Genomic DNA, 233,578 nt, shown 5'->3' with positions numbered 1-233,578 from the left:
CCAGATTTACCACTTCTCCTCCTCGTCTCGTCAAGCTGCTTGGAATGAGGGGATGGAGCAGAATGCCCCTGCTGCATTGGGGTCTGAAAAGCAGTGGAGCTGCGTCCCGAGGCCGTTCTCCCACAAATTAAGCCCTGGAGAATGCCTTTCAATGGAACAGTTTGTGAGGATGAGGAGGAACTGTAGACACTGCTTATTCATCCTTAGACATGGCTTCATGGCAAATTTTCCAGTGCCAGGTGATCCACTCATGGCTTATCCGTATGGTTTCCTTATGATGACTTCTACTGGTATGGCTGAGAAGAGTTATAATAAGTTTATAAAATCATGGGCTGGTTGGAATGGTTACCGGAAACGGTGCTTTAGCATGTCATACATCACTAAAACAATACGGGATTGGCATTCGTTTGCAATGATATGGGAAATGCCAAAGGACTGGCAAAAGGTTGACGTGGTCCCACTTCACAAAATAGTAATAGCGAAGGGGGGAATTACAGACCAATGAGCCTTACCTCAGTGGTGGGAAAAGCGAGTCAACTTTGAGTTCCAAGATCTGAGACAACTTGGCCTTACCAAAGGAAAATTCTGTCAAATGAATCTGATTGATTTCTTTGGCGGAGTGACAAAAGATCTGGATTGAGGACATGAGCTGGGTGTAGTCTGTTTAGATTTCAGCAAAGCCTTCAATACTCTTCCTCAAGAGTAAACTGAGTGGTTTGAGGTGGTAAACTGGATCAAGAACTGGCTAAGTGGTAAATGGGAATTCACTCCAAGGGAAGAAAGATGATTAGAGAGAAGCTCATGGGTCATTCTGACAAGGCCGTAGGAGGTGGGAACGTCACTTGTGAGGGCCCACGTGGAGTTCTGTGTTTCATTTTGGAGACTGTATCTTGCCTAGAACATACAAAGACTTGAAGTGAGGGACTCTGCCAGAAGACCTAGGAGAAGAGACTTGAATAATTTACTCTGGAATTGAGGAGGGACAGGGATGAGATACGAGGAGCTGTTGAAAAGTTCTCAGCCCGACCAACAAAACTGGGGCCAGTGATTTTCCACTTTTTTGGTTCCGCTGGAAAACACAGAACAAAAAAAGTGGATAATCACAGTATGGCCCTCGATGGGCTGAGAACTTTGCAGTGGCCCCTTGTATAATACAGATGTTTAAATTCTTGAAAGATAATAAGAAACATTTTATGACTAGCCCAGTATCCCATCTTCATGGAGGCCAATCCAAGTCACAAGTACCTGGCAAAAACCCAAATAGTAGCAGCATTCCATGCTACTGTCCCAACAGCAGACTAAGAACTTTTCCTCCAGGAACTTGTCCAAACCTTTTTTCAAACCAGCTATATTAACTGCTCTTACCACATCCTTGCAAGGAGGCACACTCAAAAGCAACATCAAAACATACTTTTCCACAGGGAGTGGGGGGTTCCTGGAATGCTCTTCCAGTACTGTGGAAAGCCAGAATCACACCCTGTGAAACATGTCCACTAAGGCCCCAATTCACTAAAGTCAGCAGGCGTCGCTAAACCTGATCACTGCTACCCGACCCAACTCATCAAACGACCCACCGCGCATTTTTCCCCTCAGTCGCCCATTTAAATTTGTAAAACCCAAAGCAAAATAGCCAAGCGATTGATTCACTAACATTTTTTATGATCCTAAAACCCGACTGCTGTAGACCTGTCGGTAACTGTGGTTTGTTGTTTTTTTTTAATGTTTAATACACACAAAATATCTGTGCTATAAAAAAACAACAAAAAAAAAAAACGCCCCCCAGCAGAAGCCCTGACAGCAGTGACAGCAGGCTGCTTCTCCTGTCGCTACTCGCTGAAAATCAGGGGAGGGAAGTTTCAAGGTGATGCTAGGAAGTATTTCTTCACCGAAAGGGTGGTCGATCATTGGAACGAGCTGCCTCAGCAGGTGATTGAGGCCAGCAGCGTGTTGGATTTCAAGAGGAAATGGGATATTCACGTGGGATCTATAGAGGAGTAGAAGTCAGGGAGTGGGTCATTGGTATGGGCAGACTCGATGGGCTGTGGCCCTTTTCTGCCGTCAATTTCTATGTTTCTATGTTTACTGTCAAGGCTCTGCGCATGTTGGCGAGTTTGCATGCAAATGATTTGCAACTCCGTGAATCAACCGCTGTTTGAAAATCAACCAACAGCGCTTGCATCGCTGTCTGGGCCTGAGACCGCTGTCCCTCCCACTGTGATCACAGCAGGGGAGAAAATGGACAGCGAGTGATCTCCGTGCCCCCATGTCCCTTGTGCCCTGTGCAGCCAACACCACCTCAGGACGGCCCGACACTTTGTCACGGGAAATGTGGTGTTGAAAATAGTGGCAAAATTGAAAAAGGTGTGGCAGGGAGACACGCACAGGTTCACAGGTACAACCCTGCAGCCTTTCCGAGCCATGCTGGACTTTATCTGCTGTCAGTGGTGCAATTGTCATCAAGACACCGAGTCATGTTATATTTTGCCAGACTTTATAATATATTTAAACTTGTAACCCATTCTGAGCTCTCCCGGGGGGGGGGGGGGCAGGATATAAACCCACATAAATCAATCAATCAAATATTATGTTACTGTGTTACAGTGTTGAAGACTTTTCTGCAGTGCACTGGGATCGAAGCGTTTGGGTTTCTTTCCACTGAATCTTTTTCCAGTTCTGTCTGTGTTGCCAGACTTATGCAATGTCTGTATTTTATACTTCTGTACAGATTACAGTTCGGTTATGCAACCTCCTTTCCACTGCAGGGTTGGGCCACGCACTTAATTACACGGAATCATTAGTTGCACTTAGAAAAAAGTTCAAATACATCTTAAGTGAATAGAGTGACACAAGCAATGGAAAAACGAACACGCAACCATAGTAACATAGTAAACGACAGCAGATAAAGTCCTGAATGGTCCATCCAGTCTGCCCTGTAATCATGATTCAATCCAAATGTCTTTTTGCTGTGTTATTTCTGGGCCAAACACCTTCCAAGCACCTCCTTTGCTGGATTCGGACTGTGGACGTTTGCCCATTCATATTCCAGTTAGCCATCCTTTGTGTTCATCCCACACTTTTTTCAATTCCATCACCATTTTCCTCTCCCCCACCTCCCTCGGGAGAGCATTCTAGACGTCCACCACCCCTCAACCTCAGATTAGGCCCTATGGTTTACCATTTTCCTTTCTCGGGAAACGATTTGGTCCTATATTAATACCTTTCAAATACTTAAATATCTATATCAGAGGTGTCCAACCTTTTGGCTTCTCTGCGGCTGCACAAACGCTGCAGCAAGACAGAGGAGGGAGCCGGCAAGACGGTGAACAGCTGGGGCAGCAGGGGAAAACACTGCACAGCCCTCAACCGGGACCCCAGGTTGGACACCCCTGATCTACATCATATAATAATAATAACAGTTTATATACCGCAATACCGTTAAGTTCTATGGGGTTTACAAGTGAGGTACAAATTGATTGAATTTAAGAGGGAGGAAGAGGAGAGTTAATAGGACCAGAAATGCGTTGTTGAGGAGAAAGAGATTAATAGGAGGAGAAAGAAGATGAGAGGGTCAGTTGTCTAGAGACTTTAGGAGCAGTTGAGTTTTTAGACGTTTTCTGAATTCCTCATAAGTCGTGGGCGAAAGCAGTTGATCCAGGTCTTTACCCCACAATGCTGCTTTTTGTGAAAGAAGGTGTTCATGGTGTCACTATTGTAAATCACTATTGTATCACTATTGTAAATCACTATTGTATCACTATTGTAAATCACTATTGTATCACTATTGTAAATCACTATTGTTAATAGGACCAGAAATGCGTTGTTGAGGAGAAAGAGATTAATAGGACAGAGGAATCACTATGGAGGAGAAAGAAGATGAGAGGGTCAGTTGTCTAGATTTTAGGAACAGTTGAGTTTTTAGACGTTTTCTGAATTCCTCATAAGTAGTGGGCGAAAGCAGTTGATCCAGGTCTTTACCCCACAATGCTGCTTGATGTGAAAGAAGGTGTTTATGGTGTTTTTTCAGTTTACAACCTCCACTAGTTTGGGAAACCATATTGGTTTCCCTTTTCTCTAGTTTTTATTTTCCTCATATGAAGGCTGGCAGCCATTTTTATTGCTCCTTTCAGCTTGGACCAATGTTTTTCTTTTTTAAATTTTCTTTTTATTTTATACAATTATTACAAGTTATAACACTCACTTTAGTAAGACAGAGTAAATTCCATTGAAGAAAGGAAAGAAAATTGTTAACATAAATAGATCATCATAGGAATAAATCTCTTCCTTAGACCACAACTTTATGATAGAGAAACACTGATTATTTGGGAGAAAATTTTCAGAAATAAGTTTGAAGAAAAAGCTTCAACGGACTAAACCTCAGCTATTCTATATTCCTATCCAGTAGTGCTGGTCAGTTTCTTGAGATCCAAAAAGGATCTTAAATGTTCCGGAAAGAAGAACACATATTTTACACCCAGATACTTTAATAATAACAATAATTTTATTGTTTTATCGCCATTACCAAAAGTTCGGCCACCAAAAGAAAACTGGACAGTCAGTGAAATACATTCATACCATAAAAATAAAATCATACAATAAAAATTAAAAATGAGAATTTAGAGAGGAATACAATGCTCCACTCTGGACTATGTTACCCTATACATTTACAGGGATAGGGTAACAAGAAGGTAGTATCCAATGTTTTGGTTTCATCTCACATAAGTAAAAATGATCTTTGTCTGTCTTGCGTGGACTTTCTTACATCTGGATACATCCATATTCTCTGACCGGAAAATGGGGTTACTCCCTTCTTAAAGAAAATTTTCATCACAGATGTAAGATCTTGCGCAAATACAAAGTTCATAAGAACATAAACATTGCCTCCGCTGGGTCAGACCAGTGGTCCATCATGTCCAGCAGTCCATTCACGCGGCAGCCTTCTGGTCAAAGAGGTCAACCGAGACCAGCCCTACCAGCTCACGTTCTTGTTCAGCAGGAACTTGTCATTTGCAGGGATAGGCTGTACTTCTGAAAATGCAACAGTCTTCCCCCCAGTTCCCAAGAAGCTTTCTGCACTGCAAGTGGGGTATTTCTGGCTAGGTCATTTGTTCCCAAGTGGATCACAAGATCAGATTTAGAATTCGTAGATTCTTCTCTAATTGTAGACAGTATTTGTTTGGTATTCCTGGCAGTCACTTCACTATTTTAGTCTCCTTCCAAGGTTGATGCCTCTTATGATGGAATCTTTTAACAGCAACAATTTTCGTGATTGAGATTTCTTTTTTTCCCCCCTTCGGGAGTCCTTTTCTTGTTGAGTTACCTTTGCTGGTTCCAGTTCCATCTCAATTCTTTTTTTCTTGAGTATTGCTCCAACAGAGCAAAAGAATTCTGTAGATGCAACAATTGTGAGGGTGGATGTTCTTGTGTCACATGTCACAATCTACCTGACCCTATTGTATCCATTTATTCCTGGACTGTTTTGGTATGATTTTGTGGCGTGATGGAAGCTGCTTTAATTGCTTCCAATTCCTGCTTAAGCTTACAGAGCTCCTCCTTAATACTAGAAAGCTGAAGACAGATAGAGGTAGAGATAAGTTATGTAAGGGCTTACAGAGAAGGCTAAGAGGATTAAAAGGACTTAGACGCCGGTCACCTTACAGGTCATGGACCTGATGGGCCGCCGCGGGAGCAGACTGCTGGGCACAATGGACCTCTGGTCTGACCCAGCGGAGGCAACTTCTTATGTTCTTAGATGGTGCAGGCCTTAGATCTCCAGTTGGTGTGCCTTGGAGCTAAGTGATCTCTAGGACTAGATTACTCAGGGGATGGACACAGGGATATAGCAGTTGGGGTCATACTCGACAGTGCTTACACATGGAGAAAGTGTTTCTGATGTTATAGTGGGTGATCAAGAGCCAACAGCAGAGCAGATCTGCAGACTTTTTTTTCTTTTTAATGTGTAACACACGCACAACAGCTGTGCCCATTAAAATCGTGGCTTCACTACAGCTACTGGCAGCTCCAAAGCTGCTTGAAAATTACAGTCTAAAAGGGGGGGACATTCCCTTTTGTGTAATGCAAGGAGCGCTCATTTAAATACTAATGATCTCCTTGCGATGTATTTGCATAGGGTTCTCCGTGGCTGCTACAAGGATAGGTAGCAGCCACGGAGAACCCTTTTGTGCATCGGGAGGAGAGCTTTCTGTGGCAGGAAGACTGCTTTAACGAGTCTCACTTCCACAGGAAGCTTTTGTGCATCTGGGCCTCAGTCTACAGAGTAAACCTGGGTGATATCGGTGAGGCTATGGACATGGTGTTGAAGATGATGGTGAGACAGACAGTGGTACTGGCAGGAGTGGTGCCCAGTGTAATTTCTTTACCTAATCAGGGCTCAGAATAGAATTTGAATGATTTTGCGTAACTCCATGGATTGCACCTGAAGGATGTCCTAATACATTTTTTCTCAATAATATTCAGGTTTTTCTCCTTCCAGTCCAGTAAATGGAAAGCTTCACTCCTAACTGCTTTGATCCCTGGAATAACTACTACTATTAATTATTTCTGGAGCACTACCAAACATACGCAGCACTGTGCAGAGTCATGAAGAAGATAGTCCCTGCTCAGATGAGCTTACAATCTAATCAATCAAGACAGATAAACAGAATGCTAGGGTGGGGGCACTGGGGAGTAGGGTTATGAGTTGAAAGCTGTCTCAAAAAGGCAGGTTTTCAGCCTACCTTTGATCAAGGGACTCAAGTAGGTAATTCCAGGCATCGAGGGAATTGGCAGTGGAGGAGAAGGGTACAAGGTCTTCATTGCTTCATGGGTGGCTCCTAACAAGGATATTCTCACTATTAAACCTTGATTCCAATACAGACTCATTCTGTAGCTCTACCTTTTCACCTCTTCTCCATTTTGGCATCCAGGGGACACTTCCTCTCATTTATGTAAGGGGAGACAGCCTTCTTGGGAAGCTCTCATCTCCTTCACTCCATCAGGGACCACTTAGGCAAACAAATCTCTCTCTTCACTTTGACACTCGCTGCATTTTGTAAGTCTCCATTTTGCCTTCAGGAAAGGAGGAGTGAGGCCAAATTTGCCTTTCAGTAGCAGAAGGAAAATTAAGGCATTGCAAATTGCAAACAGAGATCAATCACTACTGTCACAGCTTCCTAGCAGGTTATGCAGAAAACTCTGTGAAGACAGACAAAGAGCTAGGGAACACCCAGGAGCCAACCAGGGACATGGACCTCCTCTGCATATTGAGCTGCTGGATTTAGGCTGCAGGCAGGACTTTGGCGATCTGTGACTGTCCATCATGAACAAGACCGGAAGCCAGGGTTCAGGATGCAGAGGAACAGGATCCAGATAGCATGGAATCTTGATACTCTTTGGGTTTTGGCCAGGCACTAAGGACCTCGATTGGCCACCATGAGAATGGGCTACTGGGCTTGATGGACCTTTGTTCTGACCCTGAAACAGGACTAGCATGCAAGAAGCCACATGGCCAGCCGTGGACAGAGGCAGCCTAGGCAGAAAGAGGCAAAACACCTCTAGCTCCAGAGCCAAAGAGCCTCAGAAGTGGACACAGCTGGAAATTCTCCCGTGCAATATCATGCAGCTCAATCTCAGGCCAAGGCTACCACAGGGCTCAGTGTCCAGCAGGGCCTGATGTCTGGAGTAAAAGTGGAATTTAAAAGGATGATCTGGAATGAAAGGGCACAGGAAGAAGTTGAGAGGTGATAGGCTCAGGAGTAATCTAAGGAAATACTTTTTTACAGAAAGGGTGGTAGATGTGGGGAGCAGTCTCCTGGAAGAGGTGGTGGGATCTCTTAGGGAGAGGAGACAGTGGATACTGCGGATGGGCACACTGGATGGGCCATTTGGCCTATATGCGCCTTCATGTTTCTATAACCGTAAAGTTCTATGACCTCACAATGCAGGTGAAAAGAGCCTTAGCCAATAAACTAACCTTAAGTTTATATACCGCATCATCTCCACGGAAGTAGAGCTTGGCACGGTTTACAAGAACTTAAAAATGAGAAAGGGTAGGAAAAGGTTTACATAAGTTTATAAATCGAGTGGAAAAATAAGGGAAAAGAAATTACATGTTAGAGAAGAGCCAGGTTTTTAGTTGCTTGCGGAATAAATGGAGGGAGCTCAGGAAGAGGAGATGCAAATGTTAAGAGTCTTAGCCAATAGGGAGAGGAGGAGAGAGTGGATGCTGTGGCTGGACCATTTGGCCTTGATCTGCTCTCATGTTTCTATAACCATAAAGTTCTATGACCTCACAATGCAGGTGTAAAGAGCCTTAGCCAATAGGAAGAGGTGATGCAAATGTTAAGAGCCTTAGCCAATAAGGAGAGGAGGAGATAGTGGATGTTGTGGATGGGCAGACTGGATGGGCCTTTTGGCCTTTATCTGCCATCATGTTTCTATAACCATAAAGCTCTATGACCTCACAATGCAGGTGTAAAGAGCCTTAGCCAATAGGAAGAGGTGATGCAAATGTTAAGAGCCTTAGCCAATAAGGAGAGGAGGAGATAGTGGATGCTGTGGATGGGCAGACTGGATGGGCCTTTTGGCCTTTATCTGCCATCATGTTTCTATAACCATAAAGCTCTATGACCTCACAATGCAGGTATAAAGAGCCTTAGCCAATAGGGAGAGGAGGAGATAGTGGATGCTGCGGATGGGCAGACTGGATGGGCCATTTGGCCTTTATCTGCCATTGTGTTTCTACGTTTCTCCTGCTCTGTTTGGATGGTTTATTAAAAATAGGTTTGAATTTGCATCACTGTTAGGGAAGTGGGGGCGATGCTGCTCCCAAGGGAGATGGCCAGAGTGTACTAGGGGAGAGGGGTGGGATGTAGCTTGCTGAAAATGCGCATGAGGACAACAAGAAAAAAATCAAGTTAAAATTTCTAGAGAAGAGCTGAAGATGGAGACGGGAAACGGGAGCTCAAGTTATGTAAGGAAACTATCCTGGAGGTTCAGCCCTGTGACTAGGCTTTATTGCTCTTAATACACACTCATATCATGCCTCAAATGCTTTGTGAAATAAGTCATTCAATAAATAAATACACAGATGACTTTAGTGACACAGAAACCATTAGCTAGCCTTCGGCACTCCAGCACCCTGTCTCACACTACATCCTTCCTCAGTCCGGGAGTGTCCACTGACTCACCAGAAAAGCAAAAGTGGGGTCAAAGGCCATGTTAATTTTGCTGCTTCCCAAGGACTGCTTCTGATGTAACTAGGCCTAGCAAGACTGGTGTGGTTTTGGTGACCAGAAGCCCTATTTAGAAACACACATAATTGAGTATCCCAGGCCATGACGTGGGACATAGAATCATAGTCAATTGGATGGGAGATGGATCCTTCATAGAGAATGTGCTTAGGAATAGCTGTCTGGAAAACATGTCTCTCTTTCCTTATGTTTTGGCCAGACACAGAGAGATGGAAGCAGTTTCCTTGAAAGAAAAACATGCCAGAAAGGTGAGCCACTGTTTCTGCCAGAGACAGTCGCCAACAGCCTCAGCCATGGCTTCCACTGACTGAAACAGACATAAGAACGTAAGAGTTGCCATATTGGGACAGAACGAAGGTATTCTGTTTATAACAGTGGCCAACCCAGATCCCAAGCACCTGGCAGAAACCCAAGGAGTAGCAACATTCCAGAGCTGAGATTGTGATGTCATAATGCCTCATTCCACCAATGTCCAAGAGCCAACCTTATCAGTGATGTCACAATGGCTTCATTCTCCTAGACGTGGCTCACATAAGAAGACTACCCATATTGGCTCAGACCAATGGTCCACGTAGCCCAGAATCCTGTTTCCACAGTGGCCAATCCAGGTCCCAAGCACCTGGCAGAAACCCAAGGAGTAGCAACATTCCAGAGCTGAGATTGTGATGTCATAATGCCTCATTCCACCAATACCCAAGAGCCAACCTCATCAGTGATGTCACAATGGCTCAATTGTCCTAGACTTGGCTCACATAAGAGATGCCATACTGGGACAGACCGAAGGTCCATCAAGCCCAGTATCCTGTTTCCAAGTACCTTACCATAACAACCTAGTTTCTCTTGGTATTTTCAGCCCCTGCATTCTCTGTATTTTGCTGGAGTCTCTCCTGATATTTCCAGTCCCTCCACTTTCTGCATCTTTTATAGTCATCCATATGATGAAAACTCTATAATTGTACAGGCCACTGAATTTTTCAGCCTGCTTTAGTATGATTTATACTCATCAAAATCTGTGAATCTCTTCTGAAATTCTGACTTTGTAGCCACCAAATAGCTTTTTGAGTTTAAGCTCAGAATGTATTAACCCTCCCTTTTACTAAACCGTGATAGTGGATATTAGCGCAGGGAGCCACATAGGAAATCTATGAGCGTCGGGAGCAGTGCGGAGCGTTCAGCACGACTCCCTCTGCTAATATCCGCTATCACGGTTTAGTAAAAGGGGGAGTTAGCTTTTTGGTCTACATTCATAATTAAATTTCAGTTAGAGGTGAGTGAAAATAAAGGTGTAAATATGTTTCCCATCCAAGTTCATGAACCCCTAGTCTAGAATTTTGCAGGTATGATTTAATACTAAAAAAATAGTCATGTGTTTGGGCTACAAAAACCTGAGAAAATGTTACAGTGTAGGGAGTGAAATCTTTTGTGCATGAAAGAGGAGAAGGACTTGGGCGTGATAATATGCAGTAATCTTAAACTGGCTAAACAAGTTGAAAAGGCGATGGCAAACACATGCATGCAAGGCCAGTAGGAAAAAGGAGGTATCAATGCCCCTGTATAAGACTTTGGTGAAACCTCATTTAGAATATCATGTCCAATTCTGGAGGCCGCACCTTAAAAAGATATAAAAAGGATGGAGTCGGTCCAGAGGAAGACTACTAAAATGGTGTGTGGTCATCGAGATAAGGCGTATGGGGATAGACAATCTGTATATTTGGAGGAAAGGTGGGAGAGGGAGATATGATAGAGGCGTTTCATAAACTGTTGACTTTTTAGTCAGTTTTCAGAAGATCTAATGTTTAGATTTTTTGTGCAAAGTAGTAAGCTGCACGATTTTTGGCCTTTGTTTTAATGAGTTTTAGTTTAGTGGTGGCTTTTTTTTTTATTTATATATGTTTGGCCGACAGATTTCTTAGAGCATTCTGTAAATTTAGTAGAAGATCGCATGCCCTGTTCATTTTTCCATCTGTTCAGGGTTGTAAAAGCAAGAAATTTCTTGATCGTACATTAGCATATCAGGCAGCTTCCCACGATAAAGAATTTCGATTCTTTTTGCTCACATTTTCGAACCCACTTGAAAACTGATCTCTTTTCAAAATATCTGGCCAGTTGTGTTTCCTTTGTTATCTTTATTTCTAATCTTTTGTAAACCGCGTTGAACGTATGGTTATGCGGTCTAGAAGCACGATATTATGTTATGTTCAAACATTTTATCAAAGATTAAATCATCTGGTACAGAGAGCCGCGCTGAATGGCTCGCGCTGCCCCTGACACTCATAGCAGAAGAGGGGGTTAGTCCAGGGAGCTTCCAGTTTTCTCGTAAGCTATGTTTCCTACGATACAGAAAAAAACTGGAAACTCGCTGGACTAAGTGTATAGTCCTCGATGGAGACTATGGGCCTGGTTTACAAAGCCACGCAAGCGGCTGCTGGCGGTAACGGCTCCGAAGCCCATAGAGATTTAAAGGGCTTTGTAAACCAGGCCCTAAGTGGTTCAACTTGATGGTTTTCCCAATTTTTCAAACCACCCTCGTTGGATGTCTAATGGAGACATGGATGAGCCGATGGCTTTATCAGCCGCCATGTTCTGTTTTATCTTTCTAAACTCTAGCCAGAAGAGATGATACTCAGCTGATACCTCTTTTCCTGCTGTTTCACACCCCTGTCCTGTTTGTACATGTTAAATCTTCATTAGTGGAAGAACAGGCTGGAGAACTCTGTTCCAACAGGTATAATTAGAGACAGGGAAAGATTCGAAGACCTGAAGCATCAGGGAGTCAGACAATTTCCTCAGAACTATAAATCTATGACCTCTTGACTACTTGGTTATCACTCCCTCTTTTCCTCAACACTAGAATCTGCCTGTGGATTGGGGGGTTTGCTTGGAACCCCTTCCTTTTCCAATACTAACACATTCTGATGTTAACCTACAATTTATTATTTCTATAGTGTTGAAAGGCGTACGCAATGCTGTACATTTTAAGAGGACTTTCAAAATCTTTCCACAAGACTATGTTCCAAACAGAACTTAAATAAATAAATACCAAAACAACATTTATAAGTGCTCAGTCACCAACCAAACAGTGTCATAGAAAATGCCAGCTATGGTTGCATCATAAGCAACTGCATACATTACGGATAAGTTATTTTTTGATTTCATTTTATTTTCTTGATTATTCATAGCAAAAGGACGTTTATAGTTTTTGTTACAGAGAGGGCAGTTAGAGGGACTCTCTGTGTGCGATGATGGTCCCTCTATGTTGGTGACTGAGCACTTATAAATGTTGTATTGGTATTTATTTATTTAAGTTCTGTTTGGAACATAGTCTTGTGGAAAGATTTTGAAAGTATTGACATTTAACACAAGCAATTTACATAGTAGCTCCTTGTTTTGAGGTTTAGCATTTGAAGAGTAGACAGTCCCTGCTCAGAAGAGCTTACAATCTAATTTAGGCAGTGGGTAAAGCTATGTGACAGCAGTGAGTGGGAGTTAAGAGTTGAAAACAGATTCAAAATAGGGACGGAGCATGATGAATTGATTCAGGCAGACTGTTCCAGGCATACAGTGCCGCAAGAAAGAAGGGATGGAGTCTGGAGTTGGCAGTGGAAGAGAAGGGTACGGATGAGGGGCTTGCCCGATGAGCGATGATCACGGGAGGGGGGAACATAGGGGGAGATGAGTGAGGAGAGATATCAGGGGGGGATACAGAGCGAATGCACTTGTAAGTCAGCAAGAGGAGTTTGAACTCTTTTCGGAAATGGACGGGGAGCCAATGAAGCAGCTTGAGGAGAGGGGTAATGTGAGACTAGCCGCTCTCATGGAAGATGAGTTGCGCAGCAGAATTTTGAACAGATTCAAGAGCCCGAGAGAAGTGCGTTGCAGTAGTCTAAGCGTGAGGTCATGTGCTCCACCCCTAGCTGTTGCCATCACTCTATGATCTTTCCTCACTGTTTTTAATGCTGTTGTTCCGAATATGTTATTTGTGATCGAATCCTAGTGACTTGATGAACCTCATGAAGTTTTTCTGGCTTTCTTCGGCGCAGTATAAATTCGATGTTGTCGCATCAAACGCGATCCTCCACCTCCAACACTGCCCAGAAGGGTGGTACCAAATATACTTGAATATAAACTGAGGTAACCTTTTTTCACCTAAAAAAGGGGGGAAAAGGTTAACTCAAATATATACCAAGGCTTTATATTCCAATGCCCTGCTCTGCCAGGCTCTGTACCTAGCCCTCTCCCTCTTCTGATGCCCATCGCAGGCCTCTCCCTGGGCCTGCCTTAAGCCCTGGTGGTCCAGAGGTGAGCTGGGACAGGAACGATCCCTCAAGCATCCTGTCTGGCCTGACTCTGAACCACCCCGCCTCTCTTGCACCTCCCACCTTGAAAGCCCTGGTGGTCCAGCGGTGAACTGGGACAGGAGTGATCTTTTTACTGTCCTGTCCTATACCGAGCTGCTATCAAAAATGGCTGCCATCAGTTCCTTTGGTCTTGCAAGGTTGCCATGGGAAATCCCAGCTGCCAATTTCAATAGAGCTCTGCACAGGGCAGGAGCTTAGGAAGATCGGTCTAACCCCGGATCACTACTGCACCCCCCAGAGCTTTCAAGGTAGGATATAGAGGTCTGGGAGGCAAAAGGAAGGTGGGATGGTTCAGAGTCAGCTGGGATAGGATGCCAGAGGGATAGCTCCTGTCCTAGCTCACCACTGTACCACTAGGGCTTAAGGCAGGCCCAGGGGAGGCCTGCAATGGGTCCAGGAAGGGAGGTACAGAGCCACAGACTCAAATATAAACAGAGATCCCCATTTTAGGGCCATATTTTTTGGCCCATCCAAAAATCTAGGTTTATATTTGAATATATAATATGGTATATTTATTTATTTAAAAATGTATACCCCGTGGTTCACATAACACATACACAATCTTAATAACAATACATAATACAAAAGATTTCATTAAAAAAGCTTCTGTAAATATAGTTGTCTTTGACAAGCTCTTAAATTTCTTAATATCAGGAAGGACTGTATGCGGTCCTGTCAAACAATTCCGAAAAAGTCCTCCTGCCACCGAAATCATCGATGGACACTACTAAGCCCTTCACTAACCGATCTGATTATAAGAGATCTATACAGCTGATACACTTTTAGCACCTGAAAGTGTATGTTTCATGTGGTAGTGTCACCTGTACTCTGTCTTTAATTTTCACCTGAACTCAGGTATAACTTATCCAGATAGTGGTCAAACAGTGGCTCCAAGAATTTGTTGAAACATTTTTTTAAACCGAGCTACGCTAACTGCTGTTACCACATCCTCTGGCAATGAGTTCCAGAGCATAACTACTCATTGAGGACCGTATTCTACAGTATGAACGGTACCTTAAATTAGGCGCCTAAGTTAAGAGAAAACCACTGTTTAAAACCACTGCTTTTAAAACCTGGATAGGGCTCTGAGCTCACCGTTTTGGTTCCTTCTGCATTTCTGTTTATATGGACTCCTGAGGAAGACAAATTTCCGAAACACGGACCGTGTCGGGACCTTCTATGAAGTCATACTCTTGTGTTACAATATTTTTATTAAAGTTTTGATGATTTTAATGTGAACATGTTTTTGTGCCTTTCCAGGTATTCCTTATTTGTATCCTCCCTTTTTATGCTCAGCTAAAAAAAAATTGGCACTGGAATAGGGCCTGTGTGCTTTATGATACCTAACGCCACTGTAGCTGTGGCTAATGCCGGAAGTGGTGTTAGCGCTGTAATGTGGCTCCGTAGGAGTGATTCACGTCAAAGGTAGGCCTTGAAAACCCAGTGTCTACCTTTGCCGGAGGTGCCATTCTCTAAATGGCGCCATCACGCGATTGACATACAGTTGGCAGCCGTAGACAATGGCACAATTTAGAGAATCCGGGCTTGAGTGAAAAAAAATGTTCTCTCCTATTTGTTTTACATGTGCCAGTTTGTAACTTCTCGGAGTGTCCCCTCATCTTTGTAATTTTTGGAGAGTATACACTGGCTTCATGAATATTTATTCCACTCCACTCAGTATTTTATAGATCTCTATCATCCCCCCACACCCCCATCAGGCGTTTCTTCTTCAAAATGAAGAGCTGTAAACTCTTTAGCCTTTCCTCAACTGGATCATTTCAGAACAACTCAGAACCGTGCTCTGGGTAGTGACTCTTAACGCCGATTTCTGAAATGGATTATAACATGAGCCCAGGGCATGGTGCCATGCTGGCAGCACCAGTGTTTATCTTGGCTTCTCTTCCCTACTCTGAGAAATTGAATGACAGGCTCTCAACTTACAAAAAAACTCTGAAGAGAGGGCTGTAATTACAACAGGAGTTCATAATCAGGCACTGGCAGAACCTTCAGAACAATAAATCATTCTGAACCAAGCCTCAAAACAGCTTGATCAAACCCAGAGATACAAGATACCCTGCAGAACCTCTGGCTATTCCAGTACTGAGACCCCCCCCTCACCCCTACCCTGCAGAACCTTCTGCTATTCCAGTACTGAGACCCCCCCTCACCCCTACCCTGCAGAACCTTCTGCTATTCCAATATTGAGACCCCCCTCACCCCTACCCTGCAGAACCTTCTGCTAGTCCAATACTGAGACCCCCCTCACCCCTACCCTGCAGAACCTTCTGCTACTCCAATACTGAGACCCCCCTCACCCCTACCCTGCAGAACCTTCTGCTAGTCCAATACTGAGACCCCCCTCACCCCTACCCTGCAGAACCTTCTGCAATTCCAGTACTGAGACCCCATCACCACCACACACACAGCTTTGCCAGTGCCTCACACTTCTGCCCTGCTATTTCAAGGGCATAACCCAGAGATACAAGTTCTGCTGAGGAGAGAGAGAGGGGGCAGGAGGGGAAAAGCAGGGCAATAAGCAAGATGCAGAAGCCGAGAAAGGTGGGGAGTCAGGGTGGCAGAGCCAAAGTACCAGTAAGGAGCAGATGAGTTGACGGACTCGGTGTGCCCTGTGCATGAAGCCTGCGTGAGACTTTGAGTGCCCTCGGGTTCTGCCTGTGTCCTCATAATCCCAGGGCAGAGGCTGAGTCAGTAGCAATGAACAAGAAAAGCAGGAACAAGCATTGATCTGGTTTCTGTACGGAATAATCCATCTGGCTGACAGAAGCAGAAAAAAAATGTATCCTGGGTCAGATACAGGGAAACCTTTTTAAGGTTTCTCGTGACCAGCTCCAGCTATGTTCTACAAGAGAGGTGCTAGGGCTCCATCTCTACGAACTGTGTCTGTTCTGGCAGGGCTGTGAGTGTGTCATGCTCAGGGTTTCTAAGTTTCTGAACACTTTCTGTCCCGCACATTATGGTTAGACCTTCTAAATAGCTCACAATTCCAAAAAGATAACAGTGAGGGCAAACAGCAGTGCTAGGGCTTTTTTGTTAATGGATACTTAACTCTTCTTATCTTTCTCCTCCTTGAAACTGATTTAGTGACTGCTGCAGAGAATCACTCAAGCCCCAGCAACGTGAATAAAATAATCCCTTCTCCTGCAGGTGGAGATCGTCCTTAACCTCCAACTCCTGCAGTGAGCTCTTCCCATATTTGGTGGATGAGATCCTCTACCTGGCTCCTTTGGTGCGACTTAATGCTGCTTCTTTCCTTCCAGGACATGGGAATCTGGCCAGTGGGAGAGTCTGAGTGGGGCTGATCGAGTTTTGTACTTTACTGGGGCAGAGCCCTATTCTGTTGAAGAACTTCTCTGTAATTCCCATTAAGGATCTCCACATCCTGATCCTTGTAGGAGCCTCTGGTTGTAAGGCCAATGATAATTGATAGTAGAGGCGTGGCCTAGTGGTTGGAGCAGTTGCCTCCACACTCTGAGGTTGTGAGTTCAATTCCAAGAGCAGCTCCTTGTGACTCCGGGCAAGTCACTTAACACTTTATCGCCCCAGGTGCAGAATAAGTACGTAAACCGCTTTTGATTGTAACCGCACAGAAAAAGTGGTCTATCAAGGCAAATGATCTGCAAACTCCAAAACAGAGCAGATCAGACAGAAGCGTTTATGTTCTTGTCAGGTCTAAAGCTTTTCTTTTCTTTTTTTCTTAAGATCTCCGAAGAAAATAAGGGATTTTGAGGAACATTTGTATCTGATCCGCTCTGTTTTGCTGCCACACAGGAAAAGAGCCCTGAAGGAATTCATAGCCCATCTGAATAATTTTGTGTCACCTGCAAATCTGATTACCTCTCTCTGCTCAAAGATGTCAAAAAGTGAGCCAGTTGCGAGGAATTGCCTTGTGAAACTGAGAGATTGGTCAACTGAGAAGGAACACAACATCATCCAGGCAAAAGAATGATCCCAACTCAAAGTACACTACGGGCAATGTGGAGAAATCCTCTGCTAGGTGTGTGACGGTGACCTAAAAAGCAAACAGTGTGTTAGGAAACCGTCAGATAGGAATGGATAAGTTATTAAAGTATTTCCGTAGCAATCCGAGCTGCTACTTCACCTTGAGTATTGCATGCGTTCAAAAAGCGTATGAGTCGCCACACTGGGTCAGAGCATGATCCATCAAGCCCATTGTCCTGCTTCCAGTCTGGGTCACAGGAACCTGAGACGGCGGCAAGATCCCAGGCTGTCGATCTCAGAGATAAGCACTGGCTTTCCCCGCCTGTGTTTTCTTTGATCTACCCGTAGGGCTTCTTCTTTCGCAACGATTGCTCCAACAATATGGAATTCGTTACCATTATGTTTAAGGTCCAAACAAAATTTAGATAAATTCAAGGGTGGCCTCAAAAGCTTCTTATTTAAAGACGCAAATGACTGTTTGATCTACGGGACTTTCCAAGCTTATTTTCAATACTAAAATTGGTTTTTCCCTTTCCCCCATGTTATCCTTAATTGTTCTTTTTTTTTTCTTTCAAATTGTATTTCTTCCCACTATCCTATTGTCTCATGTAAGTAAAGTTATGTCATTAATAGTTTGTTAACTTGACCTCTTTTAAAATTTTTACTGTAAAACGCTTAGAATTTATGATTAACGTTTTATCAAATTTTTAATAAACTTGAAACTTGTGTGCTTCGTATTGTGATTATTAACATTTGAATATGGACTTTTAATGAATGCTGTTTGTTGATCTTTGCTTGATTATGTATCTAATTTCCAAACCTCAGAACTTTTCATATTCTTTGTAGACCATTTTGCTATATTTCATAAAATGCACTTTAGAAAGTACAAGCACAGTAACAGTTAACGGACTTTTATTCCAGAAACCTGTCCAAATGTTTCTTTTACAATCCAGATATAGTGGCTGCTTCTACCACTTACTTCAGTAATGACTTTCAGATGTTCAAGGCTTGTGAAAGTGAGGACAGAGCTCGCAGGGATGGGACAGGAAATTGGGATCCTACAGGAAAGGGGACACATTTATCCCCATGTCATTCTCTATTCCAGAGCTTAACTATACACTATGACAGGCTCATAATCAAAAAACATAGACGTCCAAAAAGCATCCTAAATCGGCACTTGAACGCCCTAATCGCCAGGACGTCCAAATGCCGATAATTGAAACCATCTAGCAAGGTGTTCCAGCCTCTGTACATCCAAAGCATGAGATGGGCAAGGTAGAGGTGTGTTATGGGCGGGTTCGACATGGACGTCTTGCAGCGATAATCAAACATTTTGGGAGACATCCTAGATGAACTAGACCTGTTTTAGAAGGGTCTAAGTGCCACAAAGGTGTCTAAACTGACAAGATGACCACTTCACACATCAAGTTAAGACACCCCACACTCCCCCAGTGCTCACTCACCCCTTCCACCACACAAAAATGAGAACAAAAATGTCTCTAAAATGGCCGCATCTGGTAGGTGTCTTAAGTAGCCTGATGGTGGGCTAGTGAACCATAGAGAGGAGGACCCAGGTCCATAAGACACTCTAGCCACTACATTTATGGTAGAACGTGTGAACCTACTATACTGTCATATAGGTGCCACCCACAGCCATAAGTGCTATGGGGGTGGTACACAGGAGGGTAAAGTAAGTTGGGGGGGATCACCTTAAATTATAAGGGGGTTATGTGAAGTTCACAGCAGTGCCCTCTAAGGTGTCCCATTGCTCTGTCGGGATGTCTGTTTGGCCAGTCCATTACTATGCTGACCCCACCCACGTCCAAATGGTCAGGATTAGGACATTCTCAACCTGGATGTTTTTCTGATAAAAATGGGGTATAAAATTAGATGTCCCAGTGGCCAAGATATCTAAGTAGATGATTTTAAAAAACTTGGGAAGGGGGGGGGGATGTCCAGCAGTTTGCCATTCAAAAATGGCCATTTTTGTTCCTCCAGCTTGTCCAGATTCACATGGAGGGGCATTTTCAAAAAAAGAAAAAGAAAGAAAGGTCTAAGTCCAACTTAGACGTTTCCAGCTGAACGAAAATGCTCCTTGGTGTGAAAAAATATTTCCTGCTATTTGATTGAAAAGTTTTGCACCCTCGTCTTTGTACTTTTTCAAAGAATAAACAACTGATTCACATCCACCCGTCCCAATCATATCCCCCCTCTGCTGTCTGTTACCAAGCGGAAGAGCCCTAACCTCACGAGAGGCTCCTTTCATCCCCTTCATCAGATTGGGCATTTGAGATGCTCTGACCAGAGAGAAGAAATCAAAGCCTATCGCAAGGCCTCATTCATCATCCTTCTTCCTTGATAATTCCTAGCATTCGCTTTGCTGTTTTGGCCGATTTTAAGTTATGTCCACGATGACCCCCTTGGAGGTGACTCCTAATGTGGAGCCTGGCATCTGGCATGGTGTAGCTATAATTTGGGTTATCCCTGCCAATGAGCATCGCCACGCGAAATCTGATTTGCCAGTTGGATGCTCAGCCTTCATCTTGCCAAGGCCATGCAGTTTAACAGCAAAGATCCAGGGTGACCAGAATGATAAAGAGATAAACTAAACTAAAACTTGAATTTATAGACCGTGGCCCAAATTGTTAGGTACCTATTTTGGAGGCGCTTCTTATAGAATTTACCCCCGTGTCATCTTTACAACAATAAAGCTTGAGATAGATTTCCTAATCTAATCTAATCTTTGATTTTTTATACCGACAGGAGGGCTCGACTCGGTTAACAGAATATTAATAAAATTATACAAGAGATTAGAACAGAAACTATATATTTTAGGCCAGAATTTTGTCTTTTATGATTGATTTGAAAAAGAAGGATCCTCAGTAAATTTCTGAAATAAATATGTCTTCAGTATTTTACGAAATGTGGGTAGAAGAAAGAGAATAAAAAAGAAAATGATCGAGAAAAATTGTCCATAGTTTTTACTCTTTTAACAGTGGGAAAGCCAAGTTGATATTTCTGAGAGCTCCTAGGAAAGGCTACAGAGGTTAGAGTTCTTCTACTCGGAGAAGGAGCACCTGAGGGGAGATGAGACAGAGGTCTTTAAAATCCTGAGTGGGTTGAAATGGGAAGACACAAGTCAATAATTGACAATTTCAAAAAGTGCAAGAACTAGGGAGAATCCATTTTTTTCACTAACGGCCTCTTTTACAAAGCCACGCTAGCGGCTGTGCTGCGCTAATGGCCCCGAAGCCCATACAGATTTAAAGGGCTTCGGAGGCAGTAAGATTACTGCAGAATGGTAATAGCTGACAATTCTCACATTAGGGAAGAAAAAAACTTCGATAAATTTAAAGAGACGTTAAAATGTTTCCTCTTCAAAGACGCTTTTGAGGTATGATGTCTCCCCTTCTTTCCCAATTTCGTATGCCAGAGCCATGAATAAGAACCTTCCTCTTGGATTTTCTCTCTTTATGTTTACTTTGCTTGAATTTATTGCAGTTCTTCCCTGTCCCTTTTGTGTAATGGTGAATCTGTCCTTGACCATGTAATTCGTTTCATATGTTTTTGTTTTTTTTTATGTTCCCATATTTTAATGTGCAACAAATATTCCTCCTATGACCAATAGGTATACTGGGAGAACACAACCGAAAATGTTAATATATCAAGATTTATTAAATTTAAATATGTGATTGATTTATGGATTGAAGAAATATGATCATGTTACGTTATTTTATTGCGAATTGCATTGGTTGCCTGTTTTTTTTTTTTACAGCCCCTACTTATCTGGCTAATAGTTTTTCCATAGCTACGCACAAATGCAGTAGAAAAACTCATGCTCTGTTCAATTTCCCTTCTGTAAAAGGCTGTAAAAGCAAGAAATTCCTAAATCACTCTTTAGCATCTCAGGCAGCTTCTCATGAAAATGGATTTCGAACATTGTTGCTCACAGCTGTTTCTTACAGATATTTTAGAAAACAGCTAAAAACCTATGTTTTCTCCAAACACCTGACTAGCTGACTCATTCAAATAGACAATTATGTTTAATGTTTATAATCTTTTGTAAACCGCGTAGAACTTTTTGGTAACGCGGTCTATAAGTATAATGTTATGTTAGTTCCTCAGTTGACACAACTCAAAAGTTGAGCTGAGAGAGTGTAACCCAACAGGGTCATTCAAATGTGTACCATCCCTGGACCCATAGAGCGAAAAAAAATGTGCAAAGACACACAAGCAAAATCCACTATAATAAAACCCTTAGCGCGCATGTGCACTTCAATCTCTGTGCCTCCGTGCAGTCATGCCACGCATGCGCAGTGCCTGCCTCAGCTGATTTCCTCCCTTCTGCTCCGATCTCTGACGCTAGCTGATTTCCTGTCTCCTGCCCCGATCTCTGATGCTAGCTGACTTCCTGCCTTCTGACTACTCTCCTCTGGACCAGCAGTGGCAGCAGCCGCGGGGCATTTGCTAGGCCGGCCCACTTTGATAATGCGAGGCGGACTGGCCTAGCAAAAGCCCCAAGGCTGCCTGGGCTAGTGGATGCTGGACAGGGGGAGCAGGGAAGGGAGAAGGAGTACTACTGGCCAGGGGGAGGTAAAAGTAAGGGAGAAGGGCTACTGCTGGACAGGGGGGAGCAGGGAAGGGGTGCTGCTGGACATGGGGGGTAAAAGGAAGGGAGAAGGGCTATTGCTGGACAGAGAGAGCAAGGAAGGGCTGCTGTTGGACAGGGGGAGGTAAAAGGAAGGGGGAAGGGTTACTGCTGGACAGGGGGAGGTAAAAGGAAGGGAGAAGGGCTACTGCTGGACAGGGGGGAGCAAGGAAGGGCTGCTGTTGGACAGGGGGAGGTAAAAGGAAGGGGGAAGGGTTACTGCTGAACAGGGGGAGCAGGAAGAAGAGAAAGAAATAAAGAGAGGCTTCGGTGCCCCATTATGCTAAAAGTTTACACATCTATTTTAGCACCCGTTAATGTAACGGGCTTAAACACTAGTAATTATATATCAGTTGTGATCTCTCCAATATACTGTGTGTAATAAAAATCAATGAGGTTCAACTTTCAAGAATATGCCCTCCAATGTTGAAAAAAGGCTTTTAAGAACTAAATGGAACAGAGAAGTACTTATCTCCCAATGAAGTCACTGAGAGTCCAGTGTTCTTGCCATAATATTGTCCCTGCCAATAGTGTTGAAAGCTCTACAGGGCTCTGTTTCGGAGGATCTTAACCTCCTTCGTCTGGAGCTGAAGCGTAGACTTCACAAATTCAAAAGACAACTGCGTTGAAACTATTTGAATCCCAAAGGAAAATGCACTATATCGCTTTTTCCTTGCTATTGGGTGACTTTTGTTCCCATATTTTAATGCACATGGCCTAGAAACTAAGGTAGGCGATTAATCACATTTTTAACAGACTTGAAAACGTACACATGCCTTCTTTATCTATCCGTTGTTGGGGAAGTGAGAGGGTCGTACGATAGTAATACAAGTGAGGAATGAAAGTTTGCTCTTTTCATTTCATTTATTGATTTGGGGTCTGCGGCAACTGTTGTATACAGAGCAGGCAGGAGTGAGAGGACAGGAGCCAGCGAGGAAAGGGTGGGAACGTGGCGTGGTGTCATCACAGCAACGCAGAGAGTCTTCTTGGGGTTGCCTGAGGGTCTCCACATGGTTCTGGGTTTCAGCGCAATTTTTCCTTTGAAGAATCTGAAGAAGAAAAGGAGAGAGTGTCATAGATCGTCCGTCTCTCGCATGTGGTCTCCACATTCACTCCCTGAACGCCTCTCTTTGGGGTTCGTTTTGCACTTTGGTTGGGAATGATCTCAGTCTCCCAGAGGTACTGCTAACATTGCACCAAAGAAACCTTTTGGCTGGACGTCATAAGCAGACAGTTGGGATGGTAAGTTGCAGAGTTAAACTTGGAAGGGGCTTTTAGAAGCTCTTTTTCAACGAGGACAGTAGCACCCAACTCAGAATAATTCATGTACCTTTCTGTCACTTTTTCTTGGTCTCTGCTGCTTTTCTTGATTTGTGTGTATATTTAGAGTTATGCAGTTGACTGGGACTGTGCTCTTTGAGGGGGGGGGGTCTGTGTTTACTTGTAATGCACGATTGGCTGGGTGGGTGTACATTTCCATGTGCTCTTGTGATGTTTCTCTCTGTGTCTTGGCTACTTACCTGTACTGCAGGGGGCGCTGTATTCTGCTATTGCAGAGTCCTCTGAAATGAAAAAAAGATATGACAGGGAAGTCACCAATGTGGAATGATCTGTTCATGGTCTTGTGATGACTGAACAGCACAGGGGAGAGACGTGACAGAGATGTGGAGAGACTGTAGGACAGAGAAACAGACACAGGTGACGTGGCATGACCGTCACTCACCGGGTTGATTGTAATCATAAATGATCACGGTGGCTGGCTTCAGGTTCATCACTATGACTTCCTTTTCTACTAAGAATTTGAAACTCTGTGTCTGATTTGTGAGCTGTGGAAGAGAAAAAAAAAAACGCTGATGTATATCTGAGGCAGACATGGCTTCAGGGAACTGAATAATTCCACTACCTGGGCTCAGGGGATGAAAAAGCACTTTAAAACATTTCCCAGACTGTCCTTATACTTTATACTGTATTAAAAATTGAGTTTAATTTGCTAAAGCATTCAACTGCAACAGAATGGCCAATAGGTGGCAGCATTACACCACAGCTAACTCTGATTGGGGTGGGGGGAGGGTAAGGGACACCTTGTTATAAAGATCACGAGTTCTTTGGTCGCTGGCCCGTGTACTGATTTGTTCCACTTCTGTCATCCTTAAAATTTCAACTCATTTTAAGTTATAAAAACAGCTCCTAAGATTCTATCTAGATCTAGGGTTACCTCTTTTTAGAAGACTGTCCGGGCCCCCGGAGGGATTTCCACAATTCAGCAGTTTGTCCGGGTTTTGGAAGTCCTGCGCTATACCAAGTAAATGTATTGGTATTGTCCCATGTTGCCACATTCAGTACAGGCAACATGGTTTCTCTCTTGTTTTCTATCTCTTTCTGTATGCACAGACATCTGGCTGCTCTCCCTTTGAGATTCTCACGGGATGACCTTTCCCCGCCCCATGGGTAGACAAACCCTCAATAGTTGAGAGTAGTGATCTTCCCTTGATACAGGAGGAATATGTCCAAAAGCTCATTGAAATATTAGGGCTTGTTCAAAGAAACGTGTCTTGCACTTCTCCTTTCTCTCCACAGATTCCTACCCATTTTTTCCAGCCTGGTGACAAAGTTATTGTCCAGAAGCTTTCCAAGGATAGGAAGCAGAGGGATTTCCCCTTTGGCCTTCCCACTACTGCGATCGCTGTGACCAGGACCACTGTACTCATTGAGGAGTCTCCTGTTTGGATCCACGCAAGTCGCTTGAAGAGGGTTAACCTAAAACCCCAGAAGCAAGTCTTCCCTGCACAGATTTCACCTCCTCCAGTGGAACAACATGATGATCTCATTGCAGCATTTTACCAACTTTATCATTCTCTTACTGGCAACGCTGCTGCTAGTTTTTCTTCCTGTATGGATCACTTCTAACTGGGTCTACAGGGATGATGTGTCCTGGGTCCACGACACTTTCTGCCCATACCCAACGTAAGTCTGTCATTTACCCATCTGTAAATGACACTCCTGCTGTAAACAGTACCCCCAGCACCTCTTTGCGAACACGACGTCAAGCTGGACTTCCTCGCAAGGGCTGCCCTTCAATTGGAATCCAGAAAGACAGACAGTATACTACCCTTTGGTATACTTCCAGCAATGTGCACGTGGTCACCTTCACTTTTGAGTATTGTGACATTGTGGACTGTTCATCAATTGATATCCCAAGGCTGTGCCATTGGTCCTCAGAGATTCCTAAAACTAAAGACATATGTATATATATATGTGTTACTGACTTACGTTGGGGGGATAAGTGTGCATTCTGGGGAGCGGTAGGGTGGAATATTGATACTGACTGGGCTTATAAACCAGAAAGTACTCTGAAAAAAAGTGCACCAAAATGGTAAATCACTGCTTATTCATAGGACCCTTCGTAAGGTTGGAAACTGTTATAGGAAAAGTGTTCCTGCACAAATTATTAAGCTTTCTCTTACTATTGACAACCCTAGACCTACTGATGAAGGTATGTACATTATGGGCATGTGGTTTAAGGGTGGGTCTAGCTATCCGACCCATCAGTTTTTCTTTCGGGATCTATCTACCTCCTCTAATTTTACCTATCCCCTTTGTGCACTGTGGTGTTCTAAATACCTTTTGCTGCCTGGACAGAAAAAGCTTGATATTGCCGTTACCATCTATAAGGGTAATTACACATGTCATGTTTCTAATCTGACACAGGGTAGTTTTGTAGGTAATTTACCCCCAGGTTATTGTTCTGTCTTGGCTCATAGGTATGCCCCATTGTTGCAGCATCAGATTTTTACCCTAGGTGATATTTACTGGATCTATGGAGACTTTTGGCTCCCTGTTAAGCTACCCAGCCAGTGGATAGGCCAGTGTGCTTTAGCTAAGGTTACCATGCTCCTGCATATTCTTTCTGAAAGGCACCCTTCCTATTCACATGGTTTTTCCTCTTTTCTGTCTCGACATAAATCTGATCTCCTTGGTTGTTTTGATCCGCATGTATACATAGATGCTATAGGGGTCCCAAGAGGGGTCCCAGATGAATTTAAGGCCCAAGATCAGGTTAAGGCTGGGTTTGAGTCCCTTATTCCCTTTGTTACTATTAATAAGAATGTTGATTGGATTAATTAAATTTATTATAATCAGCAACGCTTTGTGAACTACTCTAGGGACGCCTTGCAAGGTATTGCTGATCAATTAGGCTCCACTTCTCAGATGGTTTTCAAAATCGCAAGGCCCTGGATATGATTCTAGCTGAGAAGAGGGGTGTCTGTAAAATTCTTCCCAGTACTTTATCGTGTTGCACTTTTATTCCTGACAATACAGGTCCTACAGGAAAGGTTACTATGGCCATTAAAAAATTAGAAGACCTCTCTGCTGAGCTCAAATGTAACTCTGGTTTATTTAATTCTTGGGATCAGTACTTTAGTTGAATGCAGGGTTGGGTAAAAGACCTTTTTATTGTTATAATCTCTATTATTATCTGCACTCTTGTCTCTTATGTAATTTTTCGCCTGCTCATGCACTGTGTTATTCGTATTACAGCTCCTAAAACCCCTCCTCAAGAGACATATCTAGAGTATCTCTCCCTCCAAGCTCATGCTGTGTATTTATGATGTCATTTTCATGACGTAAGAGGGGATTGAAGGGACACGTGTAGTTTTCTTTCAACTGTGTTTGAAGCTGTAAATCCAGACACTGTTTGCCTTCTCTTGCTGAAATACTGCAAGGCCATTTTATGTTTGAGAAGATGTGTTCTTATCTTGTTGGGAAGTGAATTAAATTGTTTTCATAGCTGTATTTGCAAGCAGCTTTAGATAAGCAAAAAGCCCTGCTGACCAAAGCACCCTTTGGACTTCAGCCTTTAGATAGAAAGATGCTTGTTATTTCTTTAAAGTTTCATGTGACCTGTGTCCATATATGGTTTGTATTTACGTCACATGCTGACGACATTGACTCATGTAAAATGATATAAAAGAGTTGTAAAGCTGACAATAAACTGGACATGTTTCTGAGATTTTTTTGTCTCTAAGATACTGTCCCCAGATGCATCTGTCTTGTAAATGACAGGAGAGTGTGGGGCAGTAATTGGGACCTAATCCTTTTCACCTACTAGCCACCAGAGCAGCGAAACTGGACAGACAACTCACCAATCTACTGATTTCGACCACAGACTACAAAACCTTCAAAACAGAAACAAAAACCCTACTCTTCAAAAAATACATAAAACCAATATAACACAACCAGACATGCCCCAAACTCTTCCTGCAATACTATCGACTTCTTAGCAAATTAGAAAATGTTCAAACTATTCCTTATGTACTTCTTAATATTATGACAATTCTTATATAATCCGCCATGAACCGCAAGGTAATGGCGGAATAGAAATCATTAATGTAATTACTGTAACACTGTATATCTGCCAAGCACTAAGAAAAACTTGGCGAGGCTGACCTTGGTTCAAAACACAGCAGTAAGGATGATTTATGGTCTGAGGAAGTACGACCATGTAGCTCCATATTACTGTATATTGCATTGGCTCCCAGTGGAAGCCCAGGTGATTTTTAAGTTAGGTTGTCTATACTATAAAGTTGCTTCTGGTTTGACCCCACTCTATCTTGTTGATAGATTTGTGAGTTAAATCTTACCTCATTCAAGTACACGATGACATTGTTGGGTTTCGACTCTGTCCGCGCAATACCAGGCAGAGATTGGAGCTGAAGGACGAGAGAGAAGATATTTAAACACAATTCAGGAGATGAAGTCACTTAGAAGTAGACGTGCAAGAAGCAGCGTGTTAAAAAAAAAAGTGCTGTAAACAGGGGGAAACTTCTGTTTTAATCGAGCTTATGAGGAATGGAGTGAAGGATCAGTTTATATTCATATGCAGCCAGATTAAAATAACAAAACACAATATATAATTAGATGAGGCAAGCAAACATCATCTCAAAACAAATTAAAAAGCAATTTCAGATTTAAAAATGGAAAAGTACATATCACAAGCACTTTTTACAAAATTTATATTCGGCAAATCCTACAATTCTATGCGGATTACAAATTATTCAGGTACTCTCCCGGTGGGCTCCCACGCTATCTAATGTACTTGTGGCAATGGGGATCAAGTGACTTGCCCAGGGACACAAGGAGCAATGCGGGATTTGAACCCACAAACTCAGCTGCAACTCTGACCACTGCACCACACACTCCCACAAAATACAAAGTCGTGTTCAATCAATAACCATATGTATCACGGAGAGATATGATCAAATTTCTTGGCATGTCCTAACAGTCTAATTCCTGCTTCCAAAAGAGGGTTAGGAAACACAAAATGGGTCACATTTACATAAAGTTGTTCTGCCAAGCCCTTGATTTCGTGATGTCGACACACGAGAGAGAGTTATGGATTGTCGAGGTGACTTGCCACAAGCTGAGAGACATCTGCTAAGGGTAATAAAGGAAAAATATTTCAGGACCCACCGCGCCTCTCGCCATCCCTGAAGGAAAGCGCAGCCCTCAGTGCAACAGGCCTCGACTGCGGCCGTGCATTCCTACGCCGACATCAGAAAAATTACCCTGCAAGACACCCGGGCAGTACGAGTGGACATTTTTGGGGGTTTATTTGGTTCTGCTTTCCTCTGGTAGTTCCTTCCTATTTTCTCTACATTTGTAAACTGCCTCATTGTTTTATGTCTTTAAATAAACATAAACTAAGGTGTTGCTCAGCAAATGGCTTCCTTCGGGGGCACCGGGATATCTGTTCCCTTGGGAGGGGCCAAGCAAACCAAGCGCTGTCACTGCCTCCCATCTCCTTGGACGCTAAAGAGCAGGAGAGTGCATGGCCTGTGGCCCACCGTTCCCCTGCCTGTGAGTTCCTCCCCAGAATAATCTTATTTCTATACGACTTGATAATAAATGACTAGAGCTTCTTATGGTATAAAAGGGCTACCTCTTAGAACGTTAGGCAGTCAGACAAGTTCAACACCTTCCACAATAAATATGCTAATGTATCATTTTTACATAATGTCCTCGCCCCAGTGAGCTTACAGTCTGAATGCATATTCGAACCAAGGAGAGATTTGCCCATGGTCTCAAGGAGTGTCAGTGGCAGAAACAAGGTTTGACCCCCCCCCCCACGACTTCCCTGGTGCACCCCAGGGATGTCCACCCTTGGCCCTTGAGGGCCCGAACCCAAATGGGTTTTCAGGATTTCCACAAGGAATATGTGTGAGATAGATTTGCATACCATGGAGGCAGATCTCACATTTATTCATTGGGGAAATCCTGAAAAGTTGACAAGGTCGGAGCCCTTGAGGTCTGAGGTTGGACGCCCCTGTCCTAACCGCATTTCATCGTATAGCACAAAAGGCATGTCCCCGTATATCGCACTTAGGCGGAGTGGAGGACTCACATTTTTGACAGAGGCTTTGACTGGGATGTATCCTGAAGGCATCTTCACGTCCATAATGGCCATGTTACAGGACGGGCGAGGCCCTATGTAGCTGGAGGAGAGACAGAAGAGAAACTGTGTGAGGCAGGAAAAGGGAAGAGTAAGAACTGGAAAATGACACGGGGACAATTTTTTCCCTGTCCCATCCCCGCAAGTTTTGTCAATGTCCCTGTCCCGTTCCTATAAGCTCAGCCTTAACTGCACAAGCCTCAAACACTTATGATATTAAAGTGTTTGAGGCTTGTGCAGATGAGAACAGAGCTTGCAGGAATGGAGCAGGGACGGGACGAGAAAATGCGTTCCCGTGGGGATGGAGAAAAATGCGTCCCCGTGTCATTCTCAAGTAAGAACCTCCCTCACTTTCAAAACCAGAGTTCAGTTCAAGCCCAGTGAGCATTTTCTGCTCTTTCAGAGCTCACAGTCTAAAGGTAAGATTCAGCAGAAACAGAGGCCACATTATCACATGCTGTGTACCATGTGTTAGCATGCAGCTGCTTCTGAAGCAACAGAGGGTGAAGGTCACTTGTCCAAGGTCACAAGGAGAATCAGTGGGGTTGGATTCCTTTTTTCCTAGTGCTTGGACCACGAAGCAATTCCACTAGTCCACTCAAAAGTGAGAAAGACATGGGGGAGACCACTACTTGCCCTGGATCGGTAATATGGAATGGGTTTTGGCCAGCTACTAGAGACCTGAATCGGCCACCATGCTCTGACCCAGTACAGCTATTCTTATGTTCTTATGTAGAGAAAGGAGTGCTCAAGGTGTACCCGGGTAAAGTGTTGAGTGGATTGCTGACTAAGGGGCTCATTTTCAAAGCACCTGGACTTACAAGTTTAAGTGGTTTGAAAATACGCCTCCGGACCATCTTTGAGCCCATCGGACCCCATGAAGGGACTGAGTCAGTCGGTGCCGTATTTCTAGGTAGGGTTACCAGATGTCTTTTTGAGGACATGTCCGGGGGTCCAGACGGCTTTTCAAATCCCGCCACTTGGTCCTCCTCAAATCGCGACAAGAGCAGGCAGTGGGGAGCAGAGCTAGGGCAGGACTGGGGGTGGGATTAGGGCAGGAATAGGCGGAACTGGGAGGGCCTTGGGACAGGTCTAGGAGGTCCGGATTTTCTGATTGGTTACTGGGGTTGTGTCAGACGACGGTGGCTGAGATGCTCTTACCTCGTGTTAACGAGCACCTCGAACTTCTGAGAAGTCTTACTACAGTCGTTGGGGTTGGTCGTGACGTGCAGGGTAAAGGGCGCATCTCGCTTTGAAGTGAGCACGTTGTATTTCAGTGTCATCTGCAGAGGGATTACAAGGGCGATTGGCAAACAATACAAACTAGAAAGGTCAAATAATAGCTATATTAAATACAGCAAAACAACTTATTATAACAACATAATACATTTCTTGATGATCTTTCAGGTGAAATCACAGAAAGCAAGAAATATAAGGTGAATCCTTGTCTCGCTGGAACATCAAAATTCCTGATTGACGTCATTGACTTCCACTGCACGTGCGTTGGCATGTTCAGTAGTTATAAGCGCCATCTTGTATTGAATCGGATGTGAATAGTATAAGTCTATCCCGTAATATCACTCGTTTCCTGAGGAAGCCCTTTGTAGGGTGAAACGGGACCCGTTGAGAGCGGAGAGCAGAAAGCAAATGAATTGACATTTAAGACGGTTTGTGCAATACGTATTTTGCATTAAGCAGAACATTTGAAGTGCTGTCTTTATAATTAAGCGTAGAGCACTTTAAAACTTCAGCACTTTATCCTGCTCCTCAAAATTGCAGATAAGTTTCTCTGCATTTTTCCTACTGTGTACTTTATATTGTACAATTTTTAAGAACACTGAGCACTTTAATTCATCTGTATGCTATTTTCAGCTTCTTGCACTTTTTGATTGGAGCACTCAAGCACTTGACCTGTCTTCAGCCGCAGATAAGTAATTTTTCTTTTCTGCTTTATATATGTTTTACACTAGTGCACTTTATGAGTTTTAATTCCTATAATGAATATAAACAAAAAACTTAAAAAAAGAATAATTGGGGTTTTCGATCGATGAAAGAAACTCATCACCACGTGATTATAGGGAGAACACCCACATGTTCCCTTAGTGGTGAATCTGAGATCTTTTCCTCCATTTAGGTTCATTGATTACCAACCTGGTGTTGTATCTTTTTATGTTAAAGTTGGTATACATCTTTCACTATCCAGTTTCATATCTAAATTCACCCACATGTACATGCATCCATACATCTATATCAGGCCCACTCTCTGCTAAATCTTCCCCCCATGGTGTTGTCCTGTAACTCAGCCGCACCTCTCCTTGCACCAGGAATGTGCTCATAAGCGTGTGGTCAGCAGTGCCAGACTGTTCATCCCCTGAGCTTCCTCACCTGCATGTAGATGCAGCCTTCACCTTTGACCTCCACACGGTAGTCCCCAGGAATCTCGGGTAGGGGGTCCTGCTGCAGGAGAAGCCGGTTTGCATCGTTCACGTGGTACTGGGCCTGGAACCCGCTGTCTGAGCTGAGGGTGACAGTACTGTCGCTGTTCTTCCTGTAGGTGGCAGCACCAAACAACGCCAGGGCTTGGAGGGCAGCAATCGTGTCCTGGGAACAAGAGAGGGAGCAGAGGAAGGGCGAGTGGTTAGAGTCCGGATTTCCTCGGACATGTCCTCCTTTTTGAGGACAAGTCCGGGGGTCTGGACAGCTTTTCAAAACCTGGCACTTTGTCCAGGATTTGAAAAGCTTCCTGGAAATTGAGTCACACAGGGAGGCAGTGGGGTGGGGACTGGGCCTGGGGGTGGATCTAGGAATCTGTTAGAGAAAAGAATATCAGAGAGAGAGGTGGGAGTGGACCAGCCTACACGACCTCACCTGAGAGGTAGAGAAGCCACCAGAGGGGGTCTGCTGATTAACCACCCATCTTACGATCTTGGAGCTTAGCTGCAAGTCTTCTGGGGACATGTGTGGGTGGGCCATAAGAGCCAGCAACACGTAAGATGCCGTCTCGACTTCAGAAGAGGGAGCGCGGCTTGGAAAGAAGGGGTTAAACTTCTCCTGAGGTTTCTCAGAGCACTTCCAGTGCACCGTGCCTTCTGCAAAAAAACAAAACAGCAGGTTCAGGCTTTCCAAACATACACAGGACAGGATGAGAACGGTGCACAGTCGGCACAGTCAGGCGCCAGTAGGGGCGAGGGGGGGATGGTACACTGGGAGATAGGTTTCCACAAACTAAAATAAAGATAATCCCCCTTTTACAAAATCGTAGCGCGGTTTTTAGTGACGGCTGTTACTGTCGCAGCCGGTGCTATAAAACTGCGCTACGATTTTGTAAAAAGAGGGGGGGGAAAGGGGGGACTGAGTAGCTTCTATTTACCACCTGGCTCAATGCAGATCACAAGAAGATTTACCAGATTGTCCTAGGATGTAACATTTTCAACACAATAACCTTAATATAGCAAATATCAAGACAGCAAAACAACAAAATCAATTAGAATGATAGAAATCTCTCAAACAAATATTTTTTTTAAAAGGTTGTAAAATGTCATATAATTAACTTGCCCCCTCCTTTGCAAAGCCTATGAGCGTCCGAGCTCGTCTTTCTGGAAAATGCCCCTACTCGCACTTCCTACCCAAATTATGGAACACAATCCCACCAACCATCAGATCACTACACTTCAGGAAGATGTAAAGACCCACCTGACTCTCTCAAAGACCCCCTAACCTCTAAGTCTACCCCAGCAAAATCATTCTACCCCACTTGACTTGCACGCATCCGGTTTCTAAACCATACAAGATCTTGTCTTCTCACTATGTACCTTCTCCAAGTGTGCCTTAAAATTCTCCTTTGCAACGAATGTATTGTATCTCTAGCTGCTATATTTATATTGCCTTATCGTTCGCCCCTAAACATCAGTCCTACACGTAGCACCTACAAATTATCTCACTGTTGCTTTCAGTCCTTTCAGTCTGCTACGTGTGAATTTGTAACTTTGTTGCTATCCTTCCACTGTGTATGTACAATTGTAACCCGTTAGGAGCAGTGTGGAATTTGAACCCACAATCTCTGTGCCACACTCTCCTCCAATTTGAGTAGCCAGGAGAGGCTCCTGCCTGTTACATCATTTGGGCAGGGTTATCTGCTCAATTATCCTTCCACTGTGTATGTACAATTGTAACCCGTTCTGGGCTCGTCCGAGAGCACTGAAATGTTATCTATGCTGTCTTGAACTATTGTGAATGCTTTTATTGTTAACCACTTAGGTATAGGCGGTCTAGAAATTTTAGAAATAAATAAGTTTCCCAGTCCGAGGTAAAAGGGAAACTTTACCGCGGCGTCTCATGCCTCACCGTCTTTCACGGCCTCTGCCTTCAGCGACTGCAACAGCTGTTCTCTTTTCTCCATGTCGCCCGCTAGCGTGAAGGCGTAGGACATCATAGCCTTGGCATAATTGCTGGTAACGGTCTCCAGTGCAGTGTTCAAGCAGAACAGAACATTTCGGATCAACGGGTGCTGCAGAGAGAAGACAGCAGTGAGGAGGGTTATGCAAACAGCACAGAGAGCAGAGTGGCAGCAGAGCAGAGTGGAAGAAGTAGTCACATACCGTAACGGGCAGTTGGTACTCCAGCATAGAGATCATAACGAATGCAGAGAGGGTCACCTCATCATCCACTCCCCCCTGGAAAAGGGAACAGAGGGCAGTTTTGAGGGGCTGGATACACACATATGATCAGACTACACCACAGCGCTGGGGTTTTGCTCGAAAAGGTGGCAGGGCTCAAGAAGCTACAAGCTGGACCATAAAATTCTTAGGATCCAATCCAAGGTTTCTGATTCCCTCCCCTGGTGGGCTTTGCCAAGCAGAGGATAAAAGGACATGGGGAGGAAAGAAAGAAGACCCAGAGAGACATGCTGGTGACATGGAAGTGAGCCGGTAGGACATCGTGGTCAGTGCCTGGGGGATTCTCAATAGTGGTTCCAGGGAAATTTGGGATAACCTATAGCACTGTAAGTCCACACATGCACCTCTGTCACACACAGTCCATGACGTAGGCTGCAAAACTCACTTGTTATTTATGGGAACAGTAAAATAGTTCATGAATATTTAAAAATTCAAGCATCAATATTCACAGCAATTTAGGGATTGGTATACCACCTTTTTGTAGTTTTGTACTTCAGACATTTTCTCTATCTGTCCCAATTTATCTAAGCGTGTCGGGCTCTATCTTTATGGAGATGAGGTGGTATACAAACTTAAGGTTTAGTTTAGTTTAGTTTAATGTACCTGGGGCATCAGTACCTCCTAGTAGGAAAAAGGAGGTATTGACGCCCCTGTATGAGACTCTGGTGAGACCTCATGTAGAATATTGTGTACAATTCTGGAGGCCGCACCTTCAAAAAGATATAAAAAGGCTGGAGTCGGTCCAGAGGAAGGCTACTAAAATGGTGGGTGATCTTCATCATAAGGGGACAGACTTAAAGATCTCAATCTGTATACTTTGGAGGAAAGGCGGGAGAGGGGAGACATGATAGAGACGTTTAAATATCTGCGTTTCATAAACTGTTGACTTTTTATTCAGTTTTCAGAAGATCTAATGTTTAGGGGAGATATGATAGAGTCATAGAAACATAGAAAATGACGGCAGATAAGGACCATAGCCCATCAAGTCTGCCCACTCCACAGACCCACCCCCTAAGTCTGCTCTAGAGACCCCGCTCCAAATGACTCCACCCTCTCAGGGATCCCACATGGGCATCCCATTTACCCTTAAAATCTTGCACATTGTTGGCCTCGATCACCTGTATCGGAAGCTTGTTCCAATGATCAACCACTCTTTCAGTGAAGAAATACTTTCTGGTGTCGCCTATGAAATTTCCCGCCTATGTAATATAAATGTGCATGAGTCGAGTCTCTTTATTTGAAAGGAAACTCTGCAATGAGAGGGCATAGGATGAAGTGAAGAGGTGATAGTCTCCGGAGTAATCTGAGGACATACTTTTTTCCAGAAAGGGTGGTAGATGCATGGAACAGTCTCCTGGAAGAGGTGGTGGAAACAGAGACTCTCTGAATTCAAGAGGGCCTGGGATAGGCACGTGGGATCTCTCAGAGAGAGGAAGAGATAATGGTTACTGTGGATGGGCAAACTGGATGGGCCATTTGCCCTTTATCTGCCGTCATGTTTCTATGCGGCAGTGGAGGATTAAGTGACTTGCCCAGGGTCACAAGGAGCAGTGTGGAATTTGAACCCACAACCTCTGTGCCACACTCTCCTCCAATTTGAGTAGCCAGGAGAGGCTCCTGTCTGTTATATCATTTGGGCAGGGTTATCTGCTCAATTATCAGAACTAACCACTAAAGCCATAACCAGTGATTTTGTGACCAGTCTGGGGTGGTTAAGCGCCAATATTCGGCCCCTTAATCTCCTAGATTATGCAGAGAAACCTGACTGTGTAAAAGTCAGCCCTCTCGTTTTGTAATGTCCCTTAGGCGGTTAAGTCCTGAATATTGCAACTTAGCCACATAAGATCTGGCCACACAAACCTGGATATTCAATGCTGGTTCTTGGACATAACGCTGCCCCGGTCATAAAATGCAGACAGCCTGCCAGCTGAATATTTTCCTCTAAACAGATTTGGCCGGACATGTCCTCTTTTGCCAGGAATGTGATCTGGCTCTTGAAGGATAAAGAGGAGTCTAGGGTACTTTAGAGGAGTTCGATATTGTGAGTACCTCGCCCGTAGTTAGCAACGGTCCCCGAACCCTGTGACCTTCAGGAAGTTGGTCTGGGCCCACACCCTCAGGTTTTCAACAGCTGATTTTATGAGCTGTGGTGTGTCGTCTAGTGATTCTTTGGATGCGCAGAGTATGAATATGTCGTCTGTGGGAAGGGGATGTTATTTCCCATTGCCCTTAGGTAGATATTGAATAGGGAAGGTGAGAATGGGGAGCTTTGTGAAGAAGTTGGTTACTTGGACAGTTAAATTCAAATGGTTGGACGTATAGGGATTGTGGGACTTACTGCTAGGCCTTTCTCTTAACATTTTTTCCTAATTTACGGATCTCTTCATCCTTTCAAATAAGTTTCTTGTATAATGTGCTTTTATGTTTTACTAAAATCAAGAAACATTCTTGTAAAGTTGTTGGAAATTAATAAAGACGAATAATTTTAAAAAAGCAAGCTCCAAAAACAGTGACCCGAACAGTCTGCTAAGAGTTCTGCGCCTGCTTCCTCACTGCAGACTGAGCTCTGTTACCACCTCCCACCCAAGAACTACCAGGCCATGATACACATGTGGTGGAGTTACCAACAGGGGGAGCTCTGGATGATACACATGTGGTGGAGTTACCAACAGGTGGAGCTCTGGAGTCACAAGGGGGGAGGGGTGTGTGTCCCAAACCTGATGCCAGAGTTGCAATGGAGACACGGGGAGGGGCTAGGATCTGGCTTCTGTTTCATACCTTCAAGGCATAACTGAATAGTTGTCCGACACTAGTGAAACAGCCGTTGCTTTTCTGCCGGAGGGTGAGCCACAGCAGAGCCTCAGTCAGATGTCTCTCTGAAATGAAGATGTGGGGTCGAGCCCGGGCGAAGGATTTCAGGACGAAGGCCGTGAGACTGGAATGAGAATGAGATATTGGGCAGTGACTGAAACAGCAAAGCAGAGGCAAAATGAGGCGAGGGGGGTGGGTGTGTGGGAGAAGGAAGGGAAGGCAGGGGATAGAGCCGGAGGGCAGAGGAAGGGGAGCAGCGGATACGACGGGCAGAAGAGATGGGCTGAGATAGGGCTGGAGGGGGTGGAGGGGAAGGAGGCAGAGGACAAGAAAAGCAAGCTCAGAGTCAGCTCACAAGGTGTTGCCCTCCCCTCTGCCATAGAGGGGGCCAAAGGCACTGTAAGATCCATCAAGGTGCTTGAACTTCAGCTGCTGCTGATATCCTAGGGGTGAGAGAGGAGGCAACAGGAGTGAGGTTAACAAATACAACCAAAATGAGAGGGAACCCCCCCCCACCATGTTCTCTCTGACTTTGGTTATTCACACCTGGCTGGTCTCCCTAGTGTCACTGTCTGCACTGATTAATCTCTTCCAGAAGAGGGGGAGCAGGAGGAGACCCCCAGGATGAAATTCTGTCTTTAGAACAACCCAGCAACATACGACTGAAACCAACATGTAAAGATCATTATAAACTCTACATTCTATTGCAAGTCCCTCTCCGATCACCCATTAATAGGGTTATAGACATCTAGGGAAACCCAGACTTGTCCTTTTTTTAGAGGACTGGCCATGTTCCCAGATGGACTTTCCAAAACCTGTCATTCGTCCAGGTTTTAGAAAGCCCCTACAAGCTCCGACGGCATCTGGAGGGCCTCTGAGCATGCGCACATGCTCCAGGCTCTCCATTCGCAGCTGGAGTTGGTGGCAAAGAGAGGAGACTTTATGGGGATGGGGCTAGAGGCGGAACCGGGCAGAATGGGGAAGGGCTGGAGGTAAAATGGGGCGGGGTCATGCATCTGGAGTTTTCTATTCTTAAAAATGGTTACCCTACCCATCAACTCCACCAAACCTCCCCCATCACCCTCCACCTCTCCCCCCTTCAGACTATCCTCAGAACTTTTCCTGAGCCACAGATAGAAGAACCTTTCCTAAGGAAATCTGCTGATGGGTGTCTCTGCTCCTAACCTGGGCACCTTGATTCCTTCTAGAACCAGCGTGTTTGGGTTTAGGAGTGACCACTTACAACTTGTCAGGGGCAGGGTCAGATGCCACATCTAAGAGCGCTGAGTGACACATAATGCATGGTAGAATATATACTATGGGGCTCATCAAAAGTTTAAAATGTCCAAAAACCAGCCTAAGGGCCGATAATCAAAACCAACTTTCTGGACATGAAGCGGCACCTCTAAGCTGCTGTGAGTCCAGAGAGCAAGGGGGCGAGTTGGGAGGTGTGTTATCGGCGGGAATTAGGCGGGCTTCAATCTGGATGTACCCTAGCCACAATCAAAACTTTCCTAGAGGGAACTTAGACACCAGCAGTTAAACCTGTTTGAGTTGTGTCTAAGTTCCACAAAGGTTTCCAGACTGACAAGAAGACAAGAAGACCACTGGAGGATTTAAGGCATGAACCCCCCCCCCCCCTCACACACACACACACATCTTACTCCCCCAGCGGTCATGACTCCCTCCCCCACCCAAAGAGCAAAGAAACAAACAAACCCCCAAAAACCTATGCATCAGCTGATCATGGCAGAGGAATCTCCATCAGCTGAGATAGTTCCGGGGATTCCTGGTGGCTCAGCTGATGGGGATTTCACTTACCAGGATCAGCTGAGCTGCGGAGCCCTCCACCCATTCACCTGACATCCTGAACCTTCCCCAACATCCCCTGACATCTCCGTCCCCCAACATTCCTGGACACGCCTCCCACATCCCCGGAACCACCCTGTACCTTCGGAAATGCAAATAGTAGGAGGGAAGCTCACTCCTTCCTGCCTACAGGGCCACATGCTGCAAATGACGGGGTTTTCCCCTCCCAATGCATCTTGGGATGCAGTGGGAGGGGCCGAAGACCCCGATTGGCTCAAAATCACCATTTTGAGCCAATCAAGGTCTAGGCTCCTCCCACTGCATCTAGGAGCCGGCTTGCATTCAAGTGGATTAAGAGAGCAATCACATGCCTAGGTACACTTGTCTAATAGAAACCCCCAGCACATCCAGCCTCTTCCTATTATCCTTCATACCACAATGCCACCCCCCTGTCTGACGGCACCTCAGTTGTCTGTGCCTATCTCCAGCTTTATCGCTCGCTACCCCACCACTGAGGATCCTCTGAGCCTGTCCCAGGCTTTACCCCTCACTCCCCCATGTTCAAAGATGCTGCCCTGCCCACAGAAGTTCTCTTTTTGTGTTAACTGTGAGAGGGGTTCAGACCTTTCATCATATAGCTGAGAGCTTTGAACTCAATATCTTTGGTCAGTTGTCTTGTGTTGTTCAGATATTCCAGCAGATAGATGCTGGGTGCTACCAGAAGCATGTTCTGCTCCCCAGAACCAGTTGGCATCTGCAGCAGCCTATCGAGGTTATCTAACGAAGATCCTAGAAGGTCACCTGCGAGAGAGAAGGACTTAAGCTTCATATATACCCTAATTAGTAGGAGCTGTCAGAGCATAGCACGGAAGTCTTAACAGGAGAAAGTGGGGGAACAGGGAGGAGCAGAGGGGGTGAATGAAGAACAAACAGAAAGAGGGGGAGACCATCAAAGATCACCAGCAGCCATCTGATTCCCCCCCTCTCTCACTCACCCCGAAAGGAGGCATAAGCTCTGGCTGAGCCCTCCACCATGTTCTCTGGCACCTGCAGTGAGATCTTCTCAGAGAGCGAGTCACCTGTGAAGAGACCGTCACTATGAGACCCCACTCCACAGTAAGTGTTACCAAACCAAGCCAGCACGGAGGAGAAGATTCTCAAAGCTAATGAGCTTCCTAAACCGCTTCCGCGTGCAGATTATCAAAACGGAATCGCTTACCTGTTGTGCAGAGCAGGGCTGTGTGAGTCACATCCTTCTCCACTCCTTCTGGCTGCGGAACAAATGAGAAAATAAAATCAGAGGTAGAGAAGCCCCCTGTGCTGAGAAGGGGGTGAGAGTGAGAAAGAGAGAGAATGGGGATGGGGCATGGTCGACCCCTGAATAAGGAGAAGACTGGGAGCTCTTCTGAGCAGGGACCGTGTCTTGAATGCGCTATAGAAATGATAAGTGGCAGAAGGCTTTGCTGTTCTACCTCCGCCAGCATCGTTCTGATCACGGTGTCCTTGCGCCCCTGAGATGGGACGGTCACCACCTCGTTCCCACACAGTCCTTCTCCCTGCACCGTCTCAGCGCTCAGTTCAAGCGTTGCCTCGCCTGGAACAAAACGAGACGCGGCAGTTAGCAGCGGAGCTGAGGAGTCCGAACACCAAACCTTTGACTCCATCTCCTTAATTCCTCCACTGTCTTGACTCTAATTCCTGCTGAGATTAGGCTTTAGGTTCAGATCCAGGACAATGAAATATATTATATTCTAATTAAAGTTTTTGTTGAAAAGATGATCAAAAACATCCATTACACCAATATTCTTCAGTTCTAAGAGAATAACCCCCCCCCCCCCCAGGACTCCCTCATTCTACATACAGACTCCTCATACTATAAATATGCACTAACTTTGCATCTAATGTTTCCTGCTAAAACAGGGACGAAACAGCACTTACCCCTCTAACTTGATGCCAAAGTGCTCTGGAGCAATGGTTCCCAAACCTGGGGCCAGATGCCTGCCACTCCAAAATGTGCAGATTTCTTCCTGCCCAATGAGAGCAGGCAGTGAGGGCAGGACTGGGGCATAACAAGCTGGGGATGGATCTAAGGGTTCGGATTTTTAAAATCTGGCAACCCTAATCTTTCTTGCTATAATTGCCACTCTCACATCTACTGGGCAACTCTCTCTTCAACGGCATCACCACAAAGGAACTCAAAGGCTTCAGCAGGTCCAACATGCAGCAATCCGACCCCTATGCGGCCTCAACTACCGTGACCCCCACCTCTCCAGCTCTCCAAGCAGAACATTGGCTACCTATCTTCAATTGCTCCCCAAAGAGTCCACAACATAACCCCTACATACATAGCTTTCAAACTACCCCAGTACACCCCCAATTGCCCCCTTCGCTCAACCGCGGAAAGATGACTATGCATTCCCCCTGGAAAATCCCTCCAGATGGAAACAGCCCGGAAACGGTACAGTCATAAGAACATATGAATTGCCACTGCTGGGTCAGACCAGTGGTCCATTGTGCCCAGCAGTTCGCTCCCGCGGCGGCCCTTAGGTCAAAGACCAGTGCCCTAACTGAGACCAGCCTCACCTGCGTACGTTTCCGTTCACCAGGAACTTGTCTAACATTGTCTTGAATCCCTGGAGGGTATTTTCTCCTATGACAGACTCTGGAAGAGTGTTCTAGTTCTCCACCACTCTCTGGGTGAAGAAGAACTTCCTTACGTTTGTACGGAATCTATCCCCTTTCAATTTTAGAGAGTGCCCTCTCGTTCTCCCTACCTTGGAGAGGCTGAACAACCTGTCTTTATCTACTAAGTCTATCCCCTTCAGTATTTTGAATGTTTTGATCATGTCCCCTCTCAATCTCTTCTTTTCAAGGGAGAAGAGGCCCAGTTTCTCTAATCTCTCAGTGTGCATGAAATTAAATACTACTAAGACAAAAATTGAGCCAAAAATTGAGCAGTTGTTAGCCTCTGGAGACCTACTCAAAATTGATTTTTCATCTAGGATTCTGGGTTTTATTCTGGATTCTTCACTCATTATCTGCTCAAATGAATCCTGTTACTAAAAAATGCTTTTTGCAGTTTAAAGATGCTTTGAAGAGTACGTTGATGTCTTTTTTTTTTTTTTTTTTTCAGCAACGTTTTGCAGTTTTGGTTCAGGCCATTATTTTATCTCATTTAGATTATGGCAATTCGCTTTATGCTTCTTTAAGTAAATGTAATTTGAGGAGGCTACAACTTATCCAGAATACGGTGGCTAAACTGATATACGGTCAACCATGTCACACCTTCCCTGGCTTCCTGTCTACTGGAGGATCCAATTGAAGTGTGCAACAGAAATTTTCAAAATCCTATCTGGTATTTTTTTTCTCCTTCGGTCCCTGTTTCATTTAATTCACAAGAAATCTCTAATTCTAGGAGTTCTCAGAAATATAAACTTGGCTTTCCCACTCTTAAAGGAAGAAAAACTATGGCCAATTCTTTTTTATTCGAAAAAGTTTGGAATGACCTTCCTTCTATAATTCGAGTTCTCTCTCACCTGCCCACTTTTCGTAAAGCGTTGAAGACATATTTATTCCAGAAATTTATTAATGATTTTTCTGTTTCAAATAATCAATCCTAAAAGATAATATTTTTGGCTTAAAATATACAGTTTGTGTTCTAATCTCGTGTGCAATTTATTAATATTCTTTTAACCGAGTCGAGCCCTCCTGTTGGGATGAGTCGGTATATGAAATCAAAGATTAGATTAGAGGAGTGTTTTTAGTGCTGGCTGCAGCGGAAACAGCTCAGACGCTCATAAGAATTCTGTGAACGTCAGAGCTGTTACTGCGACGCTTTGTAACGGAGGGGGAGTTTTTTGCCATGGTATGTTTTGTCATACAATGCGTGTCATCCTATGTCTCACCATCCCATGTCTGTCATGCTTTGTTAACTTTGTTTTGTCCTGCTACACTTTAATATGTCTGTAAACTTGTAACCCATTTGGGGCTCCCCTGGGAGGACTCGATATAAAGCCAAATAAATAAATAAAAATGTAATGGAGCCCATTTACAGTGGGGGCAGCTCAACACAGACACTTGACCCCGATGTTCCCATTTTGCGTGTAACGTTACCTGCCCAAGTGCGTGAGAGAAAAGGGGCAGGAAGCTATAGTGAAATTAGATGACTTCTGCCGGATTGAGAGAAGGCAACATTTCATGCTACCGATTCAGGGCAAGCAGTGGCTTCCCCTATGTCTGTCTCAATAACAGACTACATGGACTTTTCTTCCAGGAACTTGTCCAAACCTTTCTTAAAACCAGCTGCGCTATCCACTCTTACCACATCCTCTGGCAATGCGTTCCAGAGCTTAACTATTTCCTCCAATTGGTTTTAAAAGTATTTCCCTGTAACTTCATCGAGTGTCCGCTAGTCTTTGTAATTTTTGATGGAGTGAAAAATTGATCCACTTGTACCCGTTCTACTCCACTCAGGATTTTGTAGACTTCAATCCTATCTCCTCTCAGCCGTCTCTTTTCCAAGCTGGAGAGCCCTAACCATTTTAGTCTTTCCTCATACGAGAGGAGGTCCATCCCCTTTATCATCTTGCTCGCTCTTCTTTGAACCTTTTCTTGCGCCACTATATCTTTCTTGAGATAAGGAGACCAGAATTGAACGCAAACTCCAGGTGAGGTCGCACCATGGAGCAATACAGAGGCATTATAACATTCTTGGTCTTGTTAACCATCCCTTTTTTAATAATTCCCAGCATCGCTCCAGGACTAGGACTAATAAAATTACATTGGCTTCCAATACAACAACAGAGAATGTTTAAAATGTTGCGGTTGGTCTCCAAAATTCTAAATAACTCGCATTCACCTGTTATTGCGACGACTCTGTGAATCTGTCAACCAATTAGAATGTTGCGATCTTCTAACGAGAAGCCACTAGAAATACCACTTTCTAGATTTATTAATTTCAATGTACATTTCTCCTCGATCTTCAATGTTATAGGGACCATGGATTATCACTCAGTCTACGGAAGCTGGAAAGCCTTTGAAACTTTCTTAGTTTATCAGGCGTATGGAAACCAAGACCAGCAGTTAAAGCCTTAAAGGACCTGGATGAGACTAGCAGAAAGCAGGATATTTAAAGACCTGACTATTATGTTGATTGTCAAATCTGATTTCATTTTGCATTAGGAGTGATGACTCCTAATGCAATATTTTAACTATGTCTGTTCCTTGTACACTGCCAAGTACTTCTGGACTGCACGGTTAATAAATGTTGTTAATACAGCGTGGAAATCAGCTCAGTTGGGCATCAGACATTTCATTACATGATTCCCCGTGACTGGAAGACGTTGTCGACAAGGTGACACGTTTCAGACACGACTTGAAAGCATGACGATTTCAAGGTGGTTTGGAATGAATTAATGCTGTTTAGTGACTTTCAATTGGCACATGTTGAAAATATTGTACAATTGTTTAATACTGTAAGTCACTTGACTTCAAACGAGAAATGGGTTTTAAAGAAATAAACACAGTCTGGATTGGGAAAGTGACAGAGATAGAGAAAATGACACGTCCTGCAGGAACTCAATTTCCCAGTCCCCGTGAGTTATGTCCCTGCTCCATTCCTGTAAGCTCTGCCTTAACTGCACAAGCCTTGAACACTTATGATTTTAAAGTGTTTGAGGCTTGTACAGTTGAGGACGGAGCTTGCAGGAATGGGGCAGGGACAGGAAAAGAACTCGCTGGAAAAGGGATGGGAAAATGAGATTCTGCGGGGACGGGTAAAAATTTGTCCCCATGTCATTGTCTAGTGCCAGAGTCCAGCACAGGCCTGAAAACATCCCGTCCCCACACAATGAAAACTACCAAGGCTGAGAGTACCAGAGACAAGACAGGCCTTGAACAGAACCTCATCTCTCACCGAGGGTCTTCAGTGTCACATTCCAGGACACCGTTCTTCTGCCATTTGCTGTCACACAGTAGCTGTCTTCTTTCTCCACTGCCTGTGCCTGGATGTGTTCGGAGTCCTGAAGGGTGATTTCCACCTAGAGCGAGCAGACAGGGTGCTGTCAGTGGGGAGAAAGGACTGAACAGAGGGGGTGGGTGGGAGGGAGGGAGTCAGGGGAAATCAGGGGGTGGAAGATGGGGTTCCTTATTCTCTGTCCCTTTCTGCACCCAATTCTTCTTCCTGTACAGAGAATTGGTGATCCCAGGTACGCTAGGATCCCACCTCTCACCCTGCTGCTGGGTATCCCCCAGTCACTGACCCTCCCCCCACCCCAGCAGCAGCAGCTACTGCAGAAGAGCCAGAAGGAAGGGCCTGCCCTCTGCGATCAGGCAACCTCCTTTCTCTTCCTTGCACTGTCCTCCTGTCATCTAATCTTCTATTTGTGTGTCTCGCATACCTCTGCAGGTTCAAGGCGACTTACAGAGTGAAGGGGGAGAGAGGGCGAAGCAGGGAAGGAAGGAAGGGAGGGAAGGGGAGGAGAGGGAAAGTGACTAGCTAGCAGGTAGGATACAGATAGAGATACAATTGAAGTTCAAGTCTCAAAGAGAAGGGTTTTCAGTTTCTTCCGGAACAAGGTGTAGCTAGGCTCTGTATTGTAGGGAATGTTTTTGGGTTCTAGGGGAGCATCAGTCCTCTTCTCAACACACACAAGACTCACTCGAATGCTGTCATTCATGTAGTTGAACATGGTGGCAATTAGGAGAAAGCTCTCTCCACGGATGCCAGAATACGGCAGGGCCATTTCTACAAAGAAGGGCTGGAAGGTTAAAATCGAGGCTATCGAAGACAGGCCAAAGCCTGCGTCATCTGCAGTGCAGAAGGCGTTAGCTACCCACTCTGTGATGGAATCGGGAGTGGTGACCGGCAGCTCAGCTTCACCTGAAGGGCTGTCAGGAAGATAGAAAAAAAACAAAAAAAACCAGTGGATCTTTGGAGTAAAGATGCAAACTTGAGTCTCTTCCATACAAAGGGAACACACTGTCTTTATAATTTGATATACCAACTATCGACATGATTAATCCTTTTTTCTATGATTACGCAATCCTTACCTTGTCATATGCTACTGTTTCTATCCGTTTATGTTCTCCCCTTTTGTTTTCTTGTCCTCCCCCATCCTAGTTTGTCTGTCTCGTAAGGATTATGTTTATTATTTGCAGTCCGTTCCCTAATTAATATTTAAACAACTTGTATTGTACAACGCTTTGAATTTTACGTTAAGCATTTAATCAAATTATAATAAATATGAAACTGAACTATCTGGTCGGTTTACAATGCTAAAAACAAAAAATTTTAAAAGAAAAGCGGGGTGAAGGCGAAACTGACAAAGACGTTGCCATAAATAGATACGAGAGGAATTTGGGAGTGGGGAAGATGAATGATTACATCATAAAAAAAAAATAAAGGGAGGTACGAGGGGAAGGGGAAAAACAGCAAGGAAAAGAGGGGGGGTCGCTTCTTAGACACCAAACGACACCTGCATTACAGGGGACAGCATCTCTTACTAGTGGTGTAGCGAGGTCCGCCCCCTTCCCTACCCCATACCTCTTTCATTTTCCCAGTGCGAGCAGCGTTACGAACTTGCTGCCTGCGTCGTGTCGGCTCTCCCTCTGATGTCACTTCGGAGGCACGGGGAGCGGATATGACGTCAGAGAGAGCCGACACCGACGTGGGCACTGGGAAAAATGAATATGGTACAAAGGAAGAGATGCAGGACGGCACCTAGGGTAGACCCCCCCCCCCCTTACTGCACTACTGAAAGATCCCACAGGAATCCCGAAAAACCTGCACTAGATACAGAGGAGGACGTCGTCTCCTGCATTGAGGGAAGAAGATTTTGTGCATATCAAAGTTTCAAGTTTATTTAAAATTTGCTCTATCACCCAATTAGAAGTCCTTCTAGGCAGTGTACAGTCTAAAATATATCATATGAGAGGAAAAATAAACTGAAGTGGCTCCCTGTGGAAGGAGATGTTTGGGATTGGGATTTCATCTGCAGATGGCGCAGCTCTGAATGACTCTTATGCTGAAGGTCATAGAGAGAGAGATATAGAAACATAGTAGATGACGGCAGATAAAGACTCCTTTCCTCTAGGTCAGGGGTGTCCAACCTTTTGGCTTCACTGGGCCGCATTGGCCAATAAAAATGTTTCTGGGGCCGCACAAATGCGCAAACGCTGCAGCAAGACACAGATGGTAAACACCCAGGGGCAGCAGAGGAAAACACTGCAGGCCCCCTCGACCGGGGCCACACAAAATCCTTCACGGGGCCACATGCGGCCTTCGGGCTGCAGGTTGGACACCCCTGATCTAGGTATACATATTCAGGGCTTCCAGTCTCTCCTCATACGTCTTCTGTCGCAAGCCTCCTATCATTTTCGTCGCCCTCCTCTGGACCGCCTCAAGTCTTCTTACGTCTTTCGCCAGATACGGTCTCCAAAACTGAACACAATACTCCAAGTGGGGCCTTACCAATGACCTGTACAGGGGCATCAACGCCTTCTTCCTTCTACTGACTACGCCTCTCTTTATACAGTCCAGCATCCTTCTGGCAGCAGCCACTGCCTTGTCACACAGTTTTTTCACCTTTAGATCTTCGGACACTATCACCCCAAGGTCCCTCTCCCCGTCCGTGCATATCAGCTTCTCACCTCCCAGCATATACGGTTCCTTCCGATTAATCCCCAAATGCAGTACTCTGCATTTCTTTGCATTGAATTTTAGTTGCCAGGCATTAGACCATTTCTCTAACTTTTGCTGATCCTTTTTCATATTTTCCACTCCCTCTTCGGTGTCTTCTCTGTTAGAAATCTTGGTATCATCTGCAAAAAGGCTCACTTTTCCTTCTAACCCTTCAGCAATGTGGTAGAAATGTGGCAGAGGTGGGATTGGGCGTTGGATCTGTGCTAAAGGTCACACAGTGCGAGATATTCGAACAGGTGGGATGGGGAGCTAGCATGAGTGAGAGATGGCGGCAGCCGTAGATTCTGAAGCTGAGGAGAAAGAAGAATTAAGAGTTACATACCCCACTGACACTAGGTTCCAGAGCCAGTTTTCAACGAAGTGCTTCCTCTTCGTCTCCAGCATGGTGGGCATTTCCGGCGCTGGCGCTGAGTCATAATCATAAGAAACTAATCGGGCAGGCGCTGGAGGAAAAGATGTAATAAGATACGAGATCAGGTTTCATGTACTGATGTTCTTTTCCTGTACCTCCTCACCGCTCACTATCGCCGGGAAACCTTTGCCATTTGTCTGGCTGGGGCTGTGTGTGTGTGTAAAGATGGCATGTGTCTGATACATACCACTAGAGGGTTGGTGACTGTGGTACCTCAAAGTGGTGTCCAGTAGCTCTGGTGTGGGACACAGCACCGGCTTCCTGACCACACCATTTGTAAGAAACTTCATGCCCAAGCCCTGAGAACACAGAAAATCCAGTGAATGGAAGGCCATCAGTGTTTCAGCCCACACCCACATAGAGCAGTGCGCAGAGAGACAGCAAAGGGTGCCGAGAGACCGCTATCAGAGACACAAAGAGCGGTGCAGAGAGAGGGACAGACAGAGTCAGCAAGAACTGCAAGAGAATGGAGAGCATAGACTCACTCTCAAAATAACATAGGTATCTATTCCGTCGGTGTTGTCCATAGGCTTGTAATAAAATCCATTCAGGAAGATTTGTTCTGCAGTGACACACCCATCTTCTCGGCGTTCTTCCAAGTTGAAGCCCTCATGGTGGTACCCAGATAAGTATTCAAGCGGCAGCAGCTTATACACCTGCCAAAAATGAGACAGACACAGGACTCTATTGAAGCTACAGAGCCACAGAGAAAGCATACATGCAGTAGGACGGGTGTCCTGTTCGGGCGCCGGCATCTATCCTCCTCTGCTCCTTTCCACGCCTCCCCCACCCACCGTACCTCTAGCTCTAACTCCAACCTGCTGCTTGCGCCGGCATCGGTTCTCCCATCTGATGTCACTTCCGGGTCCTGCGCCTAGAAAGTGACATCAGAGGGAGGGCCAACATGGGCAGCAAATTCGTGATGCTGCTCGTGCCGAGGAAGTTAGAGGTACGGGGAAAGGGAAGGGGGGAGGGGCATCACCACCCTGGATGCCTCTCACCCTCGCTACGCCACGCCACCCGTTCTGAGCTCTCCTGGGAGGACGGGATATAAAACCAAATAAATAAATATGTTTTCAAAGAGTCAAACTGAAAGACATACAACCTCCGAACTGAATCATAAGGACAGAAAGAGTTGTAAAAGGGGGGTAGGAATAGAACTTGATATACCACTTTTTCTGTGTGGTTATACCATCAGAGCGGTTTACATATTTTAGACAGGTACTTATTTTGTACATTGGGCAATGAGTGTTAAATGACTTGTCCAGAGTCCCATGGAGATGCAGTGGGAGTCAAACTCACAACCTCAGGGTGCTCAGGCAGCAGCTCTAGCCACTAGGCAACTCCTTCACATAATACTGGAGATCCACAGTCCATCATCATTTGCTGAAGTCAGAGAAATATTGAAGAGCCATGGTTGCATAGTGCCCTTATAGGCAGAGCACATAAGTCTTTACTCTGTCTCCATCTGCTGGGGGATAAACATAATCCACAGGTTCTGGACTGGTCTGCTATGGACACTAAGAAAATTTATGTAGAGAGAAACCCCCAGAGATCCACAGACAGAGGGAGAGAAAGAGGGAAACAGAAAATGAGACTAGCAAAAATCAAATCACATCAGGGTTCACCAATGTGCCAGATCCCATCTCTTCCTCACTTATCACACAGATATCATTTGTATGTCAGACAGTTTTACAGCAGTAAGAATGACTCAGGTCCCAGACTCATTGCCGCCACAGCACCCAGCCTCCACTTTCCATACAATAAGTAGGGGACTCTTATTACCTCATACATGTCTCAAGGGGTAGGATTGTGCAATGAGCGTCTCTCACCGAGTCTGCAGAGAGTTCCTTCTCTGGCTTCATGAGCAGGACGCTCTTATCCATGGCTCGCAATGCACACAAAGAATATGGAGCGGCCTTCAGAAGAAGGGAGGCAGGGGAGGCAACGAGGCTTTCTGCCTTGGAGAACTGCAGGGACACCTGACAAGACAAAACGAGGGTTACTGCTGTCTTTTGTATTTATGTTATGGAATATTTGTTTGAAATGTCATGATTTGTGAACTATCTAGCTCTTGGGACAGTCTTTTAAATGAATTGATACTGCTAAGAAGTACTTGCGTAGACCACACAGTGTGTGCGACTTTCTGTAGGTGTGGGGAAAATGACATCTTAATGGAAGGCCCGTCCTGGCTGTGAGCCCCACTTTGAAAAAAACCTCAAGTTAAAGGAGACGTGAAGAAAGCTAAGGAGGTGTGGCCTAGTGGTGACAGCGATGGGAAGCCAAGGTTCATATCCCATTTCTCCCACCGACACAACTTGTGACCTTCAGCAAATCACTTAATCTCCTACTACTTCAGTTACAAAATTCAGAGCAACATTTAGGAATGCTCACTGCGACTATTTATCAACTAGGTGCTTAATACCAATCAAGTCAAATTAATAAATGAGGCCCTTAGACTGTACGGTCTGCTGAGAAGGAACTGATCCCTGAATACTTAATATCATTGCAAACCATGTTATAGAAGTGAAGTTATCATTAGAGAACAGAATAAAATGCAGCTGTACTACAGCAGTCAACAGAAACACATGAACTTTGAAAAAAATCAGATTTCACCTATATTTAGCAAATAGACTGCCACAGTACAGGGAGTAGCCAGCAGGTGGAACTAATGAATTAAATACAAGCAGATGCACTACGGAGAGTGGCCAGCAGATGGCGTCAGTTCAAAGCTACACTCACCTTGTTGGCAAAGCACTTTGTGACCTTCAGGGTCAGAGAGTCTGAAATGATTTCACCACTGGGAAGGACAAAGAACACCAGCACCTGAGCGAGGGGGGAAAATTCTGAGGTGACTTGGAGCAGCAGTGAGGTGGTCTTGCTGGTGCCTGAAAAAGCAAAGAGATTCTTAATAGAGAATGACTTGGGGGACAGATTTTTCCCCGTCCCCACGGGAACTCATTTTCCTGTCCCGCCATTCCTGCAAGCTCCATTCTCATCTACGCAAGCCTCAAACACTTTAAAATTCATAAGTGTTTGAGGCTTATGCGGTTAAGGCTGAGCTTCCAGGAATGGGGCAGGGACAAAACTCATGGGGACGGGACGGGGAAATTGAGTTCCTGTGGGTACGGGGACACATTTGTCCCCATGTCATTCTTTAATTCATAATTCACTCCCACAGATCCTTATAATCAAAACAAACACAATTCTTCAGGACTCGGTTTTCTCTTTTTTACCACTACTACTGTTTATCATTTCTATAGCGCTGAAAGGCATACGAATTACTGTACATTTAACATTCAATGGACGGTCCCTGCTCCCAAGAGCTTACAATCTAATTTGAATAGGCAAGACATCTCAGGGTTGGGGAGCTTCTGGCAGAAGGAATGATACAATGGGCAAATGTATCTGACAGTGAGTGGGATGACAGCAGTTTCAAAAAAGTGAGCTTTTCGCTTGGATTGAAGACTGCTAGAGACAGAGCATGATATTTTGATTTAGGCAGCCTGTTCCAGGCATACGGAACAGCAAGAAAGAAGGGACGGAGTCTGGGGTTGGCAGTGGAGGAGATGGGGACAGATAAGAGGGACTTACCTGATGAACGGAGTTCATGGGGTGGGGGAGATAAGTGAGGAGAGATATTGGGGGGGGGGGGGATACAGAGTGAATGCACTTGTAAGTCAGTAATAATAATAATAATAATAACTTCATTTTTGTATACTGCAGTACCGCAGCAGTTCAGAGCGGTTTACAGAGGAAGAGACTGTACACAGACAGCAATGTTACAGAAAAAACTTTCAAATTTCATTAGTAAGTCAAGAGCAGTCAGGTGTATCCGGAGGCATTTCAGAGATACAACAAGGCAGGAAGGGAGTCAGAGAAATTTATCAGAGACAGGTTTTAATTGATTTCCTGAAGGTTTGGTAGGAGGGTGCATTTGAAATGAGGGTGGTTAGACATTTATTCCATTTGCCTGCTTGGAATGACAGAGATCTATCAAGGAATCTCTTGTAGATACAGCCCTTCAAGGATAGGAAGGCAAATAGGAGTTTGAACTGTATTCGGAAATGGATGGAGAGCGGTAATGTGAGACTAGCGGCTCTCATGGAATATGAGTCGGGGCAGCAGAATTTTGAAGGGGAGAGAGAGACGGATGAGCGGGAGACCTGAGAGAATTACATTGCAGTAGTCTAAGCGAGAGCTGATGAGAGTGCGTGGATAAGGGTTTTGGTCGTGTGCTCACAGAGGAGAGTTCAGAGTTTCGTAATCTTATAGAGGAGGAAGCGACAGGTTTTAGCGGTTTATTGGATCTGAGCGGAGAAGGAGAGAGAGGAGTCAAGCTGATGAGACAGGGAGGAGAGTGTTGTCCCTCGGCCTGGAAGTGGTGAGCAGCCAGTCTGTGTTCAACATCGTCCTGACCCCTCCAACTCACCATCACTCTCTCCCACGCTGACTGACTGCTTGGTTATCCAGATGACGTTGCCCTTGGACATGACCTGCACAGGGATGGAGAGTCTAGTTAGCAGGTAAGAGGATGGCGGGAAGCGCAAGGTCTTACAGTCATACGTTCATGAGGGGAGCCACATGGGTCAGAAATAGGAAGTGGAATCACCCCAGAAGCCTCTCTGGGTTCCCCAAACAAGTTAAGCATTCAAGAGCATCAGCATCACCGACTTGTCACATTTGCAGAAGGGCTCCATGTGGCTTCTCAGTATCAAGTGAAGATTAAGTAAATCCCTGCATACCACGGGGTTAACTCACTCCTGAAGCCGGCTGGCAACCTATCACTGAGTATAACGCGCAGTCGAAAGGATCCGTTTGTGAATAGCCACCGTATGCATGGAGTTGAAACCATTCGGGGGAGCCTCAGGGTCCTGGGCCCCCTCACTTCCAGCGCAGGCCCCTTCTGCTTTAATAGCTGGCGGGGATGCCAAGTCCCACCCACCAAAGACGTCTCCTGCGCAAGTCTCGCTTGTGCTGTCTGAGCAGCACTTAAGTTAGCAAGCATGCGTTGTCTGTGAATGCCGGCTCTCTTGTGTATGCTCAGCGTAGTGACTGAACTGGGCACGCACAGGAGTGCCAATGTCGGCGACTTAAGTGCACAGCCAATTTGAGCGATGCTCTGGCAGCAGAGGCAAGATTTGTGCAGGAGACATTTTCGGCTGGCAGGACTTGTCTCCGCCACCAGCAAAGGTATATTTTTATGTGGAGGCAGCAGTACTGGGGGTGACAGAAAGGAGGGAGAAGGGGGAATTGCAAGTTCCTGGATAGAATGGGGAAAAATCCAGAATTTGCCCAGCCTGGGGGGCAGGGGGGGAGGGAGGAGGAGCACACGGCAGGTTTTATTCTGCTGGTTTTCTGCCCTGGATTTAATTTCTGGGAAAATTCCCAGAAAAATCAGTTGCAAAAACAAGACTTCATATGGAAAGGAAGTGTCACCAGGCTTTTGCTCCATTATGGGAGGGAACAGCTGCCCGGTGCCCGTTCCATATGCACATGCTGACGGCACTGTCACTCACCAGGTAGTACAGTGTGGCCTCCTTGGCCGGTCTCAGCAACTCAGCGGACAATATGTAGTGGATTATCAGCTCTTCCTGCTGGTCACAGTTCAGGGGGCGGTGTACCGTCTGGATCTTCAGGAAGGTTTGGCTCGATGAGAACAACTGCTTTGCTTCGTGGACGTCATCCTGATAGGAGGGCTCCACCCACTGATGCATGTAACACATTGAGAGAGACTTGTATGTGGCCTAGGAGAAGGAGAAGGAGAAGATTGCACTGAATCCCCACTGGACTGGCCCAGAATGGAAGCCCAGGGGCTGACTGAGCTCTGTTTGGGGCCCCAGGATACAGAGACTTACCCTCAAGGATATCTGAGGACTCAGAATATGGGATGTGTCCATGCTGAACAGAGCTTTCCCTTCCTGGTTTGTAATGACGCTCACGTTCCTTTGGGGATCCATGTGGATGGTCACAGTTTCGTTCGCTAGTGGAGCTCCACCAGCATCTTGCAAGTATACCTGCAGAGAGCAAACCAGGAGACTGCACTGAGACAAGGTACGGTTAGGAGTCACGTGCGAATCCCAGAATGTTACTCGTAGCTCACACAATTGGGAGGTGCAGATGAAGGTGACATATTCAGGCCCTCAAGGGTTCACCATCTACTGCTACTACTTAGCATTTATATAGCGATGAAAGGCGTATGCAACGCTGCATATTTTGACATTTCTAGATGGTCCCTGCTCGGAAGAGCATACAATCTAACTTGGACAGACAGACATGACATAGAGGGTTGGGGGTGCAGAACCCAAGGTGAGCATTTTTTTTTTCCAGCTGGATTCAACGTGAAGGTCTAGAGCAGCCACCTGGTCACTGTGGTATCTGTGGGTAGAACTTGTTCTTGTCCTAACTGGATAGTTATACAGATACTAATGTTAAATATTAGCCCTGAAATGCCCCGTCTCTAGGCGGAGAGTTACACAGCTGTTAGTCGGACTCTACAACTGAATGATCTGGTAGTAAGCTTCAGGTCAGAGCCTCTCGTTCCCAATGAACTCGAACCGAAGAGCCACTCCTGCGTTTATACCTCAGGCAACGGAGGGTCTCACCATTCAGCTACTCCCTATTTACCTACCTGTCCTTGGATAGGGATCCCTCTCTTGAAATCTGGATCAGCATCCTGGAAGGTGACCTTGGCAATCACACTGCTGATGTCACTTACACCCTCTCCGCTCAGCATCAGCTCTGCAAGAGCACGGAAAAAGAAATTACTCACAAAGGCCCAGTGGATGGAAGGGACGTGTCTGCCGAAAGAATGGAGTGTGTGAATGTGTAAGAGAGAGAGAAAGGTTTGGGAAGGAATGTGCAGTTGTGTGGGGGTAGGATCCCCATCTTACCGGTGCCCTCCTCTGTAATTTTGGCTGTGACCCGCAGTGACATCTCGTATCCTGAACGCTTCATCTGGAAGATTTTGGTGTTGACCACCTCAGAAAAACAGCCATTTTCATCAGCCTAAAACCAGATGAGGAACAGAAGAGGCTGAGACTGTGCGGTTCACACTTTGCTTTATACACATCCAGTCAAGACAGAAACACAGCATTGGTTCTCTACCAATATGTGGGAAATAAAGTAGGGTTACCAGACGTCCGGACATGACGGCTTTTCAAAACCCAGATGTCTCAATCCGTCCTCCTTTTTCTGGAGCCATATGGTAAGCCCTAACTTTTGTGCACGGGGGCCTCAGTTCTCCTGTTCTCGTGATGTCTTCCCTCATTACTCTTACCACCAGGAACCCACCTGTCTGCTGTACGTCTCACAGACAGCCTCAAACTCCTCCGACATACAGGAATGGGAATGGGAATAGTATGGTTGCTGGAACTTTCTGCAGACGTTGACAGTGATGAGACCCGGGACAGGCTTTTGGAATGTGTATCTGCCATTGAGGGATGAGAGAGGTGATCAGCCACCAGTTAGAAGGCATTCAGGTACCATATAGGACTGACCAACGATTCTAGCCACATCTCCCTCGGCCTCAAAGCCAGGGGTCAGGAAGGATATTAAACTTAACTGAGGAGAGTCAGAGATAGCAAAATTAAGCAGGAAGATTCAGATAGCTGAATAGGGAGGGATTACTTTCTAGAATGGAAGGATACAGTCACTGAGGTTTGACATTGAAATGGCATTAGCTGGACTCTTATGACAAAAGTGGTTAGAAGGATCCCCCTCTAGGAGAGTATAAGACAGGAGAACCAAATCCACGGAAAGAAATGAGTGGAAATGTCCTATACAGACTGGTGGACTCAATATACTTCATAGAAGTCCTTTTATTAATCCAACAAACTCAATGACTCAACATGTACATGTTTCGGCCTAGATGGCCTGCTTCAGAAATCTATAAATATAGACATACAAAAATAAGTTAAAATTGCATCAGAACACAAAATAACCATGATTGTCCTTTTATTTCTGATGTCCAGGTCCAAAGCTGAGATGGTGAACTGAGTTCTCTACTGAACCCAAGACCTACCACAAAGGCAGAGGCAGACTCAAGGTTGACCTCTGACATCAGGACTAAGAAACTGGACAGAACAAGAGGTTGGTGCATCTGAAGGACGTTTAGAGGACAAAACTTACATGCCACAGACAGAGAAGTGAAACTGCTCATCCAGGATAGTAATGGTTTTAGGGACCTTCACTGTAACTTCAAACTTATGGAGGACTGGAGAGAGACAAAAGACAGCACAGTCCATTTCTTTACTGAGTCCTGCACAGATCACTCTATCAAAACCTAATAAACTTAAAACTTAAAATAATGAATGTCTCGGTACCAGTTATGCCTGCCTCAACGTTACAGATTTATCGATCAGCCCATGCCTTACGCTCTGTAGAAACCCTAACATTATAGGTACCATTTGTGAGGCAGAGAACGCTAAATATCTCTTGCTCTTCCACAATCCATGTTGCAGGACCGATAGTGTAGAATTCTCGCCCTCAAACTCTCAGAAGATGATAGCCAAAGGCTTTTCTTTATCTGTCAGCTTTTAAATTATAATGTTCTATGATTTGAATGGTGAAATTGTGTGTTTTTATTTCATATGCCGCCCTGAAATGTAGATCGTGTGGGTTATAAACATTTTAAAGAAATATACAGTTTTCAGTATTTATGACATTTAAAATCACCATATTCTTCCACGCTAAAGGAATGCTCCACTACCGATCCCTGGGCCCTCTGCACTCCCACTTTGTACACGCCCATCGGGGGCTCACTTGACAGAGGGAATGCAAGCTGAGTAATGCCGTGGTCTGTTGACACATTGCGCCACTGAGCGATGCGATTCTGTTGCTGATCCTGGAGAGAGAGAAGAAGCAGTGAACCTCCCATTCCAAAAAAGCACAAGGCGCAGCTGTCACACTGCCTAGCAACTTCCAGCCAGACACTCCCGTTCGGCAACAGTCTATCCCTGGCCTAAGCACTCTGCATCTTGCTTCGGAAAATCCGGACCCCTGGCCCCACTCTCCGCTACCTGCTCTTGGCTAGGGAGGGAGTTCGCGCGTGCTAAGTGACGATAAGTAGTTTTTGTTCCTTTTTTAGGAACTGTGGATGTCGTTAGAACTTATGGTATATAGTAATGGTGGGTGAGACTGTGAACAAGCAATGATGGTCTCTGTGATATAGTTGTGGGTCTGAGCGTTCACTATGAAGCACGTATCATATTTGTGTGTTCATTTTTTATATATACAAAGATTTATAGATTGCTGATGGGTGACTAATCAAAGCAGTATCATCATGTGATAGCCACGCATGCAGACTTCCGGACAAAGTGCCAGGTTTTGAAAAGCCGTCCAAACCCCTGGACATGGCCTCAAAAGGAGGACATGTCCGGGGAAATCCTAGGGTTACCAGATGTCTGGGAAAACCAGGACATATTCTCTTTTTAGAGGACTGTCCGGGTATCTGAACGGACTTTCCAAAACCCAGCAGTTTGTCTGGGTTTTGGAAAGCCTTGACGAGCTTCTGGAGGTGCCTCTGAGCATGTGTGGATGACGTCACACACATCCACACTGGGTGGGGCTGGAGGTATAACAAGGCGGGGCCATGTGTCCAGGTTTGTGAGGCTCCAAATATGGTAACCCTAATCTTGCTGGACTCTCCCTTCTAATTTCAGCCCCTATACACTCTGCATTTCCCTAGGGTTCAAGAAGGGATTGGACAATTTTCTGAAGGAAAAGGGGATAGAGGACTACTACACAGGTCCTAGACCTGTTGGGCCGCCGCGCAAGCAGACTGCTAGGCACGATGGACTTCTGGTCTGACCCAGCAGAGGCACTTCTTATGTTCTTATGGTGCCTGGTATCTACAGCCCTTGCACTCTGCATTTTGAGGGAAGAGGGCTGGAAAATTCAAAATGGCTGTGTTCAGCTCTGCTCTTGATCAGTCCTTGACAATGGCTCAGGGATAGATTATTCTTGTCTCTCTGTGGAATGGATCAGATCTTCTGCTTTGGCCTTTGGCCAGCTATGGTTTCCCTGTGGCTCCAACTTGCCAGCAATAGATTACTCTGATGCTCTTTTAACAGCCCCCGCTCTGCATTCAAGTACTGGAGAGGGGGTGTTAGTGTTTTTTGTTTAATTTATTTTAAACATTGCATAAGCAGCAACCTGCAGGCTGTTTAAACACAGATAAGAGTTAAATAGGCCAAGGCTGAGAACAGGACAGAGGATGGTGTCAACTAAATCCAAAATCTTTCTCTCTCCTTTGTATGGTGACTAAAGAGGTCTGAAGTAGAGAATGACACGGGGACAGGTACACAAGGTTAACCGCGGGACGGGGACAAGACAGGGATAGAAACAGGGACAAACTTTGTCCCTATGTCATTTTCTAAACTTGAGACTAGTATCAATTTGTAAAAACTCAACACATCTTAGACAATTGCAACTGAATTCAATGACAAAAAAACTGCAGAAGATGATTTTGGATTTAAGTGAACTACTCTTAAATGACATAATTTGTGTCTTGTCTGCCTTTAATGTGATAATAAGAGTCTTATCTGCTCATCAGCCTCCTACCATCTGCAACATCCTTCCATCATATCCCCAGCTGCTGAAGCATCTTACTGTTACTGCAACAGATTCATCCATCGTTGCTGGCATCAAGGAGCATTTCCAACATTTGATAGACACTTATTTTCCTGTTTCCACAGTTTAGATTCCCCTCTACACCCATGTCTGAGAGACAATCCAATTATGTTCCCAGATAATGTAAAGACACAGGCAACTGAATCTTTAGGAAGGTTGTACCAAAACCAGATTGAAATGGAAGGCTCTATTTCTGATATATATACAGTTGTACAGAATATTGTCCCTTTTTATACTTTAATAAAAAGATTTAAATATAAAATAATAAGTGCTTGAGGCTTGTGCAAATGAGGACAGAGTCCATGGGGATGGGGTGGGGAAGGAGACAGAGCCTGCAGGGATGGGAACGAGTTGGGGAATAACCTTTGTCTTCGTGTCATTCTCTAGTCTGAAGGTACAACAACCAAGAAACCCTGCTTTAGAGGCAGACATGTGGCTACTCACCTCAATGAAGACTTCATGAAACTAGAGAGAAAAAAAAGACAGAAATGTTACATATACGAAATGCATTGCCCTCACCCTGAGGGGCTTAAACACACACTACAACCACTCCCACTGCAAAACACCCATTCCAAGAGAGAACTGCCCCTCTCCCAGAGGAGTTCAGGTATTACACAAGGGTTGAGAGGTAGGTAATGGCTGGCTGGTGTTAATACATGGAGTCTAATACAGTGTTCTTCAACCACCGGTCCATGGTGCGGTCGATGCGGCATTATCTTCGAGCCAGCTCCCTCTTCCTCACTGATTCAGTGCACAAAGCCACGGGCACATCCTACGCCTGAACCGGAAGCCTTCTCTCTAGCGTTGCAATGTCAGAGGGTAGGCTTCCAGATGAGGCACGGGACGTGTAAGGAGTGAGGAGGGAGCCGGCCTGAAGATAATACCGGAGGCTGCATAACGGCAAGGGTCAATGATTGGCTGAGTGGCAGACTTCAGAGGGTGATGGTTAACGGTACTTTCTCTGAGTCATCGGAGGTGACCAGCGGGGTGCTGCAGGGCTCGGTCTTGGGTCCGCTCCTCTTCAACATATTCATAGGAGATCTGACTCAAGGGCTTCAAGGTAAAGTAACATTTGAGCGTGGCTCAAATGTAGATGGTCATTTCCACCTGCTCTAAATGAATATATGTGCTTCACACATGACAGACGCCCTCCTCATTCATACCCTCTTTTACAAAATCGTAGTGTGGTTATTAGCGCTGGCCATGGCGGTAACAGCTTCAATGCTCAGTGACTATGAGCGTCAGAGCTGTTATCGCCACGGCTGGCGCTAGAAACCATGCTACGGTATTGTAAAAAGGGGGGGAGGGTCAGTCCAATGAAATTTGTTTTCAATTTTGCAACACTTTAATAACTCACATGGGACAATTTTATCATTTTGACTATCGTCATCTTTTTCACTTTTTTCCCCAATCACTTTTTATTGGAGTTCACACCATCTTCTTTTAATGATTGATCTGATGATATTGTGCACCAGACGCCTCTGACTACGCTCAATCCAATACTTATTCTGATAGTTTCATTTGACAAGGTTGGATACAGAACCTATGCAAGTAAGGCTAGACTCAAATAGGGCACCGGTCTTTGACCTAAGGGCCGCCGCGTGAGCGGACTGCTGGGCGCGATGGACCACTGGTCTGACCCAGCAGTGGCAAATCTTATGTTCTTATGATTCCATTCAAGGACCCCTGAAGAAGGCAAAGGCTTGCCGAAACCCCCTTCACAATGACCTTTCCTGGAGGCAATTAGTTCAAATGTGAATGTTTTTGAATAGATTTCTGTAATTTTATGGTTTGCTCTTTTTGATCAATGCACCTTATGGGTGGGGTTTTATGAGTTGCCTCTTATTATTTTCTCTTAGACTTAGCATATGTATGGGGCAGAGCTTATTTAGGTTTAAAAACCTGGTGCTGGCTACCTATGAGTCTCTGCCCGTACGGAGGTGTCTCATGTTTACTTATTTCAAATCTATTTACTCTTTGGCCCGTGAACACTCTATGAGAATCTAATATCAGCCACTGTCAATGCTTTTTTGTTCAGTTGTATGATCTTTTAATACATTTTTGCAATTTTTCAAATCCTCTTAAATGCAGGGACTATTGTTCCATCTTTTCTTCTCTTGGATTCGTCAATGTTGCTCTGGAACATCAGTCTTTTCTTCCTTGTTTTCTGTTTGTCCTACATACGGATTTAAGCATTTTCTAATCCATACAAATTTTGTCCTGTACACACCTTGATACATAAACAAGCACTTTTATATATAACCAGGGCTGCACTTACTTCTTCAACTGGTGTTGGGAGGGGAGGCTGAACCCTTCCTCTCTGTTTTTGTGGGGTCAGAACAGGTATGCCTAGGGCAGGGGTGTCAAATGTCGGTCCTCGGGTTTTCAGGATTTCCCCAATGAATATGCATGGGATCTATTAGCATACAATGAAAGCAGTGCATGCAAATAAATCTCATGCAAATTCATTGGGGGAAATCCTGAAAACCTGACAGGATTGCGGCCCTCGAGGATCTCTCCTCTGCTCAGTGTGTGTGTGTAGGGAGGGGGCAAAGGAAGAAATTTTCCATCATCTGCACTTTGGCTCTCAGTAGATCCAGCCCTGAGTGTAAAGATCTTTTCTTACCATCTCATTCACGGGACGGAACTCATCATCCAGAGCTACTGCTCGGAACTGAACTGGAATGTAAGAGCATATATGAAACATGAGGCAAGGCTGACTTCTGTCCCAGGGTATCCCACATCTTCCCCTCCCTCTCTCTCCAACTCACCATTTCTGGCCTGGTTTGTAGATGGCTTTATCTGTCTGCACAAACACCAGGGTCTCCCGGGGCTTCAGGAGGACTGTTTTCTGGCCCTTGAACAGTAGCGTCTTCCCGTATGCTTGCAGAGTGATGAAGGCGACCTCCGCGGCTGTGGGCTTGGGTACCTGGCAGAGAACAAAACCCATTAGAAACCCTTCCATTCAGCCGCCCCTTAAACTCAGTCCTAGCTGGGTTCAAGCCCAGCTCTGGCACCATAGATGTCATCTTAGCTAAAGGAAAGATTCAGCGCTGAGAAGGATGGCATATTTTGCTGTAACGCGTAAACCACCTTGAGTGAATCTCTTCATAAAGGTGGATAATCAATCAATCGATCCATAAATCATGAAAGAGGTTTGCCTTTCACAAAAGAATTTCACATTTCTCTCCGTTACTGCTTCACCCTCCATTCCAGACAACTACTAACCTGGATGTCCAGGCACCGATACAAGTCCGCCTCACTCACGGTTTCTTCAATTAGAGTGGTGTTCACGTGCGTTTGTTCCAGGGTCACCTTCAGGGACAGCGTCTCATTCAGGTTTGTGAAGAGGACACAGACCTTCGAAGTCCCTTCACCACGGAGCAAGGATGGGACCATCAGCAGGTACCGGGGCTGCCTGAAAAAACACGGGGTATTCCAGAGTATGAGAAAGAGGTGCAATTAGAACTCCTGAGTGCAGACCAGACTCCAGGTCACTGTAGACAGGCAGAGCCAGACCTGGTTTTGCTCCACACTCTGGTACACCCTGGCCTGGCTCAGGCTGACCCTGTTGACCAACAGTTCCTTGGCACATGTAGTGCGGGGGCTGAATCAGCAACAGCAGTAGGAACAAACAAGAACTCAATGCCAGCAAACAGCACTGGGTCCAAAGCAAACAGCACCGGACCCAAAGCAAATGTTACCACAGGGGCCCAGGCCTGATGCCAGCAGAGCTGTGAATTGTGAAGGCGGCCAACAATGAAAGAGAAAGGCAGAGGCACCCATCGGGGGTAGGAGGGTAGGTGAGTAGAAAGATGCTGCATCTGATTGGAGGAAGGGAGGATTAAGGAAGAAAGTCGATCAATTGAGGGTGAGGGAGGAGAAAGAAGGGAAGGGAGAGGAGAAAGTGATAGGAAGGGAAAGGAAGGAGAGACAAATGCTAGAGCCATCCTGTACACGCCTTGATACCTAAGCATGCACTTTTACATATAACCAGGGCAGCACTTACTTCTTCAGCTGGTGTTTTTTTTTGGGGGGGATGAACTCTTCCTCTCTGTTTTTGTGGGGTCAGAGCAGGTATGCTTAGAGCAGGGGTGTCAAATGTCAGGGGGGGAGAGATGGAAGGGAAGAAAAGGAGAAAGATGCCAGGGCATGGGGAGGGGGAGGAAGCAGAGAAAAGGAAGGAGATAGAGATGCCAAACCACTGGGAAGGGAGAGAGGGAAGGAAGGAGAGAAAAGGAGAGGAGATGCCAGAGCATGGAGGGAGATATGGAAAGGAGAGAGATGCCAGGGCATAGGGGGAATGTCAGACCATGGGGTGTGTGGGAAGGAGGGAAAGAAAGAAGAAGAGAGAAATGCCAGTGCATGGGGGAGGAAGTAGAGACAGAAAGAAAAAAAAAATGGAGAGGGGTTTGAAGGTGAAATGAATCATGTATAAAGAAGAGAAGGGACACAGGATAGACAGTTTATGGCAGTAACATAGAAAGAGGGAAGATGACATACGGAAGGGAGAGGGGGCAGAGAAAGAGGGTGGACACTGGATGGAAAAGAGAGTCTAATCTAATACACAATTTATTAATCGCACTATATCAAAGAGGTTCAAGGCGATTTACATTCAAAGAGGTCATAAAATCTAAGGGAAAATACAAAACAATCAATAATTAAAATATCATAACAGTAATATTACAACAAGTCATATAAAAAGTTTTCAAATTTTTACAAAACCTTAAGTAATTGATATGAGTCTATTTTTGTTGCTTTAGAATAAAGTAGTATCGTAGCTGTATTAATAAACATTTATAAAATAGTACAGTAAAACCTTGGTTTGCAAGACAAGCAAAACATTAAATTCAATTTTAACTTGATAAACAAGCAATGTCTTGCAATACACACATCACAACTGAGCTGATGGTTCTTCTCTCTCTGACGCTGTGGGAGTGTAGTGACTGTTCTAAACGAGAGAGGTCTTGCAATATGAGTACATACAGTATTTGGGATTAAAGTTTTTGGGGTTGTGGAACGAATCGCCTGAGTTTCCATTATTTCTTATGGGGAAATTCGCTTTGATATACGAGTGCTTTGGATTGCAAGCATGCTTCCGGAACGAATTATGCTCGCAAACCAAGGTTTTACTGTACTTTCTTATTTTCCATTGTTTTGTTTTATTTTTATTTGTTAATTTATAAAGCGATGATTGTTATTTGTCAGTTTTTTGTTCAAATTTAAATGTGCTATATTTATATTTTGCATAGTGTTAGAGGACACGTGCCACTGTTTCTGTGGTGTTGCATTGTATGCAGAGTTTCAGGTTTAGGTTTATTTAAAATTTGATTGTATCGGCTGTATATGATAAAAACACAATCATTATATTATAGCTTAAAAAATGCTTACAAACTCAGATAAAGTCTAACTTGATACAAAAGGAAAAGACCCAGAACTACATTTTAAGGCACTTATCCTTTAAGATAAAAAAAAAAGATACAGAAAGAAGAGTCGAGCAGAGATTTAGACTTGAAAAGCATCTTTATAGAAGAAAGTTTTCAAGGAATTCTTGAATTTGTCCAGAGATGACGCTTCCAAGGGGAGAAGGCAGAGAGTTCTTTAGTTGAGGAGCGTACACGGTGAATATCTCGTTTCGTCTTGTATTAATTATTTTTAGAGAGGGCCCTGTGAGTAAATTTTTATCCACGGACTGCAAAGTTCTAAGGGGAATATATGGAATTAAGAATTTATCAAGAGAGGCTGGAAGGATTGACCTGGTGAATTTTGAAACAGAGGAGGAGAATTTTATAAGTTATACGATGTTGAATAGGAAGCCAGTGTGCATTTCGTAGAAGAGGCGTTACGTGATTGGATTTTTGTTAAATTTGTGATCATTTTTATAGCGGTATTCTGGATTAACTGCAGTCGCCTTACTTGTTTCTGTGTGATGTTTTTATATAATGAGTTACAGTAGTCCAACTTGGATATAACGAGAGAATGAATAAGGGTATTGACTTTCTTGGTGGTTCAGTTTAACTTCTGTCTATATAGTTCTGTTTTTTACCCATACTGGGTAAGGGTGCATCTGAGTTCTGTGTGTATGAAAAAGCAATGGTTTTCTGTTAGCACTGACTCTGCAGGATCGACCTGTATTAATGTGGCTTGTTTAGTTTTACAATGGGTGTCTTGCAGTTGCCGATGTCTAGATGCTGCCTTTTCCTAGGTGCACCCTTGCTGTGTGACTTGTAAGGAAGTTCTTCTTCACCCAGAGAGTGATAGAAATCTGGAACGCTCTTCCAGAGGCTGTTATAGGGGAAAACACCCTCCAGGGATTCAAGACAAAGTTAGACAAGTTCCTGCTGAACCAGAACGTTTGCAGGTAAGACTAGTCTCAGTTAGGGCACTGGTCTTTGACCTAAGGGCCGCCGCGGGAGCACGATGGACCACTGGTATGACCCAGCAGCGGCAATTCTTATGTTCTTATGTACTAGGTACGCCACTGCCACACGCCCCCCTATGTGAACTGTTAGAAAGATGAGAGCAGCACCTGAGCTGTGCACTTACTTTTCTGGAACGTCTGCATGAATGAGGAAAAGGAGGACAGAAAGAAGTGAAACAGCTTTCGTCCACATAGCGGGGAGAGCAGCAAGGATGCGCAGGATGTCCGTATGTTCTCACCCTCCTCTTGCCTGAATTGAAGCGCCCACTGTTTTTAACCAGAGCAGAGGGGTGAAAGTCCAGGCCAGGAGGTGGGTAAAGGGGAGGGCTGGGACCCTCAGTCAACAGTCTGAAAAAGAACAGCAAAGAAGTGCAGTGGAGTCCCTTGTAAAGGAGCTCCAAATTCACAAATCTGCATTCCAGAGTGAGTGCTTGGGGGGGGGGGGAAATCATAAATACGAGGCGGGCTGAATCTCCTCAATTACCACTCCCCAACTGTGGAATTCTCTACCGATCCATCTAAGAACAGAAACTCAAAAGTTTCCTTTACAAAGATGTTTTTGGAAAAAATGAGTCTTGTTCCATAAGTCCTACCTTCTTATCATATTTTCCGTTTAGGTACTTTTAAGGGAAACCATTTCTCTAGGCAGTTTTAAACCCCTCCCTAATGTTTTATCCTTTCTTATGTACTTTATCTGACAAATTGTCATTCCACCTTTTTTCCCTCCCTTGTAAAGTATGTCCTGGTGTATATCTGTCATTTATGGTCTTAAATGTATATTTTACGTTTGTAAATTGGTTAGAAATTTGCTTGATAAGCATTTGATCAAATCTAATATCTGGCCCCAGCCTGCAGGGAACATTTCACCCAGGGCAGGATTAACCAATAGGCCAAGAAGGCACGTGCCTAGGGTCCAAAATGGTCAGGGGGGCCCGATGAAGGAGGGCATCAACATTGTTTTTTTCCTAACAGCGATGGGCCCCTCCAGCATTGATCGCCAATGCGGGCTCCCCCGATCGGCAAAGCGGGCCCCACCCCAATCGGCAACGCAGCCCCCCATCGACGGAAAGTAAGCCAAGCAAGCAACGCGGGTAAGAAAGGCAACAGGAACTGTAATTGTGCAAGCGGTGCTGCTTGGCCAAAGCTTCCCTCTGACGCAACTTCCTGTTTCTGCCGGGGCGCATGGTGGGGTGGGGCGGGGCAGGGGGCCCAATGTACTTGTGTGCCTAGGGGCCCTCGACAAATTAATTCTGCCCTGATTTCACCACTAAGTAAGCAGCTAATAATTCTTGAAGCTGTTTGTAAATTTCTCAGTCGGTATAGTCCTCCTCTAAACATTTATTTATTTAGTCAATTTTCTATACCGTTCTCCCAGGGGAGCTCAGAATGGTTTACTTTTACATGAATTTATTCAGGTGCTTAAGCATTTTTCCCTGTCTGTCCCGGCGGGCTCACAATCTTTCTGGGGCAAGTGACTTGCTCAGGGTCACAAGGAGCAGTGTGGGTTTTAAACGGACAACCTCTGGATGCTTAGGCTGTAGCTTTAACCGCTGTGCCACACACTCCATGTTTTACTAGAGCAGATCTTGTCAGACAAATACTGTTGGTTTCTTTGATTGGGTGGCTAGAGTGTTGGATCAAGAGAAAGCGCTAGTCGTGAATTGCTTAGATTTCAGCAAAGCCTTCAAGATGGTTCCACTTCTGCAACTTATAAATGTGAACTGTATATTAAGTAAGTGTAACCTATAACCTGTTTGGGGGAACGCGGAATAGAAAGCAAATTAAATAAATAAGTGACAGATCTAGGAGCAGCAGGACCTGAGAAAGCAAGATGTCATAGCGTCAGATCATACATGGCTGTTTCAGGCATTAGGAACCATTCTTACAGGGTTTATTATCTGAGTGACCTGCTGTTAGGGCCAGGGTCAGCAGGAGAAGCTCCAAAAACCATCTACTTAGGTGTGATTCTGTGGTTGTTACAGTGTAGTTACTTACCTGTAACGTAGGTTCTCCGTGGACAGCAGGATAGTCAGCAAGATACTACCATAGTACAGGCAGACCCCAGTTTAAGAATGCTTGACTTGCGTCAAACTCATACTTACAAACTGAGGTACTGCCTCTCCCTTCCTGTGCCAACGCAACCCTTCTCTTCCCCCTCCGTTCTGCATCCCAAATTCGTGCCTCCCAAATTTACCTCCTCTGGTCAACTCCCTCCTCCCAGCCATGCTTCTGTTGTCAAAGCTGCAAGTGGTAGCTTCTGCACGCGGTCTACTGGTCTTCTTCGCAAAGCCACCAGCGGCAGCTCCTGCATGCAGCCCACTGACCCGGAAGCCTTCCATCCGATGCAGACATACCAAAAAGGTACCCTAAACTAGCCAGATGATCATTGAATCCCCCCACACTCCCCCAGTGGTCACTAACCCCCTTCCACCACCCAAAACTCTAATGAAATAGTACATACAAGTTTCAAGTTTATTTATAGTTTGGTATACCGACCATCACGAGTATCTGGCTGGTTTACAATATAAAAAAATTTAAAAACTTTAAAAAAAAAAGAAATCAAATAGGGCAGGTTGGAGCCAAGACAAGGACAAAATTTAGACAGGTTGGATACAGGAGGAGCAGTGGTGTGGGATGGGGGGGGGGAATAGCATCTGGTATAGGAAATGCTAGTAGAACATCACACGGGTAGCCAGATGGGTGGGCTAGTGAATCATAGAGAGGAGGAGCCAGACCCATAAGGCACTCTAACCACATCATCTATGGTGCTAAGTATGAGCTCATCATAACCCTACTCTACTGCCATATAGGTACCACATACAGCTATGAAGGCTATTGGGGTGATAAACAGGTGGGTATAGTAGGTTTTGGGGGGGGCGTTATGGAGGGCTTACCATAAATTAGAAGGGGTTTATGGTGAGATGTACTTCTGGCACCCTTTATGTGAAGTTCACAGCAGTCCATTCAAATGGTAGCCCCTCCCACGTCTAAATGGTGCTGATTTACACATTTCAAACTTGGACGTCCTGGCGTTCTATACGTTTTGGTGGCCAAGATGTCCAAATAGGTGATTTTTGAAAAGAAAAAAAAAAATTATTTGGACGTTCTGTTTGAAAATGGATATTTCTGTGCTTCTGAATTTGGACGTTTAGTAGGAAATGTCCAAGTCGGACTTAGACATCCTTTTTGAAAATGGCCCTCCACATGGATTAATGTTAGTACTTTAAACTGCAATGATATGCAATGAAACGAAAAGTGTCAAGAAAAGTGTGGAATAACTTGTGAGTTTCATGACTCCACATTCGAAAATGACACAGCGACAAATCTTTCCCTGTTCCATCCCTGTAAGTTCAGCCTTAACCGCACAAGTCTCGAACACTTATGATTTTAAAGTGTTTGAGACTTGTGCAGATGAGGACAGAGCTTGCAGGAACGGGGCAGGGGCAGGAAAATAATTCACGGGGATGGGAAACTGAGTTGCCGCGGGGACCGGGAAAAATTTGTCCCTGTGTCATTCTCTGCTCCATACCATTCTCTTCTTGGTTGGGCTGAAAACTTTTCAAAGGCCCCCCCATAAATCCCTAACTGCCATCTATCTACATACGATTGCTAACCACCCACCCTGGGAATGCAATCGAGAAGTCAAGTGCTACGGGGTGGTTTGACTTTTTTCTTGTCACAGCGGGAGGTGAAAGCGTAAGCATGTCCACTAGTACAGTTGCCGCAGCAGGGGTCAAAGATCTCAGACTCCTATGGGATGCTAGAGAGGTCCAGAGATGGAGTGGGGAGGGGGAGGGGGGAACTGAGGCTAGTGCTGGAGTTCTAGCTGAGCTGGGTCGCTGGACAGGATTGACCTTAGCTGCACAAGGGAAGGGGTCAGAAAAAGGGGAGGCGATGTCCGCAATCAAATAAATCTGCAGCCAGACTTTGATCCCAATGGCTCGGAATCGTGTACTGTATGAGTATTTCAGGTGAAGGGAGGAGGAGCAGGAAGTGGGTGACAGGGAGGCCCCGTTGGGCAATTCAATTCTGTGCTGCCAACTGTTTGAGACCAGGCTGTCGGGGGGGTATCAGTGTCTGCCGAGCTGTTCTTAAGATGGAATGTATTTCTTTAATTTAATTCTAATACTTGGATCTTTACTTTATTGTGTGGACTAAATAATCAATAATTATTTTCTTTCCATGCACCACTGATTTAAGTGAGGCTGGCTATACAATTTCATGGTCTAATATTACAAATCAGTATTCAGGTATTGACTTGCTTGTTTAAAAATTAGAAAAGTTGAATAAAAACGTGAAAAGAATAAAAAAAGAGAAAAGAACAAGTGCTTTTTACATTTGGCGCTATCTGTTGTTAAAACACATTTGGAGCTAAATCACTTTTGCTTTGGCACTTTAAGGGTTCCTTTTACTAAGCTGTGATAGCGTTTTAGTGCACGCAGGATTGAAAGGGGACAGGTTTAGAACAAACGCTAGGAAGTTATTTTTCACCCAGAGGGTGTGTGGAGTGTGTGTGGCGCAGTGGTTGGATCTACAGCCTCAGCACCCTGGGGTTGTGGGTTCAAGCCCCTCGCTGCTCCTTGTGACCCTGGGCAAGTCACTTAATCCTCCATAGCCCCAGGTACGTTAGATAGATTGTGAGCCCACCGGGACAGAGAGGGAAAAATGCTTGAGTACCTGATTGTACGCTTAGATAACCTTGATAGGCGGTATATAAAATCCTAATAAACTTGAAACTTGTGGTGGATACATGGAACGCGCTTCCGGAGGCTGTGATAGGCAGGAACACATTACAGGGCTTCAAAGAAGGTTTGGATAGGTTCCTAGAGGACAAAGGGATTGAGGGGTACAGATAGGAGTAGAGGTAGGTTATAGAAATAGTCAGGGACCACTGCTCAGGCAATAGGCCTGATGGGCTGCCGTGGGAGCGGACCGCTGGGCGAGATGGACCTCTGGTCTGCCTCAGCGGAGGCAACTTCTTATGTTCTTAAGGTTGTCCGATGCCACAATCCAGTCCGGTCTTCAGGATGTGACAGCGCCCATGGAAGGTTAGCTCCCCTCACTGTAGTAAGACATGGATTTTCTTTTAATTAATTTGATTTATATTTGTCCTACTCTTTAAATCTTGGATCCAATATATGGAGGACTAGTGTGTGATCAGCTAGATCATTATTACCTTATTATCTATTTTTATTTTCAACTGAATTATGATTGTGGTATATTTTAATTTTGGAAATTTAGTTCAGTATGTTGTTTGATCTCACTTTACTGTACAAGATGTATATGCTTGGTAATATTGTAAAATTCTATAAATAAATAAATAAAAAAAAGGATGTGCATGAATTCGACTTATGCAAATAGATCTCATGCATATTCACGGGGGAAATGGTGAAGCCCTCGCCCGGCCAGAGCGGGTGACAGCGGCCGAGAGCCCGAGCCGGCCGTTTCCCGCCTTCGGCCGCGCCCGTCGCCCTGGCAACCGGCGAGCGGAAGTCGTCGCTACGCAGCGGAAGTGACGCCAGGGCGTCGCGGCGCAGGAGCCGAGAGGAAAAAGCGAGAGACGGAGCCCGTTGGGCCGCCGCGGAGAAGGTAACGCCTTCCCCCTTCCCTACCCCCGAGAGCTGACTCGCAGCGAACGAGCTCTGAGGGGAGCGTTGGCCGCTGGGGTCGAGAGCCAAAGAGCAACGTCCGGCCACTGGCTTCTGATGCTCTTGACAGAAGCAAAAGGGCCGGAGAGGGGGAAGAGCCGAATTGGCCAAGAAGGACAACCCTGGGGGTTAAACTGCAACTGCTCAACAAACCTGGCCTCCTTCCCCCCCCCCCCCCGGGGTGGCACTATATGACGGTGGTCTCAAACCCTTTGCAGAGCCACATTTGGGGCTTGGAGGGCCTCAGAAAATAAAAAAGTGAATGTCGTCTTAAAGAAATGACAATTTTGCAGGAGCTAAAAAACTCTTTCCCTATCATAATAATATTGTCATTTATAGCTAAAGAGGCATCTGGTCAAGAAACGGTTTTATTTCACTTTTGGGATTATGAATAACAGGCAGAGGGCCTCCAAATAGTGCATGGCAGGCGCCCCAGGCCATATGACAAGCTGCACTACAAAACCTAACAGTATAATGAAATTAAATCTGAAAACATTTGCACCTCCAAACTCCAAAGAGTCATTCACATCAAGAGCTTAAAAACTCTCTTGACGAAGCTTCAAATAGGAAAAGCTGAACACTTGATGTCTGCAAAACATTAGAACTTAAATTGAAAACATACCTCTTAGTTTTCAAGCTTTTGCTATCTGAAGTTTCTCGAGAAGGTTTTTTTAAGCTTATGACCTGCCTAGTTTGGAGGCCCCGACGTGGTGGAATGCCCTACCGAAGGAATGAAAGGGATGTTTTACAAAGCCACGCTAGTGGCCCCGTAGCCCAGAGAGATTTAAAGGGCTTCGGGGCTTTTCCCACGCCCCAAAGTTAGAAAAGAACACAGGAAAACTCAAGAAAGGGATAGAGACTATCCTTTTCTCAAACTACTTCAACTGAAATGATGAAATTGAGAAAGGAAACTAGAACTTTCAGGGATGCATGTAAATAGATTATATTTAGTTGAAATGGCCAACCTCCTTAGGAGGTTACAACAAAACAAAAAAAAGTGTATAAAGTATTTAGCTGCAATAGTAAATCTAGTATTACATGTGTACATACATAGGTCAACTGATTTGGTATAAACATGTTCATGTAAGTAGGATGATGGATTATGGCATAATCATGCCGGTATTAATAGCTCTACAGCACTACCACAGAGCTCTGTGTATTTCAGTGTAGAGCCCATGCATTGTAACACCTTACAACTCCTTATGGTAACATCTCTATAGAAAAGCTAATGTATCATAACACCTTTACAGAAGCTCATGTAGTGTAGCGCCTGTGCAGAGGCTCATGTAGACCGCTCTGAATTGACTCCCGTCATTAGTAGTGGTATAGAAGCTCTCAAAACTCAGTGTTGCCTCCGACAGTGTTCTGAAGTGGTCAACACAGCACATTATGGCCCATATGCTCAAAACTCACCGTGTCTTTAACAATCGATGCTAAACCAGTTTAGTATTGAAATATTTCAGCTATCGATGCCCAAATATCTAATGCAATATAGCCCTGCCCATCCTTCCCAGAATGCACCCTAATACATAAAATAACAGCCCCCCCTCCACAATATACACCATGATTGCACTCTGAACTCACTTCTTATTCCCCCTCCCTGCAATAGAAGCATGTTTGCACCATATTCCTCATACGTTTGATGGCAAAATCTGAGGTTACTTGATTTTGCAGGAGTGAGATGCCAAATGAAGCTGATCATTTCTTTTCTAGGGTGAGTAGAGAAGCTGGTCAGGAATGAGCAGTGGATGTGGCATATTTAGTTTTTATTGGAGCACTATTTCAGATTGCATTAAAAATAAACGGCAATTCCATATCGTTAGCCCTCATGTTCTGTAGGAAAGCCATACTACAGCACTGGGTGGGGAAGAAACCTCTTCAACACTGGTATTTGCTCATGTTACAGTTGAACACTTGGGAACCACTGGGGCTTCACCAGCTTTAAAGGGTTTTGAGAGAAATTTAAGAACACAGTTGTAGGAGCTTCTGCGCACAGTATGGATGGGTGGGAGGCGAGGACATGGAAAATAGAATAGGAGGTTCTTTTTTTTTTTTTAATTATTTATTTATAAATTTCAAATTAACAAATCAAGATAAATCTTGTACAGAAAGTGATTACAACAAAAGAACAAGGAGAAACCTCATAAATTTACATAGAAACTAAATATTGTATAATCTCTCAAGTCCACCATATGATCCATGATGTAAACTAAACGGAATTAACAAAGAAAGGAGGTTCTATACTTCCACAGAAGTATGGATGGTATAACATATCCAATACTTTCCGAATTAAGAGTGTTAGGAGTTTATTTAGATCAGACACTCTGTGAAGATATGAGGGTTAAAAATATGGAAATTGTGGGCAATCAGATCTTATTTTAATCAGTCATCATTTAAATTCTTGGTCCGGTCTTTGGCACTCAGCATCTTGGATTATTGTAACCCTGTCTATTTGGCAGGTCATCGTAAGAATCTAAATAGATTACAAAGAATCCAAAATGCTGCTGTTTGGCTGATCTTCAATCTGAAGAAATCTGACCACTTTTCACAATATTATAGAGATCTCCACTGGCTTCCTTTTGAGGCAAGGGTTATGTTTAAATTTGGAAATTTAGGTTGTAAAGCTCTTCAGGGACAAAATCCGGGATGTTTAATGGCCCAGTTTAGTTTACCTAAAATCGCCCTTTACGGATTACTTGTATTTTCACTTTTCCATCGGTAAGAGGATGTATTTCTAAGAGGTTTTTTACATCGATTGATCTCTTTTCAGGCTGCTAGGTGGGTGCGTTGAATTTTGAAAGTTGCGATCGTTTTCATCTTCACATTTGAATTTAGAAAATTATTGAAATCATGGTTTACCAAATTTATTGGTAATTGGAAATCCGGTCATTTATTTTAGAATTGAAAATTCTTGCTATTTTAACTGCAAATTGTTTTCTACAAATTTTACCGAAATGAACTGAAAGGTATTTGCAGTCTAGAAATGGAAATGGTTGCATTGCGTTCTGTTCTCCAATAAAGAGATTCTGAATAAAATACTCAAGCTGATTAAATAACCAGCAGAAAATAATTGAGAGAGGAGAATTCCACCTGCTGGTCAAGAACAGCCTCTCAGCCCCACCAAAACCCATTCAAGGCACATTAAAATGGATGGAATGTATGATCATAAGTTACACTATTTAGGTTTCAGTTATACCTTTGCAGAAATGAACATAAGAATAACCTTACTGTATCAGATCAATGGTCCATCTAGCCCTGTAGCTCATCTTCACAGAGGCCAGTCCAAGTCACAAGTACCTGGCACTGATCCAGGGCAAGCCGTGAAGAATAGGCGAGTGTAGCAGATCCTTCAAAAGTTGTCAGATATTTGTATTTTTTGAGTTAATCCTATAAAGGTCATTGACCCTTGTTTACTCCATGTTCACCTGGACACAACACCTCTTCGGCTCTATACAATTTAAGGAGGAGATAAACTGAGCTGGCTAGGTGGAGGGAACTTGGGTAGGGTCTGCGGTTGGGGCTTCATGATGAATCTCTTGGTAGAATCCAACTCCAAGGTATCAAGGTGATTACATGAATTCTGCAACTTACAGCGAACCCTTTTTCACTCTAGGTGCGACTCCATCAGCAGTTCAGCATGGAAACAGAAAGTGAGCAGAACACCAGCTCCTCCAACGGAAGCTCAGGGGGAAGTGCTCGTCCCCAGATATCCCAGATGTCTTTGTATGAACGCCAGGCTGTACAGGTAAGTGCCCTGCTGCACCGAGCGTGGAAAGAGTAGCTGTGCAGTGCTGGAGAGGAAGAGGGGCAGTGTATAATGGGACTTGCTGTGATTTGGAGGTGGTGGTTTGTGCTTATTCTGGTGGAAGGGAGATGGGATTGATGTACAGCACGGAGGGAAAGGTATCAGAAGGTAAAGAGAGAATGACACGGATACAAAATTTTCCCCTTCCCGGCAAGTTCTTTTCCAGTCCCTACGCTATTCCTGCAAGCTCCGTCCTCATCTGCTCAAGCCTCAAACACTTTAAAATTATAAGTGTTCAAGGCTTGTGCGTTTAAGGCAGAGCTTACAGAAATGGGACAGGGACGGGGAAATTGAGTTCCTGAGAGGACAAATTTGTCCCCGTGTCATTCTCTAGGTAAAGACACAGACAGTGCCTGCTTGAATTTAGTGCTTTTCTCTGTGTTGTTTCCTGAGCTGCTGATTAATTCCACTTTCTTCCTGATATGGCTCCATATCCTTGTCTGCCTTATTCCTCTCTCCCCTGCAGGCTCTTCAGGCACTGCAGCGGCAGCCGAATACAGCTCAGTATTTCCACCAGATCATGCTCCAGCAGCAACTCAGCAATGCTCAGCTACACAGCCTAGCCGCCGTCCAGCAGGTCAGATGTGGCAGGGATCTGGGGGAAAGTCTGAGGATGGGGGCCAGAAGGGAAGGGTCCAGAGAGGAGGTCAGCGGGAGGAAGAACAGAGAAAGAAGCAAGGAGACCCAAGGGAGAGGCACGTAGCCCTGCAGCAGGGTCCCTGGTTGTGATTGCTCTCAGCCATATTTCCCTATGACTCCAGTGCAGTCTATTGTTAACCATGTGCAAGGTAAGGAGAGAGAAAGTGACGCCTCTGAGGTCATCAGTGACAGAGCCGGGGATTAGAACTGAGGCACGCACTTCCAGTTTAGAACCGACGCATAACTACCATCTGCTATTCTCTCGTAGGCAACCATTGCAGCCAGTCGCCAGGCAAGTTCTCCAAATACAAGCTCCCCTCAGCAAACCAGCACCAGCCAGGCTTCTGTGAGTGCTTTCTCTCTCTTTTCCTCCTAAACCAGCCAGATCATAAGAACTGCATCTTTTTCCTGTACTGGAAAGGTTTGAGAATAACAGCTTCTTCTCACCTGTTTCAGATGAGTCTGGCCACCACCTCAGCCACCCAGCTCATCAATCGCTCGCAGAGTGTGAGTTCGCCGGGTGCCACTACACTGACCCAGTCTGTGTTGCTCGGAAACACTACCTCCCCTCCCCTCAGCCAGTCCCAGGCGCAGATGTACTTGCGGGTAAGAGTCTCCTTCCACTCCCCTCCTGCCCTCATTTCTGGATGTTCCTGTAGATAAGAGAGACTCCCGCCACTCCTGCACGTGAAGAAGGCACTGCTTGCATTCTGAATATTTTTAAGGTATTGTGGGGAAGAAGATGTCAATATTTGTATTTTATAAATTTTAATTTAAACCTCTTTATACGAAAGGCAGCATTTCGAGTGCTAACCAAAGACAGTGAGGATGGCCATCCGTGACAGAGCCCTACAGCAGCACCAGTAAAGGTTTATTCTGGGTGTGCCTGAACTCCTTTTTCTGTTGCTCCACAGCAGCCGCAGCTAGGGAACCTCCTACAAGTGAACCGCACCCTGGGCCGCAGCATGCCTCTTGCCTCCCAGCTCATCCTGATGCCTAGTGGAGCTGTGGCCACTGTACAGCAACAGGAGGTTCCGCCCCAGCAGTCACAAGCTGGCCATTCTGACGTGGATCAGGTCAGTCACACAGAGCTGTAACGTCCTGCAATACCATCTCTCACTGCGAGTCACTCAGAACTGGCATCTTCAGACCCCACCTCTGGCACAATTTCTCACCGTGCCACCATCAACATGTCATTTAACTTTCTCTGTAATTAACCCTAAGTTGTTTGGGGCAGGAACTTTGTTAAACTGCAATCCTGAAAGCCAGAGACAAGTCATGTTTTCAGGCATGAGACCTATCTGCACAATCCTGAAATGCTGACTATTATGTGGCTTTCCTACATTTACTCTTTGAGGGCAAAAAGAAAGTGACCACTTACACTGTTGCTCTTGCTCCATTACCTCTCCCCCCCCCCCCCCCCCCACACACACACACACTTCCTGGATTGCTCTCCTTTCCCTGAGGCATTCCAGAACGTGCTTTCCTTGTCTTCCACTCATTGGTGCTGACTGTCACAATCAGAAGAAGAGAGTGGCTAATAGTGAGCTGCATTCTCCTCTAGTGCCTAGCTCTGAATGCAGAATTTGAACTATGGGGCTCTACAGTGGCTCGCGCAGTTCAAATTCTGTTGTCGGACTAGAGTGCAGAAAAGTAGGATGTGACCTAACTCCCAGCCATTTGGGTTAGCAAGTACTGTTGGGGGGGGGGGGCATTTGTTGCATTAGATGGATTTTTCAAATATATTCCATGAAAGAAATGACAAGACTTTCACCGTGACACTTGTACTATGCTTGAAATATCTGTGTTCATTGGTGGAAGGAGGAAGAGCTGGAGAAGTGTGCGCATGTGGGGTGGTGTATTGGGGGATTCTGAAACAGACTTTAGGAAGTTGGAAGACTGGGCATCCAAATGGCAGATGAAATTGAATGTGGACAAATGCAAAGTGGTGCACATTGGGAAGAAAACCCCACATCATAGGGTCCATCTTGGGGGTCATTGTAGACACTAGGCTGAAGTCTTCTGCCCAGTGTTTGGCTCTGGCAAAAAAAAAAAGCAAACAGGATACTAGGAATTATCTGGAAAGGGATGGTAAATAAGACTGAAAACATAATGTTTAGACTGCTTAAACTACAAATAAGAACAAAGCGATTTACAAAATAATTCAAGACAGCAATAAAAGAACTCCATAAAAGATAATTCAAACATACCTGATAATTTCACATGCAGAAAATACAAAGGAATTTGGTCAGCTAATCAAAAAGAATGTGACTTTAAATTCTTTTTAAACCTTATTAAGGATTCTTTCCTTAATTCCAGAGGTAGGCTATTCCATAGAAAGTGTAGAAACCAAAAGAGCTTTTGAAATATGGAGTAAAGTTACTCTGTTATTATCTAAATATCTTAATAATTGATGGGGAGTATAAAATAAAGAGCTTTATGAACTAACATCAATATCTGGGGGGGAGGTGGGGTTTGAGAGAGAGTTGTGAGGATTTGGGGTGGAAGGGTGGTGTCAGAAAAAGACGTGTGGGAATGTATGTGCTTGAGAGAAAGTGGGATGTGGAGAAAACAGAGGTGTCTTGTTGGGAGAGAGAAAGCTGAAAGATGCACTTTGGAGACCGAGTACAGAGTAGACGGGCAGGGGGTAAGACTGCTGGAGGGTATTGAGCCTTAGAAAGGAGAAAGTGTGTGTGTGGGGGAGGAGGGATGCTGAAATATGGAGGAGCCCAGCCTTTATGATGGAAAGAGGTGGTGGAGACAGAGACTGTGTCTGAATTCAAGAGAGCGTGGGATAAACACGTGGGATCTCTTAGAGAGAGGAAGAGTTAATGGTTACTGCGGTTGGGCAGACTGGAGGGGCCATTTGGCCTTTATCTGCCATCATGTTTCTATGTCTCTAAGACTTGTAAAAACTGCACAATTTCCAAAACTTTGTATAGAATTCCCCCAGGAGTAAAGCCCTGCTCTATAGTGCTATAAATTCCGACAGTACCCAGTGGATGAATAAAGTTATTGTTTTACTTGGCCTGCTTATTACTCCATTTCAGGTGCAGAATCTGGCAGTGAGAGGCCAGCAGCCTCCAACCAGCAGCCCTCAAATACCAAGCGCAGCTCAGAAAGCCACAGTGACGGGGAACGGTCAGAGCCCAGGCCTACCCCAGGCTTCTGCTGGGGGTCAAGGCCTGGTTACAAGTCAGGCCACCAGCAGTGGGCAGTCTCTAAATCTCAGCCAGACAGCTATGGGTAGTGGTGCTGGGGCCTCTGCAGGGGCTCAGGCTTTGGCATTGAGCCACTCTGCAGTAGGCTGTCAGGGAAAGGGCACCGGGGTGGTGCAGCCCCTGCCCACAGCTCAAGCTGTGACCATCAGCCAAGGCAGCCAGACCGAGATCGACAATGGGGCTAAGAAAGCAGAGAGTGAGACTGGTCAGAGTGTGGGCATGAACCTCACCAGGACAGCTACCCCGGCGCCCAGCCAGACTCTAATCAGTTCCGGTAAGTGACTGCTCCGGGGGGGGGGGGGGGGGTGTCTCTGGGTCTAGTTGCAGCCCCTTTGAATACAACTTGTGTGCTTTCCCTCTGTCTGGTCTCGCATGTATATTCTTGATCAGAGATCTCGGAGCTGTTTCTGTCTCATCAGTGCGTGTTCAGCTGCTGCCTCCCCTCTCCCCTTTCACTTTTTCTTAGAATAGCAGATAAAGACTCTATGGCCCCGCTGTCCCATCTCTTCCTCTCCTTGTGCTTCACCCATGCTTTCCTCATTACTGACAGCTCACCGCGCTCATTTTCTCTGTCTCCACAGCAACCTACACACAGCTGCAGCCGCACTCACTGATTCAGCAGCAGCAACAAATACATTTGCAGCAGAAGCAGGTCGTGATCCAGCAGCAGATTGCCATCCACCACCAGCAGCAGTTCCAGCATCGCCAGTCCCAGCTGCTGCACACAGCTACCCACCTGCAACTGGCCCAACAGCAGCCGCCACCAGCTCCCCAGGCTCAGACCCTGGTCGTCCAGCCTATGGTGCAATCTCAGCAGGCCACAGTCCAAATCCAGCCTCAGGCTGAAGTGGTCCCAGGCCAGGCTAAGACTCCTACGCCTGTCCCCATCCAACCCAAGCAGCCTGCCAAGCCACAGTCGGCAGGTTTACCAGCACAACTAGGGGGAAAGCTCTCAAGCCAGCCGCATATCCCTGTGCAAGTGGTGGGTGGCCGGCAGCAGGGTCCAGCACAGGCAGTTGGGTTGACACAAGTCCCTATGGCTGGAGGACCAAACACAGTTCAAGGGTCGTTACAGTCTGTGACCGCCGGCTCCTCCCAGGGCCTAGCCGTACCGGCAGCCTCCGCTCCCATGGCTCATGAGACAGCGAGAAGCCCGGTGCAGCCTTCTACTGTGCAGTCAGCTCCGTTCTTCATGCAGTCCTCTCTGCTCACAGTAAGCAGATTCCCTCATGGAAGTGTGAAATGATCTAAAGGAACTGGAAGAATCCTGGGGATTGCTCAAGTGTGGTATTTACAGAGTGCATGTTTGAATTAAAGCTGAGGGAAGGTGAGAATAAAGTCTTCTGGGTGCATTTCAGAGGAGTAATGTGAAAGGCTGGTGGATACAGTGAAAAGTCTGAGTGGTGGCATTAAAAAGACTGTCAGAATTCAAGGATGGAGAGTGAGGGCCAAAGCCAGGATCAGGCACAGAAGATCCTCAGTGGTGGGGGAGTGAGAGGTAAAGCCAGGAACAGAGACAGAGAGAGGATCCATAGTGGTGTGAAACTAAGGGCTAAAGCCAGGATGAGGGTGGGAAATGGTGGGTGAGGTCCTTTGCTGCTGTCACATTCTCTGTACTGGAGATACGGCTGTCACTGTCAGGTGACTGCAGACGAAGGACACAGCAGTCAGAAGTGTCTGGCTGGAGTCACTCATGCTCTGTTCTCTGACCTGCAGGAGAAGCCCCATGCTGTGGCTGTGAAGAGGAAGGCTGAGGCTGAAGAGGGAAAGGAAGAAGCTCTGCCAATGACTTCCTTGGCCACAAAGCTGTATCCGGGCACTGAAAGCCCCAAATCCCTGGAGGAGAAGGAGGTTATCTCTGGTGAGAGAATAAGCATCTGAATGGGTTCAAAGAAAGCAGCATAAAATCTGGTTTTTACTCTTCTGGAATATCACCGGGTACTTGGGACTTGAATTAGCCACTGTTGGAAACAGGATACTGGGCCTGATGGACCTTTGGCTTGTCCCAATATGGCAGCTCTTATTTATTTATGATAATGTCCTGTCAGCATGAAGTAGTAGCTTTTATGCCACTGATCAAGTGAACAGTTAGGCTCTGGGGAAATAGTAACAGTCTGTGAGCTGGGTGGATTGCTGTTCTGGGCAAAGGAATGCCTGGAGCTGTGGGTCATTATTTACAGGCAGGCTGTCAAGCGGAGGGGCATACAGGGAAATTCATTTTCTCTCTTGTCTTTTCCAGAGAGATCTGAAGCGGCTGTTGCCAGCAGCCCTCCTGTGGTCCAGAGCACTGTGGTCAACACGCTGCCCTGCACCCCCTCTCTTAGCATGGTTTCCCGCCAGAACACTGACTCCAAGCCCCCGCAGGCCATCGTGAAGCCACAGATCCTCACACACATTATTGAGGGCTTCGTCATCCAAGAAGGGGCAGAGCCATTTCCAGTAAGAACTCCCACCACTGAGCCCCTCTAGGAATGGGGCAGAGCCTTTTCCATAGCTTTTCCGTGTATATGTGTGTGTTTATAATGCTTAGCTGGAGATGAACCAGCCTGCCTACATGCACGCATTTGAGGCAGAGCGGTGGTGGAGCATGGAGTTTACTGTGACTGTAGGTGGTTGGTTTCTGCCATGGCTGACGTCCTTTTCTTTCTCCTGTCTCAGGTTGGCTGCTCTCAACTTCTGAAAGACTCTGAGAAACAGGCACAGGGAGGACCAGCCTCCACCATCTCTGAAAATCCGTGTAGAGGCGTGGGAGGGGATGCAGCATCCAGTGTAGGTGAGTGAGAGACTAGCTTGTGCTCGAGTGTTGCCTGGGATCTCTTTTCCCCTCTCTGCTTGTTAATTTTGGTCATATTGTAGGAAAGCCATTCTGCCTTAAAGTTCCCTGACCAAAGACAATTAGATCATTTATTTTATCAGGCTCCTTTAATTGGGAATGATCTCCCTGTTTTAATAAGATCAGTAGATCAATAAACTGCTTTTTGAAAACTTTTAAAGACATTCATCTTTATTTAATTTATTTATTTGCTGAATTATTTAGCCCGTCCTCCCAGAACAGGTTACAAAGTACATCCACAGTATAATTGAGACAAGACAGAGATGACATAATTTACAATATAGACATAACAATAAAACATATACACTAAGCAGAATCTGATGAGAGTAGGTGGCATAGGTGCGTTGACTCTGAATAGCATTTCTGGGTGCATGTCCTTAAGGCGCTGGGTTTGTGAAGAGGAAGGTTTAAAAAGAAGAAAAAATTTTTTGATCGTCCCTCCAGACCGGCACAAACGGATGGGTTTATACTCCTCTGCCAGCAGGTGGAGACTGAGAACACACTGAATTCTTATAGTACAAGTGGGCTGTACAGTCCTTCATAGAATCAGTCTGTTCTCCGTCTCCAGCAGTGGAGGTGGTAAGCCTGTGCAGTCTTCTTTAGGCCTTGGTAGGGTCTGTTGAAAAGATTAAGCAGTAGTCTTTTTTATCTGCCCCTGTTTTCTAGTTGGATTGAACTGGGGTCCCGTGGAACCATTACAACCATCAGGGCTGTCACACATGGGAGGCCAAGTCCCTCGCCCCATATTCCCCTATCTTCCCAATTTTTTCTTAGAGGAGCCTCATCTGTACACCTTGCCACAAACAGTCAAAGACTACAGCTTTGAGAGCCTGTTGGGTCTGCTGCTTTGTTAAAGTTTTTATTAAAAAAAACACAAAAAAATCCAGTCCTGAGGCAGTGCCAGTATGAAATGAAATCTCTAATTACCTTTAATTGAATTTTATTGCTAACGGGCACTTTGTTTTTTCCTCCCTAGCAGTTCTCAATGAGCATTTTTAAAAAGTTGAAAAAGTGCTCGTGCTCCCGACACGCGGTTGTTGCAGCCAACATTTGCATGAAATGCTCTGGCTGCTGTGAAGGCGAATTCTCATCAGCTTCAGGTGCCGGCGAGCAGGGTTCTCCTTCGCACATGCACCGCTCATCAGCTGCAGGCAGTGGGGAAGCCTGGGCTTCCCCTATCACCCACACAGATTTCCCCAGCCGCCGATGGTCAGGGAAATAAGGTTTCTCTTACCGCCGATAGTACTGGGGACTTCCTTTCTGCTACAGCCGCTGCTGCCTGCAGTTCTGCCTCCAAGCCTGCAAGCATCCGCGGGTAGCTTGGGACGAGGATTTTTTCCTTGCTTATCCGGTTTCGCTTGATGAGGACTTGGACTCTTTTGTGGGCCCTCAAGATCCTCTTGGGTGGACAGATGATGCAAACAGTTGGGTTTCGGAGACACTGGTTGGTGAGGATGCTTCAGTTATGCATATTTTTCACCAGGAAGAGCTGCAGGAGCTTATTCTTCAGGTGTCTTCAATCTTTCGTTTTGAGGAAGAAGCTAAGGTCCTCATGTTGTGGACCCTCTACTTCGGGGGATCCGGTCAGCCTCCCATTCTTTTCCTCTATCCCATTCCTGATGGGGATAGGGATACCTTTGAGTCTCCTGTGGTTGATGCTGTGGTTTCAGCCATTGCTTGCAGGTAACGGTGCCGGTTAAAGGAGGTTCAGCCTTAAGAGACCCCCAGGACCGTAAGATGGAGTCTCTCCTTAAGCAGAGTTTGACGTGGCTGCCTTGGCTGTCCAGGTGGCGATTTCCAGTGGTCTGATTGTGTCCTTGACTAGGAGTCTGCTGACTGGTCCTTGGTGGATCAGGAGGTGCCTAAAATTGAGCTTGGCGCTTCTTAACTTTCTGATGCCATGTATGATTTGTTGCGGGCATCTGCTAAGACCATGGCCCTTGGCGTGGCCACTCATCGTACCCTGTGACTTCGAGGTTGGTTGGCAGATGTGGCCTCTAAGTCAAAGCTCTATAAATTTCCTTTTCGGAGTTCCTTCCTTTTTGAGGAGGAGTCTGATAAACTTGTTCAGGCCTTGAGTGACTCTAAGGTTCCTCCACTTATGGGCATCTGCATGATTTTCATCGGTATTGCCCTGGCCAGGACTCAGCTTTTTTTTTTCCCCAGAGGATAAGTTTTTTCAATGCATGGAGTGGGAGGAGGGGGGGGGAATCATGACTCCACTGGTGGCTCTACCTTTGCCCGTCTAGCCCAGTGATTCAATTTGGGTCCTTCCCCCAGTTCCAGTGGAAGCTCATTTGCAGGATTATTACCGGGAGTGGGCTGAAATTACAACAAATCAGTTGACTATGCTCTCGAGTTTTCCGGCCCTTACCGGATTTTTTTCCTCTCTTCTCCTTGGCAGAAGCAGGCATTTTGTCAGACCCTGCAAAGGTTGGTGGACCTCAAAGCGGTGGTCCCAGTGTCCCATTCAGGAGATTCGCACCAGCAGGTACTCCATTTACTTCTTGGTGCCCAAGAAAGAGGGATCTTTTCAGCCCATTTTGGATCCGAAAGGTGTCAACAGGGCACTCCGGATTCCATATTTTTGCATGAAGTCTCTGAAATCCGTGATAGAGTGCATGAAGACCCATGATTCTCACTGTTCAGCCTGGGGAATTTCTGACTTCTCTCGATTTGATTAAGGCCTACCTGCCGATTTGGGCCTCCCATCAGCAATTCCTTCGCTTTGCGATTTTTGGAAAGCACTTATCAGTTTTGTGTTCTTCCTTTCACCAAGATTATGGTGGTGGTGGCGGCGGCCTTGTGCAAGGAGTGCATTCTGGTTCATCCCTATCTGGATGACTGGTTGATTCGAGCAAAGTCTTTTCAGGAGAGCTCCCAGGTAATGGAGTTTCTGCAGTCGCTGGGCTATCAGGGTTATCAACCTTTCCAAAAGCCGGTTTGGAATCCTCTTCGACACCAGCCTGGGGAGAGTCTTCCTTCCTGAGGCCTAGGTGCTGAAATTGCAGTCGCAGATTCGCTTCCTGATGTATTGTCGTTGCTCTTGGGTGCAGGATTTTCTGCAGGTCTTGGGGTCGATGGCGATCTTCCTAGAAGTGGTCAGGTGGGCTCGGGCTCACATGCACCCCCCTTCAGTATGCTCTTCTTCAGCGGTGATCTTCGCAACTTCACGATCTGGACTCTCTGGTCCCTCTTCAGGGGTTGGTTCATCACAACCTGCACTGGTGGCTACAGTCTTCCAATCTGGTTTAAGGAGTGAGTCTGGATCAGCCACAGTGGACAGTGCTTCTCATGGACGCCAGTCTCCTCGGTTGGGGAGACAATGTCTCAGACACTCAACTTCCTGGTCGATTAATATTCTGAAGGCCAGAACCATTTGGTTAGCGCTAGTAGCTTTCCAGTCATTGCTGGAGGGCAAGTCGGTTTGGGCTCTCTTGGACAATGTCATTCGTCAGGGGGGAATCAAGAGTCAACTGGTAGCGCAGGAGGCAGCTCTTCTCATGGAATGGGCAAAGGCTCACCTTCTAGACATCTCGGCTTCCCATATAGCAGGAGTGGACAATGTCCAGGCGGTCTTCCTCAGTCATCAGTGGTGTCTCAGGCTAAAAGCCTTCAAGTTGATTGTTCAGTCATGGGGTTGGCCGGTCATGGACCTCATGGCTACAAATGTCAATGCCGAGAGGCTGGATGCTTTGGCTCCGGCTGGCCCAAGCCCCCCTTGGTACGCAAATCTGGTGCATCTTCGCATGGCAGATCCTCTTCTTCTGCCCCTCTCGCCTGACCTTCTGACTTGGGGTCTCATTCCCATGTTCAATCCAGGTCCCTTTTGTCTTATGGCTTGGCTCTTGAAAAGGAACACCTAAATAAGAGAGGATATTCAGATAAGGTGATCTCCACCATTTTGGGTTCTTGGAGACTTTCCATCTTTCAGGGCTTATGTGCGCATTTGGCGTCTCTTAGAAGAGTGGTGTTCTGCTCTTGATGTGGTTCCTCTTTACACATCTTTGCCTCACATCGTGGAGTTTTTGGAGAATGGCCTGGAATGTGGCATTGCCTGGTCCTCCCTAAGGAATCAGGTTGCAGCCTTGTTTTCTTTTTGCAGTCTGTTGCACGGTCAGCATTTGGCCTCTTCTCTGAATGTGATTCATTTCTTGAGATTGGCAAAATTGCTCTGGCCTCCAATTTGTCCTTGGGTTCCTGCTTGGGATCTCAATTTGTTTCTTTCTCTGCTCGTTTGTCCTCCTTTTGAGTCTCTCGTCTCCTGCACATTGAAAGACCTTACTCTTAAGGTTGTGTTCCAGGTGGCCGTTACTTCCGTGAGATGCATTTCTGAACTACAGGCCTTTTCATGTAGGCCTCCTTTCCTAAAGTTCTCTAGGGTGCGGGTCATGCTGCAGCTGGTTCCCTCCTTTCTTCCGAAGGTCGTTTCTCCTTTTCATGTCAACCAGTCCATTGACCTTCCGGTCTTGGGTAGTCAGGAGGGCTCCTTGGAGCAGAGGCAGTTGCACAAATTGGATGTCCATAGGGTCCTTTGTGCTTATGTTCAGCGGACCTAGGAGTTCCGTCAGTTGGATTGTCTTTTTGTCCTTCTCGTGGGTCCTCGTAAGGGGGACAGTGCTTCTAAAGCTATGATTGTGCGCTGGATCAAGGAGGCTATTGCTTTGGCGTACCTTTTTCAAGAGAAACCTGTTCTGGATATTCTCAAAGCTCATTCCACTCGGGGGTCAGGCAGCTTCTTGGGCTGAGTCTTCTCTTTTGCCTCCGGTGGATATTCGTAAGGCTGCAGTTTGGTCTTCTCTCCATTCCTTTGTACCGTGTGGACGTTCAGGCACATTGGGACTGGTGTTTGGTGTGTTCTTGTGGCGGCCCTTCGAGGTCCCACCCATGATGGGTACTGCTTGGACACATCCCATCCGTCTGTGGCTGTCTGGAGGGATGATAAAGAAGGAGAAATTAGGTTCTTACCTGCTAATTTTTCTTTTAGTCTCTGCAGACTGGCACAGACCCCACTCTGTTGTTTTATTTGGTGTTTTGTTACGAAGAGTATGTTTGTTTGTTTTCTGCGGTACCTTGTCTTGGTTTTTGGGGAGTATGGTAAGCACAGTGGCGTTTGGTTCATCTGGATTAGCTGGCGAACTGTGGGGACACTTTGAAGGTTCTTGTTCTAATCAGTATCCAACAGTGTCTCCATGTCCAATCTGGACAACTACTGGAGTTGGTATGTTTATAGTTCATGGTTCTTAAGTCCTTAGTTCTGCTTGGCTATTCATCAGACTGATTGTAGATGGGACTGCACAGCCAAAAGTCAATGTATCTCAGTCTCCAGAAGAGCATAAACCCATCTGTTGTGTGCCGGTCTGGAGGGACTATTAGGAAGAACCTAATTTTTCATTTCATTCATAGAAAATCAAAAGCCCTGAGGCAGTGCTTTTCTGCTGTGCCAGTTTGCAGGGCTCTGTTCATTCATTTTTCTCCCATTCAGCTGCCAGTTTAATTTAAGCCTGCCTCATGGTTAACAATGAGCATTTCTCGCACGTGTAAAGATCCACAAGAGTCCTGAAGCATAAATATATCTCACATACATACAAAGAGAGAGAATATCATATGTGAAAAATACACGAACAATCCAAATATAATCCAGTTTATGTATGGCAAACTAGAACCTCCACTTTGCGGGTTGTTCCTGCTTCTACAGCCCAGCACTATGAAGATAAAGTGTGATCATGATGTTTTGAATTGATATTTATGCAACTGTTATTTAATTAAGAAGAAAAGATTTTCCACTTAACCTTTGTTTGGAGTTTTTCAGACTGAGGATGTGTCTTCCTGCCTCAGTAATTATATATTGAGGCAGGTTTGTCTATGTGGGTTTGGAACTTTGATTATAAACCTAGTAGACACAGGTCTTTTCTCCAATTTCTTGGCACATTTTGTGCTTTATTATATTGATATATATATATGTAGTGCTGGGTATATCATCGGATGTCTATTTCTGAAGAGAATTTATTGGCATCCTTTCTTGTATTTTTTTTGATGGTTTTTGACAAACTAGAACAACACATTACAAAAAAAAGGTGAAAGATACTTGCACAAGTAAAATAAAAGCAAGACTTTTCTCTTGCAGTCCAAAAGCTTTCTAATGGCTGTCCCTAGTTCACGAGAGTAATCTGAAGCTCTAAGTACAGACAGAAACTCCAGACTCGGAGCAGATGGTGCTAGAAAAGAGAGAAGTATATCGCAGAGGAATGAGAGCATAACATAACTTTATTCTTCTATACCGCCATAACCAAACGATTTCTAGGCGGTTTACACAGAAGGCTGAACAATCAGCGAAATACAAATAGTAAAAAATACAACAGTTACTTAAATATACTCAAAGTAGAGTTTTGCTAACAATAGTACCCACGTTTAAGAAATAAATTTCTTTACCAAATGCAACGTAAGACAACATAGCTTTACCCAGCCAAAATTGCTGTTTACCTGCTTGGAATGCGAGTCTTATCCAAAAAAGTCTTGTATCTGCAACCAGTAATTTTTGGATAAGCAAATAAATGTGAATTCCTAGTTTTCCTTATACGACTATACAAGAAGGAGAGAAGCAGAAAGAGAATAGTCAAATAGGTGCCAGAAGGCAGGCAAAAGTCTCACGAATGTTCCTGAAAAGATGCCTTCTCCTAAGTGCAAGCAGTAATCCCGTGGGAGTGATTCAGATAAGTTGGCAACCAAACAGAGCCATCTTATAATTAAATTATGTTATATATAAATTTCTAAATTTTTTGATAAATGGACCCTTAGTGCGGTAGTAAAAGCTTATCAGGACGCTGGACAAACCAGATTTCCAGGCTTCAACATGTTTAGAAGGACTCATTTTCAAGCCCTACGACACACCATCACGGGTATACACCTGTGCAATAAATTATAAGTGCAACCCACTCAATAGTGACAGTGTAATTAGAAAACATTTATAACGAGTTCTGACTGTTGTCAACCTCTCCAAATCAGTGCTCAAAACCAGCGTATTTCACATTACTTATCTCAGACTTTTCCACATGTGTTTTCAAGATTCCATGAATTGGCATCTCCATGTTCACAATTCGATTCCTGGACTTGCTCAGAGTCTTGGAGGTAAAAAAGGAGGAATAACCCCCAAAAACCTCACCACCCAATCATTATTCTGGTAATGGAAAAAAAAAAAGAAATACATTTATCTTATTTATTTATTTGGTTGCAGTTGTTTTGCAAGAACAAGCAATGATTTGGTGGTGAGGTTTTTTGGGGGGGTCATTCCTCCTTTTTCACCTCCATGTCTCTGAGCATAATTCTTCCTAATTTCAAGTTCAGTGTGGATGTGATGAGCATTGTGGGTACCCTTGGGAAGCAAGTTATTTGCTCATAAGGGCTTTGGCAGAATATATGTCAGAATGTAATGCACTATAATGAACTTTTTACTGTCCCTCATGGGTTTATGTTCCTTATAATGTAAAGCGTGTACGGTTGTGGTTGGTTTGTTCTTCCCATAAAAAGATTTACTACTAATAATAATAAACTTCTCTTTCTCATCTTTCTCTGTTTGCCCTTGCAGACTCTGAAAAGAGGACAAACTTCCTCAGGTGTGAGTACTGTGGGAAATACGCAGCATCTGACCAGTTCCGTGGCGCCAAGAGATTCTGTTCCGTGACTTGTGCCAAAAGGTGAGACGGAGCAGGAGGCAGGGTAATGCTGCTAGTCTTGCTTCAGGCTGGGACTGAGACAGGGCAGTTGAGAGGGAGATATTGTCACTGCCCTTGCCCCAGGAAGAGGGGGGGGGGGGGTAGCATTCTGAGGGCAAAGTGGACAGGAGCCAAACATCATTTTCAAGGTGTTCCAGGCCATTGGGCTTATACATCCTCTAAAAATTTGATTTCCAATGCAATAGGCGAGACATTCTAGAAAGACAGTAGGGTTATTTCTCTTTAGCCGCATGGTGCCGAAGGAATCCACTCTGCCTCTATAGTACTTCACTGGGTTGTTTATCTCCCTCTTTCCTTCTGCATGCATGGCTGCAGTTGTGTGTGTTCTGCTCTCCTGATTTTATTGTTTTTAATTTGATGTAATTTCATCCTCTTTTCGGGTATTTCAGTGCTTGGAGCGATTTTGAAGCTCTGCCTGCTTGAAAATTCACAGGCTTTGGTCTGTAGCTGACAGGCCGATCCCTCTGGGTACCTGTTAGCCAGCCTGCATAGTTTCCTCTGGAGCTCAGGGCTGTCCCTGAAGTGGTCTCACCTTCTGTTAATCAGGGGTCGAGTGCAGGCTGTTAGGCGCCCTTAGGAGGCTCAGCAGGGGCTCGCAGGGTGAAGGCTGTGTCGTGTTTCTGCCTGTCTGGGTGTGCATCGGGTGGTCCACAGGGATGGAGGTGTAGTCAGATATTGACTGGTAGCCCGAAGATCAGCTTTGTGAAGCATTCCCAGCATCCAGCTACTGTGAGAGAGCTGTAAACAGGTTCTAGCACTGATCCTCTAAACAGGTCAAAGTGCGTAAAGGCTGACAGCCTGCGAGATACATTGGGGGAGGTTGGAAAAGTGGGGTTTTGGAGGTTTCTGATAGTTCCCCTGTGTTTCCCCTCCTTCTAAGAGTATCAGGAGAGTGAGCCCTGGATCCCGAATATACAACAGGATATCATCTGCAAATAATGCAGTCTTGTGTTCCTGACCCCCAATGCAAAGTCCGGATGGGCTCAATTGAAATAGTATATAATAAAGCCTCATCCCCCTCCCATCCTGGGCTGTGACGTCACTTCCTCTCCCAGATTTTGTAGATGTTAATAATATCCCCGCTTAGCCCTAATCTCTTTAGCCTTCCCTCAGATGACGGGATTTCCATCTCCTTTATCATTTTGGTCCCTCTTCTTTGAACCTTATTCCATTATATCTGAACACAATACTCTTATAATAAATAGGGGAGTTATGTGATTGTACTTCTTTATAATACCTTAGTCTCAAAGCTGCATTTTAAACCTAAGACTAGCCCAGTAGCCCATCTTCACGGAGGCCAATCCAAGTCACAAGTACTTGACAAAAAACCAATAGTAGCAGCATTCCATGCTACTGTTCCATGTCTCAACAGCAGACTATGTACTTTTCCTCCAGGAACTTGCCTAAACCTTTTTTAAAACCAGCTATATTAACTGCTCTTACCACATCCTCTGGCAATACCTTCCAGAGCTAACTATTCTTAAGTTTTAAAAGTATTACCCTGTAACTTCATTGAGTGTCTCCTAGTCTTTGTAAATCTTGATGCAGTAAAAACATCGATCCACTTGTATTATTATTATTATTATTATTAGGTTCTTATATCCCGCCATACCCAGAGAGTTCTAGGCGGTTTACATTCGTTACATTAGGATCCGGTCTGAACCCGGATTTACAAAATTTTATCGGAATTGCAGGTAGCGCGGAAGGAGGCACAGGTTTATCGTAGTTGGGTTAGAGGATAAAATGGAGGGAGTGGGAAACCAGAAGAGGGGGGGGGGGGGGGGGGTGGGGGGTGGGGGGGTTGGAGTGTATGCGGGGAGTAAGGACTAAGGGTCTTGTTTGCGAAAGAGGTGTGTTTTGAGAAGTTTTCTGAAATCTAGGTAGTTCGGGGCCTCTAGCATCAATTGGGCTAGCCAAGGGTTCAGCTTGGCCGCCTGGAAGGCGAAGGTTTTGTCGATGAATCTTTTGAGCTGGCATGATTTTATGGAGGGGAAGGTAAACAACTGGATTCTGCGGGATTTCTTGTTGGTGCAATACATATTGAAATGTGGGGAGAGGTATTTTGGTGAGAGACCAAATACTGTCTTGTAACAGATGCAGGCGAACTTGAAGAGGACTCGGGATTCGAAGGGTAGCCAGTGCAGTTGGTGGTAGAAGGGGGTGATGTGTTCCCATTTGTTCAGGCCGAAAATGAGGCGGACAGCTGTGTTTTGAATCAGTTTTAGTCTTCTGGTGATTTTCTTTGTGGAGCTTAGGTAAATGATATTGCAATAATCCAGTATGCTGAGGATAGAGGATTGAACTAATAGTCGAAATGCAGTGTCATCGAAATATTTCTTTATGGTACGGAGTTTCCAGAGTACTGAAAGGCCTTTCTTGACAATGAGGTCGGTGTGGTTTTCTAGGGATAGATGTTTGTCAAGCGTGACTCCTAGTATTCTTAATGTTTGTTCGAGTGGGAAAACCAATCCTTTCACCTGGATTGTGGTGTCTTTGATTTTGTCTTTGGGGGTGGCTAGAAAGAATTTTGTTTTGTCTGGGTTGAGCTTTAGTTTGAAGGAGAGCATCCAGAGTTCTATCTGGCTGAGTATGCTAGTTGTGTAGTTGAGAAGATCCTGGGATAGACTGGTTAGAGGGATGACAATTGTGATGTGTCAATTGTGTCAATCCGAATTTTGTAGACTTCAATCATATTTCCCCTCAGCCGTCTCTTTTCCAAGCTGAAGAGCCCTAACTGATAGGTTACTATAATCCAGCTGAGAAATCACTAGCACGGGAGGTAAGGAGATGCTTAATAGATCTCAACTGTCAAAGAGAGTAGAAACATTTCTTAAAGATGAAACTTGCTCAGAGAAAGCTAATTTACAATCAAAGATGACCTTTAAGTAGCAAAAACTGGTTGTTATTGGTATGTGCAAAAACGAAATGACTTTGTTAGTAAGATTTCAGATCTTGGGGTATCTTTCCCTTCTTTGGCGTCCCTCCAGACCAGTATAGAAACGGATGGGTTTACGCAGGTGGAGACTGAGAGACTAACTTTTGGCATCAGTACAATTGGGCTTTGCAGTCCCTCTTACACTCGGTCTTTTCTCAGTCTCCAGCAGGTAGAGTGGTAAGATTGTGCAGTCTGTGCTGAGGGTTATTTTGGGCCTGTTGGATCTGGTTAGGGAATTTCTCTGGTCCCTTTTGTTGTCCAGATAGAGCTCAGGGTTGAGTCCTTTCCCCCACCTCCCCAGGTTTTTCTGTTTAGAGTAGCCTCAGCTGTATGCCTGGCCTCCTATACCGGCACAGACTACAGTTTAGAGTGCCTTGTGGGGTCTGCTTTAACTTGAGACAGTTGGTGAGCTGTGAGAAGTTTAAAGGGAAAAATAAACAGAGCATAAAGTGGTCCTGGGCTGCTGTTTTTGTAAGGCGTTGTGTGTGGGTTTTTGGCACATTCAATATGAGCGCTTCAAGAAGCAGCATAAGTGTGTGTTATGTGGGCACAGAGTAGTGGATGCGGCTGGCAGGTGCACAAAATGTTCTGGCCGCCTCGAGGAGGCCCTGGCTTCGAGTGTCGGCATGTCAGGCTCCCCTTCATATGTACACCACTCGTCGGTGGTGATGTCCGGGCCTCATCTGCTGCCCATGCCAAGGGTTCCTCGGCTGCTGTCGGACTGGCAGACTCAGGTTTGCGGACCGCCAGGGTGGCTGGGAATTCCTTTGTCGCTGCGGCTGCTTACCTACTAATTTTCTTTATTTTAATCCCTCCAGACCAGCACAGAACCCTCCCTGTCATTCTGTTCAGTGTTTTCACGAAGAATTTGGGGTTTTCTGTGGGATTTGTTGTTGGTTGTTTTGGGAAGTTTTGAAGAGCAGTGGCATTTGGTTTAGCTGGCGACCTGGGGGATGTTTCTGAAAGGTTCCTGTTCTGTTTTCCTTTGTCTTCTTCATGTGCATGTGGAGTTGGGATGTTATTGTTTGGCTATTTGTAAAATCTGATTGTAAAGGAACTGCAAAGCTCACTTGTACTGTAGGCAAAAGTGAATGTCTCAGTCTCCACCTGTTGGCAGAGCGTAAACCCATCCGTTTCTGTGCCGGTCTGGAGGGACTAAAAGAGAAAATTAGCAGGTAAGGACCTAATTTCTCCTTGTAAACCGCCTTCATGTTCAATCGAAGGGTGGTGTATAAAAATTCAATAAACATAAACATATGAAAGAGGGAATTAGGACATGACTTTTCAGTGTTGGCTATATATTTTTTTTCCTTGCATGTGAGAGATTTGAGAACAGAAACCAGTGTATGTACTGATAGATTGTATCTTATTCTTTAAAACAAGGGCTTTTTAGATTTTTCTGCTTCTCGGGTTCATAATTAATTCCCGCTCTCTTTCTGTGGTAGTCTTCCCATGTATTAACCTTTGTGAATAAGAGACTGCTGTTATTATTTTCATGTACATGACATTGCAGAGTTAAGTTGTGTGAATCGACAATCAGCTTGTCAACTTTCCTTCTGCAGATACAATGTCAGTTGCGGTCAACACCTCCGGGTAAAACGAAAGAAACTGAAGGACTTACAAGACCCTAACAGTGCTAGAGCTCGCCGCCGTGGACCACGTCGGAGCAGTTCCGAAATTGCACGAGCCAAAATCCAGGGCAAGCGTCTGAGGGTGAGAGAAGCTCTGATGTTAACTGGGGTCAGAATGTAGGGAAGATGGTCCTCCTTCCTCCCCAACATACACCTTCCCATAATAGCTAGCTTTTCTATCCCGTCTCTTCCAGAGATTCTGTCTGAGAGATCACAGAAAGAGTGTGGGACAGGCCCAGCTCCCATTCACTAGACCCTGTCTACTGGCAGAAGGAAATATATGAATGACATTTAATATATCCAAGTATCTATTCCATTGAAGTGTATTCTGTATGTCTGTTGCGGGTGCAGGTGCCTTCAGGATGTGTAAGCTGATCTACTTGGGTAAGGCATGATATTGATGCTGTTATTCTCACTTTGTTCTCAATCATCCACAGGCTCAGGAAGACTCTAGTCGAGGCTCTGATAACTCTAGCTATGATGAGGCCTTCTCACCAGCAGCTGGCCACGCTGGGGACCGTGACCCTAGAGCTTCCTGTAGTGCCCCTCCTCCCCCAGAGCTGCTGGGTATTAACCCTGTCTTCCTCTCCAGTAACCCAAACCGCTGGAGTGTGGAGGAGGTGTACGAGTTCATTGCATCACTCCAAGGTCAGTGCCTCAAGAGTAGCATAGATGGAGAAGTATTATACAAGCTATTACTAGCATTTTTGGAATTTACCTAGGATGGAAAAAGTGAATGTAACTCTTAAGCTCTTGGTTGTTCTTGGAAGAGAACATAACTGAAAGCATTGATTTGAAATACGTTTTCATCAGGATGTGAATAACTCGTGCTTTCATTCTACAACTGAATGGGTTCTTAAAGATTCTCCTTTTTCTTGTTAGGGCTTAAAAGAGATTGTAGCTTTTCTATATGTTTGGTTTTTGTTACTAAAAGGATTCTAGAGGTTTTAACAGCTACCAGCCAGGTAGTGAGCTGAGATGCCAAAGGCATGACTATCCAAAGCTACGAGTTACAGCTGGTGTAAGGACCAGTGCAATTGCCCATCTTCCTAGCATCCTTACCAGACCAGTCCAGAATTTGCAGGTTATGCCCATTGGCCAGCAGGAGGTAGGGTGCAATTCTATATTGTCTGTGAGGTAGTTTCAAGCAATGGTCACAGTTCCACTTTGATTGATAGTCCGTCAACTTTGTATTGCCAAAAAAATTAGTCTCTCTGCCCATTTCTCTAAGGAGTCAACAAATAGCTTTGAGTACCTTGTTTCTAAGTGGGAATACTTTGTTCATCTTGGTGGTGAGGAAAGGTATTAGATTTATTTTCTGTCAACAGCCCTACACTAAACCAGGGAAGACTGCAACAGCTTACCATCACCTGCTGGAGACTGAGAACAGACTGGTTATGATAGGGGCTGCACAGCTACTTGTACTACAGCCAAAAGTTTATCTCAGTCTCGACCTGCTGGTCATGGTGAGCTATTACCCATCAGTGAACTGTGCCTGTCTGGAGAAAAGCTAAATTAGATTTATATTCCGTCCTCCCCAAGGAGCCCAGAACAGGTTATATGGTAACATACATAACAGTTAGTCTTCTGTCTCTTGTTATTAATTCTTATGTGTCTTATTGCTAAGGGAATACGGTACCGTGAGATGCGTTTAGTTTAATTGTTTTGGATTAGCAGACACTTGGAGCCTGAAGCATGCACAGGGGTAGTCCATATGTTCATCAGGGAGAACATCAGTGGTTTGTTTTTCTACTGGGAAATTGTGGTCTTGCTTACAAAGTGGCATAAACCCACAGGTTTGAACTGGTCTAGCAGGACTCAAGGAAAGGAAATTGACAGGTAAGAGAAATTTCTCAATAATGGGCCTCAGTAACATAGTTCCTGCTAGTGGCATGTGCTATTTTGGCTCTGTTAGCCTTAGCTAGTACGTTAATTCTTAGGGGAAGAAAAAAAGATGAGATTGAATGAATCATGTGCTGGAATATGATTAACCATTGAGAGATGGTGGGGCATCTGAGGGGGAAGACATACAAAAGATAAGTGTTTAGATTAATTCAATTGTTTTTGTGTTCTGTATGTCATCCCACACTGCAGTCTTAAGGAGCCCATGCGTCTATGTTCACTCACTGTTTTCCTTTCCTCTCGCTCCCCAGGCTGTCAGGAGATAGCAGAGGACTTCCGCTCACAGGAGATCGATGGGCAAGCATTGCTACTGCTGAAGGAGGAACATCTGATGTCTGCAATGAATATGAAACTAGGCCCTGCGCTCAAAATCTGTGCCAAGATCAATGTCCTGAAGGAGACCTAACAGTGCAGCCCCTTCCGGGGAGGGGAGGCTGCAGCAGCTTGCCCCCCTGTAGCCGAGATGAAAACAGAAAATGCCTGGGAGCAGCCTGTCTACTTCCTCTCCCTGGTGTATTGTCCATAGACTGGACAGTGCCAGCATGTAGAAGAGAGGGGGGGGGATTGACTGTACCATATTTTGTTTCCTTTTTTTTTTTTTATATATATATATATATATATTTCTTTTATAAAGATGTGGCAGTAAATCCAGGCTTTTATAGAGTAGTGGCTAAGGTGACAAACCCTTCCTTGGTTCTGGGAAGATTAAGGAGGGGCTGCATCTGACTTCTGTATCCCACTCTACCAGATTTGGGGGTTTTCCCTCCAAGTGGGAGGACTTGTACTTTTTGGTTTGGAAATACCACTCCTGCTGTTTGTTAAGTTTATGACGTGGAGCACTTGGTAATAAAGACTGAAACCCAAAACAGAAATGGCTTAAAACCAAACAAAGACCATCTGGCTTTTATTTAAATTGGTGTTGTACCAAAAAGAACAAAAGCTAATGTTTTTTTTTAAACAAACATATATCCATTCCCTGCAGCTTCTAATAATCACAACATGATCAGTCACTGAGGAAGCAAAGTTGTCTACCTGTAAACAGCATGATCTATGAGTCAGAGCTCAGCAGCATAGCACCAAATTCAGCTCTCCTCTCCCAAAGCCCCCTGAGGCAGTCGCCTAGCCGGACAGAGTTATCCTGCTATCCACAAGAGAAACTCCTTTACAGGTAAACAGGATAATTAACCAGAAAAGGTAGACTCAAGGTAAGGGTAGGAGGCCTGTTAACTTCTTCCTGTCTGGACCTGGTTGTCAAGTGGGAAAAATATGGTTACGGTAGAGACGGGCCCGCTGCAATGGCTGTGTTTGTGAACTTTGGTGGGGGAGTGGCAAGATCAATCAAGGAAATCTAGGAATGTCCTGCAAACAGGGTGCAGACATCATTCAGATCCAGCAAAACAAGCAAATTATTTTGTTTGAGAAAAGGTAGTGACGAATGCACTGAAGTTGCAAAGATCCCAGCGTTGGATGACAACCTCCAGGTTTTTCAGAACAAGATGGGGCCAATATAGACCTCAATTGGACTTCCAATCTCTTCTTTAAGTGAACATAGTTAAGAATTACTCTGGCAATATTGCCCTCCCCTCCCCAAAGCTGTGAGATATTGTAGTGCTTTGGGAATGGGGAGGGGGCAAAAGTGAACAATTCAAATTAAGGTATATTGTAGCCAATCTATGGTTCTCCATATCCATCTTCCTGTTGGTAGGCAGAAGCTTGTGGAATGTGCCTGAGCCATTGAGACTATGTTCAGTTATACTAAGGCCAGAAACAATTCTGGTGTAGATTTCCTGGATGTCGGATAACAAAAGTTGAGGGCTGTTTGCAGTGATCTTTTACAAGGTTCACCCTTTCTCTGAACAAGTCTCCTGAGCAAGGGTCAGTCACTGCTTTTTCATGAACAGCTTTGGGAAGTCCCGATTCTTGAACCCAGGCACCAGTGGCTGCAGCCGCAATTCTGGAGAATGCATTGCATGAGTCAAAAGCTGCGCTGTGGAGATGTTTGTAGCATTCCTCCATCGTTTGTTTGAAGGCTCTTTCCTGGCTATACATTAGTTGGCATTTCCTCACTTTCTTCAGGAAGGTGAAATTACTGCCTCCAGCATGTTCCTAAAACTGGATGTGAATCCTAGACCTGTGGCCACTGCTGTGGAACCAGGAGAGGGGGTTCAAAGCTGAGGAAGATGCTGTAGAGTACTGAGAAAATAGGGACTATTTCCATCACTGCAGTGATGAAGCTTGTAGGTTGCTATGCGCTGTCCACAGCTTCTTTGGAAGATGCACAGGATAAGAAACAATCAGCCCTGTGTGCTTTGCTAGCTCCGCATGCCTCTTTCAAGTGATGTGATTTAGTGAGCAGCTGGCACCAGGTCACACCAGTTCTGTCAGCAACTGCTGTGGGATACAGTACTCTCATGGTGACACTCTTGAGGACGCATTGTAGGAGAAAAGCAAGACTGACTGTGCTGCAGCATCGTAACTTCATACGTAACAGGAGAATGTGTAAAACCAAGGACCTATTTTATCCTGTTTAAAAAAATTGCAAAAGAAGTGGCAGAATTACCAATTTCTCCCTGAGAAGAGTAGAATAAATTGAAGAGAATCAGGTAGCAAACAGCTGCTTACACACAAAAGCTTTCCTGGGCTCTGGGAGAGCAGGTCCAAGTTGGAATTGTGCAGCCATCGTCTGATCAATTAAATTTGATATTTGTCCACAAAGAACAGCAGCTTTTGCGGTTCCCTTGCACCCTAAGCAACGACTAGGGTGAAATGGCAAGGTTCTGTTTGGCAGAGTATAGAAAAGAGTAGAGCCCCCTCATCAGTGACTGACTCATGAAGGGATGAAAGGGTGTGTACATGACCTTTTATCTCCCCCCTTTCAAACGTAAGAGGGTAAAAGGTCATGGATTTGAAAGAAGCAGAAAAATGAAGGTAGGTTAAAAGACCATGACCTAACTATACCATCTACGCTCCCCAAAACAGTTTACAGTTCTAAGCAGGTACTTTCTCTGGCTCCAGTGGGCAATTGAAAGTAAAGTGGCTTGGCCAGGATCACAAAACACCAAAGTGGGAATCAAACCCATCTTCTCGCCACTGCTCAAAGAGAACAACAGCTAAAAAGCAGCAAAACTATACCCTCCGATCTGGCTTTTCCATTACCAAGCCCGAGAGTGTGTTTTCAATATCATTGTCTTTCTAGAGTAGCCGAGTGAACAAATAGAGACGGTCTGCTTTTATGACATACCCTTATAAATAAAATGAATCATTTCAGATTAGAAAACTTCATTTCTCTGCTTAGCAGAATAAAGAAGCAATCGCAGTAAAAAGACACATACAGTTAAATAAATCCCCAGCACCAGCAGGCTTCCATTCACAGGTACAGAAGGAGGAGGAGAGGGAGCAGAAGGTCAAGGTTACCCGCCCGTGCGCAGACACACATTTGAATCCAGCTGATGCAGTCAGTCCTGCCCAGCCATTTCAAACCCTTCCCCCAGTGCAACACAGTACAGGGAGGAGGTCTGCATGAGTAGTCATTTGGGACTAAGGACTACAGACCTACTAGTGCAGAAGCCTCACGAAAGGACATGAAGCTGGGGATCCCCCAGAACCTCCCCTTCCCATTTGTACCAGAGCCTAAAAAAAAAAAATCTTGCTTACACTGACTGAATTTCCTCAGTAACTACCACCACTAGCATTTGATTTCCTTTTAAAAAGAATTCTGAATTAAAAATATTAAAGAAACTTCTCTCTCCACATGGGATCATTTTTATTCTGGTTTTGGCTATAGGCACAGCCCCTGCAACATGGTCCTCAGAGAAGAGCTTGCCTAAATCCAGCCTTATGTTACCTTCCATGCACAGTTTTTACTGGCCTGTGACATCATTTCCTGTTACAGAATGCCACAAGATGGCTGCCAAGTATTCCAGACATGGCACTGTCAGACCCCCTACTCACTTATCACAAGCTGACATTCCCAAAGACAGTCTTCACCTTTAAGAAAGGGTCATTGAATTTTTTTTTTTGGATGATCCATTCTACAGCAAGGAAATGGAGAGAAAATTATTCCTATATAGCCCTTACAAGCATAGGAAATCACTCCAATACTACAACTTAGAACATGACCACTAGGGATTCTGGGTAATCCAAGGGGGGGATGAGGATGACTTAAGAAAGCCACAATGCACAGCATTCTGGGAAATCCTTGTGTAGAGGAATTCCAGGGGGAAGCTGTTTAGTTTTTTGGAGAAGCCTAAGGAATTCTAGAAAGGCCCCACCCCATTTATAACTACCCCAGCTGCCTCACACGATTCTGGGTAAGTACCACATTCTAGCATGCAAGTTTCCATGAGACCATGATTACAGTGCAAGGGATTTTGGGTAATAGCTCCAACCTGCTTCAGATTCCAACTATGTCTAATAACAAAACATTCAGGGTAAATGTTGCATCCTGCGAACTCAAACCATCATGGCTACAAGCCCAAGGGGAGTCAGACCAACTCCCAAGGCCCAGATTTGGCCTTGGTTGCCACCTCCAAAAAAAGGTGCTCCAGGCTAAATGGATGAGCTATTCAGGGAACTCAACTGGAAGCGAGAAAGGATAATTGAGAATTGAGGGAACTAAGACGGGGGGGGGGGGGGGTAAAGATTAAATGCTCCCCATAATGCCATGCTGGAGAAGGAGAGGGTGGAAATAGGGTTGCAGTGTGTCAGGAAAAAGCAAGTGGATGTAGAGGTCACAGTGAGTCTGGAGTGTGTAGATGAAGGTCACATAGGCAATAGGTGATCATCCCTCTCTTCAGGTTCCTCTCCCAGCTGTTCATCACCCACACCACGGTAGGGGGCTGGTGCATTTCGAGGCTTAGATCGGCACATGAAGTCACAGCCGTCCTACAAGGGTGGACACAGAAAAGATATCAGAGCACTGATACAAAGTACCCCCCCTACCAAAAAAAAAAAAAAAAAATCAAACCATCTGTTTGACAAACTAGAGGGCTGGAATTCTTCCTGGTTAGAACAAACAAGCAAAACCACTGAGGGAAAGGCAGTGGTCGCTCTTGCCCCTACAATGGGATAAGTGTCCTGGCAGACCATTCTACCTGAGGTCTCAAACAAACTGGTCAGCAAAGACTAAGGGCACCCAAGTCCAGAGCTGGAACAGATAATGTTAATATTTGCATGCTCTGGACATGGCATGCATGCAGATTCATTAGGGTTATCCTGAAAACCTGGCTTATTGATTGGTCCCTAGTCTAGATATTTCCTGCATGTATAAGCACAGAAGAGAAATACTTATATACAAGATTAGACTGCAAAGCTCACTCACAGCTGCCAGGGTCCCCAGATCTTGCCAGAAACTGTAGTTGGGAAACTGGTCCATTCCCTTGGCTCCGACTATGAGCCGTTGGTATAGGAAGCCCCCGATGAGGTACAGAGCAAGGAGGCAGGCCAACCTGAAAACAAGACGGGAGGCTTGTGAGCATTAAGTACGAGTCTCATCCATCTCCAGACAGCAGGTCTGAGCGGAGGCAGGAGCCACTCACACTATTAACAGGACAGAGCCCACGCTGAGATGACTCTCCTCGGGTGGACACGCCAGCTTGCTGTCCATCTCAAAGAGGTAAAGGCAATCCGTTTCCTTGGTGTTTTCTTCACTCTTCAGTGTGAAACCACCCTGTTGGGATATGAAAAAATTCAAAACCCATACTCATTTGCAATGTATGCACAATAGAGGCCTCTCCCACCCCTGTATAACACACCCTGCTGTGACAGCAAGTGTGCAGAAGGAATCATGCATTAGGGCCCGTTTAAAAGCCCACCTCTTTGAGAGTGCATGCGAATCCTAACTCCTCTCACCTTGGGTTCTGCATCCCCAACCCTATGTGTCATATGTCTGTCTGTCCAAGTTAGATTGTAAGCTCTTCTGAGCAATGCCTGCCTATAAATGTCAAGATGTACAGCGCTGCGTACTCCTTTCAGCACTATGTAAGTGATAAGCAGTAGGGCTAAGCAATCCTGTTTCACACTGCAGCCCCCGCTTCCCCTCTACAACTTACTGCCAGTGTGTTGCGGTCACAAGAGATCATCACCATGGCTTTACGAGACTCCTTGCTGCAGTGGCTGTCATATTTATCACCCCCTCGATATGTTAAGAAGATCCAATCCGCTGCCGAGAAAACACAAAGCAGAGTTTGGGGAGGCATGACAGGCTAGCCGCGAAGCATCCCTAATGTGTGTCTAAGTGCCAGCGGGAGGGGCATAGACCCCGATTACCCAGAAGAACTGCTGAGATCCACTCTACAATCTGACAGGTGTCCTTACAGCTGCTTGCTTTATACAGCAGGGATGGATGCTGGTTGCCCAGTCCTGTAAGATTAGCAAAATACAGAAAGGTACCCACTTCCCCCCCCCCCTCCAAAAAAAAGAATAAAACACCAGCAGCAGCTTAGAAAGCATTATTGGGCTGACAAAACAGCAATATTATCTCAGTCATTGTTAAAGGCATCTTCCTGCAAAGGGCCACTGGCAGCAAACACATCCTGCGCTTCCTGTGCAATTATAGCGTGGTTGAAAGGAGATCATCCTGTGGGGAGCAGGGTCTTTTCCCACCCCCAACCTACACCTTTTCCCATCTCTCCTCTTCTTACTGCCACTGAAGACATGAGTATCGGTGATCCGTCCCACCACCACGGTCTCTTTTGACTTCTCGTTGTACTGGATCAAGCCACTGCTCAAGTCCTGACTGACGTTGTTGCACACCCGGAAGCTGTAAACATACGAGTCATTCCCAACACTCACTGTTGTGGTGAAGCTACAATGAAAACATAAGAGTAACCGCACTGGGTCAAACCAATGGTCCATCCAGCCGTTTTCTGCTTCCAACAGTGGCCAACCCACAGATCAGCAACAGTCCATGCTAAAAAGAAACCAGCACAGATCCAGCCCCATCTCCGAGTCAAAAAGAGATAGGTCCACACCCCCTTCTCCTACTCCATGTGTCTGCTAAAATAACAAGACAAGCTAAGTCAGTGCTTACCACCACATAAAAGCCTTTATTTTAGAGGTGTTTCTACAGGTAATTGGATCCAAGACGCAGACTTCAAAGCAGCGTGGCCTGCAGGGGCCACAAAATGTTGCATAATAGCTTATATTGTAAATAGAGTGCTCCAAATAAATGTTTTGAATACAACATTTTAGCCAGGCGTTAAGTCTGCAAATTTGGGATGATAAGCTCCCTTGGAATTAGCCTCTCTGTGGAATCGCTTCGGTGACTGTCACTCTATGAGTGTGGCACAAAGTCAGCCTTTAGTTTTTTCATTAATCCATGTGTGCAGACACTATTTTGTTTACATTATTTATATTCTGGCTTGGATACTGTGGGCTTAGCAGAGGAATGCAGATTGCAAGCTCTGGCAATCCCTAACCGGTTGATGAGTTTTGGCAACAGCCAATAAGAGTGTCCTCTAGTTAAATATGCCAAGACAGAGGAAAGGAAAGCATCATCCCGGACCATTTATTTTTTTTCCTCAAAATGGGACATCTACTCATTTTTAGGTAATAGTATGTGTATCCTTCCCTTCCTCCCATCCCTCGTACAGCAGAACCCTTGCCCAGCTTCTATCCCTCACTCCCCTTGTGCAGCAGAACCCTTGAGCACCCCCCTCCGCGCCACACAACCAAACCCCTGCCAACCCTTCATCCTTCCCTCCCATCCGAATCCTGCCATGAGCCATACCTCCCTTCAGAACAGTGTCGGGCCAGCATCACAGACGTGCTGCTGCCGGCGACTACGGCTTATTTTCAGGGGAACACAGTAGGTGGGTTGCTCTCTTTCTGAAAACGGGACATTTTGGCATCTCGAAGCTGTGCTTGGGGACAATGGGACAGGCTACCTATAACGGGATGGTCCCATTAGTCATCCCCCTGCAGAGATGTGTAAAACCCAGGAGTATTGCACAGAAACAGCTCCAGAAGAATGAGAGGTCTCTTACTTGATAGTTCTGAGGGGAGCCAGTTTCTGAATCACTGCTTTCTCCATCACCGACTCCTTTTCGCTGCTTCCCAAAAGATCACATTTTGGTGTTGAGTCTCCTGTAACACTACCAGCCAGTCCCAGGCAGATGCACAGGATAGCCTGGACACAGATACCACCATTGCAAGGGACCATTCTACAGAAACAAGAGAAGAGGGTGAAATTCAAACAATGTTTGGTCCCAAAAAAAGGAGGAGTGCAGGATGGTTTATTGGGGGATAAGCAGAGTCAGTGGGGTTCTGTATGCAGGGGAGGGGTGAAGGGTGGTATATCGGGGGATAAGCAGAGTCAGTGGGGTTCTGCATGCAGGGGAGGGGTGAAGGGTGGTATATTGGGGGGTGGGAGGGGTGAAGGGTGGTATATTGGGGTAAGAGGAGTCAGATGGGGGGAGGGGTGCAGGGTGGTATATCGGGGGATAAGCAGAGTCAGTGGGGTTCTGTATGCAGGGTGGGGTGAAGGGTGGTATATCGGGGGTAAGATGAGTCAGATGGGGGGGAGGGGTGCAGGGTGGTATATCGTAGGGTTGTCCCGAGGATGCTTAGGCCTCGCGCATGCTCACCCGTCGCTGCGTCTCCGTTTTTCCGCTCCGCCGCCTGCTGCTGCCTAACCCGGAAGCGAGAAGCGAAAGCGGAACTGGACTCTGGCAACGAATCAGCGCCCGTCATCCCGCCTTTGCCTGTCGCCAATCGGAGGAGCGGATTCCCTCTCCGCCGGCGTTCATTGGCCGCTTCCATTTGCTCGCCCCGCCTCCTCTGCCCCCTCCCTGTCCTCCTTGTCACGCGGTTTTGCCACTCACGAGCTTTGTTAGGGCGAAGCGGAAGTGACGCCGTGGGCCGCTGGGCTTTAGAGCCGCTTAAGCAAGAGATGCCAGGACCAGGCCAGGTGGCAATTGCAGTGCCTGATCCTGCCCTTTGGAAATCAGTGGTGCAAGTCCCATAATGAAATAGGCTGGGGTGGAATAGAGTAACTTTGCATCCCTTAGTCACCTATTTAACACCCTTTTTTATTATTATTCATTCCCTTAATAAAAGTGATCTCCCTCTTTGTTTTGTTTTCTTTGAGTAGATACAGTGCTATAGAAATGAACATCTATTTCAGGGTTTGTCCCACAGCATGTAGAAAGTAAAAGCTATAACACCCTGTTTGCAGATGGTGTTAAAATCACCCTGAATTGCTCTGTACCAGTTGCTACCATTTGGGACCCGGACTGGCCACCATGAAGACAGGATACTGGGCTAGATGGACCATTGGCCTGACCCAGCCAAATCCTTATATTCTTATGACCTGGGGAAGCGGTGACTTCCTTAAAATGCTGCTACTCTGTAACAGATTGTCAGCACAACTCCACTTGTTGATCCAGTGCTGGACCAGTTTAACAGGAAACATTTAACACAAAGTAGGAATAGTTTCATGATTTATGCAGATACTGTCAGGAGCCATTTTAGTTATGTCACTTAAGAATTAATCAAGGTTTAAAATCAACTTTAATGTGCATTTATTTATTTCAAAAATTTCTATATCGTTTTTTAAACCAAAACGGTTTACAGAAATGTTACATACATAACATTTTACAGCAAATAAAACAAATGCATATGATAATGAATAACGCTGGTCAACACTCATTTTGGTGCCTCAGATATTTCTGGGTATATTTGACCTGCTGATTCAAAAAAATGGCACTACATAGTTCTCTCTTATCAGCTCTAGCTTTTGAGTTAAGAGCATGTGCCATATACCACTCTTCACTCTGCTTAGCCATTAAAAAATCATGATATTTTAATGTAGTGTTTAAATTAATATCTTTTAAGCATGAAGGAAACATATAAAAATTAAAAGAAAAGTGTGCAACATGAAAATCTTATTATTTCGTACCAAAAGCACAGATTTATAATACAAATTTTCCAGTCATTCGACACACAAGAAGCTCCTTTTGTGAGACTTCTGAGAGTGGGACTTGCCAGGACAATCCCACATAGTCTGCCATCATGTGTGCATCCCATCTTCTTTGGGATCTGGCTTCCATTGTTTTTATGTCATCTTGCTCTTCGCTTAAGTCAACAAGGTTCTCTTGAAAGTGATCTAAGTGACTGTACAAATAACGGACTTTAACACTTATGTTACAGCTAAGCCTGTTGAAATGAAAGAGCTTATCCTCTACTAATTGTGTGTAGTTGTCTGCCTTCTTGTTGCCAAGAAAGTTTTTCACAAGAACAAATAAAGACCAAGCACATGATTCAATTTCATTCATTGATGCTATGAAATGTGGGTCATTTATAAGTTGTCTGATCTGTGTGGACTATCAAAAATTTCTGCCTTCAGTTTTTCCATGGTAAGTCCAGGTAACATATGAGCTATGTATTCAATGCACAAACCGTCTTTATTCAAAGCATTTACAAATTGTTTCATCAGGCCTAGCTTTATATGTAGTGGTGGCAGTACATAAGAACATAAGAATTGCCGCTGCTGGGTCAGACCAGTGGTCCATCCTGCCCAGCAAGTCCAGCCTCACCTGCATACGTCCCAGTTTAGCAGGAACTTGTCCAGCTTAGTGTTGAACCCTGGAGGGTGTTCTCCCCTACAACAGAATCCGGAAGAGCGTTCCAGTTTTCTACCACTCTCTGGGTGAAGAAGAACTTCCTTAAGTTTGTACGGAATCTATCCCCTTTCAACTTTAGAGAGTGCCCTCTCGTTCTCCCTACCTTGGAGAGTGTGAGCAGTCTGTCTTTATCTACTAAGTCTATTCCCTTCAGTATTTTGAATGTTTCGATCATGTCTCCTCTTTTCAAGAAAGAAGAGGCCCAGTTTCTCCGATCTCTCACTGTACGGCAACTGCTCCAGCCCCTTAACCATTTTAGTCGCTCTTCTCTGGACCCTTTCAAGTAGTACCGTGTCCTTCTTCATATATGGCGACCAGTGCTGGACAAAGTACTCCAGGTGAGGGCACATCATGGCCCGGTACAGCGGCATGATAACCTTCTCCGATCTGTTCGTGATCCCCTTCTTTATCATTCCTAGCATTCTGTTCGCCCTTTTTGCCGCCACAGCGCATTGTGCAGACGGCTTCATCGACTTGTTGATCAGAATTCCCAAGTCTCTTTCCTGGGAGGTCTCTCCAAGTACCGCCTCGGACATCCTGTATTCGTGCATGAGATTTTTGTTACCGACATGCATCACTTTGCACTTATGCACGTTGAACCTCATTTGCCATGTCGATGCCCATTTCTCAAGCTTCTATCTCGTGTTTCCAAAGGTTCATTGATTACATTTTGTTCTCCAACCAACATGTATTCCCTTGGAGGTCAATCACACAACCCAAGGCACCAAGAAAATTTTTTTTGCTGTTGTTGGCCGGTGTAATAGAAATACTAATGCTTTATAGGTATTAATTCATTTGTCGCTATTCTAATTTGCTGAATAAGTTGTTGACATTTCTGGGTTTGTACGGTGAAATGACGTTTTCTAAATGTTCTCTTATGGAAGTATAAAATAACGCTTTATAATCATTAGTTTTTATTCTTGTAGTTGGTATTAGAACTTTGTTATGTTTTAATTAAAAAAATATTGACCACTCTTCATTCATTTTAAGTTTATCTTCATGTCATTTTACCTTCATTTCCAACTGTTTAAGATATATTTATGTAAAGTTTCCAGTATAGTCTATGGATGCGCGCTTTAGTAAAAGGACCCCTGGGTAATGTTTCCGTTGATTTTGTCTTCAGTAAAGAATTATCAGCCTCCTGCCACCATGTGTGATTTTTGTCCAACTGTATTATTATTCCTGGACTAATTTAGTCCTTTTCTAGTCTGCATGAGGTTGTAAGACACAATTGTCTCTCTTGAGGTACATGAATACTTATCACTGCCTGCCCTCATCAAGATCATGCAATCTAATGATCTGCACTGCAGTACCTCCTTATGTAGTCCAATTACATCTTTCTTTGATATACCACCAAGTAAAAATATATATAAGCAAAGCAATTCACAGCTAAGAATAAAAGAAAGGGAAGAATAGGCAGAGTAGGAAACAAAAGAAGGACTAGGTGCAAAAAAAATGCTGAATAACAGGTCACTATTGCCGTAATAAAAATGATTAAAGTGATAAACGTCTCAGCTTCAACGTCTCGGCTGTAGCACCAGCTCACAGACTAACCTCACAGGTGGGTGTTCCTTTCACATCCATTTTTCTGTTCATTAATTTGCAATGGAATTATTAATTGCATCTGCTTTTGTTCACAGCAATTTCAGCATAAAAGAACACGTTTGAAAACAATTTGCTTGTCCTCCCCATCCTCAGGCCTCCAGTGTTTCCATTATGTGGAAACAGCCCTGCAGACTGACCAAACATATTCTGCCACTCTAGATATTACAGGAAGCACCGCTTCCCAAAATAAACCCACCTTCTACCATTTCATTGACCTGCCTGCTTTAAACAGTGATGAACTGAAATGAGAAGCACCTTTTGTTTTAACATGAGACTCAATAAGCGCGTGTATATAATGATGCTATCTTTTTATTGAACTAACAATACGGTATAACACTTGTTGAACACGGTATGAGATGGAAAAAAATTATACAATAAAAAGTTGTCAGTAGCTTCTTTCACTTCCACCTCCTTAGGTGGAATTTTCGGTTCCATGATGGGTTGTATCCTCAAATCATACTAACATTTCTGTGTCCAGTTCCCGTGAAAGTGTCTTAGTCTAGGACAGTGTTTCTCCTGGATTACTCCCTTGCCAGTCAGGATTTCAGGATATCCACAATGAATATGCATAAACTTGATTTGCATAAGCAAATTTCTTTCATGCATATTCATTGTGGATATCCTGAAACCCTGACTGGCAAGGGAGTAATCCAGGATAGGGTTGAGAAACACTGGTCTAGAAGGTTCTCTCAGGGTTTCCGCAGCTGGCATTGTGCTTGTTGCAGGTTTCCAGGTCTCGCTGTGTCCTTGTCTGGCAACGAGACTCGGAAACCTGCAACAAGCATTGGTCTAGGACAGTGGTCTCAAACTCAAAGCCTTTGCAGGGCCACATTTTGGATTTGTAGGTACTTGGAGGGCCTCAGAAAAAATAGTTAATGTCTTATTAAAGAAATGACAATTTTACATGAGGTAAAACTCTTTATAGTTTATAAATCTTTCCTTTTGGCTAAGTCTTAATAATAATATTGTCATTTATATCTAAAGAGAAATATGATCAAGAAACTGTTTTATTTTACTTTTGTGATTTTGATAAATATACTGAGGGCCTCAAAATAGTACCTGGCGGGCCGCATGTGGCCCCCAGGCCACGAGTTTGAGACCACTGGTCTAGGATGTCTGAAGTTCTCTAGTCTCAGCTCCACTGACTGCAAGAACAGCTCAGGAGACTTCTGAAATGCATTTACACAACGGTGTCAATAAATCCCTTCCACGCTTTGCTCACGTCCATCATTCAGTGATTGTAGTTCTCTTCATTTATCTGCTATAGAAAACAAACATCTCAGATTAGGAGTGAAGAGCTAGATAGTCAAAAAAAAGGCTTAATTCCTTATGCTCCTAAATGTGCCACCTATTTTCAGTCATACTTGGCAGCCTAAGTTTTTCAGCTGAGAATTCATCTTAAAAGTTGCGCTTATAAATTTAGAACTCCCATTCATTCATCTAGATTTAGGAGCTTGCGCTGACTTTTACAAAACCATGATGGAGGTTTTTACCTCATAAAATTCCTATGAGCATTTATCTTGCTGGCCCGCAATAGAAACCTCTACCTTGGCTTTGCAAAAGACTTTTTCCCCCACCTAAATTGGCCCTGTTTCCATCCACTTTTCATGCTCCTAAGTTTAAGAGTTTAGTGGAATTTTCAATATAAATTGGAGGCACTCAACTTTAACGATTTTTCAAAAAGGCCCTTTTACCAAACTGTAGTAAAAAGTAGCAGTAACTTGCAGGAGTGACACATGTAAGGACGTGCTATGGTGCGTATCCATTTTTACTATTTCCATTATTAATGGTCACACGCTAATTTTCCCATTAGCACTTGGCCAATACTGTGTGAACCTCTCTCACCACCGTTTATGTGGGCAGTAAGAGGCAGTGTAGGCTAGCGGCTAAGCGATTAGTACAGAAGACACCTGCTCTCCGCCCCCAGTGCTAAAAAAAATGCAAAAATTACCACAGGACACCTGAGTGTGCCCCACGGTAAGCTTGCTTTAGTGCAAACCACAGTTAGTTAAATCTTTTGAATACTGGGTCCACAGTGTCTTGGCAAATGGCGATGCTGCAGGGCAAGAGTGAGGTACATTGGAAGGACTTTGATGCCAAGTGGCCATACCCAGGTTAAGAACGAGTCACGTTTTTAAAAGCTGTTCTTAAGTTGTATTTATATGTAACTCAGAACGTGTAGATTTTAGGATTCTTGCTGCTTACCTCTGCTCCCAGCTAACAAAAGGGCCAACTGTCCCTACCAGTGGACATTTAAAACTTTTCATAAGCCCCATAATGTCCCCTATCTTATTTAATATCTGCCTGAGACCATTAGCTAAGCTGCTTTTGCAACTCCTCCTGGCCACTGATCCAGGAATGGAAAAAAACAACCTCTGCCTGAACCCAAGCAAAACGAGAGATGCTGAGGGTTCCCATCACAGGTGGCACTTTTGGGAAGTATGAACTCCCCCTAGGAGTCTTGGGGTGCTGATAGAATCATCACTTATTCTGATCCCACAAATTCAACGAGCTTTAAAAGTTGCTTCTATCACATCCAACAAGTGCAAAATCTCTCTCCACATGTTGACAAGCTGAGTCTGATCAAAGTGCAGTTCCATTGGTCTCATGCTGACACTGTATTATATGAATATTCTTCCATGCTCTCTTACAAGGTATCATTTCTGTTCCTGTATCTTGTTACTCCTATTTCTAGGCTTCAATTTGCAATCTCCAGATTTACCTCATTAATTGTATTTGGTCGTTTTACCACTGTTAGTTTTATGCTAGGGGCAAATGTAATGTAGAGCGGACACGGAGGGAGAATTAGCTGCCACTTACCCGGGGCAAGGGCTGTTGTATTCCACCACTGCGTTACCATCTGTAAGAGAAGCAAAACTCTCAGTGACATCACAGCTCCTCATTTGCGTCTTTTAAATGGTAAGGAAGAGATCTGTCAGTCATAGCCCTGCTTGTGATTTTTTTCTAAGAGGTTTAGTGTAAGGAATTGAATTCAATGAATTTGAATTGTAGAGTTCTACTCTTTGTTGTCTCTTGTTATCATATTTTAATTTCGGTTGAATATCTATATTGATAAAGCAGTACCTGTTGGGGACCAGTGGAGTACAGATATATACCCCAATGCAAACTCAGGCTACAGGGAAGAGGGGATGAGCTGGTAGCAGAGTTGGGATTGGAAGTTAGGTCTACAGGATTCACAGCTCTGAATGACTCCGTGCTGAAGGTCACAAGGTGAGAGATTGTGGCAGAAGTGGGATCGGGTGCTGGGTCTGCAGGTGTCATAGCTCTGAGTGACTCCGTGCTGAAAGTCACATGTTGAGAGATTGTGGCAAAGGTGGGATCGAGTGCTGGTCTGCAGGTGTCATAGCTCTGAGTGACTCCGTGCTGAAGGTCACAAGGTGAGAGATGGTGGCAGAGGTGGGATCGGGTGCTGGGTCTGCAGGTGTCATAGCTCTGAGTGACTCCGTGCTGAAGGTCACAAGGTGAGAGATGGTGGCAGAGGTGGGATCGGGTGCTGGGTCTGCAGGTGTCATAGCTCTGAGTGACTCCGTGCTGAAAGTCACATGGTGAGAGATTGTGGCAAAGGTGCGATCGAGTGCTCGGTCTGCTTTGCAGGTGTCACATCTCTGATTTCATGGTGAAGTCAGTGGAGAAGCGAGGTGAGAGGTGTCCAGGGCGATGGCATCCCTCCCCCCCCCACCTCCACATCCACATGCTCCTTCCCCGCTCCCTCCTGCTGTGCGCACACCGCTTCCTTTCCCCCGTACCTCTGTAATGTTCCTGGTGCAAGTAGCAACCCCCAAGGTGCTGTCGTGCCAGCATTGGCTCTTCCTCTGTCACTTCCTAGGCGCGGGTCCAGGAAGTGACATCAGAGGAAGAGCTGATGCTAGTGCAACAGGTTGAGGGTTGCTGCTCGCGCCAGGAACGTTACAGAGGTACAGGGGAAGGGAAGTGGCGTGCATACGCAGAAGTGGGGGGAGGGGAAGGAGCAGGGTGTGGAGAGGAGGACAGATTCCTGCGCCCTCACCAAGATGGCGCCCAGGGGCGGACCGACCCCACCCCCCATTACTACGTCAATGGGTGAAGTTACACAGCGAGAGCTGGTGGTAGAGATGAGGGATTTGAAACCCACCTGGCTTATAGTAGTCATAAACTTTCACATTTTCTGGCTGCTGGTTCCTCACTAGAATATCTCGTTTCAAGATGAAAGTTAAATTCTGGGTCTCCGACGTCAGCTGGAGCGAAGAGATAGAGAAATTTGGTTTGCAAAAGTGGCTTTTAAAAAAATTTTGACTTCCTCTCCTTTTCCACTCTCACCTGATCCAGGTAGAGGATGATTTCATTGCCGGCAACTTCAGTTTTCTTCACCAAGGGATTAGTTTCTGTCTGTGAGAAGGAAGAGGGTGAAAGACTGTAGCAGCCTCCTTCATAACAGCACCTTTCATTTTTATTTCCGGTTGGACATAGACAAAGCTGTACAGTGCTGTTTCATATTCTGGTTCAATGTGTCCCTGCTGCAAAGAGCTTATAGTCTAAGTGGGAAGGTGAGGCAATGGGAGAGAGAGAGAGAGAGAGACCTGCCCAAGGCGTGTCTGTGACAGAGGTGAAACCTGAACCCTGCCTTCCTAGATCCTAAGGGAGTCAAAGTGGGGTGCACTTAGTGCTAATCCTAAGACAGCTGCCCCTAAACTTTCATCAAATATTACCACAAATCCGCATTGAAGTGTCACAATGGAGGCTCTTCACCTAAGCCTTTAATACATAGGGTGATCGACTATACACTCATTCTGTACCAGGACTAACTTGAGTTTAGCCTGCCATCTGTTTATCCCAATTCACTAGTCTGTACCACCCATCTTGTCCCCATCTAATGTCGAATGAAGCCGATGTTGTCATCCTTTGATTTTCACACTGTAGTGGAGTGATTAAGACAAGATTTAGAGCATAGCAAATAGCACAAAATGCAGCTGCCAGATTGATTACAGGAACACCGAAATATGCCCACGAAATATGCTCCTCGGCTCCAGCAACTGCACTGGTTGCCAGTACAAGGCTGCAATGACCTGTCGTCAGTTTTTGTATGGTACGATCCCAGAGTATTGTAAGAGTAAGATGATTACTTATCAGCCTAAAAGATTGCTACGTTCTGAAAAGTCTGCTTTGTTAAAGGCTAACGTTAATCCCAAATATGTGGAAACTTGTGCAATGACCTTCTGGAGAGACATTATGGGATTCACTGGTGGGTCAGTTGAGAAAATGCGCAAATAAGAGGAACTTTTAAGAAGCTCCTCAAAGCACAGTTGTTTGTCAATGCTTTTTTTATAAGCTTTGATTTGTCCTGTTTAAGGAATTACTCTGCATGTAAATTTTAGATGATTTCTTCCTTACATGTGCTGTTTTAGCTAGGAATAAATAATATCTGCATTTGACCCCTTGGCTATAGGATAAGCTGTATTATAGAAAAGCAGTAGCGTCATATCTCTGTTATTTGAATGTTCTGATCATTGTATTATACTGTATCGCTCTTATATTTTTGAAACTGTTTTCTGGTTGTTCCTATTAATAAGTTTCAATTTCCTGATTTTAACTTTCCCTCATTCATTGTATTTAGGTTTATATTTGGTCTTTTTACTACTCTTATGCTATTCACAAAATTGTACATTTATGTTGAATTATACCTGCTGTATACCGCCTTGGGTGAATCTCTTCATGAAGGCAGTTAATAAATCCCAATAAATAAATAAGAACAGCCTTATTGGGTCAGACCAATGGTCCATCAAGCCCAGTAGCCTGTTCTCACGGAGGCCAATTCAAGTCACTAGTACCTGGCCAAAACCCAAGGAGTATCAACATTCCATGCTATTGATCCAGGGCAAGCAGTGACTTCCCCCTTGTCTTTCTTAATAACAGACTATGGATGAATAGTCTACCACAACAGGTAATTGAGGCCAGCAGCGTGCCAGATTTTAAGAAAAGATGGGATTGGCATGTCGGATCTCTTCATGGTCTTGGTGTGGGCAGACTGGATGGGTCGTGGCCCTTTTCTGCCGTCATTTCTATGTTTCTATATGTTTCAATGACTTTTCCTCCAGGAACTTGTCCAAACCCTTCTTAAAACCAGCTACGCTATCCGCTCTTACCACATCCTCTGGCAACGCGTTCCAGAGCTTAACTATTCTCTGAATGAAAAAAAATGTCCTCCTATTGGTTTTAAAAGTATGTCCCTGTAACTTCATTGAGCCTTTGTAATTTTTGACAGAGTGAAAAATCTGCTTGTACCCATTCTACTCCACTCAGGATTTTGTAGACTTCAATCCTATCTCCCCTCAGCCGTCTCTTTTCCAAGCTGAAGAGCCCTAACCATTTTAGTCTTTCCTTATACGAGAGGAGTTCCATCCCCTTTACCATCTTGGTCGCTCTTCTTGGCTCAGTGGCTGGTGGAAGCTAAGTGAGCCATGAATTGCACACAACTTCTAGACGTGGTGAGCCTCGTTTGGCGACCTGCCCGTGACTCACCAATGCTCCGCCCATAGCCACGCCCCCTTGCATTACGGCCTGAGTATATTTGGCAGCTGTGCTGCTCGGATGCATTGCTCTTCTGTAAACAATGCACCAGGGGAATAAGCCTGGACCAGTCCCTCTTCCAGAGACAGGACAGGCAACAGTGCAAAGCAGCAAACAGAAACCCTGAGCAATGACTGGGGCTCCTCTTCTTGGGGATTGATATAAATTTGTGAAACAGCTAAATCAGTGCGAAATAAATATGTAAGCAGTGGTGTCGGGATATTCACTTGCATGTGGGAAGGCAGGACTGTGAGATTCATAAGCATTGCCCAAGGGACTGGCCCCTGGCCTCCCACAATTTCTGTCTCTTCCAAGTTTATTTAAAATTTGTTATACCATCTTATCAAAAGTTTCAAGGTGGCTATACAATAAAATCAGGGAGGGGAAAAATTATAACAAAAACATCATCAATTCAAACAATGGACAGATAAGACAACAGGACATACCGAAACGAATGGAAAAGGAGAACTCTTCTGATTTTGCCCAAACATTGACCTTCGAGGTGGGAGGGTGGGTGAGGGGAGAGAGAGGCAGGGACCCTCTTACCATTATCACAGAATCCAGGTCAGCAGAATAGCCAGATAACATCCTTGTTACGAGCAGGGCCATGTTGGAGGCAGGCCAAGGCCCCGTGTAACTGCAGAGAGACAACAGAATAGCGGTGAGGTTACAGAGCAAGACCTCCATGTTAATTAGGGATTTTCCTGCCTGAAGATCCTGTTCTGTGCTTCAAAGTTCCTCTGGAGGTTCACTCAGACTTTTCTTACTTCAAGTTTCCTAAAGTTCTAAAAGCCAGCCAGAATATGAAATCTGATAATCACATATAAATCAGTTGCACCTCTCATGTGTGCTGGAGGTGGTATACTCAGAGTCCCTAGACAAAAACAAAGCTTTATGACCTCACAGTAGTATTCAGGACCCAATCAGAAGTTCGTTTTCTTTCAATGACCTCACAATGCAGGTGATTGTCAAGGAGACCAATGGGAAAACAGCATTAAGAGAGCTGGATGACATCACAAGGCAGCTGCATACACAGTGCTAGAACAGGAGGAGTAATGACTTGGTGGAAGCACCTAGGCGCATGGGAGCCAGAGACGGAGGACACACAGGGGGAGCGCTTGCTCCCCCAATCAGATTTTGAATGAAACAGTACTTATGGAAGTGAGCCCGCCAGCCTTGTACCAATGCCTGTTTTACAAAAGGTCTGCTCCCCCTGACATCAGAACCTGGTAATGCTTCTGGTGGAAGCAAGGAGGGGCATTATGTTCTTTATGTGGCACAGGGTCCGGTGGAACTTGCCTTCTTGGAATGAGGAAGGCAAAGTAAAGCTAAGCTGAGCAGGAGTCCTCCAACGGTATCGCTGCCAGTGGGGGGAGCTCTTTCAATATTGCACTTTTAATAGCAAGGGATAGTCAAATTCTGCAGGATTCTGGAGGACACACCTATCACCCTCCAGTGGCAGCAATGCATTTGGAGGGAACAGTGCCCTCCATTGGAGGTCATGGCTTGGACTAATAAAGCTGGCCGGCATCTCTTTTTTAAAACTCCAGTGGGTTCTGTGCACATCACTTACCTGACATGAATAGTGAGGTTCAATTGTGTAGGGACAGAGTCTGAGCAGTTCCAGGGCTGGACCTCAACCCTAAGAGCAAAGATCTCATTACTCTGTGGGGGAGGGGTGTGATACCGCAGAGTTGTCTGTCAAAAGAGAAAGTGGATCCGTCACTCCTAGGGCCAGAGGGCTCAACGGTTGGGCAAAGGGAAACAAAGCTGGGTTAAAGTTTTCTGCCGGTTCCATTTATGGTTCTTCGTGTGCCCTGCCCGAGCTGAAGGCGTGTGTAGTGTGGCACTCACCTGCAAATAGACGCACCCATTCCCTCGGGCGTCTGCTCTGTATTCTCCAGGGATATCTGGGAGTGACACCTCCTGTAGCAGCAGCCGGGTGCTGTTATTCACAGTGAAATCATGTTTGAAGCCAGCTGGTGAGGTCACCGTCACATAAGTTCCTCTCGAGCCTGAGAATGTGTGTGTGGCATAGGATGTCAGCGCCTGCAGTGCCACTAAAGTGTCCTGGAGAAAAAGGAGGGGCGATGATGACACTATGTGTGAGATCAGAGCCCATACGCATTGTGATGGCAGCCAGTAACACAGTGTGCGAGACAGCAGCTGATGCCACCAAGGTGTGTCTATGTGTGTGTGTGAAATGCTAGTTTCTTATTACTCTTCACAATGCAGTCGACCCCGTCCACCTGCCTCACAAGGGAGAATGACAGAGTTGATACCGCAGCCCCCAGGAGTGAGCGTTGCAGACACAGCCGGGCCCTCTCTCCCACCTCACCTCCGTTGTGGTATAGCCGCCATGAGTATTCTGTTGCCGGGGAATCCAGGCAGCAATCTGAGTGGCCTTCACGAGCTCCTCCCTAGGCAGGCCCGTCTTACACATGTGGGCGAGCAGAACGTAGGCGGCTACCTCCACCTCACAGGAGTCTGACCGTGACCAGAACTGGGATCTGGTATTCTGTTTGGATTTCAGGTTCCAGTACACCTGGCCTTCTGTCGAAAGACAAATACCATCTTGGTAGTACGTCCCGGCTCCTGACTGAGAACCAAGTTGATTTAAAATTTGATAAACCGCCTAATCAAAATTCTAGGTGGTGTACTGTGCTAATTAGGAAATGAATGAGATACAGTCAGGGTAAGGTCCCAAAGAAAGAGAATTATGTTTATGTTTATTAAGATTTGATAGACCGCTCCAGCATGTCACTGACCTAAGCGGTTTACAATGCAACAATTGTTTAAAATAATAGGCACATTAAAGCTTCCCTCTCTATCCCAGTTGGGCTCATAATCTAAACTATGCTGGGCTCATAATCATAAACTAAACTAGCCCAGTTGGGCTCCTTTTACTATGCTGGTGTTAGCGTCTTTAGCGCGTGTTATTCCAAGCCTTAATGCCCTAACGCGGCTTAGTAAAAGGAGCCCTAAGTGCCTTGGAGAATAGATTAGGAAAAAAAAAAAAGAGAACGAAAAAGTATATAAAGAAGAAAAAAAAGAACAAATGCATACATTACTCAAAGTAGAAAATGAAAAGAAAAAAAAAAATATTCAGTACGAATCAAATCAAACCAAGCAGTCCGAAGCAAGACAGTTGAGGTGGAGAAAAGGCAGGATTCAAAAAGTCCATCCAGCAGCAGCAAGTGTGAAATCGAGACAGCGACAGCGACACAAAGCCACCTGCCCGGGAGGAGGCTGGCAGGACCCACCTTGTTTGACTGCCTTCTCGTATAACTTTCTCAGCACCAGTGCCCTGTTGCCCTCATCCGTCTTCCCAGACAGGGTAAAAGCGTAGGCCATCAGTGCCTGGGGGTAGGGGTTCTCCACATCCGGGGTGGCATTTCTCAGGTACTGCAAGGCCTTATCCAGCATTGGCTCCTGTAACACAGGAGACAAGCACTTAGCCCACTTCACGATCATAGGGAATGGGAGCCAGGGGTTCAGCTCTCCAGTCCCTCTGCCTTACCTCAGACTGCCAACCGCTTTCTAACAGCGCTGTGACGACGAAAGAGGTAAGGGCGATGCTCTCATCATTGCTGGCATAAGTTCTGTCCTGTGATGAGAAACAAAAGTTGTCTCTGGTAAAGGAAAAATCTTTTCCTAGGGAAAACCCAGCCCTGTGGCTCTCAGGGGACATCAGCAGAGCGCCAGTAATGTCCTGCTCAGAGAGACCAGAAGCCCCCTGTGTCAAAACGACGGCTTGTTCCAGGCTTCAACCGCAACGAGGCTGAGATTGAAGAAGGACTGTAGTGGGGATGATCTTGGACAAGGTGAGTAGTCACTGGCCAGTGACTCAGGCCCTCCTATACCTGCTGTGCTAAGAACACTGTCATTCCCTCACCAAGAGACATTCCAGAAAGACTCATCACAGCCCTAAACAACCATCCCATGAAGTTCAGACCCAGGATATCAAAGGCTCAGACCTTTATTAAATTCTTGAAGAGTTGACCCTTCATGCAGAAGGCGCCAGTGGGCAGCTGGTTGTCCTCTATCCAGGCTGCAGCTTCTCGAATGTAATGTTCATCCACCACTATGTGAGGTTTAGCTGCATACAGGCATTTTACTGCTAGTGCTGTCAGCCTGCAGGAGGAAGAGGAAGAGCCAGTCCAAGAGACAGAAAGAGAGACATGCAGGTAGTGGAGAGAGAGAGAGATTTTAGGAGAAGTTTCTGGACAGTATTATCCTGCACTGGACAATTCCTGCTAAGATGAATCTACTTTGTATTTATAGAAAGAAAGAGATGGAGAATATTTGCCCCAGACCTTACAGAAATCTGCCATCCCCTCCATACCACATATTTCCTTCTTGATCTCTTTCACCAAAGGCACTGAAGGAGCCATCGACACGCCTATAATCTTGAAATCGTTGATAGCCTGGGGGAGGGAAGAGAGCAGAGACTTGAGGACATGCCAACCGTTGCCAGTTCAGGCTCCTCTAATATCTGTCATTCAGCAGTCTGACATATTCCACTGTCCCTCTCCACATCCATTTGTCATTGGTTCATTTATCTATTCATCCATCTGTTCTACCTGTCTCTTTCTTCAGCCTTCCTTCCCTTTCCTCATATAACAGGAAAAGTTATACCCACCAGCCTCTATATAACGCAAAGCCTTTGCCTTAATGGACTCTGTGAGTTGTCCAGAACTGTTCAAGTACCGCATGATAAAGATATTAGGTGCCAACTTGGACATGGTCTGCTCTCCACAGCCATAGGGCATTGCCAATTGGTTATTCATGTTCTGCAGGGCATTCCCCGTCATATCTCCTGAGAAGAGGAAAGACAAGAGCAGATGGAACCAGATCAGAAAAGTGGAAATTGCTATTGCATTGTATTGCAGAACCTTCCCCAGAAATCATTTTGCTGTATATTACTCCGAACAAGAGGCATTCACCATCCAGTGCAGTGGAATATCTACTGGTAAGATGGATTTACAGTGTACCTTTCTAGAAGCAATTACAAGATCTCTTTTGAATATATGTCAGTAAAGTGCTTTTGTGGTCGTCTGCCAGGAAACACAGCAGGGGGGCAAGGGGTGAAGAAGACGTCGACTGTGAATGACCAGGAAAGTCGTTTTCAATACCTAAGAATGAACGCCCAACGTAGCTCTAGCAGAAAACCTCTCCTCCTACTGCCTAGTCTGGTGCATCACTTGAACGGTCTTACCTACGATAGAAAACTGGGCTGTGGCTGATCCTGGTATAACCTCATTAGGAAGATCGATTGGGATGACTTCTGTAGATAAATTTCCTGGAATCACATCAAATACGATGAAATTGACAAATATCGCCTGAATTCTTTCAAGCAAAGAACATAAGAATAATTTAGTTTATTTGATATATCTCAAATATAGACAAAATCCAAATCTAAGCAAAGCAAAAACAGGAGAGGGGATTTAGCCCTACTGGGTCAGACCAGTATCCTGTTTCCATAGTGACCAATCCAGACCACAAGTACCTGGCAAAAACCTATGGATCTGAATATTTAGGGTTACCAGACGTCTGGGTTTCCCCAGATGGCTTTTCAAAACCTGGCACTTTGTCCGGGTTTTGAAAAGCTTCTGGTAACGAGCGATGGTGGGATGGCATTCGCGGATGTCATGTGCGTGAATGCCATCCAATGTCGCTCGTTGCTAATGCAGGGTGTGGAGCGAGGATGGGGGGACAGGCCTGGGGGCAGAATGGGGCGGGCCTGGGAGCAGGGCCTTGGGTCCGGATTTTACGTTTGGAAAATCTGGTAGCCCCATGAATATGACTTCTTCCTTTCTCACAAATCCACAGGCCTTGTACTTTTATATAATCCACAGTCCTGAGTGATTTGACCATGGCTGTGAATGTTCTCATTCATTGTCTGTTTCCCTCTGATGGATCTATAGGACAAAGAATTTGAAGGAATTCTCTTGGCTGTGAATATCCTGCTCATAAAACACATTCCTCCTAGATTAGCATGTGAAAATAACTTTAATGTTGCTTTAGCCCAGTGTTTCTCAACTTCTTCAAGCCAAGTAACCCCTAAGCCTGACAAATACCAACTGAGTACCCCTGCCCAAGCTCCGCCCTTGACTCCACCCCCATAATAGTACTAATTGTATTGCAATTTCTTCCATTCATTTTTCATATACACACAATATAAACTTATTAATACATAATGGTAGCCACAAAATTAAAAAAAAAACACAAAGCACACTGTAGGCAGAGAAAATGCTATTTATCATTTATATTCAAAGGTTTTTTTTCCCCAAAGAGGTCAAGGCTGATGACTTTAAAATATGCAAGGTCAACTTAGTAACAATTATAGAAAAATAGACAAATATAGTGCAAAATATAGACAGCAGATATAAATTCTCAAAACTGACACATTTTGATCACTAAATTGAAAATAAAATCATTTTTCCTACCTTTGTTGTCTGGTGATTTCATGAGTCTCTGGTTTCACTTCCTTCTGACTGTGCATCCAATATCTATTTCTTTCTGCCTCCTGACTTCATTCCCTTCCCCAACCAACATCTCTCTCTGTCCCTCCATGAGTCCAACTTTTCTTCCTTTCTCCTCCACCCCCATTGGCAACATGTCTCCCTCTCTCTTTCACTGTCCCATTTGTCTTTCTCTCATTTCCTCCATTGCTGGAAAGGGAGTGAGGAAAGAGAGAGAGAGAGATCCAGGGTGCATCTCTCCCACCCCCTCTGCTGTCACATCCAACATTTCTCCATCTCTCATCCCCCGGATCATGTGCAGCATCTTTCACCACTGCCCACCAGCCCCATACCCAACATTTCTCCTTCTATTCCCCTCTCCAGCACATGCCACATCTCTCCCTCCACCACTATATCCAACATTCTTCCCCTCTTGCATCCTTTTCAATCTATCCCACTGTTCTCTCTCCACAACCATATCCAACATTTCTCCCTCTCATCCTTCTCTTCCCCATGCATCTCTTCCTCATTCTTCTCTCTCTCTTTGCCCAATAATTTTCCTCTTTCTTCCTTTCCCTATGTGCACCATCTCTTTCCCTCTCACTCACACACTCATGGCCCAACAATTCTCCCTTTCTATTCCCTCCCTCCCTTCCTTCTGGAAGAGCCTGGGGTGCCACAGGGCTCGGTGCTTGGATCCGTGCTCTTTAACATCTTTATAAACGACATGGACATAGGTACGACGAGCGAGGTGATTAAATTTGTGGGCAATACGAAGTTTTTCAGAGTAGTAAAGACGCAGGGGGATTGCGAAGAGGTTCAACGTGGATAAGTGTAAAGTGATGCATGTCGGTAATAAAAATCTCATGCACGAATACATAATGTCCGGGGCGGTACTTGGAGAGGCCTCCCAGGAAAAGGACTTGGGAGTTCTGATCGACAAGTCGATGAAGCCATCCACACAATGTGTGGCGGCATCAAAAAGGGCAAACAGAATGCTAGGAATGATAAAGAAGGGGATCACAACAGATCAGAGAAGGTTATCATGCCGCTGTACTGGGCCATGGTATGCCCTCACCTGGAGTACTGCATCCAGCACTGGTCACCGTACATGAAGAAGGACACGGTACTACTCGAAAGGGTCCAGAGAAGAGTGACTAAGATGGTTAAGGGCTGGAGGAGCTGCTGTACAGCAAAAGATTAGAGAAACTGGGCCTCTTCTCCCTCAAACAGAGGAGATTGAGAGGGGACATGATCGAAATATTCAAGGTACTGAAGGGGATAGACTTAGTAGATAAGGCAGGTTGTTCACCCTCTCCAAGGTAGGGAGAACGAGAGGGCACTCTCTAAAGTTGAAAGGGGATAGATTCCGTACAAACGTAAGGAAGTTCTTCTTCACCCAGAGAGTGGTAGAAAGCTGGAACGCTCTTCCAGAGGCTGTTATAGGGGAAAACACCCTCCAAGGATTCAAGGCAAAGTTAGACAAGTTTCTGCTGAACAAGAACGTGCGCTGGTAGGGCTAGTCTCAGATAGGGTGCTGGTCTTAGACCAGAGGGCCGCCGCCTTAGCAGACTGCTGGGCATGATGGACCACTGGTCTGACCCAGCAGTGGCAATTCTTATGTTCTTATGTTCCCTTCCTATATCCACATGCATCTTTCTCCCTATTCCTCTTCCCTTCCAACCATGTGCATCTCCTCTCTCTATTTCCTTCAATTCCACTTTATCCATGTGCACTTCCTTCCTCTCTCTTCTTTTCCTCTTCATCTTCCCTTTTTCTTCAGTTCCCCTTCCCTCTCCTCAATCCATATGCATTTCCTCCTCTTTCTTCCCTTCCTCTCCATCCCATAAGAAGCATATTCCTTTTCCCCTTCTCCTCCACCCTCATCCAGCCAGCCTTGCCAACTCTTTCCATTTCCCCACATCCCTCAGTCCAACATACGCTGCGTATCCCTCACAAGTGACTCACGTACTCCTAGGGGTATGTGAGTCACTTGTGAGGGATACGCAGTGTATGTTGAGGAACACTGCCTTAGCCACAGTGCCTAATGGAGGTGTCCATGGTGCTGAATCTTCTCTCTCTCTAGAGTCTGAGTGAACCATTCATAGTTCTAAATGTTGTGCTTCCCCTTGTGAGAATCTGTAAGAAGAGCACTTTCCAAGTCTCACCTTTTCTCTTAGTGAATTCTTTTTTATATATTTAAGAATTAAAGCATGGATTTCTACCTTCAGCACAGAGCAGGCTGCTATGAGAAAGCTCCTGTAGAACACCTTCAGCCTTAAGAAGAATGGAAGAGAAAATGTGGACATTAGAAGCCTCTCATAATGTTGTGCTCAGACTAGCCTTAAAGAGTTATTTGCCTTTTGTTAACGGACCTGTACGAGGACTTCTTTTACCACTGTGTCTGTCCCACCATTTTCTGGCACGGCTGGTCTCTCTCCGAAGCATAACTCTCCTCTGTCCACTGCTTCAGCAGTCACCTGAAATGTCATTGTACCTGCATAGAAGGAAATGCCCATGTGGTTACCACTAGCTCCCCACTTCTTTTCTGTGAGTGAGGGGTGCTGACATTTGTGGCAGACCCCCGGAAGCAGCGGTGGGCCTGCCTTACCCAAGACTAAAGCAGTCACATTCCAGGAGAAGGTTTTTGACTCCTCAGCCCTCAGGCAGCTGGTGTAGGTGCAGTTCCTGCAGGGCCACATCTCAAAATTCCTGCTTCTCACCATGGTAACTTGTATCTGCAGCATGGGTCACATCAAAAGCATGTCAGCCTTTCATGCTAAAATAAGTTTCATTCCTCTGCCCTTGCCTTTCTACTTCACTGCCAGGTAGGACTGGTGTACGTTCTGTCCCTTCCATAATTCACAAGAATAAGAGGCTGGAGATTAGTGTATCAAGGTCAGGTGACCTTAAGTTCATACCCTGTCCCTCACATTTATATACTGGATAAGGTGGCCGAGGACTGGTAAAACAAGGTCAGGCGACCCTAAGTTCACATCCTGTCCCTCACATTTATACCCAAGATCAGTTGTCTGGTGACTGGTGTAATATGGATTAGTTAACCTTAGGCTGACTTGTTCTCTCTCACCTGGATGCTGTGGTGCATATAATTGAAGACAATGGCATGCACAGTGACGCTCTCTCCTCTAACCAATGAATCTGGCAGTCTCATTTCCAAGAATAAGGTTTTAAAGGCTCTTAGTCTTGCTGGCAGTGAGAGTCCAATGCCAATGTCTGCTGTGCAGAACATGAAAGCCTCCCAGTCTGTGATGGTGTCAGGGACTGTGAGTGGCATATTTGCAATTCCAGAAGAGCTAGAGAAAGAGAGAGACGTGTATAATGCAGGTTTCACACTGTCCTCCACTGCATGTAATGCAGGATTATATAACCCATAATATGTTCCAGAATGTGTATATTGTTAGCTGCATAAACAGCCATTCCCAGGGTGTGTTTAGAAATAGGAGATTATATTTTCTAATCTTTCCATGGATCTTTCAACAGGAAAAGGAGGTTTGCATGACTGCACAGTTTCTCTGAATTGGTACACAGTTTGCAGCTAAGTTTCACCCCTTTAGAGGTGAATATATAGAGAAAAAAATATTTACTTTATGGATATCAGTTCCCAGACCAAGTTGTGGGGGAAATTTGAACGGATTTTCCTGTGCTGTGACTTCATGTCTTCTGTGTACAGGGTAGACTGGTCATCACCTTCTGTCAAGGGAAAAAACGCATTTATCATCTCCAATGCTATAGAAAGATCTGGAGCTTTGTGAAAGATGTGAGACCCTGCTGTGTAATCCAAACTACCTCAACCAGACATAGGAGAACCCACAAACCATTCTCGTATCCCCCAATCAGAGACGTCAAACAAAAAAACTGTACGATGGCCTTCTAGCAGCAAAACTAGACTACCAACTCTCCAATTAACTGATAATGACCCCAGACTACAAATCATTCAGAAAAGAAATAAAAACCATGCTATTCAAGAAATCCTTGAAGACAAACTAACACCGCAAGATTTGTCCCAATTCTCTGAAGCAACCCGCTCTACTCTTCAATTCCTCTGGAAATGGCCAGATAACTCCTTTTGTAATCCACCTTGAACCACAAGGTAATGTAATGTAACTTGCTTACACCCTTTGTAACAGAAGCAGCATTAGGTTCCATATGGTGCAGGAGAGAGGAGACCATGCTTACATAGAGAGACATTTTCGATAGTTTGACTTTGGATGTCCAGGTCTTTCTTTTTTAAAACTGCTCGACATCCACTTTTTTTTATTTTTTATTCATGACCTCTTTGGGCATCTTGGCCGTCAGGATGTCCATCGTTATGGGGCCTAATTTTTTTCACCATTTTTGACCACATAAACGTTGATATTCAAAATGTCCAAATCCAGACCATTTGGATGTGGGAGGGGCCAGCATTGTAATGGACTGGCCACACAGGCATGCCAACAGAGTAGTGGAGCACCTTAGAGGGCACTGCTGTGAACATCACGTAAAGGGTGCCAGGTACACATTTCACCATAACCCCCTTAAAGTGTATGGTGAAACACAGAAACATGATGGCAGATAAAGGTCAAATGGCCCATCCAGACTGCCCAGTCTGTCCAAAACTCCCTCAAAACTACTATACCTACCTGTCTCCCACCCCAGTAAGCCTTATGGCTGCAGGTAGCACCTATATGGCAGTATAGTAGGCTTTTGGGTAGGTTTGGTGGGCTCCCATTTTCCACCATGAATGTAGTGGTTAGAGTGGCTTATGGGCCTGGGTCCTCCTCTCTATGGTTCACTAGTCCACCCCCCAGGCTACTTAAGACATCTCTAGGCTTCCCCATACCAGGAGCTGCTGTTTTAGAGACAAGTATGTACTGTCTCATTCAGATCTTTGTGAGATGGGAGGGAGTCAGTGACCAGTGGGGGGGAGTGTGGAGGGGTCATTACTTAATACCTTCAGTAGTTCCTTTTTGGCACTTAGATGCTTTTAAAACAGGTCTAGCGTCAGACATCTAAGTTCTGTCATGGACCTCTTGAGAAATGTTCAATTATCACCACAAGATGTCCAAGGGCTAAACCCACTCAAAGCCCACCCTTAACATGCCTCCAACACGCCCCCTTGAACTTTGGAAACACAGCAGCTAATAAGCATAGCAAGATGTCCATAAAGTTGGCTTCGAAAATCAGCACTTGGATGCTCCAGCACTTAGGACGTCCAAGTGCCGATTGATGCCATCTTTTGCACATGTTTCATTTTTTGAAAATTAGCCCCAAAATGTGTGAGTGGCAGGATGCGTTTTGTCTTCTCTCCATCTGTTACAAGATAAGACCATGCTGTATGTTGCATGTGGGAGAGAAGACTCAAGGATGTCCTGCTGTGTCTGTATTACAGATATGAGACCTCACTGAGTGTGTAGAGGAAAAATAGATCTCGGTTATCTCCTGACCTGCTTTTACAGAGGTGAGACCATGCAATGGGACGAGTGTGAAAGGCAGAATTTGCTTACCTAGTGTAGTCCGGAGTTCATCGTCACTAGTCTGAGAAGCCATAGGAGGATGATAGTAATTACATGTAAGGGGTTTCTTCATCTCAATGTTGGTTATTATTTTTAAACCCATGCGCTGCATTAGAGAAAGAGAGGAATTGATAATGGGTTAACATTGCCCGGAAATAACTGCCAAATGCTGACCCCAAGGGACACTATTTGGGTTTTTGCCAGGTACTTGTGACTTGGATTGGCCTCTGTGAAGACAGGATACTGGACTGATCCAGTAAGGCTATTCTTACTTTCTTAGGTTGGTCAAGCTATTGTGACATCACTGTTGGGGTTGGCTCTTAGGCATTGGTAGAAAGAAGCATTATGACATCATAATCTCAGCTCTGGAATGTTGCTACCCTTTGGGTTTCTGCCAGGTACTTGTGACTTGGATTGGCCTCTGTGAAGATGGGATACTGGGCTGAATGGACCATTGGATTGATCCAGTAAGGCTATTCTTACTTTCTTAGGTTAGTCAAGCTATTGTGACATCACTGTTGGGGTTGGCTCTTAGGCATTGGTGGAATGAGGCATTATGACATCACAATCTCAGCTCTGGAATGTTGCTACTCTTTGGGTTTCTGCCTGGTAATTGTGACTTGGATTGGCCTCTGTGAAGACGGGATACTGGGCTGAATGGACCATTGGTCTGACCCATCATGGCTATTCTTATGTTCTTAGCTATCCAGTACTGATCCAGAGATGAGGCACTAACCAGTCCATAATGACGGAAGAAGGAAGATTTATTTAACCCTCTGTCTCTCACTGTTATCCTGTCTCTCTGTCTCTTCCCAAAGTTTATTTTCCATCCATCTCCTTTTCTCCTCATTTCCTGATTCAAATAGCACTTTTTCCCGGAGATATCAAAGCAATTGACTGATAAAATAAACCCTTCCAGCCACAGCAAACCCTTTGTATAATACATCTGTCTCTCATTCCCACTGTTGCATGGTCTCACAGTTTCTTTCTCTGACCATCCATCTTTCTTTTCTTTTCTGTGAGCCCCTTGCTTTGTCTTCTTCCATCTGTTTGCCCTTCCTCTTCCGCCAATCGGGCCATTCAAATATAATTCTCCTAATACTCTTCGTTATGACCAGTCTGGTCTCTAGAATAAGCTCTGTTATTGTCTACTGTAACCTATTTGTTGTCATGACTAATCTGTCTTCAAATGATTGTGAATGTCTACTTGTAAACCATTCTGAGCTTCTGGGAGAACGGGATAGAAATCGAAATAAATTAATTAATTAAACACATCCAGGGCTTTCTTACCTGAAAACTGCCAAAGTCATCGCGATAGTTTTGGTTGCTGAATGGAATACGAATGGAATGCATCCCCCCTAGGTGACCCCAGCATTGAGGGTCCACCTCCATGACACTGTCTGGGTAACCCTCCTGATTAAGGACAGGAAGCAACCTGTATATCTGAGAACAAAGGAGAATCCAGGGTCAGAGTGGCATTAAAGGAGACCTGCCTTTCCCTCAGGCCGGGGTCAGTGTTATCCTAGACTAGGATTGCTGTGGACATAAGCTGCTATATGTTCTGAGATATTCAGACACAGGGTACCGAAAAGATAGGTAAATTGGATGAGGCCTACTCACGCTGTCACTGCTTAGCTCAGCTGCTGGTCTTGCAAGTAGGACATTCTTATCCAGGACTTGGACTGCACAGGTTGAGCCTGGCGCTGCGTGTAGCACGAGACTGACATTGGATGAAGGGAGACATTCAAGCTCGGAAAACTCCAAGTTTACCTGGAGATAGAGAAGGCACCATGGTCAGGACAGAGATCAACAATAGGGAAAGGCAGTTTGTATATTGTGTTGGATTATGGATCTAAAATATACAAGGTGAGTGAACAATTCACAAGGAGGGGTGTCAGATATGACCAGTCCAAGCAATAATGCTTTCAAAGGTCTTGCAATTCTTCATTCATCCCCTTCCGTCCTTTTATGTATAATGATTTTAAGCTTTTTAATTTAGTGAATTTTGTGTATATATTCTTGATTATATTCAAAATAATTTTTTCTTGGTTATTTTCTTGTTTATGTTCAAAAACTTTTTTATAGACTTGTCTTCAATTCAATTCATATAAAAAGACTTATCTTATGAGATGTAGGGTGGGAGGGAGGTAACATTGAAAAAAACCTGAATTTAAAAGAACTAAGATGGATGTTTAGATTGAACTCAATGGCCCCGGAGGGGTTAAATGAAACGTCTGATTGGTTAGCGCAGGTTGACCTCAGTTTCTAACCTTTAGGCATGACGTCAAGGGGGTAACCTTTATAAGTGAGTGAATTCAGACGCCGCGGCCATTTTTCAGAAGCCGCTCTTTAAGATATTTAGGAGATTTTCAATCATGCAGTACCCCTGCCTTGACAAAGCTCTGCGAAACGCGTCGGCAGAGGGGAGTACTAATTGAACGTTGGTAACACAAGATAGGCTTTACCTATGCCTATGAAGACAAGTTCTCATAAGATAAGTCTTTTTATATGAATTGAATTGAAGACAAGTCTATAAAAAAGTTTTTGAACATAAACAAGAAAATAACCAAGAAAAAATTATTTTGAATATAATCAAGAATATATACACAAAATTCACTAAATTAAAAAGCTTAAAATCATTATACATAAAAGGACGGAAGGGGATGAATGAAGAATTGCAAGACCTTTGAAAGCATTATTGCTTGGACTGGTCATATCTGACACCCCTCCTTGTGAATTGTTCACTCACCTTGTATATTTTAGTTTAGTTATTCACTGTTTGTTGATTCACGAAACGTAATTTAAGGATTATGGATCTAGCAGGTACAAGTAAATAAAATGCACAGAGAATATAATCCCTCCAGTGTCTTCCTCCCCCATCCTTCAATCTTGGTTATGGTCACTGGTAAGGATCCTCTCTACCCAGACACTGTCCCTGCTGAAAATCGGGGCTTTACCCCTCACTCCCCCATCATTGAGATCCACCGTCTCTGTCCCAGGCTTTACTTGTTCCTCCACCATTGCTGACGATCCTCTGTGCCAGTCTCAGGGCTTTTTCTCTCCCTCCCTCCCCCCTCCACTGAGGATCCTCTGTGCCTGTCCCAGGCCTTACTCCTCATTTCCCTGTCTCTGAGGATACTCTGTGTCGGGTCCCAAGCTTTGCTCTTTCTCTCACCTTGTTCTTGAAGCACTTGGACACCCTGAACTGGGTGCTGTCAGCTGAAATTTTACCACCAGGTAAGATTGTGTATATCAGTATCTTGCCAACTGGTGCAATGTCAGCGCTTACAGGAACTGTGAGCCCAAAGGACCCCTTCAGCACTGGAGAAACCCCAACAATATGACAGAAGATAAAGGAGAGAGGAGAGAAGGCTGGATTAATTCCATTACTGAAGGTATGGTCTGATCTTACCAGACCCCACCAGTGGTACCAATTCAGGCAAATGTTTGTACTTACCAGAGGTTCTGCTGACATTCAGTAACTTCTGTCCGTTATGAACAATCTTACCTCTGCCTACAAGCTAAGAGACAAAAACCCCCAACAGCGTGTGAGGATGGGTGTGGGGAGTGATCAGATTAAAGAACTTTTCTACACCAGAAACATCATCTTTATTCCAAGACGCTTCCCAAAATACCAGATAAAATCCTTTCTCCAACCATATCTAACAAACAATGCGAACTGCTTTTAAGAAGCGACTTCCCTTCCCTTCTTACCTCCCTTTAATTTTTTGATGTAATTTCAAACCTTCCCCTCTCCCAGCACCTCTCGTATCTATTTTGTCTATGTTTCTGTCTTTGTCCGGTCCCCTATTTTATTTTTATAACTTAAATTTTAGCATTGTAAACTGACCAGATACTTGTCAATGGTCGGTATATCAAATTATAAAGAAACTTGGCAACTTGGGGTGGGATTCGATGTCACTACACTCAAGTGACTTTATCTGCCTCCTACCTCCACATCTCTGTGCTCACAATTCTTTGCTTAATTTCCCTGAATCAACTCACAAAGTACTGTAATAAAAGATGATCCTCCCCTGCCGCCACATCGCTGCTCCGCACTATGAAATCCACTTCCAGCTCATGGTTCTGGCCACAGGAGAGTGTGTCATTCGGCGCATGGATTTTAAGGACAGTGTTGACCAGTGAATAGAAGGGGGACACAGTCAATACGGCATCCTTGTAATAAGGAACCATATGTCCCGCTTCAGCCATTGGCTTGTCTTTCTTATATATGCCCTGGAACAAGAAAAGGGATAATTTGGGCAGGTGGTTTCCATTCTTGATTCTGATTGTGGAGTCAGAATCCTGGCAATCAGTCCATGGATACAAACAATGAACGTTTATCATATGTCACACAAGAAAGCAGGTTGACCAAGTTCACCGTCTTTATTGGTGAAGAGAGGCAAACCGCCTTTATGGCCACCTTTTGAGATATCTTCATCAGGGGTATGACAGGCTAGACACCCACCAAATCTGCTCTCCAGCATCTCATTTTTCCACCCCTTACCCTGTGGTCTCCAGAATCTCTCTTGTTCCTTCCTTCTGTTTCTCCCTCCCTGAGGTGTTGAGGCTTCACCTCCTTTCTTCCTGGGTGGTGACAGGACAGTCAGAGTGTCTGGAAGACATAGCATGGCCAGCGCAGGGCCTTGAGCATCCATGCATGATTATAGCCCACCAGCTCCCTCCTCCTCCACATTTCCTGTTTTGGATGTGGTGGGAGCTGATAAGCTTTGATCACATACTGATGTGCAAGGCCTTGCTCAACCACTATGCCAGCTGTCATGCCACTGCCCTGGAGGAAAGGAGATAAGGTCCAAATATATCAGGGTGGAAAGAGAGAAGGAGAAGGAACCTGAAGACCAAGTGCCAATGAGATGCTGCCCTCTAAGCTGTGCCTCCCTTGGCAGCCACCTCGTGAGTGGCTGGCACTGGTTGGAAATAGTGCTCAGATTTATAAGAAGCCATTCACAGGGTGTCTTTGATTACTAAGCTCCATAGATAAGGTGTGTACTGAAGATTAATTGGATGTAAAGACAGGACATTAAAGTTTTGGGTTAGTCCACCCTTATCACTAGGCAATGTCTAGAGATCTGTTTAAGAATACATTGAGAAGTATCTTTTGGGGGAGGGTTAAGCAGGGCCAGTACAGCCTGAGGCAGTGGGCATAGCGTTTTAGTCAAATGATCCTTCTGCTCCACTGTCACTATTATTGCTGAGATCCAAGCCCACACTTACAGCAAGGACAGAGAAGCAGACTCACCTTCAGATAAACGGTATTTCCTTTCCAGGAGAAGGTGTCCAAAGTAAAATACGCTGAGCCAGAGCCATCGGTGACAGCCACGAGTTCGGTCTTTTTACGGCTCACCTCAATGCCCAGGAATACTGTTTTTGTTTTCATAGGGCTGCCATCGGCACTAACCAACCTCATCTGTGCAGGAACAGCAGAGCCAGCTAAATAATGTCTACCATCTGCTTCGCCTTCCATTCTGTCACTACCATTTCTGCCATCATCACTCCCTGCAATCAATCTGATCACAACAATCCCCTTCACCACCGCTATGACTAAGGCTGTCAGTATCATTTTCTGCTCACCACTACCACCACCATCACCATCACCCTCGATTTCTCCTCACTGTCATTATCACTTTCTCCCTCACTGTCACCATCAGCCTCACTTTCTTATCACCATCACTTTCTCTTCACTATAACAATCACTCTCACTTTCTCCTCTCTGCCACCTTCACTGTTAGAGCATGGACAACCCTACCTTTGCTTTATAAGGCACAAAGGGTTTGTAGTAGGTATCGGTGTTGTCAAATGTAACCACGGCAATGGTAGAGGATAATGGGAAGCTGTTATTGGTTTTGACCTTCATATCTGCAATAACGAGAGAGATGGTTTTGTGGGGGAGATTATGAGTGCCAATACTACCTGTGGAGGGGCCAGGGAAGGGGAGCCAAGGAGCTTGACTCTCTTCTAGGGATCTCCATTGGCTGTTGTTACTGTTGTTAGTCTACTTAAGCCTGTGTGGGTTGGCTCCCAAATACCTAAGTGATCGTCTTTCATATTACATTGTGCTCCCCAAGTTGTGTTCGTCTGGGCATTGGGACTTAGCTGTTCCCACTAGAAAGGAGATTAGGTTACAAATGATGTGAGCAGGAGTGTTTTCCTGCATAGGTCCAGAGGAACAGAACAAGCTTCCGCAATGTATACAGCAACAAGGGAATTTGATGACCTTTCAAATATTGTTAAAACGTCACCTATTCTGTAAAATGAAGTACAGTTGAAAAAGGTGTGACCGTTTGAGGGCAAAGATAATGGCATCTATTAACACTGGTTATGGTGTTGTGCTCGATCTTAGGCGTAAAATGGGTTTTTATGTATGATTTTATGTTTGTTAGTATTATTTTATTATACAAATGATAACTGCCACTTTACAAGGGAATCGCTGATTCCATAGCTCGGAAGTACACATCCACAGGGCACACTATAATCACAGGAAAGCACTAGCATTGCGCAGACGGGGAATATGGTATCGTGTATATGACCCATGCGTTATGTTTCCTGTGGAGATGGAAAAAACAGCAAACTGTCCCAGGGCCACTGGGAACCTCCAGATTCGGATAAAAACCCGTGTCAGTGTTGGTCTAGTTCAGGGGTAGGCAATTCCGGTCCTCGAGAGCCAGAGCCAGGTCAGGTTTTCAGGATCTCCACCATGAGATGGATTTGCATGCACTGCCTCCTTGAGATGCAAATCTGTCTCATGCATATTTATGGTGGAGATCCTGAAAACCTGACCTGGCTCCGGCTCTCAAGGACCGGAATTGCCTACCTCTGGCTAGCTGAATCAGGCCGGCCAGACAGCAAGAGCGTCTGTGTTAAATTTATGAAGGGAAAAGGAAGTGATACTCGGATGTCTTGGAGGACCCTGGGTTTTTATCCGAATTTGGAGGTTTTCCGCTGTTGAAGAGGTTCCCAGTGGCCCAGGGACAGCTCTGCTTGGGAGAAGACCAAAGAACAACTCCTGATGCAGGCCGTTTAGGCTGAAACACTTACGTCTCGAGATTTTATGTGAATGAATAAATAAATCCCATTGAACACAGAGGTCGCCTTAGCTGTTTTTTCCCAGGAGACATTTCTTCCTGTGACTGTTACCTTAGTTTTTCCTGTGCCTGCCCTGGGTTTGAAAGGGGAGGTGTGTACAGTTTCTGTGAGTTGCTGAGCTATCTCACCTGTTCCTTCTTCCCTCAGTGAGGCGATTACGTCAAAGGCCATCTGGTAGCCATACACACTCGGCTGAAAGGTTATGGTGTTTAATGTCCAGGAGAGGCAGCCAGAGCTGTCGGTCTACAAACAAACAAAGGAATGTAGAAGTGAGGAAGCCCAGTGGGGGACAGAAGCCATCAAGGTCATACAGAGACACAACAACCTTTGGGATCTTTTGCTGAATAGTCACACACATGCTGGCAATACTGCCCCCCCCCCTTGTGACCTGCAGCCTCCAGCGCAATCTCTCTGTGCTCTCTGTGAAATGCTTCCTATCGGTATATCTCTGTCCTGCCATTCCTGCATTCACTTGCCTTCCTTCATCTCACCTGGCCACTGAACTCCATACAGAGGTCCTGCTTCCTGCCCTCTTTGGACCAAGAGAAATGCTTGGCTCGCCGGCACACTGTCACCTCAGTGTGACCTTGGGTGGGCTTCCCATGGGTGTACCTAATCATTCGGGTGAGAAAACAGGAACTCTAATAAATATATGCTGCATATATAGCGTAGGAATCATCCCTAATTCAGAACAAAGGGAGACATCCACGTGGGATCTCTACGTGGGTCGAGCAGCACTCTGACTTAATGGGGTGGGACAGTAGAGTGGGCAGACTTGATGGGCTATAGCCCTTTTCTGCCGCCATCTTTCTATGTTTCTATGTAAGGCCATTGAAGGTCATGCAGTGAGTGGGTGGATGGGGGTGGCACATCGCAGGTCAATTCCTGTCAGTTTCCTAGGGAAAAAAGTGAATTTCCAGTTTATAATCTGAGCTAGTGGTGACCTTCCATCCTACATTTACTAGACAGGGAAGGGCTGCATGGTAACTTAGCTGTAGTCTGCCAGGGAGACACACACAGACGACTGGATAGCTCCTGAGATTTCTGGACAGAGCAATAACTGGAAACCCGGTGACAGAGCTGGGCGAGGGGAGGGAGACGAGAGAAATTGCTACACACCTTCCACAGACCTTCAGCTCAAAGGATGTGTCCTCCAGAGTGATAACAGAGGGGAACGACAGGATGAGAACCTCAAATTTCTGCATCACTGAACAATTATAACATGTCATTAGCAAAGCTCTGTGTCATGACTATTTAACCTTTAACCCCATCCTTACCACTTGTGTAATCCTGTACCTTGATCTCTACCCAATGTCTGACCCAGTTCTGTGTCTATCTACCTCCTCAACCCCTAACCTTAATCTTTCTCCTAACCCAGAACCCCAAAACAAGACAAAGCTTGTCTGAGCTGTCGGCCTCTTGATATCATGTCTCTTGATTCCTGTCTGCCTCTTACCAGTCTTCTCCACAAGGAAGGATTTTGTAGACTTCAGATGTTGCACGCTGATGGTATAAGTCCCTAGAACTGCATCTCGGGAAAGATCAAAGGTCCGAGCAATGATGCCCTGAATTGGAGTCAGGTCATGCCACTGAGCGATGTGGTGACCGTTCGGGTCCTGTGAATGAGAAAACTCTTGTGATTTTGGCAGTTTGTGTATCTGAGTGGTGCACTGCTGTTCAGTGAGGCCGCTGTATGTGTTTGTCACTGTGGTTGTTCATTTTTGCTTTTTTTAATATGTGACTAGGAGTGCCCATTCCTGGGGAGTCTTAGTAGGTTTCAGATTGTGCTACTACAACTTACTAAGACTCTGGCTCTCCACAAAAGCAACAGGGCAGTTACGAGCATACAGTGGCATCTGGGTAGGAGCTACCAAGCCTGGTTAAGAGTCAGGAGAGGCACAGAGGTAAAATGAACCAGGTATGTTTGGATTTCTCTTACCTGGATATCCACTACAGGTACCTGGGGAAAACAAACACATGAAAGATGCAAATGATAAAGTTTGTATACGTATATGCTAGCCAAATCCCCCCCAATCATTTCCTCCGTCTGTCCCAGCCTCCCACAGCATTAGAATATGAAGGAAGGGCCATATGCATTTCTTCCTCTCCTTTTCTGCCAATAGCCTTGGCCTCCTTGCTCCCTGTGTCCTCAATACTAGGGTTACCAGATTTTCCGGAACTTAGCTGGAAGCTTTTCCAAACCCGGACAGAGTACTGGGTTTTGAAAAGCCGTCCGGACATGTCCTCTAAAAGGAGAACATGTCCGGAGAAATCCGGACATCTAGTAACTCTACTCCATACTTTATTTAAATCAGCAAAAAGTCTTTTTTCCAAACTTGTGAATGGTAAAGAGTTGCAGGTTCAAACCCAGCACTGCTCCCTGTGGCCCTGAGCAAGTCACTTTGTGAGCCCTCTGGGACAGTTAGGGAGAAATACTCGAGTCCCTACTGCTTAGACTATAAGTGGTACGTAAAATAAATAAATGAGGTTGGTAACAGACAGGGAAGACACACATCTCCCTTGGATTGCTAGCTGGCTTTTTCACATCAACAACTCTGCCTGATCTCTTTAAAAAAGGATTTTATGTAAATTGTAATTTTATATTTCAGGGTTAGCTTTGGCTTATTGTTTGTTGCTTTAATAGCAGGGGATTTTTTTTTTTTTTTTAAATTATCATTTTAGGAACGTAAGCATTGCTATACTGGGGCAGATTGAAGGTCCATCCAACCCTGTAACCTGTCGTCTACCAGACTGTGGCCGAGTACCTTAGCAGGCTAACACAGCGGGGAGACGCTTTCTTAAGGCTGAACCACTTTCCCTACGTGTTCACATCCTACCTTTTTAGTGCTGGGAAGGAAATTCCTATCGAAAATGGCACAATGGATTTGAACTGTGAAAGAGGAACAGAAACAGGAAAAAATTGTGAGCTGGACCTCTTTATTTCGGTGTCACTCTAGCGCATTTCCTGGAGATCACCTCAAAGTAGTTGAAATTTTACAAATAATAAGAAAAGAGGACTAAATGAAAGAGACAGAGAGAGACGAAATGAAGCTAAATAAGAGAGAAAGAGACAAAAAAAAAAACACTAGAAAAAGATCAAACCCCCAATTAAAAAGAACAGAAATAACATAAGATAAAAATACCTGTATATACCGCAGTACCTTAGGAGTTCTCTGCGGTTTACAACAGAAAATTGAAACAGTGACAATAAAAAGAATTGATCTAGAAATTACAAAAATTTCTTAAATAAGTAGGTTTTCGATCATTTCCTGAACTGCTGGTAAGAGACAGAGCTAAGTAACAGATTTACAACCTCTTTATCACAAGAAGCTGCCCGAAAGGACAGGAGTCGTTGAAAATATCTCTTCTATAAATGACCCTTTACTGATGGAAAAGCAAACAAATTACAATTACGTCTTGGGCGTTGTGAATTAATGAAGAAAAAATGATCCACATGATAATCAGGACTTTGTAGCCTATACAGCCAAACTTAAATCCAACTCTGGTAATCAATGTAGTCTTTGGTAATAACGTGTGACATGATCTGATTTTTTTCAGATAGAAAATTATTCGGACTACTGTGTTTTGGATGATGCAGAGTCTATGAAGATTTTTCTAACTCGCTACGTAAACTATATTACAGTAATCCAAAATACTTATGATTAATGACTGAACCAACAGGCTAAAAGAAGAAACATCAAAATATGGCCTAATTTCCACAACACAGTCAAATATACCAGAAGGAAAAGAAGTTGCAGGCAAAGAGATTCCAAGTGTCACTCATTAGGAGTATGTCACACTCTTTGGAAGGCTACCTCACTCTCACACTCTTTGAACCCCTTCTCTCAGTCATTAAGAGGGTGTCACACTCATTTGAAGGCTGTCTCAATGTCACACTTCCTGAATCTCTTCTCTCAGTCATTAAGAGGGTGTCACACTCATTTGAAGGCTGTCTCACTCTCTGAGCCCTGTCTCTCATGCATTAGAAGTGTGTCACAGTCATTTGAAGGCTGTCTCACTCTCAAACTCCCTGAACCCCTTCTCTCAGTCATTAAGAGGGTGTCGCACTCATTTGAAGGCTGTCTCACTCTCTGAGCCCTGTCTCTCATGCATTAGAATTGTGTCACAGTCATTTGAAGGCTGTCTCATTCTCACACTCCCTGAACCCCTTCTCTCGGTCATTAAGAGGGTGTCGCACTCATTTGAAGGCTGTCTCACTCTCTGAGCCCTGTCTCTCATGCATTAGAAGTGTGTCACAGTCATTTGAAGGCTGTCTCACTCTCACACTCCCTGAACCCCTTCTCTCGGTCATTAAGAGGGTGTCGCACTCATTTGAAGGCTGTCTCACTCTCATACTCCCTGAACCCCTTCTCTCACTCATTAAGAGAATGTCACACTCATTTGAAGGCTCTCTCACTCTCTGAGCCCTGTCTCTCACGCATTAGAAGTGTGTCGCAGTCATTTGAAGGCTGTCTCATTCTCACACTCCCTGAACCCCTTCTCTCGGTCATTAAGAGGGTGTCACACTCATTTGAAGGCTCTCTCCCTCTCACACTCTCTGAGCCTCTTCACACACTGATTTGAGTCCCAGTGCCAGTACACTGATTCTGCTTTTATGAGAGAAATTCCTAAAGAAAGCAAGCCGAGTGACTTAGCCAGTAGAAGGAAGTTTGGGCACCTCTTCTGCCCCTTTCTTCTCCCCTGTGCTTACAAGCACACGTGCTGAGAAACCTTCACAAATGTTAAGCAGCTGGGAAAATCCTTTTCAAAACCATTTCATATCGCTTCCCATCTCTGTTTAGCCAGCCCGGATGACCTGGGACTAGATAATCACCTTAGATTAAATCAAAGATGCACTAGTTTTATTCCAGTGCATGCTGGAACCTGTAGTCCACAGAAATGGACTGGTTCCTTTTTAATTTTTGCCACTAATAACTTCAGTTTCAGTAAAATGTAATTTGTTTTAAATAAAATGTAAAAGTTTTGTTTTCAGAGCAGAGGGTGGGGTTTCCTGTTCTGGGTTACAGGATGAGGGTTTATTGCTCTAGAAAATCAAAAGAGTTCCACAAAGAGCAAAATACAGTGGGAGACACCAGGAGAACGAGCGCGGGATACAGAGAATAACTCTTTATTCAGAAAATGCAGAAAACGGGAGGGAACATAGGCTGGGTTTCGGCCTAAGCCTTCATCAGGGGTCCTTAAGAAATCGAATCGGCAGAAAACAATATGACCATAGTGAGAGGCATAGGTATTGACATTTTTTTTTTCCTTTATAATATTTATATATATGCTGTATATATGTCTCAAAGAAATTTATATATATAGGAAAAGAGACTTTGCCACAATAGACAACTGAAGAATAAAATCACAGAATCTGTAAACAATACTCAAGCTCTTACTAGTCCTCATTAACAGGAGGCAATTCACACATTAGAGAGAGTGATTTAACTTAATAAGCAAAGGGAAAAGAATAAATGAAATATAGCAGTGTCACATCTATTTAATTCAAAGACCTTTTAAACTAGAGTCAACTGATTTTGCTACTCATTGGAGGGACTAGACATTACTACTCCCTTTCCTTCAAGAAAGTATCTTAATTGGGAGGGTTCATCTGCTTTTTGTTAGGCTAAAAGAGGTGACTTTTTTGGATAGCAATATTTCGATGTTCCCAGACGTCTCGAAAACAACACAAACCAGGAGAAAACGGTTTCTAGAAATGAGACTGTTTGTGATTTCCTTGGGAGCAGAATTCCAATTAAGATACCCATGCAAATGTAAGATCCTTTTGGATCAAAAGTATTGACATTTATAAAGGGTACACAACATGCCATTATGATTTCTTAAGGACTCCTGATGAAGGCGTTTGCCGAAACACAGCCTGTGTTGACTCCCGTGTTCTGCATTTTCTGAATGGCCTCTATATCCCGCACTTGTTCGCCTGGTGTTTCACACTGCATTTTATTGGGGGGGGGGGGGTGTTGTTGTTATTGTCCTAGGGACATGGCATAGGATTTCCTGTACTAGGGTAAAAGGGCTAAATTGCAGTATTCCTGTCACAGCTCTTTGTCACCAGGTTCCCCCCTCCCCCCGGGCTACATGATGTCTGTTGGCTCTCACCTGTGTCTCCTCGGTTGTACGAGGGCTTGTCTGTCAGTATCAGTGGTTTCGTCAGTACCTGTCTCAGTACTACTTGCTTGGAGTCATCAAACCTCTTTGCAGGTTCGTCGAGGGAAACCCAAATTGTGGCCACTTCCTCTTCTCCGTCATATGGAGCTGGAACCTGCTCAGGGAACATTAATGAATTAGATTGTACATCAGATGCCAGCCAGTCGTTAACCAGAAAGCCTTTACGGTGTGAAGAGAGAGGTCCATGTGACAGCCTTTCTCACCTGGAAGTCCACACAGGTGAAGAAATCCTGCCCGCCTGTGTTCTTGTCTATTAGGATGTGGTCTGTGCTTTGTAACTGCAAAGTAACCGTGAGCTGTGCTGAAGCTGAAGCGCCCTTGACGTGGGCACAGACTTTCTCCAAGGAGGGGTGGTAGATTACTGCTGGCAATGTCACCATATAGTACCTGCCAAGGGAGACCAGCACACCTCTAGGCAAAGGTCCAACAGACAAAATAGTACTTTTTCATGGTGGTGGATACCTGGCATAGGCTCCCATGGGATGTGGTAGTGTTGAAAACAAGTGATGGAATTTAAAAATGCACGTGATAAACCCAAAGGAATCCTAGATGAAAAGAATGGAACTAGACTTAGCAATGATTAGATGGTAACTCCAGCAATTGGGAAGCAAAGCCAGTGCCGGAAAGATTTCTACAGTCTGTGCTCTGATTGTGGTTGGACAGATTTGGATGGGCTGGAGTGGGGCTTCGATGATAGCTTCAGTAGTTGGGGAACAAGGTCTGTTCCCTGAAAATGGCAAGGAGAAATCAAGATGAAGTGTGCATATGTAGTATTGTGTCATACCTTATGCCATGAGTTTATCTTGTTGGGCAAGCTGAATGGACCATGTCTTCATCTACTATATCACTATGTTAATTCAGCCTGCTTTGGTGGGTCATCTCCTCCACTCCCCCCTCCCCCATTGTGTGGCCTCCCCATCCAGCAACAGCAGGAAATGCCTTCATAAAACATCAAGTCCGGCTGCCATTGATTCCTACAAGCCTTTCCTCATAAGAGACTCAACCCCTCACAAGGTCCAAGTAACATCCTACATCAGCATCTCCCTGGCAATACTATCAGTAAAGTTCACTGGAGCCCACCGTCCACATTCCTGCTACGACAATATCACCTTTTCGATTGGGAGGGGCAGGCAACCCAACAGAATTTGCCCTTTGCCACCTAAACCTCAGGCAGCAAAATTGAAGTGCCTGGACAGTAAATATGAGAGTAGCCTTGAGCAAGGTACGCCTTTCTGTCTGTACCGATTCTCACTTTCACTGTTTCAGAACGGGTCCTGTTACGCCACTTAATATCCTGAACCCAAGCAGAACGATGCAATTAAAAACAGAGACTGGAAGCTTCTTAGGGGCATCCTGTAGCTATGTGTTCAGCAGTTCTCAAGGAGGCCGTGGGCACAGGCTCCTGTGGCTATTACAGGTGGCAGTCAGGCTTTAGTGTTAAACCAAGGGTGGGTTACATTAAATTATACAAAAATGGTGCCTTCAGACTTACAGAAAAAATAATTAAGCATTTTATGTAAATGCTACAAGGCAGAGAAAAAAAAATAGGGGGGGGGGGGAAGGATTGGGAACAAAGAGGCAATAACCAGAGATACAGGAACTGCTCAGAAGAGAGAGAGAGAGAGACAAGAGAGGGAAAACATGGGCAATAACCAGGGGGATAGGAAGGGAAAACCAGGGAAAATAACCAGGAACTGCTAAAGGGAAAGAGAGAGGGTACAGGGGGGAAAGAACAGGTTGGAGAAAAGCCTTATATTTGCATTTCTTACGGGTTTGGAGACTGTCCGGCTGTTCTTTGCAGGAGGAGAAAGTAACACACGGAAAGCTCGATCAACATTTTACACACACACACAAAAAAAAAATCCATGCAAGTTTGAGGTGCTGCTTCTACCTGTTTCCCTCTAACTGGACAGCACTTGTGTCTGGAGTATTTTAATATCATCAGTTAAACGTCACACTCTCCCCCTCCCCGTCCCAGGACAAACACACCCAGATCCCTTTGGCTTTTGTTTAAAAAAGGAGGTTACCTGAGTCTTGGCAGCTCCTGGGTCTATAGAGAGAGAATGGGCATTGAGTAGAAGCTGAATTTAAGGAGTCAGCTCTTGGGGTGTCATTTGGCTGCTGTGTCCAGGGAGGGATGATTTGTGCTATGATTACCTCTTTCAGTCATTTTAAAATAATGCCCTGACCAAGTTATCCAGTTCCGGAAGGAAAAATGAAACCCACTCCTGGATTTCTGACCATCCTATCTTGAAGCATTGATTCCAGTGGGTGGAATCAGGGGCTGCAAAATACACTCTTCTTTGAAATGTCAGGACTCCTAAAACTGGGCAACTTGGCAAGTCTGAAGGTCACACAGTGAGAGATGGTGGCTGAGGTGGGATTGGGTGCTGGGTCTCAAGATCACATAATTAGTTTAGTTTCTTATAATTTCTAGCCTGCCTTTATCCAAGGCGGATTACAAAGTATACATACAGAGTAAAACTATTAAAAACCCACGCACAATTGACAAAGCTGCTTGCCTATCACATCCAAACATCTTACCAAATGCTATACTTGATGATACAGAGCACATCACTTCATAGAAACATAGAAAATGACGGCAGAAAAGGGCCATAGCCCATCAAGTCTGCCCACTCCAATGACCCACCCCTCCTGGCTTTACACCCTTAGAGACCCCATGTGAATATCCCATTTTCTCTTAAATTCTGACATGCTGCTGGCCTCGATCACCTGCAGAGGGAGTTCGTTCCAGTGATCAACCACTCTTTCGGTGAAGAAATACTTTCTGGAATCACCATGAAATTTACCTCCCCTGATTTTCAGCGGATGCCCTCTGGTAGACGAGGGGCCTATAAGGTGGAAAATATCATCTTCCACCTCGATACGACCTGTGATATATTTAAATGTCTCAATCATGTCTCCTCTCTCTCTTCGTTCCTCAAGTGAGTACAGCTGCAATTTATTTAGCCTTTCTTCATACGGGAGATCCTTGAGACCTGAGACCATCCTGGTGGCCATTCGCTGAACCGACTCAATTCTCAGCACATCTTTCCGGTAGTGTGGTCTTCCTGTCCACTGTTTAAGTTATCACATCACACTAAGTGCAATATTTCATGATACAAAACAAGTGGGTTTTTTTCAAACATTTGCTTAAATTCCTGCAAATCTTTCAACTGTCACAAGTACATAGGTAATTTGTTCCACTCCATAGGCCCTACCCCGGAGAACACCCTTTTCCTTGTATTCTCATAATTGAGGCTTTTTGAAGATGGCACAATCAAACTTGCCTGTGTAGACAATCTTAATTGTCTCGCTGGAACATATAGTGCCAGACAGGGAAAAAAATTGGATATCATCCGCATATATCCTATAGGACTCACTTTGGAATGCAATGCCATCGAACCTTCGCTAAACAAGTTTAAAACACACCTTAAGACATTTCTTTTTAAAGATGCTTATCAAAATTCCAATTGAGCTCCCCCAAAAAACGGGAAAATAAAAACGCTTTCAGGAAGTGACACCCCCCTTTTTTCCTCGTTTTCTCCCTCCCTTCTTTCCCTTTGTCCCATACCCATCGTAATGAAGTCTTTGTTTTGATCTCAATCCCCCTATTTTTATTTTTATTTTTTTCAATTTTTTAATATAATTTTAAACATTTTCTATTATTGTAAACCAACCCGATACTTGTTATGGTCGGTATATGAAATTATAAATAAACTTGTAAACTTGATAAGAGAGAGGAAGAGATACTAGCGCTTCATAGATGGTGTGGCTGGACATACTGGATATGGCATATGGTCTTTATATTTGTCATTTTCTGTGTTTCTATTTTACAGCAGAAGCAGAGTTGTTAAATTACCCCAGTCCTGTATTTCTGACAGTCCCACCCTGACGTCTTCTGGACCTGCAGCACGAATTTCAAGAAGCGGAATCAGTGACTATATCGCACTGCACTGAAGAGGACAGGTCCAAAGTTCTTCCTCCAGGAACTGGGTCACTTGGTCATTTCCGTTGCATAACTTGCCATTTCTGGATGACCCAATCCCACATACATGCGTTATAAATGCTTTATTGTACATTAGAATTATCTGTTTGAAGGTGGGAGCTTAGATGAGTCATTTTTACTTTGGTTGGCAGCTTCCTTCCAGGGTAGTGACAGGATACACAGCCTTCCCATTTCTGTTCTTCTCTCTTGTGGTGCCAAGAGGAACATTTCAGTTCCAAACCTTGTTTTGCCTTACAGAACAGTGGAGCGAGGCGGGACAGCGTGTTCTGCCGTGTTGAAGGTGTCAGCCTGCATTGTTTGAAAACATGTTGACTATCGTCCTCCGCCTCCTCAGCTGGAGGTTTGGCTCTAAAGTGCTCTTTGTATGTAGCAGTCAAAGAAAAGAGAGTAAAAAAGAGTCCTATTGTTACAGAGAGTCAAAGAAAAACAGAGCCAAAAATAAGTCTCCTCTGGTGCCTTCCAACTCCAGTTGACTCTGGATGGCTGGATTCTCTGAAAGGCTTGGCTGGCATTGCTGGGTGCCATCATCTCTCTCTTTCTCACAGGTCCAGTCACATGGATCAAGCATTGCTCAGCCTGGTTACATTTCATTATTAGCTGTGATCTGATCTTCTCTAGTCCCAAGGAGAGGGTGGTTGATGCGTGGAAAGCGCTCCCGAGGGAGGTGGTGGAGAAGAAAATGGTGACAGAATTCAAACAAGCGTGGGACGAACACAGAAAATAATGGGTATACATTGAAGGAACTGAGGCCAGTACTGGGCAGGGCTCTGGGTTTCTGGCCCAGAAATATCTAAAAGGACCATTTAAACTAAATTAATTTATGGAGCATGTATGGTTGGGCAGACTGGCTGGACCACTCGGGTCTTTATCTGCCGTCTTTACCACGCTTCCTTTTTAAAGATGCCTATGAATAAGACTTCCATTCTTTGCTAAATAATGGACGCTCCCTCCGCACCTCTTGTGCTTTCCCCGTCTCTGTTTTCTTTCCTATCAAATTTTGTAGTTTGTTTTCAGTGTAAGTCTACATTATGGGCTCCTTTTACGAAGACGTGTTAGGGCCTTAACGCGTGGAATAGGCTAGCTACCGCCTCCTCGTGAGCAGGCGGTAGTTTTTCAGCTAGCACGAGCTAATCCGGTGCCTGCGCTAAAAACAGTAGCGCACCTTCGTAAAAGGAGCCTAAGTTTTGGTTAGTTTCTCGCCATTAGTTTCCCCTTGATTTCGTTATTGTAAAACGTCTAGAATACATGATAAGTGCTTCAAATTTTAATAAAAACTTGGTTACTATGAATGCAGCTGTAAAAGGAGAAGTATTACTAGTAGGTGATTTTAACATGCCGCAATAGTCCCCGCTTTCTGAATAGCTGCCATTCAGAAAGCGGCGTGGGCTCAAGCGGGAGCACGGGAAGCTTGCTCCTGACCTGTGCACCGCTAGCGAGGGAGGGATGCACGCTGGACCACCAGGTACGACAATGGTGGGGACGGCGGGCGGTTGGGTGTTTTAAAAGGTGCAGCGGCGGCGTGCTTTATAAAAGGGGTGGCTCCGCTGACTGACCTTTTCAATGCTTCTCTAGAGTCAGGAGTGGTACTGGAGGACTTGAGAAGGGCGGATGTGGTCCCTCTCCACAAAAGTGGAAGTAAGGAAGAAGTAGGGAAGTCTGACTTCTGTGGTAAGCAAATTAATGGAAACACTTTTAAATACCTTACAAATAACTGTTAAAATGTTTAGCTGATCATTTTATGTTGTTATCTATCGACTCTTAATCCTTAATCTACTCTTAAATCTTAATCTACTCTTAATCCTTAATATTTTTGTTTACCAGATCGAGTCCCTTAGGGCAGGGGTAGGGAACTCCAGTCCTCAAGAGCCGTATTCCAGTCGGGCTTTCAGGATTTCCTCAATGAATATGCATGAGATCTATTTGCATGCACTGCTTTCAATGCATATTCATTGGGGAAATCCTGAAAACCCGACTTAAATATGGCTCTCGAGGACCGGAGTTCCCTATCCCTGTCTTAGGGGAATGATCCGGTATATAAGCTTAAGGATTGGTTGGATCTGGTGAATATCACTGATGCCCCTGTTTAAGAGTCTGGTCAGTGGTCATCGTCATAAGGTGTATGGGGACAGACTTAAAGGTCTCAATCTGTATTCTTTGGAGGAAAGGCGGGAGAGGGGAGATATGATAGAGACATTTAAATACCTCCATGGCATAAATGCGTATGAGGCGAGTCTCTTTCAATTGAAAGAAAACTCTGGAATGAGGGGGCATGGGATGAAGGTGAAATGGGACAGACTAAGAAGTAACCTCGGAGAATACTTTTTGACGGAAAGAGTGGTGAGTATGTAGACTGGCCTCCCGGTGGAGGGAGTACGTTGGATCTCTAAGGGAGAGGAGGGGATAGAGGATGGCATGGTTGAGCAGACTAGGTGGACCCTGTGGTCTTTATCTGCCTTCGTTGTTCTATGAAACATTCCTGCAATCACAGACAGCAAAGTTACTGCAACTCTCCCTCACTCTCTTTGACCCTGGCAGTGCATTTCTGTCCATCTCCTTCTCTGATCCCTTTCCTCTCTCTCTGGCTCCATCTTGTCATCTGTCTGCCGCTTTGTAAGAGAGAGGCTGCTTTGTTCCAACCAAACAAAGATCGTTTATTGCACCATGTTCTTAATCTCTTTATTAATACATTTAAAAGCCCCCCCCCCCTCAAATTCTTCTTTGCTGAAATGTTGATAGGCGTCCCGTGTATGCAGAGCAGGTCCAGCAGCTCTCTCGCTGTCTCCTAGGCACAAACACACACTATTAAATGCAGCCGCAGCGAGTCTTTATTACTTTCCTTGGCACGGTGATCCAAATGAGGCAACAGTGTACAGAGCATGCAACCGACTCCACGGTGGAAACAGGCTAAAGGAAGGAAAGAGATGGTGCCAACTCCTTACCTTATGGACAGGGGCTGTTGTATTCCTTCATGGCATTATCCTCTGGAATGAGAAATGCATTTCAGTAAGAAGAGAGTTGCTGAATTACAGCATATTAACTTTCTCGCCTTGGGTTTTGCCCCTCTCCCCACTTAGCACTTCCTGTATCTCTGGTTGTTACCCCTGATTTCCTCCTCCTGCCCTCAGGAATTCCAATATACCTCTATTCAGCTATGATTGTCCCTCTGTGGAGGTGTTCTCCTAGGACAAGCAGGATGAGTCAGCCATATATGGGTGTTGTTCCAACAGCTCCCAATATGTGGCTGACTATCCTGCTGTCCACGGAGAACCTACGTTACAGGTAAGTAACTACACTTTTCTACCACTCACCAGACTTGTAATAATCATAGACTTTCACTGTGGCTGGCTTAAGACCCTTCACTTGGAAGTCCTGCTCCATCAAGAAAGTGAAGGTCTGGGTCTGGTCGGAAAGCTGGTAGGGAAGACAAGGGAAGGAGAGACAAGGATTATCAAAATCTCTCTAACACAACCTCTCCCCATTCCCCTTCCTTCTGCCTTCCATAATCCCACCTTTGTCTCCTCACCCCGTCTCCCAGCCTCCCTGTTTTCTGGATGCCTGATGAAATCTGAAAATTAATACACTCTGGCAAAGGAAGATGGTTTCAGTATATATCCGACTATTTGTCAGAGGAGACCAGCTTGGGGAGGGGGGGACAACTTCAGACAGGCCAAATGGAGACCACATCGATTTCTTGTAAGTACAGTTTGAATGTGAGAAACCTCCACACAGAGGAGCAAATGAAAATAGCTTGGCTCATCTCAGGTTATAAAGAAAAGTTCAAGAGATGGGTGCGGAAAAGTTTAAAGAGAGGAAAACGGAGACTCTCTCACCTCCTCCAAGTAGATGATAACTTTGTCCTTTTTGGTCTCTGTTTTCTTCACCAGTGGGTGCTTCTGTAGCTGCGAATGAGAGAGAAATGTATTTTACTCTGGCACACAGAAAAACTGCCAGATCCAGAAGACTAGAAGACTCCTTTGCTCTTACCCATTTCAGACTGTCCTTCACAGGGACGAAGCCAGAGAGCATTTTGACCTCAATCAGCACCATGTTAGATGTGGCACGGTTCCCGACATAGCTGCAATGAAAAGGTGATCTTTCTGCTGAAGAAGACTGTATTTTTACGACCTCCCCCTTCTCCTAGGACAAGCAGGATGAGTCAGCCACATATGGGTGTTGTCCCAACACCTCCCAATTTGCGGATAAGCTCTCCAATAGCTCAGAGAGATTTTTTTTTTTTTTTTTTTTTCTCTGAGCATGTGCAGTGCCCGGGCCCCACTGGGCATGCCCGAGCCCTACCCATTTCCCCCTGCTTCCCCCTAATCCCCCCTTACATGCACATGCAGTAGGGTTGCACTCAGTCTCCTGAAGAAGCTCTCACCTTGTATGCATCGTGATCCTGTGAATTTTGCAGTGCTTGGCGCTGACCTCCAGGTCAAGGAGAAAGGTCTGACGGGTACTCGGGGATGGCACGTTGTACCTCAGAGTTGTCTGTCAGTGCAAACCATACGTAGGACAGGAAGAGAAAAATGGAGCTTGCATTTAAATCACGGACTATGATCGGTCAACGCCTTCAACAAGAACAAACCAGGGGTTTTTTTGAACTTTTGAAATAGTTGAACCTTTCAGCCTTTCCAGGTTGTGATCAAGAAACATTTTCATAGAATAACAATGACTGGAAGGCAAACTCTTTACCCAAGCCTTCCCTTCAGAGTTTCATATTTTAGAAAAAATTTTCTGGATCACCCTTCAAAGGCTTGTTTATATTACATGGTCAGTAATGTTTTTTGGATTTTGACTTTTTTCTGACCTGGTGTTTGTCGACTAATATCCCTGAACGTAATTCAGTAATTAGATTTGTGGATAGGCAGGAATAAATATACACCTGGGATAGCTATTCTGCCCTCCACATCACGGTTCTGAAAACTGCTGCCTCCCAAATAATTCAGGTCTATCAGAGCTCTACTCCTGGACCACCCCAAAACCATCTGGATAGAACCAAGATGGTCTGTAAAAAATATTCAGCAACGCTGTCCGGATCGTGCCAGGGAATATTTTTCTCAATGGCACTTTCCTTTGTTGTAACTATTGCTATTTGCTTAGGGGAATCCTTTTAATAATAATAATAATAATAACTTTATTTTTCTATACCGCCATAATCTTGCGACTTCTAGGCGGTTCACAGTGAAGAGAGCTGTACAATCAGCGAATTACAGTGTACAAATAGTGAAGGAGTCACTGAGCAGTCAGTGATTCCAAATTAGCAAGAAAAAGATATTAATGGGTTGCATGTTACATTAAAGGGGCTGGAGAGCCAGCGAATTACAGAATACGATTGGTGAAGAAGACATTGAACAGTCATTGAAAACTGGATACCGTTAGATGAAGATACGTAGTATCAGCATGAAGAGTGAGAGCTTCTTAAAATGAAAGGGGGGTGTTTTTTTGACTAGGAACCAATAGGAGGAAATATTTTCACTCTAAGCTCTGGAATTCAGTTAATGAAGCTGGGTTTAAAAAAGGTTTGGGCAGGTGTGGGGAGAAGCCACTGCTTGCCCTGGATCAGTAGCACGGAATATTGTCACTCTTTGGGATTCTGCCAGGTACTTGTGACCTGGATTGGCCACTGTGGAAACAGGATCCAGTCTGGTTGTTCTTGTGTTCATAAATGCTTCTGAACATGTCTCGGTTTGAAGTCTATATAGGTGTTCCTCTATCATGCAGCCTCGTGCACTGCTGTGCTGATCACCATTTTTAGTTTAAAAAATTTGTACTCCGCATATCCAACAATTCTATGCGGATAACATCGTAACACACACAATAGTCAAATAAACATAAGCATACAGTCAGACAAATCAATACAACATAACAAAAAAACATAAAAATATGAATCACTAAAACTAAAACAGAATTCTCTCTCACTAAAAACACCCTAAAATCACCAAAAGCATAAAAGAACAGGATTTCAAATCACTACATAACATGAGGAACCCTGAGTATTAACTCCTCAATTTACGTTTGAACACTAATCAAACGTAAATTAGACGCAATCTTGGATGAGGAGAATCTATGGGATCCCAGTCAACACGGATTTACCAAGGGTAGGTCCTGCCAATCCAATCTCATCAGCTTCTTTGACTGGGTAACAAAACAACTAGACTTGGGAGAATCCGTGGTCGTCGTTTACCTAGACTTCAGCAAAGCTTTTGATAGTGTCCCGCATCGCAGGCTGTTGAGCAAGATGAAATCAATGGGGTTGGGAGAAACACTACATGGGTCAATGACTGGCTGAGTGGCAGACTTCAGAGGGTGGTAGTTAATGGTACCCTCTCTAAAACATCGGAGGTGACCAGTGGAGTCTTGAGCCTTTTCAACATATTCATAGGGGACCTAACTCAGGGGCTTCAAGGTAAGATAACGTTATTCGCTGATGACGCCAAACTATGCAATATAGTGAGAGACGGCAATTCACCCGATAGTATGACACAGGACCTACATTTGTTGGAGCTTTGGTCCTCGACCTGGCTGCTGGGCTTCAACGCTAAGAAATGCAAGATCATGCACCTCAGCAGCAGAAATCCATGCAGAACATACACCTTGAATGGTGAGACCTTAGCTAGAACTTCAACAGAATGAGACTTGGGAATGATCATCAGCGCAGACATGAAAACTGCTGATCATGTGGAGAAGGCTTCATCTAAGGCAAGACAGTTGTTAGATTGCATCCGCAGGAGTTTCGTCAGCCGGAAGCCTGAAGTCATAATGCCATTATACAGAACCATGGTGAGACCTCATTTGGAATACTGTGTGCAATTCTGGAGGCCACACTACCGAAAAGATGTGCTGAGAGTAGAGTTGGTGCAACGGATGGCCACCAGGATGGTCTCGGGGCTCAAGGATCTATCGTACGAGGAAAGGCTGAAAAATTTGCGGCAGTACTCACTCGAGGAACGTAGGGAGAGAGGAGACATGATCGAGACATTTAAGTATATTACCGGCCGTATCGAGATGGAAGAAGAGATTCTCTTTCTCAAAGGACCCTCAGCCACAAGAGGGCATCCGCTCAAACTCAGGGGCGGGAAATTTCATGATGACACCAGGAAATATTTCTTCACCGAGAGAGTGGTTGATTCTTAGAACGAGCTCCCGGTGCAGGTGATCGAGGCAAATTGCGTGCAAGAATTTAAGAGCAAATGGGATGCCCATGTGGGATCCCTTAGAGGGTTAAGACTAGGGAATCTGTCACCAGGAGTTGGATCCCTAGATAGTAGACTTGGGGGTGGGTCAGTGGGCAGACCTGATGGGCTATGGCCCTTATCTGCCATCATCTTCTATGTTTCTGTGTAACAGACACCAACAAAAAAATGCCATCTAAAGCATGCAGGATCCTTTATGCCTCACTATCCCTGATGAACTCTATAATTATTGGCCCACAGACTGTTCGGTCCAGCCACGCTTTTCCTCTATCACCTGCATATAGAAAGAGACCCCCTTCCCCCCACGTGTGCTCCAGTATGTGTTCCTAGAAAATGTATTTCTTCACTCAATGTGTAACTATGGAATTTGTTGCTAGAGAAGGTGATGAAAGCAGTTAGCTTAGCAGGGTTAAAAAAAAACTGAATAATTTCCTAAAACAAAAGTCTATAAGCTATTATTAAGATGGCTTCCTAGGATAAGCAGCACAGAATTTGTTTTGCTACTTGGGATCTGGATTGGCCACAGTTGGAAACAGGTAATTCTTATGTACTTATGTATCTCACCTGTGCATACAGACAGCCCTCTCCTGAGGCTTGCAGTGTATATTCCCCAGAGATGTCACTTAGCAACTCCTGCTGGAGAAGCAGGCGGTTCTGGTCATTCACAGAGAACTCTCGGATAACAGTGTCCTTATGTCTCACGGACAGGGTCATCTCACCACTGGGACTATAGGTGTCTGAAGCATATTTTGCAAGTGCTTGAAGGGCTAACATAGTGTCCTGGGAATAGAAGCAGGAGGATGTCAGTATGCGAGAAGACTGTGTTCTCTGCCCTTGCCATCCCGAGGGCACTTCCAACCAACTAAAATCTCCTGTCACCTCCAGCAGCATGGAAGGACAGAGAGGGAGTGAAATATTATGACAGCTACTCTCAAAACCACTTACCAGATCTAAAAATGATTCTCCTGAAAATTACCCTCTCTCAGCCTGACCTAAGTATCTTGAGGCTGCATAGTACATGGAAGACGTTCCAGGAATCTGTTGTGGACAGACTCTGATTGAAGTTTCAAATCTCTACCTTTTAATTTCTGGCAAATGTTTTCCTGTATTACCAGCAGGAACAAAAATCTATTGTAGCAATTTCCAGTTCAAATGCATTGCAAATACCACAGGCACAACTTGCCAAGAACTTTGCAACAACATGAGGAAATGTGAAAATTACCCTTCAAGAAGCCAAATCCTCTAATCAGAATATAACCAGAAGAATCTCTCTGGGCTGCCTAGGGGGGTTCTCTGATACTGTCACACAAAAGCGGTGTCAGGTCTTTAGATTCCCAGTCTGGCTGAATCAGGCGATACTGGTAGAGGCAGCAGATAAAGTCATTACACAACGGTGACACCAGGTGGCCAGTTTTGGTAAGATTCCCTAGAGAGCTGTGGCTTATTGCCCCTGCCAAAGACTGTCTTATCATTGGAAGAGGGCATGGAGTTGGGTCAGATCTTCAGGAAGGTCTCACCCCCCCCCCCAACCAAACCAACAAGTACAAACAGTAAGGGGCATTTCTTCGTTAACAACAAAAGTTCAGGACTATCTTAGCAGCTCAGTTATCAAAACTTTATGCATGCGCGCACACACACACATTCACTCTCTGACAGAGCCAGGGCTTAGCGTGAGTCACAGAGGAAAAAGCGATTCCCCCAAGGTTAGAGAGGATGATAGATTCTATGTCTTCAGTATGAATTGCGGACTCGGATGGAAACTGCAGTACCTGGGTAGAGGAGAAGCCTCCATTGGCATTCTGTTGCCCAGTGAGCCACTTCGCAATGGGCATTGCTGCTGTAATGTCTTCTGGCAACACCGGTTTCTTAGACATAAGAGTAAGCATAACGTAAGAAGTAATTTGAACATCCTCCGACCGAGGCTGACACCAGAACATTGCACACGTTGGCTGCTCAGGTGTTTGTGACCAGTGCTTTTTTCCACCTGGAAAAAAAAGGAAATCATTAAACATTATGCTTATATCATGAACGATCATGTATACAAAATAGTCTGAAGACTTCATGGAGATCATTGGATGTTTCCCAACAAAACCTATGATGTATCTATACAGTCAGTGCCAAACAAAACTATCCGTAGCTCTAAATAGCTGGATGGTGGGTCTGGAATTCAGACAAGGAGGGTAATTGTATAACAATGAATTAGGGCAGGGAAGGTACACAGGTACCTGCTATATTTTTTACTCCATAAGACGCACATTTTTTCCACCCAAAAGTGGGTGGAAATGTTGGTGCGTCTTATGCAGCGAAGATACAGATTTTTACCTGCCCGCCCTGTCATCATCATACCACCTTTTTAAAAACATTCTGGTGGTCCAGCGTGTATCCCTCCCTCAGGTCAGGAGCGCGGAGGTCAGGAATGAGGTTTTTGTGGTCCTGCCTGGTGCCGCGCTGCTTTCTGAATGGCTGCCATCTTATGGTCGGGTGCGTCTTATGGAGTGAAAAATACGGTATATTGAAGCCATGGTGTTAGGGTTATCCAGAAAAAGCGACAGTTGGGAAAACTGTGCAAATGGAAGTTTTCCCCATGAATCTGATTGTGCTTGGTCAGAAAATAATGAAAAAAAATGTTTTTTAAAGCCCATCCTGGGGTCATTCAAAGCCACAGATTACATAAAGCCCCATTTTTCTTAAAATTTGCTATTATTTTTGCTTATAAAGCTTGTTCCAGGTGTCCACCACCCTCTGAGTGAAGAAGAACTTCCTAGCATTTGCTCTGAACCCATCTCCCTTCAATTTTTTTGAGTGCCCTCTAGTTTTTTGTTGCCCCCGCCAGTCTGAAGAACCTGTTCCTCTCTACCTTCGCTATACCCTTCATGATCTTATGAGTTTTTATCATATCCCCTCTAAGTCTCCGCTTTTCCAGGGAAAAGAGCCCCAGCTTCTCCAGCCTCTCTGCATATGGAAGGATCTCCATGACCTTTATCATTTTTGTTGCTCTTCTCTGGACCCTCTCGAGTATCACCATATCCTGAGAAGAGCAACAAAAATGATAAAGGGCATGGAAAACCCTTAGGCAGCCCCCCTGCTAAGGGGGGGGCTTAAAAAATCTGCTGTTCCCCCCCTTTTAGAGATTCCAAGAACAGCTACGTGTGCACATTTCCCTGCCTAATAATAACAGGGCTGTGCGCTGAAACTATCTGATTTGCTGGCTTGATTTCAGAGAGAAAGATTGATCTGCCTCTGCCAAAAGCCGGGTCCCAATTTTGAATTCAGAGCCAGACTGTGCTTCTCCTCTTTGCAGATGGCTAAGTACACACGGACCTGAGAAACAGGCTTTGCAATTCATTTAAGAAAGTGATAGTTGAAACGCGCTCTGAGCATTTTGTATCCATTGTGTATGGGGTGTAATAGAAACACAAAAAATGCCAGAGGCAGTGGTGATCTGGCTTTAGTTTGGAGGCAGTGCAGGGGCTATAACAGCATGAAATGAAAGTAATAAATGGCCGTGGGAAAGGCAATTTTCGTAAGGCATTTCGTTCTTTCTGCTTTTTTCCCCCCCTGTCTATTATGAAAGGGTGATGCGCACAGGAATCTCATTACCGGTACTTCTGAATCCACTCTGATTGCTGTTCTATTTCGCGGCCAGCGGCGCACAGGTCAGGAGCAAGCTTTCCGCGGTCCTGCTTGGTCCCGCGCTGCTTTCTGAATGGCTGCCGTCAGTTCTGTCGGGATTTGCGAGAACTGATGGCAGCCATTCAGAAAGCAGCGTGGGACTGGGCAGGGCCGCGGAAAGCTCGCTCCTGACCTGAGAGAGGGATACACGCTGGACCATCAGGATGCTTTTAAAAAGGTGGTACAACGATGACGGCGGCGGGTGGGTAAAAATTTGTATCTTCGCTGCATAAGATGCACTGACATTTCCACTCACTTTTGGGTGGAAAAAAAAATTAATTTAATTAATTCTTATATACCGCTAATAACCATGAGGTTTCTAAGCGGTTTACAAAAATGATACGTTAAAAGATACAATAAATAAAAATAAATAAGATAGGTACTTGGAAATTCCCTAACTGTCCCAAAGGCTCACAATCTAACTAAAGTACCTGAAGAAACAATTTATGAAAAGTAAAGATAAAAATATAAAGATAGAGGTAGAGATAGAGATAGAAATGAATATTCCAACAAGATGGCGGCCAGTTAGGTCATCTTCTGTGCTGTCTCCCTTGTCCTGCTTTTGTTTTTGTTTTATTTTGCCTTTGTTGATTTTTCTTTTAAATTTCTTTTTTGTTGGTTTTTTGTTCTGTCTCTGCTGTTTTCATTTGGGACTTCCAGTCTCGTTGGTGTTTGCTTCTTTTGAGCTCACCTACCGATTTCCAGTTTGGCAGTTGCATCTTATGGAGCGATAATACGGTGTATATATATATATATATATATTTTTTTTTTTTTTTTAAATCATCTATCTGGATGTCCAGGCTATTGTTCATCCAGACTGTCAGTACTTCCATCTTTATACCACATTTTTGACCAAAATTTCATCCAAGTCCCAAACGCCCAGAACAAGACCAGTGGGAGGGGGTCAGTCTTATAATGGACTGGCCCTACAGACATGGTAACAGAGCAGTGGGGCATCTTACAGGGCACTGCTGTGAACTTCACAAAAAGGGTGCCACATAAACATCTCAATAGAACTCCCTTATAGGTTATAATGAGCCCCCCAAAACACCCCCATAACTCAATATACTCAGCTGTCTACAACCCCAATAGCCCTTATCGCTGTAAGTGGTATCTATATGGCAGTAGAGTAGGGTTTTGGGGGGTTTGGTGGACCTGGCTCCTCCTCTCTATTTAAAACACCTATACTGGGGGGGGGGGTTAAGGAGGTCAGTGAACACTGGGAGAGTGTGTGTGGGTCTTTACTTTGTCTCTGCAGTGGTTATCTGGTCACTTTGCATACCTTTTGGGGACTTATACTGGTTTTACATCGTCTAAGTCGCAACGTATAAGTTCCGTCCACGAAGTCTCGTAAAACCTTCGATTATCCCTGCAGGACGACTAAGTCTAGGCCAGCCTCCATCCCGCCCCATCCCGCTTATATTTTAGGTCACTTGTTTTCAGGCATGTTTAAGTTTTGATTATGAGCCCCATAATTTTTATATTTTCACACTCAGCAATGATATATTGATAAAAATATGTTTTATGCAAAATATCGAGCAGAATTTTATTAAATAAACCTTCAATATATGGCCGTTTGGGGGAGGATGGGCTGGGGAGGGCTTCAATGGCTGGGAGGGTGTAGATGGGCTGCAGTAGGTTTTGACGGAGATTTCGGCAATTGGAACCCAAGCACAGGACCGGGTAGAGCTTTGGACTCTTGCCCAGAAATAGCAAAGAAGAAAAAATTAAAAAAATTTAAATTGAATCAGGTTGGGCAGACTGGATGGACCATTCGGGTCTTCATCTGCCGTCATCCACTATGTTACTATGTAATATCTCCACTTTATTGTGGAAAATAACAGAAATTTAACATACTTCGCTACCAGCTAAACACGTACACTTTGGTGTAGTCATCTACCAATGGCATTCCAAACCCTCAGGACTTCAATGTCTTCTTCAAATAGTCAGGGCAAAGCCTGCGATGCTGCTCAACTCCTTGCAACAAGGCCTCACGCTGCATCGGGTCTGTGGTGATGCCAGCGGCAAAGTCGGTTATCAGTTTAACACCTCGCTCGGTATCACCACAGACCCAGTGAAGCGTGAGACCAACTTCATTTGAATAAAGATCCCATCCAACATTTTCTGGACTCTGAACACAGACAATTCATGTCTAAGAGAAACCTATGCGATGTGGAAAAAATGATGTTCAACCTCACTGACTACTACTGACCGACTACCTTCGATAAATGTTGATGCAAAAAAATGAATCGCAACCTGCATGGAAGTCAGTTTCCTCCAGGTCTGATATTGGTTCTGAATCTAATTGATTTAATTTCATGTAATTTGAGCAGCCAATAACAAGCCAGCTTATGGAAAAGAGATTCCAAAGTAGCAGTTTCAGATGATGGCAGTGGCCTTCCTTAAGGATCACCTTCTTGATTTGAGTGTGGCCTCCGTGATTCTGGTTACTCAGGGGAAGCCACAGTACCTGAAGTGATGGCCTGCATCTCCAGTTGGTTGAGCAGCTCTGATCTCTTGACCTTATTCTCATCCAGTGTGTAGACGTAAGCTAAGAGTGCCATTGTATAAAGACTGCTGGCATTGGTCGCTGAACTGTCCAGGCACTGGAAGGCATTTTGCACCACTTTGTCCTATGAAAGACATAAAGCAGACAGGAGGAACATAAGAATAGCCTTACTGGGTCAGACCAATGGTCCATCAAGCTCAGTAGCCCATTCTCATGGTGGCCCAGTCTTTCAATTTCCTAAGGTCCGCCTGCAATTTTTCACAATCTGCTTGTATTTTAACAACTTTGAACAGTTTAGTGTCATCTGCAAATTTAATCACCTCACTCGTCGTTCCAATTTCCAGATCATTTATAAATTCAAACAAAGATATTATTTGGATTTGCCATTCTTTCAGAGAAAGAGCTTCCTCTTGGCATGTTCATAGAGAATACAGAATGAATATTATAAAGCTCTAAAGGGGTGTGAAACTGGTGAGAGCATTCAATGAGTTGATATGTACACCGTGAGAATGCAAGATGAAAAACCGATAGAGAATATGAATATGAAAGAGAGAGAATAAGATGGGTAGATGAAAAAGGACACCGAGGGAAATGAAGGAGGGGAGAGAGAAAGAGTTGGTCGTGGAGTATGCAAACCTAGGGTCATACTCACATTTGAGCCGATTCCCAGTTCCAGCAGTCCTGCAGTGATATAAGCTGTAAGGGACGTAACATCATCCACACCACCCTGCAACGTGGAAGGATAAATCACCCAGTAACCAAGTCAGTACACCAAACCAGAAACATATTTGAAGGGTTTCTTTCCAGGAGATTACTGGAGCTGAGCACAGTGGGGGGAGGCACACAGAAGGATTGCTCAGCGATGCTCAGGGGTGAAATGAAGAAATTCCAACAACTGATCTATTGCTGCTAAGATTTTGCAGATATATCAGCAGCCAATAGGGTCAGTACCTTACCTGTAGGCTGTTATCTAGGAGTTTCCCCACACTCCGGAAACAGCCGGATTCCATCTGCTTGCTCTTAAGCCAATTTACAGCCTCAGTGATGTATTTGTCATCTATGTACGTGAAAGATTTTGCTCGGCCAAAGTACTTGGCTACTAATACAGTGAGCCTAAGGGACAGAAAGAAAGAGACCAGTTCAGAGAAGAGCTCCAAATGAGGTCCCTGACTGGGATAGTAGAGGGAGCTGCAGGCCAGGCCCATTAGCAGAGCTGAGCATGGAGGTCTCAGTACTGGGACAGCAGGAGGTGCTGGAGGGTAGAAGTGAGGTGTGCATAGAGAGCTGCGTTTCATGAATGTCTGACTACTTATCAAGTGGATGAAGCTTTTAACTCCTAACCTGTGGTTACCAGACATGTCCTCTTTATAGAGGGCATGTCCGGGCGGCTTTTCAAAACCTGGCATCCACGCATGCCCTCCTGACCGATGAGGCTGAGGGAGGCAGGGCTGGGTGTAGGCCTGATAAACTCCCTAACCCCCTACTTGTCCTGTTTGACTGATTAGATTGTAAGCTCTACTGAGCAGGGACTGCATCTTGAGTGTTTTAATGTAAAGTGCTGCAGAGCAATAGAAATTAAAAGTAGTAGCACGTAACAAATATTCTAATGCTGGATTCAAATTCAGGTCATTGGTGCAGTAGACAAAGAATCTACCAGTTCCCCCATAAGGCTTTCTACTGGCGGGTAAAGTTGATTGGGGGAGGCAATGCGGAACCACCTCACAAAACCATCATGCAAGTGGCAGCCCCTGTCATTCATCTGCTTTACCATTCCCTTTGATGTTACTTACAAAGTACTTCCTGAGGCATCATTTTCCCCAAAGGCACTATAGGATCCATCTTGGTGTCTGTAATTTAATTGACGCTGATACCCTGAAGAGAAAGAGACAAAAATGCCTGTGATTTCTGACTCACTCATGTGCCAAACCTCATAAAGTCAACAGAGAAAAACGAAGGCAGACAAAGAACAGGAGCCCAAGAGTCGGACCACGGGAGGCAGCCCGCCCAAGTCCCGTGGTTGATGGCGAGCCTGAATATTCAATGCTGGGTCATTTCCAGCTTGGTCAAGAGAATTATAAAATGGATAGAATGCAGTCAATTATCAGTGAAGTATGGGTCAAATCATTTCATATATTAACTATAATTGTTTTTTGAAATGGAACATTTTCTAGGAACTTCTTCTGTCCCAGCAGTTTGGGAATCTGTGTGATCCATTGACGTCGGCGCTCAGCATCACGCAGCCCTGCTCGTAGCCCTTGAAGTTGTCAGACATGTCCCTGGAGGCCCTGTGGTAAGGAAGTGTGGGCAGCGGGCAAATCCACCTGGTACGAGCAAATTCAGGAGTCTGCTTTTGAGACAGAGACGGGAGAAGCCACTGCTTGCCCTAGGATTGATAGCATGAAATGTTTCTGCCAAGTACTTGGGACCTGGATTAGCCACTGTTGGAAGATGGACCCTGCATGGCTATTCTTATGTTCTTACGAACTTGCTCCATGCTTCATTAATGTGTACTGTATATTACGATCTCATCGCTGCTAAGTAGTAGTTATTTCTTGATAAAACTATACTCTTCAAGAAATTCCTGAATCAGTCCTAACATCTCATAAACTTTCCTCCCGCCACACAGAAACTACCTGATCTACTCTTTACCTTCTCTAGAAATGACAAATGATCTTCCATTGTAACTCACCGTTTATAGCTCTTTTGTAATCCGCCTTGAACCTCAAGGTAATAGCGGAATAGAAATCTCTAATGTAATGTAATAATCACAGGAACTCTTCCTTCTAGGTCATGGCACCTACACTTCGGAACTCCCTACCACACTCCATCCGCAACAAAAGTTCACTTTCAAGATTCAAGGCACAACTGAAAGCTTATTACTTCTCTCAGGCCTTTTATTCAGAGTCTGATAGAATAGATTGAAAAAAACCCAACCCCCAACAAGATAAATATTTATCCCTAGCCTGATGTTTTTATCCTTTTCCCTTTCCCACACCTCAGATTTTATTGTAATTAACATCTCGTTCTCTCCTGAAATTCTTATCTGATGTAGGTTGTTTTTGTCCTTGTATTGGTACTAGTTTGCGTCTTAACACTTCTTTCATATGAGTTTGTAAACCGTTTAGATTTTAACCCTGGTTTTATATTTGCAGTACTTGAACTCAGTCTTTCTTATTAGCTTTTTATCTATGCCGATGATATCTTTATACTGATCGAGATTGATTCGAATATTACTAATTTAGCTTTTAAAATAAACCACTGTATTTCTAAACTTCAAGCTTGGGCTATGTCAGTCCAGATAAAGTTAAATGCAGCCAAAACTAAACTTTTGTGGTTAGGCCCAAGATTGGACTGCCTTCCTTCCACCGTAGTTCTGGATTCTGGAGCCTTCCTGCAAATTGAGTTCTCTTCTAAGATTTTGGGAATCCTTTTCAACTCCTCTCTTACCTTTAAGGATCAAATAAATTCTCTGGTTAAGAAATGCTTTTTCAGTTTACGAATGCTGAGGAAGATCAACGTCATTTTTCTGTCCTGATCCAATCAATTATACTATCTCAGCTAGATTACTGTAATGCTATTTATCTTGGCACCACAAAGATCTGTCTCCAAAGTTTACAACTGATTCAGAATACCGCTGCGAAGTTGATTTATGGAAAAAGCTTTTGAAAGGGGATAGATTCCGTACAAACGTAAGGAAATTCTTCTTCACCCAGAAAGTGGTAGAAAACTGGAACGCTCTTCCGGAGTCTGTTGTAGGGGAAAACACCCTCCAGGGTTTCAAGACAAAGTTGGACAAGTTCATGCTAAACTGGTGAGACTGGACTCATTTGGAGCACTGGGGCCACCACGTGAGCGGATGGACCATTGGTCTGACCCAGCAGCAGCAATTCTTATGTTCTTATATTCATTGGCTCCCGGTTCATCTCAGGATTCAATCTAAATGTGTATGCCTTACTTTTAAAATTTTATATGGGATTTTATTCCTCTTGTTCCTCTGCTATGGAACATTTATAGATTTTCCTATGCTAGAGGCATTCAACAATTTAAACTTTCCCTTCCTTCTAGGAAAAGTGTTAAAGGAGTCAAGAACTTTAACTTTTAAATTTTCTCAATTATGGAATGAACTCCCTTTAACTTTGAGATGCCCTCGTCCTTTCCAATGCTTCCACAGATCATTAAAAACATTTTGAAAATTAATCTCCTGCAATTTTAGCATTGTTTTTCATTATTGTTAACCGAGTCGAGCGTCCCCTGGTTGATGACCCGGTATATAAAGCTGAGTTTTAGTTTAGTGTAGCATATGAAGGAGGGCCATTGAACCAAGGAGCCAGGGAACTGTTGTGATTATGAACCTTGACACGTAGACAGAGATATAGTCACAACCTGTTATTCCTACAAACCATGAAGGGGAAGTTTTCACCCTGTAGAAATTGATTCTATGTAAGGACTGAATGTGTTTGTGTTGTTTTAAACTTCTTTTGAATTGTATAATATCTTATGTTTGTAACCATTTGTAAACCGCTTTGGGAATAAAACGGTATATAAATTTTATAAATAAATACATAGACCATCAAATTTACTCTTTGTAATGCAAATGTTAGACAGACGGACTTGGCACCTTCCTCACCTGGTTCTTGTCCTTCACTTTCCCCCTTCCACACTTACCACTTTCCAAGAATCTCTTAGCATTCTCTTCTATCTTCGGCGTTAGCTGCCCTGTGTTCCTCAAATAATCCAAGACATCCACGTTGGGAGCAAACTTGGCCATGTTCTGCTCACCACAGCCGTGGGGCATGGCCAGCAGCCTGTCCACATTTTTCAAGCTTCTGCTCATGATATCAGCTAAGCGAGGTAGGAAGAGGCAGAGAAAGAGTGACGGAAAAGATTCAAAGAAAGAAAGTGTAGTAAATAAATGAGAAACCCAACAAGGAAAACAGGCAGCACAATCTGTGTGTGTGTGTGTCCAAGTCCCTGTCGGTGGCATTGTAAGGGTGAGTGGGGGTGATCCTCCCCGGGTGCTGGCTTGGTGAGGGTACAGGCACCTCTCCTCCTCTCTGCCCCACCCCCGCTCCTCCCACCATCACATGTGCGTTTCCCTTCCCCATACCTCTTTCGCATTCCCAGCACAAGCAGCAACCACCCCCCCCCCCAGCCTGCCGTCATGCCAGTGTGGGCTCTTTCTATGACATCACTTCCTGGACTCGCGCCTGGAAAGCGACATCAGAGGAAGAGCTGACGCTGGTGCGACAGGTTGGGGGGGTTGCTGCTTGCATCAGGAACATTACAGAGGTACGGGGAAGGAAAGCGGTGCACGCTGTCACAGGGAACCCCCTGTGAAGGCAAAGGAATCCAGGAGAAAGCATTAGATAAAGCTAAAATTCCTCCTAGGGCACTGCCAAGAAAGAAAATGCCTTTGAAGAGCAGTGCACAGAAGGAGGTAGGGACTCCTCATGCCTGTTTACCCTTTTTCTAAGCAGCAAGTGAAAAGCAAGGTAACAGGACTACAAATCCCATCAGGCCGAGGGCAGAGAATTCCTAAAGCCAGGACTGGAACAGCTCCAGTGCCTAGCAAACCCAGAACTGGTTTGAGCCAGCTCAACAAGCACCTGAGCTCAGAATTAGCCAGAACTAAGGGCACACCTGCACTCCAGCACAGGTGAGAGAGAAAAGGGTGGGGCTCCTAGTTGCAGGCAGATATTGAGCCACCCCGGAGGAGCCCAGTAGGGAGAAAGAAAGGAACCAGACCTTCTTTGCCAGGAAACATAAGTGCGCCAGAGCCTAGTAGGGCAGGTTGGACCTCAAGATTGAGAGGATTTTGTTGAGGACTCATTCATAAATGAAAATGATATAGAGATGAATAAAGCTCAGAGTATGGAAGAAATGAATGAGGATTTTTCATACGCTACTGACTCTGAATTAATGGAGTGAGGCTGAGGCACAGCAGGAAAAGTTTGGAGTTTATCAAAAGGAAATTGTGGGTGAAGGATTCCAGACTAGCCAGGTTGTATTAGTTAAAGCCTCTGGCTGAGGTTTTTTGTCACTTGTATGGAACTTGCAGGAAAAACTGCACTGCCTAAATCCAAGCAGGACTGAGTTTTGTTTTTCTGTTGGGGCAGTACATGAAAATTGGTTATTTAAAGCACCGCTGGCCACAGGCCACTGGGGAACTCTTTTTTTCAAAATCCAGTGGGATCTTGGTTGGGATTTTTGTACACCAAAATCTACAGGGCAGGTACTGATCCCAATGCCTCTGGGGGTATTTTGGCTAATAAAACCCCAAGGTGAACTTTTCCCCAGTGAAAGGACTTACGAGTCATAGCAGAATCTATTTGAACAAGCCAGGTGGCAAGCAGTGGCTGGGCTGGGAAGGGCCCAGTGTGGCAGGTGTAGCCCTGAGAACCTCGGAGAGGGCCATCAAAAGGCTGAGATTAAAGCCAGTGGTTGGCAACAAGCCAAATAAAGGAAACAAGTGGATTGTTTTGTTTGTATTTTGTGCAAGGACTGTTTGCTTGTATTTTTGGAACTCATTTATGAATTGCTTCTAGCTTGAGTTAGATTCACCAGGTCTCGTGTAAAATAAAGATTTATCTTGTGGTACACAAGTCTTTTGCACTATTTTTGAACTTTACTGCAGTTCTTCTCAGCTACCTACCTATACCTCACTTTCACTTGGCCGAGGTCTGTGTGGCTCAGGGTATTGGCCCCTGGACCCGTCCAACCGGCCACAATGCGTGACAGGAGGGGGCGAGAGAGGAGCGTATGGGGGAGGGGTGCCTCTCACCCTTGCTACGCCACTGCTCCCTGTGCGTAGTTTTGTGTCTTTGTGTTTGTGGCCGTGTGTAGCCAAGTCTATGTCCTTCTCTCCCTTAATTCTCTATATTGTTTTGTGACACGAGAGAAATGTGGACGTGTTTCCAATTGCAGGTGAACGATTGTGAATGCACAGCAGCTATGCCTTCCAGATTTTGCCTTATATTTATTATAATACCAGAGCATGCCAAGGTGTTCTAATTCCTAAGTAAGGATTGACAAATATTAGTTGCAGTTTCATGTACTGGATCTCACCTGTAACAGACACCTGGGCTCTCTCTGATCCCTCTACCACATTTGTTGGAAGCTCTAAGGAGACCTTTTCAGAAGCTAAAACAGAAAAATAGCTAAGATAAATAAATGCAAGCCATATGAAAATAAGGCAATTGAAAGATCTCTTGATGAATGTTCATTGAGTTACTACTAATAGTTAGTTCTATACAGAGCATTGTACACATTACAGGCAGCTAATGTCTCTGTCCCTAGTGGGACAGTACCTGGTGCAATTGAGAATTAAATGACTTGCCCGTGGTCACAAGGAACTGCGGTGGGGACTGGACCCAGATCCCCAGGATCTCAGGCCGCTCCATTAAACATTAGGCCACTCTTGCAAGCTCTTGATCTGAATATTGTATCAGAGGCAGACTGCTGATGTCAGTCCTGTGACTGGAGCTCTCCATGGTTCTGAAGATCTCAATAGTTGGCCTTCTGCCATAGAAGATATGCACCTTTCATAGAGAATCAAAGATTTCCTTTTGCTGAGGGTGGAACGTGGAAGTGAACAGCAATTAACATGAGGAATTTTGCCTACCTCCATTACATAGGAAGGAGCTGTGAGTCTTTTCCTCCGGGATCCCTTCAGCCTGAGGAGAAGGAGATTAGCAGATTTACATTCAATAAAAAGAATATCTTTCAAATAGCTCAAATGCTTTCAAAGGAAACTGTGATGCTTTGATGTGCCCAAATTAACATAAACTGACCCTGGAATAAATATGTATAAAATCTACAAAGCCCAAAAATACAATCACGCCACACCTCTCTTGAAAGATGTGCACTGGTTGCCAGTAACACACAGGATCACATTTATTTCTTACATTTCTGGTCATTCGCCAGCATTCATTGAAAGATTTCTGAAGCCACATACTACCTCGAGGATGCTTCGACCGACTCAACAGTCTCTTCTTCCAATTCCCTCCATGCACCAAATAGTATATGATACTACCCGTAAAATGATCTTTTCTGTTGTAGCACCATCCCTGTGGAATTCCCTCCCTATCAACTTGAGACATGAACACTGTTTAAATCAGGCCTTAAAGCAGTGGTTCTCGACCCTGTCCTGGGAGGTCACTTCCATTATATGCAAATCTCTCTCATGCATATTCATTAGGGATATCTTGAAAAGCCGACTGGCTGGGGGTCCTCCAGTACAGGGTTGAAAACCACTGCCTTAAAGCTTTTCTAGTCCAAGATGCTTTCATTACCTGAAGCACTTTTCCAGCCTTAAAATGTTTTCTCGCTGGACTTTTTGCCTCTCTTCTTTTTCACATTATTTCCCACCCTCCTGGTTTGATCCCTTCCCTTCTCCTTTATTTTATACGATGCATCCCTTTACCATTTCTCCTTGTGTCCAGTGTCATTCTTTAGTGTATGTCCCCCCCACACCCCTTTTTAATTATACCTTTTGTAGAAAAATTTTTTTTTTTTGTGATGTAGATTTTATTTTCAAAGTACACCCCAAGGATATCTTGCTACAGTCTGGCTAAAAATGTGCAAACCACGAAACCTTATTTGTCAGTCTTAGAGAGAGCCATCTCCAGCCAACCTCCCCAAAACTTCAATGCAGATTCACTTTTGAGAAGTCCATGCCATATTTATACTTTACATGTGTCAGTGTGACTCTTTTATGCGCATTAACACTATTTCCCCCCCCCCCCCCATACACACACACTTTTTATTAAAACACGATAGCGGTTATTAGCTAAATGCTCTGCTCTCGACGCTCATAGGAACTCTATCACGGTTTAGTAAAGTGTGTGTAGGGAGTGGGGGGGGGGTTAAGAGATCTACAGTGGGATTATGGGGGATGATGATGATCAGTATAGCAACAATGTTCCGCCCATAATATTTATAATAGCAGGCCATGGTAAGTAGAGGCATAAATAATAATTTCTTCTGTAAATAAAATCTAAAAATCTAAATGCAAAGATGGTTCTCACGTCCCCTCTTCTTTTAGTATCCCTTCCATTTCCCTTTTGTATTGTCAGTTGTTTGTTGTAATTCATGTTGTCCTGTCCCCATTTTACTTATATTTTAAATGTTTTCTTTTGAAACTAGTGGTCTGTGGTGCCAGGTCCTAAATATTGGGTCCCTTTCCCCTTTTCTACTAGGTCTATCTTCTATAGAATGAAGATCAGCTGAAGGGATTTGTTTCTTTTCTTACAGACCTGAACAAGCAACTTTTTGATCAGCGTGTCCCGTTTTCCCTTTTTGGGAACGATGGGAATTTCTTCTCCACAAAACTCTTTCGTGCTCAGAGCTTCGGCGCTTACTGTAAAGTTCAGCTCGCCTCAAGAAAAAGACAGAAAAACAAACTTGAAGTGATTTAGAAAAAAATCACAAACCTGATTCATAGGCCCCCTTTTATAAGCCGCAGTGGAGCGCCTGGATGCCCATGGCAAAGCGCGATTAAGTTTGCTCAGATTTAAAGGGGTTTGTTTAGGAGGAGGTGTTTTTTATGCCACTGAGGTATCTCCTGAGTCTGAGGCTTTTTTTCCCCTCCTTCTTAAAACAAACGCAGCTGTTGGTGAGTTGTATGTGCTGGGAGCAATCCGTGTGGCAGGAAGGTTTGTAAATTCAACAGGGGTTTGTTTCGAGAGTTGATTATTTGGTTCCCCTGAGTTTGTGACTTATAGTTTGTTACGTGAAGCATTTAGCTTCCCAGGCCATGGCAAAAACCTCTACAGCGGCTTAGTAAAGAGGGCCATCACTAGATAGCAACGATTGAAATGATGAGCAGTTCACTCAGGTTTAGAGCCTCAAAGAAACATTTATTCATTTATTTTTATTTTTTAAATGTCTATTCCGTTTTAATGCCTAAGCGGATTACAATAAAGCATCAGAACATCACAAACAATTCAGAACCATCCTTTAAACAGGAAAATCAGATTTGGTTTATAAAATCCACTCCAAGAAACATCTACTCTAGTAAAATGCCCTAAAACAGGGGTAGGCAATTCCGGTCCTCGAGAGCATGCACTGCCTCCTTGCATATTTATTGCCTCATGCATATTTATTGTGGATATCCTGAAAACCTGACCTGCTCCGGCTCTCAAGGACCGGAATTACCTACCGCTACCCGAAAGCAACCGTTTTTAAAAGGTTTCACATGATTACATAATCTCATGGTCTACTAAATCAAATGCACATGAGATCAGACTGAATAATAACTGCACGTTGACTTTAACTTAAAATCTTGCCATGAGTCACCAGTGTACCTAACACTTGCTGACTGGCTTTTCATAGGGAATGCAATAGGGAAATCAGAACTATAAGTCCCTGCATGCAATGGGGCAAATCTAGGACTGGATCAATCCTGACGGGCAAATTTGGATGTACTATTACCGTATTTTCACGCGCGCGTTATACAAGATTTTACAAACCGCGCAATAGCCATGCGCGTAATATCCGCGAGCGCGTTATATAATTGTTTTCTGACTTGCTGGCGCCCTCCTCCATCTTCCTGCAGCGTTCGCTGAAAGCCGCAGCAGCGGCTTCCATGCGCCTCCTGCGGCTGGGAAGCGTTCCCTCTGACGTCGTGACGTCAGAGGAACACTTCTGGGTCAGCCGCAAGAGGCACATAGGATCCGCTGCCCGTGGCTTTTAGCAAACGATGCAGGAAGATGGAGGAGGGCGCCAGCAAGACAGAAAACACCGCATCACAATAGAATAGGCATTACAATAGAAAACCTGGGAAACAAAATTACTTCATTGATAATTTCCCTGCTGGCGGCATTTGCTGATAGTTAAAATAGCTCAGCTAGTATTTCTTGTGAAGTCATTTTGCATCCGAAGTAACAGTTAGATAAATAGGACTTAAACGTTGGCATGGATTATGAAAGTTCAATGAGGAGCATGCGCAGTATACCCGTGGGCGCGCTATACCAAAATTTTCTTACATAAATTCCTTGTTCCCGCGCGCTATACCCATGTGCGCGTTGTACACGTGTGCGCGTTATATGCCTGAAAATACGGTACTGTCCCCAGACGGAATGGAGTTTTGAAACCCAGCTCGTTCTTTATGTGTTGTTACCTAGCGTGATTGGGGTCACACTCCATGTAAAGGTCTTAGCTTCATCGCCACAGAGACAGCTGATATAGACACAGTCCGAGCACATTTCCAGCTGGAAGTCTGAAGAGTCAAGCAGTGTCACCTTAACCTACAAATATATGTCAAGAGCAAACTCTGTTGATGTACGGTGAAATACTGGTAGTGAATGAGCCTGAAATACCTAGACAGCTGACCCACTCCTCTCTTTCCCCTCTCTAACGGTGTCCCTATGGTTCCCACATCCCTTAAGTTAACTCAACTTGTACTTCACTAATCTTTTGTAAACCGCATAGAACTTAACGGTACTGCGGTATATAAACTGTTATTATGATTATATAAATTCCAAGCACAGAGTCAAAACATTGAATTGTTATTTCTTCTGGGAATGCTGGTAAGCATGACAAGGCTACTGTCTTTAATGCTCTGTCCTGTCCCATCATGCACTGGACCAGGTGACACTAGTCAACATTCTGTCTCTTACCTTGATGCATTTTTTCATGTAATTGAAGGCTGTAGCTTTTAAGGGGAAGCTCTCTCCTCGGATCACAGAGTATGGTAGTGACATGTCTGCAAAGAAGGGCTTAAAGACTCTGAGTTTTGTTTTTTGAGAGAGCCCGAAACCAATATTTGCCACGCACATCATAGAAGCCTGCCACTCTGTGATGGCATCAGGGACTGTGACTGGGACAGTCAAATGCCCAGAAAAACTATAAGTGGAAACAAAAATTAAAGCAAACACTGAGATTCGGATCTGCTTCCAATTCCTGAATTTCCCATCTCAGAATGTCCTGTTCCCCATAGTGGGTCTATAATAGAGACTCAAAGAGTAATTCTATAACTAGGCACTCGCTCCTTTTGCAGTCGTAAATACAGAGAGAAAGTACTGCTTGCATGTGTACGTATCCTGAGTGCTGCTCTATAAGGGTATGTAAGGACGATAGCATGGAACTTCAAACGGGGGGTGAACATGTGAGCAGAACAGGGGCAGGCCTTTGGTCCCAGGTACACATGTAAATTACAGAATACATTTGCTCATCACACCCTTGCTGCAGGTCTATGGCTAATGCCATTTCCTCTGGTATACTGTAAGTATCTGGGCATCCCGATGCCATGACACAGCATCATAAGAACATAAGAATAGCCTTCCTGAGTCAGACCAGTGGCCCATCAAGCCCTGTAGCTCGTTCTCACGGTGGCCAATCCAGGTCACTAGAACCTGGCCAAAACCCAAGGAGTAGCAACATTCCATGCTACCGATCTAGGACAAGCAATGGCTTCCCCCGTGTCTTTCTCAATAACAGACTATGGACTTTTCCTCCAGGAACTTGTCCAAACCTTTCTTAAAACCAGCTACGCTATCCGCTCTTACCACAACCTCTGGCAATGTGTTCCAGAGCTTAACTATTCTCAGAGTGAAAAAATATTTCCTCCTATTGGTTTTAAAAGTATTTCCGTGTAACTTCATCGAGTGTCCCCTAGTCTTTGTAATTTTTGATGGCATGAAAAATTGATCCACATGTTCACCCTCTCCAAGGTAGGGAGAAAGAGAGGGCACTCTCTAAAGTTGGCAGATAGAAAGCAAAGAGTGGGGGTAAATGGACAACATTCGGACTGGAAAAGCGTCACCAGTGGAGTGCTGCAGGTTTCGGTGGTTGGACCTGTGCTGTTCAACATATTTATAAACAACCTGGAAGTTGGAACGACGAGCGAGATGATTACATTTGCAGATGATACTAAGTTATTAAGAGTAGTAAAGACGCAGGAGGACTGCGAAGACCTGTAACAGGACATAAACACGCTTGAGAAATGGGCTGAGACATGGCAAATGAAGTTTTAACGTGGACAAGTGTAAATTGATGCATAGTGGTAACAAAAATCTTGTATGCGAATACAGGATGTCTGGTGCAGTACTTGGAGAGACAACCCAGGAAATAGACTTGGGAGTACTGGTCGACAAGTCGATGAAGCCATCTGCGCAATGTGGAGCAGCGGCGAAAAGGGCAAACAGAATGCTAGGAATGATTAAGAAGGGGATCACGAACAGATCGGAGAAGGTTATCATGCCGCTGTACCGGACCATGATACGCCCCACCTGGAATACTGCATCCAGCACTGGTCGCCGTACATGAAAAAGGACACGGTACTACTCGAAGGGTCCAGAGAAGAGCGACTAAAATGGTTAAGTGGCTGGAGAAGTTGTCGTACAGTGAGAGAATGGAGAAACTGGGCCTCTTCTCCCTTGAAAAGAGGAGACTGAGAGGGGACATGATTGAAACCTTCAAGATAATGAAGGGAATAGACTTAGTAGATAAAGACAGGTTGTTCACCCTCTCCAAGGCAGAGAGAACGAGAGGACACTCTCTAAAGTTGAAAGGGAATAGATTCCGTACAAATGTAAGGAAGTTCTTCTTCACCCAGAGAGTGGTGGAAAACTAGAACGCTCTTCCGGAGGCTGTCGTAGGGGAAAACACCATCTAGGGATTCAAGACAAAGTTTAGACAAATTCCTGTGGAACTAGAACGTACGCAGATAGGGCTGGTCTCGGTTAGGGTGTTGGTCTTTGACCTGGGGGCCACCGCGGGAGCGGACTGCTGGGCATGATGGACCACTGGTCTGACCCAGCAGAGGCAGTTCTTATGTTCAGCCAGAGAGTGGTAGAAAACTGGAACGCTCTTCCGGAGGCTGTCGTAGGAGTTACCATTGCTAGTCTTGGAAGGTTAATTAATCTCAAATTATTGTTCCGTGCGTTATTCTCAAGTGATTCTAGCTTCTTCCTAAGACTCACATTATCCTTAACTAGGGAGTGTTGTACTTGTTTGCTAGATGATAACTCCTGGTCAAGCTTTTGAAACAGTCAGGTCCTCTTTTAAAGCCTTAAGCTCCTTAGCTTCAACATATTAGAAATTGGGGCTAATAGTTTTTGTGAAATTTGTAATTAAGTCCCATAAAGATTCCAGAGTCACTTGTGCTGGCTTATCCAAAATTACAAGTTTTTGCTGAGTGTAGAACTGCTCACCCTCAGAGGAATCAAGTTCTTGGCTTTGCTCCAGCTGGATGTCTTCACTTCCCGTAGCTGAATCTACCCTGGTTTCTTCTACAGAGGCACCCTGAACCGGGGGCTCTGTCTCCAAGCTCTCCACTGGTAATCTTCTTGCCTCAGGGAAAAGTTCCTCCCCCATCGCCAGAGTTTCTTCTTCCCCTGGAGAACTGGTGACTCGGGGTTGTGGGCAGGGCCACCATCAGGGCAGTACTACCAGTCCTGCATTCAGGGGCTCGGAGCTGACAGGGGGCCCGGGCTCCCCCAGGGTCGCAAGCATAGTCTCCTCTCCTTCTCCTTACCTGCCCTGCCGCAGCACACAGCCGAACAGAAGTCTTCCCAATGTCAGCGCTGACGTCGGAGGGAGGACTTAAGCAAAGCCCTCCCTTCCTCCGACGTCAGCGCTGACATCGGGAAGACTTCCGGCCGGCTGCTTGCGGCAGGGCTGGTAGGGAAAAGGCAGTCGTGTACCGAAGGGGGGGGGGGCAGTCCGCCCCGGTGCAGCTATGGGGGGCAGTGTGCACAGCCGGTTAGGTCCCCTTAGCCTTGTGGCGCTTCCCCCGACCGACTAACAACAGGCCCAGCCAACAAACCTCCCTGCCCTGTAGCAGCGAATCTAAATTACCTTCTTACAGTAGCTTCAATACTCCAGCTGCTGTAAGAAGGTAATTTAGATTCGCGGCTACAGGGCAGGGAGGTTTGTCTGACCGGGCCTGTTCTGTTGTCAGTCGGGTGGGGAAGTGCCACAAAGGTAAGGGGCAGGGAGGGAGAAAGGGAGGAAAGGTGGAGTGGAGAAGAAAAGATGCTTTAGGGAAATGGGTAAAACGGAGGGGGGAGAAGGCCGCTGAAAGCACTGGGGAAGACAAAGGGGTGGAGAAGGACACTGAAAGCAAATGTGGAAGACAGAGGGGGGAGAAGGATGCTGACAGGACATGGGAAAGATGGGGGGGAGATCAGATTTTTGTTTTTATTGGGGCAGCTCCCGGTTTCAGTAGGGCTGAAGAGAAGAGGCTGTGTGAGCTGCTCTGCAGGGGGCTGCAGTTGTTATATCGTCCGCACAGCTATAGTGTATGATTTTATAGGAAGCTAATCGTGTTCCTAAAGATTGGGGAAAGAGGTGATCCCTTTGGCACTCCACATATATTTTATTCATTTAAATGAATAGTTTTCATCTTTACGACTCTCTAGGAAACCTTTGAACCATAGGAAAACATGTCCCGATATTCCTATAGCATACAAACAGGCACAGCCAGTCACTTACTTTACAGACTTCAAGTCCCAGAGCCATGTTTCTATGAAAATCTGACGAACTTTCTCCTCCTGAGCAGGTACAGATTCAGGCACCTTCTGCAACTCAACCGTTGAGCCTACATCTCCTTTATTCTGTGTTAAGGGTATATGGGGGGCCATAAATACGGGACCTCTTTCGAAACCTAAGACAAAAAGATCAGGTTTCTCGGGTCACAGACCAAGATTCTGCTTCACGTCACAGGAGAGGAGAAACGGAAGACATTATTACTAGATTACTCGGAGATGAAAATCAGCTTTGATCTATATATTATGAATAAACCTCTTAAGCACTGAGGGGAATATTCTCTAAATGGAGCAGAACCTTAGGTGCCTAAGTTAATTGAGAAAGGCAATTTAAAATGGCAAAAAAAATGGACAAATTAAAGTGCCTACTGACACCTAAATAAAATCAAGCATATGTAGACACTGTATGGGACTTAACGCCACCATGGGCGTGGCTAACACTGGAATTGGCGTCAGGAACATAAGAAGTGCCTCTGCTGGGTCAGACCAGAGGTCCATCGTGCCCAGCAGTCCCATCTATATCCCTCTATCCCCTTTTCCTTCAGAAAATTGTCCAATCCTTTCTTGAACCCTAATACCATACTCTTGTCCTATCACGCCCTCTGGAAGCTCATTCTGGGTGAAGAAAAACTTCCTAGCATTAGTTTTGACCTAAGTAGGCGTGACTCACGGCATAGATAGGTTCTAGAAACGTAGCCCTGGAAGATCGTGGCCTACGTCTACTGCGCTTATCTGTCCCAGAGGCGCGATTCTCTCTATGGCGCCATCGCATGACTGACACACGATCAGTGCCATATAGAGAATCCAGGCCTGAGGATATAACCCTAAAATGAAGATGAGTTAAAAAGATGGGATTTGGGGCTATAGATTTAAAAAGGATATTTACAGGCTCATATACAGATCGTTGGAGATCTCCTGCGGTCCGCAGCGATACTGGAAGTTTAATGCCAGTGCTGTGTCCAGTCATCGGCATTGAATTTTCAGTCTAGTTTTGACTGGCTGAGACATAACCCGCTAACTCAATATTCAGCAGCTAAGTCTCAATAGCCAAAGATATTCCACCCTTTCAGGCAGTTGATTTTGGCCGCTGAACTTAGCCGGTGAGCCACTGAAATTCGGCACTCTGCCAGATATTCAGTGTGAGACAGCTGGGAACTGTTTCTGAGGTAAAACATTTTAGAGAAATGTCATGAATGCTTCCAATGCCTGTGGTCAAACACTCTTTACCTGAAGACAATTAGCAGTAAATAACAACATTAGGGAAATATTCAGAACAGTGAAATTATTTTGAAAATGTTACGACTGTCTCACCAGTGACATGCACCATTCCTCAGGAAGAGTGAGTGTCGGAAATAATCTGCATTTATCACATGCACTGTCGGAGAGCAAGACAAGCGTGCCTTGCATTTGAAGTGGGTAGAAGTCTGTTGAAGGTGTTACGCACAGGGAAGCCAAGTATCTCTAGTAGCCATGTCTGGTGGACATATTTAGCAGATAGCAAACCTACATACCTCCACCTGGCATGCCTGCAATTCCGTTCACAACTCTTGAATATGGGAATCTGTCGGGGAATCTGTCGCATTGCTGTATCTTTGAGTTTGTTATAATTTTTATACCGGCGTCCTGTGCAAAATACAGAACATAGGGAATTGGAAGGCACAAATTATTGAGAAATAAAAATAATCACTGTTGACGTACACGGGCAGCAGCAAAAGAGAGAAGAAAAGACTTTTTGCTGAAGCCCACAAAGACGGCACAAAGCAGTTTGAAGTTGCTAGGAGTCGCCTTTGACAATAAACTTACATACCCCAATCATATTCAGTTCAGTCATGCAGAAATGTTTTCATCGTTTAAAAATGATCCGTTCTCTTTCAAAAATACTTGAATCGGCTTCCTCTCTTGTGATCTCGCGTATAGACTACTGTAATGCCCTTTATAAGGGAATAACAAAAAAGGAAATACCACGCCTTCAAATTGTACAGAAAATGATCCTTAACGTAAAAAAAAATGATTATGTTTCATCTGTTTTATTCAAAGCACACTGGCTACCTGTTGAACACAGAAGCAGCTATAAAATCCGTTTCAGTAACCAGCCAGGGTTCATTGACAAACTTCTAATCCCTTATAGTCCATCTAAATCACTTTGTTCCGTGTCTCAGAATCTTCTTCCCATATCATCTGTAAAGTTAATCGACACATTGAGATCTAATAATTTTGCTGTCACCGCACCCTCCCTTTGGAACTCGCAAAGAGTCCGCACTAAACCAGTTTAAATCCAAGTTGTTCCAGGATGCATTTGGACAATAATTGTCCTTTTTAAGGACTAAATAATGCTTGCTTATTTTTTTACCCCCACCAATCGTTTTTTCCCTCCTCTGTGTTCTTTTCTCCAAAGATTGTAGTTCTTGCCCATTTTCCCATTTGTTTGACGTAAGCCTGTATGTCGTGTCTTTTGTTGAACTAATATATCCTGGTATTGTTTAGTATCACTCATTTTTAGCTTGATTTTATGGCACTTAGAAGTCTGATTAGGTGGTAGAAGACATTTTAAATAAACTTGAAACGACGAATGGAGACAAAACAAGCCAAAGATGCAAGATTTTTCTTAGCTGACCTGACAGCTACAGAGAAGATACACAAAAAGGATTGCAGATCACTTGTGGAAACAGAGAAACATGACGGCAGATAAAAGCCAAATGGCCCATCCAGTCTGCCCATCCGCAGCACCCACTATCTCCTCTCCCTAAGAGATCCCACGTGCCTGTCTGTTTCCACCACCTCTTCCGGGAGGCTGTTCCACACATCTACCTCCCTTTCTGGAAGAAAGTATTTCATTAGATTACTCCTGGGCCTCTTAACTCCATCCTATGCCCTCTCATTCCAGAGCTTCCTTTCAAATGAAAGAGACTCATCTCTACCATATCTCCCCTCTCCTGCCTTTCCTCCAAAATATACAGATTGAGATCTTTAAGTCTGTCCCCATACGCCTTATGACTAAGATCACCCACCATTTTAGTAGCCTTCCTCTGGACCGACTCCATCCTTTTTATATCTTTTTAAAGGTGCGGTCGCCAGCATTGTACACAATATTCTAAATGAGGGGAAATCAATACCTCCTTTTTCCTACTGGCCATACCTCTTCCTATGTACCCTAGCATCCTTTTAGCTTTTGCTGTTAACTTTTCATCGTATTTGGCCTCCTTAAGATCATCACATACAATCGCACTCGAGTCCCGTTCTTCACCCCCTAAACTGTACCGTTCCTTCCAGTTTTGCAGCCGAAATGCATGACCTTGCATTTCTTAGCATTAAATTTTAGCTGTCGAATTTCAAACCATTCTTCAAACTTTACTAGGTCCTTCCTCGTGTTATTAACACCATCGGGGGTGTCTACTTTATTGCAGATTTTGGTATCATCCGCAAAGAGGCAAATCTTACCTGATAGCCCATCAGCAATATTGCTTATAAAAATGGAGGACATATTTTTTCGCTCGGAGAATAGTTAAGCTCTGGAATGCATTGCCAGAGGTTGTGGTAAGAGCGGATAGCGTAGCTGGGACAATTTCCTGGAGGAAAAGTCCGTAGTCTGTTATTAAGAAAGACATGGGAAAGCAACTGCTTGCTACTCCTTGGGTTTTGGTCAGGTACTAGTGACCTGGATTGGCCACCATGAGAATGGGCTACTGGGCTTGATGGACCTTTTGGTCTGACCCAGTAAGGCTGTTCTTAGTTTAGCTAGCTCTTCGCACACAACCCTATGGAAATCGATCGTGGTCTACCACTCCTCCATCCCTATTCACCTTTTTCTTCTGCTGTCCTGCTCCTGGCACGTCAGCTGTGAACACCGAACAGAAATATTTGTCTGCCCACACCAAAACACTCTGCCTTTCCTAGTGGAGAGGAGAAGCGTTCCTTAGCTTCTGAGGTCTTGTCTATCTGTTTTTTCATACCAGTTGGAGCTGAGGTGAGAGAGAATTCCATTTTATCTAAAGGGCCCAGTAACTGGCAAGGGGAGCTTGGATTGCTCCTATGGAAATCTATTCTGAAAGGCAAAAGGGGAAGGTAGAATAGCATTTTCAGTTCTTTATCATTTTCTCTTAGGAAAGATAATTATTATAACTTTCAGGAGTTATTGGTGTATTTTATCCAATCGGATATATTTTGTGATCTATTTGATTTTTTTTGGTGTGCTAGTTTTTATTTTTGTGCTGATAATCTTACTGGGTCCATCTAGCCCAGGTCACAAGTACCTGGCACAAAAAAACGAAAGAATAGCAACATTCTGGAACCTCCAAAATGTATCAAGATTCCTTGCAGAATGGCCAGATTCCAGAATCCTAACATGCCATGCTACCGATCCAGAACAAGAATGTCTTTCTCAATAACCGACTATGGACTTTTCCTCCAGGAACTAGTCCACACCCTTCTTAAAACCAGCTACGCTATCCGCTCTTACCACAACCTCTGGCAATGCGTTCCTCCTATTGCTTTTAAAAGTATTTCCTTGTAACTTCGTTGTGTCCAGTCCAGTCATTTCATCCTGAATTCAGAGGGACTTATGTAAACACATCTCTAGACATTACTGGGTACTGATAGTTCTTGCTGAGTAACTGGGTCAGTGTTTTTCCCTTCAGTGTTCACACGCACCCTCATGGACATGAATACACTTCTCCCTCCGTATTCGCGGTTTCGATTATTCAAGGTTTTTGGCTTACTGGCTCCTCCCCCCAAATTACATCAGCTTGCATAGAGAAATCGCTGATTCCAAGCGTTTACAGAGAAAATCACCGATTCCCGGCACTTTCTTCACCATGTTTTGCCTCTCATTCAGGAACAGACCAGGTCTCCCACCATGTTATTCGCGGTTTCACCACATTCACAATGGTTTTTAATAGAAAACTGCGAATAACATATGAAAAAGTTATTTGCGGTGTTTCTGTATTTGCGGTTCTGTTAATCCCCTATCGCAGCGAATACGGAGGGAGAAGTGTATATACACACACATGTGCCCTGCCAGAGGACAGGGACAGCACTTGAGTCTGCTCTGATTTCTGACAAGTCTTGTAAGTGTGCTTAGAAAAACTCACCTTGAACAGATGAAAAGTGTCATAGACAGTTTTCATTCGAAAAGATCTCCCATAGTCATAGTAAAGATCAGGTTCTAGGAATTGCCAGGGCCTCCTCCAGATACCAAAAGGATTGCATGAATGTTCGTCAATAGGATGGGGGTAGCCACTCGCAGCGGGGAATAATTTGTACACCTGAAGGCGAGAAAAGACAGCCCGGAAAGACGTGGTGAAGACTAAGGAGTCGTTTGACGAAGGCGCACTAGGGCCGTAAAGCGCGGAATAGCGCACCTTCGTAAAAGGAGCCCCAAGTTCAGCTCACTGGGTACCCAGTCAGTGCTTGCATAGACACCCATACAACACAGCCTCTGGTGCGCAAAGCTTATAACCCAACCAAGGCAATAAGAAGCTCAGGCTTTTTATCATAGAAAACATGGTTAAAGTTGAGAAGGGAGAGTCAGTGTTTCAAAGTTGTCATTTTATACCAGATTTTTAATTGCCAGAGGAGCCAGCCCCAAAGTGCAGCAAGGTGAAAAATGCAGGTTTAGTTCGGAATGGAGAAAGACAGCACGGATAAAAGCAGCTGGGCCCCTGAACAGAAAGAGATTGAAGATGCCAAAGAGATCATCAGGTAAAGCTTGAAGTCATGTAGTGCCTGAAAACAGGGGTTTTACAGGTCATAACAAGAGTTTTCCAAGTTTTTATTCGTATTTAATGAATCGCTTATTTAATTTACTAAGCGATGTACAATATAATAAAAGAAATATACAAATAAATATCTGGTGCTGACGTACAAAGTGACATTGACAGTATAGGGTAAAACTAACGTGAGCCGTGAGGGAAAAAGGGGGGAAAAGTTACAATGCTGATCAAGCAAGAAAGAAAAACATGAATGGAATGAACAAAAGGGAGGGTAAATTTGGTGCCAAATTGGCTTCATATATTATTAGATGAAAAGAAAAAAGATCGAATGCATCATTGAAAAGGTAAGTTTTTAAGGTTTTTTTAAACGATGATAAGTCTTTTAGTTCTCTAATATATTGAGGTAAAAGGTTCCATAGTTGAGAACATGTCGTGCCTGCTGGTGCCTATGATTTTCAGAGAGGGAATGGAAAGAAGATTAAGGGAAGTCGAACGGAGAGATCCTGGTTACGAATTGGGGCTCATTATAACTCAAAGTTTTAAAAGTGATGCGATGGCCGACCGGAAGCCAATGGGATTTAATCAACAGGGGAGTAACTTTATCATCTCAGGTCGAATCCCCAGCTCTCTCTTTCCCTCCATCGAACTAGTCTGAAGTTTTATGCCAGACGTGGCAACAGTCTCCTCGTGGGTTCTCGTCAAATGAGGGGGAGAAAGCGAGAAGTCAGAAAGAAAAGAAGGGGAAACAGAAAGACAGTCACGGAGTCACTTACAGTGCTGATAGAGAGTTCAGGCTCTGATCGCAGGAGCAGAACATTCTTATCCACAGCACGGATGCCACACAAGGACCCTGGGGCTGCCTGCAGCTGGAGATCGACACTGGCGCCTGGAAGAGACTCCTCCTCTGAGAAGGTCAGCTTCACCTGGAGAAGAGAGAGACGGAGGTGATTGGGTGAGCTAAAAACAGAATGAGAGAGAGACCCAGAAAGAGGGGGGGGGGGAGGTGTTGAAAAGTTCTTAGCCCACCCACCCAACTTCCTAAATTCTAAGCGTTATTTTGCCACTGTAGCTGAAAATTGTGTTATCTTATTTTGCAGAAACAAAATTTAATGTTTTGACATAAACTGCATATATACAGAGTGCCCACAAAAACACGCCTTGATTTTAAATGGTTACAAAATCAAAACTTCTTGGAATATGTTTAAACAAGATGACAGCAACTACAAGTCCCAAAAAGCACGGTTAGCAAGATCTTACCCAATCGCTTCACCCGTATAAGCCGCAATTGGTGCAGAAGTTACAACCTTCAGACAATGCAACGCGACAGGTGTTGCTCACGTGGCCCCCGAGAACAGCTAACGTTGATTTACTGTCATTAATTAGGTTTTTATCCCGCGTACGTTCCGGTTCAGCAGGAACTTGTCTAACTTTGTCTTGAATCCCTGGAGGGTGTTTTCCCCCATGACAGACTCCGGAAGAGCGTTCCAGTTTTCTACCACTCTCTGGGTGAAGAAGAACTTCCTTACGTTTGTACGGAATCTGGTAAGAACATAAGAATTGCCGCTGCTGGGTCAAACCAGTGGTCCATCCTGTCCAGCAGTCTGCTCACGCGGCGGCCCCCAGGTCAAAGGCTAGTGCTCTAAATGAGTCCAGCCTCACCTGCCTGCATATGTCCCAGTTTAGCAGGAACTTGTCCAGCTTAGTCTTGAAACCCTGGAGGGTGTTTTCCCCTACAACAGACTCCGGAAGAGCATTCCAGTTTTCTACCACTCTCTGGGTGAAGAAGAACTTCCTTACGTTTGTACGGAATCTATCCCCTTTCAACTTTAGAGAGTGCCCTCTCGTTCTCCCTACCTTAGAGAGGGTGAACAGTCTTGTCTTTATCTACTAAGTCTATTCCCTTCAGTATTTTGAATGTTTCGATCTTGTCTCCTCTTTTCAAGGGAGAAGAGGCCCAGTTTCTCTAATCTTTCGCTGTACGGCAGCTCCTCCAGCCCCTTAACCATCTTAGTCGCTCTTTTCTGGACCCTTTCGAGTAGTACCGTGTCCTTTATGTACGGCGACCAGTTACTAGGTTACAATTCGCCATAGTTACAGTACAAGGTTTTTTTTCTGGTACAAATTTTTATCCTAACTCGACACATACCGAGGATCAAGTATCAATATATTACGTGTTTGTTAATGAAACAATGATTTCAAAAGTCATGTTTTTGCTTCTCCCCAGAGACCACTGCACTCGTCTCTCATCTGGTGGCAACATTAACAAGTGCGTGTCGCACTTTCAAACGTAGATATTAGATTTCCAGTGTTGGTGCATGTTTGAAAGAAAAAAAAACAAAAAACAGATGCCGGGGGAGGGAGAGAGAGAGCCTAAATAAAAGGGGGGGGGGAGGGTAACCTGCATGTAGCAGCACTTACAACCCAACCACCTTACTGGGTAGACTGGTTGGGCCATACTGGCCTTTGCCTGCTGTCAGTTACTATGTGTCCATGTTACTCACCTTGTTCTTGAAGCATTTTGATGTCTTGTACTGAACTCCATCTGCAACAAGCTTCCCGTTTGGAAGCATGGCGTAGACCAGCATGTAGGCAGATGGCGCTGTGTCAGCGCTGATGGGCAGCGTAATGGAGAAAGAGTTCTTCAGCTCTACAGGGAAAGAGAAGGGTAAATGAGTAGAAAAGGCCTGCTTCTTTCTGTGACATCTTCAAGCAGATTGCTGATACTTTACCCTCACTGTTGACGTCCATTCGCTTTTTACCATATTCTGTAATGTGATTTTTTCCCACAACCTAGGAGGAAAAGAAAGAGGGTGAGCGTGAGAGTGTTTAGGAGAGGTGTGAATCGGAGGTAAAGAGAGAAGGGAAGTAAGGGGAGAAGGGGCAGGGAAAAAGAGACAAAGATTGAAGGAAAAATGCAGAGGCAGAAGAAAGAAAGAAGGGAGGGAGGAAGGGGAGAAATAGAAAGAGAGAAAGAGACACAGATGCAGGTAGAGAAATAAGGGGAAGAGGCAGAGGAAGGGAGAGAGAGTGATGGAGAAAAGAAAGAGGTGGGGAGAGAGACAGAGGCAGGTGAAGGAAAACAGAAAACGAGAAAGGATAGAGAGAAGAAAAGCAGAGGGAAAGAAAGAGAGGAGGTAGAGAGGTTCAGAGAAGATGTGAGAAAGGAAAAGAATCAGGCTTTGATATACTACTGAGCCCCTTACAATGAAGAAGAAATTGAGATGTCTGGTTTCCTCTTTCAGATCGTTTGCATCAATGATGTAATCCACCATGACCTGCTCCTCCTTGTCGCAGGAGAGTGAGGACACGTCTAGGGGGCGCAGTTTTACAAAGCTCTTGCTCTCCGCATAGAAAGGGGTCAGTGTGAGGGAAGCGAGTTGTGACGGTAGAGACACATTACCGCACTTCTCCTCCTCATTGTACTCGCCCTAAATAGAAAATAAGACCAGATCCTGTTATGCAAGAAACAACCGCTCGAGTGAATTTTAGGTCACTGGCATCAGGTTCAATGCTTATTGGCCCTTCCAGCTGCACCTGACTTTGTAACTCTCCTTGAAGTTGGATTTGAAAAGACAAATTAACCCCCTCCTTTTGCAAAACCACACAAGCGGTTTTTAGCGAAGGCTGGTGCGATGAATGCTCCGCGCTGCTCCGATGCTTGTATTGACCGGAGCAGAGCATTCAGCATGCTGGCTGGTGCGAAAAAACACTTGCGCAGTTTTATAAGGAGTGTGGGGGGGGGGGAGGGGTGTTAAATGAATCTGTTGCCCAAATCAAGGAATTAAGTCTTAGCTTCAGACCAGCATTTACACAGAAAAGATGATCCAAGCTCAGCTCTCTTTGAACTGTCCCATTTGGGGAATGGAGGAGTAATCCCTTGCAGGGATTTGTTCTCTGTTCCTCAGTGTCTCTTGTCAGTTGGGGTCTCCTGATACAGAGTGAGGGTGGCCTTCGGCTCCGGGATTTCACCTTTTAAGGCTGTCTGTAGTGGCTGTACCACAGGGTAACAGACTTGCAATCTGATGGAAATGTACATTGTTATGCTATAGGCAGTCTTATATCCCACCACATTTTTGCAAAACGGAGTTCTAGGCTGGCTACAGGTAGTTGTTATGTTACATATAGCTTTCTGTATGGTACATGGTAAAAAGTAGATTACAGCCTTTCCAAAGACTTTTGAAAGAGTGAATTATAGATAACATTATCGTAGACAGTAAGTTACAAATGGCATTTTCATTACAGAGAGCAGGCCTTCAAAATGGAACCATATTTGGGTAGGCCCAAGGGTGGGGTTTGGTCTTTATTGTACGGGAGGGATTCAGAAGATTGAATTGGGTGGGGGGGAGGTGTTTGGATTGGGAGGGTACTATCTTCAGAGAGGAGCTCATAGATATGAAGCTATTTTGGAAGGGTAGATGGAGGTGTGCTCTTATATAAGATCATAAAAACATAAGAGTTATCCTGTTGGATCTGACCTGAAGGTCCATCTAACTCAGAAGAAGATTCTCAAAACTTTAACGTGGTCACTAAACCGGTTCCAGCCAGTTTAGCATCCATGTGTTTTAGCGGTGGATTAACGTAGTCTTTTTCGAGCTCTGACACTGCCATGCAAATGTATTAACAATGAGGTCATTAATATTTAAAGAAACACTACTTTAGAACAAGATTCCCATCCGGGCTACTCACAGTCAGAGTAATGGTCTCTTTATCCCAGGAAGATGTGTCCAGGATGAAGGAAGCCATTCCCGATTCATCCGTGGTATGTAGTTCTTTGATCTCTTTTCCATTCCTCTTGACCTTCAGCATAATCTTCTTATTTTCCAGAAGCTTACCATCAGTAGCCTTCAGTTTCAGCTGCCAGGAAGGAAGTAGAAACATGGCATTAAAAGTTGATTCTCTGAACTCCATTCCCCAGCCTCAGGGCACACGTCTCACAGCTCAGAAACTACAGAAATTAAAAAGTTTGGGTTCAATATTCCTGAGGCCGGGAATGGAGCATTCTCAGTTCAGTCCATTGGTCTGGGAGTGCTGAAGGCCATAGGAGGCCTGGGTTCAACTTCTAGCCCTAGATGGATTGTGTCCTTTGGAGATGGAACAGATCATGCCAAATTGTGAAATTACCTTCCCTTTGTACGTGAGGCCGGTTTTGTAATACAGTTCGACATCATCAAATGTTATTGTAGCTTTGTTTAGCTCGAGGATCACGATGAAAGAGCCATTGATCTCCACATCTGCAGAGCACAGAAAGACATGGGGGATGAATGTGAGTGACTGTGCTGTGATGGAGACCTTCAGTTCGCCCCATCTCCTGTGCTCAGAACTTCATGGTGAGCAGGTTAGGGTTAAGAAAGTGAAACCCAGTGGAAATTTGGATTCATCTAACAGCAAAATTATACTCTCTTTTCACAGCATCCCTTTCTTATCATCAATATCCATATCAACAGTATCTGCTGCCCTCAATATTCATGTGTTATTTTATATACATAGTGATGGGTGGATGGAGAAGGAGACCTCCAAACTATACTATGGAGAAAATTGTAGGGAGTTTGCTGACACCCCAAGAAAGAGAAGGCACGTTACCAGTTCCATCTTCCACCAGTGTGGCATGCGCCTGAAGAGTTGGACTGAACTCTGGAGAACTGGAGGTAAAGTTTTCAGAGAGCTCTATGTCAACAGATATGCAGCCGGTTCTATCAGTCTGGCAATGGACAACAGACAGACAGACAGACAGATCAGCTTGTAGGGCTGGTTAAGAATGACTTCTACTGCACTTAGACTCCCAAGATATCTTCCCTCCCCCAGGATATGATCATATGTGACCTGGGAGTTATTGTATCTCCTCCCCCCCCACCCGCCCAGGATATGATCTTTCTCGACCTGGGGGATATTACCCAAGATCTTGGTCATTCTCTGCCCTGATCTTCCCCCTTCAGGATATTATCCCTCAGTTATGGACATCATTTCCTTTAATTCTAAGAGGTTTATCTCCCAAGGTTCACTGACATCTTACCTGACCTTTGAGTTCTTCACACAGGTCCACACCCGGTCCAAACCGTTTGCGGCACAGAGTAGCCTGAACAGTTCCTTGGACAGGCTTCCCATAAGTATACCTAGTTACACAGTGAAATAAATCAGAAGTCTGATTGGGGGGGGGGAGGTTGGACATATCTGGCCCACAAGCTCTTTGCCTAAGTTTTGCTTTATTATTTCTGGAAATCTAGTCCTTAAAATGGTGGTGGAGGTGGACGTGGAGGTGGAGGTGGTGGTGATTGGGGAGGGGACGAGCACACTATTGTCACCATACTGAGTTCTGATCCCACTGCTCCCACCATTGTCATCACACCCAGCTCCAATTCCACTGTTCTACCATGCCACACTCTGAGCTTCCACTGCTGCCCTTAGCATAATCCCCACCACTCACCTGCCACATACTTCGTACTTAAAGTTGTTATTCATACAGGATATGAACTTGGGGAGGCGAATAATAACTTCATACTTTGGCACCACTAAATGTGTAAAAAAGAGAACGGAACCGTTATACTTTGCCCACTGATATCCCATCTCCCTTCCCCGCTTACGGAGCATTCAGCATTGTCCCCGGTTATAACTGTTCCTCTGCTCACAGAAACGTGTATGCTCTCTCTTATAAAAAGGAAGGTAAACTGCCCTCTACAGTTTGATCTGTAGGAGGTGCTCTTTTTCACTTACTCACTCACCCATAGTTCATAAATTAGTTTTTATTTGTTATATTGATCATTGTAAAAAGCAACTCAGCAGTTTACAATTGATTATATAGAGGAAATAAGGGATAAGAGGTGAGGGATAAACAGAAGAGATTAAATTACATCATTTTCACAGCTATAATTAGGAAAGGGGGGGAAAAAGGGCTGGCACTGCTGCTAATCTGCAAGAAGGAACTGGTTAGACCATCCAGGAGAAAGGCGAAGTCAGCAGGATATGCGGAAGAGAAGAACCAGATGGTATTTGAAAATGCCTGGGAGAAATCAAGACTTCTGTGTTTCATTTTTGAAAGAGGGTGAAATCTCAGGCCCCACCTGAGAGAGTGTTCCAGAACATGGAAACAACTACAGGGAATGATCGCAAGGGATACAGCGGAGAGCAGGAATTCAGTAAACCAGGCCAAAATAATGGGACACGAATATGAGACTCTGTCAGCTACAGACAGCCAACGGTCATGATGCATTCCCAAACTTCTTTTATTCAAAAAGTATTTAAAAAAATGTACTCTGGGCTATTGGGAATGGGTGGAAGACAGACCCTGGTCTAAGGACATGCAGTAGTTTAACTTAGAGACAGCCAAGGTAGGGACCCAGGTATGTAAAAATTCTCTCTCTATCCCCTCCCAGTCTTTCTATTTCTTGATTTATAATTAATTACTGGACCCTTATTCTGCTGTTTCTATACCCCTGGGACATGGCTCCTCCCAGGTCTGGTCCTGACTGCTAGTTCTAATCCTCACTGGCACGTGGCTCCTCCCAGGTCTAATCCCCACTGGGATGTGGCTCCTCCCAGGTCTAATCCCCACTGGGATGTGGCTCCTCCCAGGTCTAATCCCCACTGAGATGTGGCTCCTCCCAGGTCTAATCCCCACTGGGACGTAGCTCCTCTCAGGTCTAATCCCCACTGGGACGTGGCTCCTCCCAGGTCTAATCCCCACTGGGACGTGGCTCCTCCCAGGTCTAATCCCCACTGGGACGTGGCTCCTCCCAGGTCTAATCCCCACTGGGACGTGGCTCCTCCCAGGTCTAATCCCCACTAAGACGTGGCTCCTCCCAGGTCTAATCCCCACTGGGACGTGGCTTGTCCCAGATCATTTATCGTTTATTAAAATTTGATATACTGCCTTAGTTGCAGCACAGTTCAAGTCAGTTTACAATAAAATACATCAAATAAAAACAAAAAAAACCCCAACAAAAATAATAGAAAAAAAATGCCATTGAAAATAGGAAAGTCCACTTACCATACTCTTCCACAGAAAAGGAGGCTTTGGAATCCTTTACACTGATGGTGTATGTCCCAAAGGTGGGCTCAGAGGACAGAGTGAAGGAGAGGTCTACAATCCCTTGAGTTGGCATCACATTCATCCACTGGCCAATCTGGTTTTCCTTTGGATCCTAAACATACAGATACACCTGAAGTTGGCAGCACTTCACAGGGGCCAGAAACCTTCTGTGAACTCAAATCAGGGAGACAAAACTGATCGCTGGCTCAGATGTATGAGGAAGTGACACAAAAAAGAAAACTGGGCCAGAACTCCTTTGTGGACTGTTCTTCCGGCAAGGATTTGGATGGGAGACATCAAGTGCCACTCTGGCTCCTCCAGAACTTGACCATCTCTCTCTTCCCTCACTATCTCGAAAGATGCAATCTGAGAACGGGGTCAGGACAATTGCAGGATCTTTCATTTGATTTGAGGGTTTTGGCAGTGGCATCAATATATTTATAATAATTAAAACATGCTTCATCTACCACATCAGTCAAAACATTCATCATAATATTCTCACATCCTTAAATGATGACACACTTAACAAAAACTGTAAAAAAAAGAAACCATGTACATAACCACTCCTCTTATTTTTCAGTAATGCATATTTTGGGGCAAAAAGTGTGTACTATTGAAACGTCCTTGAAAATGCCATCGTTCTAAATAGCTCTTGATTTAAATCACCTATAAAAAAATGTAAGCTTTTCCTTATTCTTCTAAATGGCTGTTGCTTGAGTGAGAGGCTGCAACCCCTGATCCCTTTTGCAATCTATTTATAAGCCAGGTTCATTGAGTTGTGCCACGGTCTTTGATTTTATAGGCGGTGCCTCGGGTGTTCAAATTAGTTGCTCGGAAATTGGGATTATTTTGTGTTTCATTATGTTGTAATCTGGGTCTTAAAATTCAGGACAAAGGCCCCCTTTATTAGGCTGTGTTAGGGTTTTTTGTTTTTTTTTTTAATCGCAGACTGCTTTGGTAAAAACTCTTGACGCTCATAGAATTCCTTTGAGTGCTGGAGCTTTAACCGCGATAAAAACCCCTAACACAACTTGGCAGGTTAAAGGAATTTATCCCCCCCCCCCCCCCGCACAACAGGCTCTTAGTCCAGCTGCGCTGCTCTGACGGTCAAAGTGTTCCAATGAGCGTCGGACCAGGACAGAGCATTCAGCGTGCCAGTCAGCGCTAAAAACCTCTTCCATGCTTTTGTAAAAGCGGGGGTGGGGGAGGAGTTAGTTTTTTAGTCAGCTTTTTCAGGGGGCTAATTTTAAGACTTTTGAAGATTTGTGTAGGGATTTTTGGTTGGAGATTAAACAATATTTTCAATGGTTGCAATTAAGACATTGTTTGAGTAGTTCCCAGTGTTCTGAATGGATGAGAGTAGGTGACACAGAGTTGCGTAATTTGGGCAATCCAAGAAGGCTCCAACATTTTATTGTAAGGTTATCTTTAAGGAAGTGTCAGGTGCGCTGCCCTACAAAGTATGTGGGAACAGGATTTGGGTGGGAGTCTGGACGAGGATATGTGGGAACTTTGTCTGCTTCAGTTGCTCAGTCCATTTTTTTATGTGGCCCATCGGGCATTCTGGACTCCTTATAAAGTTTCTCGATTGTCTGATGGTGGGTCAGGTAAGTTAGATATAGGTACTTTTAATCATGTGTTTTATGAGTGCATTCATTTGTAACATAGATGATGACATGGTCAATCCAGTCTGCCCAACCTGATTCAATTTAAATTTTTAAAATGTTTTTCTTCTTAGCTATTTCTGGGCAAGAATCCAAAGCTCTGCCCGGAATTGTTCTTAGGTTCCAACTACTGAAGTCTCCGTCAAAGCTCACTCTAGCCCAGGGGTCTCAAAGTCCCTCCTTGGGGGCCGCGATCCAGTCAGGTTTTCAGGATTTCCCCAATGAATATGCATGAGATCTATGTGCATGCACTGCTTTCAATGCATATTCATTGGGGAAACCCTGAAAACCCGACTGGATTCCGGCCCTCAAGGAAGGATTTTGAGATCCCTGCTCTAGCCCATCTTCACCCTCCCAGCTATCGAAGCCCTCCCCAGTCCATCCTTAACCAAACGGCCATATACAGACACAGACCGTGCAAGTCTGCCCAGTACTGGCCTTAGTTCTTCAATATTTATTATTATTTTCTGATTCTAGATCCTCTGTGTTCATCCCTCGCTTCTTTGAACTCTGTCACCATTTTCCTCTCCACCACCTCTCTCGCGAGCGCATTCTAGGCATCCACCACCCTCTCCGTAAAGAAGAATTTCCTTACATTGCTCTTGAATCTACCACCCCTCAACCTCAAATGATGTCCTCTGGTTTTACCATTTTCCTTATTGGGAATTGGTAAGGAACAGGGTACATGATATTTTTGACATCCAAATTGAAATTACTTATAAAATAATTTTATAATGATCAGAGGCTTTGCCTTTCTTGCTCTGTTAAAAAAAAAAAAAAAAAAAAGCAGGGCAAGATTGTTTGATGTGCTTATGTGTCTGGAAAGATAATGGTGGGTTGTCAGGGAATGCTTGGTGGGCTGGGGTTTGCCTTACACGGGACTAGGAGGAGGTCATTGTGGTTTTCCAGTTCAGGAAGGGTCAGGTTCCTTTCGATGTTTTAGTTTAATGTATGCATCTTTTTCACTAGACTTCTGTTCTGTTCTAATTGCATTGTTTTCTGGGGCGTTGGAGGGGTATGTTGTATTTTAAACAAGAAAAAAAGGATTTGTTACTGCATTTGGGGTTCAATAAAAACTTTTCATTAAAAATCAATCAGCAAAGATCTAAATACCAGCTACCATGCTCTTTGTAATCAGTTTTTGCTCTTGCTTTATTTTCAGATTCTATGTTTTTATGTTGATGTATAGTTTTGAAGTCTTAATGGCTTTTTTGGATTCTGTCTTGTTTCCTATCTTTCTCTGGAGCGGGAGAGACATGGTTAAAACTTGTGATGCGTAAATGAAGTGTCTCACTCTAAGAATAGTTGGGAGGGGAGCAGTGCTTTGAAGCAAACCCCTCTCAAAGCTGGATTATTTTATGCAATTGAGATGCCAAAAAATAGGGAAGTGGAGCTTGTTATCCTCAATCCCATATCCACCATGCTCTGAAAAAAAGCCACAACATTACCCGACTTAATGGGTTAATACTTACCTGAAGCATCACCCGTGAGTACTACAAGAGAAAGAGACACCCCGTCAGTACAGAGCCAACATCCACAAGATCACTCCCAAAGAAAGGCCAATCCGATTCAATCAGTCTTTTTCCTACCTCTTATCTATAGGAGAATTGGATTTTGCTCAGACTGAGCAATCAAACCACAGTTGATTTCCTTTCAACAATCATTGTTTCTATTCATGCAGCTCTCGCACTGAGGTGGCCATTTTGTTTACTACCGATGACAATGACACATCCTGCTTCTCTCCCCCCCACCCCCAAGTATAAATTTATGTTTGACGTTCCCTTCAATCTTACAGACAAGAGGTGAAAGCAAATCAAATGCCCCAATGTGGCCACTGCTGAGATGCAAAGTACATTATTTCTAGAAAACAAAATGGCTGCCAGCATGTCTACTATTGAACAAACCTGAAACACAAGATAAAATCCTGTGAAATGAAAGCACAGAGATCAGGGCTCCTGTACAGACCACACATGGTCCCATTCTGAGCAGGAGGCAGGTCTCCTCTGCACAGGACACAGGATCACAGCCTGAGTATGAGATAGGTCTCCTTCACACAGTGCTTAGGGTTGAAATCTGAGCACAAAACAGATGTCCTGAGAAGAGGGTTAGCTTCCTGGCCATGCTACAGACTCTTTCTCCTCCCAACCCCCATGCCCTACTAGAGCAAACCCATGTAAGCTCACCTCATCATTACTGGCAATAAAGTCATCATCGAATGTGATCATCCGGAATTTCACTGAAAGGGGAACCAAGGAAAAGCGCATTATTAATGGAAAACACATGTAGGATTCCATTAGGACCCCAGTACTCATAGCCTTCAAGGACCCATTGGGAAACTGGTCAAACATCAAGAGAAGACTCAGTCTCTTCTAAGGTCCCCACCTTTTTCTCCTGGCTTGTAAATGGGTTTGTCTGTTTGGATGATGGTTCCGCTTCTCTTATGACGAATCAAGACCTTTTTTGTCTCTGTGATGTTAACATTTCCCTCACTATGAATCTTCACCTGGAATGTACTCACTTCCTCTGTTTTGCCCTCTCTGGGAGCAGGGACCTGTGCAGGAAATAGGATCACGTTACTTCCTGCTGTTTACAATATCATTAATAAACATTAAAGTTATTCTACCAACAATTCCTAAATCCAGCTTGTTGCCTCTTTTCTCTCCTATCTATCCATTCCTCTACCTCTTTTCTCTTCAACCATCTCTCTACCATCTCTGTCTATCATTCTACCTCTTTACCTTGGAGACGAGATGACGCAGGGGAGATATGATAGAGGTCTATAAATTACTGAGTGGAGTGGAATGGGTAGGTGAGAATCACTTGTTTACTCTTTCCAAAAAAACTAAGACTAGGGGGCATGCAATGAAGTCACTAAATAGCAGATTTAAAACACCCACAGAAAATATTTTGTCACTCAATGTGTATTTAAACTCTGGAATTTGTTGCTAGAGAATGTGGTGAAAGCAATTAGTTTTGCAGGGTCTAAAAAAAGTATTTCCTAAAACAAAAGTTCACAAGCCATTATTAAGGTGCTTAATCCTAGGATAAGCAGCATAAATTCTGTTTTATTCATGAGGATGTTGCCTGGTACTTGGGATCTGGGTTGGCCACTGTTGGAAACAGGATACTGGGCTTGATAGACCTTCGGTATGTCCCAGTATAGCAACTCTCATGTTCTTATATGAGCCAAATCTAGGACAATCGAGCCATTGTGACATCAGTGATGAAGTTGGCTCTTAGGCATTGGTGGAATGAGGCTTTATGACATCACAATCTCAGCTCTGGAATGTTGCTACTCTTTGGGACCTGGGTTGGCCACTGTTGGAAACAGGATATTGAGCTTAATGGACCTTCAATCTGTCTCAGTATGGGAACGCTTATGTTCATATAACATGTATCAATCTCTTTATCGATTTTATTGATTTAGTTACACTTGATGATCCACCTTAGTTTTGGACTCAAGCTCTGGTATAGTATAAAAAGCTAAAATCATCATAATACCTATACTCTTCTAATCCATCCCTCTATCTCTACACACATCTATTTCTGATCTTCTCTGTCTACCTCTTTACTCTTCAACCCACCTCAATATTCTTGCTCCCTTTCTCCCCAACCTACGCACTTATCACCTCTCTAGCTCTGGACCCATCTATCTGCTCCACGTTTCTACTCATCTTTACACTTCAAGAGCAATTCGCATGCATCTGACCTATGATTTAACTGTGTCTGTATTGAGAACCATCTCATGAAACGCTAACTCTGTATTGTAACATCATTACAGAAGCCCTTCCATTGATTATGGTTTAATAATGTCAGTATTGATAACCTTCCCAGAACAGACTCATGTACAGTCATTAGTCGTGGCATAGAAGCTTCCAAGAAACATAACTTACAGAAGAGGGTCTTCTCCTCGCATCCGGAAGGTGATTTAATGCACAGGGTGGGGCTTCCTCTCTCACCTGAATGAGGATCTAGTGAGAGCAGGGCTTTTTCTCTCACCTGGAAGGTGAAACACTGCTGGGGTTTAGGTTGCCTTTTTTTTTTGATGAACAGGTTGGTCTTGTCTGAGTCCCGCAGCAGTGAAATGGTCAGATCTACGGTCCCCGTAAAGTTGCAGAGATGAACACAGGCTGTCTGCTCGGATGGGAACTCCAGCACAGCTGGAACAAGGACCACATAGTTCCTGTGGGAAAAGTAAAGAATGCAACTGAGTCCCTATCTTCTCTCTTTTTCGGGCTCAGTCTTTGATTGCACCCCACTTTCACTCCTCCTCTTCTAATTTGGGAATGATACCTGTGCACTTACAGTGGTACTTCTTTATGGCAAACAGTCTGGAGTGGCCCCCTGCTGTCAGGGACATGAAAGACCCCCCACCCCCACCCCCCATTGCACATGAGGAAATAAGGAGCTCAGAGCAGATCCTGCACTTTTCACAATTCACCACTAGGGGGTCACCCATTCTTACTTTGGTTATTACTTGTAGGGTTACCATATGGCTCCAGAAAAAGGAGGACAGATTGGGGCATCTGGGTTTTACTTCCTCTGAAAGCAATGGACATAAGGAGAACAGATTGAGCCATCTAGGAAGTAAAACCCGGATGTCTCAGTCCCTCTTCCGTTATCTGGAGCCACAGTTGTTCATGTATTTGAGGAGAGTTTGAGGTTCTCTATCTGTGCCTCCCCCACCCTCAGCTTGATGAAGGTCCAATCAAGTACCAAACCCAGTCCCATGAAGCCACTGTAGGCATAGGAGCCAGCCTTGTGGGTGCTGAGCGATTGCTTCACGTGTATCCGTGTTCAGCAGGCCCAGTCAAAATGAGCTGTTGGCACCTATGGCTTCCGAAGGCCCATTCTTTGAACCTTCAGATAATCAAGTGTGTTCGTAGTGCTTCTGCCATTGTAGTTCTGTCAGAAAGAGAGTCTGAAGTTGTACTAATCAAGATCTGCTCTTTAATAAAAAAAAGCAGAAGCAATTATCGACATTTAGACCTTTTGAACCCATACACTCCCCAATTCCAGCCTGAAGATAAGGCAGGTCTCCTTTACCTCACCCCCCCCCTCGCACACACTGAAACCAGCCTAAAGAAACAGCAGGTCTCCTTTAACCCTGCGTAAACTGAGCCCAGTTCAAGAGAAAGGATAGATCTTTCTTATTGTAGGTGAGAAGTAGAAAAGACTAGACGGACAGACAAGGAGATGTTCTCTGGTCTCTCACAGCTCAGTGGCCTCTCTGACAGCTGGTCCAAGGAGCAAGAAACACAAAAGCGCCCCAGTCCACATTGTGTCTCTGAAAGGATTCCCCTGCAGCAACTCCACCTGGAACCCGGCCTCCCAGTCCTGTCTCTGTCCTCCCGAGTGAATCTGGTCTTTGTCCCTGTCAGTATTTATAGACTTGGGAGAGTCGCTCCTTCCCCTGACCTTCACCTCTATCCCACGTCAGCTCATTTCCCATCTGCTGTCTGCCCCCCACTCTCTTCTCTTCCTCTTGCACAAATCGTGGCAAAGAGAGAGAAGCCGATGAACTCATCTGTCTACAGTTTGGTTCTGCCCTTAATACAATTTCAGTAAAGCAATGCTGAACTTTCCCGGACTTGCTTTCAACATATGGCCTCCTTCACACTGTTTGCACTGAATGATAAATATTACATTAGAGTGGAGCACAAGGACCCCTTATGTTGCATGTTGTGCCCAAAGAGTGGCCTAGAGGTTTGAGCTAACGTCTCGGCACCCTGAGGTTATGGGTTTGATCCCATTGCTGCTCCTTGTGGCCCCGAGCAAGTCACTTAACCCTTAATTGCCCCAGGTACCACAGATTGTGAGCTCACCAGGACAGAGAGGGAAAATGCTTAGAGTACCTGACATAAAACCACCTTGGGTAAATCTCTTTACGTTATGGTATGTGCAATGTTATAGCCCACCAAATCCTCATAAATCTACATTTTAAAACGTGGGGTCCTGGCTTCACAACTACTTTCAGTCAGATTCAGAAAGGACTGTGCCACAGAGCTAGGGTTAAAAAGAAAAAGAAAAAGAAAAATCCAACACAGTCTGCAGTGAAAACAGAACAACACATGGAAAACCAGACAAAACGTTCAAGATGGTCAGCGATTACCCTTGATTTACACAGGCTCATGTTTATTTTTATTTCTGGTTTAATTTGCAACCTTGGCCCCCTGAAGAAGGTGTGTTAACTGAAATACGGACCGTGTCGGGTCCCTTGGTTTGTTAAAAGGTGGTAACATTAACCGCATTTAATAATAGATATAATAAACATAGCCTGCACCTTGTACATTTTGTCTGCAGTTTTTCCTTGTTTTCCACAGACATCCGGATTCCCCAGCCATGTTCTCCTTTTGAGGACATCTCCGGGGGTCCAGACCGCTTTTCAAAACCCGGCGGTTTCAAAACCTTCTATCAAATCGCCATTGGGCAGTGGGGGACGGGTCTAGGAGTCCGGATTTTCCAAACGGAAAATCTGGTAATCTTACACAGAACTAACTGTTTGGATAACAGAAACTCAGAACGAAAAGAATGGCAGCCCTTAGACAAAACTCAACACACACAGCAGAGCAAGGCGACACCTTGGAAAGGGAGTGGATTCCAAGGTCAGGATACTCAAAGGGAACTTATTGAACTACCCTGTGTCCTAATTTAGATTGTAAGCTCTTCCGAGCAGGCACCGTCTCTTGCGTGTTTAATGTACAGCGCTGCATACATCTGATAGCGCTAGAGAAATAATAAATAGCGGTGGTTTAAAACCACCCAGAAACATAAAACTTCAGAATTTAAGAAGACCAGATGCTTTGAAAGTGAGAAGTAAGGACAGAACAAAGATACGGGCTTTGTAACCCACTCTGGGACCCTTTTACTAAACCTTCGCACATGCTATGAGCTAAACAGCCCAGAGGGATAAAAGGATTTTTAGCTTTAGCTAAAGGACCCTTATAAAAATCTACTGCTGGTCACCCTCTCCCCCTGAGCCATGATTCACTTATATTCTTTGGAAATCTCGTGGTTTGCTCATTCTGTTCAGAACGGAAGAAGGGGGTGTTAAAGATATCAAGAAATGCATTACATTAGGCGGATCCCTGTCTGTGGAATTTGTTCCCTACAGAGGCCCGTCTCACGGGGGAACTTATGAAAAATCCTGGTGCTTCCAAAAAACTTGCTGATTTCACCACGGCCGATTACTGTTTAATAAATGTTTGATTATTTGCACGGTCTTATTGGAGAGATAGCTCTGTGAAATCCTTTACTCAGGGCCCTATTGAATTTCCTTTTTGGTTGTCACTACTAGAGAATGACACGGGGACAAATTTGTCCCCAACCCCGCAGGAAATCAATTTCCCCCACGAGTTCTTTTCCTGTCCCTGCTCCATTTCTGTAAGCTCTGCCTTAACAACACAAGCTTCAAACACATGATTTTCAAGTGTTTGAGGCTTGTGCAGATGAAGATGGAGCTTGTAGGAATGGGACAGGAAAAGAACTCGTGGGGATAGGAAAAATTTGTCCCCGTATCATTTTCTGGCTACTATGATTGATATTTTTATTTTTAATTCTGGGCTTTGCTTTGTCCTGTTTCCTTTATTTTTTTAGGTAAGGCTCTTTTTGAGGCTTTATTTAAATCTTACCCCCTTGTTCTTCCTAATCATAGCCTTATAGATTTCAACTATTTTCTTAATAAATGAAATATCATCAAATTGACAGGAGCACAGGTAGTATTCTCTTCAATTCTTCCTGTTAGGGGCAGAGGAAGGAACAGGGACGAACGTATCCTGAAGACGAATGAGTGGCTACAACGATGGTGCCGGGAGATGAACTTCGGATTCCTGAATCACGGAGAGATACTACAGGGACTACAGGGACCAGACGGACTCCACTTGACCAACAGAGGTAAGAACGTCTTCGGACACCGACTAGCCCACCTACTTCGAAAGGCTTTAAACTAGGTAAGTCGGGGGTAGGTACCCACTTTTACACCAGAGCAGTAAGTAACAATCCTGATGTGGCGAACCAAAACTCCGCTTCTAAGTCTAAGGTAAGTCTAAGTCTAAAGTAAGTACCCTTACTGCAAAAGAATTGCTAGGAGACACTTTACCTCAAATGGATGGCTCTCAAATGGATGGTTTTCAGGATTTCCCTAATGACTATGCACGAGATCTATTTGTATGCTAATAGATCGCATGCATAGTCATTGGGGAAATCCTGAAAACCCGACTGGATTGCGGCCCTTGCGGACTTTGACACCCCTGGTGTGAACTAAGTATTTCTAAAGCTGAAGAAGACTTTTGCTGGTAGCTACCTTCTACATCCCTGACGCAGGCATTCGGCGGCAAAACGAGGATCTCGTTGGAGGAGACAGTGAGCTGTGAGTGGCAGTTTGATTAAAATCTTTGAGACACTGAGGATGAAAGGAACCAGTGTTGGACATGTGGACATTCTCCTGAGCTAAGTAAAAGCTTTCCTTTGTCCAATATCCCTGTGTACAGTGGTGGGCTTGGACCCTTTGTGAGATTAACATATTGTGAGGTGGAGTTTTTTATGCCCAGGAGAATAAAACCAGCAGCTTAATCAGTGTGAATTGCTGCCTTGTAAAAGTATTTTGAGTCTTTCTCTCCACCTTTGCGTTCAATGTGTCTCTCTCGTGGGTCAACTCACCTCTGGCTAGTAACTATTTTGGCATGTCATTGACATTGAAAGTAGCAGATTATGCCATATTTTATAGTGTTATTTCTCATTGTCACTTTTGTAGTTGGGAGCTGCCAAGTTACCTAGTTCCAGGGGGGGGGGGAGAATTTTGGCCAGTCCAAAGCAGTGTGGGATATGTAGTCCCTGATTCTACACATTGAAATCAGTGCCATGGGTCCCAGAATGCATCGGGATGTTCATGCCAGAAATCCGGCACAGGCTCAAAATCTCCCTCCGGGAACTGGGTAACTTGGAAGTTCCGGAATTGTCTATTGTCCGTGTCCAAATCGGCCTTGGGAAATGTGATAAATAATGATGGTAATAAAGCCACAAACATTCCCCCTGTGTGCGGTTTTTCCTTCTCTGTTCAGTCTCTCCAGTCTGGGGTGGGTTGTGTGTGTAAATTGCCCTGTGTCTCTTTTTTTCTTCTCTGTTCACTCTCTGGGAGTCTGGGTGGCTTGGGCAGCCTCCAACCTGTGCATTTGTTTTCTTGATTTGTGCACTCTTGTGCCCACAGATGCAGGTGGGTTCAGCCAAGATACACAGAGGCAAGGCTGAGGTCCAGCTTGCAAAATCTACACCAAAGGGGCCCTGGGGTCTCAAGGGCTAAGAGCCAGCTGCCAGATCCACAGAAGTGGGAATACTCTGGGTGTGGGGGAAGGCAGGCAGGAGCCACTCCGTCCCACCGTGCTTCTGTTCCTTGAAGATGCTGGCAACAGGAGGCGGCTGCGCTTCATACCCCCCGCTGCCAAGCCCATCATGCTGATCTTTAATGGGGATATGAAATGCCTTTAAAGTGATTAAATCAAATCTTTGCGTGGGGTGCTGTGCCTGGCTTTATTCAGACTGTCCCAGGACAGTTCAGGAAATCCAAACCAAAACGCCTACGCAATGTTGATCCTGCAGTGTCCAAAGATAATATTTCCCGGCAGACCCAGGGCCCTTTATATTATCTGTTATCTACCGTGTCAGCAAATTGTGCAGTGAGTGACCCACTGGCAGCTCCCAGGAAAGAGGAGCAAGAGTCCCAGGGAGGAGTGAAAAACCCCCAGGCTATGCAGAATAACAGGGCAGTGCAAACTACAGACCCACTGCTCTACCACAGAACAGGCATGCTAAGCTTGCCAAGTAGCTTCAAATTTGCCAAACAGGTTTGATCTAGTCCTGCGTTCACCCCATTGTATGTAACATAACATAAAAAAGGCTATATATGCCGCAGTACCTAAGAAAATAGAAACGGTGTCAATAAAAACAAATGATCTAGAAATTACAAAAATTTCTTAAATAAGTAGGTTTTCAATCATTTCCTCTTTATCACAAGAAGCTGCCTGAAAGGACAGGAGTCGTTGAAAATAGCTCTTGTAGGGACTTTTGTAATCTTACTTTTCTTAAGGAATCCAGTTTGGCAATCTGAACTACAAGTCCCTGTATGCCATGGGGTAAAACCTGGACTGGATCAACCCTGTCAGGTGAATCTGGAGCCAGTTGGCAACTCTAGACAGAGCATAGGCTATGACAGTACAGACTTTGCAGATACACACACACACTGCAGAGCCACCTTGTTACCCAGTTCCAGGAGGGAGATTTCAATGGACAAAATCACTGCATTGAGATGTAAGTTCAAAACCAGGACTGGCCAAAAAGGCTCTATGTTGTCTTGAAATAAATGTCTTTAGGTTGAAACTTGGCAGCTTTGAACATAGGTGGTGGATTCCTGTGTACCTTAGCATAAGATCAGACAAGTTCCCAGACCGAAGGTCCATCAAGCCCAGCATCCTGTCTCCAAAGGTGGCCAACCCAGGTCCCAAGTACCAGACAGAATCCCAAAGAGTAGCAACATTCCAATGATGAGACTGTGATGTCATAAAGCCTCATTCCACCAATGCCTAAGAGCCAACCTCAGTAGTGATGTCATAATGGTTCGATTGTCCTAGATGTGGCTCACATAAGAACATGAGAGTTGCTATACTGGGACAGACTGAAGGTCCATCAAGCTCAGGATCCTGTTTCCATGAGTGGCCAACCCAGGTCCCAAATACCAGACAGAAACCCAAAGAGTAGCAACATAACAGAGCTGAGATTGTGATGTCATAAAGCCTCATTCCACCAATGCCAACCTCATCAGTGAGGTCACAATGGCTCAACTGTCCTATACTTGGCTCACATAAGAGTTGCCTTAATGGGACAGACTGAAGGTCCATCAAGCCCAGTATCCTGTTTGCAACAGTGACCAACCCAGGTCCCAAGTTCCTGGCAAGATCCCACAGAGTAGAAGAGATTTTATGCTCCATCTTAATAACGGATACATTGCTCACAGAACCAGAGGTAGCCTGGAATCCACCTCTAGAGACCAGGGAAGGGGAAACAGAGTGTGGGGCAAGGTAGCCATGTTCTCCGAAGGGAGTGTTGGGTCTCTGGGCCTTTCTGCATTCTTGGATATGTAGTGCTATGGGAAGAAGGGATGCATTGGGCTACCATTCCTACAAGACCTGTGTCACACGGTGCACGGGGACACATTATGGAAAGATAAAGTGGGGCGATAGAGTTTGAATGGATGCCTGCCCCTTGCTTCCCCTCCCCTTCTCCCCTTACGTCTCTCTAAGAATGCCTTTAAATTTTGTCCTGTAATTTTATTGTGAATGTCAATTGTAACCCGTTCTGAGCTCCCGGTAGAAAGGGATAGAAATCTAAATAAATAAATAGTTTATGTTTGATTTAGAAATCCTGTTCTTTCTACCCCCACAGTTCCTCTCTCTGTAAACCTTGAAATCACCCAATCAGGACACAAGTAAATATTTGGCAGAGTGGGTGGACCTGGGGCTGATTCAGAGGCCATGCTCCCTGACAAATGGAGGCCGCTGTATAAGGCGTCATTTTCAGCAGACTCAACCAAGCCACTAGGATGTGGGTCTCCATTTTGGCCCCTTGTGCCCTTCTTGAAAATACCAGAGGAGACTCCAGGGGTTACATAGTAACATAGTAGATGACGGCAGATAAAGACCCGAATGGTCCATCCAGTCTGCCCAACTTGATTCAATTTAAATTTTTTCTTCTTTGCTATTTCTGGGCAAGAGTCCAAAGCTCTACCTGGTACTGTGATTGGGTTCCAACTGCCGAAATCTCTGTCAAAATCTACTGCAGCCCATTTACACCCTCCCAGCCATTGAAGCCCTCTCCAGCCCATCCTCCCCCAAACGGCCATATACAGACACAGACCAGGCAAGTCTGCCCAGTACTGGCCTTAGCTCAATTTTTAATATTATTTTCTGATTCTAAATCTTCTGTGTTCATCCCACGCTTCTTTGAACTCAGTCACAGTTTTCCTCTCCACCACCTCTCTCGGGAGCGCAATCCAGGCATCCACCATCCTCTCCGTAAAGTAGAATTTCCTAACATTGCTCTTGAATCTACCACCCCTCAACCTCAAATTATGTCTTCTGGTTTTACCATTTTCCTTTCTCTGGAAAAGATTTTGTTCTACATTAATACCCTTCAAGTATTTGAACGTCTGAATCATATCTCCCCTGTCTCTCCTTTCCTCTAGGGTATACATATTCAGGGCTTCCAGTCTCTCCTCATACGTCTTCTGGCGCAAGCCTCCTATCATTTTTGCCGCCCTCCTCTGGACCGCTTCAAGAGGGGCATAACAACCAGAACGCGGGAAGTCATCATGCCATTGTATCGAGCGATGGTGCGTCCACATCTGGAATACTGCGTTCAGTATTGGTCGCCGCACCTCAAGAAGGACATGGCAGTACTTGAGAAGGTCCAAAGGACAGCAACGAAACTGGTAAGAGGGCTGGAACACTGCCCATACGCCGAGAGGTTGGATAGGCTGGGGCTCTTCTCTCTAGAAAAAAGGAGGCTCAGGGGAGATATGATAGAGACCTTCAAGATCATGAGGGGCATAGAGAGGGTGGATAGGGACAGATTCTTCAGACTGAAGGGGACAACAAGAACGAGGGGGCATTCGGAGAAACTGAAGGGAGATATAGAAAGAGAAATGTTGGGCATGGGGCTGATGGGCAGGGGCAAAAGATGCTGCACATGGTCCGGGGGATGAGACATGAGAGAGGGATAAATGCTGGACCCTGGTAGGAGGAACCAATGGACAGCAACAGAAGAATTTACAGAAGACGGGAAAGCAGAAAAAAAGAAACTGGGACCAACTTGATGGAAAAATAAGTCTCCAGACAACAAAGGTAAAAAACAGAATTTATTGACTAAAATATGTTAGCTTTGGGAAATGTATATAGCAGATGTCTTTGTATTGTGTTCAAAAGAAAAGGAAATGCATTTCTGGTTTTATTTCTACAGTGTAGTTGAAGTACTTGCTGACCCCTGGCTGTGGCTGCTGATGATCCCCAAGCACTGCAAGCAGAGGACCTCTTCTAGAGACAGCCAGAACTTCCTTCCACCAAGTGCAGCAGCCACTGGCAGCATCCATGAGACACTGAGGTGCCAGCATCTGTGACTCAGGGACGCTACTGCTGCCTGCCAAGCTTGGTAAAAGGGAGCCTTGGCCACCTTCAGAGGAAGTCCTCAGCTGACATAGCTTGGGGGGTCCTCATAAGCTGAGTATTTATATTTTATATTTACATTAGAGGCTCTGGTAGAAACCATTTACAAAGTATGTATTCTTCCCAATTAATATTTCCAAATTAATAAAGGGTCTCTACCAGAGTCTTTAATTCAGTAGCATAACCTTCTGTCTCCCCATCTTCATGTCTCACCTTGGAACCTCTCCTCAGCCCTCTAAGTCCATTACTTTCCGCAAGAAAATTTCAAGTGATCAGTTCTGGTCCAAATTTCTTGACACTCTCTCATCCAATTCTAAGCCATCAGATTCTGCAACCAACTGGCACAATTGGACCACTCTCTCAGAATCCACCTACCAATCTCTCGCCCCGCTGTCCACCAAAACCATCTCCTACTCCCGTAAGGCCCCCTGGTACCTCCCACAACACAGGATGCTAAAACAAAAATGTCGATCCCTGGAACGCATCTGGAAAAAATCTAAATCCCCCGCAGATAAACAAATCTGGAGAGTCAACATTAAACTCTACAACAATACACTCAAAAGAGCTAGGAAAAATTTCTATGGTGACAAGATCTCCAGTTCAAAAAACCAGAACAGTATGCTGTTCAATATCTGGCGCTCCTTAACTCCCAACACCAACCCTTCTATACCTCCCTCCTCCCCATCAGTAGACCTACTAGCAAACTTTTTCAATGAAAAGGTCACCGCCTTGAGAAGCTCCTTCCCTCCCGTAGTCTCCTACAATCCTCTGGTGCCCGCCTCCCCCGATCCTACTACAAAGGTCCCCACCCCCGTCCCAGTCAACAGATCCTGGACTACCTTTGAGCAAGTATCCGATTCGCAGGTCCTCAAACTCTGCCTGAAACTGAAATCCTGTAACTGCACCTTGGATCCATTCCCATCCTATCTATTTGAGAAAATACCCACACAGGCCATCTCTTCTCTCACCATACTCATAAATTCTGCCCTATCATCGGGCCTCTTCTCCCCTGAAATGGGACGCATTGCACTGACCCCTCTACTGAAGAAAGCTGACCTAGACCCCTCCTCCCCATCCAATTATCGCCCAATAGCAAACATTCCGCTCCTAACCAAATTGCTAGAGTCCATCGTCTCCTCCCAACTCTCAGCCTACCTGGAAAGATTCTCTGTCCTCCTACCCTATCAATACGGCTTCAGACCCAACTTCAGTACCGAAACCCTCCTGGCCTCCCTAATCTCGAAGATCCAACAATTTCACTCTCACAAAAAATTTGCCGTTCTCCTTCAATTCGACCTCTCTGCTGCCTTTGACGTTGTCCACCATGACATTCTAATCTTCCTACTCTCCGAGATAGGCATTAGTTCTACAGTCCTGGACTGGTTCTCGAACTTCTTACGTTCTCGCTCTTACACCGTCACCAAACATGGTTCCTCTTCCTCCCCATGGAAACCGACTTGTGGAGTCCCACAAGGCTCCCCCCTTTCTCCCATCCTCTTCAACATTTATATGTCCTCCCTGAATCTTCTCCACCTATCCCCCCTAGAAACACTCTACACTTACGCCGACGATATCCTGGTCCTCATCGAGACCGACGCGAACCTCACCAATCTCGCAGCTAACATTTCTTCTTGCATAACCAAACTTCAATCCTGGGCTCACACTGTACAAATGAAATTGAACGAGTCCAAAACTAAACTACTTTGGCTCGGCCCTAAACTTGATCAATTACCCACTTCCATCCCACTGCCCACAGGCTCCTCTCTACAGCTGGAATTCTCTAGCAAAGTTCTGGGCATCACCATAGATTCATCATTATCTTTCAACGACCACCTCAACTCCCTGATAAAAAAATGCTTTTGCAGCCTTCACATGCTGAGGAAAGTGAGATCCTGCTTCCACCAAAAACACTTTGCCGTCCTCGTACAATCCATTATCCTCTCCAGATTGGATTATTGCAATTCCATTTACCTAAGCTTAACAAAGAAAAGCCTCCACAGACTCCAACTAATCCAGAACACCGCGGCCAAACTTATCTTCTCAAAAAGTAAATTTGACCATGTCACACCGCTCCTATCCAAACTCCACTGGCTTCCCGTTATTTCCAGGGTCTACTTTAAATGTGCCTGCCTAACCTTCAAGATCCTCCACGGTACCCTTCCTCCTTTTATCCCTCTATCCTGGAATTCCTCAAATCCAACCTCCACTAGATCCACTCAAAAATTAAAACTATCCTACCCCTCCTTAAAAGGCATCTCCCTTGTTGGTAAACTTGGCTCTTCCCTCCCTTTCAGAATCACTCAGCTCTGGAACAGTCTCCCTTCCCCTCTCCGCAATTTGAGCCCCCTTCTACCATTCCGTAAGCATCTGAAGACCTGGCTCTTCTCCAGAACGTAACCCCGTCCCGCTCCTGGCACTCTCACACCAACCTCTCTTCTCTCATACTTATATAATTCCACTGGAGTTCCGTTCCTTCCCTAACCATGTAAACCGTGTCGAGCTCCATCTGCGGAGATGATGCGGTATATAAACCCAAGATTTAGATTAGATTAGATTAGATAATTAAATGAAATGACTAATTCTGAAGTTTATAGGGATGGGCAGGAACGAATGGGATTCTTCACAGGGACGGGCGGGGATGGAGGGATTCCTCACGGGGACGGGTGGGATTTCTGTCCCCCGAGCAACTCTATAGTCCAGAGAAGAGTGACTAAAATGGTTAAGGGGCTGGAGGAGTTGCCGTACAGTTAGAGATTGAAGAAACTGGGCCTCTTCTCCCTTGAAAAGAGGAGATTGAGAGGGGATATGATCGAAACATTCAAGGTACTAAAGGGAATAGACTTAGTGGATAGGACAGGTTGTTCACCCTCTCCAAGGTAGGGAGAACAAGAGGGCACTCTCTACCTACCCAAGGTAGTGTAGAGGAGAGCAACAAACCCTGGGAAAGTCCAACCCTTCCCAAACCGATGGAAAACAAACTGCACCCCAGAATCCCCAACAGACTGCCAGCAACATAAACATCCCACTTCGAGCCAAATAGGTTAAAAGTACAGACATTCTATAAAATCGTCTAATATTAGAACAAAAGATGAGAGCCAAAGGCAACAGACAACCACACAGTGGCTTTGCTGGCTCACAAATAGCTAGAAAATCCCATGAAAAGCACCCCCCCCCCAAAAAAAAAGAAAATCAAGTGTCAGATCTGACAGGTTTCTTTCCAGATCTCAACACTGTAGTCCATGTCCCGCTCGGCCTAGACGTCACTGCTATCTCAGAAAGGTTCGTGCAGCCTAGATCTTGCATCTCCGACCACGCTTCTGCAACGGTGCTCACTCGCTTAGATCTTCCATTCACAGTCAACCACACCCCAAAGGGAAATAGCCAGCGAAACCTATGTCCACCTGAACGCAAAGCCTGGTGACTTCTTTAAAGGCCTTGCATTTCTGTAGCGTAGACCATGCTAGATCCTGAAATACTCCCACCGCCAGATCTTGCCAATGAAAAGTCACCTGCAAAACACGCTCCTTTAAATTGTAATCGACAAAGCAAACGATAACATCCTTAGTGCCAGGACCTCTAGTTGGCCACAGGCTACGATGTGCCCGTAGTAAAAGCATGTGATCCATCAGCCCGCAGCAGTTGTTCGCAAAATTTCCACACCACCATTTTGCAGTCCCGATAGGTCTCCACATTTGGTATGCCTTTAAAACGCAGATTACAACGCCGGGATCAATTTTCAAGATCCTCCGCCTGCGCTTGTAGGTGTTGCAGTTCAGTATATATACGATCGGTAGATTCTTTAATCCCAGACACCGATGTAGAAAGGGTTTCCATGTGGTCTTCAGAGGTGGAAACCCATGCACCCAACTCACTAACATCAGAGCGGAGTTCTACGCTTTAACATCGACGTGGACCCCAATCATCTCCTCCTTCAATGTTTAAACCACATCTGTGAGCCTCATCGTTGTTCTCCAACTGTTGAGCAGGGATACCCTCATCCTCCAACTCTGAATGAGTCGCCTGCCCTGCCGCCATCTTATTTTTCTCCAGAGGACCTCCAGGCAGGTCTGCAGAGGACTTCTCACCCCCTTCGCCATAACCTTACTGACCCTCGACCTCCCAAGAGTCAGAGATTGCTATGCGCTGGAGGCTTTTAACTCCACAATTCTTATCAGCCCCTATGGAGCTCTTGATTTAGGCAGCCATTCACCGGGATGTAAAAATCTGGCAACTACTCTGTCCGGATCTTATTTCTTTTCCTGCATCTTATAGAGTTACCGCTAAGGGCAGGCACTTTGCTGATTAATGCCCATCTGGAGTTTTCTCTTTCACCAATGTGTCCAGTTTCCTTGCATCCAGCTTTTTACTGGTCAGAATGGGGATGACCAAGGTGATCATAATCTCTTCATTCTCGAGAATTCTCTTAGGGTTGTGGGTCCCCCAGTGCTCTTCCAGTCCAATGATGCTAAAATGTTTACAAAGTTCCCAGCGGATGTGAGATGTTATTACATGGAATCTTTCTACATTGAAAATTAATACCCTCAGCACCTTGCAGACGTCTAAAAATAGGGTAACTGTTCTTAGCAGTTACATTTCTGGTTTTCCATTTTCCCATTCCTGTATTTGCTGCGATCCGTATCTCTCGTAATACACTGTCCTGGGTTGCAATTTCCAATTTCTTATCCTTTGGTTTCAGTTCTCCTTTCCTGACCATTACTGATTGTTTATTCCAAGCTTGAAAATAAATAAAACTTTTTTGAACTTAAATAAAAAAATGTGTCCATTTTTGTTTGATTTACATTTCCTACTCTGTTTCCACATTAACCACCTGTTTTTTTTCAAGCTGGTGGGGGTAATGTTGAAACTCTGCTCAAGTAGGGAAAAATGGTTCAGCCGTTATGCTAGACATTAGCCACAGGAGGGCAGCACTGAGCATCTCTGCAGAATAAAGATACTAAAGTGAAACTGTTTAAATGTTCTGAATGTGATAAGTATAAAGACATACTGAAGAGATACGATTTCAAAGTTCTAAATGTAGTAAGCATAAAATCAATGAAGAGATACCGTTTCAATGTTCTCAATGTGATAATCATAAAACCACTGAAGAGATACCTTCTCAATGTTCTGAATGTCAAAAGTATAGCAACAATGAAAAGATACCTTCTAAAGGTTCTGAATGTGATAAGCATAAAAACAATGAAGAGATACCTTCTAAATGTTCTGAATGTCACAAGCATAGAAACAATAAAGAGATACCTTTTAAATGTTCTAAATGTGATAAGTATAAAGACATTGAAGAGTTACCTTTTAAATGTTCTGAATGTCACAAGTATAAAACCAATAAAGAGATACCTTTTAAATGTTATAAATGTGATAAGTATAAAGACACTGAATAGATACTTTTTAAATGTCCTGAATGTGATAAGTATACAGACACATACTGAAGAGATACATGTCCCGCTCGGCCTAGACGTCACTGCTATCTCAGGAAGGTTCGTGCAGCCCAGATCTTGCATCTCCGACCACGCTTCTGCAACGGTGCTCACTCGCTTAGATCTTCCATTCACAGTCAACCACACCCCAAAGGGAAATAGCCAGCGAAACCAATGTCCACCTGCACGCAAAGCTTGGGTGACTTCTTTAAAGGCCTTGCGTTTCTGTAGCGTAGACCATGCTAGATCCTGAAATACTCCCACCGCCAGATCTTGCCAATGAAAAGTCGCCTGCAAAACACGCTCCTTTAAATTGTAATCGCCAAAGCAAGCGATAATATCCTTAGTGCCGGGACCTCTAGTTGGCAACAGGCTACGATGTGTCCGTAGTAAAAGCATGTGATCCATCAGCCCGCAGCAATTGTTCACAAAACTCCCGCACCACTATTTTGCAGTCCCGATAGGCCTGCACCTCTGGTATGCCTTTAAAACGCAGATTATAGCGCCGGGATTGATTTTCAAGATCCTTCGCCTGCGCTTGTAGGTGTTGCAGTTCAGTAGATATACGATCGGTAGATTCTTTAATCCCAGACACCGATGTAGAAAGGGTTTCCATGTGGTCTTCAGAGATGGAAACCCGGGCACCCAACTCACAAACATTGGAGCGGAGTTCTACGCTTTAACGTCGACGTGGACCCCAATCATCTCCTCCTTCAATGCTTTAAACCACATCTGTGAGCCTCCTCGCCGTCCTCCAACTGTTGAGCAGGGATACCCTCATCCTCCAACTCTGAATGAGTCGCCTGCCCTGCCGCCATCTTATTTTTCTCCAGAGGACCTCCAGGCAGGTCTGCAGAGGACTTCTCACCCCCTTCGCCATAACCTTACTGACCCTCGACCTCCCAAGAGTCAGAGATTGCTATGCGCTGGAGGCTTTTAACTCCACAATTCTTATCAGCCCCTATGGAGCTCTTGATTTAGGCAGCCATTCACCGGGATGTAAAAATCTGGCAACTACTCTGTCCGGATCTTATTTCTTTTCCTGCATCTTATAGAGTTACCACTAAGGGCAGGCACTTTGCTGATTAATGCCCATCTGGAGTTTTCTCTTTCACCAATGTGTCCAGTTTCCTTGCATCCAGCTTTTTACTGGTCAGAATGGGGATGACCAAGGTGATCATAATCTCTTCATTCTCGAGAATTCTCTTAGGGTTGTGGGTCCCCCAGTGCTCTTCCAGTCCAATGATGCTAAAATGTTTACAAAGTTCCCAGCGGATGTGAGATGTTATTTCATGGAATCTTTCTACATTGAAAATTACTACCCTCAGCACCTTGCAGACGTCTAAAAATAGGGTAACTGTTCTTAGCAGTTACATTTCTGGTTTTCCATTTTCCCATTCCTGTATTTGCTGCGATCCGTATCTCTCGTAATACACTGTCCTGGGTTGCAATTTCCAATTTCTTATCCTTTGGTTTCAGTTCTCCTTTCCTGACCATTACTGATTGTTTATTCTAAGCTTGAAAATAAATAAAACTTTTTTGAACTTAAATAAAAAAATGTGTCCATTTTTGTTTGATTTACATTTCCTACTCTGTTTCCACATTAACCACCTGTTTTTTTTCAAGCTGGTGGGGGTAATGTTGAAACTCTGCTCAAGTAGGGAAAAATGGTTCAGCCGTTATGCTAGACATTAGCCACAGGAGGGCAGCACTGAGCATCTCTGCAGAATAAAGATACTAAAGTGAAACTGTTTAAATGTTCTGAATGTGATAAGTATAAAGACATACTGAAGAGATACGATTTCAAAGTTCTAAATGTAGTAAGCATAAAATCAATGAAGAGATACCGTTTCAATGTTCTCAATGTGATAATCATAAAACCACTGAAGAGATACCTTCTCAATGTTCTGAATGTCAAAAGTATAGCAACAATGAAAAGATACCTTCTAAAGGTTCTGAATGTGATAAGCATAAAAACAATGAAGAGATACCTTCTAAATGTTCTGAATGTCACAAGCATAGAAACAATAAAGAGATACCTTTTAAATGTTCTAAATGTGATAAGTATAAAGACATTGAAGAGTTACCTTTTAAATGTTCTGAATGTCACAAGTATAAAACCAATAAAGAGATACCTTTTAAATGTTATAAATGTGATAAGTATAAAGACACTGAATAGATACTTTTTAAATGTCCTGAATGTGATAAGTATACAGACACATACTGAAGAGATACATGTCCCGCTTGGCCTAGACGTCACTGCTATCTCAGGAAGGTTCGTGCAGCCCAGATCTTGCATCTCCGACCACGCTTCTGCAACGGTGCTCACTCGCTTAGATCTTCCATTCACAGTCAACCACACCCCAAAGGGAAATAGCCAGCAAAACCAATGTCCACCTGCACGCAAAGCTTGGGTGACTTCTTTAAAGGCCTTGCGTTTCTGTAGCGTAGAACATGCTAGATCCTGAAATACTCCCACCGCCAGATCTTGCCAATGAAAAGTCGCCTGCAAAACACGCTCCTTTAAATTGTAATCGCCAAAGCAAGCGATAATATCCTTAGTGCCGGGACCTCTAGTTGGCAACAGGCTACGATGTGTCCGTAGTAAAAGCATGTGATCCATCAGCCCGCAGCAATTGTTCACAAAACTCCCGCACCACTATTTTGCAGTCCCGATAGGCCTGCACCTCTGGTATGCCTTTAAAATGCAGATTATAGCGCCGGGATTGATTTTCAAGATCCTTCGCCTGCGCTTGTAGGTGTTGCAGTTCAGTAGATATACGATCGGTAGATTCTTTAATCCCAGACACCGATGTAGAAAGGGTTTCCATGTGGTCTTCAGAGATGGAAACCCGGGCACCCAACTCACAAACATCGGAGCGGAGTTCTACGCTTTAACATCGACGTGGACCCCAATCATCTCCTCCTTCAATGCTTTAAACCACATCTGTGAGCCTCCTCGCCGTCCTCCAACTGTTGAGCAGGGATACCCTCATCCTCCAACTCTGAATGAGTCGCCTGCCCTGCTGCCATCTTATTTTTCTCCAGAGGACCTCCAGGCAGGTCTGCAGAGGACTTCTCACCCCCTTCGCCATAACCTTACTGACCCTCGACCTCCCAAGAGTCAGAGATTGCTATGCGCTGGAGGCTTTTAACTCCACAATTCTTATCAGCCCCTATGGAGCTCTTGATTTAGGCAGCCATTCACCGGGATGTAAAAATCTGGCAACTACTCTGTCCGGATCTTATTTCTTTTCCTGCATCTTATAGAGTTACCGCTAAGGGCAGGCACTTTGCTGATTAATGCCCATCTGGAGTTTTCTCTTTCACCAATGTGTCCAGTTTCCTTGCATCCAGCTTTTTACTGGTCAGAATGGGGATGACCAAGGTGATCATAATCTCTTCATTCTCTTAGGGTTGTAGGTTCCCCCAGGGCTCTTCCAATCCAATGATGCTAAAGTGTTTACAAAGTTCCCATAGGATCTGAGATGTTATTTCATTGCATCTTTCTACATTGAAAATTACTACCCTCAGCACCTTGCAGGCATCTAAAAATAGGGTAACTGTTCCTAGCAGTTACATTTCTGGTTTTCCATTTTCTAACTCCTGTATTTGCTGCGATCCGTATCTCCCGTAATGCACTGTCCTGGGTTGCAATTTCCAATTTCTTATCCTTTGTTTCAGTTCTCCTTTCCTTAAGTGTGTCCAGTTTTGTTTGATTTACATTTCCCACTCTCTTTCCACATTAACTACCTGTTTCTTTTCATGCTGTGGGGGTAATGTTGAAACTCTGCTCAGGAAGGGGGAAAATGGTTCAGCCTCTATGCTATACGTTTGCCACAGGAGGGCAGCACTGAGCATCTTTGCAGAATAAAGATACTAAAGTGAAACAGTTTAAATGTTCTGAATGTGATAAGTATAAAGACATACTGAAGAGATACCTTTTCAAAGTTCTAAATGTAGTAAGCATAAAATCAATGAAGAGATACCTTTTAAATGTTCTGAATGTCAAAAGTAGAAAGACACCGAAGAGAAATCTTTAAATAGTCTGTGTGTCATAGGTATAAAGACATATACTGAACAGATACCTTTTAAATGTTCTAAATGTGATAAGTATAAAGAGACCGACGAGGTACCTTCTAAATCTACAGATTGTGATATGTATTTAGGCATTCTTTGTTTCAGCAATATCGTATACAGACACATACTGAAGATATACTTTTTAAATATGCTAAATGTGATAAGTATAAAGACATTAAAGAGATACCTTCTAATTGTTCTAAATGTGATATTCATAAAAACAATGAAAAGATACATTTTAAATATCCCAAATGTGATAAGTATACAGATAAACTGAAGAGATACCTTTTAAATGTTCTGAATGTGATAACGTAAAGACAATGAAGAGATACCTTTTAAATGTTCTGAATGTGATAATATAAAGACACTGAAGAGATACATTCTAAATGTTCTCAAAGTGTTAAGTATAAAGACACTGAAGATATACTTTCTAAATGTTCTAAATATAAATATAAAAAAATGAAGAGATACCTTTTAAATGTTCTGAATGTCACAAGTATAAAAACAATAAAGAGATATTTTAAATGTTCTAAATGTGATAAGTATAAAGACACTGAAGAGATATCTTCTAAATGTTCTGAATGTGGTAAGCATAAAAACAATGAAGAGATACATTTTAAATGTTCTGAATGTGATAAGTATTAAGACAGATACTGATGAGATACCTTTTAAGTGTTTTAAATGTGATAAATATAAAGACACTAAAGAGATACCTTCTATATGTTCTATATGTGATAAGTATAAAGAGAATAAAGAGATACCTTCTAAATGTTCTGAATTTGATAAATATAAAGACACTGAAGAGATATTTATTAAATATTCTGAATGTGATAAGCATATAAACAATGAAGAGATACCTTTTAAATGTTCTGAATGTGATACGTATAAAGACACTGAAGAAATACCTTCTATATGTTCTAAATGTGATAAGTATAAAGACACTGAAGAGATACTTTTTAAATGTTTGAACATGATAATCATAAAAACAATAAAGACTTTTTAAATGTGCTGAATGTGATAAGCATAAAATAATGAAAAGATTCCTTTTAAATGTTCTGAATGTGATAAGTATAAAGATATATCACATTTAGAACATTTTAACAGTATGTGTCTTTATACTTATCACATTCAGAACATTTAAAAGGAATATTTTCATTGTTTTATGCTTATCTCATTCAGAACATTTAAAATGTTTCTCTTCATTTTTTATACTTATCACATTTAGAACATTTTAAAAGTATGTTCAGTATAAGAATAAAAAATGAAGAGAAACATTTTAAATGTTCTGAATGTGATAAGTATAAACACACTGAAGAGAAACCTTTTCAATGTTCTAAATGTGATAAGTATAAAGACACTGAAGAGAAACCATTTAAATGTTCTAAATGTAATAAATATTAAGACAATGAAGAGAAACTAATGTATCATAACACCTTTACAGAAGCTCATGTAGACCGCTCTGAATTGACTCAACTGTCATTAGTAGCAGTATAGAAGCTTTCAATAATCATAATCATAAAATACTGTTACCAGGAAAATTAACATCATTCTTTGTAAGAGTATCTGTGTGGCTATTCAATTATTTAATTATACTATGTATGCTGATTTGTAACCCATTCTGTACTCTTTTCGGAGGATGGGCTAAGCAACCAAATAAATATATATATATTTTTAAATGCTTATAAACAAATTTTATGCTGAATTTCAAATCTTAGATTTATAGGTGCTATTCTAGATAGTGCCACACGAGGACGCCATTACCTAATAGAGATTACTATATTTAATAGCTCAGTGCTGTCCTCCTGTGATCATTCCTCAGATTGCATATTGAATTGCTTAAATTTGTTAATAATAGAGACTTTCCCAACTGTGCAGAGCGACTGCCTGCTCTGCCCTCCTCAAACAGGCTGTGCAGCTGAAGCTCCTCTCCTTTTAAATATAATAATAACTTTATTCTTTTATACCGCCATAACCAAAAGTTCTAGGTGGTTTACACTAAAAAGAGCTGTACAATCAGCGAAATAAGGCTTCCAACTGGATCCAGTGCTGGGTTTACTCCTTTGCAGGTAAGGACTTGGACTTCTGAGTTCCCCTTTGCATTCCCTAAGAAAAGCAAGATTTAGAAGGGAGATCATAGGTCAGTTCAGGGTTTCTGACAACCTTATCCTTGATGCCTTTGATTTTCAGCACAAAGCTCAAAGAGTAGACTGGAACTGGGCAACTTGGTAGCCCTGGGTTTGTTTGCTTACCAGCCTTTAGGGAAGACTCGACAGTTTCTGCATAGCACAGACTGTTTCAGTAGATTGAGGGCTTGTTTAGCGAGTCTCAAATGTGACCTTGGATTTGCTATGCCATCCCAGGTCGACTAATCTGATCCAGTCCTGAATTTTACCCTACTGTGTGCAGTATCACTGAATTGGGCTTCCCAGGCTCTCCTTGACTTCTGTTTTTCTTCTCTTGGCACTGCATACGCCGGGTAACTCTTTATAAATTATCTGACTTTAGAAAAGCAGTAAAAACTATTATTTTCACATGAACTGGACTGCAATTATAGACTTTTAAATTGTTACCTGAATGAGTCTAAAATGTATAGTGTATTTAGCTGCAATAGTAAACCTTGTATTACATGTGTGCATACATAGGGCAACTGATTTGGTATAAACATGTGCATATAAGTAGGATGATGGATTATTGGCATAGCAATGCCCAGCATTAATAACTCTGTAACATCACCACAGAGCTCTGTGTTTTTCAGTATAGAGCCCATGCATTGTAACGCCTCACAACTCCTTATGGTAACATCTCTACAGAAGCTAATGTATCATAACACCTTTACAGAAGCTCATGTTGTGTGGCGCCTTTGAAGAGGCTCATGTAGACCGCTCTGAATTGATTCCACTGTCATTAGTTGTGTTATAGAAGCTCTCAATAATCATCATCATAAAATACTGTTACCAGGAAAATTAACATCATTCTTTGTAAGAGTATCTGTGTGTGCTATGCAGTTATTTAATTATACTATGTATGCTGATTTGTAACCCATTCTGTACTCTTTTGGGAGGATGTCCCTCAGGGTTGCGGGGATCCCGTGGGGTTGGAGGCAGCTCGAGCTGAGTGGCTCTCGTCTTCTTTTTCTGCCCTCCTGATAAAAAGAACTTACTGCGTGTGCACTAGGAAGAAACCGATGCTCCTGCTAATTTGTTCTTGCCCATTCCAGCCTTGAAATGGTAATACAGTCTCTTGTTTTCTACAATGCTCCCAGCCACAGCAGCTTAGTTACTCAGCGAGTATCCACCCACTGGCACCCTATTGCATCATTCTGTCCATTCAAACCGGAAAGGTACCGCCTCTTCCATTAGAGAGGAACCAGATTGGCTGTCTGCCATTCTTTGAAGACGTAACTAGCCCACCTAATAAGGTAGGTTGAGCTCTTGCTACTTAGCTTCCCTTATACATTTGAACTGATTAAAGGGGAGAAGGTGGGCGTGGAAGGCGGCATCTTTAAATTGGTGGGACCCTGAGGGATTAGTTGCCGTAGTATATCCTGGTTAGAACTGATCACAGTGGGCAGATTAGCGTGGTTTAAAAATACAAAAAAAAAAAAAGGAGCAAATGGAGGTGGGAACAAAAGCATTGTTGAAGAGAAGTAATTGATCGTTTCTGAGTTGTATATTGACCATGCTGTTCTTCTGCTTGCTATCTATTTTTAAATTAACTAGGTTCTGTAGTTCAGAAGGTAACTTCCGTTGCTGCATAGCCAGTCTTCTGTGCCTTTTTATTTACGTTTTAAATCGCTAATGCTTTTTGAAAGTTGTTAAAGACTAGTTACTTTTAGCTGAGGTTTTCGAGTGTTTATGTAGAAACTATGGTCTCTTAATATAGTACCTCTTTGTATTTCTATACTGGTCCTATTATCTCGATTGTGCTTGTGTAGGTTACTGTCAAGCTAGCAGGAGTATAATAGTCAAGTCTCAGCTGCCCTTTCCTATCATTTCTGTTAAGAAAGAGGTACCATATTTAAAGGGTTGAGGGATGACCGCAGCACTATAGAATTATTGTGTGATTAGAATTGTGTTTTTTTCATATAAGAGTTAATAAGGAGCTAAATGAGGGTCAATATCCGGCAATGGAAATCTGAAAGAAAACAACTGAAGGACTAAATTTCATTCAACAGCTATGTTTAGAAAACAACTGCCTCCAATAAGGAGTTACCCTACCTTTTAAAATGTATTTTATTATAGTATAGCACGCCATATGTGTGTCAGTGAGAGGGAAAGAAAAATGGTGTACTTGGAGAATGGAAGCAAGTGGCAAATTTTTAGTCATAGGGAGGGAGTGAGGGAGGTACAGATAGGGAAGTGAAAGATGAGAGGGAGAAATGTGGTGGAAAGGGAACAGTGGGAAAGATTGAAAGGGATGCAAGAGGGAGGAATGTTGGACATAGTGGTGAAGGGAATGGAGGGAGAGATGTGACATGGTGCTAGAGAGGGGTGATAGAAGGAGAAATGTTGGGCATGGGGCTGGTGGGCAGGGGCAAAAGATGCTGCACATGGTCCGGGGGATGAGAGAGGGATAAATGCTGGACCCTGGTAGGAGGAACCAATGGACAGCAACAGAAGAATTTACAGAAGACGGGAAAGCAGAAAAAAAGAAACTGGGACCAACTTGATGGAAAAATAAGTCTCCAGACAACAAAGGTAAAAAACAGAATTTATTGACTAAAATATGTTAGCTTTGGGAAATGTATATAGCAGATGTCTTTGTATTGTGTTCAAAAGAAAAGGAAATGCATTTCTGGTTTTATTTCTACAGTGTAGTTGAAGTACTTGCTGACCCCTGGCTGTGGCTGCTGATGATCCCCAAGCACTGCAAGCAGAGGACCTCTTCTAGAGACAGCCAGAACTCCCTTCCACCAAGCGCTGCAGCCACTGGCAGCATCCATGAGCCTTTAATTCACTAGCATAATTAAATGAAATAACTAATTCTGAAGTTTATAGGGATGGGCTGGGACGGATGGGATTTCTGTCCCCGTGCAACTCTCTAGTCCAGAGAAGAGTGGCTAAAATGGTTAAGGGGCTGGAGGAGTTGCCGTACAGTGAGAGATTGGAGAAACTGGGCCAATTCTCCCTTGAAAAGATGAGATTGAGAGGGGACATGATCGAAACATTCAAGATACTGAAGGGAATAGACTTAGTAGATAGGACAGGTTGTTCACCTTCTCCAAGGTAGGGAGAACGAGAGGGCACTCTCTAAAATTGTACAACCAAATGCTTCCCAAAACCCTTCAAAAACACCCCAGGGTTACTCCCCTCCCAGCACCTGTACCCAGCCCTCTACCTACCCAAGGTAGTGTAGAGGAGAGCAACAAACCCCGGGGAAGTCCAACCCTTCCCAAACTGATTGGAAAACAAACTGCAACCCAGGATCCCCAACAGACTGCCAGCAACATAAACATCCCCTTCAAGCCAAACAGGTTAAAAGTACAGACATTCTATAAAATCGTGTAATTTTAGAACAAAAGATGAGAGCCAAAGGCAACAGACAACCACACAGTAGCTTTGCTGGCTCACAAATAGCTAGAAAAGCCGATGAACAGCCCCCCCCCCAAAAAAAAAAAAAATCAAGTGGCAGATCTGACAGGTTTCTTTCCAGATCTCAACACTGTAGTCCATGTCCCGCTCGGCCTAGACGTCACTGCTATCTCAGGAAGGTTCGTGCAGCCCAGATCTTGCATCTCCGACCACGCTTCTGCAACGGTGCTCACTTGCTTAGATCTTCCATTCACAGTCAACCACACCCCAAAGGGAAATAGCCAGCGAAACCTATGTCCACCTGCACGCAAAGCCTGGGTGAATTCTTTAAAGGCCTTGCGTTTCTGTAGCGTAGACCATGCTAGATCCTGAAATAGTCCCACAGCCAGATCTTGCCAATGAAAAGTCGCCTGCAAAACACGCTCCTTTAAATTATAATTGCCAAAGCAAGCGATAATATCCTTAGTGCCCAGACCTCTAGTTGGCCCCAGGCTACGATGTACCCGTAGTAAAAGCATGAGATCTGGCACGTCTGCTCCATCAGCCCACAGCAATTGTTCGTACTACTCCTGCACCACCATTTTGCAGTCCCGATAGGCCTCCACCTCTGGTTTGCCTTTAAAATGCAGATTACTGTGCCGGGATCGATTTTCAAGATCCTCCGCCTGCGCTTGTAAGTCTTGCAGTTCAGTAGATATACGATCGGTAGATTCTTTAATCCCAGACACCGATGTAGAAAGGGTTTCCATGTGGTCTTCAGAGGTGGAAACCCATGCACCCAACTCACTAACATCAGAGCGGAGTTCTATGCTTTAACATCGACGTGGATCCCAATCATCTCCTCCTTCAATGCTTTAAACCACATCTGTGAGCCTCCTCCATATCTGAATGAGTCGCCTGCCCTGCCCCAACTTTTTACTGGTCAGAATGGGATTGACCCAGGTGATCATAATCTCTTCATTAGGGTTGTGGGTCCCCCCAGTGCTCTTCCAGTCCAATGATGCTAAAGTGTTTACAAAGTTCCCATAGGATGTGAGATGTTATTTCATTGCATCTTTCATTGAAAATTACTACCCTCAGCACCTTGCAGGAGTCTAAAAATAGGGTAACTGTAACTAGCAGTTACATTTCTGGTTTTCCATTTTCCAACTCCTGTATTTGCTGCGATCCGTATCTCCCTTAATGGACTGTCCTGGGTTGCAATTTCCAATTTCTTATCCTTTGGTTTCAGTTCTCCTTTCCTTAAATGTGTCCAGTTTTGTTTGATTTACATTTCCCACTCTGTTTCCATATTAACCACCTGTTCTGTTTTCGATGCTGATGGGGGTGATGTTGAAACTCTGCTCAGATAGAGGGAAAATGTTTCAGCGTTTATGCTATACATTTGCCACAGGAGGGCAGCACTGAGCATCTTTGCAGTATAAAGACATTGAAGAGATACCATCTCAATGTTCTGAATGTGATAATCATAAAAAGAATGAAAAGATACCTTTTAAATGTTCTAAATGTGATAAGCATAAAAAACAATTAAAAAATACCTTTTAAATGTCCCAAATGTGATACATATACAGACACATACTAAAGTGATACGTTTCAAATGTTCTGAATGTCACATAAAAAGAATAAAGAGATACCATTTCAATGTTTTAAATGTGATAAATATAAGGACACTGATGAGATACCTTTAAAATATTCTAAATGTGATAAGCATAAAAACAATAAAGACTTACCTTCTAAATGTTCTGAATGTGATAAGTATAAAGACACGGAAGAGATACATTTTAAATGTTCTATTTATTTTCAAGCATAGAATAAACAACGAGATACCTTTATGCTAGATAAAGAGATACCTTTATGCTAGACATTTGCCACAGGAGGGCAGCACTGAGCATCTTTGCAGTATAAAGACATTGAAGAGATACCTCTAAATGTTCTGAATGTGATAATCATAAAAAGAATGAAAAGATACCTTTTAAATTTTCCAAATGTGATAAGTATAAAGCCAAATACTGAAGAGATACCTTTTAAATGTTCAAAATGTGATAAGCATAAAAAACAATGAAAAAATACCTTTTAAATGTCCCAAATGTGATACATATACAGACACATACTAAAGTGATACGTTTTAAATGTTCTGAATGTCACATAAAAACAATAAAGGGCTACCTTTTAAATGTTTAGAATGTCACATAAAAAAATAAAGAGATACCATTTCAATGTTTTAAATGTGATAAACATAAAAACAATGGAGAGATACCTTTATGCTAGACATTTGCCACATGAGGGCAGCACTGAGCATGTCTGCAGTATAAAGACACTGAAGAGAAACCGTTTTAATGTTCTGAATGTTATAAGTATAAAGACACTGGAGAGATACATTTTAAATGTTCTAAATGTGATGTGTGTTTTTTTAGTTCAAAAAAGTTTTATTTATTTTCAAGCATAGAATAAACAACGAGTAATGGTCATGTCACAACAAAGCAGTAAAATAACAATAGTAGGGATTGTATACAGAGCCTTGAGAGAAACCAATTTAATGTTCTGAATGTGATAAGCATTAAAACAATGAAAAGATACCTTCTCAATGTTCTGAATGTAATAAGCATTTAAAACAATGAAAAGATACCTTTTAAATGTCCTGAATGGGTTCAGCATAAAAACAATAAAAAGATACCTTCTAAAAGTTCTGAATGTGATCAGAATATAAACAATGAAAAGATACCTTTTAAATGTTCTAAATGTGATCAGCATTGAAACAATAAAAAGATACATTTTAAATGTTCTGAATGTGATAAGCATAAAATAATGAAAAGATACCTTTTAAATGTTCCGAATATGATAAATATAAAGACACATCACATTTAGAACATTTTAAAAGTATCTGTTCAATATGTGTCTTTATACTTATCATATTTGGAACATTTAAAAGGTATCTTTTCATTGTTTTACACTTATCACATTCAGATCATTTAGAAGGCATCTCTTCATTGTTGTTATGATTATCACGTTCAGAACATTTAAAAGGTATCTCTTCAGGATGTGTCTTTATACTTATCACATTAAGACTAATTAAAAGGTATTTCTTAATTCTTTTTATGCTTATCACATGCAAAACATTTAAAAGGTTTCTCTTTAGTGTCTTTAACATCACATTTAGAACATTTAAAATGTATCTGTTCAGTATGTTATTTTTATACTTATGACATTCAGAACATTAAAACCTTTTCTTTTCAGTGTCTTTAAATTTATCACATTTAGAACATTTAAAAGGTATCTCTTCAGTATGTGCCTATAATACATATCATATTCAGAACATTTAAAGCATTTCTTTTCAGTGTCTTTATGCTTATGACATTCAGAACATTTAAATGGTATTTCTTCATTATGTGTCTTTATATGATATTGCAGAGACAAAGCATGCCTATAATACATATGACATTCAAAACTTTAAACTGTTTCTCTTGAGTGTTTTTCTACTTACCACATTTAGAACATGTAAATGGTTTCTCTACAGTGTCTTTAAACAAATGTATCTGTTCAGGTTTTTTTTCATACATATGACATTCAGAATATTTAAACGGTTTCTCTTCACTGTCTTTATACTGCAGAGATGCTCAGTGCTGCCCTCCTGTGGCAAATGTCTAGCATAAAGGCTGATCCATTTATCCTCCTACCTGAGCAGAATTTCAACATCACTCCCGATGAATTAGGCTCATACTTTATCACATTATATTTAGAGAATGCCCTCTTCCACAACTATGGAAAGCATTTAGAACATTGGTTTTTAACCTTGTTGTCATTTTTGCAACAAAGTCTGTTTCCTTTCTTCATTTTTATGTCCAGCATCCTCGAAAAGGATTGCTCACAAAGATATGTTGTAACAAACGGTATGAAAATTTCCAGAGCTTTCTTAGCAATAATAGGGTATGTTACCAATTGTTGACACCAAAACGTTGAGAGCGTTGTTGTTCTGAAGAGTTGCTGTTGAACCTGGCTCTGCTGAATTTCAATGATTTCATCGAGGTATTCATCATTGACATCTGTTGTCTCAACACTAAACGTGAACGGCTGTCTCACCTATGCTGGATATGACTCTCTTGTAGGGAAGTATCCGTCGAGAGACTTTGCAAGCTCATCTAAGTGTGTGGCAATAGTTTGCTTCAGTTCCGCGGGTACAGAAATGTCTCCGATTCCAGATACATCTTTGATCTTACTTACACAGTTGTCTAGCAGGGGAAAGTTTGCGAAGTTATCATTTTCTGTTCGTCGTTTCCATAATGGTAGCTTTTTTGAAAGGTTTTCAGGTTTTCTTCCGCTTCGATGATGTTGACTCCACCACCCTTCATCTGCTTATTGAGATGATTGAGAGCTGCAAAGATATCAGCCAGAATTTTTGAAGCAATCTGCATGACAATGTTGCTGCTCTTGCAAAAACAGAGCTAATTCCACAAGCATGGCAAAAACACAATTCAGCACCTGTCCCAGGAATAACCACCGAACGTTAGAATGGTACAGAAGTACCTCAAATTCAGATCCCATTTCTTTACACAGCTCCTTGAAATTGCGGTGCTTCAGAGCATTATTTCGCACATAGTTCACGCATTCCACAACAATTTTTAAAACTTCTGCCAGTTTTGGAGGCAAGGTTTTTGTTGCCAACGCATGCCTGTGCAGAATGCAGGTAAGCAACTTTGTACGATGCTGTGAGGATCGGTTTGTTGATGGGTACAAAGCCGAGAACAGGCAGAGTAGCCTTTTCATCAAATCTTGCTCTCTTCACCTTGAATTCAGCGAGCGTTGTGTTCTTATATTTTCCATCTCCATGCAGCTTAAGGAAGTGTTCCCTTAGTTTTGCCGGAGCTAGACTAGAATTACTCAACTTGGCATTACAAATCATGCAATTAGGACACTGACTCCCATCACGTTCTGTTATACATGTGAATCCATATTGTACATATTCGTCCCACCACTTTCATATTTTGCTCGACATAGTTAGTAAGGGATTAAAATATTAAGATAAGTATCACACGACGTACCATCACAACAGTTACAATTCGACTACTGTGCGCATCAAATCCCCTGCAGCACAGATAGGCCAAGCGATGTTGCATGATCACCTGCAGCCAATTATGGACAAGCGGGGCGTATCATCACGAATCATAAGCGCTTCGGTCACGTTCAATCATCTATCAGTTAAATCACAAATTTTGATCAGGAATTGATTGATGTATATAAGGCGTTAGTTACAGATTGATAGATCAGTCTTGATCAAAATCACTGAATAACTGATAGATGATTGAACGTGACCGAAGCACTATATGAGTCGGAGGTGTGTTTTGACCTCCGCCGGACCTGCGAGACTGACTCACTGAACCCCTGGGGTTCAGTCGAACCCAGGTTAAGAACCACTGATTTAGAAGGTATCTCTTCAGTGTCACATTTAAAAACGTTTTAAAAGTATGTTCAGTATAAGTTTAAAAAATGAAGAGAAACATTTTAAATGTTCTGAATGTGATAAGTATAAAGACACTGAAGAGAAACATTTTAATATTCTAAATGTAATAAGTATTAAGACAATGAAGACAAACTAATGTATCATAACACCTTTACAGAAGCTCATGTAGACCGCTCTGAATTGAATCCACTGTCATTAATAGCGGTATAGAAGCTCTCAATAATCATAATCATAAAATACTGTTACCAGGAAAATTAACATCATTCTTTATAAGAGCATCTGTGTGCGCTATGCAGTTATTTAATTATACTATATATGCTGATTTGTAACCCATTCTGTGCTCTTTTGGGAGGATGGGCTAAGCAACCAAATAAATATGTTTTTTTTAATGCATATAAAGAAATTTTATGCTGAATTTCAAATCTTAGATTTATAGGTGCTATTCTAGATAGTGCAACACGAGTGCGCCATCGCCTACTAGAAATGACTATATTTAACAGCTCAGTGCTGTCCTCCTGTGGTCAATCCTCAGATTGCACATTGAATTGTTTAAATCTGTTAATAATAGAGACTTTCCCAACTGTGCAGAGCGACTGCCTGCTCTGCCCTCCTCAAACGGGCTGTGCAGCTGAAGCTCCTCTACGTTTAAATATAATAATAGCTTTATTCTTTTATCCCACCATAACCAAAAGTTCTAGGTGGTTTACACTAAAAAGAGCTGTACAATCAGCGAAATAAGGCTTCCAACTGGATCCAGTGCTGGGTTTACTCCCTTGCAGGTAAGGACTTGGATTTCTGAGTTCCCCATTGCATTCCCTAAGAAAAGCAAGATTTAGAAGGGAGATCATAGGTCAGTTCTGGGTTTCTGACAGCCTTATCCTTGATGCCTTTGATTTTCAGCACAAAGTTCAGTGGGTAGCCTGGAACTGGGCAACTTGCATGCAGAGACTTGTTCTAATTGTCCACTGCTTTTCTTGAAACAATCAGCGTGGCATTCAGTGGGGATAAAAGGTGGACTGGATCCATTCATTAACTAATCCAGGGAGGGATGGAGGCTTCAAATATTCCTGTGTTTCCACTGCATTTGAAATGGGTCATACAGGACATCACTGTCTCTTAGCTAATGATGTTTAAAGCTTCCCTGGGCTCGACAACGGTGGCACCAGGTCTTCAGGGCAATGGGAGCCTAAGGAGAAAGGATGCACCTGACACTCCTGGAGTTTGGAGAAGAGTACAGTTCCTCTGAAGAACATCTTGCTGTTAGATATTTTTAGAGAGGGTATATCCTAGATTCAGTGGGTAGCCTGGAACTGGCTTGGTTAGTTTGCTTACCAGCCTTGATGGAAGATTTGACAGCTTCTGCATAGCACAGACTGTTTCAGTAGCCATCCTGAGGGCTTGTATAGCAAGTCTCATATGTGACCTTGGATTTGCTACGCCATCCCAGGTTGACTAATCTGATCCAATCCTGAATTTTACCCTACTGCGTGCAGAGACTTGTTCTAATTGTCCACTGCTTTTCTTGAGACAATCAGCCTGGCTTTCAGTGGGGATTAAAGGTGGACTGAATCCATTCATTAACTAATCCAGAGAGGGATGGAGGCCTCAAATATTCCTGTGTTTCCACTGCATTTGAAATGGGTCGTACAGGACATCTTAGCTAATGAGGCTAAAAGCTTCCCTGGGCTAGACAGCAGTTGCACCAGGTGTTCATGGCAATGGGTACCTAAGCAGAAGGAATGGGAATGTGAATCGACACTCCTGGAGTTTGGAGAAGAGTACAGTTCCTCTGGGAACTCTGATGAGCCAAGCCTGTCCCGCTGAGGCGTTTGCTGTGTATTTTCCACAACACCTGACCTGTTTCTGTTTGCAATGGTAATTATTGGCAGGGAGCTTATCCAGGCACAGGAACTGTGACTGGTGCCTCCTGACAAGAAGCATGCCATAGAATATTTGGGGTGAAAAAGGGAAGAATAAGTGCATCATCTCCTATTCACCACCCTCCCCAGATGAATGAACTGGCGTAATAATAATATCCAACCTATTAAACAAAGATGTATATCACTGATGCCTGACATAATATGTCCGGAATCACAAAATTCTGAGGGTTATGGTTCCAGGATAATTATTCTAGAATCGGAGAAAGATGGGGCTGGGAGAGACTGCGGGGATTCTGTTTTTCTTATCTTGGCACTGCATACCCCGGGTAACTCTATATAAATTATCAGACTTTAGAAAAGCAGTAAAAACTTTTATTTTCACATGAATTGGACTGAAATTATAGACTCTGACTTCTAAATTGTTACCTGAACGAGTCTAAAATGTATAGTGTATTTAGCTGCAATAGTAAACCTTGTATTACATGTGTGCATACATAGGGCAACTGATTTGGTATAAACATGTGCATATAAGTAGGATGATGGATTATTGGCATAACCATGCCTGCCATTAATAACTCTGTAACATCACCACAGAGCACTGTGTATTTCAGTATAGAGCCCATGCATTGTAACACCTCACAACTCGTACAGACTCCCAGATTAACATGCCAAGTAAAGTGATCATTCCAGTAAGTTTCTTCTAGTTATCTAGTGATTGAGAGATGGGGAAAGGGAGAGAGAGCAGAGAAAGTTTCCTGCACAGAATCTCTCTGAGATGAAGAGAAGTGGCATTGTGAGTATTAAAAGAGCAAGTTTAGTTTAGACATCCCGGCCAAGTTATGTTTCTCTGAATTCTAAATTGAACAGAAGCTGACACAAATTCAAAAGTGACTGGGCTAATGGCCAGCTGCTGCAGTTGGTTGGCTTTTCCAACCACCATCTGTGGTAGTGAAAAACCGATATCCAGAAGGAGCAACAGGAGGCTGCACGATCGAGATAGCGGTGATATTCACACCACTATCTCTCCACTGGCAGCCACACGAAAGGGTGACTCATCTGGATGGTTCTCTGTGACGGTCTCTCCCATAGCCCCTCCTCCTCTGAGCTCCAGGCATTTTGGCCCAAATTCACTAAACCTCAAAACAGTGTGCGATCCATTTCCGTTTGCATGCCGGCCGACGAATTCACTAAAGGCCTGCATGCAAATGGGGACGATCGTTAACACGCCCCCTACCCACGGCCAGAGCGATCCCCGCTCTTGCGCACTCCCTGACGGCAGTGACAAGAAAAGTAACCTCCTGTCACTGCTATCAGGGCTCAGCCCCAATCTCTCCTGCCTGCTCCCGGACTCTCCTGCTCTCTGCCGCCGTTCCCTGCAGTGCAAGCCTCTATTTATATGTTTGGTTTATGTATATCACATGGAGTCTTACGTCACATCCCATTGTCACTCTATCACATTACTTATGTCATTGTTTTTATTCATTTATCATCACACCATATGTCCATTTTTCATGTCTTTATACATCTGTAATTGTATATTCTTAGCAATCTTTATTTATATTTGTTCAAACCCCAGAGGAAGATGTGTTTACTGAAACATGGACCGTGGTGGGTCCTTAGGTTTGTTTGAAGGGTGGTAACACTGACCGCATTTATATTTGATATAATAAAAATAGTCTGCATCTTGTACATTTTCTCTGCAGTCCTTTTTGGTTTTTGTTTGTTGGATTTTTTCTTTTGTTTTCGGTAACTCAGTTACTGACAGGTCTGCAGCAGTTGGGTTTGCCAGTAGTAAAACCGATTCGAAATAGCCAAGCAATTGTTAGTGAATCAATCGCTTGGCTATTTTGCATGGGGTTTTGCTAATTTGCATGGGAGGATCGCTACAGGCTTTAGTGAATGGGGTTGGAGAGAAATTTGGACGCAAAGGGCTCGCAAACCCAACAGTACACGATCGGTTTGCTTAGTGAATTTGGGCCTTTGTCCCTGAATTTGTGCATGTACACATACACGCGTGTGCACACACAAGCCACAGCAAATAAACAGTACCAAACAGTTCAGGACTTGTCCAGGGGAGTTCCCTGCAAAGCTCAGAGTTACAAAAGCAGGATCAAACCAGGAAAAACAAGGTTTAAATCCCACTGACCCCAATTGCAATCTTTTCATCCTTCATTGCCCTGGGTACAGAACCTGTTTGTACCTACTTGAAAAATTGAAGGTGGACAAAGCAATGGAAGCGGATGAGACCCATTCCAGGATATTGAGGGAGCTTAGAGAGGTTCTGGTGGTCCTATTAAAGATTTGGTCAATAAATCTTTGGAGACGGGAGTGGTTCCTAGGGATTGGAGAAGAGCGGATGTGGTGCCAATTCATAAAAGTTGTCACAAGAGATGAAGCAGGAAACTGCGGTTATTGGAAAAATAATGGAAGCGTTACTAAAAGAAAGGATAGTGAAATTCCTAGAATCATATGGGTTACAGGATCCAAGGCAACATGGCTTTACTAAAGGTAAATCGTGCCAAACAAATCTGATTGAATTTTTTGATTAGGTGATAAGAGAATCGGACCAAGGACATATGCTAGATGTAATTTACTTAGATTTCAGCAAAGCCCTTGAACAAACCTGATGGGCTGAAGTTAAGACCTAAAACGGTGAACTGGATTAGAAACTCGTTGACGGACAGATGCCAAGGTGGTGGTTAATGGAATTCGCTTGGAGGAAGGAAAGGTGAATAATGGAGACCCTCAAGGATCGGTGCTGGGGCCAATCCTATTCAATATGTTTATGAGTGACATTGCCGAAGGGTTAGAAGGTTCACCTTTTTGCAGATGATACCAAGATTTGTAACAGAGTAGACACCGAGGAGGGAGTGGAAAACTTGAAAAAGGATCTGCAAAAGTTAGAGGAATGGTCTAATATCTGGCAACTAAAATTCAATTCAGAGTAATGCATTTGGGGATTAATAATCAGAAGGAGCTGTATATGCAGGAGGTGAGAGGCTGATATGCACAGATGGGGAGAGGGACCTTGGGGTGATAGTGTCCGAAGATCTAAAGACGAAAAAACAGTGTGACAAGGCGGTGGCTGCTGCCAGAAGGATGCTGGGCTGTATAAAGAGAAGGTGTTGATGCCCCTGTAAAAGTCATTGGTGAGGCCCCACTTGGAGTATTGTGTTCAGTTTTGGAGACCGTATCTGGCGAAGGACGTAAGAAGACTTGAGGCGGTCCAGAGGAGGGCGACGAAAATGATAAGAAGTTTTCACCAAAAGACTTATGAGGAGAGACTGAAAACCCGGAATATGTATACCCTAGAGCAGGAATGTCCACCCTTTTGGCTTCCCTGGGTTGCACTGGCGCCAAAAAATTTTTCTGTGGCTGCGCAAATGTTGCAGCAAGACATAGGAGGGAGCTGGCAAGACAGTAAACACCCGGGGGCAGCAGAGGAAAACACTGCATCGCTCTTGACCGGGGCCGCCCAAAATACTTCACGGTGTCGCATGCGGCCCTCGGGCCACAGGTTGGACACCCCTGCCCTAGAGGAAAGGAGGGACAGGGGAGATATGTTCAGACATTTAAATACTTGAAGGTATTAACGTAGAACAAAATCTTTTCCAGAGAAAGGAAAATGGTAAAAAACCAGAGGACATAATTTGAGGATGAGGGGTGGTAGATTCAAGAGCAATGTTAGGAAATTCTACTTTACGGAGAGGGTGGTGAATGCCTGGAATGCGCTCCTGGTGGAATGGTTGTGGAGAGGAAAACGGTGACAGAGTTCAAAGAAGCGTGGGATGAACACAGAGGATCTAGAATCAGAAAATAATAGTAAATATTGTAGAACTAAGGCCAGTACTGGGCAGGCTTGCACAGTCTGTGTCTGTATATGACCGTTTGGTGCTGGATGGGCTGGGGAGGGCTTCAGTGGCTGGGATGGTGTATGTGGGCTGGAGTGGGCTTTGGCAGGGACTTCAGTAGTTGGAACCTAAGAATAGTCCCGGGCAGAGCTTTGGATTCTTGCCCAGAAATAGCTAAGAAGAAAAAAAAAAAAACCAACAACAAATTTTTAGATTGAATCAGGTTGGGCAGACCGGATGGACAATTCAGGTCTTTATCTGCCGTCATCTACTATGTTACTTGAAAGGTATTAACATAGAGCAAAATCTTTTCCAGAGAAAAGAAAATGGTAAAACCAAAGGGCAAAATTTAAGGTTGAGGGGTGGTAGACTCAAAAGTAATATTAGGAAATTCTTCTTTGCAGAGAGAGTAATTGATGCATGATACCTATGTGGGATCCCTACGAGGGTCGAACTAGAACATCAGTCGCTAGGTATAGACTTAAGAGGATGGGTCAGCAGACTTGATGGGATGATTGAGACCTGCATCGTGTTGGACTTTAAGAATAAATGGGACTTTAAAAATAAATGGGATGCCTATAGGGGATCCCTAAGAGAGTCGATCTGAATAAATAGTTACTAGGTATAGATAGACTTAAGAGGAAGGGACAGTAGGGTGGACAGACTTGAAGGCTATAGCCCTTTTCTGCCATCATCATCTATGTTTCTATGGAATGCGTTCCCGAGGGAGGTAGCAGAGTTCAAACAAGCATGGGATGAACACAGAGGATCTAGAATCAGAAAATAATGGTGTACTGTATATTGAAGAACTAAGGCCAGTACTGGGCAGACTTGCACGATAGAGGATGGGCTGGGGAGGGCTTCGATGGCTGGGATGGTTTAGATGGACTGGAGTGAGTTTCGATTGAGATTCCAGTAGACAGAGCCTAAGCACAGTACCAGGCAGAGCTCTGGATTTCTGGCCAAGAAATATCTATGGAAAATGACCATTTAAATTAAATGTTTAATTTATAGAGCGTGATTGGATGTGTCAACTACTAGGATTTTAACCCAGAAATGGATAAATATAAGTTCCGAAAAGGTCTAGATGTGAAAGCTTGGCTGGCTCAATGGTTGAGTGCTGGGTTAGTAACAGGGAGCTGAGGGTTCAAGCCTCAGCTAAGGAGAAGGGTTGATACCGTACCAAAAGAAGAGGATAGTAAACTGAAATTGAGGGTTTAAGTCTTTTTGTGTCTACTACTAGGATTTGAACCTAGAAATGGATAAATATAAGTTCCGAAAAGGTCTAGATGTGAAAGCTTGGCTGGCTCAATGGTTGAGTGCTGGGTTAGTAACAGGGAGCTGAGGGTTCAAGCCTCAGCTAAGGAGAAGGGTTGATACCGTACCAAAAGAAGAGGATAGTAAACTGAAATTGAGGGTTCAAGTCTTTTTGTGTCTACTACTAAGATTTGAACCTTAAAATGGATAAATATAAGTTCCGAAAAGGTATAAATGTGAAAGCCTGACTGGCTCAATGGTTGAGTGCTGGGTTAGTAACAAGAGTCTGAGGGTTCGAGTCTCAGCTAAGGAGTGCTGGATTAGTAACAGGAGACGTAGGGATGATGCTGTGAGAAAGAGAAGAGGGTAGTAACCTGAAGTTGAGGGTTCAAATATTTTTTTGGGTCTACTACTAGGATTATTTTGAACCTAGAAATGGATAAATATAAGTTCCAAAAGGGTCTAGATGTGCATGCCTGGCTGGCTCAAGGGTTGAGTGCTGGATTAATAACAGGGCTGAAACTACTCAATGTGAAGACAAGGGGGTAGTTTTACTCAAATTTAGTCCATTTTTCATAGTGAAAAGTAGCATAATCCCCAACTGCTGCTGGTGGCTCTTGCAAAGATGTGAAGGGAAAAGGATGAAGGTTCAAGTCTCAGTTTAACTGAAATTAGTAAAAAGTAGCTTAAAATGTCTACTAGATTTCTTGCTTTCACTGTAGTTACTGAACCTCCTCTGCCCCTTCTTCCTCCTCCACCCCATACACCCACCTCTTCCAGTCTATCTAATTCCTTCACTTACCTGCTATTGTTCCATCTAGCTTTGGACTAAGCTAGACTCGAACCTGTGACCTCCTATATTGAGGTCGAGCTCTTTAGCCACTGAGCCACCAGTCAGGCAGGTACTAGGTGTTTTCGGTTTCTTCCCTTTATTCTTTTCATGCTTTGATTTGGATTAAAATTCAAACATCCAGTCCCGGGAGTCGAACCCAGGTTTCTTCGCTGCAAGGTAACAAAGCATTCCTCTAGTCCAACACTGGACTCATGAAAGTTGGGTTAATTTTTCTCTTCCTTATACTTCTCCTTCCTTGATTTGGATTTTTAAAATTCAAATATCCTGTCCTGGGAGTCGAACCCAGGACTCTTCGGTGCAAGGTAACAAAGCATTCCTCTAGTCCAACACTGGACTCATTAAAATTGGGCTAATTTTTCTCTTCCTTATACTTCTCCTTCCTTGATTTGGATTTTTTAAAATTCAAATATCCTGCCCTGGGAGTCGAAACCAGGACTCTTCGGTGCAAGGTAACAAAGCATTCCTCTAGTCCACCACTGGACTCGTGAAAATTGGGTTAATTTTTATCTTCCTTATACTTATCCTTCTTTGATTTCAATTAAAAATTCAAACAGCCAGTCAGGGGAGTTCAACTCAGTACTCTTTGGTGCAAGATAACAAATATTCCTCTAGTCCACAACTGGATTGGTGATGGTTGGTTCACTTTTTCTCTTTCTTATACGTCTCCTTCCTTGATATGGATTTTTAAAATTCAAACACCCGGTCCTGGGAGTCGAACCCAGGACTCTTTGCTACAAGGTAACAATGTTTCCACTAGTCCACAACTGGACTGGTAAGAATGGGCTTACTTTTTCTCCCCCTTATACCTCTCCTCCCATCATTCTGGTTTAACTTTCAAACAACTCAAGAAATAGGGGATTTCAACCCACATCTTTTAAGTACAGGTTAGGTACACAGCCACCAAGCCACAAGCTGCTTCATATAATGCTACTAATTTTGCTCCCTCTTATGCCTCTCATTCATAATATGAATTTAAAATTCAAACAGCTAGTCAAGGATGGGAATTGAACCCAGGTCTCTCTGGAACAAGGTAACACACTATTCCACTACTCCATCACTGGACTGTCAAAGTTTGGCTCACTAACAGCTAATGTAACATTGTGCTTTTTTCAGTTTTTGTAAATTGGTCTCTGAATCAATAGCTTCCCAGACTTTAAGCCCTCACACCTGTGTGAGACTGTACATGACATTAGTGGAGAGCCTTGGATTTGAGAATAATCCCATCACTTGAGATCTTTTATTTTTTATAGTTGAGATATGCTGCAACAAATCATAGGGAAAAGAAGAACAGCTGAGGTGATCAGTGTTTTGTTGTTTTTTGTTGTTTTTTTTGTAAATCTTACCACAGTAGATTAAACACAGTCAGTGCATTTATCCAGAGAGGCAGTCAGAGCTAGGGCTATTCAAATACACTTAGAAACTTCTTTATACTGTCTTAACTCTATACCTGGGTAGTTCTGTAATTATGGAATTTAAAAAAAGATCATCTGATAACTAAGTAACACTGGAGACCTCTCACTCTGCCCACAGACCACCCTTGCACTACCTGAGAAGCACTGAAGCAATTTGTAATCATGTGACCGGATAATTGCCCTCAATCAGCACCAGTGTTACCAATTTACAAAAACTGAAAAAAGCACAACGTTTTTTGACAGTCCAGTGATGGAGTAGTGGAATAGTGTGTTACCTTGTTCCAGAGAGACCTGGGTTCAATTCCCATCCTTGACTAGCTGTTTGAATTTTAAATTCATATTATGAATGAGAGGTATAAGAGGGAGCAAAATTAGTAGCATTATATGAAGCAGCTTGTGGCTTGGTGGCTGTGTACTTAACCTGTACTTAAAAGATGTGGGTTGAAATCCCCTATTTCTTGAGTTGTTTGAAAGTTAAACCAGAATGATGGGAGGAGAGGTATAAGGGGGAGAAAAAGTAAGCCCATTCTTACCAGTCCAGTTGTGGACTAGTGGAAACATTGTTACCTTGTAGCAAAGAGTCCTGGGTTCGACTCCCAGGACCGGGTGTTTGAATTTTAAAAATCCATATCAAGCAAGGAGACGTATAAGAAAGAGAAAAAGTGAACCAACCATCACCAATCCAGTTGTGGACTAGAGGAATATTTGTTATCTTGCACCAAAGAGTACTGAGTTGAACTCCCCTGACTGGCTGTTTGAATTTTTAATTGAAATCAAAGAAGGATAAGTATAAGGAAGAGAAAAATTAACCCAATTTTCACGAGTCCAGTGGTGGACTAGAGGAATGCTTTGTTACCTTGCACCGAAGAGTCCTGGGTTCGACTCCCAGGGCAGGATATTTGAATTTTAAAAATCCAAATCAAGGAAGGAGAAGTATAAGGAAGAGAAAAATTAGCCCAATTTTAATGAGTCCAGTGTTGGACTAGAGGAATGCTTTGTTACCTTGCAGCGAAGAGACCTGGGTTCGACTCCCAGGACAGGATATTTGAATTTTAAAAATCCAAATCAAGGAAGGAGAAGTATAAGGGAAGAGAAAAATTAACCCAACTTTCATGAGTCCAGTGTTGGACTAGAGGAATGCTTTGTTACCTTGCAGCGAAGAAACCTGGGTTCGACTCCCGGGACTGGATGTTTGAATTTTAATCCAAATCAAAGCATGAAAAGAATAAAGGGAAGAAACCGAAAACACCTAGTACCTGCCTGACTGGTGGCTCAGTGGCTAAAGAGCTCGACCTCAATATAGGAGGTCACAGGTTCGAGTCTAGCTTAGTCCAAAGCTAGATGGAACAATAGCAGGTAAGTGAAGGGAATTAGATAGACTGGAAGAGGTGGGTGTATGGGGTGGAGGAGGAAGAAGGGGCAGAGGAGGTTCAGTAACTACAGTGAAAGCAAGAAATCTAGTAGACATTTTAAGCTACTTTTTACTAATTTCAGTTAAACTGAGACTTGAACCTTCATCCTTTTCCCTTCACATCTTTGCAAGAGCCACCAGCAGCAGTTGGGGATTATGCTACTTTTCACTATGAAAAATGGACTAAATTTGAGTAAAACTACCCCCTTGTCTTCACATGGAGTAGTTTCAGCCCTGTTATTAATCCAGCACTCAACCCTTGAGCCAGCCAGGCATGCACATCTAGACCCTTTTGGAACTTATATTTATCCATTTCTAGGTTCAAAATAATCCTAGTAGTAGACCCAAAAAAATATTTGAACCCTCAACTTCAGGTTACTACCCTCTTCTCTTTCTCACAGCATCATCCCTACGTCTCCTGTTACTAATCCAGCACTCCTTAGCTGAGACTCGAACCCTCAGACTCTTGTTACTAACCCAGCACTCAACCATTGAGCCAGTCAGGCTTTCACATTTATACCTTTTCGGAACTTATATTTATCCATTTTAAGGTTCAAATCTTAGTAGTAGACACAAAAAGACTTGAACCCTCAATTTCAGTTTACTATCCTCTTCTTTTGGTACGGTATCAACCCTTCTCCTTAGCTGAGGCTTGAACCCTCAGCTCCCTGTTACTAACCCAGCACTCAACCATTGAGCCAGCCAAGCTTTCACATCTAGACCTTTTCGGAACTTATATTTATCCATTTCTAGGTTCAAATCCTAGTAGTAGACACAAAAAGACTTAAACCCTCAATTTCAGTTTACTATCCTCTTCTTTTGGTACGGTATCAACCTTCTCCTTAGCTGAGGCTTGAACCCTCAGCTCCCTGTTACTAACCCAGCACTCAACCATTGAGCCAGCCAAGCTTTCACATCTAGACCTTTTCGGAACTTATATTTATCCATTTCTGGGTTAAAATCCTAGTAGTTGACACATCCAATCACGCTCTATAAATTAAACATTTAATTTAAATGGTCATTTTCCATAGATATTTCTTGGCCAGAAATCCAGAGCTCTGCTGGTACTGTGCTTAGGCTCTGTCTACTGGAATCTCAATCGAAACTCACTCCAGTCCATCTAAACCATCCCAGCCATCGAAGCCCTCCCAGCCCATCCTCTATCGTGCAAGTCTGCCCAGTACTGGCCTTAGTTCTTCAATATACAGTACACCATTATTTTCTGATTCTAGATCCTCTGTGTTCATCCCATGCTTGTTTGAACTCTGCTACCTCCCTCGGGAACGCATTCCATAGAAACATAGATGATGATGGCAGAAAAGGGGCTATAGCCTTCAAGTCTGTCCACCCTACTGTCCCTTCCTCTTAAGTCTATCTATACCTAGTAACTATTATTCAGATCGACTCTCTT

General features: G+C 44.2%; 4 protein-coding genes across 4 annotated transcripts; 1 reads left to right on the top strand and 3 right to left on the bottom strand.

The window, feature by feature from the left end:
• Positions 1-23,059: 23,059 nt before the first annotated feature.
• A2M (alpha-2-macroglobulin) lies at positions 23,060-65,361 on the bottom strand. Its single transcript, XM_033923889.1, has 36 exons — positions 65,252-65,361; positions 61,934-62,123; positions 61,480-61,634; positions 61,332-61,386; positions 59,150-59,170; positions 56,750-56,918; positions 56,204-56,288; positions 55,367-55,502; positions 54,967-55,081; positions 54,705-54,814; positions 53,932-54,090; positions 53,593-53,820; positions 52,506-52,569; positions 50,816-50,961; positions 49,906-50,055; positions 48,559-48,729; positions 48,261-48,372; positions 47,984-48,104; positions 45,620-45,848; positions 44,875-44,998; positions 40,433-40,554; positions 40,180-40,231; positions 39,956-40,039; positions 39,585-39,761; positions 37,507-37,594; positions 37,119-37,275; positions 34,263-34,337; positions 34,009-34,171; positions 32,533-32,753; positions 32,050-32,265; positions 30,826-30,947; positions 29,617-29,707; positions 27,857-27,925; positions 23,938-24,040; positions 23,735-23,776; positions 23,060-23,263 (listed from the first exon to the last, which is right to left on the bottom strand). The coding sequence occupies exons 1-36, from the start codon at positions 65,317-65,319 to the stop codon at positions 23,238-23,240; spliced, it is 4,416 nt and encodes a 1,471-aa protein (XP_033779780.1). The 5' UTR covers positions 65,320-65,361; the 3' UTR covers positions 23,060-23,237.
• Positions 65,362-70,564: 5,203 nt separating this feature from the next.
• On the top strand, positions 70,565-99,994 carry PHC1 (polyhomeotic homolog 1). Its single transcript, XM_033923887.1, has 15 exons — positions 70,565-70,715; positions 74,388-74,519; positions 75,046-75,156; positions 75,487-75,564; positions 75,675-75,824; positions 76,133-76,294; positions 78,269-78,713; positions 79,021-79,652; positions 80,156-80,300; positions 80,679-80,878; positions 81,098-81,212; positions 88,858-88,966; positions 93,503-93,653; positions 94,009-94,219; positions 95,725-99,994. Exons 2-15 carry the CDS (start codon positions 74,412-74,414, stop codon positions 95,877-95,879), a joined length of 2,772 nt encoding a protein of 923 aa, XP_033779778.1. The 5' UTR covers positions 70,565-70,715; positions 74,388-74,411; the 3' UTR covers positions 95,880-99,994.
• M6PR (mannose-6-phosphate receptor, cation dependent) lies at positions 96,363-104,199 on the bottom strand. Its single transcript, XM_033923888.1, has 7 exons — positions 104,059-104,199; positions 103,459-103,635; positions 102,115-102,278; positions 101,524-101,633; positions 101,011-101,141; positions 100,794-100,920; positions 96,363-100,357 (listed from the first exon to the last, which is right to left on the bottom strand). Exons 2-7 carry the CDS (start codon positions 103,632-103,634, stop codon positions 100,235-100,237), a joined length of 831 nt encoding a protein of 276 aa, XP_033779779.1. The 5' UTR covers position 103,635; positions 104,059-104,199; the 3' UTR covers positions 96,363-100,234.
• A 4,496-nt stretch (positions 104,200-108,695) lies between these two features.
• LOC117350314 lies at positions 108,696-193,143 on the bottom strand. Its single transcript, XM_033924565.1, has 72 exons — positions 193,013-193,143; positions 191,797-191,980; positions 190,180-190,348; positions 189,981-190,033; positions 189,270-189,290; positions 186,092-186,245; positions 184,532-184,616; positions 184,121-184,220; positions 183,691-183,808; positions 183,232-183,341; positions 182,797-182,964; positions 181,314-181,538; positions 180,840-180,900; positions 180,612-180,757; positions 178,884-179,033; positions 177,490-177,663; positions 173,914-174,025; positions 172,350-172,521; positions 168,533-168,758; positions 168,034-168,160; positions 166,169-166,290; positions 164,536-164,587; positions 163,980-164,054; positions 161,580-161,756; positions 158,705-158,786; positions 157,871-158,027; positions 157,567-157,641; positions 156,876-157,038; positions 152,503-152,717; positions 151,298-151,513; positions 147,919-148,028; positions 147,525-147,615; positions 147,371-147,439; positions 146,849-146,951; positions 146,487-146,521; positions 141,559-141,581; positions 141,301-141,453; positions 139,735-139,918; positions 139,463-139,625; positions 136,183-136,235; positions 135,285-135,305; positions 134,802-134,961; positions 134,465-134,552; positions 133,837-133,957; positions 133,474-133,588; positions 132,009-132,118; positions 131,502-131,669; positions 130,247-130,477; positions 129,699-129,762; positions 129,417-129,562; positions 127,862-128,011; positions 127,532-127,684; positions 126,233-126,347; positions 124,334-124,439; positions 123,817-124,042; positions 123,340-123,466; positions 123,104-123,225; positions 122,954-123,005; positions 119,483-119,566; positions 118,907-119,083; positions 118,610-118,691; positions 118,242-118,398; positions 117,785-117,871; positions 117,528-117,696; positions 116,603-116,817; positions 116,119-116,334; positions 115,838-115,962; positions 114,811-114,901; positions 112,018-112,086; positions 111,833-111,935; positions 110,521-110,560; positions 108,696-108,961 (listed from the first exon to the last, which is right to left on the bottom strand). The coding sequence occupies exons 1-72, from the start codon at positions 193,075-193,077 to the stop codon at positions 108,955-108,957; spliced, it is 8,835 nt and encodes a 2,944-aa protein (XP_033780456.1). The 5' UTR covers positions 193,078-193,143; the 3' UTR covers positions 108,696-108,954.
• Between the last annotated feature and the right edge of the window lie 40,435 nt (positions 193,144-233,578).

This window comes from Geotrypetes seraphini, chromosome 16, assembly GCF_902459505.1.
Source record: "Geotrypetes seraphini chromosome 16, aGeoSer1.1, whole genome shotgun sequence".
Taxonomy (NCBI): domain Eukaryota; kingdom Metazoa; phylum Chordata; class Amphibia; order Gymnophiona; family Dermophiidae; genus Geotrypetes; species Geotrypetes seraphini.
This window is presented reverse-complemented; position numbering and strand designations above follow the sequence as displayed.

Coding starts and splice junctions, on each gene's coding strand:
- PHC1 (XM_033923887.1), top strand. CDS start 74,412: ATGGAAACAGAAAGTGAGCAGAACACCAGCTCCTCCAACGGAAGCTCA. Junction 75,825..76,132: donor AGGCGCAGATGTACTTGCGG/GTAAGAGTCTCC, acceptor GTTGCTCCACAG/CAGCCGCAGCTAGGGAACCT. Junction 93,654..94,008: donor TCCAGGGCAAGCGTCTGAGG/GTGAGAGAAGCT, acceptor AATCATCCACAG/GCTCAGGAAGACTCTAGTCG.
- M6PR (XM_033923888.1), bottom strand. CDS start 103,634: ATGGTCCCTTGCAATGGTGGTATCTGTGTCCAGGCTATCCTGTGCATC. Junction 102,279..103,458: donor GCTCCCCTCAGAACTATCAA/GTAAGAGACCTC, acceptor TTTTCATTGTAG/CTTCACCACAACAGTGAGTG. Junction 101,142..101,523: donor GTGACCGCAACACACTGGCA/GTAAGTTGTAGA, acceptor ATATCCCAACAG/GGTGGTTTCACACTGAAGAG.
- LOC117350314 (XM_033924565.1), bottom strand. CDS start 193,077: ATGTGGACTGGGGCGCTTTTGTGTTTCTTGCTCCTTGGACCAGCTGTC. Junction 190,034..190,179: donor TTACAAGCCAGGAGAAAAAG/GTGGGGACCTTA, acceptor TTCCCCTTTCAG/TGAAATTCCGGATGATCACA. Junction 123,467..123,816: donor ATATGCACCACAGCATCCAG/GTGAGAGAGAAC, acceptor CCCATGCTGCAG/ATACAAGTTACCATGGTGAG.
- A2M (XM_033923889.1), bottom strand. CDS start 65,319: ATGTGGACGAAAGCTGTTTCACTTCTTTCTGTCCTCCTTTTCCTCATT. Junction 59,171..61,331: donor TCCGTCCCGTGAATGAGATG/GTAAGAAAAGAT, acceptor TTTTCTCTCTAG/TTTCATGAAGTCTTCATTGA. Junction 54,815..54,966: donor AATTACAGAGGAGGGCACCG/GTAAGATGGGGA, acceptor GTGCTCTTGCAG/AGCTGATGCTGAGCGGAGAG.